The following is a 288,358-nucleotide window of genomic DNA, read 5'->3' as shown; positions in this document are numbered from 1 at the left end:
AAGTGCTGGGATCGCTCCACATGGCCCCAGCGCTTTGCAAGCGCTGGCTGCGGAGGGGGCAGCGTGCTTCCTACTTGCCTGTGTCCCTGCCTTCAGCTGTGATGTTTAAAGCAAGCGCTGGGATCGCTCCCTCCCCCCTCCGATCCCAGCGCTTGCTTTAAACATCACAGCTGAAGGCAGGAACACAGGCAAGTAGGAAGCACCCGCCCTCTCCGCAAACGCAGCGCTTTGCGAGCGCCGGCTGTGGCGAGGGCAGCATGCTTCCTACTTCCCTGTGTGCCTGCCTTCAGCTGTGATGTTTAAAGCAAGCGCTGGGATCGCTCCCTCCCCCCTCCGATCCCAGCGCTTGCTTTAAACATCACAGCTGAAGGCAGGCACACAGGGAAGTAGGAAGCACGCTGCCCCCTCCGCAACTGGCGCTTGCGAAGCGCTGGGGCCACGTGGAGCGATCCCAGTGCTTGCCTGAAGAAGATGGAGCCAGGCAAGCAGGCGCGGGGGAAGTGCCGGATCGGAGGAAGAGGCAGCGGATCGCCCCCCAGGAGGAAGGTGCGTCCTATCCTCCGGAGCGCCTTATGGTGCGAAAAATACGGTACTTTTCTCCCTTTCTCACAATACAAGAACTTGTGGGCATTCGATGAAATTGCTGAGCAGACAGGTTAAAACGGATAAAAGGAAGTACTTCTTCACCCAAAGGGTGATTAACATGTGGAATTCACTGCCACAGGAGGTGGCGGCGGCCACAAGCATGGCCACCTTCAAGAGGGGTTTAGATAAAAATATGGAGCACAGGTCCATCAGTGGCTATTAGCCATAGTCTGTGTGTATTTATATATATATATATATATATATATATATATATATATATATATATATATATATATATATATATATATATATATATATATATATATATATATAAATAAATAAATTTTTTTGCCACTGTGTGACACAGAGTGTTGGACTGGATGGGCCATTGGCCTGATCCAACATGGCTTCTCTTATGTTCTTAAATCAGGCAGTATCATAATGTCCCTGTATAAATAGATGGTGCGGTCTCATTTGGAATACTGTATACAATTCTGGTCACCACACCTCAAAAAGGATATTATAGCATTGGAAAAAGTGCAGAAAAGGGCAACTAGAATGATTAAAGGTTTGGAACACTTTCCCTACGAAGAAAGGATAAAACTCTTGGGGCTCTTTAGCTTGGAGAAACATTGACTACGGGGTGACATTATAGAGGTTTACAAGATTATGCATGGGATGGAGAAAGCAGAGAAAGTACTTTTCTCCCTTTCTCACAATACAAGAACTCGTGGGCATTCAATGAAATTTCTGAGCAGTTAGGTTAAAACGGATAAAAGGAAGTACTTTTTCACCCAAAGGGTGATTAACATGTGGAATTCACTACCACAGGAGGTGGTGGCAGCTACAAGCAAAGCCAGCTTTAAGAGGGGACTGGATAAAAATATGGAGCAGATGTGTATGAGTGGCTATTAGCCACAGTATATATATATATGTGTGTGTGTGTGTGTGTATGTGTGTCCTCAAGCGGGTGGAGGTTACCAGCATCGAGGCACTGCTGCTGAAGACGCAGCTGCTCTGGGCAGGGCATATTTCTAGGATGGAAAACCACCGCCTTCCCAAGATTGCCCTGTATGGCGAACTCTCCACCGGCCATCGAAATAGAGGGGCACCAAAGAAGAGGTACAAGGACTCCTTGAAGAAATCCCTTGGCACCTGTCGCATCAACCATCACCAGTGGTCTGACCTAGCCTCAGATTGCAAAGCATGGAGGCACACCATCCACCAGGCTGTCTCTTCCTTTGAGAACGCACGCATAGCTGGTCTTGAGGACAAAAGGAGATTGAGGAAGAATCGCACTGCTACAGCACCAACTCTAAATCAGACTTTTCCCTGCAGCCACTGTGGCCGGACCTGCCTGTCTTGCATTGGTCTTGTCAGCCACCAGCGAGCCTGCAACAGACGTGGACTATTGCACCCTTCTTAAATCTTCATTCGCGAAGCCAAGCCGAGAGGGAGTATGTGTGTATATACACACACACATATATTGGCCACTGTGTGACACAGTGTGTTGGACTGGATGGGCCATTGACCTGATCCAGCATGGCTTCTCTTATGTTCTTATAAGAATCTGTGGGCTTGATAAGTCTTCCTATCCTTTCTGTCACATCCTGGATGCATGCACCCAGTAGACAGCAGACCTCTCAGGATGATAAGTCCAGTCAGTACACTTTGGGCTCTACCCCTCTGAGCAAGGAGTCTCCAATTACCACCACCCTCCTCTTCCTATATTTGGGAGCAGAAGCTCCAATCTTCTTATCCACAGGATCCTGAGAAACTTTCTTCAAGCTTCGTGGAGGTTGAGGAAGTAGCCCTTGTTCCAATGGTTCAGAGTCAGTATCTGTGGGAAAATCCTGGAACTGATTGCTGAGCAGCAGAGGCTCAGAACATCTCCTGATTTTCCTGCTCCTCCAGGTTACATTTTTCCATGAACCCTCCTCCTGTGTTGGGTTCTCTTCCAATTGCTGAGATACCATTTCCTCTTCCTCCTGTTGTCCTTTTAAGAGTACTTCATGGGTTCTATCAAGAAAATCCTCACCTTCCATTATACACTGTTGTGTGGACAATCGTGCCTCCAGTCCCCGTATCTTCTCCTCAAGCAGGGCTACTAACATACACTTTCTGCAAGTGTAATTGCTGCTACTCTCAGGTAGAAATACAATCATTCCACAGACATTACATATCATTTCCTTGGCTCCCTCACAAGCCATGCTGCTGCAATCCATTTCAAAATTTTATCTCCTTATCTTGTAGAAAGGTAAAGGTAGTCCCCTGTGCAAGCACCAGTTGTTTCTGACTCTGGGGTGATGTTGCATCACGATGTTTTCACAGCAGACTTGTTATGAGGTGGTTTGCCATTGCCTTCCCCAGTCATCTACACTTTTCCCCCAGCAAGCTGGGTACTTTTACTGACCTCGGAAGGATGCTACCAACTGCCAGTTGAAATTATTTCTGAGGAACTACCTACCTTCCTACAGAACCCCCAGGTTAAGAGCCACAGGCCAAGATCCTCTCGGCTCTTGCCCTTCAGCTCATGCCAAAGGCTCCTCTGGCAAGTAGGAACCTTGGAATTTAAAGGCTCAAGCCCCCACTCACCTCTGACTCAACAGCCAGAGCAACAGTAGAGGGTGGGGCCAGCAATCAACCCCAGGCAAACAGGCCCTCCCCTCTCAACAACAACTGCACAAAAGACACGCAAAACAAGCAGGCGGGTTCTCACAGCATTCTTCAGACTAGGACAGACTTCTTGACTAGCCCCTAACTAAACCACCATGCAACAGGACTAAACTAGTTATTTAAATACCAGAGGAGGAATTGGACTGTTCCACTGCAGGCCACCCAATTACACACATATAAACACACATATATAGCTCACAATAACCCACTCCCCACATAACTGATCATTATTGTTCAGGATTGCAGCTTTTGTCTAGAAGCTGTTGAGCCCCCATAATAAAGAGATTCTGCTTGTCTTTTATCAAAATTACTGAGGGTTCTTTTCCACCTTTAGCACATTCAATTAGTTTGGACACAAGTGCTGTGAAAGTAAATACTGTTGTTCAGCAGCCTAGGAAGATTAACAACAAGCCTGGAGAGTGGAAGTATAACAGCATCTCTCTGGATAAGCTGATGTCTTGCACTTAAAAAAAAAGTGTCCATGGGCTGAGCTTTAAATTTAATGCAAGACTGAAACTGAAAGCTGGCTTCGGACTTTGTTTTCCCCTGTAAACACTCATGAATGCCCAGTAACACAATTCAAGAAGAGAGCGTGCATAATTAGCTATGTGTGTTTTTCCTCATGTGCATCCAGTATGGGTTGCAAGTAACTGAACTGGAGATGGAATTTAGCATAGGAACAAATAGGCTAGTGAGCATAGCCGTGTTTTTGTGCTGCTAAATGACTTGTTTATGTTATGTTATCAGGCTTGTTAGAAATTCTGGTTGACAAGTAGCTTGGGCAGTATTTTCTCATGGTCCAGATTCTAGAAATGTTATGCACCTTTCAGCAAATGTTTTAATTTGATCATGCATGTTTGGAAATTAATGTTAATCTTGATTGTATGCTAAAAATTGTATTACTAAAACTGTTACTTCTTTGGTTTTATAAATTAAGTTGATGAAGCCATGGTCATCATTTAAATCAACAAGAAGTGTTTAGCCAGCAGTATTTACTCAGTGGATAACGCTATGGACCTGACTGGTTTCCTGGTTCATATTCATCTTACCATCCACATCTAAATTGAGCAGCTGTTCACTGCTCACTGCTCTGTGAAACAGGACTAATCTGTCACAAGCTTGTTCTCACCAAGCAAATGCTTGCATCACATGACAGGAACTAATTTTAGTGTTAATTTGTTTCAACAAGGCCTATAGGTAAAGTGGAAGGGGCAATGGAACAAAGAAAAAAATATATCAATGTATATATTTTTATTTCAGTGCTGCTTATTAGATCAGGTGGTAATTTGAATAAACATTACATCCACAGTGGGATCTCTTGCCACGAGGAGAGGGTTTTCTGAAATACCCATGAGGTAAATGTTTTCAGAACCTTACCTTGAGGTAGTCTTATGATCTCTATACAATCAGTTATTGTGGACTTTGCTGGGGGACTATTTCAGAATGGGGAAAATGTGGTTGGTGCGTATTTTGACAGCATAGTAGAGAGCCATATATTCACATTCCATAGCAGTGATTTAAATTTTCATTATTTACTTCCTTTGACTTCTTTTACCTCAGTAGGCAGCCGTGTTGGACTGAAGCAATAGAACAAAGCAGTAGACAAGTGCACCTTTAAGACCAACTAAGTTTTATTCAGAATGTAAGCTTTCGTATTCTCTTAAGCAGACTTCATCAGACAAATGGGAATGGAAGCAGTAATCATTAATATAAGTGGGCAATGTAGAATTATGGGAATGTTTTTAGCAGATTAAAAGAATCACAAATAGCATTCCTGAGCATTCAATGGGTGACCTCAAAGTACGTAGCTGTTTTATTGCAAAGGAACTTCAAGAACAGAATAGAGAGAGAAATTGTTGAATTACAAATTATCATGAAACTTGGAACAAACACCTCCCCAGGACTGAACAGGGATATTGGTGGTTTATCTCATTACATATGCTAAACCAACTCTTACTGAGTATAGCTGTGCATCCACAGTGTTCCAATGTATTTCTCTTTTAGAACAGTGTATCAGAATAATGTTTTTTTCTGTGTTGACATGCTCAAATGAGGGATGTGGGCTGTTTGTCTCATTACATATACTAACCCACCTTCCACTATACTTTAATGCACCATGTTTTTCTAATGGCTAACATATATTATTTCTCTTTTAGAACAGTGTATCAGAATATTTGTGTTTTTTGTTTTTGTTTTTCGTTTTTTTGTATTGACACTCAAATAGGGGATATTGGCTGTTTGTCTTATTGCTTATAACAACCCATCCTCCACTATATTTTAATGTCTTCCTTTTTTTCTAGTGCCAAACTATAATGGATGTTATAATCTCTTGAGAAACCATGCCCTCTATTTAAACTAACAAAGCCAGATTTATGGCACTTCGCATCTACAACAGCAGTCTGCTTTTTATCACCCTCCAGTGTTTTTTCAGCCCTGTTTTGTCTTAACACTAACAAACACAGTTCCCTATTTGTGATTCTTTTAATCTGCTGAAAACATTCCCATGATTCTACGCTGCCCACTTATATTATATATTCCCATTTATTTATTTATTTATTACTTTACATTTCTATCCTGCCCTCTCCGCAAGTGGATTCAGGGCGGCTGACAACATTCATATTCTCAAGTTAAAACCAATAAAACATAATTACAATTTAAACTTTTAAAAACCATTTCATGGTGCTGTGTCGCTACAATATAAGAACATAAGAGAAGCCATGTTGGATCAGGCCAACGGCCCATCCAGTCCAACACAGTGGCAAAATTTTTTATATATACACACACACTGTGGCTAATAGCTACTAAGTGAGTTTTTATTTTTTAACAGCATTTGTCTGATGAAGTCTGCTTAAGAGCATACGAATGCTCACATTCTGAATAAAACTTAGTTGGTCTTAAAGGTGCACTTGTCTACTGCTTTGTTCTTTTACCTCACTAAAACATGAGCTAGTTTTTGCAAATGTTTTAAGCCCTTCTGTTCTTCTGAAAAGCAGACTATAGCTTTTTCAAAGTTATATATTCTGTTGTAGTGATTTTCTTTGCAGTTGTTTCCTATATGGTGTCATGTAAGCCAATTTTCCTGTCTGTAAAAGTCACTTTGATGGATTCTTCACTTGTAAAAATTAATATGAATTAGAATTGCTTTTACTAAAGCAGTATCTTTTGATTTTCATGCAGAGCTTTTTTTGGAACTAATGGCTCCCCTTGTCTTCTTAATAAAACTGTCTTTTAGAGTTTTAAGCTTAATTAAGCTTCTTTCTCTTTTGGAGCAATTTATTCACTTTTCTGGAATGGTCATACATAAGCAAGGCAGAATGTGGTGATCCTTATGGTAACAAAGGAGTACTTACTTTAGGTGATGCACTAGGTAAGGAGCAAATTGAAGCCAAATTAGATAGTGTTACAATAAATAATAAACAGGAAGCAAATAATTCTCAAAAGCAAAGTCCATTTGAAGATACTATTCCTTCAGCTGGAGAATCCCTTTCTTTGATGACTACATAGGAAAGAAAAGGAGCACCAGTCGTTTCCGATTCTGGGGTGACGTTGCTTACGTTTTCACAGCAGACTTTTTTTTTTTTACGAGGTGGTTTGCCATTGCCTTCTGGGGTGACGTTGCTTACGTTTTCACAGCAGACTTTTTTTTTTTTTACGAGGTGGTTTGCCATTGCCTTCCCCAGGCATCTACACTTTTCCCCAAGCAAGCTGGGTACTCATTTTACCGACCTCAGAAGGATGAAAGGCTGAGTCAACCTTGAGCCGGCTATCTGAAAACCCAGTTTCCACCGGGGATCGAACTCAGGTCCTGAGCAGAGCTTAGGACTGCAGTACTGCAGCTTTAACACAAAACAAAAAGACAAAAAGGAATTTGTAAAAACTTGCTTCTGGGGTAGTTGAAACCCCCGACTTTCCATTCCTACTACTTCTTTCCTTCCTGCTCTGCCTAATTATTTGATTCTCCCCTTATTTTTCACCCTTTTCCAGCCTGATTAATAATTTGTTTTCCTTTGAACATGCCCAGTTGCCCATTTCCCTTTCACTTCCTCTATCTGTCCAGTTGGTCAGTTCCCCTCTCTCTGTGGCTGATGGCTACCTTTTTGCAGTTTTACAGCTTTTTTAAAAAATGTACTATTTGCATATGTACACACATTCAAGTTACTTTATGGGCGTTTTCGCACTGACCTTAATCAGCAGCGACGTCCCTCTTCACCGCGCAGGATCTGCGCGGATTTCGCACCAATTGCTGCGGAGCACCCGGAAGAGCCGCAAAGTCCCGCGGCTTTTGTGGCGCAAATGGAAACTGGTTTTTGGCGCGGTGAAGAGGGACGTCGCTGCTGATTAAGGTCAGTGTGAAAACGCCCTATATTTTATTTTTTAACTCTCCTTTTTTATAACTTTTAATATTTTTCTCTGAATCTGGGGTTACTCCACATTTGCAAAAACATAGCCTAGTCCAGGCGTGTTGCTCATTTGTTATGAGGGCCGGATCTCACATATATGAGACCTTGTTGGGCCAGGCCATGTATGTCATAAAATATGCCAGGTAGTGGAGACATAAACTTTATAAATCATAGAATCATAGTGTTGTAAGGGACCTCCAGGGTAATCTAGTCCAATCCTCTGCACAATGCAGGAAACTCACAAATACCTCCCCCTAAATTCACAGGATCACAAACACACACAAAAAACACAGACCGACACAAAGTTTTTTTTTTTTTAAAGCCCTTTAAATAAAACACTCTTAAAAGATTAGCACTCTTGGAATATTTTATTTAACAGTTTCTGATAACTGAAGGAAGCAAGAGAGAGGGAGAAAGGAGCAGATATGCTCGTGGGCCTGATAGGAGCACTCTGGGGGTCTGATTGGCTCCTCGGCTTTATGTTTGACACCTCTAGTCCTTGGTGCTTTCCCTCTTTGGTCTGATTGATCTGTACTTTTATATATCTGATCATAGGAAGGTGTGTTGGTCTGTAGAAAAATTTCACAAATAACGTTTTTATAGTATTTTTGAATTAAGACCAATCAAAATGTCACCAAATGATAATAGACAACTGTTGTTTCACTTTCCAAAGTGACATTAATCTTTTAAGCTAATTAACTGAAAAGGATTTAGGTGTGCGGCTGTGTTCGTCTGAAGCAGTAGAACAAAGTTGGAATCCAGTGGCATTTTTAAGACCAACAAAGGTTTAATCAAGATATGAGCTTTCGTGCATACTCACACTTCCTCAGATACATTTCCATTTCAGTGCATCTGAGGAAGTTTGTGTGTACGCAAAAGCTCATACCTTGAATAAAACACTGTTGGTCTTAAAAGTGCCTTTAACTGAAAAGGTGCAAAACAACTGTAATCATGTAGCAGACAGACTGAATGAAAACATACTTTCCATTTTAAACCTGGAATAACAGCTAAACAAAAAAGCCATTATATATGGCTGACTGGAGTTGCAGCCTGCTCAAATTTATATTCAGTTAAAATCACAAAATAACCACCATGCATAGACTGCAATATATATATATTAAAGTGATAGCACAACTATGAAGTCTCTTAAAGTAGTATTACATCAGTAATCAGAACATGCAGCACAAAAAAAGATTCTCACATACTAGCTTAAATAAGCTTAACGTTATACAAATCATCTAATGCTTGCATGTGATTGTAACTGTTTTACCCTGTGTACCTTTACTATATCAAACCTATATTCAAGAATGTGCATACTATTGCATGTTCTCCATTTCAGAGCAGTGAAAAGTTCCATGCTTTCTGTTACTGGAAGCAGTGGGGAAGACAGGGACCTCAGTGGGTACTGAGGACTCAAGTGAGAACTGAATTGGGTGATCCCGCATTGCTCATTGGAGCCAGACAACCAGAGCTTGGGGACTTGGGAACAATAGGCAGCAGAATCCAAATCCCTGCTGCCCTGATCCAATCACGAGCCCCCTGCTGGTTTGAATGGACCAATAGAATGCTAGCGTGGGAACCCTGACATGTATATAAGGTTGGCCCGTTGGCCCTTTTTCCCAGTCTTAGACTTAGGCCTTACTATGCTGAAATCAATAAAGAGCTTATGATTCACAACCGCCTTGCCTCTTTCATGTATGGAACCCACTATATTATAGGTACTATGTCATAGAATCTCTCCTCCAGAGAATCCATTTTCTTTAGGGTAACTGATCTCTGTAGAATTAATTGTAATTCCAGGGATCCCGAAGAGATTAAGAGGTACACACCCACCGTCTTCATCCAGAATAAACAATGAATCCATTTCTAAACCATTTGAGAGCCCACAGACTTCTGAACCAAATGTAAAACAAAAGCAAAGACTCCGTTCTCTCAGAGAGAGATGTGAAAAGTAAAATAAAAATGGAAAGTTGGGGGGGAGCCTTGGCAGTAAATCAGGGGACTGGCCCCAGGAGACCCCACTGTAGCTATGGGCCTGCTTGGAAGATCTAGTCATCAACCTCCCTGGGTATTGTTTGGTTAGGTTCTAACCCTGCAGGTCAAATGTCTATTCAGGCACTATCCATAGTTTTTCACACATATGAACATTCTTTTTTTCAAGTCCCACATACACAGTAATGAATCTATCCAAACTTACAGCAATATTATGGGATCAGTCACAGATAGAAACCAAACAAAACTGTTCAATAAAATGTGCAGATCATGTATTGTATAGGCTGATAGAAGTGAACTAGTGCTAGACTTTGACCTTTTCTTCACAGTGGTGTTTAGGGTTGCCAAGTCCAACTCAAGAAATATCTGAGAACTTTGGGGGTGGAGCCAGGAGGCTTTGGAGGTGAAGCTGGGAGCCAGGGTGTGACAAACACAATTGAACTCTGAAGGAATCACATTTAAAGGGACCACACTCCTCTTAAATGCCTTCTCTCCATTTGGAATAATGAAGAATAGGGGCATGATCTTTTGGGGCTCATAGAATTGGACCCCCTGTTCCAATCTTTTTGAAATCTGGAGGGTTTTTTGGGGAGGAGCATTGAATGTTATGCTGAAAATTTGGTGCCTCTACCTCAAAAACAGCCCCCCCCCGAGCCCCAGATACCCACAGATCAATTCCTCATTATACTCTATGGGGATTGGTTTCCATAGAGTATAATGGAGTGCCCAGCAGGCATTTCCCTCCCCCTCCACTTTCTGATGACCCTGAAGTAGGGGGAGAGCCTCCAAGCCAGGGGATCCCCCACCCCCAACTGGGGATTGGCAACCCTAGTAGCTTTGTGGAAACCCCAGTGTTATTGCAGCTAATGTTATAGTGCAGTGGCAACAGGGCTTCCACATGGTGGGCTTCCCTGCATTTTTTTCTCTTCTACACCACTGGAGGGCTTTTGTGAGGGAGTATATACTATTAGTGTATCACTGTGTCACCTATTCTTTTATAAAAATCCTCAAAAGGGTTCCCTAGTGGTGCACATGGGGAATGGCCTCCATGGGGACTGGGGGAAGAAAAATGGAGCCTGTGTGGGTTAGATCAGGAAAATCCAGACTTTCCTGCCCAGGCAGTAGTCATCTTGGCTTTCCCAGAACATCACAGCACAGCAGGTTTGGGAAAGATCACATAAAAGAGGAGGAAAACTGAAGTGGTTAACAGAAACAATATGGTGCTTTGTGGAGGCAAAACCAAAACAGTCGATCATTCACCAGTGCATTGAATGATGTCTCTGTGCCAAAGCAAAGCCTGAAGCCAGGGTGAACAGGGTCAAGGACAGATGTGTTATTCAGAAATATCTGGGCCTATTCCACCATCATATGTTGATTGCCTTACCAATCGATGCAAAATTTGAATTTGACTTATCATAGCTTCTCTGTTTCTTCTACAGAAGGTCTAATAAAGCCACTTGTAGAAGCTTTTGTTCCCATCGCAAAAGCTCCCACTTAACATGCTCTGAAAGCGCATAAGATGAGACCAATGGTAATTTCTGAGCCGAGGATGCTGGATTTCCACCCCTACTCACCTATCAGTGCATGGTGAATTTGTGTCTCAGGAGGCGGTGTACTTGTAAAAGTTGTGAAATGAGACATGTTAGCCCTGCAGCATGGACTTTGCTCTCTGTCTTGGGTGTTTAGTGCTAAGATCTCTCTCAGTGGTGCTAAGTGCCCTCTCTGTACTTGAACTGCAATGCTTTGTGCTCTAATTGTGCACTTCAGAAGACAAGGTGATTACATTGGGAAGGCAGCAGTAGTCTTGCTTAGGAATGCTTGCATGATCTTAGTGAACTTTGAGTTTAGGCATAGCAAAACATATCTTAATATGCATTACCCAAAAATGATACTACTCAAAGAAGTGTATGAAGCAGGGAAAGGGAAGAGAAAGCAATTTTTGCAACAGGTAATCATAATTATTTTAACTTTTTTATTTATTTAGTTAATTGCTTATCTCTTTTTGCTTTGTTTAATACATTCTCATACTTTCACAAAATTTAATATAACAACTTGTTTAATGTTTCTGTAAGGTTTTAATGTTGTAAGCCGCTCAGAGCCCACTTACAGGATAGGGCAGGGGTATGAATTGAAAAATTAAATTAAGTTAAATTAAATTAAATGTCAGCATAAATTTACCCCGAAAAATCTTAGTTTCTTTTCACTCTTTTGACTCTATTGCAGTTCATTTTAGATCAATAGAAAAAGGAAATATTTCAAGATGCCGTTTTCTTTTTTATTTCATAGCTCTTATTAAGGACAGAATTTTCACTGGTTCTTATTAGTATAACAGTAATTACTCCTTGCATATGACATTAGTAATCTATCAAGACAATCAAGGGTAAAATTGTATCCTTAGTTGAGGCGCAATTGTTTGCTTATGGCAGTGGTTATTTATTGAGGATGATAGAGTCATTGGATAGTTTATTCAGGTCAATAAACATATAGATCACTCTTCTGGAACTGAACCCAAGCACAGAAGCTTTTTGGGTGGGTAGAGGAATACCTTGCATCACTCTTCAGAAGCACATTGTGCTTTCTGATGTGTGAATCAGAAAATACTATTTGACTGTTATTCAGAAGTGTAGCAGTTTGTCGTCATCATCATCATCTACTATTACATTAAATTATTATTTATTACTAAATTATTTATCATTAAAGTTATCATTAATAATTATTTATTATCATAGTTATTGTCTCCTCAGAATTAAAGGAGATTGTTACTGATACTGGACAATCATATTTACTAGAGAAATAATCACAATAAAAATGATTCCTGCAAACATGCACATGGATTTCTGATTTTCTTTTCAGTGGTTAAGAAACAAGTCCAGGAGACAGTTGACACATTACTGAGCTTGGCCCAGAAACAGAGCCTGTCTAGGCTATCAGCATCAGACATTCTTTCCATTGACTAGCTGAAACTTCCTAGGAAAAGTGATCACTGTGACAACACAGCTGAATGGGTTAGGGGAATAAAGGCTTCACAAGTGTAGGGCTGAGCTAGACAGCCTGTTTCTATTCTCTGAGAGGCTACTTTGAAGAGAAGGAGCTTTATTTAACCATTTAGAAAAATTTTTGTTTTCAAGCCATGCCAGCCTTGGTGGGAAAAGAAGGTTAAAAGCTTTGCATGCTATTGGAGAAGTACTTTGTAAATGATGCCTGGGAGCATTTCATGAACTGTCATTATTGAATATTCTTAGGCCATATAGCTTCATTAATTACTGTAAAATATTTTAGTTATCCATACAGCTTTCTGTCTAGAAGCTACCTTCATTAAAGTAGACATTATTAATATATTTTTAAAATCATAATATAAAATTTTATATTAAAAGTATTTCATATATTTAAGGTGGAATGGAAAAGCTGAGCAAATATATTTACAAAGTACGCAAGATGGTTATTTTCTTGTTTCAGTAATTCTCCATTTCTGCAAACCACCATTAAAGTATTTGTAATTTCTCAGATTTCATTTCCCTCCCTCATGCTGGACAAGGTCATCCAGGGATTTGGAATACAATTGATGACACATAACATTTGAAACTAGGGAGGCAGTGGGTGTGCACTAAGATTATAACTGAAATTAGCTTTTTTGCGTCCACTCAAGGACATCTGAAATGTAAAAACAATCCTGAAATTTTAGGAGTAATAAAAATCTATCTCCTGGAATTTCAGGAGTATTTCAGAGTTATTCAGGAGTAGGGAGGGAAACAGGAAACTGCCCCAGTGAATAGCTTATCTCATTACATATGCTAAATTAATTCAGTCCTTACATATGCATTCCCATCAAAAAGGGCTTTACATCTTCTGTATTTTAGTGTATTTCTTTTTTTGGAATAGTGATTGGAATGCAATGCAATCTATTGGAATGTGTTCCTTGGCCCCAAAGAAAAGGATGCTGTTCCAGCAGGAACTCATATGCATATCAGGCCACACCCCCTGACATCACCAGAAGTGACATCACCATTCAGTAGGTTACTTTCCGCATATTGACAAAGAACAGTACAATGCCATCAGCTGCATTTCATGGATATGTGTTCTCACACAGCCCCAGCATTCCTTTTTTGAGAAGGAATGCATAGGAACGCAGTTCCAGCTGGTTTGGTGTCAGGGGGTGTGACCTAATATACAAATAAGTTCCTGCTGTCCTTTTTCTACAAAAAGCCCTGTGCAAAACAATGGTGACATCAGGCGGTGTGACCTAAAATGCAAATGAGTTCTGCACAGCCCAATGAGATACCTTGTTTCAGCCCCACCCAACATGGCCACAGAAAGAGAGCCATGTGTGGCAGTGGACAGTGGCAGGCCCAGCTTTTCCCAGGAGGGGGTGCTCGTGGGTGGCTCCATGTTTCTTTCTCTCTTTGCAAGTCTGTTGGAGGCTGGAGGCAGCAGAGAGGATTAAGCACGCAGTCTGGAAGCACGTGGCTGCCTAGTGCCTTCCCTCTGCCAAAGACTTTTCTTTTTAGTTGGAGCCCTGACCAAGCCAGCTGGAACTGCATTCCTGTGTGTTCCTGCTCAAAAAAAGCCCTGATGCTGTTAATTGACTCCATGCTTGAGAGGAAACAAATGGAGCATAACAACTAAAAAGAACATTTTAACACATCCGTCTCTTATTTATATTTATTGCTTCGCTGTCCCACTCCCCCCCCCATCCAAACAAATGGTTACCCTATTAACTTAGTTTGTTATTGCTGTTTGGCTGTTAGAGCATCAGTTTCTTCCCTTCCTACAGAAGGCTTTTTATTTTTCTTGAATAGTATATACCAGGGGTGGCCAACGGTAGCTCTCCAGATGTTTTTTGCCTACAACTCCCATCAGCCCCAGCCAATGGCCATGCTGGCTGGGGCTGATGGGAGTTGTAGGCAAAAAACATCTGAAGAGCTACCGTTGGCCACCCCTGGTATATATAGGGCCAGTCCTAGACTGTCTGGTACCCTAGGCAAGGCAAACTTCTGGCACCCCCTCCTGGCACTGATAACGTCACCAAGTCGGTAACCCAGTTCAGTGCCCCCAGAAGGCCAGTGCCCTGGGCAACCTCCTAGTTTGCTTAGTGGCAGGGCCAGCCCTGAGTATATATTGATATAACAGTTTGGCATCATGTGTACCAGGTTTTCTGAATTCCCATTTTTTAAATAATCCATCTCTAGCTTCCTCCTTTGTGGAGATTTGCCTTTTCCTTTGTATCGCCACAATAATAGAGGATAGAGACTTACATTTTTTTTAAAAGTGTGCATATGCTTGCAGGCATATTTTAGTCTGGATTCTGCAATGAAAGGGCAGGCATAAGACCATTATGACCAGAGGGTAGACAGCGCCCTATCATTTTATGGCTATGCAGGGAGGAGCTTCTAGTGGGGACGATGCTAGCATGGTAAGTCTGGATTGGCTTCCTTCCTTTCACTCCCTCCCTGTTTCTGCTGTTTTGTGTATGGGAGTGATGGTACAAAAATAATGATCCTGAATTTTGAGACCTGAAAATAATACCTGAAGGCTGATAACAGACGACCAGTTCGGGGCGGCTTGCAACTGCCCTGAAGAAAGCCAGCCAAAACAAGAGCACCCTGGAGCTTCCGGAAGGGGCGGGCCTTGGGCAGCCGGGGAGCATGTGGAAAGCACCTGCGTCCTGCTCCCAGCTCCCTGGGTGCTTGTAAGGCACTCTCTGGGCTTCCGGACGGCCGGGCGCCGCCTCAGAGCCGCCCCAGAGAAAAGGGACCATTTTCCGAGTGGTCCCTTTTTGAGCCGGGTGGATTGTCCTTCAGAAAGGGTTAAGTGTGGGACAGGGGCGGGTGGCAGATTTTGCCATCTGGCCAGTTTATTTGAGTCAACCCAAAGTGCCAGTCTGTAATCAGGCGAAGAGTAGGTTTATAGCTTGTTCTCCAGTGGTCCCAGGAGTGGGCCAGTCCTCATTCGTGGGATCTCAGCTCTTCCTCTTCAATTGCAGGGCTTAACAAACTTGACCCGAAGGGGAGGTGCTGGATCCTCAGCAGTCAGTTTTGTTAGCCCTACAATCCAAGCAGGACGTGCTTTAGAGCCCCCTTGAGGCTCTTTGACCCGAGACAATAAAAGAAAAGAAAAGAAAAGAAAAGAAAGAAAGAAAGAAAGAAAGAAAGAAAGAAAGAAAGAAAGAAAGAAAGAAAGAAAGAAAGAAAGAAAGAAAGAAAGAAAAAGAAGAATACCTGGAGTCAGTGGCAGAAATCACCCAGCAGGGAGATTAGGACGAGCCGCTGTTTTTTCTCCTCAGGGAAAGCGGGGAGGGAAAAATCCCTCCCACGCTTGAACGACGCACCGCAGTAGCCTCTCTGTCGAGGCAGGCGTTCGCGCCTAATTGCTCTTCCCGGCCTCTTCCCAGCCCGACGGACGCACGGGGCTGTGGATAGGTCTCTCCCAGCCGCTCCCAGCAAAGGCACACCGGCAACCCCGGGGGCCTGCAGGGCAGCAAGTCGAAGGGAAGACCAGCTGAGGCCAGGGAAAAAGGGAGAGGACTCGTGTGCTTCACGTTGCCCTCCCGAAGCGCCGTGGACAGTGCGACGGCGCGGTGGTTCCCAGAAGCAGCGGTAAGCTCTATGGGAAGGGGGGGAACCCTTAGGGGATTTCCAGGGGGAGAGGAGATCTGTAGACTCCCAGAGCCTGTCTTGTCGGTGCTGGCAGCTTAAGCCCACTGGGCTGTAAAGGAAGCTGGGATCAGACGTCACTATTCAGCGCTCCCCCCCCCATCCCCTCCTTTCATTCCCTTCTTCCCTCCGGCTTCCCTGTTTGCCCCTGCATCCAGGAGGGGTGACCTCGGCTGGAAGGGGTCCCTGAAAAGGGAAAGGGAGTTTTAAAAAACCAGTCAGGAGCTGGTGGGGGGGGGGAGGTTTTTGGCAGGAATGGAAGCCATTTTACTTATACTACTTGTGTCTTATAGGGCCATTCACTCTAAGATGGCCGCCCCCACTAGATTTCCTATGGGAGCAATGCTGGAGGAGGGCACATGCGAGTTGGAGCTGGCTGATTCACCAGCACAGGAAGAGGGGACAGAAGTGCATCAGGCTGATCTTTCAGCAGATGAAGCTAAGTCTAATCTTCTTTCTTGGATCCAAGAGCTGGTCAAAAAAGAGGTTCAAGCTGCCTCTGTGGCCACCCCAACCCCGTCACTTAAGAGGGCAGCCAAACAGAAACACAGAGAGGTAGATAAGGAAAAGGAAGGGGTTTCCTCCAGGCCTCCCAAGCGCAGTAGGTTAGAATTGCATTCAGCTCCCTCTGATCAAGAAGAAGAGGATTCTGACTTATCTGAGGGTTCTTCGTCACCTGACTCAGGAGAACTCTCTGAGGAAGAGGAGGGGCCGGCCTCTACTCATTCCAAACTGTTTCCAGCAGACGTGTATCCACGCCTACTGCCAAAAGTTATTAGGACATTGCAGATACAGTATACTCCAAAATCCAAGGATGAGGAGGATGCTGAGTTTCCTGTTGCAATGGAGGATATTATACCCAAGTCAGGTTCAAAACCACTACAGGTCCCGTTGCCCTCTGGGTTTTTCTCAATAATTAGATCTGAGTGGGAACATCCAGCCAAGCCTAAGACGGTGTCGTCAAACTTCTCTAGGTTTTTCTCCTTCATCCCAGAGGCGACCAAGAGGCTTAAGTTGCCAGTAGTTGATGACCCGGTCAACAGCTTGGCTTCTAATTCCATTCTACCGATGGATGCAGATGGGATGCCAAGGGATCCAACGGACAAGCGCATAGAGCAGGCCTTACGTCGCGATTTTGAAGCCTCCGCCAGTGCTCTAAAAGTGTCAGCTACCACGTCTCTCTTCTGTAGGGCTTCGTACATGTGGCTTTCCGACCTAGCTAAGAGAGAGGATCTGCCTAGGGATGTTAAGGACTCACTTAAGAAAATTACGCTAGCCACTGCCTTTGCATCAGATTCGACCCTCGAAGCAGTTCAACTCTCTGCTAGGGCTATGGCCTCTAGCGTTACAGCTAGGCGGAATACCTGGCTCTGTAATTGGGATGCTGATCCCTCAGCCAGAGCAAAAGTGGCTGCAGTTCCCTTTAAAGGGGCCTCGCTCTTCGGGGAAGGTCTAGACAGATATCTCATAGAGGACAGAAATAAGAAAAAAGTCCTGCCCTCCAAGAGACGTGAGAACAGGACGAGGCAGAGGCCCCAGTCCTTTCGTGGAAATAGGAGAGACTCAAGACAAACCTCCTTCAAACAATACAGGGCAAAGTGGCAACCAAAGGCCAGAGACGGCAGACCTTCCTTTGGAGGAAAACAAAGTCAACCAATTAAGGGACAGAAGAAGTCCACCTCAGCATGACTGGGCGGTCCCAATGGACCACGATCGGATAGGGGGACGGCTTCAAAGATTCTCCCACGTGTGGCATCAAACAGTTTCGGACAGATGGGTTTTGGACACAGTTACCAACGGTTACTCCCTAGAATTTTCTTCTCCTCCACGTCATCGGTTCCTGGAGGTACAGAGAGCTCAATCTCTCGAGAAACATCGTACACTACTAAGGGCCATCTATCATCTAGTTCAGATAGGAGCCATCGAATCGGTACCGGTACTGGAGAAGTTTCAAGGTGTTTATTCCGTCTTCTTTGTAGTGCCCAAAAAGAACGGAGATGTTCGGGCGATTCTGGACCTGAAGTGGGTAAACAAGTCGGTCGTTACAAAGAAGTTTCGAATGGAGACTCTGAGATCCATACTGCTAGCTGTTCAAAAGGGAGACTTCATGGCCTCCATAGATCTGTCGGAGGCCTATCTTCATATTCCTATAGCCAAGGGGCACCGCAGGTTTCTTCGCTTCTCCTACGATGGGCGTCATTACCAGTACAGAGCTCTGCCTTTTGGCTTAAAGTCCTCGCCCAGAGTGTTCACAAAAGTATTAGTCACCCTCGTGGCGGTCCTCCGGCTACAGGGGGTTTCCCTGTTTCCGTATCTGGACGACATTCTGGTCAAGGCCCCGTCAGAGGAGCAGACGAAACTGGACCTAGAGTTGACCATAAGGACCCTCAGATTGCACGGATTCGTAATAAACGTTCAGAAGAGCTGGCTTCAGCCGTCCCAGTCTCTGACACACTTGGGGGTTCAGATCAACTCCAGTCTGGACAGGGTTTTTCTGACACCAGAAAGACAGTCAAAGATCTCGCAGCTGATTTTGGAAGTCCAGCAACGGAAGCGGGTCAAGCTGATGTTACTGGCAAGGTTGTTGGGGATGTTGGTGTCGTGTCAGGACATATTTCAGTGGGCACGGTTCCACACGAGGCCACTCCAGAAATTCCTGTTGCCCTTCCAGAAGCAAATAGGTTCCAAAAGTCCGATTTCACTGACATTACCACCTGGCCTGTTGAAGGATCTCGGATGGTGGCAGGCGCCCGACCGCTTTTCCTGGGGTCAGGAATTGCGGGAACCCAAGAGGGTGGTGTTGACCACAGATGCCAGCCTTTTTGGCTGGGGAGCGCACACGACTGGAGCGGTGACACAGGGTCAGTGGACCGTCCAAGAGGCCAAGGAAAGCATAAATCTTCTGGAGTTGAGAGCCGTACGTCTAGCCTTGCTTCAGTGGAGACAAAAGTTAACAGGAGCTCATGTCCTGGTCCAAACAGACAATATGACGGCAAAGGCCTATGTGAATCGTCAGGGAGGCACCAGATACCGGAAACTTCAGGACGAAGCTCAGGTCCTGTTCAGATGGGCGGAAGCCCATCTTCGATCCATCAGAGCCATCCATGTGGCAGGAAGGGACAATGTAGTAGCAGACTGGCTGAGTCGGCAATCCTTGGACCAGTCGGAATGGGCTCTTCATCGCGAGTCGTTTCAAGAGATCTGCCAAAGATTCGGGACCCCGGAAGTGGATCTCTTCGCCTCGGACGACAATCACCAGGTGCCGCAGTATTTTTCAAGAACAAGAAGCAGAGGGGCGACGCTCTGAACTCAGACTGGCCGAGAAAGCTGTTATATGCCTTTCCCCTGTTCCAGATCATCCAGAGATTTCTGCAGAGGGTTCGGGAGCAGAAAGCGGAGGTGATTGCAGTGGCCCCCTTTTGGCCCAGGAGAGCCTGGTTCCAGGACCTTCAAAGTCTGTCAGTACTGGAGCCGTGGCGAATTCCGTTGAGAGGGAATCTTCTAGTTCAAGGCAAACTGCATCATCCACGACCGGAAATGCTGCAGCTCACTGCCTGGAGATTGAGCGGCAACAGTTGATTAGTCTGGGTTATTCAGATAAGGTGGTAGACACCATGTTGTCCTCAAGGAAGAGCTCCACTAACAGGAGCTATAATGTTACCTGGCAGGTTTTTCGTATCTGGTGTGCGAATAAGGGGGAGGACCCATTGCATGCCTCAGTTTCCGTTGTACTATCCTTTCTGCAGGAGGGCCTAGAAAAAGGCCTTAGCACTAGTACACTGCGGAGGCAAGTGGCCGCCATAGCAGCGGTCAGAGGGTCTAGGAAGGGCAGGTCTATCTCCACACACCCGCATATCAGGAGGTTTCTGAAGGGGGTGTCCTTGGTTAATCCACCGCAGGTGCATAGGTTTCCTTCATGGAATCTGAACACGGTACTAAAAGCGCTTTGCGGCAAGCCTTTTGAACCCATGGCATCGTGTAGTCTCAAGTTGCTGACCTTTAAGGTGGCATTCTTAGTGGGCATCACCTCGGCACGCAGAGTGTCGGAGCTTCAGGCTCTCTCGATTCATAAGGATGTCTGTGTTTTCCATCAGGACAAAGTTGTGCTTCGCACTGACCCTGCATTCATCCCGAAGGTGAACTCACGCTTTCATAGGGCGGAGGACATCATGCTGCCTTCCTTTTGCCCCAATCCAGTCCATGAGACAGAGAAGCTGTGGCATTGTCTAGATGTCCGTAGAGCCCTTAGTTTCTATCTGGACAGGACCAAGGGGTTTCGTCAGTCCGACTCTTTGTTTGTTTCCTTTAGGGTTTCAAACAATGGTCGCAAGGTGTCAGCCTCCACCATTAGTAGGTGGATTAGGGGGTGCATCTGTGAGGCTTACAAGGCAAGAGGTTTGGAGCCCCCGACAGGGGTGACAGCTCATTCCCTCAGAGGAACAGCCACGTCAGCAGCCTATAGGGCTTTTCCTTCTTTGGGGGTAGTGTGTAAGGCAGCGACCTGGAAGTCAGTTCACTCCTTTACTAAGCACTATAGGATCGATAAGGCGGCCTCGGCCGAGGCTGCGTTCGGTAGGAAGGTGCTCTAACACGTGGTCTCAGGACAAAGCTGAGGTGCCCGCCCAGGGACTCGGCTTTTTTATGTCCCACGAATGAGGACTGGCCCACTCCTGGGACCACTGGAGAACGGAAGATTCTATTCACTTACCGTGAAGTCTTCCTTCTCTGTGGTCCCGGAGTGGTCCAGTCCTACCCACCCAGTTGTGTGAGGGGGTATAGGCTTTGTCCGGAGACTTCGGAGTTGGAGGTGGACACTGTGTTGGTTACTGGGTCCCTCGCTAGAGCCCCTTGTGGAAGGGTTCAGGATAAGCTCTGGAGGGAGGGGACGGTTTTGTTTCCCCAGAGATGTTCTCTCCTATTGGTTCTTGGAGTTGTTATTAGGGAGGTAGGATAGCTGGCAGAAGAACTGACTGCTGAGGATCCAGCACCTCCCCTTCGGGTCAAGTTTGTTAAGCCCTGCAATGGAAGAGGAGGAGCTGAGATCCCACGAATGAGGACTGGACCACTCCGGGACCACAGAGAAGGAAGACTTCACGGTAAGTGAATAGAATCTTCCGTTCTGAGCATAGTAGCTCTGTCCAAGGGCAAACCGATTCATAGCTTGGATTCTGCATTGCTGCTGAGAGAATAATAGTAGAGGTAGCTACGACTGCCTTTTTCTAGCTTAGGTTGGTTTACCAGCTGCAGATTTCCCGGAAATGGTAGGCCTCATTTGAGTGTACCTTGAGGAGTGGGAGCTGGTTACACAAGGCTTACACTTAGTGGACCAGAGCTCAACTTAAGAAGGGTGGGAGGTACTTAGTACTTGGGCCCAGCTGTACTGCCTGAATGTGTTGGAGTTCCTGAGGCCACTCCTTGCTCATGCCAGGATCCTGAAAGGAAGTACTACACTTGGAACACTGCTCTAGTTCTCTGGTGGTGTTCCATGCAGCTAGTTTGACACTTCGCACCCTTTGCACTACCTCAGTCTGGGACTTCTGCTGTTCCTGTTCCTGCGGACTTGGTTTGCATTCTGCCTGGTGGCTCTTTCAGAGTTTGATGTCCCTTTGCAGGCTTGGGCAGGGTGGCCTCTGGCACTGCTAGCACATTGTCAGCTGGCATCTCTGCAGTGCTGGACCCTCCCTTGTCCCTCTGGTCCTTCTTGGCCATTTGCCTTGGCTCCTTTGGATCTTTCCCTGAGGACTTCAAGTCTGAGTCAGTGGGCTATTCAGAGGGGGTCATTACACCATCCTAAGGTGACTGAGAGGGATTGTCCAGATAGATGATCTATCTGGAGCCACTCCACAGTTTCCCCTTTACTTCAGGTAAAATGAGGTTCATTTTTTCACCAAAGTAAAAAAGGGTAAGATGGAGCCAATGAGTTGTGTGCCCTCTTTACTGTGAAAGCTTCCCCATACAGGAAAAAAAATAATGTGGAAGAAGCTTCTGTTAGAGAACATCAGCAGTGACGAACGTTGCTAATTCCACCATTCTCTTATCACAAATGAATGTTTTCCAACAATGCACAGGATTGGTTTTGAATGTTTTTAATGGTGCTTAAAAGGGAACCTTTTTGCTGTTCCCTATGTGTGTTAAGATAAAGAAACACTTCTGAAGCGTGTATCAGATGGCAGAATTTACCAGTATCAAGGGAGTTCTGTGCATAAATGCACTGTTTAGCCTACTTTTATAACAGAACTTTATTGCTAGTTTAGTCCCTACCACATGCAGATGACCTGAGCAAACCCTACAGGAAGACAGAAGCCTTGTTATATACATGTGGAACAGTTGCTCAGAATCTGATGCACCAGCTGTGGCCTGGCTAGTTTGGAAGTAAAGGGAAACTTGATCTTTTAATCTTTCGTTCTCCAGACAGATATTGTAAATAACAACTGCTTCCAAAGAATACCTGTCAGTTAGAATAAAATATAAAGTGTGAATAGGGGGTTTAAAATTATTATCTATACATATCTTTAAAATTATTATCTATACATAAGTTAAAAATAAGTATGGAAAAGACTTAAGAAACAGTTTTTCTTCTTTTAGTGTTTTTTTTGTTTGGGTTTTGTTGTATCTTGTGAATGTGTACATTATTATGGTGTAATCCAGAAAACTAAGAATGTGTGCCCCAATTGAAATATTGCTGTTTTATTACATCCTGAAACTCCACTGATTTCTTTAGTTTCCATCCTGTACATTTTAATACTCATAAACTTTGTTGTAACAAGAAACAGTGATGGCACTTGAAAGCAGTATATTAGGGACTGTTTTTTGTTTTGTTTTTTTTTTTAACAAAAAGCTTCCAGCAATATGTGCATGTGATTCTTTTGCCACAGAATCCATGTAGACAAACTCTTCAACTTTAAATGACTAGCAGTAGGTTTTTGGAAGGAAAACCATTAATACTTGTTGTGATTGAAGTCTGTCTATGTAGTTTCTCTTTTTTTGGCATGAGCTTTGACATACACTCCAGTCAATCATTGTAAAGTGCTTCATAATACATATTGCAATTAAGCTGGGAAAGCTCATCTCCTTTTCTGTCTTAATTTTTACTATGGAGAATACATTTTACAAAGCACTTTATTAAATTCACAGAGGTTTGAAAAAATGTTAAGGGCATTCAGATATCTGTAAAACTTGTGTTCCTGAATGCAGTATGTTACTCTAGCTACTTTCATCCATCAATGCTGCAGATGACAATCATTTTTGTAATGATAGATAAGTACCATTGGCGCTGGGTGCCCATTATCAATATCGTCAAGTTTCAAAAGGGGATGCAGTCAGATTTAAAGAATGAAATAACTATTTACAAGGAACATAGTATGAGGATTAAAAATCCTTTTTCCTTGTGTTCATGTGATGCACTCTTCATTCATTTGGTTTCAAATTATTGCTTCCAGAAAGGAAATAGCTTGTAAACCCACTTTCATAAGGTTTCAGATAACTTGAAACTAGACCCAATTAACATATTTTAATAGCAGAAATTATCTTGGAAAGATTAATTACAAGAAAAGGAGGCTTTGATTGTTAGAGTTTCCAAAGCATTGCCTTTGCTAGGTCCCTTTATTGATGAAACACTCTCTCTATCTTAGAGAAGATTCTGCTCCACATTAAAAGATATGAATTTAAAAACTTAATGACAAAGGGCATCCTTTTTTAAGAGATAGTAAAAAATGCAGTAATATGAATAACAATTGGCAACTTTGATATTAAATCATTATTAATTACCAAAGTCATTTTAAGCGTAATGTATGTTTATCACTAGTATACTAGTACATATAGCATCGATATATTTAATTTTTGTGGCCAAATCTTTAAATACTTAAACAGGAGCGATTGGAGACCGGAGTAACTAGAATAATGAACACCGATGAACAAGACATATCTTCCTCCAAACGAGAAAAATGCCCCATACTTGCAAGTCGGAAGACTCTGAAATCACACGCACATACACACATATGTTATTAATTAGATAGCTTGATAGCTAGACAGACAAACAGATAGATGATAGACAGGCAGACAGACAGACAGATAGATAGAGGTGTTAACACTGCACAATAATAGAAGCAGCATCTGTAGCTTTAAGAAATGCTTTCAGTGTCCATTGCATGGCAATCAAAACAGTATAGCCAGCCTTCAAGCTTTGGTTTTTGACAGTAAAAAGCAGGAGAAAGGGCAGGGCACTTTCCTGGTCTGTTTTAGCTTTGAGGAATTGGGTGCCTGCCCTGGAAGGAGCCACAAGTCAATTTGCTACCCTGCAACTTACATGATTCACACAGGGATGGCTGTTTGCTGTTCAACATCAGCCACCCCACAAAAGCCAGACTGTGGTGAGTACTTGGCAACCCTCTGTGCCATGGAAACTCACTGGGTGACCCTGGGTCTTTTATACAGTCTCAGCAGAATCTATCTCACAGGGTTGTGATGATAAATTGGAAAAGAGGAGAATGATAAAAGCAGCTTTGTTTGGGGAGAAAGATTGGGTATTAATTAAGTAAATAAATAATAAATGTAACTGAAGACGGGGGAACAAAAAAGGTAGGTTGGTTGATGGGTGAGAGGAATGTATCAAGAAGAGGGAAAGAGGAAATACTGAGGGGTGGAGGGCACAGGAAAAAGTGAGGTGTGCCCCACAAGTCCTCATGGGTGCAACACAGTGCAACTGAGCCATAGTCTTCTCAGGCAGAGGCTGCCAGGGGAGGGAAGGAGGGAGTGCTGAAGATGGAGGCAGATAAAGGTGGGTTGGCTGGTGGATGGGTAGGAGTAAAGAAAGCAGGCGAAGGGGAGAGAAAGCTATGGGTGCTTTCAGGAAATGGAAAGAGAATTGAGGAGGAGGAGGAAATAAAATGTCTTTGCAGATCCCTGCTGAGTCTTTACTACTTATAATGCCTTGTACTGATCATAGTACTTTTTTCATAATTTAATTCATTTCTTGGTTCCTCTCTGTGCCCCAGAAACAGGTCAGAACTGTCAGGTTTCTATTTTGTTTTTTAAGCATGCAGCCACTGCACAAAGGACAAGTTGCTTGCTAACATACATTTCCTGCAAATGATAAGGCCTCCCTTAAGTAACAAAACTGGAAACTGGTCCAAATGTATTGTTTAGTGATACTTGGCCATATTCTTCTACACAAGACAATGTAGATAGATTAATAATGGACTCAAATTGTGGAACAAATGCCTTGTTTTTAATAGTTCAGAGTGCTGGGGTACAATAGCTCATACTGGGTTGTGATGTTCCATAAGAATTAGAGCCTGGGTCACATGTCCAGAATCCTTGTGATCCTTGTTATTTCATGTTACAGGGAGGAGGACAAACCATAGCAATGGTAGAATGCAAGAATGCAGAATAACAGAGCAAGGTACTGGAGTAGAGAACAGCATATGGCAGCAGTAGAAAAAAGAGGCTAGTCAAGTAATAATTTGTCCTGTGAATATTTACTTGCAGGTAAGAATTACTATATCAAATGGAGTACAATTCTACATAGACATGCATAGGATTGTACTGCACATAAGATTGCACTTTCCCCCTTCATATGAAATAGTAACTGCAGATAGGATCATGATCTCTCCTTATGTGTGAATAGCTCACAAAAACTGTGACAATTGAAAAGAGCTTATGCAAGCAAACAAAGCAAATTATGTCTGGAAACACACGTACAGTAACCATGGAGAGGGAAACATTTGGAATTGGAATGCTGGGTTAAATGTATCTTAAGGCCAAACTAGACATTGCATTTTTAATTCTTCAGAGCACTAAAGTTTGAAAGTACCACAGGGCTCTGATTCAGATCTGGACCATGGCACAGAGGAAGCCTTATTTACCCAATTGGACATATGTAATATAGACTCACCTTTAAGCTGTTCTTGTTTGCTCATAAGTAAGTGCCTGTAAGCTCATGTACACAGGCAGCAGACGTCTGAACACCAGTGTCAGGAGGCAGCATCTGGGCAAAGTCTTGGCTTCTATGGCATGTTTGTTGGCCCTCCAAGGCAACTAGTAGGCCACAGTGCGGATCCGGATTTATCCTTATTTACTTACACAGTTTGGGGCAAGGATCCCCAGATTTTTTCAGCCTGCTGGCACCTTTACAATTCTGACACAGAGTACTGGGTAAAGTGAGAGGTAGGACCAATCACAAAATGGCAGAGAGTGAAGTTATAAATAATGTGGATAGTTGGTCTTCAGCATTTCAGGCAGAAGCTCTTTTAATGGGATGCCCTTTACAAGAAACATATTTTAAAATTTTGAGGGAGGAACACAAAATAAATATAAGAAGCCTACATCTGGCAATATCTGTCTTTATTTTGCAGGCATCTAACATATTCATGCAAAAGGAAAAGACAACAATGCAGCTTCTCCTGGCAGCCTTTTATATGAGCCATTTTTCATCAGCCCAGCCATTTTTAACCTACTTGTAACAGCGACAGTGCTGAAGGGCTGTGGAGAGCTCCTTGCACATGTGTATAGTGAAGCAGAGAGTGAGTATAAATGGGCAGTCTTCACAGTGGAGGACGGTAAACAGTGGGGCGCCGCAGGGCTCGGTACTGGGTCCCATGCTCTTTAACTTGTTCATAAATGATTTAGAGTAGGGAGTGAGCAGTGAAGTGGCCAAGTTTGCGGATGACACTAAATTGTTCAGGGTGGTGAGAACCAGAGAGGATTGTGAGGAACTCCAAAGGGATCTGTTGAGGCTGGGTGAGTGGGCGTCAACGTGGCAGATGCAGTTCAATGTGGCCAAGTGCAAAGTAATGCACATTGGGGCCAAGAATCCCAGCTACAAATACAAGTTGATGGGGTGTGAACTGGCAGAGACCCACCAAGAGAGAGATCTTGGGGTCGTGGTAGATAACTCACTGAAAATGTCAAGACAGTGTGCGTTTGCAATAAAAAAGGCCAACGCCATGCTGGGAATTATTAGGAAGGGAATTGAAAACAAATCAGCCAGTATCATAATGCCCCTGTATAAATCGATGGTGCGGTCTCATTTGGAGTACTGTGTGCAGTTCTGGTCGCCGCACCACAAAAAGGATATAATAGCATTGGAGAAAGTCCAGAGAAGGGCAACTAGAATGATTAAAGGGCTGGAGCACTTTCCCTATGAAGAAAGGTTGAAACGCTTGGGACTCTTTAGCTTGGAGAAACGTCGACTGCGGGGTGACATGATAGAGGTTTACAAGATAATGCATGGTATGGAGAAAGTAGAGAAAGAAGTACTTTTCTCCCTTTCTCACAATACAAGAACTCGTGGGCATTCGATGAAATTGCTGAGCAGACAGGTTAAAACAGATAAAAGGAAGTACTTCTTCACCCAAAGGGTGATTAACATGTGGAATTCACTGCCACAGGTTGTGGCGGACACAAGCATAGCCACCTCCAAGAGGGGTTTAGATAAAAATATGGAACACAGGTCCATCAGTGGCTATTAGCCGCAGTGTGTCTGTATATATAAATTTTTTTGCCACTGTGTGACACAGAGTGTTGGACTGGATGGGCCATTGGCCTGATCCAACATGGCTTCTCATATGTTCTTATGTTCTTATAGTTGGAAATAGATTTTGGCCAGATTTAGATAGGAACATAAATCACTTTTGAAAAGTGAACAGAGTTTGATGTAAAGATATGATGATCAATGATTAAAATACATTAAAACTGGAAAGATCTGATGACATAAATAGTTCTAGTTAGGTGCATTAAGCATTTTAGCTATGCATTCCAGTCTTATTTAGTCAAAATCAAGCTCCTGCATGTTTTTAGAATATCACTTTTTACATAATGCCACTGTTTGCATTATATCAGAAACTTTAACAACTCAAAATATCCCGCTTGGTGTCAGTCACAGTTTCTAAAAACTCTTGACAGGCTGGATCACATGTTACCTCAGCCATGAAATCACTAAGTGGCCTCAAGCAAGCCACTGTCTCAGACCTATTTGGGGACAGGTATTATAGCGATAATTGAGATCATGTAAGTGAATAGGCAGTAGTTACCAAAGTTGCCAGTTACCTTTGGGAAATAGTCAAGGAACTACCCAGCAAAACCTATAAGAACATGGACGTTTTTATATTATGTCCAGATAAGTTGTTGGGATATATGTATCCTTTTGATGAGGTATCAACATATATTTAAGATAATAAGGAAGCATAGTACTATATAAAACTAAAAAGTGTCATGTTACAGAATATTGAGTGTACTAGGCTACCTCTTTCGTGTTTTAAACAATTTATTGGTAGCATATGGTTACAAAGCTTATCTATTTCTTAATTTTTTCTTTTTTTTCACATTAACCCATATGACATTTCCAACCCCCCTCCCTCCAATGTTGACTTCCCCGAGGTTATAAGTTCAAATCCATACTAAAGGCACTTCTGATTGCTCAAAGTTCCGTATATATATTCTTACAACTAAAAAAATGTCCAATATTTCTTTACTTTCCAAGTTTTCTCCATATATCCTTTAAATTTTCTCCACTCCCTTTTGAATATCTCTAAATCATAGTCTCTTAGTGTTCTGGCTACCTCTTTCTTTAAGCTTCTGTATTGCATCATGGGGTCAAAAAGTAGCTGGATGTTCCCTTAAACCAGTGATGGGTTTCCTGGTGCCCACTTCCTTTCCCAAAACAACCCTTTCCCAAAGCAAATAGCTATTCTCAGCTTTCCTCCTCCTAGTATGAGGTAATTCAGAGGAATCTGGGAGACATCACCTTTATGTCTACAGGGAGCATCTGGGCAGCCATTTTGTGATGACACATTGTTTTCCAAATTCCAAAAGTATCCACTGGCGTACCATAAAGATTACATCGAACATGGCTTGAAAAGTTTATATCCAGCAGCAGATAAGCTATCTCTACTGCAAATATGGTTGCCAACCTCCATGTGGAGCTTGGAGATCTTCAGCATTACAACTGATCTTCAGACTGTAGAGGTTAGTTCCTCTGGAGAATATGACTACTCTGGAGAGTAAACTTCAGAAATATCTTAGCACAGAGATGACTAACTGAAAAAAATAGCAGTTTGTGAAATCCCCTAAGTAAATTTGCTAACTCAATTTTAATTATAAACTGGTTCAGAGCACGATTTAACTGGAATAAAACTTTGATAATTTTATTTGCACAAGGACCAAATCATGCTATACATCTTCAGTTTCTCATTCATAAATTATTTAAGTCGTCTTTAATATTTTGTGTATTTTGAATCCCCCAATATTTCTATATATGAAATATTTAAATACTATTCTCCTAAATAACAGTTCAGTCTGACCTTGATTGTGGCAGGAGCATAGCTCTACATCAAATAAATTGTTACATTTTACATTTGTCTGCACATAAGATTACATAAACTGAGTGATAATGCATGAAAATATATTAATAATCATTTTCTAAGCAAGAAGTTGTAAGAGAATGTATACAAATGTTTTCCTAATCTACTTTAAAAACAATTGTATTTCATACTCTTTAACACTGCATCACACTCAATATAAGTAATCAAGTTGATTCCTAGCCACAGGTTAACAAGAGACTAATCATTAGTGACAAGATTGGGTCAGATTCAAGATTTTTTAATAAAGTCAGCATAGGTGGGTTTTGCGGCAGACCAGTCCTGCGTCTGCTAGCTGGCCCTACCCCCGCCCAGCCCTTCCCGGTATACTGACCTGAAAGGGCCGTTCCACTTCGCTGCCTCAGGGTATTTACTGCCACCACTGTCCCTGTCCCACTGTCCCTGTCTGGCCTCTGGTTAGGAGGGACAGCCTAACCTCCCTCTGGACTCACTAGGAACCCTGCTTAGGGCTTCCCATGGATCTTTGGGGCTCCCCTGGAGAGTTGGCAACCAACTGCTGTGCTACCTCTCCACCCTAGGGGCTCCCCAACCCACTCCTAGGATGCCAAGCGGTTGAGGGAACTAGGCGGTACAGAGGGACTCCACTTTAAACAAACAACATTCATTTAAATTTTACAACTATTTACAGGCATTTTTAAAATAGTGAACAGAAGAAACAAATCATAGTATGAAAAAAACCGCTCCTTCTCTCCCTATTATAATACTTGCCCTAACTAGACGACATGCAGGGCAGGCACCTTACTTGGACTGCTGCAAGCCTGACCATACCTTCCTGAGTCTGTCTAAACTCCAAGACTGGACTCAGCTGACTGACTGTCAACTTTAACTGTCCTCCAAGACTGAACTACCAATTTCCCCCGACAACTTTAACTGACTATTTTTCCTGCCCAAAATCTCCAATATAAAAATCCAGTTCCTGCCCAGGAACTGGTCTACCATCTTGCAGCCTTCTGGGAGACCAGCTTGAAAGACTTCCTGTCTCTCTAGGAGACCTCCTCAGAATTGCTGCTTCCAGACAAGAGGGGAAGGGGGAGGAGGAAGAGACTAGGCCCCAAAGCCTGCCTCCAGTTAAATACAAGCCTAAAATGGCATTTCTCCACAGTTTTAATTAACATTTTTCTCTGTCCTTATAAAAAAAACCAGAGCATTGTTTTTGATCTTATATCCAAGCCCCACCTGATGCTATCTGATGTTTTTCACTTTCTGACTGATGAGTGGATGACATTAGGGTTGCCAAGTCCAATTCAAGAAATATCTGGGGACTTTGGGGGTGGAGCCAGGAGACATTGGGGGCGGGGCCAGGAGCAAGGGTGTGATAAGCAGAATTGAACTCCAAGGGAGTTCTGGCCATCACATTTAAAGGGACAGCTAGGGTTGCCACGTCCAATTCAAGAAATAGCTGGGGATTTTGGGGGTGGAGCCAGGAGACTTTGGGGGGCGGAACCAGGAGAAAGGTTGCGACAAGCAGAATTGAACTCCAAAGAGCGTTCTGGCCATCACACTAAAAGGGACCGCGCACCTTTTAAATGCCTTCAATCCATTGGAAATAACGAAGGATAGGAGCATTGCATTTTGGGGCTCACGGAAATGGACCCCTCGGTCCAACCTTTCTGAAACTCGGCGGGTCTTTTGCGAAGAGGCATCGGATGCCATGTTGAAGATTTGGTGCCTCTACCTCAAAAAAACAGGCCTCCCCCCCAAGAGCCCCAGATAACCACAGATCAATTCTCCATTAAATTCTGTGGGAATCGGCCTCCATAGGGAATAAGGGAGTGCAAGGCAGCCGTCTCCCTTCCCCACACCTCTTTCTGATGCCCCAAGCGCAGGGATCCCGTCCCCACCTGGGGATTGGCAACCCTAGGCCAGCACCGGCCGACCTCGCAGGGCTGTGGAGAGGATGTGAAAACGCTGCACATCCCTTTGCCTTGCGTGAGGCTGCGAAAGACAGGGTCGGCTTCCCCCCGCCACCACCACGAGAAAGGGGGCTCCCCTCACCCTCGCCGCTCCCGCCGGCCGTCCAGCTTCGTTGCCGCGGGGAGACGGAGGCGAAAGAACCTCGCGCGCCCCTTTACCGGCTTCCTGCTGGCCGCAAAAGTTCGAAGGGAGAAGAGCCTCGCGGCGGCGGTGGTACAGAGAGCAAACAATCCGCATCTCCTTGGCAACGGAATGCTCTCCTCTCTCTCCCCCCCCTTCCCTTCCTCGCGCTCCAGTCTCTGAGAAGAGGCAGCGCCGGCGGAGGGAGGCGGAAAAGAGAGCGGCGATTTAGTAGGCGGTGCCAGGGAGCGCCTCGCACTGCAGAGGCGAGGCTTGGTGAGGAGAGCGCCTTTTCCCATGCGGTTTCTCCCCGCCCCCCTTTTGCCATACCGCCATCCAATCAGGGACGGGCTGCTGCTGCCCCTGTAATGGTCAACGGCCTTCCCCTCGCCAAGTTTGAACTGTCCCTGTGAAGTCTTAGGAGAGGGGAAAGGGGGCAGGGGGAAGAGGGTGGAAATCCTGGGGTCCCCCGCCAGGGCGGGAGGGTTGGGAAGCCTAGATGACAGAGCCAGAAATATAACAAAACTGCAAATAATCATACATCTTTATAACAAGCATTATCCCTACCAAAATCGTAGGGATATAGATCAAACAATCAAGCAACCTTAACTTGTTTCGCTTAACCCAGTCTTATTTAATTTAATGACTTCAGTGTGAATAGAATAATAGAATTCTAAGTCCATGAAAACTTTAAACTTGCAACTCTTGCAGCTGTCATATGATGTGCAGCTGTTCAGATGACAGTTCAACTCATACAAACACACACCCATTATAGTCTTTTAGTATGCAATTAGGAATTCAGCCTGTTGCAAAACCATAGCTCAAATGGATTTCTCACTTCTAAACAGAACAAAATGAATGAAAGAAGAAAATTGCTGAGCAGTCGGGTTAGAACGGATAAAAGGAGGTACTTCTTCACCCAAAGGGTGATTAACATGTGGAATTCACTGCCACAGGAGGTGGTGGCAGCTACAAGCATAGCCAGCTTCAAGAGGGGGTTAGATAAAAATATGGAGCAGAGGTCCATCAGTGGCTATTAGCCACAGTGTGTATATATATGTGTGTATATATGTGTGTGTATATATATATATATATATACATACACACACACACACACACACACATATATATATATATATACACACACACACACACACACATATATATATTTTTGGCCACTGTGTGATACAGAGTGTTGGACTGGATGGGCCATTGGCCTGATCCAACATGGCTTCTCTTAGGTTCTTATGCATATATGTCTAAAACAGTGGTGACTGTTGATTACCAAAAAGGTAGAAATGTATGAATGCAAGTAAACTTAAATTGTTAATTATTTTTTAAAACAAGTCTTTTGCATTAAATTTTTACAAGAGGCAAAACCAATCCTTGTTTATCTGAAAGAGTTCTGTATTTGTTAGCGCAATGTAGGCTGCTTACACATGAGGGCAGAAAAATCCACCCCCACTGTGGAAGCAGAAGTGAGCAGAATGGAGGCATGCTGGGGCTGGGGCACTTGTTGCTATTCCTGAGCCCAGCCAACCACTACTCCTCTGTTGCACTGGTGCAGAATACCAGCAGCCAACAATCACACCATACTCTGTGATCTGGCAACCCACCTGCCTGGTTCACTGGGGAAAGAACTATGCTTAAGAAATGGGGGAATGTGGAGTTTATATCCATTGTCTTCCTCAGTCAGCTGTATATGGAGTGTCCATGTGCTTCATTCACAGCTATGCCAGAGCAAAGCAGTTTTGAGGGGGGTTTGCCCAGTTCAAAGAGGAAAAGTTTAGGAGCTATGCACTGTGCCATTTAGCATGATGTCATGTGTAAGGGCACCCAGAAAATAGAAGTATCTAGCTGGCTAGACTGGTCAAAATAATTTCATTTCCAATGAAAATATATGGTTTAGTTCTTTGCTGTTTGTTTTATTCCCACAGTAATTAAAGATATAAACCAGCTGTTTTTTTGCTCTCGGGCCATTTTTTCCACATTAGCCACAGATCAGCTATAAAGTCTGCAGCATTTACATTGCAATCCTAAGCAGAATTGTCTCTGTGTTAATTGATGTCAAGCTGCTTGTGAATTATGGTGACCCTACAAATTAATAACCTCCAAAATGTCCTCTCGTAAACAGTGTTGTTCAGGTCTTGCAAACGGAGGGCTTCCTTTACTGAATAAAGCTGTCCTTTGCTGGGTCTTCCCCTGCCTTCAGCTTTCCCTGTGGTCTTTTCCATTGAGTCTTGCCTTCTTATAATGTGATCAAAATATGATAGCCTCATTTTAGTCATTTTAGGAGAACCCAGGCTTGACTTTATCTAGAACTTTGCATTTTAAGCTGCGCCTTGCCAAAGGTTGAGCACATCTCACAGAGGTCTGAGAGGAGCAGAGCAGCTCTGATAGCTGAGACAGCTGGAGAAATTGCTGAGAATTTCTGAGTTTTGAAGGACTTCATTCTAAGGTTTGTGGGGCTGCCTAAAATTCTAAGGTGTGATAGCTGGGGAATTGCTCTTTGTTTGGTTGACTGGCCTAAGGGTGAAAGAGATTGAGAGTGATTGCTGCTGATTGCTGAGGAGTGCCTCTGCTCCACCTCTTTGCATTTTAAGCTGCGCCTTGCCAAAGGCGCGAGAGCTAAAGGGCTCTTGGCCTGTGGCTCTTTGGCTAGGGGCTCTCTAAGGACCAGGAACCCAGATCCCTGATTTCCTTGTTCTCCAAATAAGGTAAGTTCCCAATAAGGTAAGTTGAGGTAAGGTAAGTTGACCCTCCAGAAGGGGAGCCACTTAAACAAACAGCATTTAAAGAGGACTGTATATTTTAATATATATATATATATCATGAAGATAGAATGCCAGCAGGGGGTTGGGGGCTCGGATGCATGGGATGGAGAAAGTAGAGAAAGAAGTACTTTTCTCCCTTTCTCACAATACAAGAACTCGTGGGCATTCGATGAAATTGCTGAGCAGACAGGTTAAAACGGATAAAAGGAAGTACTTCTTCACCCAAAGGGTGATTAACATGTGGAATTCACTGCCACAGGAGGTGGTGGCGGCCACAAGTATAGCCACCTTCAAGAAGGGTTTAGATAAAAATATGGAGCACAGGTCCATCAGTGGCTATTAGCCACAGTGTATGTGTGTATATAAAATTTTTTGCCACTGTGTGACACAGAGTGTTGGACTTGATGGGCCGTTGGCCTGATCCAACATGGCTTCTCTTATGTTCTTATGTTCTTAACCCACTTATTTGTTATTTTGGCAGTTTTACTCTGCTTGTAAGGCTCTCAAAATTCCTCAAAACCACCAGGGATCCAATATAATACATTAGTTTTTGAGGACAAATCATCCTAGCAGGTTCAGCAGGGCCTTTATAGGGACAGGACAGCAAGTTCACCATAACTTTAGAAGATAGTGATACTACAACAAGGGCTCAATCCCTAGCCCCCCCAATTAGATCACCAGCAGAATACTAGGTACAGAAAAGAAGCGCCAGTTTATGCCTTTTAAATCTGTTGGGCCTATTACAATCTGATACAGCCCATATTTGTCTTGATGACCCCAAAGTCTTAAACTTGACATGACGAAGTAGCCTCCCCATATATATTGAAACTCCCAAGGACAATCAGCCCTGAGATCCGCAACACTTTCTCCAAAATCACCTTCATCATCTCTTCCAGAGAGCCCACTGCCAAACTAGATGGACTCTCAGGATCCCTAACTTGTTCCTGATACTCAACAGTAGGTACTAACCTGTCTACATATATTGAAGTGATGTTAGGATTGCCCTGATGGTCACAGCTACAGATGATAGATAGATAGATAGATAGATAGATAGATAGATAGATAGATAGATAGATAGATAGATAGATAGATAGATAGATAGATAGATAGATAGATATTTTAAGTTATTTCAACTTTTTCCTTTAAAAGCCCTGTGCAAAACAATGGTGACATCAGGGGTGTGGCCTAATATGCAAATGTGTTCCTGCTGGGCCTTTTCTACCAAAAAAGCCCTGATGGAAACCATGAGGTATAAATAAGCAGTGGGAGATCTGTATAAAAATACATTAATATGTGTAGCAGTTCTCGGAAATCGGGATGCGCATTCATATAGTTCTGGTCTGAATATATATATATTTAAAAACCCTTATTAATATTTTAAGGATATAGTAGTGTGTCCTAATGGTATTTGAAATGTTTTAGGGAAGCTACACTTCCGATATTAGGGAAATGGCGAGCTGACCTATCTCTTTAACGGGGACAGACTGAAGCCTCTGTTCGGGGAAGGAAAAGGCTCTTTCTGGCCTTCTACCTACATCTCTCAGCTAGAGATTTGTCCAAGATACGCACAAGAACTCAGAGGAGGTTTACCTTGGCTGATAGAGAGCTTCGTTGGGCGCTCTTTTGAGGCTTTGAGGGGCCCCTGGAGAAGAGTGGCGATTTCATCATCTACAGAGACTTTCAGAGCCATTCAATTGGCATAAGCTTGGCAGGATCCTAATCTTCTTTGGGACTGGTGAACATCTGATAGTTGGAAAGATCAATGTTAAGCTGGATATTAGCGGAGAGGTACCGATTACAATCTTTTGCTCCAGAACTTTTTTAAAGCAAACAAAATAATTTTGGAAGATGGGAAGGAGTGATTTAGAGAGAGGGGAAGAAGAAGAAAAGAAAGATTGAATTTTGGACTTTGTTAAAAGAAGGATATTGCTAAAAACTGGGAAAGAAGTTATTGTTGGATTACTTGTGGTCACTGAAGAATGTATCATCGTCACAGCTTTGCATTTCCTACAAGCAAAACAGGAAGTACGTCAAAGATCGTGAGATTTGGATATAATTGAGAACGGGACTTTGTGCCTAGCAAAGTAGGAAGTAATAAGGGAAGAGAGACTAACAAAGATCGCGAGATTTGGATACCATTGAAAACGTGATTTTGTTCCTAGCAAAGAAGGAAGTAATAAGAGAATAGAGACAAACCAGAAGAAGGCCTACACTAGGATTTTTTACTGTGGAGAAATTGCGTTCACCATTTTGAAAAAAACTTTTAAAATTAATATTTGAGCCTAGGAAGATCAAGGAACAGCGAAATTAGGCTCATTTAAAAGGGCAAGTATTAAGCTATTGAATCTGATATTTGGATTTGGATTTTAAGATGCGTAAATTTTCGTGGGTTATTTTAATGTCAGAATCAAAAGCAACATGTGCAACAGCTCTTTCCTTGGAAAAAATGTAAGACCAACTAGAAGCAATGGAAGTTAGGATAATGAAAGGAGTTGAGAAGATGTTAACGGCTTGTAAAAAAGAACTTAAAAAAAAGACATTAGACCTTAAAAAGGAAATGGAAGTCTTTAAAAATGAGGTGGTGGTGGTTAAGAAAAAAGTCCAGGATGTAGAGGAGAAAGTTAAAGTGCATGCTTCTACCTTGTTAAAGCTTCAAGAGAAGGTCACAATCCATGACTGCAGACTGATGGAAACCCAAATTCGTCTGAGAGGAGTATTTGAGGAGGAAGAAACTGACTTAAAGGGTTATATTGTGAAAATAATTGCTGACTTCTTGGATGAAGATCCTGAAGGGACTAGAAATATGTATGACTTTATGTATAGAGTCAACTCATCATATGCCAAGAACAAAAAACTGCCAAGAGATGTAGTCATAAGATTTATGACAAAAGAAATGGTGGGAAAAATCTTGAACCAAAGTTTTCAAAAGATTCTGACAGTAGGAGAGAGTAGAGTTAGAATAATGAAAGAGTTGCCAAGACAAGTGATAAATGACAGGAAATCTTACAAGAAACTGACAGAGAAACTGCATGTTAATGGAATAAGATACAGATGGATAATACCTGAAGGTTTGAGTTTTGAGCTACATGGAAGAAGGATTACAATTACGAATGCACAGGAGCTGTGTAGTTTCTATGAACAGAATAAAGACTTTGCACCATAATGGATTACAAATTATTATCTTGGAATGTAAATGGACTAAATTCACCGCAAAAAAGGAAAGCAACATTTCATTGGATTAAAAAGCAAAATTGTAATATAATTTGTTTACAAGAAATCCATATACAACAAAAGGATTACAAAGATTTATGGAATAAACAATTAGGATTGGAATTTTTTTCATTGGCGGAACAAAAGAAAAGGGGCGTGATTTTTTATATTAATCAACAATTAGAGCCAAAATTGATGTTTAAAGACAAGTATGGAAGATTTGTGGTGGTAGAGATAATGATAAATGCAAAGAAAACATTGTTATTAGGACTGTATGCACCAAATGGCACAAAAGATGCTTTTTTCAAAGACATTACCCGACAGCTTGATGAAGTGACATGACCAGATATTGATGATGGGAGATGTTAACGGAACAATACAGAACAAAATGGATAGGTCTGGACAAAAAAGTAACAACAAGGAAGGAAAACTGCCAAAATCTTTTTTTGAATTGGTTAAAAAAGAAAATTTGGAAGATATCTGGAGAAAATTCAACCCGGAAGTAAGAGACTATACTTTTTTTTCAGCGAGACATAACACTTATTCCAGAATTGACATGTTATGGGGTACTAAAGATTTGGGCCTCATAACTAAAAAAGTAAAGATTTTACCAAAGATAAGTGCTGATCATAACCCAATATTATGGATTGCAAAATTGCAAAAAAATCAAGAAGATGGAGATTAAATGAAGATTTACTACAGAATAAAGAAATAGTGACATCTCTAGAAAACGAAACTAAAGCTTTCTTCCAAATAAATGATAAAGAAGATATAGAATTTCAGGACGGTATGGGATGCTTATAAAGCAGTAATGAGAGGAATATTGATTACTTTGAATAATAAAGATAAGAGGGCAAAAGAAAAACAGATGCTGGACATTCAAAATGAAATAAAGAAAAAAGAAGAGGAACTGAGAAAAAGGCCAGGGAAAAAGTAAATTATAAGCGAGATTACTATATTACAAACTCAAATGAGACATTTGCTGAACAAAGAAATTGAATGGAATTTGAAAAAAATTGCAACAGAAATCTTTTGAAGGTGCAAATAAGCCTGAAAAGTATTTAGCTTGGCAACTGAAGAAAAAGAGAGAAAGTAAAACTATTAGTAAAATTGTGACTGGTGGAAGAGAGATAGTAGATCAAGAAGGAATAAAAAGAGAATTTTTTAAGTATTATGCCAACTTATTTAAGGGTGTGAAAATAAAAAAAGAAAAATTGAAGAGTACTTGCAAAATGTTAAAATAGCACCCTTAACGGAAAATATGAAGAAAATTTTGAATGATCCAATTTAAAAAAATTGAAATTAAAGCAGCAATTAATGCAATGAAAATTGGTAAGGCGCCTGGGCCAGATGGATATACGGCTAAATTTTTAAATTTTTTTAAAGAAGTAGTACCAAAATTACAAAAATTGATGAATATAAGAATAAAAGGGAAAATACCAAATACCTGGAAAGAAGCTGTGATTTCGTTGATACCTTAAGAAGATAGAGATGTCACGAATGTACAGAACTATAGACCAATTTCATTATTGAATATTGATTATAAGATATACACAAGAATCCTAGCAGAACGACTTAAACAATATTTGATGAACTTTATAAAGGAAGATCAAGCAGGATTTCTCCCTAAAAGACAAATAAGAGATAATATAAGAACAGTTGTTAACATTGTAGAATATTATGAAAAAATCCAGAAAAGGAAGTTGCATTATTCTTTGCGGATGCAGAGAAAGCTTTTGATGATTTGAACTGGGACTTTATATTTGCAGTTATGGAAAAGATAGAACTTGGAGAGCACTTTATAAGAATGATAAAAGCAATATATACAGAACAGGGGGCAAAGTTGTGTATAAATGCAGACCTTACAGATAATATGATGATTAGTAAAGGTACAAGACAAGGTTGCCTGCTTTTACCACTGTTGTTTATTATGACTCTTGAAATTTTACTGATACAAGTATAAGATGATAAAGAAATAGAAGGGCTAAAAATCAGGGGATCTGTTTACAAATATAGAGCATTTGCTGATGACATAACTAATCCTGTACAAGTAACACCTTTGTTGTTAACTAAGATATAAGAATATGGTGAATTGGCGAGATTTTATGTTAATACAGAAAAGTCAAAACTGTTATGTAAAAATATACAAGCAAACAGACAAAAGGAATTGCAGAGATTGACAGAATGTGAAGTTGCTTCCAAAGTAAAATATTTGGGCTTGCAGATAACAATGAAGAATATTAATTTGTTTAAAAATAACTATGAAAAGCTATGGCATAAGATGGATGAAGACTTGATGAAATGGAATTAATTTGACATTGCTGGGTTGAATAGCTGCAATTAAGATGAACATTTTGCCGAGAATAATGTATTTGTTTCAAACTATTCCAATTGTGAAAGATAGTAAACAATTCAATAAATGGCAAAGGAAAATTTCAGAATTTGTCTGGGCTGGGAAGAAACCAAGGATTAAAATGAAAATTTTAACAGTTGCTAAAGAGAGGAGGATTCCAGCTACCAGACTTAAGAATATATCATGATGCAGTTTGCTTAGTATGGATAAAAGATTGGATGACGCTGTCAAATAAAAAACTTTTAATGTTGGAAGGTCATGGAAATAAATTCCTCTGGCACACTTACATGTACTATGGGAAGAAAAAAATGGATGTTTTTTTCTTTCACCATTATATAAGAAATAATCTGTTAAATACATGGATGAAGTATAAGAAGTATGGTGATGAGAGAAAGCCATTATGGATAGTGCCAGAAGAAGTGATAAAAATAACAGCTAAGACCGATGAAGAAAGTGGGTTGTCATGCAATCAACTATTAAAAATACAAAGTGGTAAAATAGAATTGAAATCCGCGGAGGAGTTGAATAACAAATATGATTAGTTTCAAATGCAACAAATAAAGAGCCTGGTGGAAAATGATATTAAAGCTGAAGGAATAAGACGAGAGCAAACAGAAATGGAGAAAGTTCTGTTTGGAGATAATGAAAAATTAATTTCAAAAATATATAAGTTACTCTTTAAATGGTCTACGGAAGATGAAGTAGTAAAATCTCAAATGATTAAATGGGCAATCAATGTAAATAAAGAAATACAGATGGATACATGGGAATATCTTTGGAAGAACTCTATGAAACTTTCAACATGTCAGAGTATTAAAGAGAACTGTTTTAAAATGATGTACAGATGGTATATGACCCCTAAAAAGTTGGCAAAGATGAACAATAAGATGCCAGATAGATGTTGGAAATATAAAAAAACATGGTTCTTTCTACCATATGTGGTGGACTTGTGAAAGAGCAAAAAAGTATTGGCAGATGATTCAACAAGAAATTTCTAAGATCTTGGGATATGAATTTAAGAAAGTAGAAAAAACATTTCTGTTGGGATTACAAATGGAGAAATTTCCAAAAGAAGATAGAACTTTGATTTGGTACTTGCTTTTAGCGGCTAGGACATTGTATGCGCAGTTACGGAAGCAAGAAAAAATACCAGAAAAATGGGATTGGATTACAAAAGTAATAACATGGAGTGAGATGGATAAACTAACAAGAATCTTAAGAGACTATGATTTGGAAGTTTATAGAAAGGAGTGGAAAAAGTTTAGAGGTTATGTAGAAAAACAATGGAAAATAAAAGGACATTGGACAATTTTTTAATGATTAAGTATTAGAAAAAAAAGAACATGAATCTAGGCTTATATGGTTCATATGGTTTAAGGGTACCTTTAAGTGTTAACATTTTAAGTTTATAACATCGGTGGGAGTCAAGTAACGGGGGGAGGAAGATTTACAAAATAGCATATGGGGAGGATTAAAAAAAAGTTATTAATGGATAATGTTACCATATGTTATTAATAAAATTCTTTAAACTGAAATGTTTTGGGGAAACTGATAAATAGGTCCTGAAAAATTATGGCAATAGTCAGAAATATATGGAAATATTTGAGGACAGCATTTTAAGGCTCTCAAGAACCGTTTTTCTTCAACTTTACAGTGTGTTTGTGCCAGTTTCTTCTTGCCAAGTCTTGGTATTGGCCTGCCAGGTTTGTTTGGCTTGGATTTTCTGGTTTGAAATAGGTTCTGTTCTTGCTACAGTGTTCCTTGTTGAAGTTTGTTTACCTTGGATTCTCTGGGGTGACATTGGTTGTGTTGGTTTTGTTGCACAGGTCCATGGTTCTTCTGGGACTCTCTGGTTCAATATTGGTTCTTTCAGGCTTGCAGCAGTGTCTTTTGCTTTGTTGGTTTGATTTAGATTCTGTGGCGCGATATTGTCTGTGTTGGGTTTGCCACACTGGACCTTGTTCTGCTGGGATTCTTTAGTTTGCATTGAGAATTTATAATTCTCCCTTGCCACAACACATTCTCATCCAGCCTGTTAACTTTCCACCAATGAATGCCCTAATTAATCCACCAATATATTTCATTACAGCCTAATAAATGTTAGCATTATTGGTTGCACTGGAATGTGGTTGATAGTTATGTCTATCCATGAGAAATTGTGTGTATTTTAATGGCCACATGGACTCCATTGTGGTTACTAAGTTTATTTAATTTTTTAAATTTACAGTTCTCTGTAGAAATATAAATGTTGAGATAAGAAATTTAGATTTGTTTTCTTGTGTATTATCAGTTGTGTATAGGAGATTGTAAACCACTCTGAGACTCTGATTCAGAGAGAAGGGTGGGGTATAAATCTGTGGTCTTCTTCTTCTTCGTCTTCTTCTATGATATAAAATGTATTTCTGCCTGATATAGATAGTAAGAGTTAAATAAACCTCCTGCATTTTTATAGCTAATATAAACAATTTAGCAATGCTAATCAGTTGTACTGATTTTCCGTTTTGATTTTTCATAATAATTAAGCAAAAGCTCTAGGATGCAATCAAGTTGTACACTAGGGGGTTCATGCAAATCATTGAGGTTTTTTTACCGTCAGTTCTCTTATTAAACACATTCAGAAAGAAATCTATTGACATTTTAAAAAAGGAAACAATTTATTTTCTTAATCTCTTATAATAAGGGAACCAACACTATGCTTGAAATCAGATTGCAAATATACTTTTATTCCAGTTTAACATAATTCATTGACTATTATATGTTATTTGTATGTAAGTTGATAGTGGTTTGAGAATTAAGGGGAAAAATATAAATGTACTTAGGATTACTGCTTCTTACATTTCCCACGACAACCTTTTTATCTTTATAGAACATTTTTCTCACACTAGTAGCTACTTCTATCTTATTTTTTCCAATACTCAATTTTGGTGGAGCAGTCAATTTTAAGAAAAAACTCAATTATTTTGTTGCACTTTTTTGTATTGCTTTGCAATAAAGTTCTCGGAGGCATTTTTTATGGATGCAGAATTCTATTTAATTTAAATTATTTTGTTTTTCAAATAAACAAGAAAAGTCATATTGTAATGTACTGAGTGACGAGACGTGTTGAAGGCAACATACTTTATTGGCGAGTACATCACAAGAGAGAGACGCGCCGGCCGGGTCTCGATTATATACATTCCCCGGAACAACCCTCCGTCCTGCCAGGTCCAATCCTGGCCAGTTAAACTTCCCGCCACAGATCTTGATTGGCGGAGAGTATTAGCGAGCTACATCCGGGGACCCGTGGGCTTTCCGGGTCGCCTCTGTAGCGTTCACTGTGTTGTAACATTAAGACTGAATTGCAAGATGTAACACTCCTCCCCCCCTAGTTCAGGACACAAAGTCTTTCAAGTAGGCTGGTGCTCTGCGCTCCCTGGTCGACCTCCTCGGGGTTATTTGGGGAGTTGGAGCGGCCGCCGTGGCAAGCATGGCGGCTGGTTCCTCGAGTTGGGGTGACGCCAGAAGAGGACTGTCCGCCTTTTGTTGCCCTTCTGGAATCCCCCCTCTGGGGGGATCGCCCCCACCGCTGGGGTGCTCTTCCGCTCGTATAGTCGGTGTGGCCGGCATGGGCTGGGTAGCTTCTGGGGGTGTTGCTGTCAGTTCTCCCCCCTCCCCCGATTCCTGTCGGTTCCTCCGGCAAAGTGCGGCGGCGCAGCTGGTCGATATGCCTCCTTAGGATCTGCCTCCCCTTCGACGAGACCTCATAGGAGCGGGACCCGGTCACCCGCAGCACCCGGGCGGCTAGCCACTCTGGGTCGCTTGCAAAGTTCTTAGCGTACACCGGATTCCCCGGAAAGAACCCTCTAGCGGCTTCCCTGGTTTCGGAGGAACTGCGGAGGTCCATGGCCCGGTCAGGATGCAAGCTGTCTAGCCTCGTGATCAACTTCCTCCCCATTAGTAACTCGACAGGGCTTAACCTGGTGATGGGGTTGGGGGTGATTCTTTTATTGAATAGGAAGGCTTCCAGGCGGTGGTCCCAATCCCCCTGTACAATGCGCCCAGGGCCTCTTTCGTGGTGTGCACCATGCGCTCTGCTTGACCATTGGTGGCCGGATGGAAGGGGGCGGACCGAATGTGCTATATGAGGTATCTATTCAAGAACTCCCGGAATTCCCGGGAGGTGAAAGCGGTCCCATTGTCCGTGACGAGGGTATCGGGAATCCCATGTGTACAAAAGACCCTACGCAAGGCTCTGACCGTTGCCGCCATGGAGGTTGAAGCTACGGGAATAGCGTCCAACCACTTGGTGTATGCATCTACAAGAATAAAGAATATTTGGCTCTGGTATGGCCCCACAAAGTCTAGGTGTAACCGGGACCATGGCCTCCTATTGGACTCCCAGCGGTGGACAGGGGCACTGGGCGGATCAGGCTGGGACTCTTGGCAGGGTCGGCACCTTCAGACCCACCCTTCAATCTCTTCATTCCTGGCCACCATACATAGCTGCGTGCCAGGGCCTTCATCCGCACTATTCCCGGATGTGTTTTGTGTAGGGCTTCCAGTACTTGTTTCCGCAATGGGGGAGGGAACCACCACCCTGCTTCCCCAGAGAAGGCACCCCTTGTGCATGGACAGTTCTTCTCTGTGTGATGCGAATGCCCTGAATTCTGTGTCTTGTTTGCCCGCGGGCCATCCCCTTCCCACCCAGTCTAAAACACGGGCGAGGATGCGGTCTCTCCCTGTGGCCTTAGCTACCTTGGCGGTGTGGAGGGGCCTCTCCGGTAGAGTCTCTATAAGCATCACATGGTGGGCCGGGTCTATCGAGGGCAGCGGCAGGTGGCTGAGGGCGTCTGCGTGTCCCATAGCTTTGCCCGGACGGTGGACCAGGGCATATGTGTATGAACGAGGAACTGATTCCACCGCAGGATGCGCTGTGACAGAATTTGCGGCGTCTGGCGGTCTGGGGCGAGGAGGCCCAGTAGCGGCTTATGGTCCGTGGTAATCGTGAAATGCTTACCGTACAGGTAGTTGTTGAATTTATGCACACCCGCCGCTATTGCCAAGGCCTCCTTGTCTATCTGGGCGTAATTGCGCTCGGCGAGGGTCAGGGTTCTCGAATAATGGGCCATGGGAACCTCCCTCCCGTCCGGGAGTTGGTGCCCTAGGACGGTGCCCACCCCGTACGGGGAAGCATCGCAAGCCAGTATCACTGTTAAGGATTCGTCAAAATGGTGGAGCACCTTGTTGGAAACTAGTAGGTCCCTGACTGCCTGAAAAGCGGCGGCCTGCTTCTTTCCCCAGACCCATGGGACGTTTTTGTCTAGGAGCCTATGAAGGGGTTCTGCGATGGCCGCTTTGTGGGGCGAAAATGAATGATAGAAATTTAATAATCCCACGAAACTTTGTAACTCCGTCTTGCACGTGGGGGCTGGTGCGTGGACAATAGCCCTGGTCTTGTCGGCCGTCGGGTGGATGCCCACGGCGTCTACTGCAAACCCCAAGAACTCTACCCTCGACACCCCAAGAGAACACTTCTCCTGTTTTACTTTAAGTCCTGCTGCCTGGAAACGGTGGAGTACCTCACGCATACGGCTGCTGAACTCAGCGTCCGGGGCAGCGATCAAAACGTTGTCGAAAAACGGCTGCACCCTGGGAATCCCTTTGAGAAGAGAATCCATTATGCTCTGAAAAATCCCCAGAGCCATACTAACCCCAAATTGCAACCACCGCACCCAAAAAGCTCCCCTGTGGGTCACAATGGTCTGGGCTTCTGCTGTCTCAGCGTCCACCGGGAGTTGCTGGTACACCTGGGCCAAATCCAGTTTCTCAAAAACCTAAGAGCCTGCTAGTGCTGCCAGCACGTGGCTGACCACTGGAATGGGGTATGGATTGTCCTGAAGTGTCTTATTTATTGTGCACTAATAGTCAGCGCAGATGCGCACATCCCCATTAGGCTTCACTGGAGTGACTATGGATATTTCCCAGGCAGCGTAGGAAACCGGTTCTAGGACTCCCTGGGCCGTGAGGTGGTCTAGCTCCACTTCTATTTTTGGCTTAAGAGCGAACGGAACTCGCCTGGCCTTCAGCCTTATCGGTCTCACGTGGGGATCGAGGGGTAAGGTGAGGTGTAGGATCCTAGGGACGCATCACTTCCGGAAATTCCCAGCACTCGTGCTCGAAATCTTGTGTTCGCAGCTGCTGCACCCTCATAAGAACATAAGAGAAGCCATGTTGGATCAGGCCAACAGCCCATCCAGTCCAGCACTCTGTGCCACACAGTGGCAAAAATTTTTATATATACACACACATTGTGGCTAATAGCCACTGATGGACCTCTGCTCCATATTTTTATCTAAACCTCTCTTGAAGGTGGCTATACTTGTGGCCGCCACCACCTCCTGTGGCAGTGAATTCCACATGTTAATCACCCTTTGGGTGAAGAAGTACTTCCTTTTATCCGTTTTAGCCTGTCTGCTCAGCAATTTCATCGAAAGCCCACGAGTTCTTGTATTGTGAGAAAGGGAGAAAAGTACTTCTTTCTCTACTTTCTCCATACCATGCATTATCTTGTAAACCTCTATCATGTCACCCCGCAGTCGACGTTTCTCCAAGCTAAAGAGTCCCAAGCGTTTCAACCTTTCTTCATAGGGAAAGTGCTCCAGCCCTTTAATCATTCTAGTTGCCCCACTATCTGAATACTCAGCGGTCAGAACCAGGCTAGCCCCAGTAATGTGGTGAGCTGGCGTTTGACCACGAGTATGTCCAGTTTGCCCCTAAAGTTCTTAAACTCTACCCTAACAGTGGCCCAACCCAAAATCTGTATGGGTTTTTTTTGGAAGTTCCGCAATATGAAATCAGCCGGTCGCAGCCTGGGCTTCCCACGGGGGCAAAGTTTTCTTAGGGACTCCTCTGAAATTATGGAGATGGAGGAGCTCGAGTCCAGCTCCATTAGGCATGGAGTGCACTCGATTCGGACCGACACCCTGACCTTATCGGGGGTCTTGAGGGGCAAGTTCATTACCTGCAGGCTAGTTGATGCGGTCGAGTAGTCATCGGATGAGTCGTGGTGGGTGGGCTGGTGTCTGCAGATGGCCTTGGCCTGGCAAGCCCACGCTATGTGGCCCACTCTCCCACAATTCCTGCAGTCTCCGTTGCAATAGGGGCAGTCCCTTTGTTCGTGTGAATCCCCACAGCTGGCACATTTGGTGTTGGCTGGTCTCTGGGTCGCTCGTGGCCGAGTGGTTGCTCTCGGCCCCATTCTTGGTTGGCGATGAAGCTGGTGTGCCTCCTTCTCCTCCCCTGGGTTGCCTGGTGCCATCTGCTCTTGGTGGATGGCTTCTGCTCGCAGGTTGTGGAAAGCTTTTGTGGCTCTCTCAAACACAGTGGCTTCGTTGAAGGCAAGTTGCAGGGTGAGCTCCTCCTTTGCGAAGAGCTTTTGCTGCAGTCTTTCATCTTGGAGGCCCCAGACGAATCGATCCCCCAGGGCTTCATCCAGCTTGTCGAAGCTGCAGTTCCCCGCAAGTTGGCAGAGGGCGGCCAAGTAGACTGTGGCTGTCTCTCCCGCCCCTTGATCCCTCTTGTGGAAGAGAAATCGGCAGGCGTTGATGGATGGCTGGGGCAAGAAGTGCCTGGTCAGGAGTCTATCTCCTCGCACGTTTTCTCCGTGATCTTCGCGGGGGCCGAAAGACCCTCTGCGATCTTGAATGTGGCCTCCCCGCCAACACTCAGGAGCACATCTCTCTTACGGCTGTCGTCCATGATCATGTTCTCTCGTTGGTAGCAGAAGACTTACTCCGTGTAGGTCTCCCACCTATCGAGGTTGGCAGGGTCGAACTCTGTAAGGTGGCCCATCTTCACACTCAGGTTAGCCATGGTGGTGGTGGCGGCGGGCGCTTCAGTCTCCCTAGACTGCGTGCCTTCCTCGTCTCCAGCCAGGTCTGCGAAGTCCCGCTTGGGGAGTTACCTGGCTAGGATCCCACCTTCGTTGCCACTGTAATGTACTGAGTGACGAGATGTGTTGAAGGTGATATACTTTATTGGCGAGTACATTACAAGAGAGAGACACGCGGGCTGGGTCCCGATTTATACATTCCTCAGAACAACCCCTCCGTCAGGCTAGGTCCAATCCTGGCCAGTTAAACTTCCCGCCACAGATCTTGATTGGCAGAGCATGTTAGCGAGCTACATCCAGGGACCCGTGGGCTTCCTGGGTTGCCTCTGTAGCATTCACTGTGTTGTAACATTAAGACTGAATTGCAAGACATAACACATATATATTAGCCTAAGACCAGGGAGATAGGTGTTTAATTTGTTGTGCAGTTCCATCTTTATTATAGGAAATCTACAATATCCAGTTTTGTAGTATGGAAGCATCATACATTATTGTGAGACATTAAATAATAAAGTTAGTGATTCTACAGCACTGGACAGAGATAAACAACTACCAGAAGAATTTGCTGAATTTCCCCTTGTATCCACTTTAGGGCTGCCAATGGGAATCCGCATCCCCAGTTGGTGTTTCTTTCTGCTGCATAGCGTGCTGGTTGGAGAAAAATAAACTGAAAATTAAAAAATCTGGTCTTTCCGCCCTGACTTGGATAGCCTTGGCAAGCCCAGTCTCATCAAATTTTGGAAGCTAAGCAGGGTTGACTCTGGAAAATACTTGGATGGGACATCTCCTTGGAATACCAGTGGTCGGGAGGTAGGGGCAGGCTTTATTCAGCCAGCTACTTGAATATTCTCCAGGCTCCCGGTAGGGGTCAGTCACTAGAGAGTGCCATGACTTCCAGGCGCATACACACACACACATATTAAAAATATGCACACACACATATTAAAAATACAAAAAAAATTTCCGGCCTTTCGTATAAGTGACATCAGTCCTATGTATGGTGGCCAGGGATGGATGAAGAGATAGAGTGGTGGGTTAGAAGGTGCTAGCCTTGCCAAGAATCCCAGCCAGATCCACACAGCACCAACATCAGTCTTGTCTCGGAATTGCCAAAAACATTATGGTTTTACCTTTGGCCACTCGCTGTGACCTTTCCCCTTGGTCTCTCACTTGTTTCTTCACGTCTCTCACAACTTCCTCTTTCCTTTCCCTGGCAACCTTTGTAGCATTTTGCCTCTTCCTGCTTCCTTTTTGCGTTCCCACCCAGCAGCCAACCTATAGTCCTATAACCAGCACCCCCATCCACCGCTGGGAGTCCAATCGCGTGCCTTGGTCCCGGCTACACCTAGACTTCGCAGGGCCATACCAGGGTCAAATATTCTTCATCCTGGTGGACACTTACATGAAGTGGCTGAAGGTGATTCTCGTAGTTTCAACCTCCACCGCGGCCGCAGTCAGAGCCCTGCAGAGAGTCTTTTGCAATCACAGGATCCCAGAGACCGTAGTGATGGACAGCGGTATCGCTTTTACCTCCCGGGACTTCCAGGAGTTTCTGAATAGGTACCTCATCCAACACATACGGTCTGCTCCCTTTCATCCAGCCATTAACGGCCAAGCGGAGCACATGGTTTGCACCACCAAGAAGGCCCTGGGGCGCATAGTTCAGGGGGATTGGGATCAACGCCTGGCATCCTTCCTTTTTGGGAACCGGGTCACCCCTAACCCAGTCATCAGCCTAAGCCCTGCAGAGCAACTCATGGGCCGGAGGTTAACCACTAAGCTAGATAGATTGCATCCTGACCGGGCCCCAGACCTCTGCGGCTTCCCCGAGACCTGGGAGGCCACTAGGGAGTTCTTCCCAGGGGATCTGTTCTACGCAAAGAACTTTGCGAGTGGGCCGGAGTGGATACCAGCCCGAGTGCTGCGGGTCACCGGGTCCCGCTCATACAAGGTCTCATCAGAGGGGGGTCAGCTCCTCCGCAGACACATAGACGAGTTGCACCGTTGCATCCTGCCAGAAGTACTGGCAGGGCCTGGGGGAGCAGGGAGATCGCTGAACCACCACCGGCAGTAACCCTGCCTTGCCAGCCTCGCCAGCGGAGGAGCCTCACAGAGGCTGGAGCGACCCCTCTACAGCGGAGGTGCAGGGTGAGTCTCCAGTGTGGCCACAGGCACTGGATAGCGCTCTTTCAGCCTCGCCCCACCTCGAGGAACCAGCAGCCCCTGATGCAACGGCCGCAGCTCCAGTTCCCCAGATCGAACCTCGGTCGCAAAGGTAGCGGCAGCCACCCGCTTATTTAAAAAACTATATATCTTGAACTAGGGGGGGAGGAATGTTGTGTCTTACATTTCGGTCCCTAAATTTACTGCACAGCACAACTGCGCACGTGCTGAGGTAACCAGCGGGAAACCGCAGGTCGCCAGATGTAAGGACCAAACGCAATCCACCTATGAAGATCTGTAGCAGGAAGTTTAACTGGCCAGGATTGGACCTGGCCAGGAAAAAGGTTGTTCTGGGAAATGTATATAATCGGGGACCCAGCCCCGCCATGTTGTCTTTGTGATGTACACACCAATAAAGCATGTTGCGTTATAAACATCTCAGAACTCAGTACATTACAGGACTTTTTCACACAACCACTTTAGAGTTTTGGGAATGGCTTTTGAAATATATTGGTCATTGTCTGAATAGGACTCCCTGACATATTTAGGGAAAATCTCTGTTTATTGCACAGGATACTACTAAAACGATGATGTAGCCACAAATTCTAGAGATGTAAAATGTCTGGAATTTTTGAAGGCATGGGAGAGAAAGGCTTTGGGGTTTGTTTGTTTGTTTAGAAATCTTTTCCCCAGTGGTGGGGAGAGATGAGAAGGGGGTGGAATGAAATATATGACATACTTTATTTCAAAAGTAAACTTCAGAACTAAACTTATTTTATTACTTAAGCAACATAAAATGCATCATTTACAACTTAGTATATAAAATCATACTACATGGCATGTTTATGGAATTTAAAATTTTTCTACATTTCTACAACCAAGTTGTAGAAATTTCCTACAACCTTCATTTTCTACAGCCAAGTTGTAAGCCAAGTTGGGCGCCACATACCCACCCTCGTCACCAGTGTAATGTACTGAGTTCTGAGACGTTTATAAGGCAATATGCTTTATTGGTGAGTACATCACAAAGACAACATGGCGGGGCTGGGTGCCCGATTATATATATTTCCCGGAACAACCCTTTTCCTGGCCAGGTCCAATCCTGGCCAATTAAACTTCCTGCCACAGATCTTCATAGGCGGATTGCGTTTGGTCCTTACATCCGGCAACCCATGGTTTCCCGGAAAGATGAGTATATTTGATTTAAGTGTTTAATACAAATACTGCTAATCATACAGCTATAAAGCCCACTTCAATGTGTTATAGTCAAACATTTATAACAGGGGATTCTGAGGTGTTTTCTGTCAATGCCTGCATTCTGCTAAAAGTTGTCCCACAACTAAGAAGGCAGGCCATTTTTTTCTTGTTTGTATGAGTATTGGTTTTATATTCTTGATTTTTGTTCCTTATCATTTTGCAGCGAGCACAGTGTTGTAGAAAAAAATTCTTTTTAAAAATTAAAGGAATTAAAGGAATTTTAAAATTCCTTTATTGCTTGAATAATATAGCAATACTATAGCAAATGTTTCTCTCTTTTTACAGGACTGCCTATTGAGAAGATGGTTCTTTATTTGGACTGGTTTGTTTATTTCCCACTTATATTTTTATGCCATTGGATAGATATAACTTTATCCCTTAACCTTGAGGATCCCAACGTGTGTAGCCACTGGGAGAGGTAACATTTTTGTTAATTAAATTCTCATGATATTTTGCTAGTAGTTTATGCTTATTTTAATTCATTATATTTAAGGTGTGTATTGCATGTGTAGAAAAAAAGTTATGAATTGAATATTACCTTTGCCATTGGCAATGGCGCAGTCATGGTCTTCTGGCACAGAGCTTTCTGTTGACATACAAGATATTATTATTTTTCCAGGGAAGAGGCATAGGAGGAAAATGTTAGACGCAACAGAGCAGACATCTAGAATCCAACCCCATGGACCATATTCTGATGTTACTGTATAGAAAAAAATTACAAAACTCAAGGAAATATGCATACTTAATTTTACATTAAAATGTATCCATGTCTGGATTAGGGAACATAACTCATTATAAGTAACAGTCACACTAGAAATGAATGATACATTTAATCCAATTAACTCAGTGGGGAAATCTGCATGTTCAGACTATAATTAGCCTATTGGAAGCTATCCAGGTATAATTATGAATCTTTTTTTACATTAAAACTTGTTGGCTTAATTACTTTCTTATTTTGAAGAGGAGACAGGAAATTCAGAAATACATAACTTCAGAACAGTGTATTATTTACTTCAGTACAGGGGGCAGATCTGTGCATTGGTCATGTATATGAAGCTATGCACTACCCTAAAGTTAAAGGAGAAATAACATACACAGGAACATTGTATGTCCATTGGAATTCTTAAGGGCTGGGGCGATTATTCTGTGCCATACCAAATTTTCAAATAATTATTGCTACTATTTCATCTTTATTCCTATACGTTGTTATATCTTTAGCTTTCCAAGGTCACACATTAGAAAAGTCACTAAATTAATCTCTAGTATATTTCACAGCAAATTCGTAACAAACAGTTGCTGGTGAAAACAGACAATCAAGAGTCCCCCATCTGTCCAGTGGTTATTTCAAAATATAGTAATTTTTCAGCTGTCTTCCTGCATGGGGAATGGCAGGAGCAAAGAACATTAAAAACCACAATCTGGAAAACTATAATAGAACTTTAGTTGTACTGGAATAGATGATAGAATATACAAGTAAATTAGCTTTCTTCAACTTGTTATGTTTGTATCTTTGGCAATTCTAAATGTGTGCCCACCTAATAATTATTTATTATGTATTAAATTGAAGTGTAATGACAATTCAGTTGAGATTTTACAAGAAATTTAGAATACTGCCTCTGAATAAGGAATGAGCAGAATGCCAGTCTAGTTTGATTAATTCTCACAGTATTTTCTTAGGCAGTGATAAATAACTCTAGTGTGGTTATGCAATATGTCATGTATTTTACAGGCAACCTACAAAGCAATATTGTTCATATTCTCATAAGTTCGTACTTATTAGACTTAGGAAAATTCCAGTTTTTACTTTCCTAAAAAAGAAGTTTTCAAGGATCTCAAGGATCTCCAGAGAAGCTTACAAATGTACAAAATGCTAGAAACCTGTGAACAGGAAAGCAAGATTTAAATTCTTGTTTTACATCCAATTACCAAGATTATTCTTCAAGGTAAAATCAGGTTTTTCACATTTGTGCTGTATTTGTCATAATTATTTCTAGAGTAGGATCATCCAGCTCCAGTTTCCTGGCTAATAAAAATGTGTGCAGATAATACAAATAAATTTTTATGAGAAATGTGCACATGTGCACATGCTAATAATTAGGGATGGGCACAAACCAGTTCAGACTCAGAAGTCCAGGCCAAACGTAGCCCAGGTGGAGATTCATGAGCCATGAATTGGGAATCACATGCTTGGTGTGGACCTATCCTAGCTTTTTAGTGAGGCTGGGTTTCTGTGCTGCAATTTCTCCTCCCTGGTTCATTTCTCTGCTGCAAATGGTGTGATTGCTTTTCATCTCTCTCCCCCCCACCCCACTTTTCCTTGAATTGTCCATGCCTGGATTGCTTCAGAGTGACCGCTTTGGGTTTCATCACTGTTCTCCATCTCAACCTCTCCCCCTTTCCTGGGTTTTCTGCCAAAATTGTTGCATAGTCATTGCCTTGGCTTGGCTTCCTTCTGCATCTCTAACACCCATCCCACCACTTTTTGAGGTCCTGCTGTTTGCACTGTTTCAGAGTTTCAGAGTCACTGTCTGGGGCTTCCTTGCTGTTCTCCTCCAATACACCCCTTTTTCTCCTGGAGTTGCTGCCCAAGTTGTTCCACAGTCATTCCCTCCTTCATGTGAATCTCTGACACCCACCCTACCACTTTTTGGGATCCCACTGCCTGATGCTTCCTTGCTGCTCTCCTGCAGTACACCTCTCTTTCTCTTGGGGTTGCTGCCTGAGTTGTTCCACAGGTATTGGCTTTGGGGCCAGCCCTGCCCAGTTACATTTCCATCTGGAAGTGGGTGGGTTGGCCTGGGAGACACAGCCACCCACAACTGTGTGGGTGGCTCCTGGGATCCAGACTGGGCAGAAGGGTCAGCTCTGCCTAGAAATCACATTTCCATCTGGATGTAGGTGGGTTGGCTTGGGGCGACATGACCACCCACAATTGTGTGGGTGGCTCCCAGGCAGGGCAAGAGGGTTGGCCCTGCCCAGCAATCACATTAGCTGGTGGTGGGAGCTGGGCCAGAGCGACACAACTATCTGCAACTGTGTGGGTGACTCCTGGGCCCCAGGCAGAGCCAGAGTGTTAGCCATGCCCACCAATCACACTGGCTGGATGTGGATGATGGTCCTGGGGAGGCACAATTGCAAGTGGCTTCCAGACAATGGGCAGGACGGGGGGGGGCAGCCCTGCCCAGTAATCACATTTCCATCTGTGGAGAGTTGGTCTGGGGAACAGGGCCGGCTTGTCCACTAGGCAAACTAGGCAGTTGCCTAGGGTGCTGGGATGGAGGGTGCACTGAATTGGGCTCCCCCCCGGTGCCCAAGGCAACCACCTAAATTTGCCTCCCTCCCCCCTGCCACCACCACTACTGCCAGCCCCCTCCCTTCTGCCATGCTCCTGCTGCCCCTCCACTGCGCTCCCGCTGCCCTCTCCTCCCTGAAGCTCACCACAACACTAAGCCCTACTACTGGCTTCCCGCAGCCGTGTTTGCGTGTTTTGTGAAGAGACGGATGGAGGAGACTTCACTCTCCCCCTCACTTCCAGTTCTGGAAAGGAGGGTGGAGAAGTCTCCTCCACCTGTCTCTTCACAAAACATGCAGATGCAGCTGCAAAAAGCTGGTAGTAGCACTCAGCTTTGCCGCAGTGAGCTGGGGGGGCAAGCACAGCACGGCGGGGGTGAGTGGAGTGCAGCAGGGGGGGGGCTGCCTTGGGCGCCATGTGCTGTAGAGCCAGCGCTGCTGAGGAGGCACAGCTACTCACAGCTTTGGGTGGCTTCTGATCTCCAGGCAGGGTGGGAAGTGGGCCTTGTCTGGTTATCACATTGCCTGGAGCTGGAGGGTGGGCCCAAGGAGACACTGCTACTCAGAACAATGAGGGTGGCTCCTGGACCCCAGTCCCTGTAATCTCATTTTTGTTTTGGAGTGAGTGGTTGGCCTGGAGAGACCCAGCCACCCACAGCTGTGTGGGTGGCTCCTTGGCAAGGCAGGAGGGTGAGGCCTGCCCAGCAATCATGTTGGCCGAAAGTGGAGGGTAGGCCTGGGGAAACACAGCCACCCACAGCTGTGCAGGTGGCTCCTGGGCCCCAGGAAGGATGGGAGGGTCAGCCCTGCCCAGTTGTTACTGAGACAGCCTGCAAAGGGAGGGAGGGTGGGGCCAGCTGGCAGCAGGCACCCACAGCTTAAGGGTGGCTCCTGAGCCTGGGTGGGGTGGGTGGCTGGTATAGTCCTGACCAGTGAATACATTTTCTGTCAGATGGACAGTGGGCTGGTGTATGCACTCATGAACCCACACCAAACATCTCTCTAAAAAGCACTTTCCTGGGATCTCCTTGCTTGGGGTTCCATGACTCAGACCCCACAAATCCAACTTGCATGTAAGTTGTTGGGCATATGAAGGGACACCCCCAGGAGGTAGGGTTGCCAAGTCCAATTCAAGAAATATCTTGGGACTTTGGGGGTGGAGCCAAGAGACTTTGGGGTGGAGCCAGGAGACATTAGGGGTGGAGCCAGGATAAAGGCTGTGACAAGCATAATTGAACTCCAAAGGGAGTTCTGGCCATCACATTTAAAGGGATGGCACACCTTTTCAATTCCTTCCTTCCATAGGAAATAATGGATAGGGGCACCTTCTTTTGGGGCTCATAGAATTGGACCCCCTGGTCCAATCTTTTTGAAACTTGGGGGTATTTTGAGGAGAGGCATTAGATGCTATACTGAAAATTTGGTGCATCTACCCCCAAAAAACAGCCCCCCCAGAACCCCAGATACCCGTGGATCAATTCTCCATGATTTTCTATTGGAATAAATCTCTATAGGGAATAATAGAGTTCCTAGCAGACATTTCCCTCCCCTCCCCACACTTTCTGATGACCCTGAAGTGGGGGGAGGGCCCCCAAATCGGGGGATCCCCTGCCCCCACCTGGGGATTGGCAACCCTACCAGGAGGCTCTCTGCAAGGCGAATGCTTCTACCAAGCTCTGTTTAGTACACTCCTGAACCGGCTCATGACCTCCTATTGAAAAGCAGTGTCCATAGGCACCTTGTTTGGGGGTCTAAGACCAATCTTTACCAAATTTGGTGGGCACTTAGAGGAGAATAAGTTGGAGATTTCCTGCAATTTTGGAGCCTCTAGGCCCCAGGGAGGCATTTTTTATTTGAAGCAGTTCGCAAACTGGTTCAATTTGTGGACCAGTTTGGGAATCTAGCTGGTTCAGTTCACAAACCGAACTGAAATTTCTCAATCTGTGCCCATTCTGGGCCCATCCATCATAATGCATCATAGCAGACTTCTGGTTTATGCTGAACTTCTCCATTCCTGTGTGTGAACTGGTGGGAGACTGTTTCTTACAAACTGGGAAGAAAACATTATAACTGAGAAAGTTGATGTGTCTTTATTAGATGTTGAGATACCAAGCTTGGTCTGTGATTTGATGTAGATATAAACCCAGATCTTCACCAGAAAAAAAGTGTGCCATTTATTTTCATAATTTACAGCACTATTATAATAAAAGAGTTTTACCTACTAAGAAACACACAATGGCCGTTTTCCCACTGACCTTACTCCGGAGCGACGTCCCTCTTCACCGCGCAGCGTCTGCGTGGATTTCCCACCAACTGCTGCGCACAACCAGGAAGAGCTGCGGCTTTTGCGTCACAGATGTAAACTGTTTTTTAGCGGTTTACATCTGCGACGCAAAAGCCGCAGCACTTCCTGGTTGTGCGCAGCAGTTGGTGGGAAATCCGCGCAGCTGCTGCGCGGTGAAGAGGGACGTCGCTCTGGAGTAAGGTCAGTGGGAAAATGGTCAATGTTTGATTTAAAATATTCTTAGACTAATTTGTTTTGAGCTGGAGTTAAATTCAAAGTTTTCTGAATGCAAAAGTCTTAAATTATTCACATTGCTTAAATTAAATTCACATTGCTCTGCATGTGAAGGGGGGAAGGAGAGCAATGAGGCTTGGCAACAAATTATGTTTGTGCTCATCATGGACAAACCTCTGTTTGTTATGGTGTCTGAATGCCATCATTGTCTGCAGCTTTTGGAAGCCTAAATTGGCAGCTGTTTCTGCTTCAGATCAGCAGAGGTTGTACTAGTGGACATGTCTAGTAACTTCTTTTTGTTTCTGCCCAGTTATTCTGTTACAGTGCAAGAATCTTATCCACATCCTTTTGATCAAATTTACTACACCAGCTGTACTGATATACTGAACTGGTTTAAATGCACGCGACACAGGTAATCCCCCCCCCCCCAATAAACTAACTGCTTTCAGTTTGCTTTGTTAGACTAACCCCTTATAGGAGATAACTGGCTGCATTTTCATGTTAAAAAGAGAGTATACTAAGCTATTCATCAACCATTTGTAATGAACCTGACTTTTACAGGTTAAAAAGGTAAAGGTAGTCCCCTGTGCAAGCACTAGTTGTTTCCGACTCTGGGGTGACATCGCATCATGACGTTTTCATGGCAGAATTTTTTACAGAGTGGTTTGCCGTTGCCTTCCCCAGTCATCTTCACTTTCCCCCTAGCAAGCTGGGTACTCATTTTACCTACCTTGGAAGGATGGAAGGCTGAGTCAACCTTGAGCCGGCTACCTGAACCCAGCTTCCACCAGATCAAACTCAGAGCTTAGTACTGCAGTACTGCAGCTTTACCACTCTGTGCCACAGGGCTGTATCTACAGGTTATGTAGGTGCAAATCAGAAGAGGTTTTGACTAAACATTAGGAAGAACTTCCTGATGGTTAACGCTGTTCCTCAGTGAAACAGGCTTCATCGGGAGTTTGTAGGCTCTCCTTTCTTGGAGGTTTTTAAACAGAGGCTCTGTGGTCATCTGACAGTAGTGCTGATTCTATGAATTGAGGCAGATCATGAGAAGGAGGGCAGGATGGGTTGCATCAGTGCTAGCCTTAACATTGACTAGGGATCATGCTGTTTGGTAAAGGATTGCTGCTCTTGAATCTTACTTCGTATGCTTTATGTTCATTAGTATAAAAAGAAGCCAATTCAATATTTTAAGTTTCTTTACTCCTGATTTGCTTTGTTATGATTGTCCTGTTATTGCTTTCAGATTATACTGTATATGTTTTGAATTTATGCCAAAACATTGGACCAGAAAAAGACGTAGGTCACAGTACTGAGATCTCAGTGTCTCATATTTAGAAATTGTATTCTTAAAGTTATTTTTTTTTCTTTACCTGTCAAATTATAAGCTAGTTTAGAAAATACTTGAAGTAGTGGTTTCTTGAGGAAAGCAATAATATGCAGGGAGGTTTTTTGTAGCAGGAACTCCTTTGCATATTAGGCGACACACCCCTGATGTAGCCAGTCCTCTAGAGCTTATAGTAGGCCCTGTACTAAGAGCCCTGTAAGCTCTTGGAGGATTGGCTGCATCAGGGGTGTGTGGCCTAATATGCAAAGAAGTTTCTACTACAAAAAAACTCTGGTAATATGGATACTCTAATCAGTTTTGTTTGTGGATTTTGACATATAGGTCAGTCCACAAAATCCCTAAATATCTTTGGTTGGATGTTTTAAAATACACTGTTAACAAATTTTTAATGTATATGTTTGATAGAATCAGTTACCGTACTGCCTACAGACATGGAGAAAAAACTATGTACCGACGGAAATCTCAGTGTTGCCCTGGATTTTATGAAAGCAGGGAAATGTGCATCCGTAAGTGTAATTATCTTTATGTGATCTGAATTCTCTTTACGAATTACTAAGTTATCAGAAGATTTGGTACCTCAAAAATAGATCCTAAAGCAGCAACAACTCTTAGTTAATATTTTCAGACATGACGTTTGTTGCATGGTAGATCTCTCTGCCCTGTTTGCCTGAAAAAGATTGCTATTCAGAACATCCTCCTGAATTCCTCTTCATTGGAGGTGCCAGTGCTGATGGATGCATAGCTTTATTGAGTGACAGTTCCAGTTGGCAGTTTTACGTTTCTGTCTAACATCTCTGGTGCCAGGATTAGAAGAGCCACTGTTTATTCCTTCAGCTGTCAGTCAGCCAGAAAGATTCTAGTGTGCAAGATTAAAAGTAGACAGTAACTGTCATAGGAAATGGAGAACAAAACTGGTTTCTTCCTGCAGAGGAAGAGATAGAACGGGGGTGGGCCAACGGTAACTCTCCAGATGTTTTTACCTACAACTCCCATCAGCCCCAGCCAGCATGGCCAATGGAGGGACATGACAAAAAGGATTATTCTGAAGGTCCAGCCTTAAAAAATGTCAGTTTGAGAGAGAGCCAGGGAGCAGATGATAACTTTGTTGTTGGCTTCTGATTTACTTGCAGTTCCAAATTCTAGGTGGACTGAGATGACTCCATGGATTGTTAGGCTGCACATATTTGGCAGAGCATTAGGATTTAGTGAACAGCTAGTTTCCCTATGAATTTTGATTTTTAATAGGGAATAAAATTCCTGTTGCTACTCCACTTATATATCAATAGTAGTAATGGAATCTCAATGAAGTAGTGGGATCTTAATAAGAACATAAGAGAAGCCATGTTAGATCAGGCCAATGGCCCATCCAGTCCAACATTCTGTGTCACACAGTGGCCAAATATATATATACACACACACACACACACACACTGTGGCTAATAGCCACTGATGGACCTCTGCTCCATATTTTTATCTAACCCCCTCTTGAAGGTGGCCATGCTTGTGGCCGCCACCACCTCCTGTGGCAGTGAATTCCACATGTTAATCACCCTTTGGGTGAAGAAGTACTTCCTTTTATCCGTTTTAACCTGTCTGCTCAGCAATTTCATCGAATGCCCACGAGTTCTTGTGAGAAAGGGAGAAAAGTCCTTCTTTCTCTACTTTCTCCATCCCATGCATTATCTTGTAAACCTCTATCATGTCACCCCTCAGTCGACGTTTCTCCAAGCTAAAGAGCCCTAAGCGTTTCAACCTTTCTTCATAGGGAAGGTGTTCTAGCCCTTTAATCATTCTAGTTGCCCTTTTCTGAACTTTCTCCAATGCTATAATATCCTTTCTGAGGTGCGACGACCAGAACTGCACACAGTACTCCAAATGAGACCGCACCATCGATTTATAGAGGGGCATTATGATACTGGCTGATTTGTTTTCAATTCCCTTCCTAATAATTCCCAGCATGGCGTTGGCCTTTTTTATTGCAAACGCACACTGTCCTGACATTTTCAGTGAATTATCTACCACGACCCCAAGATCTCTCTCATGGTCAGTCTCTGCCAGTTCACATGAAGGTACCAAAGAAACTGAAAATAGCTACTCTCTGTTAGAAAAATGAAACAATATTAATAAATTGTTTGATAGAATTCTGTATGTTTCTCAAATGTCAGCATCTTACTTGTCTTGTTGATTGTGTAAATATTAGTAAAGTATTTGTTTTTGGTATCCAGTTACGATAGCTGACATTGATGCCTAGCATAAAATTTGGTCCGGAAAATACTCAGTAGGCAGGTATCCACTGCCCTATTATTATTTCCATTTATTCTACTTACCATTCATTTAGAGTTGTATGAGAGATACCAGTGAAGATGCATATCACCTTTTATGTAAATATTCATCCTCTAGTCTACAGTGTGACATAAAGAAAAATAATACTATACAGTAGTGGGTTTTTTGGTTAATTTATATGTTGCTACTTTTTGGTTTATTGTTATTTTAATGTTATGTTTTAAGTTGTATTTTAGTTTCTATAAAGTTTGCCAGCTGTTTTGAAGATTTAAAAAAAACAAAGCAAGCTATAAATATTTTAGTAGACAAGAATAAATACATTATTCCACTGGTGACAGCAATATAGCAAGATGGATCTCTGCACCAGTGGCACATCTAAAGGGCACAAAGTACTCACAAATGGCAATATGGTTTGCAAATAAAGTTACCCACACCTTAAGCATATGTGATTTAATCCTTCCCTTGTGCTTTCCTTATAGCAGAATATGTCTGATGTGTTTAAGGTGTTTATCAGTCAGTAGTTGAAGTGATAGTTTATGTAGGACTATTTCTTGCCCAGCTCTAAGGACCTTTGTAGAAATCAATTCCATTTTATTGTGATGGTGATAATTAGGTGATACTGAATGGGCTAACTGCCTGATGCTGTTCTTCCTTACATTCCCTTTTGCCAGTGGGACTTGGAAATTGCATTAGGCTTTGTATTTTAACATTTTCATCTTCTGGCAGATCATGACACAAAACCTCCCCCTTTTTAACCTTCCTAAGAGTCTTCAAGTCTTTGAACCTAGTCCAAATGTAAATATCCATACAGCTGCTTCTAGTGTGCTATATATCTCCCTAACAGCTGTGCTGTTTGTTGTGCTTCTTAGAACATGTACAGATGATGTTTCCTAGTGTGTTGCCAGCATTAAAATCAACATAGAAACTTGTAAAAACTTGATCATACAGCTCTTGCTTAATAAACCATATTCAGGAAGATGTGCCTCAAAAAGTATTCAGTTGCATATTTGCATAATTTCACTAAAACGAGCAATGATGGTGTAGTAGAGAGAAAGATGAAAGGGGGATAGGAAACTCTGAAAGAAAAGGGGATCAAAGTTCTTTTTGGATTCTAAATGAATATTTTCAAGTTTGCTTAATAAATAATTGCCATTTCCCAGCCATGTACATTTAACATGTGTTTAGTTAGGTTGTAAACCATCATAAAGTATAGTGGTGGGAATAGACAAAAATTGAAGGGAAGGAGACTGAGATATGGAAATGCTCACTCTCCTTCCAGCCTATGTCCCATCCCGATGGTAGCAGGTAATGGGGCCAAGAGAAATTACTCGCCTTTGTCCCTGGTGTTGTGCAATGCCAGGTCCATTAATAATAAGACTGCAGTCCTAGGAGACTTCCTGCAGGAGCAGGCAACGGACCTGGCCTGCATGACCGAGACCTGGGTGCGAGATGAAGACTGTAGCTCTCTCTCAAATGGCTCCACCTGGGTACTCAGTCCTTCACCAGTCACGGACTAGAGGGGGAGGGGTGGCAGTTATTATACGGGAGGCTTACTCCTTCCAGGCACTCCAGTCTCCAATGATTACCAGCATAGAGTGTGCCAGCCTTGTTTGGGATGTTGGGGAGAGGCTGGCTATCTGGCTAGTGTACCATCCGCCTACTACACTAGCCAGTGCCTTACTGTCCTTGATGGAAGCCATAGCAGGCTGGGCGTTGGAGTACCCACGACTTTTAGTCCTGGGTGACTTCAATGTCCATGCCAATGACACATACTCCTTACAGGCAACTGACCTGGTGTCATCCATGGCGACACTGGGACTCTCCCAATATGTTACAACTACCACCCATCAGGCCAGGTACATGCTGGATTTGATCTTTGTGGTGGGAGTTACGGTGGACCGGATTACTGCTGAGGCAGTGCCATGGTCAGACCACTACACCCTGAATGCCCGTATGGTTGTGCCACCACAACCCTGTTTAGGCGGTGAGCATATTTTGGCTCACTCGCGAAGCCAGATGGACCCTGTGCGGCTTCAAATGGCTCTGCGGGATCCTTGGCCCCTTGGCGACTCACTGGATGAACTAGCGGAGACGTGGCATCAACAACTCTCTGCAGCCATTGACGAGATTGCTCCCCAGCGCCCTCTTCATTGCCGTTCACAGCTTGCACCGTGGTATATCCTGGAATTGCGGCTGATGAAATGACAACTAAGACAGCTAGAGAGGCGATGGCGGCACACCCATGGCAAAGCAACAAGAACATCTTATAGGCTGTTTACGAAGTCCTATGAGATGGCAGTTAAGGCTGCAAAGAAAGCTTACTTTGCAACCCAGATTGCGTCTGCAAATTCTCGCCTGGCCCAATTATTTATCGGATGCTTACAAACTTGCCACAAAGCAGACCAAATGATAAGGAATTGGAAACTGGCTGTGAGGCTTTTGCAGATTTTTTCGCAAATAAGGTACTGCTGCTCCACCGTGATCTCTCTGCCAACCTTGACACAGTGAGTGAACTCGAGGCCCTGAGTGTGTCTTCTGGTTTGATCCTGGATTTCACTCCACTCAGCTTGGAGGAAGTCGACAAGGTCTTTTGTACTGTACGTCCCACTACCTACAATCTGGACCCGTGTCCGTCCTGGTTAATATGTGCTTGCCAGATGGAATTGCAAGCCCCGTTGCAGGTGATTATCAACAGGTCCCTTATTGAAGGAACCTTTCCCACGCCTCTCTCCTCAAAAAACCATCTTTGGACCTGGCCATATTTGCAAACTACCAGTCAGTGTTGAACATGCCCTTTCTGGATAAAGTTATTGAGAGGGCAGTGGCAGTACAGTTACAGGGATTCTTGGATGACGCTTCCGTCTTAGACTCATTTCAGTCCAGCTTCCAGCCAGGCCATGGGATGGAGACAGTACTGGTCACCCTCATGGATGATTGCTTGAGACATCTGGATCGGGGTGGCTCGGCAGTGCTGTTGTTGTTAGATCTGTCAGCTGCGTTTGACACAGTCAACCACCAGCTTCTGTCCCGCCACCTTGCCGACGTGGGGATTCAGGGGTCTGCCCTTCAATGGCTTACCTCTTTTCTCCAAGGCTGGGGACAAAGGGTGGCTATAGGGGAGCAGTCATCCGAGAGGCATCCTCTTGTATGTTGGGTCCCTCAAGGGGCGATCATCTCCCTGGTGTTGTTTAACATCTACATGTGCCCCCTTGCCCAGATTGTCCAGAGATACGGGCTGGGTTGTCACCCATATGCAGATGACACCCAGCTCTATCTATTGTTGGGAGGCCAGTCCAGCTGTGCCCTGGAAGATCTGGACCTGGCATTGCAAGCTGAAGTGAAATGGCTCAGGCAGAGTCGATTGAGATTGAATCCAGCGAAGACAGAGGTCCTGTGCCTGAGTCGAAGCAGCCTAGGTAGGGAAATTCCCTTGCCGGCCTTTGATGGGACACTGTTAGTGCCAGCGTCGAGGGTCAAGAGCTTGGGGGTGCTCCTGGATCCTTTGCTGACAATGGAGGCCCAGATAGCAGCCACTGCCAAATCTGCATTCTACCATCTTAGGCGGATAAAGCAGTTGGTTCCATACCTGGAGTGCAATGACTTGGCAACAGTGATCCATGCAACGGTCACCTCAAGAATAGACTACTGTAATGCCCTCTACGTGGGGCTACCCTTGACTCAACTTCAGAGGCTGCAACTGGTGCAAAATGCAGCAACCAGGTTGTTAATGGAGCTACCTTTATGGGAGCACATTCAACCTGTGCTGAAAGCATTACACTGGTTCCCTGTGGCGTTCCAGATTTGCTTCAAGGTGTTGGTTATAACCTTTAAAGCCCTATATGGCCTGGGACCTGTCTACCTTCTGGACCGCCTTTCCCCCTACATACCCCAGAGAACACTACGTTCAGGGTCTCAAAATCTCCTTAAGATCCCTGGACCGAAAGAAGCTCGATTAACTAGCACTAGAGCCAGAGTGTTCTTGGTAATAGCCCCCACTTTGTTGAATGTCCTCCCCAAAAACATCAGGGCCTTGCGGGACCTGCCACAGTTCCACAGGGCATGTAAGACTGAATTATTCAAACTCACCTTCAGTGGTTAGGGGGAGGTGGCTATTACCTTACAGCACTGACAATCTCACTGAACTAATATAATGGAAATTAGAAGCTTGCCATCTTGGATTTTCAATATGTATATAAATGTTTTTTATATATTTAATTTTTAATATGATGTTTGTAAATTGCTAATGTTTTTAAACTGTTGTTTGTCACCCTGAGCCTGTTGGGGGAGGGCGGAATATAAATCTGATAGATAAATAAATAAATAAGGTGTGGAGAGTAAGGCTCCTCCATGAATGTATTTGACATGATGCTTACTTGCATTAGTGATCATGAGTACTGAACCAGGGAGTAATTGCAGACAACGGGCGTTTTCGCACTTACCTTAAGCCGGAGCGACGTCCCTCTTCACCGTGCAGCGTCTGCATGGTTTTTTCGCACTAATTGCTGCGGAGCACCTGGAAGAGCCGCAAACCGGTTTATATTTGCGCCGCAAAAGCTGCGGGACTTTGCGGTTCTTCCAGGTGCTCCGCAGCAATTAGTGCGAAAACCGTGCAGACGCTGTGCAGTGAAGAGGGACGTCGCTCCGGCTTAAGGTAAGTGCGAAAACTCCCAACAACAATAATAATAACAACAGCAAAATGTGTGTTAGGAAAAATGAATAATAGAAGATATGAATAATTACTCTGCTTATAGATGAATAATTACTATGCTCATAGAAGGTGTGAATAACATATTAATAAACCACTGTTTCATGGTTTACATTGATTTTATTGAAAGTTTTTATTTATTTGTGTGTTTGTTTATTATAGTCCGTTTATAGCCCACCCTCCCCGGCACAGCAGGGCTCAGGGCAGGTAACAACAAATACCAACAACAACATTAAAACAATAAATAGATGTTATCATTACACAGTCAATCAGATGGTAGTCAGTAATTTAACACAATTTAGTGAATCTTTTCTCAGAAGAGATTATGCTTCATGTTTGTCCATGGAAGTTAGAATGATAATATAACAAGTGGTCAATGGAAGAACAAAGCAAGGGTAGGCCAATGCAGATGAAATTACCACTTCCTCAACCAAACATCTGGCAGAACATCTCAGTTTTGCAGGCCCTGCGGAACTGTACTGGGTCCCACTGGGCCTGGATCTCACTGGGAGAGCGTTTCACCAGGCTGATGCCAGAGCCAAGAAGACTGTGACTCTGGTTGAAGTTAAGTGTATATCTTTGGGGCCAGGGATCATGAGAAAATTTTGATCCATTGAGTGTAAATTTCTTTGGGGGACATACAGTTCCATAGATATGTTGGTCCCAGAATGCAGAGGACTTTAAAGGTTAAAACCAGAACCTTGAACTTGAACTTAGATGTGTACACTCAAAGGTGTTCCAGTAAGAACATGCACTGCTGCATTCTGGACCATCTGGTCAGCCTCAAGCATAGCCCTGCAGAGCAAATTACAGCATTCCAACCTGCAGGTGACTTGTCGGGGGACAGAGGAGGGGAACCAGTTTCTTGACCTGGCATAGTTGGAAAAAAGCCAGTCTAGCAACATTTGTGTTCTGGGCCTTCATTGAAAGAGTGGTATCCAGAATCACACCCAGACTCTTGACCATTGGCATTGCAGTCAGTGACATATTATCAAGAGCCAGGAGTTGGATCCCTGACCCAACATCCCCCTGGCCCAGATGCAGGATCTCCATCTTTGAAGGAGTTAGTTTAATCTAGTTCTGCTTCAACCAGCCAGTCAGAGTCTCCAATCCCTGGGCTAGAATATCTGGGGTGACAGTTGGCTGAGTGTCCCCAGCATATTGATGGCAGCCAGCTTGAAGCTCTGGACCAACTGGCTGAGGGAGCACATATAGTTGCTAAATAGCATTGGGGAGAGGATCCCTCTTGAGAGACACCACATACCAAAGGGTATCTCCCCTAGTGCCACCCTTTGTCCCTGACTGTGGAGAAATGAGACAAATCTCTCCAAGGCTATCCCACATATCTTTACATCAGCAAGGTGGTGAGTCATCAGATCATAGTCGACTGTGTCAGACAGTACTGTCAAATCCAATAATAACAGAAGTGCTGACCTACCTTAATCCGTGAGGGTGACCAAAGCCATCTCTTTCCCATAACCAGGGTGGAAGTTGGACTGGAATGGATCCAGGACAAAAGCATTGTCCAGGAAAGCTTTGAGCTGTTCCACTGCCACTCTCTCAACTAGCTTACCCAGGAATGGAAGATTCAAAACTAGGTGGTACTTGGTTGGATCATTAGGATCCAAAGATGTTTTTTTAATAGCAGCTTCACCACTGCTTCCTTTAAAGTTCCCTGGAAGCTCTCCAAACTCAGAGACAAGATTATAATATTCATTGTGGGATATGTATTCTATCACCTCTGGCTTTCACTAACCATGATGGACATTGGTCCAAGAGGCAAGTGATGGGCTTCATAGCACTGAGGATCCTGTCAACCTCATTCTGGGAAAGTCGACTGAATTGGTTCATTACTGGGCCTGAAAGACAGCCAAGGGGCCTCCAGTTTATATACTGTATCCATATTGGCAGACAAGTCCTGACAAAACAACAAGATTTTATCCACAAAATAGCTCACAAAAGCTTCACAGCTTATTGCCAAACTTCTAACCTTTTGAGTTCCTCAGAAAGGAAAGATAATGACCTAACTACTTCAAATAATTGGGCTGAACAAGAGTGGATGCAATGGAAGCCGCATAGGACTCTTTTTTTGCAACCTTCTCTGTTATCATTACACAGTCAATCAGATGATAGTCAGTAATTTAACACAATTTAGTGCATCTTTTCTCAGAAGAGATTATGTTTCATGTTCGCCCATGGAAGTTAGAATGGTAATATAACAGGTGTACAATGGAAGAACAAAGCAGGGGGAGGCCATAGGATTCCATAAATGTGCTATCAGATGTTCTTGTAGCCTTGTCATGATTCTGCTGTGTCATTCACTCTAGCCTTCTCGTCGCCTATTTCATCCACTGTAACTCCATGATATACCAAGGATTTAGAACAGAGGCAGAGAGGATGTTGGGGGCAGTGTTCCCTTTAAGCTGTTAGTGTGAGCTAGCTCACAGCTTTTTAGCCTCCAGCTCACACATTTTTGTCTTAGCTCAGGAAAAATGGCTCCAGAGCAAACTAATTTATGCTGTAGCTCAAACTTTAATGCCAGTAGCTCATGAAGTACAATTTTTGCTCACAAGACTCTACAGCTTAGAGGGAGAATTGGTTGGGGGGGCAATTTATCTGATAGCTTCAGAGAGATGGCTATGCCAGTCCTCTATCAGCACATCCAAGGAGTCACCATGGGGTATTGGATTCCACAAAGCATTCTGAAAACCAAGTGGATGCATGAGTCTCCACAAGCAAGCATAAATCAGCTCACTACTTAAGCAGGGAGGCGCTGAAATGCTTAGACAGGCCTTCAGGACAAAGTGGACTGACCATGACACTGTATCAATGGTATCTAGATTGATATCTATCTCCATCACAAAGATCAAGTCCAGCACGAGGCTAGGTTGGTGTTTGGGGTCTGATACAATCTGAGAGTCCTAGTGCTGCCATGGAAGACAGTCCGTCCATAGTTATGTTAAAATAGCATCCCTTCCTTTGTATTTTGCTTTTGTTGCACTTCTGACTTTGAATATGCTGAATCATAGGTTGTTCTCACTACTTTCTTTTTTATCATTATTGATATTTTTATGTTTCCCCCATTTAATGTAACGTGCATAACAACAACAATAATAAATAAAGGGCCTAATTATGATGGGGAAAAATGTAATGAAGGGCAGGGTAGGAGACAGTTAATGGGTAGAAATTGTAGGAGAAGTAGAGGAGGTACATAGGGTAAATATAGAAGTAGTTGTATAAATACACAAGTGGTGTAGAGGAGGAAGACAAAGTATGCTGAGATGAGTGGAAAGTCAATCATTCTCTTAATAATGAAACATTAGCAGTTACTAGTATATAAAAGGTTAAATAACATGCTAAACTAAAGAATAGGTTCAGATGGGAAGCAAAAGAACAACGTTTGAGTCCAATGGCACTTTTAAGACCAACAAAGTTTAATTCTGGGTATAAGCTTTTGTGTGTTTGCTTACTTCTTCAGATACATTGAAACAAATTTTCTCAATAGATACCTATAGATAGAGAGAGGGTGAGGGGTTAAATATGAAAGATTTGAATATGAAAGGATTAAACTTTGTTCATATTAAAGGAGTCACTGGACTCAAACTTTGTCCTATGATAAAGAATAGACAAATAGGTAAATAAATGGTCTATGTTAGTTGAGAATTTTAAATGAGAATGTGGAGAAGCAAAACCAGAATATACTCCCTGCCTCCAAATAGTAGGTGATATACATTCTCTGAAAGACATAAAGTCCTTTTTCCTTACTGAATATATGAAACTGTAATAGCCATTGTGGATATCTTGCGGAAATTTTGAGACTGGAGAAGACATTAAATACCTAGAAATTGTGAGGAAGTTATAAAAAGTTTAACTCTGCTAAGATTTCCCTTGTTTTAAAGAGAAACTGGAGACATTAGAAAACAGCTGAAAGCTAGGTTTTTATCCCCTGCTTTTTCTAATTTTATTCTTCCTGATTTCTGTCTTGTCTTCTGACAGCTCATTGTGCTGAAAAATGTGTCCATGGCCGTTGTATTGCTCCAAACACCTGTCAGTGTGAGCCTGGCTGGGGTGGACCCAACTGTTCCAGTGGTAAGTCAACATCTGTTGCTGTCTGTCTTATGCTCTGTCTATTCTGTTGCCCTTATTTGTGGGAAGGATTCAAAAAAATTATGCCAGGCTTCTCTATTTCCTGCCTAAAGAGTTAGCTCTGATTTACATAAATTTTCTTTTTTAAATCCCTGAAGTGCCAAGTGTCATCAGCTAAAAACCCACATTCGTTCACTGCTTCACTCATAGGGTACAATTGTTAACAGACTGCATATAAACAGATATGTAAAACTGTAATCACAACAAAAATGTTTGGAACAGAGAGAATGGCAAGACGTTTTGATTTATATAACTGCAGTCTTGCCGACTTGGAAACAATTCCACAAAAAAGCTGTCCAATCCTGGAATGCTAAAAGCAAGAGGTATACAGACTGAATTTACAGGTGACCCTGTAGCCTTCATTTTGAGGAGAAAGTCTCTCTTGCACTTAAACAGCAGATGTCATCTTCTCCCCAGCATTAATATTTTTAGGACTTCCTGAGTTCCTAGTGTGAAATCTGGCTGATTTAATAGTAACAAAATTAAAACTAATTTCATGCCTATCTCTGTTTTGTCAGTCACACACGTGTGTGCCTGCATATGCATGTGTGTGTGCATGCCCATCATTTTGTCCATCCTGACTGATTAAATCTGACTGATTAAGTGTGGCAGAGAGGTACTGTCACCTAGCCCCTGGCCCTGTTTTGGGTAACAGTATTAGCCCAAGGGCTGAAGCTGTCATCAATAAGAGAGGGATGACATGTCTGTGGCCTCAAAGTAAGCTATGGCAAGGTGATTAAAAATATGTTGTCTTTGTGGACTTAAACAACTATTGGCCAATTTTAAATGCCCCTCCCCTTTTTAAAAACAAGATATTTGTGAGAATGGTGACAGTTCAATCACAGGTATTTCTGGTTTATATATGTTAACTGGGTCTTAATCTGGTTTCCAACATAGGTATGAGTTATAAATTTTCATTGTCACCCAGTGAATCAACTATACTGGACAAGTAGCATGGAAGTCATCTCTGCTGGTTCAGCTTGATCCTCTTAGCAGTATTGTGGACCATGGTGTACTTCTGCATTGCCTAACTGGAATGGATTGTGGTGGAAATATTTGCAGTGTCTCTGTATTTTCTGGTAATGAGCTTTCAGAAGGTAGTGCTGCATTGCCGTTGCTTGGTAGTAGGCTTATAGCAGGGGTGGGGAACGTTTCTTCTGCCAAGGGCCATTTAGATATTTATAACGTCATTCATGGGCCATACAAAATTGTCAACTTAAAAATCAGTGCTCTGCCAAGGGAGAATGATTCAGGCTGGCTAAATTAATGCAAATAATTGTTTTTCTATTTGAAGTCATGCGGGGAAAGCCTAATTTGGCACACACACACACACAGCTGACCCGCCGCCCTAGGCAAATGCCTAGGTACAGGGCTTTTTTGGTAGAAAAAGCCCAGCAGGAACTCATTAGCATATTAGGCCACATCCTGGCCTAATGTTAGCATATTAGGTCACACAGTCATTAGCATTTTAGGCCACACCATCTGGGATAATGAAGTGCAAATTGAACTGGTGGTAGCTGGCTCCCACTCCCTACCCCTGCCACCCCTCCCTCCCACCCTTCATACGGAAACTGCAGCTGCTCCCAGCAGATCTTTAAAGGCACCCACATACCCCAGCAGCAGCCCTTCACAATGCCCACCACTCAGGCTCAGAGAGAGAGAGAGTGAGATGGGGGGAAGAAAGGGGAATAAAGCAAAGTGAAATGAGAGGAAGAAAGGGGAAGAAAGGAAAATAAAGAAATGGGGGAAGAAAGGGAAATAAAGGGGAGAAGAAAGGGAAAGAAAGGGAAATAAGGAAATGGGGGAAGAAACGGAAGAAGAGGAATTGCAGATTTATACCCCGCTCTTCTCCCTGAATCAGAGACTCAGGGCGGCTTACAATCTCCTATGTCTTCTCCCCTCACAACAGACACCCTGTGAGGTGAGTGGGGCTGAGAGGGCTCTCCCAGCAGCTGTCCTTTCAAGGACAAGTCCTGTGATAGCTATGGCTAACCCGAGGCCATTCCAGCAGGTGCAAATGGAGGAGTGGGAATCAACCCGGGTTCTCCCAGATAAGAGTCCGCGCACTGAACTACTACACCAAACTGGAAAGAAAGGAAATAAAGAAAAGGGGGAAGAAATAGGAAAAAAAGGAAATGAAGGAGTGAGGGGAAAACTTACCTGAACTGTGCAAGTGCCTTTTCCAGGCCCCGCAGCAATCCTGGCTGGCCAGCCATGCCCCAGGGAGGCAGCTGTGCAGCACGACTGGGCCCCACGATCCCTGCTGGCCCAGTCGTGCTGCTGGACTCCACGATCCTGGCCCTGGAGATGCCACTGCACAGTGCTGCTGGACTCCACGATCCTCACTGGCCAGCCAGGCCCCAAGGAGGCCGCCACGTGGCTTGGCTCAGCCCAGCAATCCCCGAGGGCTGGACCAAGTGATCTCGAGGGCCGTAAATGGCCCTTGGGATGGACGTTCCCCACCCCTGGCTTATAGAATAACACATGATTTCATTTGGTGTCCCAGGCTGATTAACATCTGTATGAAATTTCTGGGACAGATCATTTGAAGTACAGTGTCATCAGTATGCTACTGTCATCTACATGCCTCTTTTCTATTTAATTCCATCTATGTGGTAGAAATCCTAAACTGTAGTCTTGAGTCAGTAAAGAGCTGGAGATGTGCAAGTGACTGAAAATGAATTCAAACAAGTCAGAAGCACTGTAGGTTAAAGGTAGAGCTAGGATACAACCTCCAATGGCTAGGGCTGCAGTTTCCTGAAGGATCCCGTTCCAAGCTTCAGAGTTTTCCTGAAGCCATGACTGGATGACTACTGCTGCTAGAGAAGCAGATGGCAGAAGTAGCCAAGAGTGCTTTTTACTGGTTTAGGTTGGTTCTTCAGCTGAAGCTGTTTCTAGAGACGGAGACAGTGCTAGTCGCCTTGGCAGATGACCTCCAATGGCAGCTGGATCGAGGCGGCATGGCGGTGCTGATGTTGTTAGACCTGTCGGCTGCGTTTGACACGGTCGACCATCAGCTACTGACCCGCCGACTCGCCGACATAGGGGTTAGGGGGCTGGCCTTACAATGGCTTTCCTCCTTCCTCAAAGGACGGGGACAAAGGGTGGCAATCGGGGTGAGCTCTCCCGGAGGTGCACGCTTGATTGTGGGGTGCCTCAGGAAGCGGTTCTCTCTCCGATGCTATTTAACGTCTATATGCGCCCCCTTGCCCAGATTGTCCGGAGGTTTGGGCTGGGCTGTCATCAATATGCAGATGACACCCAGCTCTATCTGCTAATGGATGGCCAGCCTGACTGCGTCCCAGGGAATTTGGACCAGGCATTGCAGGCTGTGGCAACCTGGCTTAGGCTGAGTGGGCTGAAGCTGAATCCGACGAAGACAGAGGTCCTTTGATTGGGCCGCGGTGCTCTGGGAAGGGAAATACCTCTCCTGGTTTTTGATGGTGCGCCGCTGAAAGCGGCGCGCCAGGTCAAGAGCCTGGGAGTCCTACTGGAGCCTTCACTATCGATGGAGGCCCAGGTAGCTGCCACTGCCAAGTCGGCATTTTTTCATCTGAAGCGCGCAAGGCAGTTGGCCCCTTTCCTGGAGCGCCGGGACCTAGCAACAGTGATCCACGTGACGGTCACCTCAAGGTTGGATTACTGTAATGCCCTCTACTTGGGGCTGCCTTTGTGTCGAATCCGGAAGCTGCAGCTAGTGCAGAACGCAGCGGCCAGGCTGTTATTAGGACTCCCGAAATGGGAGCATATACAGCCAAGGCTGCACAAACTGCACTGGCTGCCAGTTATATACCGGATTCACTACAAAGTGCTGGTTATTACCTTTAAAGCCCTATATGGCCGAGGACCTGCCTACCTGAAGGACCGTCTCTCCCCATACGAGCCCCAAAGAGCACTGAGGTCAGCAGGGAAGAACAAGCTGACTGTCCCAGGGCCAAGGGAGGCAAAATTACAGAGCACGCGAGCGCACGGGCCTTTTCCGTGGCAGCCCCGTGCCTGTGGAATCAACTCCCAGAGGAGGTGCGAGCCCTGCGGAGCTTAGACCAATTCCGCAGGGCCTGCAAGACCATCCTCTTTAGGCAGGCCTTTCCAGACTGCTGACAGAGGATGGCCGAATGGAGGATCCAACAAAGTGACTCTTTAATGATTCTTGCCATCATTTAAATAGGTAAATGGATAAATAGCGCCCGGAACATCTCTGCTGCTGTTAAGCTATAGATTATATATGCTGGATTAGTTTAAGATATGTATTAACTATGTATAATTTTAATGTTGTTTTATAATTTTAATGTTGTTTTAATCATTGTATTTTGTATAATGTTTTATTGAATGCTGTTAGCCGCCCTGAGCCTGCCTAGGCGGGGAGGGTGGGATACAAATAAAATTTAATAATAATAATAATAGAGAGGGCAGACCTTGATACAGTCATACATAACCTTAGTAGTACCTAGATGAGGATATTGTAATATGCTATTCATGGGCTTTGAAAGAATGTCCAGAGACTTCAGTTGCTTCAAAACCTAGTATCCAGGGTCTTAACAGGTATTTGCTGTGATGAGCATATAAGACCAATGTTGTATCAGCTACATGAGTTTCCATTGTTTCTGGGCCCAAATCTGAGTGCTGGCTTTGACCTTTAAAGCTGTAAACAACTTCAACCCAGGTGTCTGAAGAATGCCTATACACCCCTGTCTGGGACCAAAGATCAACTGGTAGTCCCCTATTTTGTGAGTTGCTTTGGCAAAGATAAACTTGGTGGGCATAAGGAGAAGAGCTTGCTTGGTGATTATCCTAGGCTATGAAATTATTTGCTCTCTAAGATTCATTTGGTTCTCTTACTCTTGGGCTTCTGATGCTCTGTTCTTAGGGCATTTGGAATTGTCTGAATTTTTGTGGGCTCGTTGGTGGAGTGTTTTTTATTGTTGATGACTTCTTTATTTATTCTGCTGTTTATTTGTCTCTTCATGTTACATTTCAGTTTTATTTTCTGTGTACAGTATTGCTGCTTTTGTAAGCTACTTTGAGTACTAAATACAATAGGCAGGCAGCTGGTTTATAAATATTCTAAAGAAATAAATTAACAAGCTGAGCTGGTATTAAAATACTTAGAATGGGACACAAAGAGCAGTATGCTAACAATGCACAAACACTGCAGTAGTTTAGCATTTGTGTAGAACAGAATTTTTTGCCTAGAACAAAAAATAAAAATAGGTTTTCTTCCATTCTCCCTTTCCTTTGTGGTAGTCTTATCTTGAGACATTTGCGGTATTCATTTAGATCTTTATATTTATAAAGTCACAGCTGTGCTAAGTTGCATATAGTGAAGGATCAATGGGTTATTAATTTGTAGACCAATAAAATAATGTTTCCTTTCTTTTTGCTACTTTAAAAATAAAGTTAACTGAAATCAGAAATTCACCAGTTGTGTTTGAGAGACTGAAGTTCTGTTTTTCTCCATAATCATTTTCTCTTTCCTTTATTTGTGCTATTGCCAAAGCTCTTTCTGCTACTGTCTCTGTTCACTCACTGCTTGCTACTAGTGAAACCAGGTTCAACAGTGGCAACACTATGCTCTTGTTATGCATAATAGAAGTCATGTGAAAGAGCTCTTGTTGCTGTACCTTGAATTGAGTGGTCCCCTGGGAAGTTTGTGATCTCCTGTAAAAGTTTTTGCATACTAATCACAGCTAATTTGAAGTTCTAAAAATTGTTTCAGATTGTTGTTATATTTCAGCAGTGGATTAGAAAGGAAAAGGCCATGTTCACATGCTGTTGAGGCAGGGTTTGGGGAAACAAGTCTAGTCTGGGCTGTCTGGCATGCATCCATGTTTCCCTATCAGACAAAGGAGAAATGAGATGATGCTTTTATTGGATTGTCCTGCTGCAAATTGAATTATCTCCAGGCATTGCAAAATGGGTAACACTTTCAGGCTGCGTAATTTCAGCAATGCTGTTTGTTATTGTTTGAGCCATAAGATATGTGTGAGTTCCTCATCTCTGTTGACAAACAGAGCTCTCCTTTGCAGACTGGTAGTAAAATTCTCATATCATACTACATATCTTTCTATTAAAACTTTATTTTTTTAAAGAAAAAGGTTCAGGCACAGCATCATTGTTATAGATACCTTAAAATAGTAGCTGGGGAACAGAAGACTCTGGGTAGGAAAATGCTATAGAGGGAGGATTAACTACCCCTCTTCCTACTGCTGCCTGAAAAAATTTAGAGCCCCCTGCCATATATTTTTCACTATTAAAAATCAACGGTCTAGTTATTTCTATTCATCATTACATGCATAGAGTTGGAAGGGACCTCCAGGGTCATCTAAGTCCAACCAGGAACTTCATAATTACCTCCCCCCACACACATCCAGATCGGATGCAGTTTGACCCATTGTCACTACTTCACTCATAAGGAGGGTTTTGTAGATTCACATTTATATAAAATAAAAAAGGAAGAGAGGAAAACATTGCACTGATCTATTTTGGGGTTCTTTAACTTGCAGCTGAATTTTTCAACATTATTGGCATCATGGGGCTATAGTTAAAATACATGCAGCCTCTGCTAAAGAGTGGCAAATGCAGTTTCTTGCACTGGCCACCCCAAAGTGTGCTGCATCACTGTCTTTAATACCTGCCCCAGCATTTGACCCTGTCCCCCAGGCCTTGCTCTCAACCTCACTTGGGACTACCTGGATCCTTACATCTCCAGAGACACACCCTTGCCTCCTAGGGCAGCTAAGTTTGGTGTAGTGATTAAGTGCACGGACTCTTATCTGGGAGAACCGGGTTTGATTCCCCACTCCTCCATTTGCAGTGGCTGGAATGGCCTTGGGTTAGCCATAGCTCTCACAGAGCTGTCCTTGAAAGGGCAGCTTCTGTGAGAGCTCTCTCAGCCCCACCTACCTCACAAGTTGTCTGGTGTGGGAGTGAAAGGTAAAGGAGATTGTACGCCACTCTGATTTGGAGTGGAGGCCAGTAACTCTCTCCTCCTGCTGCTCCTGTTCCTGCTCCTGCTGCTGCTGCTCCTCTTCTTCTTCATCCCTGCCTCACCAAGTGCATGTTGGGTCAGATGTGCCTAGGGTGGCCATAATGTCTGAAGGCCAGCCAGGGACACCTTGGGGGGGGGAAGGCAGGAGTGCGCGCGCGCGAAGCGCGTGTGCCGCCGGAAACAGGAAGTGACGTCACTTCCGGCGACGTCACTTCCGGCGACGTCATACCACCGCCGGAAACAGGAAGTGACATCACTTCCTGTGACATCATTTCCCCCGCGCCACCTGCCGGAAACGGGAAGTGACATCACTTCCTGTGACATCATTTCCCCCGCGCCACCTGCCGGAAGCAGGAAGTGACATCACTTCCTGTGACATCATTTCCCCCAAATGGCATCATTTCCCCCAAATGCCACTGCCGGAAACAGGAAGTGACTTCACAGCACTTCCTGTGACGTCCCCAAAAATCCCCCAAATATCACCGCCGGAAACAATTTTGTTCTCAAATCCTGTATATACTTCATCAGTATATGGGATAAGGCACTTTCTCAACTGTGCTGCATAATGCAGCCTATTTATTTTGTCCTGTTGGCTCTGTTGGCTCTATCTGCGCCACCTTCATCACTTTCGGGGTGTGGATCCCCCAGTGGGGTGGGCTCCCGACTCCCTCCGCCGGCTGTTTCTGATAGCCCTGCGCCCCCTCTTTCATTTGATATGTGTCCCGTGCGGGTGCCACCCTCCTGCCGGGAGATGCCGCAAAATGAGCCCCCTTGAGGCTTATGGCGGCAGGGCTCGGGGGAAGCAAGCTAGACTGCTGTTCTTTTGAGGGGTTATAGAGTGTTTCGAGCCCCTCCCTGTGGCATTGGTCCCATCGTCGTGGGACCCAGGGGGCCGGCGCAGCAGCCTGCCGAAGCAGCCTGTCACTAATAACACAGGTCGAGATGCGGAAGTGACTGACAGGCTGCTTCAGCGGGCCGCTGCGCCGGCCCCCTGGGTCCCACAACGATGGGACCGATGCCACAGGGAGGGGCTCGAAACACTCTATAACCCCTCAAAAGAACAGCAGTCTAGCTTGCTTCCCCCGAGCCCTGCCGCCATAAGCCTCAAGGGGGCTCATTTTGCGGCATCTCCCGGCAGGAGGGTGGCACCCGCACGGGACACATATCAAATGAAAGAGGGGGCGCAGGGCTATCAGAAACAGCCGGCAGAGGGAGTCGGGAGCCCACCCCACTGGGGGATCCACACCCCGAAAGTGATGAAGGTGGCGCAGATAGAGCCAACAGAGCCAACAGGACAAAATAAATAGGCTGCATTATGCAGCACAGTTGAGAAAGTGCCTTATCCCATATACTGATGAAGTAAATACAGGATCTGAGAACAAAATTGCACCAGAAGACACAAACACAAAGCTCCCTTACACTGAATCAGTGCTTGGGTCCACCAAAGTCAGTATTGTCCACTCCAGTCACAAACACAAAGCTCCCTTACACTGAATCAGTGCTTGGGTCCACCAAAGTCAGTATTGTCACATAAGAACATAAGAGAAGCCCTGTTGGATCAGGCCAGTGGCCCATCCAGTCCAACACTCTGCGTCACATAAGAACATAACAGAAGCCCTGTTGGATCAGGCCAGTGGCCCATCCAGTCCAACACTCTGCGTCACATAAGAACATAACAGAAGCCCTGTTGGATCAGGCCAGTGGCCCATCCAGTCCAACACTCTGCGTCACATAAGAACATAACAGAAGCCCTGTTGGATCAGGCCAGTGGCCCATCCAGTCCAACACTCTGTGTCACATAAGAGAAGCCCTGTTACATCAGGCCAGTGGCCCCTCCAGTCCAACACTCTGCGCCACATGAGAACATAAGGAGGGAAGGAAGGGAGGAGGGAAGGGAGGAGGGAATGGAATGGAAGGGAAGGGAAGGGAGGAAGGAAGGGAGGAAGGAAGGGAGGAAGGAAGGAAGGAAGGAAGGAAGGAAGGAAGGAAGGAAGGAAGGGAAGGGAGGGAAGGAAGAAAGAAAGGAAGGGAGGGAGGAGGGAGGGGAGGAGGGAGGGAAGGAAGGGAGGAGGGAAGGGAGGAGGGAAGGGAAGGGAGGAGGGAAGGGAGGAGGGAAGGGAAGGGAGGAAGGAAGGAAGGAAGGAAGGGAGGGAGGGAAGGAAGAAAGAAAGGAAGGAAGGGAGGAGGGAGGGAGGGAAGGAAGGAAGGGAAGGGAGGGAGGGAAGGAAGGGAGGGAAGGAAGGGAGGAAGAAAGGAAAGAAGGGAAGAGGGAGGGAAGAAAGGAAGGCCGCCCCCCCCCCCCGCTTTCGGCCCCCTTACCTGCGGTGGCGGTCGGCGGCGAGTCGGGCGGCGGCGGCGGGTCGGTCGGCGGCGGCGAGTCCAGCGGCGGTGGCGAGTCCAGCGGCGGGGGCGGCGGCGAGGCCAGGGAGGCGTCGGAGAGGCCTTCCTTGGCCGGCGCTGGCCCGGGAAGGCCTTCCAGAGGCTCTGGAAGGCCTTCCCGGACCAGCGCCGGGTGCTCCGCGGCCTCCCCGCGGCCTCCGCTGGTCGCTGGGGGCCTTCCAGACACTCTGGAAGGCCCCCAGCGACCAGCGGAGGCCGCGGGGAGGCCTTCGCTGGCCGGCGCTGGTCCGGGAAGGCCTTCCAGAGGCTCTGGAAGGCCTTCCCGGACCAGCGCCGGGTGCTCCGCGGCCTCCCCGCGGCCTCCGCTGGTCGCTGGGGGCCTTCCAGACACTCTGGAAGGCCCCCAGCGACCAGCGGAGGCCGCGGGGAGGCCTTCGCTGGCCGGCGCTGGCCCGGGAAGGCCTTCCAGAGGCTCTGGAAGGCCTTCCCGGACCAGCGCCGGGTGCTCCGCGGCCTCCCCGCGGCCTCCGCTGGTCGCTGGGGGCCTTCCAGACACTCTGGAAGGCCCCCAGCGACCAGCGGAGGCCGCGGGGAGGCCTTCGCTGGCCGGCGCTGGCCCGGGAAGGCCTTCCAGAGGCTCTGGAAGGCCTTCCCGGACCAGCGCCGGGTGCTCCGCGGCCTCCCCGCGGCCTCCGCTGGTCGCTGGGGGCCTTCCAGACACTCTGGAAGGCCCCCAGCGACCAGCGGAGGCCGCGGGGAGGCCTTCGCTGGCCGGCGCTGGTCCGGGAAGGCCTTCCAGAGGCTCTGGAAGGCCTTCCCGGACCAGCGCCGGGTGCTCCGCGGCCTCCCCGCGGCCTCCGCTGGTCGCTGGGGGCCTTCCAGACACTCTGGAAGGCCCCCAGCGACCAGCGGAGGCCGCGGGGAGGCCTTCGCTGGCCGGCGCTGGCCCGGGAAGGCCTTCCAGAGGCTCTGGAAGGCCTTCCCGGACCAGCGCCGGGTGCTCCGCGGCCTCCCCGCGGCCTCCGCTGGTCGCTGGGGGCCTTCCAGACACTCTGGAAGCCCCCCAGCGACCAGCGGAGGCCGCGGGGAGGCCTTCGCTGGCCGGCGCTGGCCCGGGAAGGCCTTCCAGAGGCTCTGGAAGGCCTTCCCGGACCAGCGCCGGGTGCTCCGCGGCCTCCCCGCGGCCTCCGCTGGTCGCTGGGGGCCTTCCAGACACTCTGGAAGGCCCCCAGCGACCAGCGGAGGCCGCGGGGAGGCCTTCGCTGGCCGGCGCTGGTCCGGGAAGGCCTTCCAGAGGCTCTGGAAGGCCTTCCCGGACCAGCGCCGGGTGCTCCGCGGCCTCCCCGCGGCCTCCGCTGGTCGCTGGGGGCCTTCCAGACACTCTGGAAGGCCCCCAGCGACCAGCGGAGGCCGCGGGGAGGCCTTCGCTGGCCGGCGCTGGCCCGGGAAGGCCTTCCAGAGGCTCTGGAAGGCCTTCCCGGACCAGCGCCGGGTGCTCCGCGGCCTCCCCGCGGCCTCCGCTGGTCGCTGGGGGCCTTCCAGACACTCTGGAAGGCCCCCAGCGACCAGCGGAGGCCGCGGAGAGGCCTCCCCCACCGCTGCCGGCCCCGCGCGCGGGCGGGGAAGGCGGGGAGTGAGGGAGGGAACGTCCCTGCGCGTGCGCAGGGGCCCTGCGCAGGCGCAGGGACGCTCCCTCCCTCACTCCCCGCCTTCCCCGCCCGCGCCCGCGGCCCACCGGCTCCTGGGCTGCCTAAACCGGGACCTTTAATGGTCCCGGTATAGGGAGCCCGGGATCCGGGATTGGGTGGCCAGATCCGGGAATGTCCCGGGAGACCGGGACGGTCTGGCCACCCTAGATGTGCCCCAACAGGACATTTCACCCCACTAATCTCAGACTAGGATGGTCATACCAGCACCCTTGGGGCACCTGACCTTCCTGGGCCTGTTCAGACCCACTAATAGTATTAATGCAACTTCCTTTTGTTTGCAACCATGCAGAGCAGTGTTATTCATAGAGAAAAAAATGAAAAAAAAAAATTGGAGGCCGGGGGGGGGGGGGGGGGAAGCCTGGCACCAGCCCTGCCTTCAGTGCCATTTGGGGTTGGAAAAATACCACGGGGGAGACAAGAACCCCTGTCCTGACTAGAGTTATGACCCTGCAGTACTTTTAAAGGGAATTCTCCATGGGGAATGTCTTCCAGTCCATAGAGAACACATGACAAATGTCATATCTATTTAGGCCCATAGTATGGCAAGCAGGGTTGCTAGGTTTGTGTTGGAAAATACCTAGAGACTTTGGGGGTGGATCTGGGAGAGGACAGGGTTTGAGGAGGGGAGGGGCCTCACTCAGGATGGTACAATGCCATACAGCTCACCGTTCAAAGCAGCCATTTTCTCCAGGAGAACTGACCTCTGCCAGCTAGAGATCAGTTGTAAAAGTGGGAGATTTCTAGGCCCCACCTGGAGGTTGACAACTCTAATGGCAAGTTGGGGGGCTCAATAAAATATAAATCTCTCATTTGTTTTGCCTTTCCCCCTGCTATGTACACAGTATACTCTTAATTATTTCAGCAGTACCTTGCCTTTGTATGGATCCTCATATTCTTTTCATGATTTTAATGAAATCCTTGGGGGCGGGGAGAAGCCTGCTATATCAACAAATCCAGGTATCCAGTCTGTTTGAAAGTGGCTTAAATCACATTTCTTTGTTTTGTCACAGAGCTTTTATGACTTGAGCAGCTTATAGTGGCATAGCCAAAATGAGAGCCTCCTTTTAAGTACAAAATTTAGTGAAGGCATCAAAATTTGACAGGTTGTCTTATCTTACTCCAAAAATAGGTGAAAATCTTACTTTGAGCCTTTTTATTTTTATCTGACTCGTTTTGGGCAAATATTGTTGTGATATATTGGATATTTTGTGTTGACTGAAATATGTCTTAACAGAAAGAGATGGAGGATGATAGTATGCAAGAAAAATTGTAATATGAAAAGATATACATGTATAGAATATTATCTTTTTAGCAAAAGAAGTGACATTAATGTGAACTATATTATGTTATTAAAGGTTTATTGAGTGGACATCATAGACAGATCAATATCATTTGAGCAGAGAGAGGACACAAGTTGAAACAATCCCTTGCAGCAAGGGTATCAGCACAGTACATTGTCAGGATCAAGTTGAAAAAAAGTGTTTACAAACTGTAAGGATATTGATTGATGTGTTTGTTTCAGAATTTGTTAAACCCAGGGATAGTCATTGTAATGAAAGACTCTGGCTCTCAAACTTCATAAGGCATTTGCATTTCAAAGCATTTTGTTACATATGTTTTACTTTTTAATTAAAATATATCCCATTTTTCCTTGTGACTCAAGTTACTCCTGCAGCTCTTTTTTTTTTTAAAGCAGGGACCTGTGAGAAAATTTATGAGGGAGAAATCATATCTTCACCTCTGTAGTTCTGTTTATTTTATTTTATTTATTTTAGTAAATTTATATTCTGCCCTACCTCACGAATGGGCTCAGGGCGGATTACAACATACAATATTACAACACTAAAGACATTAAAATAAATAAAAACAATATATTAAAACAAGTAGAAACCTTCCGGTTCAGAGCAGGAGATAAAAGAGTATAAGGTTAGAACAATTTTCAGCTGACCACTAATTAATGATGTCATATTTCAAGTGGGCCTTTTCAAGGAGGGCCAATTTAGTTTAGTTTAATGTGGATGCCTGCTGCCCCACCCAAAGGCCTGGCAGAACAGCTCTGTCTTGCCCTGTGAAAAGGTAGCAGATCTGTCAGGGTCCTAATCTCTAAGGGGAGCATGTTCCACCAGGCTGGGGCCAGGGCAGAAAAATCTCTGGCCCTGGTTGAGGCCAGACAAACATTGTTAGGGCTGGAGACAACCAGGAGATATTGTTTTTTCTGAGCATAAAGCCTATTGGGGCACATACAGGGAGAGGTGTAGGGTTGCCAAGTCCAATTCAAAAAATATCTGGGGACTTTGGGGGTGGAGCCAGGAGACTTTGGGGGTGGAGCCAGGAGACATTAGGGATGGAGCCAAGATCAAGGCTGTGACAAGCATCGTTGAACTCCAAAGGGAATTCTGGCCATCACATTTAAAGGGACGGCACACCTTTTCAATTCCTTCCTTCCATAGGAAATAATGAAGGATAGGGGCAACTTCTTTTGGGGCTCATAGAATTGGACCCCTTGGTCCAATTGTTTTGAAACTTGGGGGATATTTTGGGGAGAGGCACTAGATGCTGTACGGAAAATTTGGTGCTTCTACCTCAAAAAACAGCCCTTCCAGAGCCCCAGATACCCGCGGATGATTCTCCATTATTTTCTATAGGAATAAATCTCCATAGGGATAACAGAGTTCCCAGCAGACATTTCCCTCCTCTCCCCCCACTTTCTGATGACCCGAAGTGGGGGGAGGGCCTCCAAACCAGGGGATCCCCTGCCCCCACCTGGGGATTGGCAACCCTATAGAGGTGGTCCTTCAAATATGTTGGTCTCAGGCCACGCAGGGCTTTGAAGGTCAATACCAGACCCTTGAAATGAATCTGGTACTCAAAAGTAGTCAATGCAAATGGTGTATCGCCAGCTGAATACCCACCTGTACAGACAGTGCCATCAGCAGGCATGCCGCTGCATTTTGCACCAGCTGGAGTTTTCAGATTAACCCCAAAACAAGCCTGCATAGAGTGAGTTACAGTAATCCAGTCTGGAAGTTACCATTGCATGGGTCACTGTAGCTAAGGCCTGAAGGGAGAAGTAGGGTGCCAGCTGCCTGATCTGCTAAAGATGGTAAAAGGCCAACCTGGCAATCTGGTAGTGACCTGGGCCTCCATAAAGAGTGAGGCATCCAGGATCACTCCCAGGCTATTCACCTTCTGAGCTGGCACAAGTGGTGTGCTGTCCAGGGCTAGATGCCTGATACCTATGCTATCCGTACTTTTCCCTTCCCCATAGCCACTGCAGCTTCTCCTCATTCCCTGCTTCCTTCATGTCTTTCCTCCTGACAGACCCCATCTCCCTCTCTTTCAAAAGGAAATGCTTCAACCATTTAATTTACTTAAGTAATGTTGTCTGTGTCTGCCTAGGCGATACAGAATGGCTGCCAATATCTTGTAAGGTAATCGTATTGGGATCTTGGCATTTAAGACCTTTTAATTTTTAATTTTATCCTCTCCTTTTTTAAAAGTAAGATTTTTCTGTAAACTTGGGTATTCTCCCAAATTTGTCAAAATACCACCTCTTTCTGTACCTGGTTCTGCTGAGTGGATTTTTTTTTATCTGCACTTTGTGCATACATGTTAGAAATTATAACTTCAGCCACATATCAAGATCAGCATATATACATTCATTGATTCCAATCTGTCCAGCAGAGAGAGAGGAACTATTGCACTAAAACTCATAATCTGGAAATACCCTGTGAAAATGTTGTACCTATGACCAAGAAATAGAGGATCCATATAAGGGTAATCCGGCCCATAATAGAAACTATCCCTCTCAGGAGGAAGACCATAGTATTGTCAATAGAAAAATGGGTAAGGAGGTGAGGTGCAAAGTCCTAACAGACCAATTATTAAAAATTACGAAACCTTCCAGAAACGGAAGGAAGGAAGGAAGGAAGGAAGGAAGGAAGGAAGGAAGGAAGGAAGGAAGGAAGGAAGGAAGGAAGGAAGGCAGGCGAGGGAAAGGGCGAGAAAGAAGATGAAGGGTTTTGTTTTTCTACTTCCTTTTGCCAAACATTTTGTGAACAGAACAGAATGAATGTAAATTATGGGATATGCAAATATAAATAATAGTATGTGGATCTACTTATTATTTATTTAGTGAATGAAGCTGGTTAAAAGGTTAGTAAGCTAATAGGTTGAGAGAAATGGGGTCAAAAATAATTGTGAAAAAGATATAGAGTTGTGTATTATTGAATGTATGGAAGCAGCATTCTCCATCCTAATTTATGTTTTGTTGTTGTGGTTGTGGTTGCTGGCTTTGTTTGTATTTCATTTGTGTTCTTGGGTTTTGTAGAAAAAAATAAAAAGATTTGTATTCACACAAAAAAAGAAAGATCTTTAAATCAGGGGACTATCATTATCTACTATCTAAGACCATGGCAGCCTTAGAACTACAGGAGAGTTCCTCTGCAAAGGAGCCAGATTCTTCTAGAACAGAACCTAGGGGCATACCTAAAGGGAACAAAGAATTCTTCTCTAGGTCTAGTGTAACAGAGAAGGTATTCCCTTCCTAGGACTCTTTGAGAAACAGTTAATGGCAGAATGGACAAAACTATCACCAACAGGCAATTTCCAAGCATTAAGAAATTATTTGCTTTACCATCTTTCATAAATCAGTTTTTTGCAGATCCCATTCATTGGTGCTCCTGTAGCAAAACTACAGTCATTTGGGCTTTTGTCAGAAGATGTTGAAGGCACATGGGGAAAAGGACGGATTTTGCCAGTAAAACCATTACAATGGCCATTGAGGCTTCTGCAGTAATCTCAAGAATTTCAAGAGTGTCATTATATGTTCTAGAAAACTTTTTCAACTTATCCCAACCTGCAACTGTAGCATGGTCGAAGGAGTCAACAGAGTATTCAAAGCCATCTCATTCACAGCAGGCAAAATAAATTTTCCATCCATTAAGATACCTTAAATTTTTCATCCATCATAGCATTTGCAGCAGCTGCCAGGAGAACCTTCTGGCTCTGAGCCTGGCAAACTAACATTCATGCCAAATCTATAGTTATGGCTTACCCGCTTCTAGGAGACAAACTATTTGGGAATGCCTTCAACAAAGTGTAATGAAAAGAGACCTTTTGGGAATAACTCCCTTTGTTCCCAATGCATACTACCGAGATTCAACAACAACAACCTTTATTGGCATAACAGCACAATCAGCAAGGGAGAAAACATATTATCCCAACATTTGAAACTATCGGGATTCAACAAGGACAACAAATTAGAGATCCTCTAGACCAGGGGTGTCAAACATGCAGCCCAGGGTCCAAATCAGGCCCCCGGAGGGCTCCTACCAGGCTCCCGAACAACAGACTGTCATCTGCTTCCTTCTCTCTCTCACTCTTGCTTCCTTCTGCATCACAGCTTGCTTTGCCAGGCTTGCTCAATCACACAGGAGCTACAGAGCAAAGCTCCTCCCTTGGGGAGAAAGTGGGGAGGGAGAGCTAGCTTTGCCACATGGTATTGGTGATGTACCACACATAACTGGAAAAGGCTTACCCCTTCCATTTTATTTAACCATGTTTCAGTAATGGAAGTCAGGTCACTGCTTTCACCCAAGACTAACTTTTTATAAGATTTATTTTAATGTGAACCAACCTGACATTAATGAAGAGGGCTTCAAGGCTTTATGACAAATTAAAATGGTAGCTAACATCTTCTAGTCTTAAAGAGAGAAAATGCAGTGTGTCCTGAAATGTATAACCATTTCCATCTTTCTTACCCACTACAACTTTCACATTATTTATTGTTTATTTAAAACATATATATCCCACCTTTCTGCTAAATTAGGGTCCTTAAAGTTGTGATCGATTAAATCACATCACTAGTTGTACAGTGGTGCTTAATGATTTTGCCTATGTTGAAATAAAATTATTGCCATATTTGGTTCTGGTACAATTAACACATTTTTTTCCTTTTAAATAGAAATACTAGTTTAAATTGGAATAGTCTCCAGTAATTCAAGCCATATTCATATTAAAGGCAATACTTTTAAAAACTCTATTAGATAGCAAATGGAAATCAGTTTAATCAGTTTTGTGTTCTTTGTTTATAATACATTCTTAAGGATGTAGACCAGTGGATTGTCAGTGCCACCAAGTGACTTCTAAACTAGCCACTTTTAAATTATACTAAAAAGAATAAAGAAACCAGAAAGTAGCTTTTTCATCATGTTGTTTGAGTGTGTTCAGGTTATAACACAGATCTCCAGATGCCATTAAAATAAGATATTATGCTGACATTGGAATCCCATACATGAAAACTGCATCAAATGACTCTAAAGCAACTATGAGAATAACCACAAACTTATGTAGGGAGAAAGCCTACCACAAATTGCACTGTGATGATAAACCACACATAGTTGTGTTTTTAAGGTTTCCTGTAATTACAATTCTTCCTGTTTTTCAGAGCCATCTGTTCTCTTTCTAAACAATTTTCAGTGTTGTCTGCTGAGTTACTAAATATGTCAAAAGGTTTTGTGAAATGTATTATATGAAAGGCGTACAATTCTTGCCCTTTTATATCTCTGAGCATCACATTTTCCCTTTTCTTCCATTTCATGGATCAAAAAGCTTTTGCAAAAAAGAAAAAATTAAACAGATTTTTGAATGGAAACTCTTTCTTTACACACAACAAGAACGAAGAATGCCAGTTATGCCATAGGGCAGAAAGCCTTCAATGCAACAAATGAAATGGGATAATCATAGAAACAAAAGATTCTAGAGAAAACCCAGATGTATAGGAAGTGCACTGTACAAAAAAGTGTTATGTATTTCTAGAACACATAGAAATTTTTTTCAATGAAAATGATTCATTATTACTTTCAAAAGATTTTATCATGTACATCTTTTGGTTTATGCATGCATTTTGCCATACAAAATTATTCTTGTTGAAACCTACAGAATTGAATTACAAAATCTTGCATGGGGTGCTCATGGGGACTTCTGTGGAAAACAACACCAAGGATACTAATATAATAAAAATATTTAAATAAGAAAATTTGAGTCCAGTGTCAGCTTTAACCAATAAAGTTTTATTCAAGGTATAAGCTTTTGTGGGCACACACATGTCTTCAGGTACATTGAAATGGAAATTATCAGCCTATACATATAGGAAGAGGGTGAGCACCAAATTAGCATACAATATAATGAAGATGTTTAATAGATGCAAGGACTAAACAGGAATCACAACCTTAGTTTATATGGCCACCATTTATTTGGATTTAATTCCTTGGGAAACAGTGAATCAAATAAATATATCAAAATTTGAGATTGATGTATAAATGCACCCTTTTTAATTGTGGGATGCTGAGAGTAATTAACTGAGACCCTCTTGTTACACTCAATCTGTCTCCTCTCAAGCATGGAGGTAGCTAACAGCATCCTTTTCTTTAAGGTGGGGTGATTGGTTGTGTAGTGTCTTAAAGGTGCCACTGGACTCAAATTTTGTTTCTGCCTACTTGAGCCTGTTTGAATAAGGCTTCAGGTCCAGTTTTGGCTCTAACGTCACTTTTTTAAGAAGAAGAAGATATTGGATTTATATCCCGCCCTCCACTCCGAATCTCAGAGTCTCAGCGGCTCACAAACTCCTTCACCTTCCTCCCCCACAACAGACACAGGTGGGGCTGAGAGGGCTCTCACAGCAGCTGCCCTTTCAAGGACAACCTCTGCCAGAGCTATGGCTGACCCAAGACCATTCCAGCGGGTGCAAGTGGAGGAGTGAGGAATCAAACCCGGTTCTCCCAGATAAGAGTCCGCACACTTAACCACTACACCAAACTGGCACCAAACAAATCCCTTAGACAAGTGACTTGTACCTGGAGAGATGTGGAGTGGTAGTGATGGTTGTACTCTTATTTCTCCTGAATATCAGTTGCTTACAGCACCATCGACCATAGTATCTTTGGGGAACTGAGGGGACAGCATGCATCAGCAGTTCTTGTGAGCAGGTTCAGAAATATGGTGCTGGGAAACTAATTATAAACCATGGCAACTGTGTTGTGGTGTTTCACAGGGTTATGTTTTGTCCCTCATCATGGCAACTGCTGACAGTGAGAATTGAGAACCTCTTTCCAGTTCCTTTTCATCTTTTTTTTTTTTTTTTGCATTTTCTTTCTTTATTAAAGGAAGAATTTAAAAATTAACAACTCCAACAAAATCTTTTACACTGTACAAATTTAATATCACTTAAACATTGAATCTTCATGTTTTCTTCATCTTCATTCTTCTCTCAAAGATTAAATAATAAAATTTATAAAATTCACAAATTAATCTTAGCTCATTAGCATAACATTATATATTTCAAATCAAACTAGAGCTAAGTTATGCTACGAACGATATAATATATAGCCCAGCCCTTGGAGACTTTAAAATTTAAGGACTGGAGGAGAATAAGACTCTACCTTCCATGGGCTGATTATACCTTGGGGAAATAATAATAATAAACTTTTATTTATATCCCTCCCTCCTCGCCAAGGCAGGCTCAGGGCGGCTCACAAGACATGGTGTGTACCATGATTACAATAAATACAATTAATACAATAAAATACAGTTAAAACACAGATAAATAAATTAAAACCACTATAAATTGAAGGTGCTACAGTACAATACATATATATCAAGATGGCTAGATGTCACTTTCAGGATTCCACCTTATAAGCCAGTTGAAAGAGGACAGTTTTACAAACCCTGCGGAACTGATTGAAGTCCCGCAGGGCTCGCACCTCCTCTGCCCAGACACTTACAACAGTCCCACCACTCTCTAGTATCAGAGAGTTATGCTTCCATTATAAATTGTACCCAAAACCTCATTTTTAAAAAGGAGTCAACACTCTCCTCAAAATGTCCATGATCTTCAGAAGTGCATACACGACTTGCTTTAACTGGAGTAGGGGGAGAGCGCTCCTTCTTCTTGTTTACTCTCGATGCAGGGGGGGAGGAATTTAAAGCAGTCAGCAGTAATTCACCAGAGGCAGAGTCGTGAGCAGTATGATAAGTTGAACCTTGTTGCACACAAAGTTTGCCCGTTTGGAGCCAACGATATCTTATTCCTAAGTCTTGCAGTTTAGCTGTTGTGCCTTTAAGATATCTTCTGATCTTTAAGAACTCAGGAGGGAGATGAGGATACACCTGGATCTTTAACCACCCATCTCCCTGGCCTCTGCAAGAATCTTGTGTCATGTTTGAAGATCCTTGAATTCTACCAGTATATCTCTGGTATATGATGAAGTGGATTCTTCACATACCTTGCCAGTGCGATAAGCTCGCTGCAGGAGAAGAAGCCATGTTTGATCAAGCCAGTGGTCCATCCAGTGGAACACTGTTTCACAAATCGGCCAAAACTCAGGTGCTATCAGGAGGTCCACCAGTGGAGCAAGAACTCCAGGTACCCTCCCACTTTTGGCTCCCAAGTACCAAGAATATAGAGCATCACTGCCCTCGACATAGGGTACCATCTATATATTGCGGCTAATAAACATTTAAGCACCTCTGCCCCATATGTTTATCCATATTGTTGTTGTTGTAACTCTATGCTTGTAGCTGCCAGCACTTCCTGCAGCAGTAAATTCCATATAATTACTCTTGGGTGAAGAGTTCTTGTATTTCGAGAAAGGGGAGAAAGTACTTCTTTATCTACCTTCTCTATCCCATGCATATTTTTAAAGCTTCTGTGATATCACCTCTCAACTGATGTTTCTTCAAGCTAAAGAGCCCTAACTTTTTTAACCTCTCTTCATAGGGAAGGTGTTCCATCCCCTTAATCATCCTAGTTGCCCCTTTCTGCACTTTTTCCAGTGCTATAAAATCTTTTTTGAAGTGCTATGATCAGAACTGTACACAGTATTCCAAATGAGGCCACATCATAAATTTATTCAGGGGCATTATGATACTGGCTGATTTGTTTTCAGTCCCCTTCCTAATAATCCCCAGCATAGCATTTGCCTTTTCTATTGCAGTCGCACACTCAGTCAACATCTTCATTGAGTTGTCTAAGATATGTTGTCCAAGATATCTCTCCTGGTCAATTACCACCAGTTCAGACCTCATCATAATACATTTATAGTTAGGATTTTTGTCTCTAATGCTCATTACTTTATGCTTGCCCATGTTGAACCTCAATTGCCATGATGATGTCCGCTTGCTCAGCCTCCACAGATCCCTCTGGAGTACCTCACAGTCCACCCTGGTTCTCACCACCCTGAACAATTTAATGTCATCCACAAACTTAGCCACTCTGAACTCCAAATCATTAATGAACAAGTTAAAAAGCACTAGAACTAGTACTGAGCCCTGTGGTACTCTATTGCTTACCACCTTCCATTGTGAAATCTGCCCATTTATATTTTCTCTGTTTCCATTGTGAAATCTGCCCATTTATATTTTCTCTGTTTCCATTGTGAAATCTGCCCATTTATATTTTCTCTGTTTCCTATTAACTAGTTTTTAATCCGCAAGAGGACTTGTCCTCTTATCTCATGACTGCTGAGTTTACTTGGGAGTCTTTGATGAGGAACTTTATCACAAACTTTCTGGAAGTGTAGGTAAACAACATCTACTGGGTTACCCTTTGTACACCCCCTCAAAGAACTCTAAAAGGCTAGTGACACAAGATCTTCCTTCACAGAATCCATGCTGATTCTTCCTCAATAGCTTTTGTTTGTCAATGTGTCTACTAATCCTATCTTTAATAACAGATTCCACCAATTTACCTGGTATCAATGTCAGACTGACTGGCTTGTATTTCCTGGATTTCTTCTAGAATCTTCTGAAGGGAGTTTCAAAAAGTGATAGAGTATGGGCTTCTACCCTTGAAAAAAAAAATTAAAACCCAAAAGGGATTAACAATGGAAATGTCTGTGAACTGGGTACTGTTAAGACAATGGTTGTCAAATCTTTTGAACTTACTGTATCTTCCTGAAACCAGTTTTGAAGCAGCACTGTTACTTTTCTCCATCCCAACATCAAATACCAGAAACCCCACATCTATCAATACTGACAACTTTTCATTGTCATTTTAGTTCATAAATATATAGATGTGCATCTATATATTTGTATAAGTGCTTATATAATGAGGCGTAGCAGCTATAAATAAAAAAACCTACCAAAGGTTAGAGTCCAAACATTGCAATTAATGCACTTTAACATCTCTCTCTCTCTGGATCACACACACACATGCACAGTTCATTTATACTCTGCCTTTCTCTCCAATGGGAAATCAGAGTGGCTTTCATTGTTCTCTCCTCTATTTTATCCTCACAACAAGCCTATGACAGAGACTGAGAGAGTGTCATTAGTTCAACATCTTACAGTGAGCTTCCATGGCAGAGTGGGAATTGAACATGGGGTCTCCCAGATCCTACTCTGACATTCTGACCACTATACTATACTGGCTTTCTCCTGATATAATTAAAAATTCAAGAAAAGGCATCAATTACATATCTGAAATATCATATACAAATATTGGCATCTGGTATCCATAACCTTCCTCCTTCAATACAAAACTAGCATCAATTTTGAAGGCACTACATTGGAAAGCCACAGTTTCTGCTATATAAAATCATCAGTAAATCTTAATCAAAGAAACGGACTTAATCATAAAATTTGGTGTGAATCCTAAAGCATTGCCCTAATGATGACCTCTTCCATGGGATACTGTCAAACTTGTCTCTATTCCCCCCTGCAAAAAAAAAAAACAACAAGCACCTTCTGCCAACATGCCAGCAAAATACAAATAATACAACAATACAAAATAAAAAAATACCAAACAATAAACTATAAAAGATACACAAACAATAAAAAATACAACAAAATACAAAATACACTATACGTTCTAAATAAAACTTGGTTGGTCTTCTGTCAAACCAATTTTATTATTGCAATGTATTGTAACAATATTTATAGAGAAAGCACTAAAAAAAGCACTGAAGCAAAAATAATACCAATACATCACTTTTCACCCCTTCCATCCCCCTTATTTTGACCCCCGCCAGTGTTTACTTAAATTGCTAAAAATACAAGGTAATATCTCTTAAAAAAACAACCCTTATACTCTATCCTCTTTACCTTATCAAAAAAGATACTAATAGTCCAATAAAAACAAAAAACAAAAAGAAAAGAAAAGAAAAATCCATTTCTTTATGGTTATTACTATAGTCCACCATTCCACAAACTTCAGTTATTTTCAAACATCACTAAATGTCCCTTTACTTTTTAATGTTTTTCAATGTATATTTGAAATTTCTCCCACTCCATTTTAAACTTCTCCAAACCATAGTCTTTTAAGATTCTTGTAAGTTTGTCCATTTTACTCCAAAACATAACTTTTAAAATCCAGTCCCATTTTTCTGGTGTTTTATCTTGCTTCCATAGCTGCGCATACAATATCCTTGCAGCTGAAAGTAGATACCACACAAAAGTTCTGTCTAATTTCAGAAAACTTTCCATTTGTAATCCCAAACAAAAACACGTCTGGAGATCTCTTAATGTCGTAACCTAAAATTTTTGACATTTCTTTCTGAATCATTTACCAATATTGTCTTGCCTTTTCACATGTCCACCACATGTGGTAAAAAGAACCTTCATGCTTTTTACACTTCCAACATCTGTCTGACATCTGGTTACTCATTTTTGTTAATTTCTTAGGTGTTATATACCATCTATATAACATTTTAAAACAGTTCTCTTTAATATTGTAACATGTAGATATCTTCATAGAGTTCTTCCAAAAGTGTTCCCATGACTCCATTTGTATTTCTTTATAATAATTGCCCATTTTATCATTTGAGATTTAACTACTTCATCTTCTGTAGACCATTTCAATAACAGTTTATAAATTCTTGATATCAGTTGTACGCATGCGCTGAAGAAAGCCGACAGCTGGCCCGTTCTCTCCTCAGCGTAATCTGCTAAAAGCTCAAATAATTTGAGATAAGTCCGTCCTCAAGGCTAATAGTAAGAGGAAATTGCTGTAGGAGTTTTTGGTGACTGAAAGAAGTCTTATCTGAGCATTCCAAGGGTAAGAAAACAACTATTTTTTACACTACTAAGGAGGCAATGCCCTGAGCGAATACAAGCGCTCATTAGGCCTAGTAAAGTGTGAGGAATGGCGAAGACAATTAGGGAGTTATCTGAGCAACTGTCTGCTTTTCAAAATATAGTAACAGCCTCACTGGGGCAGCTATCGGAAGAAATCAAAACAGTAAACAAAGCTGTTTTGAGTACTGCTGAAGAACTCAGAGTTACAACTCAGACGGCCATTTTAGCCAAGGAACTTGCAAGTAAAAATAAACAAAAAATAGATCAGTTATCTAGCCAGCTGGCAATGATTTCAGACAGGAACAGGCAAGGCAACCTCATATTTTCAGGAATTACTGAAGAGATAAATAATACGCTTCTAGAGGGAACGCTGAGAGAATGGATTGAAGAAAAGGTTCAGCCTCAAGAAATAAAAAGAGCCCATAGACTACAGAGGAGAAGAGAGGGAGGGGCTCCAAGGGCTGTAAGAGAGAGGTTACAGCAAGAAGTTTATAAAACTTTGAAAAAGAAGAAGGATTTGTCCTTCAGAGGCAATAAGGTCTGGGTAAGAGAAGACTTCTGCCAAGAGACTATTAAGCAGAAAAACCTAATGAGACCTTATGGGAAAAAGCTATATGACAACAAAGTAAAATTTTCATGGGGGTACCCATCTACAATAATAATATTTAAAGATGGGAAGAGGATGATAGCTAGAAACCCCAAGGAGGCAGAAGAACTTTTGAGAAGATTGGGACTTGCCACAGACGACTTGAATGTACACAGAGAAGAGGAAACCATGGAGACACCTGACAATCCAGGAGAAGAAGCATCAAGCAGGCTTGATAAAAGGCGAAGGACGGCTTCTCTTGAGGATATCTCATAAAGGGAAGTATACAAGAGTTTAATGAGCTAACTATCTGGAAGGATATGTAGGGGGAGAATTAGGGATGCATACAATCTGGAAGGTGGGAGATGGGATGATGTTTTCGTCCACATTTCTGTCTCAACCACAGGGTAGGGGGGAGGAAGGGAAGGTATTTCCTAATATATATAAATAAACACCCAAAGCCAGGGAGGCCAATGAGTAAAAAAAATAAAGAAAATGAATAGGTCATTAAGAATACTTTCACTGAATGTTAACATCAAATCTTAAGAGATATAGGTTAACTAAATCAGCTAGAGAACAAAAGATAGATTTGATGTGTCTACAAGAGACACATAAAAAAAATAGAACACCGTTAATAAAAGATCCGTATTGGCAGGTCTTAGCAGAAGCTAGAGGGACTTCCAAGGCCAGGGGGGTGGCAACCTTGATCCATAAGAACTTAACAGTAGAGGATACTGAAACATTAACGGATAAGGAAGGTAGATACCTATTAGTCAAGTTTAAAATGGAAGATAAATGGGTTACCCTAGTGAATATGCACCAAACAAAAAACAAAAGAATTTTCTAATTAAGGTCTTCAAGAAGATTCAACAGTTCTCAGAGGGTGAATTAATAGTTGCAGGGGACTTTAACATGGACATAACAAAGAATAAAAATATTAAGTTGGGAGAATGGGGATTGAAAGAAGCACATGCGTTTACAAGTTCTAGACCTAGACCCACGCACATATCTAGTAGGCATAAAATGGTGTCATGCATGGATTATATAATCCTGGAAAAGAATAATAATATGTCTATAAAAGAAATTTTAACCTTCCCAATCTGGATATCTGACCATGCTCCTTTAAGTATTGAGTTGGAGTTAAATTTACCAATAACGAATAGACCCTAAAGATGTAATAATTTAATAATGGCAAAAGAAGAGGATAGAAACTTTATGAAAACACAGATAAATCTATATTTTAAGGAAAATAGAGGAATGGTTCCCACTAATATATTATGGGATGCTGCCAAAGCAGTAATAAGGGGGCATTGTATAATGAGCGAAAAGAGGATGAAAAGAGAATGGTACAAAAAAAGACAATTTCAGGAACTGGAGAAGTTACAAAAGGAACAAGCGATAAAATATCGCCCCGCAAAACAGAACAAAGTAAAAGAGATCCAAAAACAGCTGGAGGCACTAGACATAGCTACAATATGGGAAAAGGAAACTATGGTAAGGAATGATTTTCAGAGGAATAGTATTAATACGGCGAAAAGATTGGCGAATTATTTGAAGATTAAAAAAGCAAAACAGAAGGTTAGAAGTATAAAAATTAACAAAAACTCAACACAAAGCCCTAAGAAAATTATTAAGGCCTTTGAGAATTTTTATAAAAATTGGTATAAGGAAAAGCCCATAAAGGAGTTCCAGGAGTCAATTAGTCTTTCTTTGGAGAAAGAGAGGATCGAAGCCTTAGAAGGCGATATTTCAGTCCAGGAAATGTAATAAAAGGATGTAATAAAAGGTTTTAAAAAAGGCAAATCACCAGGGCTAGATGGCTTTACAGGTGAATTCTATAAAGAAATGATTGAAATTATTGCACCTGAAATGCAAGCAGTTTTCAATGAAGTGTTGGGAGGAAAGAATGCCCCAGATACGTGGAGGGAATCAGAAATAATATTAATTCTAAAACCTCAAAAGGACCCGGAATAGGTAGGTTCATATAGACCAATAAGCCTATTAAAGCAAGACTATAAGATTTTTGCAAAAATATTGGCTAATAGACTTCAGAAGATCATTTCGACAATCATTAAAGGGGACCAATATGGGTTTATTAAGGGTAGAAACATCACACACCCCATTAGAAATATATTCAATGTCATATATCATGGTCAGAAGGGAAAAATAGGGTTACTAAAACTGGACATTTATAAAACTTTCGATACATTATCTCAGGATTTTTTATGGCAAATATTGAGGAAAATTGGGATAGGGAAAAGTTTCTTACAGGCCCTTCAGGAGTTCTATAAAGGAGGAAATGCGAAAGAGTAAATAATAACCATACACAAGCATTTCCTATACAAGGAGGAGTAAGACAAGGTTGTCCTCTGTCTCCTCTCTTATTTATAATAGTAATGGAACAACTAGCGGAACGGATTAAAAATTCGGGTAGAATTGAGGGCTATAAGATAGGTAATGAAGAGATGAAGCTTAACCTTTTTGCAGATGATATTATTGTAATTGTGACTAACCCTAAAGAGGGTGTTAAAGAGATTAAGATTATCCTAGAAGACTTTGAAAAGTGTTCAGGGCTAGTGGTCAATTTGGCAAAATCAGAAATTATTTATTTTAATATTAACAGAAAAGAAAGGTATGAGATAAATAGGTCTACGAAAATAGGATTGGGGGTTAAGAAATTTAAATATTTAGGTATAGTTCTGCATAAAAATATTGATAAAATGATAAAGGAAAACTATGATAAAATATGGAAAAAAATTGAGAGAGACATGAAAAGATGGAAAATAAAACGTTAGGGTTATCTTCTAGAATAAGAAGCACTAAAACGTTTTGGATACCAAAGGTTACCAAACGTTTTGGATACCAAAACCAAACGTTTTGGATAACATACCTATTTCAAACGTTGCCACTGGGAACAAGGAAAAATAAAATTGAGCTATGGAATAAAGCATTAAGAGAATAGATATTCAACAGTAAAAATTGCAGATTCCATAAGTGAATAATATAGAATCATAAATCAGAATTTGAATGGGGAATTCCAGACCTAAATATTTATTACGAAGCCTTCCAACTAAAACCATTATTAGAAATAGGTGAGGAAAAGTCTCAGAAGTGGGTCATCTTTGAGAATGAAATAAATAATAATATAGGTAGAGCAGGCATTTTTTCTAAAGCTACGAGTAAAGACTTACAATTAACAATAGGCCCTAGAAGAGCTTCATTAGAGGTTTGGAAGAAATGGCAGCCACATTGGTTAGGAAGAGTTTCTAGATGGGCACCCCTGGAAACTGTCAATGAGGAAGTGCAAGAAACTAATTTATGGGAAAGGTTAAATCTCAAAGGTTATTGCAGAGTGGAAGACATGTTTCGAAGTGGAAATCTTAAACCCTTACAGGAAATAACAGAAGAAATAGGAAAACAATATTGGTTAAAAGTAGCTGGGCTATATAAGACAGTAAAAAATATTAGCGAAAATGAAGATTTTTGGATAGACACGCCAATGGAAGTACTATACAAAGAAATGGCAAAGCAGAAAAAGGGTTTGGTAGGGAAGATATATAGAAGGATGATAGAAAACAAGGAAAAAATAGTAGAGTATTTACAGAGGAGATGGAGCCAGGAGGGTTGGATATCAGAGAGGACGGTGGAAAAAATTAAGAAAGGAATAGAAGAAATCAAAGTAACTAAATTTAAAGAACTTGAATATAAATTTCTTACAAAATGGTATAAGACCCCAGCACAATTAGCTAATATGATTCCAGGATTGAGTCCGCTATGCTGGCATTGTAAACTTTCTAAAGGTTGGTATGCTCATATGTGGTGGGAATGCCCAGTAGTAAAGACCTTTTGGAACAAAATTATCGAAATAATCAGAAAAGTATGCAATATAACATTAACCATAGAGTTTAATCTTATGTTGGTAAGCGCAATAGGTGGCCCAATAATAGGAGTATGCAAAATTTAGTCAAGGCTATGGTATTGGCGGGTAAGGTGGTCATCTCTTTGGGTTGGAAGGACAAAAGTAAATGGACAGTAGAAATCTGGCACAATTATTTGTTTGAATTTATACAGTCAGACATCGTGGCAGTTCTTAACAAGGAGACAACATGGGATATGAAAACCAAGGAAATTACAACCAGATGGAAGACCTACCTAGAATGGACAGCGATAGAAAGAAGGACGGACATTCAGTGGAAGACTAAGACTTTGTGCCCATGGCTGGGGGGAAGAGACTAGGAGTAAAGGGTGGGTGGGGGAAGGAAGGGCGTGCTGGAAATATAAATATTTGTTGGAATGGACTAAATAGAATAACAAATAAAGACTATTTATAAAAAAAATTATTGATATCAATTTATCATTGTTACCGAACAGCATTCTTTCCAATTCTGTTTGTTGTTGTCTTATACCTTCATTTTATTATCCTGTTCCACCAAGCTATTAATTTGTTGCATTTGAAACCAATCATATTGGTATTCCAATTCTTCTACTGACTTTAATGTTACTTTCCTACCATGTATCTTTAGCAATTGTTTATATGTCAACCACATCGGAGGTATCTGAATATAGCTTTATTACTTCCGTTGGCGCAATCCAAAGCAGTTTTCTTTCATCCCCATATCTTTTGTATTTTAACCATGTATTCAACGTTTCTTCTTATATAGTGATGTGAAAAAAACCCGTCTATCTTATTTTTCCCATAATACATATAAGCGTGCCAACCAAAAATATTTCCATGACCTTCTAGTGTCAGTAGTTTTCTATTTAATAACGTCATCCATTCTTTAATCCAAACTAAACACACTGCTCTCACACTTTCCCTCCCTTCCCAGGGGATGAGGAGAGGGAGGAGCCAATGGAGGGCAGAGAGGCTTGGCTCAGTAATCCTGCTGTGCAACTGAGAGAGCCTTGAAAAGCAAGCTGTCTTGCTCTGTAGCTCTTGTGTGATTGAGAGACCCTGGGAAACCAAGCTTTCTGGCTCTTTAGTTCCTGTGTGATTGAGAGAGCCTGGCAAAGCAAGCTGCAATGCAGTAAAAAGCAAAAGAGAGGGAAAAGGAAACAGACAACAGGCAGTTGTTTGCGGGCCACATACAATCCCTGTGGGGCCTGATATGTCCTGCAGGCTGCACATTTAAAACCCCTGCTCTAAATTACTCTCCCTCCTCATATCTGACCTTGGAATAGACATGGCAACTTTATGGTGTATATTCCAATTAAGCCCCACTGATAGTTTGTAACCTGAAGATAGTCATTAACTCAAAAACTGCATGTTTTCAGCAGATTAACAACTGTATAACTTTCATGTGTTTTCTGGATAGCTAAACAGAAGCAATGAGATGAATTAATGTTTTGTCCACATCATCTATAAACATACGTTTGCAGAGCTTTTAAAACATATTTCAGTGCAATATCACTCATACACTATGCACTAACTATTCGTGACAGATCTTTTCAGTTTCCTGAGGCCTTTCAAATAGGGTTGCCAAGTCCAATTAAAAAAATATCTGGGAACTTTGGGGGTGGAGCCAGGAGACATTGGGGCGGAGCCAGGAACAAGAGTGAGACAAGCATAACTGAACTCCAAGGGAGTTTTGGCCATCACTTTTAAAGGGACAGCACACCTTTTTAAATGTCTTCCTTCCATAGGATATAATGAAAGATAGGGGCACCTTCTTTTGGGGCTCATAGAATTGGACCTCCTGGTCCAGTCATTTTGAAACTTGGGGAGTACTTTGGGGAGAGGCACTAGATACTATTCTGAAAATTTTGGTGCCTCTACCTCAAAAAACAGCTCCCTCAGAGCCCCTGAAACCTCCAGATCAATTCCCCATTATACCCTATGAGAATCAATCTCCACATAAGGAATAATGAAGTGTTCAGCAGACATTTCCCTCCCTCCCTCCCCCCCCCCCCCCCCTGTTTCTGGCGACTCTGAAGCGAGGGATTGGCCTCTCTACTCACGAGTTGCTGCCAACTTCTTCCAAGTAACACAGACACACCATCCCAAGAGGAAGCCTTTCAATCAGAGACTGAAGCCTCCGGAGGTAGAAAAGCACATGGTCCTCTGGGGGCGGGGCTTCCCCCCACCAGCTAGCTGACTGGGGATGGGAAGGAGCCTGGGAAAGTGGAAGAACCCCCGCTGGGACCTGGGGATTGGCAAGCCTACTTTCAAATTAGAGGTTAGTCAACATTTGACAGGCAACTATGTGATTAATTAGACTTGAAGAAGAATTTTATTTGTTCCCATTAATCATGTAGGCATTTTACAGCAATAACCATAAGTCATGATTAGGCAGAATATTCTGACAGACTTCTAGTGTATTTGACTGAAGTGACATCTCTTGAACCTTAATAAGTATTCAAGGTAGAAATACTCTGGAAGTACTAAATGCCTGATCATTTCAATTAGATTGTTGCTCTATTAAATTTTGGTTGTACTAAGCAATATAAATTTGTTTATTTAGTTTGATTTAAAGACAGCTCACATAACCAGAGTTAAAAACATAAGAAAAATATACAACAATAAAAGATTAGAAATTATACATTTTCCTACCTGCAAATTCCTACCATTTCCTCTATCTACCATTAAAAAGCAAGTACAGTAATCTACAAATGTGTTCCAAACAAAAAGAAAAGCTAGGCAAAAAAGATTAGAAGTCTGCCCATAATGTACTCTCTGTAGTTTTTTTCTGATATCTCATAAATCTGATGCAATTAAGGAAACCACATTGAAGAAATCACTTGGCAAATGGAAGGTTTTTCTAAATGGAAGTGCTGTGAACAAATTAAGAGAAAGTTCTGCATCTTATGTTTCAAATAGATGTGACAAATATCACAAATCTCTGTCAGTCTGTAAAAAACATAATTTTGTATATACACAGCTGTCGTTGGATCAGGGTCTTGTGGGAAGAGGACAGAAGGTTTAACTGTTCAAGCCCCCACTTGATTTTGCTAATTGAAGCTGGGCTTCTTGAGCTTTTAATTGGGAATAATGTAAACTTTGTTTCAATTATCAACACTAAGCAGTGGCTGGAAGAGTTAAATGTCTTCCCTTCCTGTATAACCACAATCTTGATAGAAATTACCTCAATAGTCATTTTATCATTTACAATCTGATGGAGATTCATTATCTTCATGACTCAGATTCACTGGGAGCTCACATGAGCGCAGCTCCTGAATTTTTCTGAGAGTTCCACCTCCTCCTGAGAGTTCCACTTCCTTGTGCATTGAATAGTATGTGCAGCTGCATAACAATCTCTGGATGAGCTCCACCACCTATTTTTCTACAAAACAACCCCTGATCATCTTTATCATTTGTGTTGTGGCCTGTATACGATTTGAGACCAGGACTAGAATAAGTTGGATATGTTTCATAAGTAATAATTTCCATTAAGGTGAGGAACTATTATATGGACAAAAATGAGTATGTTCCTGTCCATCCTGGACAACTGTCTCTTGTTTATGACATCTGAATACATCCTCTCTCTGTGCTAGTGAAACTTGTATGTGAAGTGGCCTTGATTCATTGTTGATTCATTGCCAAAGTGACTGTAAAGCTGGAAATTTTGTCAGTGAGCATCTGCTTTATAATTTAGAGGAATTTCCACCAAACAGAATTCTGATAAGCACATCAGGGAAGTAATAAATTATCTTTGTTTCTTCAGAATGCACCTCTTGCAACTGAAGGTAATGTAAGCTCTCACACACGAAGATAGACCTATCATATAATATACCTCAACAGTAAGAAAGTATCATATCAGGAGTATCTGACCTTTGAAAATGTGTTGGATTCAAGTATTATAAAGCTTCATAGGCAAAGTGGAGAGAATTTGTATAAGCCAGTCTGTGTACTGTCTGGTCTGCATTAATACCATGGCAAGAATGCAGTAACAGAATGTTTTGCGGTGACTTTGAGAATGATTAAGCTGTCTCTTCAAACATCTGCATGACCATTGGTGGGTTACATTTAATATCTTGGTTCTAGCCATTGGAAAAACAATGAGATCTCAAAACTCTGAGCCAAGACAGTGTTTTTTCTGATACTGCAGTTCACTATAGCTGGAAGTATTGGCAGAAATCTGTCAGTAGTGCAAATCCATGCCTGAAATTAATATGGTCCATTTTATTTCATAGAAATATCTGATGGTCATTTTTTTTAGATTTTTCAATTCTCCATGGTGGTTTCTCCAGACATTCCAAGACATTCATGTTCATTTTAATTTGCCCTTGGGGATGGGCTGACACAGCCATGTTCCAATTTGAAGGGAGATTGCAATCTGAATATTCTACGAGGTGTTAAGCAAAATTAATCTGATGGTGTTTTCTTCAGTCTTAAGGGAAGGTGGGTCTGTATGACAAATGTATCTAACAGATAGTGTTCTAAAAAGATAGTAAACACTGATTCAACATAAAAATAAGATTTCTTTTTCTACCCTGATGCATTAAAAGTTCTTTGATGCAACAGCTTCTGAGAGTAACATGATTGATAATGGTTGTGTAGCCAAACTAGAAACAAAACGGCTTGCATAAACTTGTCATGTGCAGTTATCCTTTCTAATATAAGTAAATTTTGCCATTTATAAAGACAATAATATTTGTATGTACATTGCATATTACACTGCCATTAGAGAAGAATTCTGCTTAATAAGGAACTGCCACATCAAAGTAATCTATAATCTTCTGAAACATCTAGGTTACCAATCATATAAACAGGAAATTATCCTTAAATAGTCTAATCCTTTTTTTTTATTTCCGTAGTATGAATGATCTAGTTTTCAAGTAGAGTAATTTTTACCCTGAGGAAGTGTCTTGTGTTCCTTTTGTCTCTTCTAAGAAAGTGGGTCTGTTCTCTGCCTGACTGCTCTGTCTCTGGAGAAGGTTATGAGAACAATAGTTGTCAATCACAAAGGAGTTGAGTGTATATGATCAGCAAGTAGCTACTCTGGAATTTTGCCAGGACACTATTGTTATCAGTAAATCATAAAAATAAAAAGCAGATGCTCTGAGCACATGTTTAGCAAAGTCCTGGTGAACCCCATATGACCTTTTTGTAGGTTACTTATAGTTCTTCTGTTGAAAATCTCTGCTTAATATTTTCTCCTGGAAAAACGCACAAGAGATTTTGGAAATTTATCCGTTAGTCTTTCTTTGATACTTCGTAAAATCACACACTTCACTCTCTATCTATCTATCTATCTATCTATCTATCTATCTATCTATCTATCTATCTATCTATCTATCTATATCTATCTATCTATCTATCTATCTATCTATCTATCTATCTATCTATCTATCTATCTATCTATCTATCTAGTCTGTCTACACTGCATGAAGCATGTGCACTTCCAGTAGTCCTCCTATAAATCCTTTCTGCTTTGTCTGGAAATGCAATCACAGACTTCTATCCCACCTAATAGCCTGGTATGGTAGGTGTGTGTTTAAGACAAAGGAGCAAGGAAAGGAAATGACTCATATATCTAGAGGTCATCCTTACATGCATGGGTACTGTGGACTATGCCAACAAAAGGACAGATTGAACCCCTATATGTGTAGCTAATAATATGAAACTTTGAACCCTAGTATTACTGTAGATTGTACAGTATAACATAATGTTTCAGTTAAATTACTGTTTCAGCTAAATTGGAAAAAACATCATTTTGACCAGGGGTTTGGACTAGGTATGACCCCCTTCCAACTCTGTGATTCTATAATTATGTAATTTACAAATTATGTAAATTTGGAATGTTAATTTTTATGCATAATTTTATATTTTATGTTAGTTTTTATATGTTGTAAGCCGCCCTGAGCCACCTGGTGGGAAGGGCGGGATATAAATCTCAAATAAATAAATAAATAAATAAATAAGTCTGTGTCCCCAAATGGAAACATAATGATGTCCACTGTTTGAAATGATTGCTGTTTTATTCAGTGCATTCATTCTTATATAACTTTGGGCGTTTTCGCACTGACCTTAATTGGCAGCGACGTCCCTCTTCACCGCGCAGGATCTGCGCGGATTTTGCACCAATTGCTGCGGAGCACCCGGAAGAGCCGCAAAGTTTTGCGGCTTTTGCAGCACAAATGGAAACTGGTTTTTGGCAGTTTCCATTTGCGCCGCAAAAGCCGCGGGACTTTGCAGCTCTTCCGGGTGCTCCGCAGCAATTGGTGCAAAATCCGCGCAGATCCTGCGCGGTGAAGAGGGACGTCGCTGCCGATTAAGGTCAGTGCGAAACACCCTTTAAGTTGTTAATGTAGCTATCTCTGTTTGAAGAATCAGTAAATTAATTATAATCCAATCCCACCTTGCTCTCTTTAGTTCCATTTAACTTAATGACCATTTTGTCTTAGGAATTAAAAACTGAGTAATTTCACTCCAAGATACCATATAAATTGGGATGTTTTGTTCTGTAGATCAGGGGTGTCAAACATGCAGTCTGGGGGCTGAATCAGGCCCTCAGAGGGCTCCTATCAGGCCCCTGAGCAACTTGCTGTCATCTGCTTCCTTCTCCCTGTATCTTGCTTCCTTCAGCATAACAGCTTGCTTTGCAAAGCTTGCTCAATTGCAGAGGAACTACAGAGCAAAATCTCTATTTTCTCCATTGGATGAGGCTCCTCCCGTGGGGAGGAAGAGGGGTGGCAGAGCTTGCTTTGCCAGGCTCTCTCAATCACACAGCAGAGTTACTGAGTCAAGCCTCTTTTCTTTCTATTGGCTGAGGCTCCTCCCCCTCCTCATCCCCTGGAGAAGGAAGGAAAGAGCCAGAACTTCCTTTGCCCAGCTCCCTGGATACTATGGGAGAGATACAAAGCAAGTACCTTTAAGATCAATGAGTGCTAATATTTTAATCATGTTTTAAGATTTTAAAAAAAATTGTGTTTGTCTGCATCCTTTATAATATTTATATTTCTGCTACCTAATCTTAAAAAGGTACACACATGGCCTGATTTGACATAGCCCAGCTCAGCCCAACAAGGTCTCATTTGGCCCTCATAACAAATGAGTTTGACGCCGCTGCTGTAGATGATGTTTTTGTGTTCCTAATAAAGGGCGTAATCAGACAAGCAGTTTGGCTCACCATAGCCACCCTGCCCCTCTGGATTAAATGGGCATGATCACATGCCCACATCTGGCTTTCATGCTCCACTCACCCATACCTCACACTAAAATGACTCCCAATCAGATTAAATAGCCACCAACAAATTCAGGTGGCTTTCCTGGCAAAGCATTTCCATGGTGGGTTTCCAGCCATCTAATCACTCCGGTGCACCATGGAAATGTATGAATGGTGTGATGGTTCCACTCTGGTTCTGACACATCCTTTTCCCCTCAACCCAACTTTGACGTGTACTTCAGTGTCCCCAGAGAACCAGCCAAGAGTGTGTGTGTGTGCTTGTCTGCTTCTGCGCATTGGACAGCGAGACTTAGAGAAAAAACATCCAACCCAGCTTCAAGTCTGTGGTTGCAGTGCATTAACAATGTGGACAACCAACCACAGGTCTGCTGCGCTATGATGCTGGTTTAGGGGGTACTGTTTGATCAACATAAACCACCCCAAACTCACACGTCTTATTTAAAGTCAAGATACCACCGCAACAACCTGCCCATCTGATTGCATCCATAGTGCTGCACTTTTATGCTTTGTTTGTTTCATTAAACATAAGAACATAAGAGAAGCCATGTTGGATCAGGCCAACAGCCCATCAAGTCCAACACTCTGTGTCACACAGTGGCAAAAAATTTTTTATACACACATACACTGTGGCTAATAGCCACTGATGGACCTGTGCTCCGTATATTTATCTAAACCCTTCTTGAAGGTGGCTATACTTGTGGCCGCCACCACCTCCCGTGGCAGTGAATTCCACATGTTAATCACCCTTTGGGTGAAGAAGTACTTCCTTTTATCCGTTTTAAACAGTTTGGCATCATTTAAAAGAAACATCAAATTTATGAAAGTTGATGTAATTATATTGATAGATCAGAGGCTGATGCAGTGCAGGACAGATTCATGGGTGTTCAGTGGTGCTCAGAGGAGTTTCTGGGTAATTAACAATTCAATCCCAAACAGAGTCCAATGGATTTAGAAAGGCACAAATCTGTTTAGCATTGCACTGTAAATTTATCAGATAGCAAACCACAATACACACAATATGGTGAAAACTGAGGATTAGATACCGTCAGAGATCCATGCACACAAAGAGAAGCAAGGACATACAAAGAAACTTAATTTCAGCTTGAATCCAGTTTTTTGGTACTCCTAGCTGGAATTTCTCCCTACATTCATTGGTACATATTGTCTGTTATACAGCATTTGTTATATACACACATACCTCTTTAAGAATTTGCCTGAAGAAATTCTCCTTTCCAATAGTTTAGTCCCAACTTAATCCAGTAAGTGATATTTCTGTTCCAGTTTTTAAAAAAATTACTCTTAAAAAACAACTGTTTATGATTTTCTGCTGCCTTACTCACATCACTGAATATCAGCACTCAGAGAATATTTAGCTATGGAAGCCCTTGTAACACTTGATTTCTGTTTTTGTTCAGCTTGTGATAGTTTTCACTGGGGACCCCACTGCAGTAGTCGCTGCCAGTGCAAGAATGGAGCTTTGTGCAACCCCATCACTGGAGCCTGCCACTGTGCTGCTGGATTCAAGGGATGGCGCTGTGAAGAACACTGTGACCAAGGGACATATGGAAATGACTGCCAACAAAAGTGCCAGTGCCAGAATGGAGCCACCTGTGATCATGTGACTGGAGAATGCAGATGCCCTCCTGGATACACTGGAGCTTTGTATGCAACAGTTGTTTTGGGGATGTATAGAACAGCAGTATAGTTCCAAAACCATGTATATTGTTCTTTTAACGGTAGCTTAGTGTGGGTAACAAGACTTCCTCCAGGTCCTTGACCCTTACAGTAATGATACTAGTTAACCAATGAATTTAATGCATCATGTTACTCCACAGTGTGGTGTAGTAGATGGGATACCAGGAACAATGGAATTCCATTCAAATTCCTTGTGAACATTGAACTCATTGGATGGTTTTGGACCAATCAGTATCTGTTATGGGGTTTATGTAAAGGTTGTTGATTATATGTATGCTCTGAGCTCCATGGAGGAAAGAACAGATAAATTATTCTTTATGCTAATACTTCTTGGTTCATTGCTTATACTTATGCTTACAACTGCAAATATACAAAACAGATAAAATGATAATTTTTATTCAAACCACTTTTATTGATGTAGGGGAAAAGTAGACTTTTCAGTCGTTAAAACTCATTTTTCTCCTAATATTTAGTACCAAGTCCAATGGATTTAGAAAGGCAATGTTTAGTACAAGAAACAGTATTATTAATGTACATAAGAAGAATAAGTACCGTAGTAGATATGACTGTTATAAGGTTCAGAGTTAACACAGTGTGTGTGTGTTAAATGCTGTCAACTTATGGTGACCCTATGAATTAAGGACCTCCAAAATGTCCTACTGTTAACAGCCTTGCAAACTGAAGGCCGTTGTTTCCTTTATTTGAGTGAATCCATCTCATGTTGGGTCTTTCTCTTTTTCTTCTGCCTTCAACTTTTCCTAGCAATATTGTTTTTTCCAGTGACTCTTGTCTTCTTGCAATGTGACCAAAGTACAATAGCCTCAGTTTAGTAACTTTAGCTTCTAGGGAGATTTCAGGTTTGATTTGATCTAGAACCCACTTACTTGTTTTTTTGGCAGTCCATGCTATTCATAAAACTCTCTTCCAACACCACTGTTCAAATGAATCAACTTTCTGACAGGAGCTTGCATACCTGTACATAGTAATGGGGAATATTATGGTATGAATTATCTTGATCTTGGTTTCCATTGTCACATCTTTACACAAGGATCTTTACTAGTTCCTGAACAATTTCCATTTCTTCATAATCGACCTTAGAGTTGTATAATTCGATAGCTGTCGTTATTTTGTCTTGTTGATGTTCAGCTGTAATCCTCCTTTGATACTTTCCATTTGAATCTTCATTAGTAGTTGTTTCAGGTCTTCACTATGTTCTGCCATTAATGTGGTGTCATCTGCATATCGTGGATTGTTAATGTTCCTTCATGGATTGTTAATGTTCCGCTTTCATCTAAATCTAGTCCAGCTTTCCTTATGATATGTTGTGCATATGGGGAGATAAAATACATCCTTGTCTGATGCCTTTGCCAGTTAGAAACCATCTCCATATTCTGTCCTAACAGTAGCTTCTTGTCCAGAGTACAGGTTGTGTATCAAAACAATCAGATGTTTTAGCACATCCATTTTTTTAAAAAGATAGCTTTTCACAAAAAAAAAGTAGGTGTCAAGAGTGTGGTCAGTAAGCATGCTGGAAAGGACTTCATTTGTTCGAAATTTAGATGAGTATCAGTGGTCTCAATTTTATTATGTATTGACTACTAAATTATATTTTTCTGTTAGTTGAGACTAATAGCGATATCACAGAAACATGAAAGCATGGCTGGACCAGGTGAAGCTTAACAGAAAGGTTTTTTTCCCCAAAAAAACAATGTTGCCTAGTAAACATGCTTTGCAATGAACAAGTGGTGAAGACTTCAGAAAGCCAAGCTTTTACTTTGGAAAATATCTGCAATAAAAGTTAGATCTATCCCAGGAGTGGGAAAGTTGCTCTAGTGTATACCTTGGTTGGGGGGTGGGCAAGCTCAGCCAAACTACAAAAAATAAGATTGTCCTAGGAGTAAATTCTTAATTGGCTTTACATGAACTGAAAGATAAAAAGCAAAGTGCTGGGAAGCTAGGCATTCCTGGGGCACAAATAGAAACAGCATATAAAGTCTACCGCAACAGTCTTAATTTTTCCCTTAAAGCAGGGTGCAATTTCTACAAAATATCTGCAAATAAAGAATTGGGAATTAAAGGTCTTGTTAATCAGTAAATACTTATTACATTTTGAACTTTTTTCTTTTAACCAGAAACTCAGGTATAAATTAGATTAGGCCAGAAACATCTGTTTTGTAGTAATTCAGTTGCTAACATGGGTCTGACTTCCCAGGAACTTTGTAAATGTATTTTCCATTGTAAAATACATTTACAAGAGCTCACAGTATAAGTAAATTGTCATGATGCTAGCTTTGACTGGCTTTGTTTTTACAGATTAGTGTTTTTGATAAACATTTGTATTTGTATAATTTTAGATAGACTACAGTTTTGCATGCTTAGCTTGAAAAAATATATGGCATATTCAAAGCAAAGGAGAGCTTTTCATAATTAAACACCATATTTAACACTTGTTTTTAAAGCTGTGAGGATCTTTGCCCTCCTGATAAGCATGGACCACAGTGTGAAGAAAGATGTCCATGCCAGAATGGAGGAGTATGTCACCATGTAACTGGGGAATGTGCCTGTCCTCCTGGATGGATGGTAAATGTACTTTCTAAAGTACTATAAATTTCATTGTGGACCTCTTGGGAAAATATAATTGGAATAACAGCCAGCCATTGAGTAAAATAAGACTGACATGTATATTAGTATGCTATATCATCACAAGGGATTTTCAAAACCAAATGATTACAAAAACATATTATTCAACAATCTCTAATTCCAAGGTGCCTAGAGAGCCTTATAGTGAACTTTTTTGGGGGGGGGGGGGGTGTACTTCCTATCCTACGCAGATGCACCACAAGTCTCACAGATCTGTAATTTGGCATTTATTTCTTTAAATATCTATTATGCTTTTTCCAGCCATATACATATTGATCAGATCCATATTGTGCTCTGATCCTATGGCTCTGGGATAGTTACAAAAATACAGCTTTACATTTTTAAACAGAAAAAACATTCCACAAACTCTTTCCCAGTAGCCAGTGCTCTGTCACACTCACAGAGAACAGCTGATAATTGTTGATTGAGTTCCACAAGGTGAGAGTTGTTCTAAAATTAGAACACATCAACCAAAATATATTTCTTTTTAACTTCCATTTCATATTTGATATATGAAGGGAATTATTAAGATATATCTTGGGGTGTGTACAAGAATTTAGGATAGAAGGGGTTTAGGATGAAGAATTTCTAAATCTCCTTTGTAGCTGATGACTTGCTGTCTTCATCTTCCTGTCCCTAGCTGGGCTGTAATCTATGGCAATAACTATACAATGTGCCCAATGTGTGTGGGGTCACTGGTATGCAACTGGACTATCAGTCAGATGTGCATCAGGAAAACTCACTTAAAAAGTACTCAGTGCTGTGAAGGAAAAAGGAGGTTCTAGTTTTTCTCCCATTGCATCTTCACCTACAGGAAAAAATTCCTGGCATTTTAAAGATGCTGCTTACTATAAGAACCTGCTAATCTCTTCACTTCCGCTTCACCCCCCCCCCCACCGCTGTATTCCCATCCATGTGTGATAATATTGAAGTTCTGTTTCCAAACAGGGCACCGTCTGTGGTCAGCCATGTCCAGAAGGTCGTTATGGAAGAAACTGCTCCCAAGAATGCCAGTGTCACAATGGAGGGACATGTGACTCAGCAACAGGCCAATGTCACTGTAGTCCAGGTTACACAGGGGAACGGTAAGAAGATGTAACTTCTTGTAAATTGAACAACTGAGCAAAAGGGAGAGTGAAAAAAGAAACAATAATTTTTAAAAATCCAGTAAATATATTCAGACAGTTATGCAAATCAATTTCTAATTCCAAACTGTAAAAACCCAAACAAAACATCAGAAGGGACAACATAATTTGGAAGTAGCAGTTTTTGTAACAAGTGATTCAACTACATGTTTCTCCTACTGTTGTCCATAGTTACTCAACAGGGTTGCCAATCCCCAGTTGGGTGCCAGGGATCCCCTGGTTTGGAGACCCTCCCTCCACTTCAAGATTATCAGAAACTGAGGGCGGGGGGAGAAGTAATGTCTGCTCAGCACTCCATTGTAACCATGGAGACCAGTCTCCATAGGAGAATTGATCCATGAGTATCTGGGTCTCTAGGGGGCTGTTTTTTGAGGTAGAGGCACCAAATTTTCAGCATAGCAACTGGTGCCTCTCTGCAAAACTCCTTCCAAGTTTCTAAAAGATTGGACTGGGGGTCTAATTCTGTTAGTCCCAAATGAAGGTGCCCCATCCCCCAGTATTTCCAATTGAGGAAAGGCATTTAAAAGGAACGTCATTCCTTTAAATGTGATGGCCAGAACCACCTTAAGAGTTCAATTGTGTTTGTCACAACCTTGCTCCTGGTTGCACCCCCGAAGTCCCCAGATATTTCGTGGTTCAGACCTGGCAAACTTAATATCCAATAATCTGGAAGAATATTCTTGGTATGCTTAAGAAAATGATGCCTTTGGTAACCATAAACTGGGGTGAATTGTATGTACAAAAATATCCTGCTCTTGATTTATTTGAAAAAGTCAACAAGAGAAGGCAAATTTTAAAACATAGCGCATTTATGGCACCAATCATAATATTTTCATTTTTGTACTTTGAATGAAATGGTATTTGTATTTTTCCCCTTACAATGAACAAGAAAAAGGTATAATAATGAAATGAAAAGATGGTTAAACAGTACAAAGCAGCTCTGCCAGTGTCAGCAGTAATTTAAGATTGCTTCATATGCATTTCTGGTTTTGTTTCTTCCCAAGTCACCACCTACGGTACATATATTTTGAAGAGGAAAGCCATGATGTATACACATGGGCACTTTCCGTAACAGATGCTATTGGACATTTTTGTAATATCTCACATGAAATTTTCCTCCATTATGGAATCAGGGAATTTTTTCCACTGCTATCCAGTACCTTTGCTACTAGAAATTTCCATGCAGTATGTAAGGATAACCATACAATAACACACAAAAAACCATAGGAAGAAGTGCACTATAATTTCATCAACTAATATTGTTGCCAGAACAATAGTCTTTTCTTCTGTAATGAAACAGAGGACCTTGTTGTACATCCAAAGATAAGGATGCACAAAGGGGCGATGGTTTCAGGATGATATTATTGTGCACTTTATTTCTATTAGTGTGGTGTGGTGATTAAGTGTGCAAATTCTTATCTGGGAGAACCGTGTTTGATTCCCCACTCCTCCACTTGCAGCTTTTGGAGTGGCCTTGGGTCAGCCATAGCTTTCACAGAGCTATCCTTGAAGGGGCAGCTTCTGTGAGAGCTCTCTCAGCCCCACTCACCTCACAAGGTGTACGTCGTGGGGGAGGAAGGTTAAGGAGATTGTAAGCCACTCTGAGACTTCGAGATTCGAAGTGGAGGGCAGGATATAAATGCAATGTCTTTTATTATTATTACTATTACATTGTAATATATTATGAAATAATTATACAACTCATGGCCCTGTTGCTAACAGACCACAGACCGATACTGGTCCACAGACTGGGGCTCCTGGACTAGACTTTTGCTTTATGTGTTTCACAGCCCTCTAAAAGCTGCAGCATGTCACAGAGATGTCCAGGGGTTTGTTCCTTCCCTGCCAAAAGGAAAGAGGTGGCACAGGGTGTGTGTGGAGATTAAAGTATTCTGTGTCATGGATTTCGGAGAGGAATACTTTTTTTAAAACTAGATGCTGTATTTTTGTGCTTCTGAAAGGTCCTGCTTGCCTACAGGGATTCTTCTTTTCAGTTACTGTGTCAACCTTCTACCTTACTCTCTGCTCTTATGGGTAGAGATTTTGATTTATGACCTGGCTCTGGCATGAAATTTTATAGTAATGTTGGGGTGACCCCATCTAAAAATCATGAAGATCTCTTTAAAACCATTTAGCATCTTGAATAAAATCCAGCATTTTTGATCATATAGAACAGGGCTTTTCTTTTCTTTCCAACTTACCACTAAACTTCCAATGGCCCATCCAAGGAAGAAAGAACAGATTAACAACATTTGCATATGCTTCAGTTAACTGTTGCTAAATTTAAGGTAAGAGTTTCATGTAATGTGGATTTAGAAGGCTGTCATGCTAAAATGGAGCCTGAAAATGGGAATAAATCACTTGTGGGTGAAATGACGTCTCAACTGCTGAAATGAACCCACCCCCCACCGCTCCCAAGCAAAGTCATTTGTACTGTTAAAGTGCTGCTCAGTGGTCTGTGTATGTGGGATGTCATAAGCTGAGCAGAGCTTCCAAATGGAAAGAAAATTCTCTGTGTTTAAGCAGCCATGGGGAAAATAGAATTCCCATTCTCCTTTGCTCTCAGTCATACATGCACGTGGATGCAGCTGTGCTAGACATAGACATGCCCAGGAAGCTCTGAGAAAAGGTGCAGTATTCACAATCAATCTATGGTTCATTTTCAGCTACCGATTATGATATGACCCTAACTTCATTTTTAGGAAAAAGAAGGACAGATCATATATCAAATTCTAAACTTGATACTTGGGTTCTAATTTTAAAAGTCTGAACAATATGACCAAATATGGACAGCAGAGATATTTTTGCAAATCTGGAGAACCCAGGAGCCAGCTTCATTAGAACTCTTTTTCTTCATCAGAAATAGGGATCCAAGCCTCCAGGAGGGGCCAGAATTACAGCTCCTTTCCGGACTATGGAGATCTGCTCCCCTGGAGAAAATGGAAGCTTTGGAGGGTGGATTCTATAGCATTCTACCATACTGTCCCTGTATTCCCCAGGCTCCAGAGGTTTTTTTTTGTAGCAGGAACTCCTTTGCATATTAGACTATACCCTCCTGATGTAACCAATCCTCCAAGAGCTTACAGGGCTGTTCTTACAGGGCCTACTGTAAGCTCTTGGAAGATTGGCTACATCAGAGGGGCGTAGCCTAATATGCAAAGCTACAAAAACCCCCCTACCAGGCTCCATCCCCCAAACCTCCAGGACTTGGCAATCCTATGCTTGCTGTACCTTGCTGGTAGCCATGAGGACCTGGCAACCCTAATCGGAAACAAAATTCATGTACTTTGTGTTCTTCATTTTATCAGTCTTGCATACCGCTTGTATTGTTAAAAAAAAAATTATGTAGCAGTTGGACTTAATCCTGGCCTCTTTTCCAAACTCAAGTATCTTCTTCTGTTACCAAGAGTGAAAAAATGGCACACAATTTATTCTTGTTTCAAACGTCAGGAGAAATGTCATATTATGCAAGTTTATTCTACTTAGAATTGATCCCGAAGTGAAGACAGACACTTCGTAAAATCTTAAATGGTACCCCACATGAGGGATCCGATTGGATTCTGCTACAAAAGCATTTAGCTAAGAGTCATGTTGAAATGACATCATCCCACCTCCCCTTCCTTTCATTAAAAAGATTTATTGAATAGGTTCTGCTAAGAAAGCCAATTTGGTGTAAGAGAGCCAGTTTGGTGTAGTGGTTAAGTGTGTGGGCTCTTATCTGGGAGAACCAGGTTTGATTCCCCACTCCTCCACTTACACCTGCTGACATGGCCTTGGGTCAGCCATAGCTCTGGCAGAGGTTGTCCTTGAAAGGGCAGCTGCTGTGAGAATCCGCTCAGCCCCACCCACCTCACAGGGTTTCTGCTGTGGGGGAGGAAGATAAAGGAGATTGTGATCCGCTCTGAGATTCTGAGTGGAGGGCGGGATATAAATCCAATATCTTATTACTATTATTATTATTTGTTTTCCCAATCTGTCCAATTCCACATTTGTAGTTAGAACATAGGTTTATTACTTCACCTGAAGCCTCTCCTAGGTTTATTTCCTTCACCTGAAGCCTCTCCTAGGCTCTTATCAGTGCAGTCCTAAAGGGAGGGATGCTTAGGGAGCCAACTGAGAAATGTTTCAAAATGACTGCAAGCCATGCTATTGTAAGACTCTTCTTTTGATTGTCAACTGTTTTGATACTTGAAGGATGGGGCCATTTTTAGTCTTCAGATCATTTGCACTTGAACAGAGAATATTGGAGGACATGAAACGTAACAATTTATTTAGCACCACCATTGTGACAGGCCATCTGTAGAACATAAATACAATAGTGTTCCAAGTGCACGGCTCATCAATCAATGGGCAAGAATTTGGGCAGGTCAGAGAATAGCAGTGAATATTATGATGAAGAGACCATTAGAAACTGATGGAAGTGTACGTAAGCAGCAAAATTTTAAAAACAAGTATTCAAAATGGAATTTCCAGTTGAAATGTTTTAATAAAAACAAAGTAAATGTAATTATTTTTGATTTATTCACAGCTGCCAAGATGAATGTCCGGTTGGAACTTTTGGAATACAGTGTGCAGAGATGTGTCAATGCATAAATGGTGGAAAGTGCTATCACATTAGTGGTGCATGTCTCTGTGATCCAGGATACACAGGGGAACACTGTGAAACAAGGCTATGCACTGAAGGTGTTTATGGTATCAAATGTGATAGAAACTGTCCCTGTCACTTACCAAATACTCTCAGGTAAAGTTCTAGAACTTTTGACAGGCATTCTTACTATGAATTCATTCACAAGCAAAGCAATAGTTAAGTAAAAAGAAGAGTGAAAAGGTTGATAAGAATTTTGAAGAAACTAAAATTAAGTCTATTACTTCGTGTCCTGAGAAACAATCATAGTAGCTGTTGCCTGCGGTTAAAAGGACCCTGGATTGTTCATCTGTAAGAAATGGTAACTGAGACACTTAGCTGCTGCCAACATTCAGTTCCCTTCAGAGCAGACTGGATTTGGAACTTTCTCCCTCCACTCCCCCTTTGGTAAATTTGCATATTTTTCAATATACTTGGGAACAGCCTCCAGGGCCAAATTAACAATTAGGCCAAGTAGGCACTGGCCAATGGGTCCCCATATCTTTAGAGGCCCCAGGCCGGCTTCTCCCCCCCTGCCCCCAGTTTTCCCCTTGCTTTCAGCCCTTCCAGCCTTCACATGCAGCCAGCAACTGAGCTGCTCTTTGCCCAACTTGCCTGGTGTGGCTGATGCTGGTGTCATCACCAAGTTTGCCTCTCTCTGCCTCTCCCCTGCAGCTTTGTCAAAGGGGTTTTTGAGAAGGTGCCTGCAGGCTGCAGCAGGGGCCACAGGCAGTGGGGCGGCCACTCCAACTCTGAGACAATTTGTGAAGGGGCCCCTGAGATTTTGACTGCTTAGGGGACTCCACAGGGTGTAATCTGGCCTTGACAATGATATTTTCATGGTTTTTGATAGGGCAGAAGACAAAGTCTGGTGTTCCAAAGAAAAAGCAAAAACCACTGTGTGTGCATGCAACAGGGCTTGCTGGTATGGTACTAACATGTTGTACAGATATCCTTGGCAAAGATGCATTCGCAGATGCTTACTTGGAATAACGTACTACTTTTTAACACAGTGTATTTTTCTACTTAATTAACATATTTGTTTTAAAATTCTAAAATAACACCAAATGACAGAGAAACATCTTCACTTTGTGCAGCATAGGGTTGCCAAGTCCTCTTTGTCCCAGAGTGGGGGACTTTCACACACAATTTGTACCATAGAGTTTTTCCTCTCAAATGGCTAGAGCATCTGGGAAAACAAGAGTTTTCCTGGAAACGTGCTGGCAACATAGGGCCGGCAGGTTAGGAACCAGGTTAGGGCCAGTGGGTTAGGAACCAGCAGGTTAGAAACCTCCCGGGTGGCGGAACCCCTGCCTGGACCTGGGGCTTGGCAATCCTAGTGCAGCATCATTTTGAGAAAGATGTAAGTAGGGAAATGATGTTCTTCATTATTTTGCTTCAAATGATTCAAGGTTGAAGAGGGCCTTAATGTTTCCCTCCAACACAGTTTTTGTCAGTATAAATAGCCACATGGGAACCTGTTTACCCCTTTGTCTGGCTCCATATGTCCTGGGAATGGACACATGGAACCAGGAGAAGGGGCAAACAGTCAGTGAAATAAAGCAGGAGTCAAGTGCACCTTTATGACCAACCAAGTTTTATTCAGAACATAAGCTTTCATGTGCTCTCTAAGCACACTTTATCAGGAGAGGGGATCAGGTATTGTGGACTGAAATACGTGCAGTTTGTTGATTAAGAGGGCAAACTGGCTGTGATCACATGGTGAAACAGTGTGGGTTGGCCATTTGGTCTGGATAGCCATAAAAGATAATAAAGTTTCCTGCCAGTTGGTGTTTCTGCAAATCTAGGTAAATCACAAAAGGACATGTATTTCCTAGTTGTAGTCCACCTAATTTACTTATCAATCTATACATTATAAACATCATTCTAGTCTGCCATTAGAAAATAAGAATACATAAAATGAAAATGGGTTAAGTATATGTAATGAGATAAATAGCCAATATCCCTTCTTTGAGTATGTCAATATAAAACATTATTCTGATACACTATTATAAAAGAGAAATACATTGGAATACTGTGGATGTATAGCTATACTCGCTGAGAGTGGGTTTAGCATATGTAATGAGATAAACACCCAATATCCCTGTTCAGTCCTGGGGAGGTGTTTGTTCCAAGTTTCATAATAATTTGTAATTCAGCAATTTCTCTCTTCATTCTGTTCTTGAAGTTCCTTTGCAGTAAAACAGCTACCGTCACCCATTGAATGCTTTGGAAGGTTAAAGTGTTCTCCCACAGATTTCTCAGTTCTGTAATTCCTAATGTCAAATTTGTGTCCATTTGGCATAGGGTTTGTCCTGTTCGCCTTTTATAGAGAACTGAAGGGCATTGTTGTCATTAAATGTCATATATAATGTTGGAGGATGAACAAGTGAATGAGCCTGAGATGGTGTTGTTAATGCTGTCAGGCCCAGTGACTGTGTTGTCTGGGTGTATGTGGCAGTAAAGTTGGCACTTGGGTTTATTGGAAGCTCTGGTACTGGTGTCCATGCTCAGATGTGATGCTGTATTGTTGTGGGTGAGGAGTTGTTTGAGATTGGGGGCCTGTCTGTGTTCAAGAAAAGGTTAAACCCCCCCAGTACTTTTGAAAAAGAGCTGTCACTGTCCAATAGAGGTTGTAAGTTGTTGATGATACATTTTAAGTTGAGAGTTGTGTGTGACCACTAGTGGTGTTCTGTTATCATCTCTTTTGAGTCTGTCTTGTAACAGGTTTTCTCTGGGTATCATTCTGGCTTTGTTAATCTGTGTCCTGGCTTCATCAGGTGGGTACTTTAGTTCCAAAAAGGTTTTTCGTAGATCCCTCAGCAGGATTGATCCTGTCAGCAGGATTGGAGCAAATGCGGCTGTAGTGTAGAACCTGGCTGTATACAATGGATTGTTTGGGATGGTAGCTAGAGGCATGCAGGTATGTTTGTCGGTCAGTAGGTTTCTGGTATAAGGTGGTGTCAATGCGTTCATTGTTTATTTTTACAGTGGTGTCCAGAAAATGTATTTCTTGCATAGACTGGTTCATTGTCAGGTTGATGGTAAGGTGAAAGTCATTGAAAGCCTGGTGGAATGCGTCCAGGGCTCCTTTACTATGTGTCCAGACCATAAAGATGTCATCAATGTAACGCAGGTATAAAGTAGGTATGAGTGGGTGGGAGCCTAGGAAACGCTGCTCCAAGTCAGCCATAAAGATGTTAGCATATTGTGGGGCTATGAGGGTGCCCATGGCTGTACCATTGATCTGTAGGAAAAGTTCATTGCCAAATCTGAAGTAGTTATGAGTGAGAACAAAATGGCACAGTTTGATGGCAAAGTCAGCTATGTTTTTATCAGAGATTATATTACTTACAGTTTGTAATCCATCTCGGTGTGGGATGTTGGTATACAAAGATTCCACATCCATGGTGGCTAAGATAGTATTCTCTGGAAGGTTGTTCAAAGATTATATTTTCCTCAGAAAATCTGTAGTGTCATGAACATAACTGGGGGCACTGGTGGCATAGGGTCTTAGAATAGAGTCCATATATCCTGATACCCCCTCAATGATAGCGCCTATCCCCGATGCAATGGGACGTCCTGGGTTGCCTTGTTTGTGTATTTTGGGTAGAAGATAAAAAGTACCTGGTCAAGGTTCCTGTGATGTGTCTGACAGGATCTGTTCCTGAATGCTCAGTGGTAATCTTGTTCAATTCTTTTTTATATTCCTGTGTGGGGTCTGAGTCCAGTGGTATGTAAAATGAAGTATTTGAGAGTTGTCTTTGATGTAGTCTGATGTGTTCATGATGACAACAGCTCCTCCTTTGTCTGCCTCTTTAATTGTAATATCCATATTGTTTCTGAGACTGACTATGGCCTTCCTTTCAGCGTGGTTGAGATTTTGCTGTGCGCGGTGTTGTTTGTTGATCACATCAGTCAGTGAAATAGTACAAGAGGCAAGCATGAAGCCTCTCCTTCCTCCTCACAGCATTTGGAGCTGTGCAGGGTAACAAAGGCTTTTTAAAATAGATCAAAGGGGAAAGCCATGTTGGTTTGAAGCAGTAGAACAAAGTAGGAGTCAAGTGAACCTTTAAGACCAACAAAGTTTTATTCAGAATGTAAGCTTTCATGTGCTCCAAGCACACTTCATCAGACGAGGAATCAGGTACAAAGAGCAGAGGTACATATAGCTGGTAGGCAGTGGTTTAGAATGCAAAATGGTACAAATTTAAAATCCAGTGGCAGAATAGTAAAATTAACAAATTCAGCAAACCTTTGATCTGGATAGCATGAGTATGAGAAAGCAATAAAACAGTAATATGTCAAAATGTGAAAATGTTTGTTAATCAATCTATTGTATAAGTCTGAACCAAAGTTTTCCCCATCCAACTAATTTACCTTTTAACATGTAACATACATATAGTTTGCCATTAGAAGAAAAATACATTAAAATATAGTGGAAGATGGGTTTAGTATATGTAATGAGATACACAGCCAATATCCCTATTTTGAGTATGTCAATACAGCTAGAAGAGAAATACATTGGATAGTGATGTTCTTGACCAACTAATTTACTATTTAACATGTAAACATCATTCTCGTTTGCCATTAGAAAAAAGAATACAATAAAATATAGAGAAAATGGGTTAATCAGCAGGGTGTCTGGTTTTTACCTACACTGCCCCCTCAGCAAAATAATTACACAGTGATGTTGCAAAAAAGATTGATGTTGCACTTTTCTTTTGTCCAATCTGGGCAATGATTGTAGTCTCAAGAGCTCATTTCCCCCCCCCCCCCCCCCGCCTCGCCCTCCAAGTTTGGCACATCTATGCATTGCAAAAGGGAGAGGGGAAAAGAACTGTATCTCTCTTTTTCTTTGCAGCCTACGATGACAACTTGGGGTAGGAAGAACGGACGTGAAATAAGCTGGGCTTTTGGTCACCCCTCTCCCCAAATATGTTGCATCTCAGAAAGTCACAGCAGGATAGGGAATCAGAAGAATCTGATTTCTAGCCCATCAGCTGGAGTTGGCTCTGGATTCCCTCTTAAAAAAACTTTTTTTGATACAAAGCAAAATTTCCTGAACAGAGAATCAGATGCTGACCCCCAACTGATTCCTTATCAGCTGGGAGTTGACTTCTGATGGATGCAAGTAGCATGTCCTGTGAATGCACACAAACAGTTGCAAACAGCATATCAATTAATTGGCAAATTGGAAGTGATTCAAAGTGGCAGGTGTTTGAGCATCTTTAGATAGAGCTGAGTTCCATTTTACTTTTCATAAAAATGGTTGCTCACTAATGTGGTTACTGCATTTCCTTATGGTGTAGTGGAAATATACTGGGTTGGATCCCATGACACCATTCTACTGAAAGAGGTGCATTGCTCCAGCAGCGAAAGAGTCTTTCAAGTGGAGCAAGGAGAGAGTCATAGGACCCATTCCATTGTGGGCTTAAGATGTATTTACTAAGTGGTGGATTTGGGCTAGGATTATGGATAGATGGTTGGGAGATCCAGTTGTCTGCCATCCTTCCACCTCCCTGACTTGCTGGTGTGGCTGTGGTTCCCACTCACCTGTCTGCCTACCAGCTGCACCATCAGCTGGCTGGCTGGTTCACACAATGAGAGCTTCTGTCTCTCCTTGCTCAACTGCCTGTACATCAGTAGTGGGGGAAGGAGTGGTGGCTCCCACTTCTCCCCCACCCCTACCTTGCCTCTGGCTGGCTGGCTAATGCAGCAGGGGAGCAGTGTGTCAGACGTGTAACTTACTTATATTGAATTGTAGCTTAGAAGTACTTGACATGATTAACGCCATGATGTATTCTACTGTGACCCCTGCTTTACTAACCGTGAAAAATGTAGCAAGCACCTTTCCTCAAAGCAATCTGTAACCACAAGAAGAAGAATCTCACACTCGGCCGAGAAACCATCTGTGGTCTTTGAAGTTAACATATCCAAGGTTCCTTTCCCCTGGGAAGGAGATAAGGCTATGGGAAGCACCGACTGTCTCTGGGGGTGTGAAAAGGCCATATTGTTTCCTGCTTTGAAATGTAGAAAAGGCTGGTTTCAGCCTTGAAGGGTATCAAACTCAATCTGCCTCTCTGCTAGAATGTTTGTTCTCAAATAAATGGATTAATTTTGCAACATAATGATCCGTCCCTGTTTGAAGTTCCACGTCTTGACATTTTGAGTTTGATCCCTTTGGAGCTTATCCGAACTGGAAACTTCGGCTGGATGGCCAACAAGACGCCAGATAACGGAGAGCCCACCAAACCGATTGAAGAGCCGACAATCCCAATGGGAGTGACGGTAGTCAGAAGGAAAGTTAAGTCGCCAGCTCACTTCTCGACCCTACTCTACACCCCGAAGCAGTGGAAGCCGCGAACCTCCACAGCGTTAATGGACGAGGCCGCGGGGCACTACACCGCGCTGCTGACCGGGGCCGAAGGAGGGGATACCGGCGCGGGGAGAAGTTTGGAGGAGGAAGAAGGGGAGAGACTGCGACGGGGCGAGGACGCGTGGCTGTTGCGAGACGAGATGCTCATCTGGGCCAGAGAAATCTATAACAAGGTCCAGGCCAGCCACCTCCAGATCACCCGAGAGATCCAGGAGCAACTGGACATGATCCGAAGACAGATCGGGGCCCTGCGGCGGGACGAACCCAGGGACCCGCCCGGCGGCGGGCCGGGCGATGGGCCCCAAGATGAGCCGGAGAACTCACCGGGGGGGGGGAACCGGAGGAGCTGCTGGAGGGGCCGCGGGACACGCCTGTGCAACCAGTACGGCCGATACCCGCCCCGGCACCTGGGTTGGTGCTGCCGCCCGGCCGACCAGCAGGACCTGCGCCACTGCCTGCGCCAGCTCCGTGGGACGGCGCAAGGGGAAGGGAGCTGCAGATCACCTTCGACGGGGACCCGGAGGAGGTGGAATACTTCATGATCCAGTACAACAGTTTCATGACCCACTGGGGGGTGACCTTCCCCACCGAGGCCAGCAGAGTGGACTACCTGGCCTCCAAACTGAAGGGAGCTGCTCGAAAGTGGTTCATCAGCCTTTACGCTGCGCGGGGCCCTGCGCTGGCATCGGTGTACGACTTTTTACAAGCCATGCTGCGCCAGTTTGGGGACCCGCTGCAGGAGACAAAGGCGCTGGCCCAGTTGCGCAAGATCGAGCAGGGACCGAGAACGATCCGGGAGTATGCGGCGGAGTTCCAATCCCTCTGCTCTAAGGTGAGGGGCTGGAGCGAGCGCATGAAATACGAGGCATTCCAGAATGGCCTCAACGCGAGCATCCTTGACCGCTGCTACACCCAGGGCCGGCCAGAAACCCTGGTGGGGTGGATCCAGCTGGCGGGTGAGGTCGAGACGAACCTACAGCACGTAATACTCCGTCGCCAGCAACAAACGGCCGGGAAGGGGACCCGGGTCTCCAAGACCCCCACCAAGCCAGAGGTAGAGAAGGCCCCCATCCCCGTTGCTAGCTCAACCCCGGGCGCGGGGAGGAGATGCTTCAGATGCGGGGAACCGGGGCACCTGGCCGTGAACTGCCCGGAGAAGCTGCACACCCCGCCACCAGCCGTGAAGGCGCCTGCGAGCGCCCCGAAAAAGTGTGGAGGGAGACCCAAAGAGCCCAGTCGGGGCAACGCAGCCACGTCGGTGGTGATTGACGAGGATATTATGACCATTGAAGACTCCAGCGAAGAATCGTGGGATCCCGAGCCGGCGGGAAATGACAGCGACCTGCACTAATGGGTGCCAAGATGCAGGTCGTGAAACCGCCGGCACCAATCACAGTGAGAATAACGGGGGAGCTGATGTTTATACCAGTGACTTTGCTGAACCCTAACCTGAAAAGATTCATGCACATGCGGGCGTTGATAGACTCGGGGTGCACCAGGGAAATAATTACCCCTCGCCTGGTGGAGGCCCTCTGACTAGCCAGGACCCCCCCTCCCCCAACCCATCCAATTGGAACAAATGGATGGGACGACCATGAAGGGTGAGCCATGCACAGAGGAGACCCAAGCAGTGCCCGTGGGGACGCAAGAGCACTGGGGGATTGAAATTTTTGTAATAGCCCCTTCCTCTTCCTTCGATGTGGTGGTGGGGGTGGGTTGGTTAGCAAGGCACCAGCCCGACATCCAGTGGGGAGCCCACACCATAGACTTCACTGACTGGCAGTGCATCCACCACCACTGGAGGGAGGAATGGGGCCAAAACCCGCCACCGCGGAACGAAAAGATCTGCGTGACGGTGGAGGAAGTGAAGTCAATCCCCAGGGAGTACCGGGACCTGAAACAGGCGTTCAGCGAGGAGGAAGCCAATGAATTACCACCCCATAGAGCCACTGGCTGTGCCATCGAGCTGATCCCGGGGCAGGAGCTTCCCCGGGCTAAACTTCGCTTTGGCCTGTTCAATGGGGTGGGCAGAAAAGGAAGAGCTTAAGAAATTCATCGATAAAAACCTAAAACGGGGGTTCATCAGGCCGGCCGTGGCACCGCACACCGCCCCGGTCCTATTTCGGAAGAAGAAGTACAGGAGCCTAAGACTTTGCACAGATTTTAGGGGGATCAACGGGATCTCCATTTCCAATGCCTACCCCATCCCCCTGATAAAAAGACCTTCTGAGCATGATATCAGAGGGGAAAATTTTCACCAAACTCGACCTCCGGGACGCTTACTTCCGAGTTAGGATCAAGGAGGGGGATGAGTGGAAGACGGCTTTCAACACGCCGATAGGACAGTTTGAGTATCTAGTAATGCCGTTCGGACTGCAGGGGGCACCGGGGGTGTTCATGAACTTTATAAATGAAGTGTTACGAGAATTTCTGTACAAGGGGGTGGTGGTATACTTGGATGACATCATTATTTACTCAAAAGACTTGAAATCTCATGTGCCCCTATTTCGGAAAGTTCTAACCATGCTGTATCAACATAAGTTGTATGCTAAACTGTCGAAATGTGAGTTCCACCAAACGGAACTAGATTACCTGGGGTTCAGAGTGTCGGGGGAGGGTTTAGCAATGGACCCCGCCAAGATTCAGGCGGTGCTCGACTGGGAGGCACCTTGAATCCGACGGCAGTTACAATCTTTCCTCGGGTTCGCAAATTTCTACAGGGGGTTCATAAAGGGGTTCGCCCAAGTGATGCTGCCCCTAACCAAGCTACTAAAGACTAAGGGGAAAGGGGCCGAGGTGAAGTGGCCTGGGGCGAACTTACACTGGACACCGGAATGCCAGGCGGCCGAGAAGCTGAAGAGGCTTTTCTCCAGTGAACCAGTGTTAGCTCACCCCGACGAACTAAAGCCCTTCGTGGTGCAATGCGACGCTTCCAACGTCGCCGTGGGGGCAATATTAATGCAGAAGGATGGGGAGGGGAGACTCAAGCCATGCGCCTATGTGTCCAAAAAATTCTCAAACGAACAGAGGAATTGGTCAGTGTGGGACAAGGAAGCGTTTGCAGTGACGTACACCCTAAAGACGTGGCGGTCTTGGCTAGAGGGGGCTAGAGTGCCATTTGAAATTTGGACTGACCACAAAAATCTAGAGGCACTAACGGGAAGGAGAAAACTGACCGCCAAGCAAATCAGGTGGGCGGGGTTTTTCGCCAAATTCGATTTCGTACTAAAACACATCCCGGGGTCGAAGAATTTCTTGGCCGATGCACTCTCACGGCTACCGCAGCACGAGAGCCAGAGGGAAGAAGTAGTGGACTCCCTCATCCCCCCGTCGGCGGTGGCAGGGGGAGTGACAACAAGATCGGGGAAGAAAACTGACCCAGAGGGATCTTGGGGAGGAGAGAAACTGAAAGAAGAAGTAGAGAAAGAAGGAGGCGAACTGCCCAATGGAGTAGAAAAGGGGGAGGGAGGCTACTGGTACTACCAAGGTAAAATCTATGTGCCCCAGAGCCTCCGGCCCGAAATATTGCAGCATTGCCATTGCAGTAAACTAGCGGGGCACTTTGGCTACGTGAAGACACTGCACTTAGTGAGTAGGCAGTTTTGGTGGCCCCAAATGAAAAAAGATATCTCAGATTACGTGAGCTCATGCCCCGTCTGTATCATGGCCAAGAAAAGGGCGGGAAAGATCCCGGGGCTTCTCCAACCTATCCCCACAGCCTCCCGACCTTGGGCGGTGGTCTCATTAGACTTCATAGTGGAACTCTCGCCATCCCAAGGAAAGACTGTAATATTGGTGGTGGTGGACACATTTTCTAAGCAAGCACACTTCATTCCATGCAAACAGCTTTCCACCGCCAAGAAACTGGCCCCTCTTATTCTTCCATCACGTGGTCGGGCTTCACTCATTTCCGGAAAAGGTCATTAGTGACCGCGGGCCACAGTTCATTGCCAACTTCTGGCGGGAGTTTTGCAAATTAGCAGGGATAGAACAAGGGCTAAGTTCCGCCTATCACCCCCAAACCGACGGGTAGACGGAGAGGGTGAACGGGCTTCTGGAGCAATATCTGAGGTGCTACATCAATTACCAGCAAACTAACTGGGTGGAGCTCCTGCCCTTCGCTGAGTATGGGTAGAATAACAGCATCCACAGTTCCACCAAAGCCTCCCCGTTTCAAATCGTCAACGGGTATGAAGGGAGGCCCTTCCCCTCGTTACCAGTCCCTAGTACCCCAACCGCCCCCAGTTCGTGTCAGCAATGGTGGGAAGGAATTAGGAAAGGATGGGGGGTGATTCAGGAGAATCTAGAGGCTGCAAAAAAGACCTACAAGGATTACTTTGATAAAAAGCACTCCCCACAATGGGAGTTCAAGGTGGGTGAAATGGTGTTCCTGTCCACCAAGAATCTTCCTTTACCGCAGACGTGCAGGAAATTAGCCTATAAATTTCTGGGGCCATTCAAAATAAAACGAGTTATTAACCAGGTCACCGTGGAACTAGAGCTTCCTAAGATGTTTAGTAAGATCCACCCTGTTTTTCATTGCAGTCTTCTTCGGAAGGACCCTGGAGCCACATCCTGGCACCCCCGCCCTCCAGAGCCACCTCCTATCAAAGTGAAGGGCCAGAGCCACCATGAGGTGCAGGAAATTCTGGACTCCAGGGTCCAGAGGGGGATTCTGTACTACCTAGTCCGATGGAAACACTTTCTCCCAAGCTGTGATGAGTGGGTAAAATCAGGAGACCTACGAGCCCCACAACTGTTAAAGAGGTTTTACCTACTGCACCCAGACAAACCCTGGGCAAGAGTTTAGGGGGGGAGGGCAGTATGTCAGACGTGTAACTTACTTATATTGAATTGTAGCTTAGAAGTACTTGACATGACTAACGCCATGATGTATTCTACTGTGACCCCTGCTTTACTAACCGTAAGAAATGTAGCAAGTACCTTTCCTCAAAACAATCTGTAACTGCAAGAAGAAGAATCTCACACTCGGCCGATTAACCATCTGTGGTCTTTGAAGTTAACATATCCAAGGTTCCTTTCCCCTGGGAAGGAGATAAGGCTATGGGAAGCACCGACTGTCTCTGGGGGTGTGAAAAGGCCGTATTGTTTCCTGCTTTGAAATGTAGAAAAGGCTGGTTTCAGCCTTGAAGGGTATCAAACTCAATCTGCCTCTCTGCTAGAATGTTTGTTCTCAAATAAATGAATTAATTTTGCAACATTATGATCCGTCCCTGTTTGAAGTTCCACATCTTGACACAGTGGTGGCTCCCACTCCCTTGTGGCTGCTCCTCTGTAAGATCTCAGTCATATAACAAAATGTTTAGTTATTTTAGTTTACTTGTTTTCCAGATTTTTCTGTAAGCCTGGGGATTCTCCCAGTTCAGTAGAAAAAAAATCTAATGAGTGTACCTGGCACCATTCTCTGCATTTTTCTGTCCATAAGGAGCTGGGTTCTCAATTAGATATATGATGAAGCCACAGTTTACCAACCCCGTGTAATTTCTTTCTATTAAAAGGAGCTGAGATTTTTATTATCTTTCAGAAAGTCATCTAACATCTGTTGTAAACAATCTGTATGGACAAGAATGTATTGGACTACACTATATAGCATTTCTGATATTTCAAGGATTATGCCTGATTCATGCTGTGTCTTCATTTTTACCATTGGAAGATAGCTTGTGGTCAAGTCGAATTGCAAATGTTCAGATGTAAATAGAAGCGTATGTCTATTTTTGAATATGTTTTCAACATTTCCCCTCTCTAACAAATTGAATGGGTTTAGCCAGGCCCGTAACTATGAGGGGGCCTGTGGGGGCACAGTCCCCCGACTTCTGGACGAGGCCCCCTAACTGGAGGCCCCAAGCAGCCCCCAGGGCCTCTGCCATGGTACTGGGGGCTGCCGCTGGCCATGTGAGCATTTGGCAGGCGAGGGCAGAAGCAGTTCCAGCCTCCCGCTGGAGTTAAAGTGCCCCTGATCAGCTGTTTTGCGGGCCCTTTAACTAGCACAGGGGCTGGGGCTGCTTCTGCCTCCAACCCTGCACACTCTTTTAATGGTGGAGAAGGAAAGGAGGGTGGTGGTGGGGAAAGCAGCAGGGAGAGGAGAGGAGGGAAGGGAAGCTCTTCTTTGCCTGCCCCTCACCACCACCCTCCCTTCCCCGCCATTAAAATAGCACTGAGGGGCTGGAGACAGAAGCAGCCCCAACCCCCATGCTAGTTAAACGGCCTGCAAAACAGCTGATCATCGGGCCCTTTAACTGGGGGGGGGAGGTGGGGGGCTGCTTCTGCCCAGATTGCTGGCTTCTCCTGGCCTCTTTCCCAGTTTCCCTCCCTCCCTTCCAAGCCCTGATCGCTGCCTTCTCCCCGCCTCCTTCCCCTTCCTCCCAGTCCCAGCCCCGATCTCCCTTCCAAGCCCCAATTGCCGCCTTCTCCCCGCCTCCTTCCCCTCCCTCCCAGTCCCAGCCCCGATCTCCCTTCCAAGCCCCGATCGCCGCCTTCTCCCTGCCTCCTTCCCCTCCCTCTCAGTCCCAGCCCCGATCCGGCTTCTCCTGGCCTCTTCCCCTCCCTCCCAGCCCTGATCCCCACCTTCTCGCCTCCTTCCCCTCTCTCCCAGTCCCGATCGTTGCCCATTCTCCTGCCTGTCACTCTCATCACCACCCTCCCTTCCTTGGGGGGGGTAGGGGGGTGTCAGAGAGGGAGAATAACTAGAGGGAAGGTTGTGTGGGGCACTGGGGGACATCAGTGCCCCCTGAAAAATGTAAATTTCTCCCGATCTTCCAAATCCTGGCTACAGCCCTGGGTTTAGCATCTCTATTTTTACTTCATAGGTTAGTAAACAGTTTAGAGCAAAGGGAAATCAAAATGAAAACAATATATTTTAGACATGCCTGGACATATCTAAATTGCATTTTGGCTTTTTTAAAAACTATTAACATCTTTTTAATGGGAAACTTTTTTGTTGATTCAATATTCCTCTCTTTTTCTCTTTTCTTGCAATGATTCACTAATCCTTTGTACCCAAAAATGTCAGACAGCCATATGATCAGCTGTCACTGGAGTTATTGTGTGGGAGTCACTATTCTAAACCATGGTTTTGTTATCAGTGAACTTTTTTTCACTACACCCTCAAAAGCCAATAGACCTGGTGAAGGATGAATGTCTCTCTTTCAGCATTTCCCCAGTTATACACAATGTGTCAAGTCTGCTGTAATGTCTGAGTAGTTTAGGCCCAAACATTGGTTCAGGAAAGGGCTCCTGGGTAAAAACCATACTGTATTCATATGCTGCTAGCTCAACCTCTCCTTCCCCCCTCCTTTCCTTTGTTATGTAGCACAGCTTGGTAACGAGAACATGGGAATAAGATTGTGAAGCCTTCTCAGAGATAACGAGCGCTAAGGAAGCGCCCAAGGCCAACCAAGGCCTGAGAACGATAAAAGTAACAACGATGTGTGAATGTACCTTGCATAGTGTGCCCCCCCCTCAGGAATGCTTTTGATTTGTACCTTAAAAGTTTGCCCTTTGTGTATGCTCACCAGTCTTGCAATCTTTCGTCTATAGCTCTGCAACATGTTACAATAAACTAGAAACTTCTTATCAAGAGAGTCTCGTTATTGAAACATCAGACTTGACATTTTGCAAGACTCCCTTTTTGGGACCTAACCGCTCCGGCAACTTGAAAGGCCCAATGGCCGACCAGATTCCGGATGACGGAGAACTCCCACTCGAACCGGGACCCGAGGGGCCAGCCCCGTGGCATGTCTTAGACCCTAGAAGAGCCGCGGAGTCCCCCCCGGAGTTCCAGCTGGTGCTATCGCCCTGGCAGTACCAGCAGCGGACCTCGACCACCATCATGGACCAGGCCCCGCTGCGCCGAGAGGCCATCCTGAACCGCCACATCAGGACAATTCAGGTGGCCGGATCTGAAGCCGCAAGCCCGAGCTCGGGGGAGACGGGAGAAGCGGACAGCATCATCGTCGTCCAGGTCGGAGACGATGGGGACGATAAGGCGGGAAGCCGAAAGGCCGACTGCGGGGAGCGGAGGCTCTGGGACCAGGACGAGGAGGATTACCAGATGTTCTGGTCGATGGTCCGCAGGGAAGTGGATGGGGCCATAGGAGGGCTGAGAGATGAGGTGCGCGACCTGACCATCCAACTCGGTAGGGCGCTGGGGATACCTACCTCCCGGAGACCGGCTGCAGCCCTGGTGGGACCCCGGGGCCGCCCGAGCCAGCCCGCCACCCCGGCGCGTGCGGGGGCCCCCCTGGCTCCTACCCCGCCGCCGCCAGCGCCTCCGGCGGGGCCGAGAAGTGTGAGCCGTGAGCTGGATGCCACCTTCGACGGAGACCCGGAGGAGGTGAACTACTTCGGGATCCAGGCAAACAGCTTCATGCACTACTGGGGGAGCTCCTTCCCGGACGAATTCAGTCGGGTCGACTACCTGGAGTCGAAGCTGAGAGGGGCCGCAAAAAGATGGTACGTGAGCCTGTGCGAGGCCAGGAGCCCGATCCTGGACGACGTGCACACCTTCCTGCAAGCCTTGCTGACCCAATTTGAAGACCCGCTGCAAGAATCCCGAGCCTTGGCGGCCCTGAGGGACATGCAACAAGGGGCCCGATCCATCCGGGAGTACGCGGCCGAGTTTCAAGCCAACGTTGGCCGTGTGCGGGGATGGAACGAAGTGATGAAAATCGAGCAGTTCACCAGTGGGCTGAACGCCAGCATCCTGGATCGAGCCCTCACCCAGGCCCGCTCAACCACCCTGGTGGGGTGGATTCAACTAGCCGGTGAGGTAGAAAACCTCAAACGGGTGGCTATGCTACGGCAGCACCAGTCGGGGAAAGCCCACCCGAAGGGGGCCCCGGTGAAGAGTGAACAGGCCAAAGCGAAGAAAACCCCGGCTGCCCCGCCAGCGGGACCCCGCAGGTGCTACCGATGTGGAGACCCGAACCACCTGGCATCCGCCTGTCCTCAGCCCCCGCCGGCCCGACCATCCTCGGCCCCGCCAAAACCACCCACCCCAGCTCCGAAGAAGACTCCCGGCCGCCCTAAGGATGCGGCGAAAACCAGCGTGCTGGTGCAGGAGGAACTGCAGGAGGAAGAGGTGCTCCTCTTCCTCAGCTGTTGTTAGCCGCCCTGAGCCTGCTTGGCGGGGGAGGGCGGGATATAAATAAAATTTTACTTACTTACTTACTCTCCGCGGAGCTGGCCGACCTCGCCTGGGTGGAAGAACCGGCGGGAAACGAGCCCGACCTGCTGCTCTGAAGGGCGCCCAACGGCAGGTCGACCGCGACGAGGCGCCGCTGACGGTGAGAGTAAAGGGGAGACTGTACTTTGTGACGGTTAAATTACTGAACCCCAAATTGCGGAGGTTCATGCAGATCCGAGCCCTAATAGACTCTGGGTGCAACAGGGAACTGATTTCTCCCAAAGTGGTGGAGGCATTGGGACTAGAAAGCTCGCAGCTGCCCCACCCCATGCTGTTTGAGCAAATGGACGGGTCCGTGATGTGCGGAGAGCCGTGCACCCGTGAGACGCTGCCCTGCCCCATGGGGATAGAGGAACATTGGGACCAAGAGTTTTTTGTAATTGCCCCCTCCTGCTCCTACCCGATCATGCTGGGGGTGGGGTGGCTGGAAAAGCATGAGCCACTAATCCGTTGGAGGGCGCAGACCATCCGGTTTCTAGATCCAGGGTGCAAACGACACTTCTGGGATCCTACCTGGGGCGCCAAAGCCCCGGTGGCGCACGAGAGGGCGTGTGTGTCAGTAGAGGAAGTGCACCCTGTCCCCGCGGCCTACCGGGACCTAATGCGGGTATTTAGTGAGGAGGAGGCCAACCAACTACCCCCCCACCGAAGCACTGACTGCGCCATAGAGCTGATCTCGGGGGAAGCCCTGCCCAAAGCCAAGCTGTATCAGATGGGGTGGGCTGAGAAGAAGGAGCTTCGCAAGTTCCTAGACTTAAACTTAGCGCGGGGGTTTATCCGGCCAGCCACGGCCCCCCAAGCCGCCCCAGTGCTATTTCGGAAGAAAAAGGACGGATCGCTTAGACTTTGCACAGATTTTCGCGGGATTAACGCGGTGTCCATGTCCAACGCCTACCCCATCCCCCTCATCCGGGACTTGTTGAGCACGGTAGCGGGGGGGAAAGATTTTCACCAAACTGGACTTGCGCGATGCCTACTTCCGCGTGCGCATCAAGGAGGGGGATGAGTGGAAAATGGCTTTCAACACCCCGTTGGGACAATTTGAGTATCTGGTGATGCTGTTTGGACTGCAGGGGGCCCCGGGAGTGTTTATGAACTTCATCAATGATGTGTTGAGAAAGTATTTGTTTAAGGGGGTGGTGGTCTACCTGGATGACATCATTATTTATTCGCAAGATTTGAAATCGCATGTGAAGCTAGTGAGGGAGGTGCTCAGCACGTTGCTGGAGCATCAGTTGTATGCAAAACTGTCTAAATGTGAATTCCACAAAACGGAACTAGACTACTTGGGGTTTCGGGTGTCCGAAGGGCCTGGCAATGGATCCAGCCAAGGTCCAGGCAGTATTGGAGTGGGCTCCCCCGAGGACACGTAGACAGCTCCAATCGTTCCTCGGGTTCACAAATTTCTATAGACAATTCATAGAGGGGTTCGCTCGCATCGCCCTGCCCTTGACTGATCTCCTAAAGACCAAAGGCAAGGGCCCGGAGGCGAAACGGCCCGGGGCGAGGCTAACATGGACGGCCGAGTGCCAGAGAGCATTCGATCACCTAAAACAGCTGTTCACCAGCGAGCCGGTCCTGAGCCACCCGGACGAGCAAAGGGCCTTCGTGGTCCAGTGCGACGCCTCCGACGTGGCTGTAGGAGCCATTCTCATGCAAAGGGACGGGGAGGGAAAACTACGACCCTGTGCCTATATTTCCCGAAAGTTCTCGGACGAGCAGCGCAACTGGTCGGTGTGGGACAAAGAGGCGTTTGCGGTCGTGTTCGCACTAAAAACTTGGAGGTCTTGGCTCGAGGGGGCAAAGATCCCGTTCGAAGTGTGGACCGACCACAAAAACCTCGAAGCTTTAACGGGGAAACGCAAAATGAGTGAAAAGCAGATCAGGTGGGCGGGCTTCTTCTCCAAGTTTGATTTCACGCTGAAACACATCCCGGGGACGAGGAACTTCCTAGCGGACGCTCTGTCAAGACTCCCGCAGCACGAGAGTCAGAGAGAGAAGGTGGTGGACTCCCTAATTCAGCCGTCACAGGTGGCGGCCATGGTCACCACTCGCTCCCAGAAGAGAAAAGAGTTAGAGGGGGTGAATCGCGAACGCATAGAACTGGAAACCAGAAGGGAGGGGGAAGAGCGCCCCGTGGGAGTACAGAAAGGGGGAGATGGGCTGTGGTACAAAGGAAGCAAGCTGTACGTGCCCAAGTGCCTGCGCAGGGAGATTCTCCAGCTGTGCCACTCATCCAAGCTAGCGGGGCACTTTGGCTATGTAAAAACGCTACATTTGGTCAACCGGCAATTCTGGTGGCCCACCCTTCGAAAAGATGTGTCCGAATTTGTCACAAGCTGCCCGATGTGCGTGATGGCCAAAAGGAGGGGGGGAAACCGCCAGGGCTCTTGCAGCCGTTAGAGACAGCCAAGCGCCCCTGGGCCATAGTGTCCATGGACTTCATTGTAGAACTCCCTCCCTCCCGGGGGAAAACCATCATCCTGGTGGTGGTGGATACTTTCTCCAAACAGGCCCATTTCATCCCCTGCACCCAACTACCCACAGCAAAGAAACTGGCAGCGCTATTCTTTGATCACGTCATAAAACTACACTCATTCCCAGAGAAGGTCATTAGCGACCGCGGGCCTCAGTTCGTTGCCACCTTCTGGCGGGAGTTCTGTAAATTAGTGGGAATGGAGCAGGGATTGAGCTCCGCCTACCACCCCCAGACGGACGGACAGACGGAGAGGGTTAACGGGGTGCTAGAGCAATACTTGAGGTGTTTTGTGAACCAACGACAGTCCGATTGGGTCGACCTGCTCCCCTTTGCAGAATATTGCTACAACAACAGCCTGCAGAGCTCCACCAAAGCCTCCCCCTTTTCCACAGCGTTTGGCTACGAAGGGAAACCCCTCCCTCTCCTCCCGGGAGGGGTTAGTCGAGACGCTCCCACTACATTCGAGCAATGGTGGGAGGGGCCGAGCAAATGTTGGCCAATCATAAGGGAAAACTTGGAAGCGGCTAAGGAGGCTTACAAGAAGCAATATGACAAATCCCATATCCCGGCGGGAGAATTCAAGATAGGGGATTCTGTGTACCTTTCAACCAAGAACCTACCTCTAACCCAACCTTCCCGCAAACTAGCGGTCAAGTTTCTGGGGCCATTCAGGGTGAAAAGGGTGATCAATCCAGTAACTGTGGAATTGGACCTGCCCCCCGTCTTAGGTAAAATCCACCCTGTCTTTCATTGCAGCTTGATCCGCCAGGACCCCGGGCCGTCCAGCTGGCATCCTCCACCCCGCGGGGGCCACCACCGCCCCAATCGACCGCTGTGCCTTCAACCAAGAAGCCCCGGAGCATGATGCAACCAACCGCCCTCCCCGCGCGGTGGAGGGGGCTTGGGGGGGGGCAGTATGTCAAATCTGCTGTAATGTCTGAGTAGTTTAGGCCCAAACATTGGTTCAGGAAAGGGCTCCTGGGTAAAAACCATACTGTATTCATATGCTGCTAGCTCAACCTCTCCTTCCCCCCTCCTTTCCTTTGTTATGTAGCACAGCTTGGTAACGAGAACATGGGAATAAGATTGTGAAGCCTTCTCAGAGATAACGAGCGCTAAGGAAGCGCCCAAGGCCAACCAAGGCCTGAGAACGATAAAAGTAACAACGATGTGTGAATGTACCTTGCATAGTGTGCCCCCCCCCTCAGGAATGCTTTTGATTTGTACCTTAAAAGTTTGCCCTTTGTGTATGCTCGCCAGTCTCACAGTCTTTCTTCTATAGCTCTGCAACATGTTACAATAAACTAGAAACTTCTTATCAAGAGAGTCTCGTTATTGAAACATCAGACTTGACACAATGTATAGTTCTGCATTGTTTCATTGAATGCCTGGTTATTTCTGGATCCAGTTCAGAGTTCCCATCCTGGCCTTTAAAGCTGTAAATGGCCTGGGACCAAGATACTTTAAGGATTATCTCTTCCAGTATGAACCTGCATGAATATTCAAATCAATATTGTGTCTAAGCCTTGCCAGAAATGACATTGTTGGCAGCTAGCAAACAGACCTAGACATTCTCCAATAAGAAATTGTGCCATTGGTTGTTTTTCTTATCTACATCCAAGAAAAATTCTAAATACCAGTACTGAGATAGCATCAGGGGAACCTTCAGTAGTTTCCTGGACAATGTGAGACTGCATAGTTCATAGGATAAGTGGTTTGTAGAGGATTCTTAATTCTCAGTCCCTTAGGTAAAATGTCCAAGTGTTTGCATTTTGCAAGAAAGAAAATATCAGTCTGTACCTGTGCGAGCTTCTTTGTAAGGTTGATGGAGTTCCATTCCATGTGGCAATGTGGTGCATTCCATGTAGATAGATCCAGGTAAGCAGCCGTGTTGGTCTGAAGCAGTAGAACAAAGTTGGAGTCAAGTAGCACCTTTAAGACCAGCAAAGTTTTATTCAGAATGTAAGCTTTCATGTGCATACACATTTCTTCAGACGAGGAATCAGGTACAGTGAGCAGAGCTACAAAGAGCTGTTAGGTAGTGGTTTAGAATGCAAACCTTTGATCTTGAGCATAAGTGTGAGAAATCAATAAAAGCAGTAACGTAAAAATGTGAGAATGTCTGCTAATCATTCTATTGTTTATAAGCTTGGGCCAAAATGAGGGCATTTCTTTCTCAGAAGTTTTTCCCATCTAACTAATTTACCTTTTAACATGTAGTTAACAGATAGTTTGCCATTAGAAGAAAAATACATTAAAATATAGTGGAAGATGGGTTTTTCTGTTGTTGGTCCTCTGGGACAAGTTAGCCACTGTGAAACAACACTGGACTAGATGGATGATGCAACAAACTCTTAGATTTAGAAATTATTATTCTACTCTCAGCTATAATTTCAACTGGTTTGTTTAGCATTCTAGGTTATAAGGCCTATAGTTCCATTTGTTTGCATCTGAGGCCCACTGGATGGGATAGGAAAAGACACTTTGAGATACCAGCCAAGTTGTGAGAATTCTGACTGATAAGTATAAACCAGAACCAGAGAATTCCCTGTGATAGTTGAGGTAGGGGGAATACATCAACCAAAGGAATTGCTGGTGGCTGAACAGCAACATAACTGGGAAGCAATGCACCTTCACTGGGCATCTGACCTGGGGCTTGCTTCAAAAAGTTGGGGTGGGGAGGCAGAAAAAGGAAGGGAAACTGCTCTTCATCTGTTATCTGAAGGAAGTGAGGAAGTGTGCACCTGTTAAACTTTTCCTTTCCTGGTCTAAGGAGATGGTATACTTTAAGGGCCATGGTGAAGTGAGGAGGATAGGTATGTGAACTCCCATTCTCTTTGTCTTACACATTGACACTATCCAGCATATTGGCAGGCTTGCATTTTTGTTTCTGGATGTCTGACTTAATACTTAATGCCACTGAAGTTTTGCCATTTTCTGGGATATATTGATTATCTTAAATATCTTTTTAGCTACTGGAACTTGACTGCTATACCATTCAACTACATAAATTATTCAGTCTTATTTAGATAATTCTCAGTAGCTGTTTTATTGCAAAAGAATTTCAGAAGCAGACTAGAATGGGGGATTGCAGAATTACATGTTATTACAACACTCAGGAGAATGAAACCCCCAGGTCTTAACAGAGATATTGGGCTCTTTTCTTACTACACATGCTACATCACTCAGTTCTCACATCTATTTATTATTATCTGTATGCTAATTTGGTGCTATTCACAGGTTTTACCAACTGCTTTGGTAACAGTATCTAAATTTGCAAATAATCTAATTTTAGCTGTACTTATCACTCGGTTATTTATGCATCTTGACTCCAATTAGCCCTTCCTGGAAACTAGCTCCCCTCCCTCTCTACCTATATATAATGGTTGGTGAAGTCTGTTTCAATGTATCTGAAACATTGTTTATGCTCACAAAAGCTTGTACCCAGAATTAAACGTTGTTGGTCTTAAAGGTGCCACTGGACTCAAACTTTGTTCCTCTTTGAACTGTTCCCATTGAGGAAATTCTAGTTAGCTAAAAAATGCAAGAATAATCATAGTGAAAAAAGAATTACAGTTAGATATAAAAAGTAAAAGATTGAGGTTTGAGTATTTGAGAGCAGTCTTAGTTTAGTATGAGTTTAATTCTTTTGAATTGCACTAGGGCTGTTCCAAGAATACATCTCTATCTTTCATTCTCTGTTTTCCCAGATGTTTCAGAAGTATGAATCAAGGACCCAACAGCTAGAGAAAGTTCCTGCTGTTACTGCTTCCCATATATATATATATATATATATATATATATATATATGAACACACCACTATGTGTATTGTTAAATTTTGTCAATATTGTAAATATGCATGTGACTGCAATTTAATAGTAGCAGACTTTGAGGAAGTCAAAGAGACGTAAATAAGAAAGGAGTCTCACAGAGAGATATTTTTTTTAAAAGAAAAAAGAATAACGGAAGGAATGCAGCCTTCTGCCATAGTTCATTTAATGTGTCTGGACTTGGATTCACTTTTTCTAGAATGCCGTAGGGAGTATGACTTCAATCAGCAATCAGAGTCCATCTTAAAACAGGCTGCCTATTGTAAACATAATTGATCTGGATATTAAGGCTTCCCTTTGGTGAGAGTTAAGCTAAGTGCTTTGTCTGTCAGAGCACCACAGAGCACCCTATTGTGTCAATTTTCTGTGGCAATATATCTTAGCACAGCTGATGATGTCCATTTGTTACAAGACAACAGCTGTACGGCTGGCCATTGAATGGAGCTGCTGTTTTCAGGTAGAAACAGCTGGTCTGTCACCAGGTATGAAATCCTACATTCACAAAGGTGGCAAGTGCCCCGGCGTCTTTTCCTGTTAAAGTAATTTGCCATCACTTCTAGGAAAGAAATCAGCTTCAGTCTTAAACAATTTTAAGTAGAGAGCATTTAGTTTTGAAAGTGCTATATCAATTAGCAAAGAAATTAAACTTTCAAGAAGGAAGATATATTTCACAATACATTATGAAATCAAGGTTCCCCAATATGATTATAACCATATTATTTTAAATTCCTGTGTGATCTCTAAGTTTCCATAATACAGAAAGAAGAAACATTATTTAAGGAATGGAATTCAAATTTCTGAATTACGTTACTAAACAGTCGTGGAAAAATACAGCATGTGTTCCTATGTTCCCTCACCCCCAAATATGGATTATTATTTTTTTTTTAAAGGCTTCTATGCAAAATCCTTTTATGCATGTTTATAATACTATTTTTCTGCACTGGCCTCTTGGTATCATGTTTAGCTCCAAATGTTTTATTCCTTTCATTCCTTTGTGGCAGCTGTCACCCTATGTCTGGAGAATGCTCCTGCAAACCGGGCTGGTCTGGACTGGACTGTAATGAGACATGTTCCCCAGGATTCTATGGTGAATCTTGTCAACAAATCTGCAGTTGCCAAAATGGTGCTGACTGTGATAGTGTGACTGGAAAATGTATATGTGCTCCAGGTTTTAAGGTAAATAATTCTGATCCTTATTAACTCTTTCAGCATTGCTATCAGCCCATTAGACTCAGAGTAGCCTTCTTTTATTAATACTAATAAAGATGTAATCAGATAAATTAAGTAAGAAAACAGTTTTAAAATTATATCTAGAGGTTAAATGGATCTGCTAGAATCACATACCCAGCAGAAGAGAATAGAAAACTTCCAATGAGGTATAAATACTGACTATGCTGGAAGAAAAATATGAAGAACAGCAGATGCAGTACTGATCTAGGGATTAAAGTAATAGTGTTGAGTCATACTATTAATAAATAGCCCCCCCCCCAGATAATGCTATTTGTTGTTTAAAAGATCTGCTGAATTATACTCTTTTGTAATTGTTCTTGGTCAATTGTTTCTATTTACGTAGATTAAAATTATATGATCCAAATTGCTTCTGCTTAGGGTAGAAGCAAATGAATAAAATGTATTCAAAGGTATGTGATCCCTCATAGCAACTGATATAAAATAAATGATAACATGGCAGATATGATGCATATATTGACTTTATCCAACTTTTTTGTGTCAGGAGAAAATATTAGCAACACTTGTAATTATCAAATGGCCTAGATAACTCCTAAGGGAAAATCTGCCCTGACCTGAATAGATTGGGCTAACCCAATTGAATCAGATCTTAGAAGCTTATCAGGGTTGGCCCTGGTCAGTATTTGGATGGGAGCAGGGCTTTTTTTGTAGAAAAAGCCCAGCAGGAACTCATTTGCATATTAGGCTACACCACTGACACCAAGCCAGCTGGAACTGCATTCCTATGTGTTCCTGTTTTTAAAAAAAGCCCTGGATGGGAGACTACCAAGGGGTACCAAGGTTGCGACACAGAGGCAGGTAATGGCAAACTACCTCTGAATGTCTCTTGCCCTAAGTGAGTTGCGACTTAATCACAAAAGACAGAAATCTAAAAAGACTGGGAATTTCATACAGAACCTTTTTCCAACAAGAAGATAATATCTTTTTCCACAGTGAGTTCATCGTGTATGGAAATCATCTCAACATAGGAAAAAGTGTAACATACAATGGAACAATTGTAGCACAATCCTATGCATGACCTATAATAATCACTGGGGTTGGCTTCCAGATGAGTTTGCATATGACTGCACCATTAGATATCTGTTCATTTTAATAACTATATGATTCATTTAGACATTTCCTAGAAATCAAGAGATAAACAAGAAGTCCAAACAAAATAATTCTTCTTCTCTAAATTCTTTACTTTTTATTCCTCCCCCCCCCCCCCCAAATAAATGTTTAGGGCCCTGATTGTTCTGTCCCGTGCCCTCTTGGAACATATGGAGTGAAATGTTCTTCTACATGCAGCTGCAAAAACAAGGCCATCTGCTCCCCTGTGGATGGTTCTTGTACCTGCAAAGCAGGTAAGGTAAATAATTTATGTCTTATAGGGCTCATATGAACTTTAAAAATTCAGAATCAAGGGTTTTTTTAAGAGAAGAAGGATAGTCATAGGCTAATAATTTGACAGACATTAGTTTGGCAGTCCTATTGGCTGTTTCTATTTTTAAAATCAGACAAAACTTCTTACTTTTCATGTATGTCATCTCAGTTTTTTTTTTAACTGACTGCTTCTTAAAAACCCAGAAACTTGATCTAATTATACTACTGGCCAGATGCATGAGACTGCATAAAGGAAGCAGGAATAAAATTCAGCTTCTATTGTGCCACCCTGAGCAGTCCATTTACTTTCTTGGATTTAGGAGGGTCCATAACCCTGTATACAGTTGTGCTGCTAATCATATGTTGCTAGAGAAATTGAATCCTTATTTTTAGTTCATAAAATTTCTAAACTTCTAGCCTAGCATATAAGTACATGGGAATGTTATATAAAATTGCAGTAACTTTAATTATCACTATATCTGGTTCTTTTAAAATTTTGTTGTGAAAGTACATGATGGCATGCTTCAACCACGCACTCTTTGTATCTGTAGCATCTCATTTGTAGCTGGAAACTCAGAACAGACTCATGAGGCAGCTTCATCACAACATGTGTGTTTTGAATGACTTATGGATTAGACTGAGCACTGTTATTTTCTCCTAGCTGTAAACAAAGCATATAATTAGAAACCCATTTTGTGTTGGTGTTGATGATCACAGGTGACTGCAGCTCACATTATATAAACTTATATACAAAGTGTCTTCTATAATATGAACTGGATCCAGCCAGCTTTTCTGCTGGTGAAAAAGGAAACAGGGGTCCCCTTTAAATACCCTCCCTCTGAAGAAAGGGCTATGCTAGGAATTATGAGTTGTGCATGGACAAAAGCCATGTGGGATGGTTGCTGTTAAAAGTGGACCTCCCTGTCAAACCCCATAGGGTTCTATGTGGTTGCACAGACCCATGGTTAAACAGGTCTGTCCCTATTGTGTTTGATTTCATTCTAAAATTCTACTCCTCATTCATGACTGAGTGTCAACATAAGAGACAACACTGGCTAATCGTATTAATCATATTAATCAATTTTCTATGGACACTCCTCTAAAAATTGTGTATATAAATTGTTAATTGGGTATATAAGACTTTCAAATAATCCAGAAGTAATGTCTTATCTTAGAATAGTAATTCTGGTAGATGTGTTGTTGCCTGATTTCTTTTTTAAAAAATTATTGAAAATCTCATATATAACAATTAAAACTAAGATGGATGATACAGGAAAAAATGCAAAAAAGAAAAATGGGGGGGGGGGAATCAAAGAAACATATCATTAAAGATTTTACAGAATTTTCTCCATGACAATGCCAAATGCAATCACATTGCTAAATCTAAAATTTACACATACTCTAATATCATGACCAATCATATATTGTTTTCTGTTATTTAAACTTCTTATTCTTCAGATCCACAAATCATCAGATCATTTTTTTTCTTTTACATGCAGAAAGTCAATAAGGAGCTTCCAACTAAGGTCGTTTTCGCACTCACCTCCAGCCGGCGCGACCCCCCTCTTCACCGCGCAGGATCTGCGCGGATTTCGCACTAAATGCCGCGGAGCAGCCTTTTGCGCCGGAAACTCCCGGCGCAAAAGCCGCGCAAACGCCAAACTGCTTTTTGGCGATTTACGTTTGAGCGGCTTTTGCGCCGGGAGTTTCCGGCGCAAAAGGCTGCTCCGCAGCATTTAGTGCGAAATCCGCGCAGATCCTGCGCGGTGAAGAGGGGGGTCGCGCCGGCTAGAGGTGAGTGCGAAAACGACCTAATAGTTTAATAATGTAAATAAATCTCCAAGGTGTTTGGGGCACTTAGAATTTTCATTGGCTCATTGCCTACTTATGATGATATATCCAAAGCCTGGTTAAATGCTCAATCCATTCTAAGGTTAATCTAGTGCAAAGGTGGGATAGATAGTAAGCTGCTTTACCCTAATTAAATAAAAATAGATCTGCATCAGCTGAACATGTGACTGTTTGAAGATAGATCCTCTTAAACCTTTGTCTACCTGGGTGTAAAGAAAGGGCTAGTAGTATGACAGTTACTGTTTATATTTAATTCGATTTATACCCCGCCCTCCCTGCCAAGGCGGGTTCAGGGCAGCTTACATCAAATCATAGTAAACTATGATTGTACTGTAAATTATGATTGTACTTGTACTGTTTAATGGTTTTATTGATTTTATGACTGCAAATCATAGTAAACTATGATTGCAGTCATAAAATCAATAAAACCATTAAACAGTACAAGTTAATCCACAGTTGGTGCTAACAAATCAGATGTTACTCATATTCTTTGTCTTCGTCGGGTTCAGTTTCAATTGGCTCAGCTTAAGTCAACCAGCCATGGTTTACAGCGCCTGATCCAGGCTTTCTGGGTCAGGTCGGCTCTCCATAAGTAGATAGAGCGGGGTGTCATCAGCATACTGATGGCAACCCAGCCCATACCTCCGGACAATCTGGGCAAGGGGTTGCATGTAGATGTTAAACAACATTGGGGATAGAACCGCCCCCTGAGGCAAACCACAGTTAAGAGGGTGTCTCCGGGATGACTCTCCCCCAATTGACACCCTTTGTCCCCGACCACATAGGAAAGAAGAAAGCCACTGTAAGGCTAGCCCCTGAATCCCTGCAACAGTGAGGCAGTGGGCTAGCAGCTGATGGTCGACTGTATCGAACGCAGCTGATAGGTCTAACAGCATCAGTACTGCTGAGCCATCTCAATCCAGATGTCACTGGAGGTCATCCACTAGGGCAACCAGAACTGTCTCCGTCCCATGGCCTGGGCAGAAGCCAGACTGGTGGGAGTCTAGGATGGAAGCATCCTCCAGAAACTGTAGCACTACTGCACTCTCAATAATTTTCCCCAAAAAAGGTAAATTTGAGACGGTCGATAGTGTGCCAATTCGGCCGGGTCTAGGGTGGACTTTTTAAAGAGAGGGCAGACCACTGTCTCTTAAAGAGACATTGGAAAAAGCACTTCTGAGAGAGATCTATTTACGATATCCTGTATAGGATATCAGCGCTCTTCCTGACACGGGTCCAGATCACATGTTGTTGGGCATACAGCGGAGAGTATTCTGTCAACTTCCTCCAAACTGAGCATTTTAAAATGATCCAAAGCTGGTCCAGAAGACAGGTATGGAGCCTCGAGTTCCCATACTGTTTCAACTGTAGCAAGAAGATCGTGACGGAGCAACAAGATCTTGTCTGTGAAAAAATTCGCAGAAGCCTCACAGTCAATATCCAATTCCCTGCAATTTGGGCTGCCTTGCGGCAGTACTTTAAGCGATCGAATTACTCTAAATAATTGTGCCAGGCGCGATGTTGCAGACGCAATCTTGGCCGCAAAGAAAGCTTTCTTTGTGGCTTTGACTGCCATCTCATAGGACCTCATAAACTCTCTCTAAGATGTTCTGGTTGCTTTGTCTCGAGTCCGCTGCCACTGCCTCTCTAGCCGTCTGAGCCCTTGTTTCATCAGCTGTAGCTCCAGGGTATACCACGGTGCGAGCTTAGAAGGGGGTGCAGAGGGTGCCATGGTGTGTTCTCATCAATGGTCCTGGAGAGTCGATAATGCCACGACTCTACCAGGTCATCTACAGAATCACCAGGGGGCCAGGGACCATTCCAGGTCCATCAGACTCTGCGGGCGAGCTAAAATACACTCGCTGCCTAAACAGGCTTGAGCCTGGACATCCACACAGGCCTTTAGGGCATAGTGGTCCAACCATGGCACCACTTCCACAGCAACCTGGTCCACTACAACCCCCGTCATAAAGATCAGATCCAGCATGTGCCCCGCCTGTTGAGTGGGTGTTGTAACAACTTGGGAGAGTCTCAGTGTCGTCATGGATGACACTAGGTCTGTCACTTGAATGGAGGCCGGGTCATCGGCATGGACATTGAAATCACCCAGGATCAAAAGCCTTGGGTGTTCCAAAGCCCAGCCTGTCACGACCTCCATCAGGAACAGTAAGGCGCTGGCCGGTGTGTTAGGGGGACGGTACACCAGCCAAACCGCCAATCCCTCCCCAACATCCCACACCAGGCTGACACATTCAATGATGGCAATCTTTGGTAACGGGAATGCCCGAAAGGAGTAAGCCTCCCGTATTAATAGAGCCACCCCTCCCCACCGTCCGCTAGTCTGTGATTGGTGAAAGACTGAGTATCCTGAGGGAGGGGTGACCTGGGAGAGAGTCACTGTCTCCCTGTCGCACACCCAGGTCTCAGTCACACAAGCCAGGAAGTCATGAAGGACTGAGGTTTTATTATTTATAGGCCTGGCATTAAATAATACCAATGACGGAGGCGAGTAATTCGACCTGGCCCCACTACCTGCTACCATTGGGATGGGACACAGAGCAGAAGGAGGGCGAGCTTCCCCATATCTCCGCCCCCTTCTTTTATTACCATATCTGTTCCCACTGTTTGGAATCCAGGATGAAATATGGATGGCAACTTGTTGGATAATTTAAACCTTCTGACCCAGAGCTGAACTGAGAATATATAAGACTGATGTGGTGATGCCGCCAACAGGCTCTTATTCTTAATTAAGCATTGTCCCTGCTGCTTTTTATCCAAAAGAGATTTCAGATTTGTTTCTCTTTATTGAAAGCAGATTTTTTTTTAAATTGTGACAGGTTGGCATGGAGTGGATTGCTCTATAAACTGCCCTAGTGGAACATGGGGTCTTGGTTGTAATTTAACTTGCCAGTGCCTTAATGGGGGAGCTTGCAACACTCTGGATGGAACTTGTACCTGTGCTCCAGGATGGAGAGGAGAAAAATGTGAACACCATTGTCAGGTAACTAAACAATCCACTAAATGATGGAGTGTAAGGCCATGATGTTGTTTCAGAAAATGTTTGTATTGCCCTGCTGAGTTTAGGATGATGCATTGTTTGAATGATGCTTCAGACATATTTATACCAACAGTATCACAGTGTGTGGAGTCACATGTGTTTGATAATCACTAATTATTTTTCCCCAGAATATAGTTGAGGGACTTTCTTCTCAAATCTGATTATATTCTTGGAAAATGCTTCTTTTAATCTTTCTTCTTAATTTTAAAATGTATTACAGAGAAGCTGAATAGATCCAGGTGGGCAGCCATGTTGGTCTGAAGCAGTAGAGCAAAGTAAGAGTCCAGTATACCAACAAAGTTTTATTCAGAAAAGCTTTTATATGCATACATACTTCATTAGACAATGGAATGGAAAGCAGAGCTGCTTATAGCTGGTAGGCTGTGGTTTAGAATGCAAAGTGGTATAAAGTTAGAATCCAATGGCAAAATTAACAGATTGAAAGAACATTTGGTCTGGATAGCATTTGTGTGGGAAACCAATAAAACAGTAAAGCTGAATAACATTATTCTTTAGTCACATACTGTGGTGGTGTGTTATATGACTGAAGGAAGGAACTGGGTAGTTAATCCTTGAGCTGTGCTGTAAAAATATAGGTGTGAATGTTAAGCAGCGGTCAGTATATCTTATTTGGTCAGCAAGTTATACTGTTACAATGTTGTGATCATTTTTGGCTTTGGAGTTTTAATTTTGATCTTTTCCCTTCATCATTGAGCTGGAAGCTGTAAATGTGCCTAACATATATTTATATGGTTACCAAGTCATAGAATCACATACAGGCCATCTAGTCGAATCTCCTGCTCAATGCAGTATCAGTCTAGAGCAGTGGTCCCCAACCTTTTTAGCATTAGGGACCGGTTTCGTAGAAGACAACTTTTCTATGGACCCGGGGGGGGGGGGGTGGTTTTGGAATGATATAGTTATGCATTTTATTTCTATTATTACATTGTAATATATAATGAAATAATACAACTCATGGCCCAGTACCGGTCCATGGCCTGGGGGTTGAGGACCCCTGGTCTAGAACATCCCTGCCAAGTGTTTGTCCAGCCATTGTTTAATGACTGCCAATTTATAGACAATTGCTTAACATTCACATCTAAATTTTATACCCCACCCTTCTCTACCCAAAGGAGTTTTGGAGCACCTTACAATCCCCACAACAGACACCCTGTGAGATAGGTGGGGCTGAGACAGTTCTGTGACTGACCCAAGGTAACCCAGCTGGCTTTGTGTGGAGGAGTAGAGAATCAAACCCAATCCTCTGAATTACAGTCTACCACTCTTAACCACTACTACAGTAAACTACACCAAAAGAGAAAGATAGGGTATGTGTGGAAACAGTCCTCTGTTGTGTAATGCTTTCCTCTGCTGCTGGGTGCTTTTATGCTCATTGAAAGACATTGGTTCTGTGAACAAAACCTCTTAGCTGTGCAGGAATGCATTCTGTGCTGAAGGACTGCAGTATAGGCAGAAGCAAAGCTTAGGGCCTAAGCCATCATTAGTGACTGCTCCAAAAAAAGTTTTAATTCAGTGGCACCTTTAAAGACCAACAAAGTTTTATTCAAGGTATAAGCTTTTGTTTGCAACATGGCTGACCACCTGGATCTCTGTTCCAGAAAAGAAACTTATTTTGCATACACAAACGTTAGTTTGAGTGACAGTTACTAGTTCCATTTAACTAAATCTCAGTACTTGAAATTGGTCTGATCTCTGATTGTTTTATACTGTGAAGAAGTTCCAGAATAATATGAAGCTTTAAGGCTGAAGTCCTAAGAAGATTTTCCTGGGAGTAAGCTCCATTGAATAACATGAGACTTAGGTTTGAGTAGACCTGCTTCAGATTTCTCACTGTCTCTTGCACATTAGCTGTATCACTATAACATTTATAATTATTTCATCTTTTGTTCTCTGGTAGGATGGTACTTATGGGTTGGACTGTGCTGAGCGGTGTGACTGCAGCCATGCAGATGGCTGTCACCCAACTACTGGCTACTGTCGCTGTCTCCCTGGATGGTCAGGTAAATTAGAAATCAGTAAAAATAATATGAAGGTAGTTCCCAAATGATTCATTTATTATATTTATTTATATGTTTGTCTCACTTTCTGTTCAAAATGAATACTCAAGACAGCTAACAAAAATAAAACATCCTAATAAAATATCAATATTAAATTTCAATCAGAATTAATAAAAAGGGAGCTTGTTGCAGCTCCTTTTGAGAGCCTGAAGGAAGAAGATGCCAAATGGCCACCACTATTCCAAAGCTATATCATCTAAATGTGTCACAGGCAGTGAGTTTGAAACACAAAAAGAGGGAAACATGTCAGTGAAGTCTAGACATACCAAATGGCTTGAACAAGATAGTATGCTGGTGCTGAGTGTCTGAAAAAATCCCCACCCACATAAAAATGTTGGTATTGTCAGCAATGATATCCTCTGTTATTTGTGAATGTGAAAAATGAAGCAGGGTGGGCTCTATAATATAGCACAAGATTTGCCACTTTGGTAATTTTATTCATAGTACAGAACTAGTGGGCTGATTGAGGTAAACATGTCTGATGCTGGAACTGAATTAGGAAAGCAGAAAGAAATGTAGATGAATAAATAGAATGTGGTATTTGAAGTAATTAAGATGACCACAAAATGAAGAGCATGTTTTCAAAAAAGGATGTCTAAATGTATCTGTAAATCAAAGAATGATTATTGAAATTAATTTTGCAATTGCAAAAATTATGCTTCTTTCTGCTGCCACAAGTCAGTGAAACATTTACCATTGGTTTCTTATGCCCATTTTTGTGCTCTTAGTATGCTTGAGAAGCAAAATATGTAAAAAGCTAGGAAAATACTATATTTAAGATATATTTATATTTATCATATTTATATTCATCATTCATTATCTTAAAACCAGTTGTACTCAAAGAATTATGGGAAAGGGCAGACTATACAAATAAATAAATAAAAAAATAAATTTCAAACTGTTGTCCTGTCTCAGTTGAAAACTGAAGGCAATATAAAATAAGAGTTGAACATGGTCATACCTTGGTATTTCTGGTATTCTTCTTTTCACATGTATGAAAAGACTAGAATTAGGAAATGCTGAATAAACAGGCAAAACTTCTGGAAATAACACTGTGCCAGTCATTGCTGTTCACTTAATGAAGAAATCATTATGAGAAATCTAACAGAATCAGACACTCAGGCAGGCAGGGCTTTTTTTCTGAAAAAAAAAAAAAGGTGCTGGACTCTCAATAGGGAAATGAAGAAGAAACACATGAGTACCCCTCAAGAATTTTTGTTTCCACAAAGAGGTTCCAGAATTCCATTCCACCATGTTCCCCCAGGAAAAAAGCCCTCCATTCAGGGAAGAATTTGGAATGCTCTTTCTTGCTGCTTCCAATATTTGCTCTCTGTTTTTTTTCTTGCTACTAGGCATGTTTTAATATGTAAATTCTGTCAGATTTAGAAAACCATAATGTCACAAAAATTTACTTCTGAACAAAAGACCTCAAAAATGCTGTCTTCAGAGATAGCATCATAATAAAAATACTGTGATAATTTTATTCAATATGTGCAGACTTTTACTTGAATTATTACTGCCAGTGTTACTCTTCCTCCTGGTCTTTTTGGCAGCATTTCTACATCCTCTTTATTTATTTTTATCATTTATACTTATCCCATCTGCTGGAACACTCTAGGCAGCACTTTTGGCAGCAACCACCAGTTATATGACAGCAGCCACCAGTTAACCAGAGTGTAATTTTGTCAGGCAGTTGCCACCAGACTTAGCTTTCCAATGAATGCATCTGTATGATGATGCCCAGAAACACTTGTGTTTCTAAACACTTATTGGTTCATTCACACTTTACATTTTAGATATTTATTTTAAAAATTTTTAGATAATATACTTATTATTACACATCATAAATGAGAAAGATCTATGATAGCAAGAAGATGCAGAGGTTCCACTAAACACTTGCATGAAACTGCTCTAGTCTGTCTTCTCTTTCAAGCAAGGAACTGGTAATGTTGTTCTTGGAGCATCTAGGTGCTTCTCCAGAAACCATAGTTTGGTTATTGTAGCATTTATGTCCCGAGTACACACAGCTTCACCACTTCTCAAAGCAGCCATATTTTTGTGTGCTTAGACATTCAGCAGACCTGAGCTCTGACTGACAAGGATTTTCCATTAAACAGTACAAGTTTTTAAGGAATGGTTTGAGGTATGTTACAGGTCATAGCACATTATTTTTTCACTGTGCTGTGATATTTCATGGAAAATGCCATGGGTTATTGATAACTTCAGTGTCATTGTAAAAGCACTTGAAACTTGTGTTAGGTCTCAAGTTATGAAATGGCCATTTCAGTACCCCCTTCCTTTACAAAGGTGTGGGGGGAAGGGTCAAGGTTTGCCAAAGCCTGCAGAAGGGTAGTGTGCCAGCCAGCCTAGTGTGTCATGTCTTGGCACACGAGGTGGGGGAGGAAGCCGATTTAAGTTGCTGGCATCTGCCTCCACTCCCTCTTTGTTCAGCAGAGTGTTCTTATCTCACACCTGCCTGCAAACTACTGTTGTACTATAGAAGTAGGTTGTAATACTGGCTTGTGGATTGTCTCTTGAAAGCTAGTTGGGATTTTGTTAGCTTTGAATTGTCCATGACACTGAGTCATAACTGTCTATGGTGAGATGGTTTGTTCAATTGGAGAAGTAATGAAGCACAGTTATGCACCTCTGACTGAGACATTGGCTGTGCAATCCTGTGCACAATGCCCATTGATTTCAATAGGCTTAGAATGGAGTAACTCTGCATAACACTGTATTGTCAGTAAGAGGCATCTTTTCTAGGTACTGGCTCTAAGTAGAGTCTGAGCAGCAAAGCAAATAAGACTTGTTTGGGGGAAAGCCAACAGGAGATGAAATGTCTCTGGTTCGGGAGGACTCATCTCAAAAAGATGAAGGGTTAGCTGTTACTTTTCTACCGGGTAATGGATCAGAGTTGTCCGCTAAGATGGTGACAAACAGTATGGAGTGTCTGCCAAAGTCTCGAGGAAGCAGGAGGAAGGTTGCGGGCCTAACTTGCCTGGGAAATTATAGATGTTCATATACAAATGCTAGAAGTGTTCGAAGTAAAATTGGTGAGTTGGAATGTTCATTGTTGGGGGAAAACATAGACATTGTGGGAATTTCAGAAACTTGGTGGAATGAGGAGAATCAGTGGGACATGGTGATTCCTGAATGTTATATCGGAAGGATAGGGAGGGAAGGGTTGGAGGTGGGGTGGCTCTGTATGTCAGAGAGGGTATACAGACCAATAAGACCGAGGTCAAAGAATTAGATTCTCTTCTAGAAATGTTTTGGGTCGAAATAGAGGGCCCAAAAGAAAATTTAACTATGGGAGTTTGTTATCGCCCACCAAATCAAAAGATAGAGGATGATTATAATATGATGAAAGGATTAAAGATAGCAGCAAAATGTAAAAACTGTGTTGTAATAGGTGATTTTAACTACCCGCATATTGATTGGGTCAATATGCGTTCAGGTCGAGAGAAAGAGATTGAGTTTCTAGATGCTCTCAATGACTTTGTTATGGAGCAGATGGTAACAGAACCTACCAGGGGTGGGGCGATCCTGGATTTGGTCCTAAGTAATGCCCAAGACTTGGTGAGAGATGTAAAAGTGATCACACCGCTTGAGAGCAGTGACCATAACGTTATTGATTTCACCATTTGTATAAATAGAGAGTGCCCCAAAAGACCAGCACAACCACGTTTAACTTTAAAAGGGGTAAATTCTCTGAGTTGAGGAGGCATGTGAAGAGGAAACTGAAAGGAAAGGTAAATACAGTCAAAACCCTTTGGGAAGTTTGGAAGCTATTTAAAATTACAGTCCTAGAAGCTCAGATAAAATATATACCATAAGTTAGGAAAGGCACAAACAGGTATAAGAAAAGGTCTGCATGGTTAACAAACAAAGTAATGGAAGCTGTAAAAGGTAAGAAGGACTCCTTTAAGCAGTGGAAAGCTAGTCCAAGTGAGATTATTAAAAGGGAACAGAGGCTGTGGCAAATCAAATGCAAGACTGTGATCAGGCAGGCAAAAAGGAACTATGAGGAGCATATTGCAAAAAACATAAAAGCAAATTCTGATTAATACACCTTGACAAACACACAAAACAATTCTTAAATCTATTTATAATAAGCATGCAATAAATATATAAACTTAGGAGAAAAACTAGTAAGGAGATGTGTGGTGCAGTGCAAAGATATAATTCAAAACTGATGCATAAAGCAGAGTGCTAAAACATGCACCTTGATGAAGAAGGTTGAAATAATAGAGACGCTGAAACTTCATAAAATAAAATAGATAAGCATGGAGATGCCTCTTTTCATAGGTAAAAGGTTCACCAAATAGCTAAACAGGAAGATTGATATGTACAGTTCATAGATGGAACATAAGTATAAATGACATTAAGAGAGCAAATGAAGATATACATTTGAGGAATGCAGAACATTATTAAAGTCCAGATTTCTAATGAAGACTAAGAGTTTTCAGGAATTCTGCCTAGTGAATTACCAACAAATCTAGAAAAGGTATTTCTATGAGAAACACAACACTGAGAATAATTGGGTCACTAGTAAAACAAAGTATTAGTTTTTCAAGACTTAAGAGAAGATGCACAGTGAGAGGTAGTTTAATCCAAGGAAGGGTACAGATGTTCTTCTATAACACATGCTGTAACTTCAAATAAAAAAAGGTCTTGTAGGAACCAAAATTTGTGAGGTAGAATTTTAAAACACTGTTCTTTTCAGATTTAAATGAATGAAAAATTGGAAAAGTTCAAAGTAAGATAGAAAATTGTGTTAAATGTAACACTAATAGCCTTGACAGGAGACAGGAGACAGGAGACAAAATACATAAATACAAACAACCAAAAAATCATTGTGAGCAGCAAAAACAGCAGCCACCAAATGATCTGGAGATGGCTCTTGTCCAGCCTCTTCCAGCGTTTGTTGAGCTGGATTAGTTAGACGCTTCACATCTCCCCATGTGATATCACGAACTGTCTGGTTGTGTGGGCGTCGCACAATCTCTCGTTTGAGGCTGAAATTGAAATTGGGAATCAGATTTGGGAGACCCTGATGCCATGCCATCTTTAGCCGGGCGATCACAACATGCCAGAACCCACAAAAGACCTTCAAGAGAAAACACAGCAGCATGCCTGCGCCCCCAAGTAAGGGGAGCTGGACCATGCCAAGTTAATAAGCCCAAATTCAGTTGTTCCTAAACCTGCATTTGGGTAGGAACCTTCATTTTCACTCCTTTGAATTGATTTTGAAGAGTGGCTTTCAATGTCTGATTAGCATATTCCACAATAACTTAACCTGTGGAATTATATGGAATACCAGGACTCAGACTGATGTCTCTTGGAAAACAGCAGAATAGTATGCAGGGCCATTGTCTGTCCTGAGTTTTTGAGGTTTGCCCAGGACAGTGGTGGCAGCCATTAAGTGAGCAATGACATGAGTAGCAGACTCCCCTGTTTGAGGAGTAGCCCACTACCACAAAGGCAGAAATAAGGTGAGCCATGACATGTTTTGTGGCTTCACCACAATGAACAGTAGCTTAAAGATATTTAGAGTACATGTCTATGCAAATATGGACACAGTATCAGGGTTTCAGGGAACCTATATGGTTAACATCCATTTGTCAAAGTTTGTTAGGGAGTACTTTCCTTATGAGGAAAGGTTAAAACACTTGAGGCTCTTTGACTTGGAGAAACATTGACTGCAGGGTGGCATGATAAAGGTTTTCAAAATTATGCATGGGATGGAGAAAGCAGAGAAATAAATACTTTTCTCCCTTTCTCACAATACAAAAACTTGTGAGCATTCAATGAAATTGCTAAGCAGTCAGGTTAAAACACATAAAAGGAAGTACTTCTTCACCCAAAGGGTTATTAACATGTGGAATTCACTGCTATAGGAGGTGGTGGCAGTGACAAGCATAGCCAGTCCCAAGAGGGGACTAGACAAAAATATAGAGCAGAGGTCCATTAGTTGCTATTAGCCACAGTATATATACACATATATATGTACATAGAAGACATTGGATCTGTATTCTGCCCTCCCTCACAACAGACACCCTGTGAGATGGGTGGGGCCGAGAGAACACTGACAGAAACTGCCCTTAACCAGATCAACCTCTGAGAGGGCTATGACCGCCCAAGGTCACTCCAGCAGTTGTAAGTGGAGGAGTGGGGAATCAAACCTGGCTCTCCCAGATAAGAGTCCACACACTTAATCACTACACCAAATTGACACATATATTGGTCACTGTATGACAAAGAGTGCTGGACTGAATGGGTTGTTGGCCTGATCCAACACAGCTTCTCTTCTGTTCTTATGTTAGTTTGCAAACTACACAGGTTAATAGTATAAACAGAAAAATAACATCTTTCAAAATCTTATCAGCATATGCATTGCCCTGAGCAATCACACCAGGAAAATTAAAATAGCTTTCACTATGAGTAACAGAAAAGAGGTAACTCACAACAAAAAATTAAAAACGGCAAGATTAAAAATATAGTCAATCAAATTAAGGTCAATTTGGAGAGATACATACACCAGGAAGTTGATGAATCAAATTAAGTGCATATAAGGTGTCTTATTAAGTTGAAAGCCTGTGCGAATAGTAACAATTTCAGCCTGCTGCACTGAACACTGCTGCAAAGTAAAGTGTGTCTTTTACACTTTCCCCCCAGCAAATTGAGTATTCATTTGACCAACCTCAGAAAAATAGAAGGCTGAGTAACCCTGAGGCAGCTACCTGAATCCATCTTCCACCAGGATCAAATTCAGGCCGTAAGCAGAGCTCAAGACTGCAATATTGCAGCTTTAACACTCTGCACCATGGGCTCTTTTTGAATCCAAATTAGCATTTTCCTTGGCCAATTTTATCATCAGTTCTCCTGCTGCATCACGTTTATCAATCTGTCTTCTGATTGCTGCCTGAAGACAATTGATAAGGTCTAAATAGGGCTCTTGTGGCTTTTGACAGACAAAACTATGGGCTGGTTTCCTTTCTGTAGGTACCTTGACAAAGGCCTATAAAGCACATTTCACAGTGTATCCATTAGAGAGTCCTTCTAAAAGACTTTGCACATTGGTTCCTGCTATACTCATATATCTCTGATAGTATTTTGAGTTTCACTCAAGTCAGAATGGGGCAACACAGTATAGTTAACAACCTGCTGCCTACTCTCATTCTGTGCATATGTTACTGGGCATACCGATAAAAGGTCAGGCAACTTTTCCCCTGTCAAATGTACAGGGCAAATAGACAACATTTCTGCCAATTCTGGGACATCTTCCAGTTTAGCCTGATCAAGTTCATTCTCCAAAACTTCACAGACCATGCATCCCAGGGCGTTAGATGGTGGGCCTACTGGTGGATCCTTTGGTGGAGGAGGGGGAGAAGGAGGAGGAAGGAGAGGAGGGGCAGGGGGCACTAGTTGGACACCAGTGCCTTTTAGGGGACAATCTTTGGAGAGCTGGCTTCGGTTAGAAACAGGCATAAATTTCTCTACCGCATACCTGCATTTATGCCAGACTTCTTGTAGCAGTTTAATAGAAGCTCGGGGCTCTATGTGAAAGGTCTTCCCTATCTTCTCCCAGTCCCGAAGTTTAAGAGAACCTCCCTCCGGGCATCAGGGGCATTGCTTACTGATCTCTTGTAACAGAGTCTTAAGTTGGCCAGAAGTCATGGACCTGCTGGACTTTGTTCTGCTCAGCCTGAGAGAACCGTCCACCCATACTTACCAAATGAAAGGGGTCATTTGAGAACGACGGAGTGCGCACTTTGGGGCCTGTGCCAGGCGTTTGATAAGTAGGAGCTGAGCTGCTGGGCTGTGCCAGGCGATACCTGAAAGCAGGAGCTGTCCCTGCTTCTGTGAGCTGTCCCTGCTTCAGGAGCTGAATGGTCCCTGCTTCGGGGCGCCACTAGAAGCAATGATCAGTCAACACATGTATCTTGAGGAAACAGAGCGGTCTGCCTTTTTCAGCCAACCCTCATTTTATTTTATACATCCTGTCTTGAAGCTACATTTTTCCTTAGTACATAGCGCTTAAACAAATAACAGGAAACATCTGTTTAATGGAAGCAGACCACTGTTTCCAGGATTCAATACAGTCATCAATTTGTCAATATTGCATGTGTAAGTATAAGGAAGTGAGAATGTGGGTGAACACGGATGTGAGATGCCTGCGCCCTTTTGGCTCTTCAGACACAATCGGGAACATAGGGCTCCAGGCTGGTGTGCCAGACACATGGTCTCACCCACGTCCCTGTCTGCGGCCTTTGTGGGATCTGGGAACCAAGCAGCCTTTCAGGCGCATGATTCCCACAGCAGAGTAATTAACATAGCCATTGTGCACAACCCTGATTAAAGTGAAAATAAAGGTTTATTATGTTAGCTCCTAACTGTGATAGAAAAGAAGAGAAACAGAGGTAGTTTCTTAACTACATCTCTAGATAAGAGAGAGAGGAGACTGAATGAAGAACTTTTGAGAAGAAGAAAGAAGTTGTCCTAATAACAGCAATGTGGAGACAGACAAGGAATGACACTTAGCAGAAGAGAGAAGGCGCTGTCCTAACTATCCTAATTATCTTCTTGCTGCCCACTTCAGGATTTTCTTCTCTTCTTTGTATTCAAGACATTGCCTTTTCCAACATAGCCAAATGCATAAGAGCAACTACTGGCAAAAAGCCTCCAAATGTAAAGAGAAGCAACATCAAACGGGGGGTTTGTACGCATGCGTTAACCAAGCCGGCTGTGTGCTCGTCCTCCCCTTCGAACTGGAATTTTAAATAGCTCAAAAGAATGTAAATAGCTCTTTGGCAAGTCTATTTGAAGAACGAGCTTACTTACGAAGGTCTGAAGATCATAAGAATTCCTTTCTGGGGTCCCAGAGGGTAAGACAACAACTTTTACTATCAAATTAACGAGGCAACGCCCAGGTTAATTACTCAGCGGTCGCGTGTAACTCCGGAAAAATAATCATCATGGCTAAGACAATTAAAGAATTATCTGAGCAGATAACAGCTTTCCAGGCTTTAATAATGTCGTCCCAGGACCAGATAAGATCTGAAATTAAATCAGTCAGGGATGCTGTTACAGAGTTGACTGCAGAGCTCAAGGACACACGGAACATTGCAATTTCTGCTAATGAGCTTGCCTTATCTAACAAACAAAAAATACTCCAGCTGAATTCGCAACTTACAGAGCTCTCTGATCGTAACAGAAGAGCGAATCTGATCCTGGGTGGAATTTCAGAGGAAATAAATAATAAACTCCTGGAAGAAACCCTTATAGACTGGATGGGTGAGCAAGGAGTCACTCTGCAATCTCAGGATATTGAGAGAGCTCATAGACTGCAAAGGAGACAAGATGGGGGTGCCCCAAGGGAAGTCATAATTAAATTTTCAAGGGAAAAGACTCAGCAGATAGTTTTCAAGACTTTGAAAAAAAGGAAAGACCTTTCTTTTAGGGGAAGGAAAGTTTGGGTGAGAGAAGACTTCTGCCAGGAAACCATCAGAAAGAGAAGGCTAATGAGACCCTTTGGGCAAAAATTATATGACAATAAGATTAAATTCTCTTGGGGGTACCCCTCCTCAATAATTATTTTTAAAGATGAAAAAAGGCTGGTGGCCCGCAACCCTAAGGAAGCAAGAGATCTCCTCACTCGCCTGGGCATCGCCACAGACGACCTGAGAGACCCGAGAGAGGAAGAAGAAGAAGAAGTAGAAACAGTGGAGCTCGGTGTGGACCCGGGAGAAGGAAGCTCAAGTAGACAAGAGAAAAGGCCAAGAACGGACTACTAAAGGGAAGTATAAAATATTTTGAGCTAAATTTAGCTATAAGCTAGAAGGGGAGGGAGGGATGCGTGCCCCCTGGAAGGTGGAAGACAGGATGATGGTCTCATCCAGGAAGTTGTCTGTGCCACAGGGGAAGGGAATGGGGGGGGGGGTTCAGTAAGAAGTATAGAAAAATACCCTCAGCCATTAGGGCCCAAGTCTGTTACATATAAAGAGAATGGATAGATCTTTAAGAGTCCTTTCACTGAATGTGAATGGTCTAACATCAAATCTTAAGAGATTCAGAGTAATTAAAATGGCTAAAGAACAAAGAATAGATCTGTTGTGCCTACAGGAAACTCACAAAAAAATAAATGATAGAAAACCATTGATAAAAGATCTGAGTTGGCAGGTTTTAGCAGAAGCAAGAGGGTTTTCCAAAGCTAGAGGCGTGGCTACATTGATTCGTAAGGATATTAAGGTGGAGAACATGGAAAAATTAGTAGATAAGGAAGGTAGATACCTCTTAGTTAAGTTTAAGCTGGAAGCCATAAAAATCACTATAGTAAATGTTTATGCACCAAATAAAAGACAAAGGAAATTCTTAAACTTGGTTTTTAAGAAGATACAACAGTTTTCAGAGGGCGAACTAATTGTAGTGGGCGATTTAAATACGGACATAACCAAGAACAATAGTATTAAGCTAAGAGATTGGGGCTTGAAGGACGCTCATGAGTTCATCAATACGAGACCCAGCCCGACACATATTTCTTGTAGACATAAAACAGCATCCCGCTTAGATTATATAATTTTGGAAAAAAATAATAATATGGTGGTTAAAGAGATCAAGACCCATCCAATTTTGATTTCTGACCATGCCCCTCTAAGTATTGAATTAGAATTAAATCTTCCCTCGAAAAATAGACCTTGGAGGTATAACAACCTGGTAATGGCAAAAGAAGAGGATAGGGAATACTTAATGACACAGTTAAAATTATATTTTAAGGAAAATAGAGGAACTGTGTCAACTAATATATTATGGGACGCTGCTAAAGCGGTAATAAGGGGCCATTTGGTTAGGAAGGAAAAAGACATAAAAAGTGAATGGTATAAAAAAAGGCAAACAAAACTTAATGAATTGGAGGAGTTACAAAAAGAAATAATGGGAAAGTGTAATCCTAGTTTACAGATTAGAATTAAAGAGATTCAAAAACAGTTGGAGGCCCTAGATATGGCAACAATGTGGGAAAAGGAAATAATGGTTAGGAACGACTTCCAGAGGAATAGCATTAATACAGCAAAAAGATTAGCTAATTATTTGAAAGTTAAAAAGGCAAAACAATCAATTAGAACTATTAAAATTAATAATAGTACAACTCAAAACTCTAAGGAAATCACTAAGGCATTTGAAGACTTCTATAAAAATTATATATGAAAAAGAATATAACGGAGGTGTGGGACGCACCTAAGCTAATCATAGAGGAGGAAGCAAAAGCCTCACTGGGTGCTGAGATTACACTCCAAGAGATAAAGGAAGTAATAAAAGCGCTCAAAAAGGGTAAATCACCAGGGCTGGATGGCTTTACTTCTGACTTTTATAAAGAAATGGTAGAAATTATAGCACCTGAATTGCAGGTAGTTTTTAACGAAGTCTTGGAAGGAAAGAAAGCCCCGGACTCATGGAAGGAAACAGAAATAATTTTGATATTAAAGCCCCAGAAAGATCCGGAAGAAGTAGGTTCGTATAGGCCCATTAGTTTACTAAATCAAGATTATAAGATTTTTGCTAAGGTTTTAGCAAATAGACTTAAGAGAGTTATCCCGTCAATCATAAAAGGGGACCAATACGGTTTTATTGAGGGTAGATCTATTGCCCATCCTATTAGAAATATCTTAAATGTATTGCACCATGGCCAAAAGAAAAAAATAGCTCTGTTAAAGTTGGATGTTTATAAAGCCTTTGATACTCTCTCACATGAATTCTTGTGGCAAATATTAAAGAAGATAGGTTTAGAGGAACGGTTCTTACACGCTATACAGGAAATATACAACGGGGGTAAGGCCAAAGTTAGAGTCAACACTGACCACTCACAAGCGTTCCCAATTCAAGGGGGGGTAAGACAAGGCTGTCCACTATCCCCGCTTATATTTATAATAGCTATAGAGCAACTAGCAGAGCGAATTAGGAATGCCGGGAGAATAGAGGGGTATAAGTTAGGTAATGAAGAAATGAAAATTAATTTATTTGCGGATGATATCATAGTAATTATGTCTAACCCAAAAGACGGAGTTAAAGAGATTAAGATAATTTTAGATGATTTTGAAAAGTGTTCAGGGCTCGGAGTGAATATGGCAAAATCAGAAATTCTATACCTTAATGTTAATAGAGAGGAAAAACAGGAAATAAATAGGATTACGAATATAGGAATGGGAGCCAAGAGATTTAAATATTTAGGGATAGTCCTGCAAAAAAATATGGACAAAATGATAAAGGAGAACTATGGTAAAATATGGAAGAAAATAGAGAGATATATGAATAATGGAATCATAAAATACTAGGGATATCATCTAGAATAAGATCTCTTAAAATGTTCATGATACCAAAGTTAATGTATTTATTCCAAACGTTGCCCTTAGGTTTGAGGAAAAATCAAATTGAACAATGGAATAAAGCAATCAAAGTGTGGATTTTTAATAATAAAAACTGTAGGTTTCATAAGAGAATTCTATACAACCTTAAATCAGAATTAGGTTGGGGAATCCCAGATTTAAGTAAATATTATGAGGCCTTCCAACTAAGAGCATTACTAGATTTGAGTGAGGATAAGGTACAGAAGTGGATTAATTTCGAGAATGCAGTCAACAGTGGTATTGGAAGATTTGGAATTTTTTCCACAGTGTCGACAAAAGATCTAAAATTAGCTATAGGGCCCAGAAGAGCAGCATTAGAAACCTGGATGAAATGGTACCCACAGTGGCTAGGGAAGGTTTCAAGGTGGAGCCCCCTAGAAGCTATTGTTAAGGAGGTGCATGCTATAAAATGGTGGGAAAGGCTTAAAAACAAAGGCTATTTTAGAGTGGACGATATGTTTAGGGGTGGTAAACTAAAACCCTTACAGGAAATTATAGAAGATTTAGGTAATCAATACTGGTTAAACATAGCAGGCTTGCATAAGAGAGTTAAGAAGATCAGTGAAAAGGGAGAGCTTTGGTTAGACACTCCAATGGAAGAGATATATAAAGTAATGGCCAAACATAGGAAGGGTCTAGTGGGGTTACTATACAGGAAAATGATTTCAAATAAAGATAAAATAATAGTACATTTACAAAAGATTTGGAGTCATGAAGGTCAGTTAACAGAGGGGTTGGCTGGGAAAATCTTGGAAGGTCTAGAAAGGATTAAAGTAATCAAATTTAAAGAACTGGAATATAAATTTTTCACAAAATGGTACAAAACTCCCGCACAAATAGCCAATATATTCCCAGGAATGAGCTCCAAGTGCTGGCATTGCAAACAATTTAAGGGTTGGTTTGCACATATGTGGTGGGAGTGTGAAGAGGTTATACCCTTTTGGGGGGAAATTATTCAATTTATTAGAAAAGTCTGCAATGTACCATTAACCATTGGCTTTAATATGATGTTGTTAAGCACAATAGGAAGTCCGGCACTAAGTAGACCCACTCAAAACCTTGTCAAGGCAATGATACTAGCGGGGAAGGCGGTCATCGCTTTGGGGTGGAAAGATAAAAGTAAATGGTCAATAGAAATCTGGCACAGCTATTTGTTTGATTACATACAGTCTGACATCGTGGCAACAATCAACAAGGATTCCACGTGGGAAGATAAAGTCAAGGAAATCGAGACCAGATGGAACCCTTATTTAGAGTGGATCTCAGGAGAAACAAGGAAGGACATTCAGTGGAAGATAAGGACTTTGTGCCCTTGGCTGAGGGGAAAAGACTAAGAGAAGATGGGGAGGGTTGGGGGGGGGGAGGGTTATTTGTAATTCCAACATTCATATGCTGTAATGGCCAATTGTACAAAAGTCAATAAAACATAAAAATATTTATTTTTTTTAAAAAAAAGAGAAGCAACATCAAACCAGAGAATCCCAGCAAAACCATGGGTAAATGCAAGCCCAACTAAACTTATGTCAAACCAGAGAATTCATGCCAAACCAATCTAGGAAGCCAGCTCCAAAGGATCCAGCCAGACCCAGCAAGACACAGACACACCCACCCACTAACATCATTCTAAAAAAAACACAACACAGACACACAAACAAGTATAGAAGAACAACTGTAAACCAGAAAAACAGAAAAAATGCAACAAAATAAAACATTTCATAAGAGTAACAACTTGGAAAATACAAACCTCCCCCTCCCCAAAAAAGCATTAAAAGGTTTTTTAAAATGATTTAAAAAGAGAAAATAGCAAAGCAATTAAAAATTATAAAACTAAGGGATGAGAACCCATCCTTTTTAACAACACAAAATAAAAACAAGGAAATTATTTTTAAAAAAATCAGAAAGGAAAAAAATACTCCTTTCTCTCCCTTCCCACTACAGCCCCTTAGGCAAAAACAAAAACACCAAAAAAATTCAAATAATACTTTAAAATCAAGTCAGAAATGAGAAAACCCATCTTGAAGATGTCTGGCAGGCAGGCACAGAACAGTAAGGTCTTCCCAGGCAGGCATCACTCCAAGACAGACGCCATAGAAGCAGCAAAAGTAGCAGCTGCTGGCATCTAGCCATGAAGTGGCAGGCCGCTTATCCTCTTCAGAGGATTTTCAGAGAGCCATGGAGAGATGAGAGAATCTTCATAATTGGGCAGATAGTTCAAGTGGTCCCCTAAAAGCCTTTGATTGTGTGGATCACATCAAACTGTGGCAATTCCTTAAAGAGATGGAAGTACCAGACCACCTCATATGTCTCCTGAGAAACCTGTAGAAGGGTCAAGAAGCAACTGTCAGAACAGGATATGGAACAACTGATTGGTTTAGAATAGGAAAAGGAGTTCGACAAGGAAGTATATTGTCACCCTGCTTATTTAATTTATATGCAGAGTACATCATGTGGAATGCTGGCCTGGATGAAGCACAAGCCGGAATTAAGATTGCCGGGAAAAACATCAACAACCTCAGATATGCAGATGACACCACTCTAATGGCAGAAAGTGAGGAGGACCTAAAGAACCTATTGTTGAGCACAAAAGTCGGCCTGAAACTCAACATCAAAAAAAAAAAAAACTAAGATCATGGCATTCAGCCCCATCACACCTTGGCAAAGAGAAGGGGAAGACATTGAAGTAGTGACAGATTTCACATTTCTGGGATCCAAGATAACTGCAGATGGTGGCTGTAGCCATGCAATTAAAAGACATTTGCTCCTTGGGAGGATAGCTATGGTGAACCTGGGTAGTATAATAAAAAGCAGAGACGTCACCCTGCCAACAAAAGTCGATATAGTCAAAGTGATGGTATTCCCAGTAGTAATGTATGGCTGTGAGAACTGGACCATAAGGAAGGCCGAGCGCAGAAGAACAGATGCTTTTGAGCTGTGGTGCTGGAGAAGAATCTTGAGAGTCCCTTGGACTGCAAGAAGATCAAATCAGTCAGCCCTAAGGGAAATCAACCCAGACTGTTTCCTGGCAGGTCAGATGCTGAAGCTGAAGCTCCAATACTTTGGCCACCCAATGAGAAGGGAGCACTCACTGGAGAAGACCCTGATGCTGGGAAAGATAGAAGGCAAAAGAAGAAGGGAAACGGCAAAAAATTAGATGGCTGGAACAGTGGCGTAGGGAGGGGGGCGGGTCGCCCCAAGTCTGGGGGGTCTGGGGGGCCCCTTGGCAATGCCAAGGGGCCCCTCAGAAGCCGGCTGCCTGGCGTCCCCAGGTCCCACACACAGGGCTTCGGAGCCTGTCTGGCGACGCCGCTAAGCGGCTGTCACAACGTTTTCACGGCAGACTGGGGAGAGCGATGAATTCTTGATACTGAATCAGCATCAGAAATAAATCCTTTCATATTTAAACACTTGACTATAGATTAATAATCATGTGAACCCGAGCAGCACAAGGCGTGGCTGGCGGCAGCAAGACACGATTCTGCTTCCTCTGCAGCACGGAAAGGGTTAAAACCACGGAGCTGCTTGCTAGAGAGGCCGAGCAAGGAGGTGGGGGCAGGAGAGGAAAAAGGCTTTTCCTGGGGAGGGGTTTGCTTTTGCAGAACTCAGGAGAACTTGGGTGGGGCTTGCAGAGAAGCTGCAGCAGGAGGGAAAAGGCCTGCAGCAGCCGGATCCCGGGAAAGTTTACTTGCAAGTAAGTCTTGGAGGAGGAGAAGGGGGGGAGAATAAACTTTTAGGTTCTGGAGGGGAGGGCGGCGGGGATCCTGGCAATCCGTGGCTGTCCTTGGTCAGCCAGCTCACTCCCGTGCAACCATTGTCTCCCCCGGAACTCATCTCTGCCTGCTGGACGTGGGTTCTAATTCTGGGAGAACTTCAGGCCCCACCAGGAGGTTACACACGGAAACAGCTAAAGCCACCGCAATCGACTTCCGTGAATTCATCACTAACACATTTTGCTACAGTTCCAAATATTATTTCTTATGTTCAGTGATTAATAAAACGGTTCCGATCTCTTTCTTGCATATAGCCGTTGCACAGTTCCCAATATAATATACAGCGCCCGAAATGTCTCTTAAATTACAAGCGTCTTCTCAACTTCTCCCAAGAGCAGGGGAAAAATGCTTGGGCTGATCCTGTATTTCTTGAATAAAGGGCTTGCAAAGTGGGAGCCTTCTGAGGATGGCCTGGATCAATCTCTCAGGGATTTCTTTGGTACTGTAGTAAACTTTCTTCCTTATCTATTCAAAGTAGTTGATTGATTATTTTGGCTTCAGCCCCTTAGAGGTTGGTTATTCTGTCAGGCACCAATTTTGTTCAGCTTTGTAAGCAGAGTTTGTCGGGGATAACCGATAATCAGTGGAAGAAAAGTTAACTGTATGAAACTGATATGAAAACGAAGCTGGTCATTTTCATTCTGCAAACCAACAACCCAAGCTGGCCTTTTGGGGAATGGGATGAGTTAAGAAAGGGGTGGGGGCTGGGGGAAGGGAAGTCCGCCCATCCAGTCCAGCATGCTGCTTCTTCCAGAGTCCAGCCATTTGCTCTAGAGCAGGGGTGCCCAAACTTGTTTAATACAAGAGCCTCATTGAAAACATGTCAGATGTTTGAGAGCCGCAAGACATAAACATCACGTTTGAGAGCCACAAGAAGGAAGGAAGGCAAGAAGGCAAATGGGGGGGACTGATGAGAGGTGGAAAGAAAGCAACTTTAACTGTATTTTCCAAGCTGCTGGCTGGCTTGGTTTAAACACAAAATGCCTTTTCCAAGCCAGCTGACAGGGCAGCAGGGGGTTTGAGAGCCACACAATATGTGTGAGCGAGCCACACGTGGCTCCCAAGCCACAGTTTGCCCACTCCTGCTCTAGAGGGTTGACAGAAAGGGCATAGAGGCATAGAGATGCTGCCTCCTAGCCATGGTATTCAGAGGTATACTCTCTGTGTATTTGGAGGCTGTCTTCAGACACCTTTCCTAGTAGCCACTGTGGTGGACTTCTCCTCTATCAGTCTGTCTGATCTACTTTTAAAGCATACTGTGTATGGTTGTGGCCATTGCTATGTTCTCTGCCAGTGACTTGTATAATGTTATTACTCATTGACTTTTGTCCTGAATCTACAGTCCATCAATTTCATTGGGTGCCCCCTGAGTCCTAGTAATATGGGAGAAAGACTCGAAATTGGTTCTGTTGCTTCAGACCAACATGGCTACTCACCTGGATTTATATTTATGGGAGAAAGAGAAAAACTTTTCCCTGCCTGTTCCCCCCCCCCCCCATTCCCCTGCTTAACTGTATAAACCTCTATCATGCTGAAAAGGCTCAGACTCCTCATCCTTTTCTCATTAAAAAGGTGTTTTCCTCCTCAGTGTCCTCTCAGTGACCTTGTGTGACTGGGGACCTCCTTATAGCTTTGCTTGTTGAAAACCACATCAGCATGCCTGTTTTTGTTTTCCTTGTTTTTCTTGTAAGCTTGCTTAATATAGAAGTCCCACAAGTTCAGGGCACAAGGAGAACAGCTGGGTCAGCAGGCTGCTTGTGGCATTTTTCCCTGTCACATGGTGTGGTGGGGTAATCAGGTTATCAATCACATGACCTAGATCGCACCAGCAGTGCCATCTTGGGGGGGGGGCTGCCGCCCCCAAAGTGACACCACTTCCTGTTTCCCCCCCACACAAGTGGTGGCCATTTTGGGGAAGTTACATCACTTCCTGTTTCCAGCAGGGCTCCCTCGCAAGTGGTGGCCATCTTGCGGAAGTGACATCACCGGAAGTGACATCATATCCTGTTTCTGGAGGCGTGTACACACATAGGGGGGCCCACATAAATCTTGGGCCCCGGGCCCCCAAAGCCCTAGCTACGCCCCTGGGCTGGAAAGCATTACTGATGTAATGCGAATTTGAGCAGACTTCGGAGGATGATGGAAGACAGGAGGGCCTGGCGTGACTTTGTCCATGGGGGTTGCAAAGAGTCGGACTCGACTGTGCAACTGAACAACAACAAAAACATCTGATCCCATTGCCTGAGAGAGCTGCTTGCCTTCCTATTCTCTCTTGTTGTCCTGTAACATTGAAGAAAAACTTGGGAAAACAGGCCCAGAAGTCTTAAAGCAGTGTCCCAGATATTTCCAGATATTCCTGAATATTTCTGCAATTTGGGACATCTATTTATCAGTATAATGAAAAATCCTGAATATCATCCATTTACCGAAGTATACCTGAAAAATACGAATATATATTTGGACTGAAAATATTTGAGTAAATATCCCTATTTTCTGTAAGGGAAATTCTTCATCATCTGATCATAGTTACTGTATAGTGTATCTTTGTCCAGGTTTTACTCTTATCTGGGAGAACTGGGTTTGATTCCCCACTCCTTCACATGCAGCTGCTGGTGTGATTTTGGGTCAGCAGCAGTTCTTGGAGAGCTGTTCTCTCAAGAGTAGTTCTGGGAGACCTCTCTCAGCTCCCATCTGCCTCACAGGGTGTCTACTGTGGGGAGGGGAAGACATTGTAAGCTGCTCTGAGACTCTGGATGAAGGGCAGGATATAAATCCAGCTCTTCTTCTTAGTTGTAGGAGTGTTCTTTATTGTTGTTGTTCCTATATTTTTTTTCTAATGGGCACCATCTTCCCACTTTCACTATTTTTAGGCCTCATCTTCACACCCAACCCTCTGCCTTTGGTATTCTATTGAGTTTCTCTTAATGTTATCCTTCCTGCTTTCTCAGTCCTCATTATATAAGTCAGGTGGGAGTATTATGACCTGACTTGCAGTCACACTGTGGAGTTCAGTTTGGCTCCAGAGCATGGCACATTTTTATGAACATGATCAGGCAGGCAGGGGGAGGAGGAGCAGCCATGTTCTCCCCCTCCAGCTGGCAGTGCCCTCCATCTGTTGTCATTGGCTAGCTAGTAGCTTGTTCACTTGGAACAGGGGGAGAGAATGTCAGTTAGTGGGCAAGAACAATGCTTAAAGGGCTGACAACTGCTTGTCTTGCTGTGGGTGGTGACAATAGCTGTACAATAGTGGAAGGTCTCATTAACTGGGCAGTGAAGAGGATCTGGAAGCCCAATGAAAAGTATTTTGCCAAAGGCCTTCCAGCACTGAGAAATGGCCCAGGCTTTGGGCTGGAAATACTGATGGCTAGCGTGCCATGATGAGTCTTAGAATGCATATTTTTGTCATAACAGCTGTAGTAGTTGGTTGTTTACTTATCTTAAATCTTCCACTATTCAAGTTGACATATATACATTTTCTGAGAGATCTTCCAGGCACTGATAGGTCCCAAGCCTGCTTAGCTTGAACAAGTTTGCTCCATTGCATATGATCCAATACAGAATAAGAGTTCCAATTCTGTAATGAAGCCTTCCCTTGTGATATTTCTGAGACTGTTAAAGCACCACTGTTATACTGTAACTTTGCATACTGTCAGACTGTTAAAATACTAAAATACTAAAAGTATTTAACACATATAACATTGTAACTGCAGAAATGAAAACAATACTGATATCCTCAAATATTTACTTGATTCAAACAATTATAGATGCTGCAGGAATGCTGATTTAGATGCGAGGCCTTTGGCATAGTGCTTGAAGCATTAAATGCATGAGGATTCAGCTGCTTAGCTAAAGTTTATCATGACCATTTAGCCATTGCCTAGCAACTTGTGAAGGCCATAAAAGACTTCTTTGTCCATTCTCCTGGCAAAAACATTTCCTTCCAATTTGCTTATCAAGAATGAAATTAACATGCACACTTATTAATAGTTCCCTTGGTTCACAAGACACACTTCAAATGTTCAAAGTTTACATGTAATTATTCATACTGATTTAGCTGAAAGTCTTGCATGCAAATTACCAGCACAGTATTGTTGTCCTTAGGCTTAAAACATTCACCAAAAAACTCAGAGAGAGCTCTTTGCTGACATTTGGTATTAAAAATCTGGGTATGCTCAAATCTATTCTTATTACAAATTCTTTTTGAAATTTTCCTTCCTTTGAGTCACATGTAAGTTTGTTTACTGTGTATCTCTAAGCATGTATACTCAGAAGTCAGTCCCATTGAGTTAAGTTGGGCTTACTTTCTACTAACTGCATTTGGAATTGCAGCTTTTACATACAGAGGAGATTAATATAATTAGTTACTTTTTTTAGTATGAAAGAAGATGAACTCACTGGGAAAAGGTTTTGCTGTACACATGCACGCAAACATATTATTTCTTTGTTGCATACAATCATAGAATACAACCAGTTATGTACTGTAAGCATGTACAAAATGAAATTGTATTAACATACAACAATACACATCCATTAAATATATACCTTTAAACTATATCATATTGGGATTTTAACCTAATAAATTTGATTTTAAAAAGTATGCCTTCAGACACATGTCCATAGGAGAAATAAACTGAATAAATAAATAAAAATCTCATTACCTTCACTTTGTGTTTTTTTGTAGATCCTAATGCAACCAGATGTGCTGGCTAATCACCAGCATGATCTCAAAAAACCCTTTGCCTTCACAATGTACATTTGGCTTTCTACCAAGAAATTTGCATTTCTAGAGCAGCCTGGCTACATTTTAAAGGTGTGATCTTCACACGGGTTTCAACATCTTATAAGAGTTAGATTCAAATCCAGTAGGACCTTAGAGACCAAAAATAGTTTTTGAGTGCCAAACGTCCCTTCATCAGGCATGAGTAGAAATGGGAGTATCCAGGTCCTTTTATATATGCATTGTACCTTTGCATCTTTTACAACACCCCTCCTACTTTCTGCCTAGGATTAAAGGACTTGGAGATCTCCATTTCTACTCATGTCTGATGAAGGGAGTTTTGACTATCAAAAGTTTATACCCTGAAACTGTAGTTGGTCTCTAAGGTCCCAACATACTGGAATCTAACTGTTCAACTGCAGACCAACTGTCTAATAAGAGAGCTCAGTGTCTCTCACTCCAGGAGCCTTATTCAGATGCAAATTTAGGTCCCTTGGTTTAGATTTCAAGTTGAAAAATATTGTTCCAGCCTGTTGAGAAATAAGTTACTTTGTGTCTTGATTCAGAAAACTCAGTTAGCTAGGCGGACAAAAATCAGCTGGGAACAGCATGATGGTATAAGGAGTCTTTTGTGTCTTGGCATTCAAATTCCATTCCAATTTGCATTCACCAAGGAAAGTAGTCCTTTTTATGTTTGTTCAGTATCCTGTGCAAAATTAGTTGTTGTGTTACATTTCTGTGTATTTTCTATTAGAGGGCTCTATCTGGTCCTTTGTCTGACAGCAATAAATTGATATTTTAAAAGCCATAAGAGTTAAAGGTTTTGATGGTCAGGTTGCATTTAGATGGAAGTAACTGTCACTGAACTCAAAAGAACTAACTTGAAAGTAAACAAGGATAGGATTGCACTTGTTGATGTGTCTTCCAGTCAGGAGAAGACCTTTCCCAAATAGGGTATTTTGCACTAATCAAGAAGGGGTGGGTAGGTCTGCTTTTTGGAACTATATAAAGAAGAATTAATGGTCAGTATGGACAGTCTCTCTTAATTCTTCCACATACTGTAGGAAATATTCACAATGGAATTTTTAAAGAAAGCTTTTCTAGCAAAAAACACTCCCCCCCCCCCAATCTTTTTTGCTCATTTTAAATAGTCCAATATAAATGGATCTGAAGCATATTTCACAAAATACTTACAAAGCCAGTCATTCTTCTTCTGAATTTAGTCCCCTTTTTCTTTGGCCAAATGCTTCATTCAGTAGCTGCACTCCAATAATAGCCAATTGATAAAAGAAAGCACTGTAGACACAATGAGGTCTGAGAGCTACACTGGAGTTCTGCTGGCATTTGACATGAAGGGAGACTTTTTAGAAGTGCAAAAAACTCTGGAAAAGATACCAAGAATGTTAGTTTTAATGCCTCTGGTTGTACTGACAGTTGCCATTTTTGTGTGTGCTTATATACTGAAGTTTTGCCCACAATATACATTATTTGACAATGACCATTGAATGCTTTATGTATTTCACACAGCTAAACATTTTGGAGAACTCTCCTGGTTGATTTCTTGTGTTTTGCTTCCCCCCTCTCCCGCATAAGCATAAACTACACGGGGGCTCCAGGGCTTGAGCCCTCCCAGATTTTCCTGGCGGGGGCTAAGCCCCCTCCGGGAAACCAACACAGGACTTGGGAGCTTCCCATTTAAATTTTCAAGGAGGAGAGATCATTATCTTCAAAGGCATGAATGGGGTGGTAGAGTCCATGTGTGATTTTCCCTCCAGGCTGCAAAAGAGTTAATGACTTTACAACCTTAGCTTCTTAGAAATGCTAATTGAGCTAAAACAGAATAAAACTTTGTTTTAAAGGTGTTACTGGACTCAAACATTGTTCAACTAGTTAATGATTGGGGGGAGGAATAACACTGTATTGCTATGTTGCATACATATTGCTATAGTATTTGGGGGTTCTTTTGGCAAATAGATATTTTGTGTCTTCTTCAAGCCTGTGATTGTTTACATTCATTTAAGTGGGTGCTGAACCAGATCCTTTTCATAATTAATGGCCCCAGCAAGCCTTTTTTTTTTGTCCAAAATGACTGCACTCTAAAAGACATGGTCAAGTAGGTGTGTATTGACAATTGTTCACCACCTAGGCATAGGGTTGCCAATCCCCAGTTGGGGGCAGAGGATCCCTCAGTTTGGAGGCCCTCCCCCTGCTTCAGGGTCATCAGAAAACATCAGGGGGAAGGGAAATGCTGGATACTCCATTATTCCCTATGGAGATCGATTCCCATAGGGTATAATGGTGAATTGATCTGTGGGTATCTGGAGCTCTGGAGGGGCTGGTTTTTGAGGTAGAGGCACCAAATTTTATTGTGGATGTTTAATGATGTTGTTAACCGCCCTGAGCCTGCTTCGGCGGGGAGAGCGGGATATAAATGCGGGAAATAAATAATAAATTTTCAGCATAGCATCTGGTGCCTCTCTTCAAAACACCATCCAAGTTTCAAAAACATTGGACCAGGGGATCCAATTCTGTGAGCACATGATATGTATATTTGCAGATATTAAAGTGACTATTCTAAAAGTGAATTTCAAAAACAACACAGCAAGAGACCTTTGTAGGGTTGCCAAGTCCAATTCAAGAAATATCTGGGGACTTTGGGGGTGGAGCCAGGAGACTTTGAGGGTGGAGCCAGGAGACTTTGGGGGTGGAGCCAGGAGACATTAGGGGTGGAGCCAAGATCAAGGCTGTGACAAGCATAATTGAACTCCAAAGGGAGTTCTGGCCATCACATTTAAAGGGACGGCACACCTTTTCAATTCCTTCCTTCCATAGGAAATAATGAAGGACAGGGGCACCTTCTTTTGGGGCTCATAGAATTGGACCCCCAGTCCAATCTTTTTGAAATTTGGGGGATATTTTGGGGAGAGGCACTAGATGCTATACTGAAAATTTGGTGTCTCTACCCCAAAAAATAGCGCCCCCAGAGCCTCAGATACCCGCAGATCAATTCTCCATGATTTTCTATGGGAATAAATCTCCATAGGGAATAATAGAGTTCCCAGCAGACATTTCCCTCCCCCCCCCCGCTTTCTGACAACCCTGAAGCGGAGGGAGGGTCTCCAAACCGGGGGATCCCCTGCCCCCACCTGGGGATTGGCAATCCTAGACCTCTGAGATACCACTATAACCACTGGCCAACTCCTACCTTTTCCTGGGTTTGGCCCGGTCCATGGGCATTGTTGGGGGGGGTGCCCCCTAAATTTATGGGGAGGGAGCTTCTCCATAAATTCATAGATAGTGATAATGGAGGACCCTCCCTGTGATGTCACTGGCTTCTCCCTATGATGTCACTGGATCAAATGCCTCTGGCTGGGCCCCAGCCTCCCCCCCCCCGGAAATTGAAAAGTCTACGCCCCTGCTCTCCCATAGTATGAAATTTAACAGTAATCAGCCTATTAGTAATTATAAAAGAATTCAGGTTCCTTCACTACTTGTTGCCTTGCAAACATTCCCTCTTCAAATGAAGAAGTAAACCCAAACTGAAGTTGTTTTCCTGCAATTATTAGAACAGAGAAACTGAAGTACAAGAACATAGAAACTGTCTTGCTGGATCAAGAACAGAGGGCCATCTAGTCTGACATTCTGTTCCCTGCTGCAGCAGCCAACCACATCCCTCTGGGAGCTCATTAGCAGGACATGGAGGTGAAAGTTTGTTGTTTGTCCTCTGCCTCTTATATGCAGAGATACACTGCCTCTAAACATAGAGGTTCCATAGCTAGTGGAAGAAGTTATGGTCTGTCCCTTTCAACTAAGCTATGAGCCCGAAAGGGATTTGGCTTGAAGGAAAGTACATTGTGGAAGAAACTACTGAGAGGTAAATGGTGGCTATGTAAGGTTATCAAACTCCAGGTTGTAGATGGAGATCTCCTGTTATTATAACTTATCTCCAGGTGACAGAGATCACATCACCTGAGAAAAATAGCTGCTTTAGAAGGTGGAATCTGTGGCATTATGCCTCCTTAGAGTCCCTTGCCATCCCAAACCTTGCCCTCCCTTGGCTCCACCCCTAAAATCTCCAGGTATTTTTCAGCTTGGACCTGGTGCCCCTATGTGTACAGGAATCATCTTGCTTTTTTTGAGCAGGAAAACACAGGAACGCAGTTCCAGCTAACATGGTGTCAGGGATGTGGCCTAATATGCAAATGATTGCTGCTTGACTTTTTCTACAAAAAAAGTGCTGAGAGAAATGATGATGATGTCAGGGAGTGTGGTCTAATATGCAAATGAGTTTCTGCTGGGCTTTTTCTATTTCAAAAGCCCTGTCTACATCCCTGTGCATACTACAGACAAACATATAAGAATTAAACCGTTTCACCCATATACTCTCCGAAGAGCCTCATGCTCTGCTGATCAATATCTACTGGTTATTCCAAGCCCAAAAGACATCCACTTAGCCTCAGCCAAGGCCAGGGCCTTTTCTCTTCTGGTCTCCACCTGGTGGAACATGCTCCTACCTGAGATCAGGATCTTGTGGAACTTATTGCCATTCCTCAGAGCCTGTAAAATGGAGCTGTTCTGACAGCCTTATCTAGCCTCCCTGCATAGAAGCTGCCCTGACAGCCTGCCCTATTATGAGTCCTAACTCTTAACGTGACATGAGTTGGTTTGACTTCCATTACCATTACCATCTGCCCAGCATATTTTTTTTAAATTGTTACTTCTGTCTCACCATCTTTTAATTGTCTAAGCCCTATACAGATGCACAGTATAATCAGATGTCACTGCTGTTTCCTTCCGGATTTAAAGTGGCTGATCAGACAGCAACATCTGCCTCCCAGTATTAACTCATGGTAGCCACCCCCCCCCCCCCAAAAAAAAAAATCCTTCTCAAAACTGGATTATTTTGTTACCTGCTCCTTTGTGGTGTTTTTTGAGTTCTCTAGTTTCACCTTGTAGTTTTCTCCATCTGAATAGTTCTGCTGCGATATTAACCAACTTCTGGATGTCTAAAGGCTGTCCCAGAGCAAAAGGAGCCTCAGACATCTGGTTTACGGTCACCATTTTTTTTACTACTTAGCGATATGTGCATAACCACATGTTTTAACGTATGTGCATGCGCATGTATGCATATGCACATAATGTGCGTGTGTGCATAATGCATGCATGAGCATAATGTGCGCATGCACATAATAGTGGAGGGAAAAAAGAACATAGTGCCATCGTGTGGACGGCAGAAGACGGTTTCACCATGGAGTGATTTGAATTGCAGTATGGCAGTCTGATTGATAATATCTGGAACAAAGATATTTGGAACAGAACCGGGTCAGTTTAACACGGACTCAACACACTGTGTGAACAGAGCCTAATTGTCTTATTTATTGTAATGATTATGTACTGACTGGTTTTTAATGTTTATGTAATTTGATGTTACCCACCCTGAGCCTGCTTTGGGAAGGGTGAGATATAAATATAATCAAACAAATAAATGGATGTGCATTAGCTGAACTGCTAACTGTGGGTAAAGATTGTGAGTGAGCTCTGGCACCCCTTTTACTCTAAACGTCGTTTCTTGGCCCCATCCCTAGCTATTACAATGGGTCTTCAGCTATCGACTCTACTATGACCCTTAATCATTCTGGCCAAAACACTTTGGGAATGTGTGAAGTTTGTAATATTATTTAAGTGTAATAAATGATGCTGTTACATTGTGCCTCCCTCCTTCATATTGTAGTGGCAGTATTAAATTTGTCTGTTAATGTTATTTGTGATTAGTGTACATCCTCTGTGGTTATAATGACAATTCTATGTTAATTGCTTGCAGGTATGCATTGTGACAGTGTATGTACTGAGGGACGTTGGGGTCCAAACTGTTCATTGTCCTGTTTCTGTAAAAATGGTGCATCATGCTCTCCAGATGAAGGGATCTGTGAATGTGCACCTGGCTACAGAGGCACTACTTGTCAAAGAAGTAAGTTTTAAAAATCCTTGCTCCTTTATTTCTTGGATATAGCATAGTCGCTAAGAGACTGGACTGTGATGTTGGGAGGTAATGATAACCTCATCTCAGCCACAGACTCACTCTCTTAGCCCTCATACTAGCCTATCTTACAGGGTTGTTGTCGGGATTACTGGGGTAACAGGCGTGAAGCTCATTGAACAATGCAAGCATTATACACATGCATAAGTATTTTTTAATGCGGCTATTCTGTAATGCCAAATTTGAGTAAAGTAAACTCAAGTAGTGCTTTTACATATATTTAATAGATTCAGGTGGGTAGCCATGTTGATCTGAAGAAGTAAAACAAATTTTAAATCCAGTGTCACCTTTAAGACCAACAAAATTTAATTCTGGGTATAAGTTTTCATGTGCATGCACACTTCATCAGATTTTGTCATTAGTTCAGTATGTGCTTAGCCTGCCACTTATTGGCAGTCACTCTACTTTTTTTTACTATCTTTAACTATCTTTAACTTGTAAACTGGATATATATCTTGTATTTATCAAACTTTAATTTGTACCTCAGTCATCAAGACTCATTGTGTTGGAAAATGTATAATCTTGTTGACACCGTCATCTCCTGCTTCAGCTAAATTGGCCACTGGGATTAAATCAAACTTTAGAGCCACTGCATGGGGACTAAAGATAAAAATGCTTCTGGGGATATAGCACTCCTAAATACTTCATAGAATCATAGAGTTGGAAGGGACCTCTAGGGTCATCTAGTCCAACCCCCTGCACAATGCAGGAAACTCACAAACACCTCCCCCTAAATTCACAGGATCTTCATTGCTGTCAGATGGCCATTTAGCCTCTGTTTAAAAACCTCCAAGGAAGGAGAGCCCACCACCTCCTGAGGAAGCCTGTTCCACTGAGGAATCACTCTAACGGTCAGGAAGTTCTTCCTAATGTTGAGCAGGAAACTCTTTTGATTTAATTTCAATCCATTGGTTCTGGTCCTACCTTACAGGGCCACAGAAAACAATTCCACATCATTCTCTATATGACAGCCCTTCAAGTACTTGAAGATGGTGATCATATCACCTCTCAGCCGCCTCCTCTCCAGGCTAAACATCTCCAGCTCCTTTAACCTTTCCTCATAGGACTTGGTCTCCAGACCCCTCACCATCTTCATTGCCCTCATCTGGACCCGTTCCAGCTTGTCTATATCCTTCTTAAAATGTGGTGCCCAAAACTGAGCACAATACTCCAGATGAGGTCTTACCAGAGCAGAGTAAAGCGATACAATCACATCACGTAATCTGGACACTATACTTCTGTTAATACAGCCCAAAATTGCATTTGCCTTTTTAGCCACCGCATCACACTGTTGACTCATGTTGACTTACCACATCAATTAGCCAAACTGTACCTAGAACTATATATTCCTGGTGGCTGTTTGAACTGGCATAGAAGTTAAACCCATAACAGTTAAAGCCATAATTTTTGAATTGGCCTTTAGTTGAAAGATGAACGATCTGAGAACAGATTCATTGCCATTCATGAATAGTAATATCGAATTATGATTTCTCTAGATAGTCCGCCCATGGGTATGTAGAATAAGGTGAAGGAATTCTGAGATTACTGGATGATCTGTACCACTTCAGAGTGTAGCTGAGGAGAGCCACATTTCCAGTGCTCATTCATGTACAAACTTCCTGAAAATTAAAAATTAGCTCATTAGAGAGAAAGAATCTCAGTCCTTCATATGCTGAGCAAATTTCAATTTACAGGATATTGTAATGTAGGGGCATGTAATGTAAACATGCTGCCCTCACCCTGTAGTTCTACCACCTCAGCATTCCAACACTACTCATAACCACTTAATTTACCTGCATTTCTAGACGTGTCTTTTCCCATTGCAGACTTCATTAATTTATGTGGATATTAAAACTGACAATACCCCCAGAAAGCATTTTTCAGAAAAGTTAAAGGAAAACTGTGGAAACAAAATGGGGGAAATTATCTGTACGGGAAAACTGTGAATAAAGTGACAAGAGATAAGAAAGAACAAAACAACGACCAAAAAATTACCTCGCCAAGAATGGTGGGGTTAGGATTAGTGTTAGACCCAGACCATATTCAAGCCAGGATCTGCTGGACCTTTGCCCAGTGATGGGAACTTCATTCCAATTTTTTAAAATTTCTTTTACATCCTACCCAGTAAGTTCACTAGCAAAAAGAGCCATGCCATTGTTCATTCTCAAAATAAATATGGCTGATCCAGAAAGGTGATATGTATTTATAGTTAGGATTTTTGGGTCCAATATGCATTACTTTGCACTTGCCCACACTGAACCTCATTTACCACATTGATGCCCACTTGCCCAGCCCCGACAGATCTCTCTGGAGTGCCTCACAATTCACCCTGGTTCTCACACCACCCTAAACAACTTCGTGTCATCTCCAAACGTAGCCACTTCACAGCTTACTTCTAACTTCAAATCGTTAATGAAAGAAGAAAATCTGAAGAAGCTGGATTTAGTCTGGAGAAGTGGTAAGCTGCAGAACTGCAGTCCTAAACTCTGCTCACGACCTGAGTTTGATCCCCGCAGAAGCTGGGTTCAGGTAGCCGGCTTGAGGTTGACTCAGCCTTCTATCCTTCCAAGTTTAGTAAAATGAGTACCCAGCTTGCTGGGGAAAAGTGTAGATGACTGAGGAAGGCAATGGCAAACCACCCCATAAAAAGTCTGCCATGAAAATGTCATGATGCGATGTCACCCCAGAGTAAAAAATGACTGGTGCTTGCACAGGAAGCTACCTTTACCTTTTTAACCTGAGTAAACTTTTAGGCTTATAATGCTGCTTTCTGTCTGTTGTATCTCTTCTCTTTGGAATTATCATGCTGTTTGTTGCTTCCATTTTCAGTTCCTGATCCTATGGATTGTATTTCTAAATATTAATAATTGCATAGGCTTCTCATTGACATATAATAAACCCTGGTTCTGCCAAAACCTAATGATGGGAAAGTCATAAATGTTCTGTATTATCATTTTAATTTGTATAAGTATTCATTGTAAATTGGAGCCTGAACCATAGGGTGGAAATTGATGGAAGTGGTTAAATGTGAAGCTAGTCATATAACCTCTTTTCATGTTACAAAACTGTTGCGTTTTAATTAACACTCACTGAACCATCTGGGTGGTTGGAGAAAATTCTGAACTTGTGTGTGGTCTAGCAAGCATTGTTCCCACGCAAGTCCTATTGAAACAAAACTGCCCAGTAGCAGTCCTTGATGGATATTCCCAAAGTCTGCTTTATAATGGCTTTATTCACTCAATGTTCAGTTAATCCAGACACACTGTAAATAAAGTGATATAATGTAGTATGTAAATCTTTTACTGACCTTGCATCATAAGCACAATTTAGGACAGTGACTCTATTACTATGTGAAGATGTTATAATGAAAGAACCAAGTTTAACAGCTGTATTTCAGTAAGAAACCAAGAGGCAATAATGATTTATCCAAAGAGAAAATAATGACTTATCCAAAGCTTTACTGAAAAACTACAAGGTTTTTTTTTTTTTAACCAGACAACCTATTTCAAGCATGCAGTTACTCTGGCTACCATCTAAACGACTTCAGATAACTTAATGGTGAAAAGTTAGCTTTGTAAATGTTAATGGACACGTAACAACAGGAACTTAGCTTCAAACCTTGCTTAATATACTAAATGGTCATGAAAGAAAAGACAGGTTCGAGATGTAAAGAAAGAAATTCTACTTACCAGCCCTTTTCTTTTTCTGCCAGTGCAAATGGTTATGTATCTATGAGGAAGAGGGAATTAGTATACTTGGCATAAAAATGAATTGGAATGCTTTTGTTTTTTAAGTCATCAGTTGAACAGAAGCAGGCAGTAGCATATTCTGCACTGTCTGCACTTTGAGTAGAAAAGAGTAAGAGTTCAGTAGTACATTAAAGACTAACAAGATTTGTGGTAGGGTATGAACTTTCATGAGTCACTGCTCACTTCTTCATATAACAGATATCTGAAGACGTAGGCTGTGACTCATGAAAGCTCATATCCTACCACAGATTTTGTTAGTCTTTAAGGCGCTACTGAACTCTTGCTTTTTTCTACTGTTACAGACAGATGGCTATCCATCTTGCACTTCAAGTGTCCTCAGATTGGGAAAAGGATATTATGCTGGTATTCTGTTGGAAGCTGACAGGCTGTAATGATTCGGAGCAGTTCAGCTATAAAGGAGAAATTTACATTGCTTTGCAAATATCACAACAATGGTGATGGTATAATGATGGGGAGGATAAAATTGTAACAAGACAATTTTAGATAAACTTCTTTAGATAATACTTCCATATCTCACTAGGGTTTGTTTTGGTTTTTAAATTATATCCCATACATATCAAGCTGCTTATATTCCATACATATCAAGCTTTCAAAATTAATCTATTTATTTCAGTGCTATGTACTGTGTATAAATAAATCTGCTTATTTAAGTACTATGTTTGCATAATTTAAGTATTCTCAGATGTTCTGTGAGAAGTCTCCCTGACTCATAAAAACAGATAAGTGAATCCAAAGCAACTGTACTAGGTTTGTCTTGGCTGGGTATGAATGAAAGAAAAAAACAATAACATCTTTCTGTTTTCAGTTTGCTCCCCTGGATTTTATGGCCATCGCTGTAGCCAGGCATGCCCCCAGTGTGTGCACAGCAGTGGTCCGTGCCACCACGTGACTGGACTTTGTGACTGCTTACCTGGTTTCACAGGAGCCCTTTGCAATGAAGGTACAGATCATATTGCAGTCTTATTAATAGTTGTAGTATCATCATTATCATTACCTCTTTTATAAATCACACTGTCAGATGGAAAGTGAAGAGAGCCACTTTCTTTTCAGTTTCTGCTTAAACACTCAAGCATAAGTTTCTGAGTTTCACAGACAGCAAGTTTAGAAGGCAAGAACAAACAACCAAGTTCCCCAAATCCTTTTTTATATCCAGACCAGGGATTACTCCTCTTTTCTAGAAGCTATTTTCCTTCTTGACTGGGCAGTGATCACTTCTCTTTACTAGAAGCTATTTCTCTTTTTTGGCATGAATGAGGATCCCCCTTGATCCATTTACTCTCTTAGCTTCCTTCCCAGTCCACAGTTAGTGCTTAACTGTCTCTCCTTCAGCTGTCACTCAGAGGTTCTCAGACTCTATAAGGCATTAACCTTTGACAGTCTATCACAGTCACGTTTAAGCTTCACAAGGAAAGAGAAGGGAGAATTCTTGTTGAGCAGTATGCATATTTGTTATAAATCTTCCATAATTGTACAAGTGCCAGAGCACTAAATAATAATCTATAACAGTATTTTGTCTGAATATGGATTTAAAAATAAGAGCATACTTTTAAAAGTTTAATACTTATATTTGGGCATTGTACTCTATCAGCTAGCAAGACAATGTTCCACTGGTCTGTGAATGTGATCATTTGGCCACCCTCTGAGTCATTTTGCAGATTTGGGTAGGTGTGGAAAAATAATGGAAGCTGATATCACTTCAGAGAAATTATCCCTTAAAATCCGTGGCCTTTAAGACTCACAGAAGACAAAACCACAAGAGTACCATCCAGAGGTAACTCCAAACATGTCACTGTTCTTTCAGCTACATAAATTATTAGGACCTCCAGATACATAAGCAGGTGGAAGTGGTGTCCAGGAGTTTCTTCTACCAGTTTTAGCTGGTGATCTATCTGTGGCTTTCCTGGGTAAAAAAGATCTTGCACTCTGGTGCATGCCTTGGTTACTTCTAGGTTAGATTACTGCAGTGTATTCTGTGTGTGGCTGCCCTTGAAGAATGGCTGGAAGAGTAGAGAAGGCTAAACAGAGTGGGTCACAGGGACCATATCACTCCAGTCTTGTTCCATTTACACCGACTCCAGTTTTTTTTCCAGGGTCAATTCATGATGCTGCTGTTGACCTTTAAAACTCTACATGGCAGGGAACAGTATATGTTAAGGACCGTGTGTTACCATATGAACCTGCCAGAGAGCCAGTTTGGTGTAGTGGTTAAGTGCGCGGACTCTTATCTGGGAGAACTGGGTTTGATTCCCCACTCCTCCACTTGCACCTGCTGAGATGGCCTTGAGTCAGCCATAGCTTTCATAGAAGCTGTCCTTGAAAGGGCAGCTGCTGTAAAAGCACTCTCAGCCCCACCTACCGCACAGGGTGTTTGTTGGAGGGGGGTGGAAGGTAGAAGAGATTGTGACCGCTCTGAGATTTAGAGTATAGGGCGGGATATAAATCCAAAATCATCATCATCATCATCATCATCATCATCATCATCATCATCATCATCATCATCATCATCATCATCTTCTTCTTCTTCTTCTTCTTCTTCTTCTTCTTCTTCTTCTTCTTCTTCTTCTTCTTCTTCTTCTTCTTCTTCTTCTTCTTCTTCTTCTTCTTCTTCTTCTTCTTCTTCTTCTTCTTCTTCTTCTTCTTCTTCTTCTTCTTCTTCTTCTTCTTCTTCTTCTTCTTCTTCTTCTTCTTCTTCTTCTTCTTCTTCTTCTTCTTCTTCTTCTTCTTCTTCCCCCCATTATAGTAATCTTTGGGAGCCCTACTTCAGGTGCTCCCAAGCTAGATAGGTGGCACCCTGAGAAAGAGCCTTCTCAGCCAAGGCACCAAAACTGTGCCTCTTCAGGGAGTTCCATCTCCAGGGAATCTTATTGTATTCTGCCCATTGGTGAAGACATTTTTGTTTCATTTGGTGTTCCCTTACTGATCTTCCTTCCTATTTTTGTTTTAACTTCTACTGTAGATTACTGCTATAGATTACCTGTGTGTGTGTATGGTTTTAAAACTGATTTTAATGTCATTTTAGCTATTTGTATAAAAGGTCCTAAGTGGGATAAAAATGTTTTTAATTAACTAACTAATGAAACATTCCATCACAATCTGCAACAAACCTGTGGATCAAAGGATAAATTAAAAATTGCTCAGTATCCAAGACAGCCTACTAGCAACTGCTGAGTGATATCCAGTATAAAAGCCAGACATGGTGGACATAGGTTACATTACAATAAAACAATATACAAAATCTGTTCATTTATGCAATGATGTGCCTGCCCATAAGTCAGTTGTATGATCACAGGGACATAACCATAAGAACATGATATAGCTGAGAAGGGTTAAAGGGGAAGGGAAGGATGCAAGGCTGGAGGCAAAAGCTTGATAAGGGGCAAAGTAGATAGACATCCAAAGAAAAGCATGTTGATGGAAGCAGATTACCTAGGGAAGGAAATGAGGAAGAAGCATCGGGAGAGGAAGTGAAGGTGTGGCATGGTCAGTAGAGGAGTTTAATAAAGGTGGAAGAAAAAATAGTGGAGTCTGAAAAAACTGGAAAGGACTATTTGAAATGGTACAAGCAAGGTCTAGAGCTGGGGTGGCCAGACTGCAGCTTGGGACCCACATGTGGCTCTTTCACATAAATTGTGCAGCTCCCAAAGGTCCAGGAGGAACTTAATGTAGGCTTACTCTCAAGTAAGCATGCTAAGCATCAGGACCTCAGTCAGCCTCTGAGCACTGACCTATAGGTAGGTGACTATTTCTGTTGTGTGTAAAGCAGGGAAGGAGGGGGAAGAAATAGGCAGACTTGCAAGCTCTTCACCACCACCACAGAGGTTGCTCAGAGACCTAGAGGAGGGAAAGAGAATGCAAGAGCCACTGGAGCCACTGGAAGGAAGGACAGAATTAGAGGATGACCCAGGGTTCCCCCTTAGTTTCATAGCTCTTATAGGATGTATTTACTAATGTTCATGTCAAGGCAAAGAAACATGCATAATGATGCAAACAGTGGTCTGTGATTTATGTGCTTTTCCTTCTACCACTGGTGCCAAAAATAATTCCCTAACCTTTCCCTGTGCTGGTTTTATGGGTCCTGTTATTCCCAGCTTTTTTTTAGAAGTCTCCTTCTAGCATGGTCATGTTATAAAGTTCATACATATGTATTTTATCTTTCTGTACAAAGAAATTATCAAGAGTTTTAATAAAGACATGTATAATATTGTACATGTCTTGTGGCTCTCAAACATCTCATATTTATTCTATGTGGCTCTTACATTAAGCAAGTTTGGTCACCACTGGTCTTGAGGAAAGGAAGTTAGAATAAAGGCAACTGGGAAGAAGGAAGGAAAGCTACCCTTCTGCCTGTCACCTGTAATCATGACCAATCCTCCATCATTGAGTGGGTATTTCCCAAATATACCAATATTTTAAGTAAAACAAAAAAACCTTTTTAAGAATGCAAAACTGATGAATTCAAACATTTGATTTTTGCAGTCTGTCCCAGTGGCAGATTTGGGAAGAACTGTGCAGGAATTTGCACATGCACCAACAATGGGACTTGTAATCCAATTGACCGGTCTTGTCAATGTTACCCTGGCTGGATTGGTAGTGACTGTTCTCAGCGTAAGTACCTGTGTTTTCTTGGATCAAATTTCTTGATAATAATGGTTTAGTTTCCTTTATTTTTTGTCTTAGTCAGTGAAGACATATCTTATAACTAAGTGAAAAACTGTAATGGATACTTGGTACCATTTCAGACATATTGAGAAATATTTGCCATACAGTTTTTGGATAACAAACTTACTCTTGGAAACTTCAAACGTTGTAATGCACTTCATAATGCAGCTGCTCGTCTATCTTCCAGAATAGTGCATTAAATTGGCTTTTAATAATTAATGTTTCTTTGTTGCATGTTAAGAACAAATGCCTTCCTATGTTCTTTGTATAGATGTGGCATGCCATCCTTTAATCAAGAAATTAGCAGTAGTTGTAACACAGTGCATTCTAAAAATTTAAGTCAGAACATCAAAGTAATTCTTTCAGGTTTTCACATAGACTTCTATATTTCCTTAGAATGCTCTGTGAAGGTACCCTAAATGAATCCAGGCATGCCTAACCAAAGACATTGGCTTAAATGGTAGAGTGGCTGAGTGCTGTTCATGTGCTTTGGACAATGAACATGGATTTCCTACTGTGCTATAAGGCTGCTTGAATCCGTTGCCAATGGAATTAAATAGATATGTGATTAGGTGGCAGCTGCAAGCTTTCGAGAGTACAGCTTTAATGACTATTTAGACGCATAGCTTCAGCAGAGTTTGCATGAGTTTTAGCTAGGACTCAGGGTGAATAAAACCTGTTGCTATGGAACTCCTTGTAATGTGGTTCATTGGTTACATAAGTTGTGGATTGACTAGCACAGGTTAACTGGCTGAATTCTAGTTCTGGGCAACATCTGCATTATTCAGAAACCTTTAAACCTTCCTATAGCTAGTTTTGTTCACTATTAAAATTATAGATGCTTATGTATGACTCCAATGGTGCTGGATTTTCATGCTGTATATTAGGATTGTGTTTTAAAAGATCTCTGATGGCCCACATATATTTAAAAATACGAATTGATTGGTTAAAATGGCTTTTACAGATTATTTAATATTAACTTTTATAAATTAACATTTGGTTTTTCTCCTTAAGGATTTTTAATTGCAATGTTTTAGGATTTTTTAAAATTTGAATTCCAGGGTTAGCATGAAGCTCTTCTGTCTTGCTTTTGCTTCTGAGACTTCATTTATTCCTTATTGGATAATGATACTTCTTTTGTTGCTTATGGACAACTTGATATGGGGCAATAAGAAAAAAGGGACAGTAGAATGAAGAGATCTATTAAGGCTGACCTTTAGACCAGGAAAAGGAATTTTGTGAAGCTTATGTAAAGGCTTTTAGTTCTTGTAAGAAAAAAAAGTGATCCTGTTACTTAATTTTATTTCAATGTGACTTTCATGAAGCCTCTTAAAGATTTTTGTATACATGAATGGACAGCCCCTTTTTTGTATAAATCACCAGCCTTTCCCCACATTTTGTGTGAAATAAATATGTAATTTAAAATTTTAAAATGTGGGGGGAAAGAATCAGATCCAAATTATCATTTTACATGCATTTCTTCAAGATGTATTTTAAGTTGTTTTAAAAATTGGCCGATAAAACTTTAACTGCTTCAGTTGCTGAGATAACACATGCAACCTACATTTTCTTTAATACCCCCATTTTGCAGTAGCCCTCAGCTCTGAACCAGTCAACACAGCAATGCTTTGTTGCTCTATAAATAATGAATTATTACATGGAAAGTGTTATTGATCATATATTGATGAAAACAAAGACAAGTCCTTAGGCTACATCTGTGTTCCTAACCTCATAATTAAGTTCTATTGAAGGCCTTTTGCACACTAAAATGAGCCACTGTGTAATAGACTCTGTGATTTCCATGGTAGGAGATGGTTCCAATAGACCACATGAACTAATATAGATACTGACTTCAGTCCATGTTCTGTGAGAAAAAAGGGGGAGTTTCGATGTCTTTTCACTGTACATTAGGGAAAGTGGATCTCCAAGTTGCCCATTAAGGACCATCTTTGGACAGCTTTTCAAGAACCAGCTGTTAATCATGTTGTAGAACCTGCAGTCTATATTGTCCCCATGTTCACTATGCACTAGTCCATCAGCAGCTGTCACATGGCTGCATGATAGCCTTTGTTTGTGATTGCATGGTGTGCATATGACTAATTAGAGGAGCAATATAATTGAAGTTCTGCATATTCACAAACTTCCTGTGTGTGCTGTTGTTGCTTTTACTCTTACGCCAGTAGCAAAGTAACATTAATAGAATGTTGGAATCCACCATTCTGACTCATGTGTTCATGGTACATTAACAAATTTAAAGTCTTGGTTCTCAGTATTCCATGTGAAATATATTCTTTCACTGGAACTAGTAACACACAGGGACAGTATGGGTAGTTGTTAGAGTGCCTGACTAGGCTCTGGGAGATCTGGGGTGGTTTCACACAGGATGTCACGGCTGGGGCCGGGTCAGGCAAAGCCCAGGGGCAGTCTGAGGTCTGTAGCCAGTAAGCAGGAGGGTCCGAGGCGCCAAATCCGAATCACTATACAAGTATCGCAGGTCCGAGGTCCAGAAGCTGAGGTCAGGGAGTCCAGAAGTCACAAGCCAAAGTCAGGGAGTCCAGAAACCAAAGTCAAGCCGGAGTGGATGCTAGAACATCAGAGAGATGACTAGTTGCTTCCACAAAGCCTCCTCCCAGAGCCTACAGCTATATAGCCCTCTGCTGGCTGTTGCCCATTTGGGCTAATTGCTGGCTCAGAGAGGCAGCCAGGATCCTGTTACAACTCAAGCATCCTTGCTCTTAGAAGGGCCAGAATCCTCTCAAAACTCAGGGCTCAGGGAGCGTCTTGCTTGTGAGCGTGCCGCCCTCCTCCGATCCCTGAGGTCCTGACAGAGGCGGTCACGCACACGCACCACCCGAGAGGGCGAGGCAGGGGGGCTGGGATCTTCTCCAGCAGGAGGCAGGGGCACTGGTGCAGGTGGCAGGGGCACAGTTTCTTCTGCAGGCTCACCTTCCTCTGCAGGGTCCCCGGCACCCATGACACTATCCCCTCCCCCAGGGCCCCCCTCCGTCAAGGGGCCTGGGAGGTCGGGGTGGTCGTTGTGGAACCGTTGCACCAAGTCCGGGGCATGAAGATTGTCCACGGGCTCCCAAGACTGGTCTTCTGGGCCGTATCCCTCCCAGTCCACAAGGTACTGGAGGCCTCCACGATGGTACCGGGAGTCCAGGATCTGGCGCACCTCGTATTCCTCTTCATCATCCACCAACACTGATGGTGGCGGCGGTGGGCAAGGAGGACGAGCTGGGTCAGGGGGTGCAGCTGGAACAAGGAGGGAGCGATGGAACACGGGGTGAATGCGGAGGTGGGGTGGCAACTGGAGCCTGAAGGCAACGGGGTTTATTCTATGACGGGGTAGGGTCCAATGAACCGCGCATCCAGCTTGTGAGACCGACCAGGCCGGCGCAGGTAGCGAGTTGAGAGCCACACCTGATCCCCCGGCTGGATTGGGGGGCCTTCCTGCCTCTTCCGGTCCGCAGCCAGTTTATAGGCTTCCTTGGCCCGCTGTAGCTGCTCTCAGAGCAAGTCTTGGCTGGCGCGGAGTTCTTGCAGGTAGGCTTCGACAGCGGGGACATTCGTGGGTGGCAGGATTGCCGGGAAGAACCGAGGGTGATACCCGTAGGTTGCAGCAAACGGGGTCATTTGGGTCGAGGAATGGACCGCGTTGTTGTATGCAAACTCCGCTAGAGGCAACAGAGTGGTCCAGTCGTCCTGCTGGTAGCAGGTGTAACAGCGGAGATATTGCTCTAGCGTGGCATTGGTGCGCTCTGACCATCTGTCTGTGGGTGGTAGGCTGAGGACAGGTGCACTCGAGTCCCTAGGCTGAAATGGAGGGCTTGCCAGAACCGAGAGGAGAACTGGGGGCCCTGGTCTGAGATCAGGTGGGCTGGGAGTCCGTGCAGACGAAAGATGTGTTGCAGGTAGAGCTGGGCTGTCTCCTGAGTTGTGGGAAGTTTCGGGCATGGAATGAAGTGGGCCATCTTGGTAAATAGGTCGACGACCACCAAGATGCAAGTCTGACACTTGGATCGTGGAAGTTCCGTGATGAAATCCATCGAGATGGTATCCCAGGGTCCTGAGGGTGTGGACAAGGGCTGTAACAACCCCGAGGGTTTGGCCGGGACGTCTTTGGCCTGTCGGCAGATGTCACAGGAGCTGACATAACGGTCAACATCGGAGCGAACTTGTGGCCACCAGAATTCTCGCGTCAGCAAGTGGGTGGTCTTATGCTGTCCAAAGTGCCCAGCGGGTAATGAGTCGTGGGTCAGGCGTAGCACTTCTGCCCGCAAGGGCCCGGGCGGCACATAGAGGCTTTCGCGGTGTAGCAAGAGGCCGCCTCGAGTCGTGAACTCGCCTGCCGAGTCATCTTGGTGTGCCTGGAGGTGTTGCTGGACCCAGGGATCGTTGGCCTGGCTAGCACGAATGTCCTCCACGAGTGTGGGTGAAGTGGAAGTGGCTGCAAACACTGAGGGTGGCAGGATGGGAGCAGCGGGCGCGGTCTCAGTTGAAGCAGGGGCGTATTCCGATTTCCGGGAGAGCGCGTCTGCTTTCCGGTTCTGGGTATAGGGGATGTAGGAGATCCGGAAGTCAAAGCGGGAGAAGAAGAGGGACCATCGGATCTGGCGCTGGTTGAGACGGCGGGTGGTCTGGAGGTGCTCTAAGTTCCGGTGATCAGTGAGCACTTGAACAGGGTGGCGAGCCCCTTCGAGGTAATGCCTCCAAACCTCAAAAGCCGCCTTGATCGTGAGCAACTCCCTCTCCCAGATGGTATAGTTCCTCTCCGCAGCAGTAAGCTGGCGTGAGTAATAGGCGCAGGGCTGGAGTGGCTGAGACGGCTCCTCGCGCTGGGACAGCACTCCTCCCAGGGCCACGTTGGAGGCATCAGCTTCCACTGTAAAGGGAAGCTGGGGGTCATGGTATCTCAGGAGTGGCCCGGTGGCAAAGCGGGTCTTCAGGGTGGAGAAGGCGTTATCGGCCTCTGGGGACCAGCGGAAGGGTTCTTTGGGGTGGAGTAGTTGTGTCAGGGGTGTTGTCAGGGATGCATAGGCCGGGATGAATTGCCTATAGTAGTTGGCAAAACCAAGGAATCGCTGCAGGTCTTTGCGATTCTGAGGAGCCTGCCAGGTCAGGACCGCTTCCACTTTTTTTGGGTCCATGAGGATCCCCTGCGGTGACACAATGTGACCGAGGAACTCGACAGAGCGCAGGTCGAAGTCGCACTTCTCCAGCTTGGCGTAGAGGCCATGGGTCCGTAGGCGCTGCAGGACCTGGCGGACGTGCTCGGCGTGCTGGGCAGGATCACGGGAGTAAATTAGGGTGTCATCTAGGTATATGATTGCGAAGCGGTCGAGCAGGTCCCGGAAGATGTCATTCATGAACCTCTGGAAGACAGAGAGGGCGTTGGTCAATCCGAAGGGCATCACCAGGTGCTCGTACTGCCCGTATCGGGTCCCAAACGCGGTCTTCCACTCGTCTCCGGGCCGTATGCGCACCAAATTGTACGCTCCACGGAGATCCGGCTTGGTGTAGATTTGGGCCCCCTTTAAGCAATCCAAGAGTTCAGGGATCAGTGGTAGAGGGTACCGGTCGCGGATGGTGATCTTGTTCAGGGCCCGGTAATCATTGCACAACCGGAGCTCCCCACTTTTCTTCTTCACGAAGAGGACTGGAGCAGACAGGGGAGAGGTCGAGGGTCGGATGAATCCGCGTTTCAGGTTCTTGTCCAGGAAGTCTCGCAGAGCTGCCAACTCAGGCTCCGACATAGGGTACAGATGCCCCACCGGGAGTGGTGCCCCAGGTACCAAGTCAATGGCACAGTCATAGGGCCAGTGAGGGGGAAGCTGATCCGCTCCTGTCTCTTCGAAGACATCGGCGAAATCCGCATACTTCTGAGGGAGCGGAGGACCACCACTCGGGATGCCGGCTGCTAGAGTGGTGGGAGGAGTCAGATGAGGACATGGGTCTCGGAAACATAGTTCCTGCTGGGCCCAGTCCACGATGGGGTTGTGCAGCTGCAGCCAGGAAAGGCCCAGAATCAGCGGGAAGCGAGGCATGCGGGCGACATTAAACTGCAGCTGTTCTTGGTGCTGCTGGACGTGGAAGGTGATGGGACAGGTCTCCTGGGTGACGGGCCCAGAACGGAGGAGGCACCCGTCAATGGCCTCCACCAGCGTCGGAATCTCTTTTGTCTGCACCGGGATCTGGTGCTGCTTTACGAAGGTGTCATCTATGAAACAGTGGGCCGCTCCCGAGTCCAGCATGGCATACACGAACAGCCAGCGTTCGTCAGGCAGACGGAGTTTGACTGGTAGCAGGAACGGCCCCGGGGTATCAGCCCGCTGTTCAGAGGACCCAGCTAGTCGCCCCAGGCTGTGGGGTCCACTTACGCCTGGGGCTGCCCTTTTGGCAGCGGTGGCAGCGGAGGTCCGGGTATCCAATGCTTACCAGGGCAGCCAGAGGCATAGTGGCCTGCCGTGCCGCAGTAGAGGCACAGATTCTGTGTGCGGCGTCTGGTCTTTTCCTCTGGGGTCAGGCGGGGTCGAGCAGCTCCAAGCCACATAGGCTCATCCTCGGTGCTGGTACTAGCTGGGGATGGGCGAGGAGCCAAGTGGCACGGCGCAGGCAGCTGGCGCCCTCTGGTCCTGGCTTGGCGGCGACTTTCCAGGCGGCCATCGATGCGGAGGCAGAGGGTGATAAGTTGTTGGAGCGTGGGTGGTTGCTGTACCCTGGCCAGTTCATCCAGGACTTCCTCTGCCAACCCCTCGGTAAACTGGTCCATCTGGGTAGCCTCATTCCATGCCAAGTCTTGGGCCAGGAGCTTGAATTCGGTGGCATATTGAGCCACCGAGGAGTTGCCTTGTTTCAGCGCCCTGATCTTCCGGTTGGCTGTGGCTGCTTGGACTGGGTTTGAGAAGGCAGCAGACAGGTGGGCCTCAAACCCCTGGTAATTAATCAGTAGGGGAGAGGATGCAACCAGCAAGGTTGTGGCCCATTTGGCCGCCTGTCCCTTTAACAGACTGATGATGAAACACACCTTCGTTTTGTCATCGAGGAAGTCCCGTGCTCTCAGTTCGAAGTACAGCCGACACTGTGCTAGGAAAGCAGGAAATTCTTCCACGGCACCCCCAAATCTGTCAGGTGGGGGAACTGGGCACTTGGCTGGAGCACTGGCCGCAGGTTGTTGCTGCAAGTGCACCACTGCCTGTGTTAGCTGCTGTACCTGGGCTTGGAGTGCAGCCAGTAGTCCTGTGGTTTCACTTGCTTCAGCATCCATCCTGTGGAGTCGGTGTTTGTCGGGTGGAAGCAATCTGTCACGGCTGGGGCCTGGTCAGGCAAAGTCCAGGGGCAGTCCGAGGTCTGTAGCCAGTAAGCAGGAGGGTCCGAGGCGCCAAATCCGAATCACTGTACAAGTATCACAGGTCCGAGGTCCAGAAGCCGAGGTCAGGGAGTCCAGAAGTCACAAGCCAAAGTCAGGGAGTCCAGAAACCAAAGTCAATCCGGAGTGGATGCTAGAACGTCAGGGAGATGACTAGTTGCTTCCACAAAGCCTCCTCCCAGAGCCTACGGCTATATAGCCCTCTGCTGGCTGTTGCCCATTTGGGCTAATTGCTGGCTCAGAGAGGCAGCCAGGATCCTGTTACAACTCAAGCATCCTTGCTCTTAGAAGGACCAGAATCCTCTCAAAACTCAGGGCTCAGGGAGCGTCTTGCTTGTGAGCGTGCCACCCTCCTCCGATCCCTGAGGTCCTGACGGAGGCGGTCACACACATGCACCACCCGAGAGGGCGAGGCAGGGGGGCTGGGATCTTCTCCAGCAGGAGGCAGGGGCACTGGTGCAGGTGGCAGGGGCACAGTTTCTTCTGCAGACTCACCTTCCTCTGCAGGGTCCCCGGCACCCATGACACTGGAGATTTGCCCCACCTCTCATTCAGATTAAAAGTGCATGATCACACAAGCACATCTGGCCTCTGAGCCGCACCCATACTCACCGCATCTCCAGACGCCTCCTTTCCAAATCAAAAAGCTATCTGGATTTTCCCAGTAGCATCCCCCTGAATTGGATGTCAGTTGCATAATCGGCTGCTGTCTGATGCCCCGGGGTGTCTCATAAACAGAAAAGCTATGTGATTGTGCAAGGTCGGGGGGGGGTGTTTCCCCCTAACTCCTCTCCGAGGAGCACTTGTGTACTTCTTCAATTAACAGGCACACACAGGGGCCTTTTAAAAAAAGACAACCCTTTCCACAGCGGGTCCGTGGTTGAGCTGGGCTAGCAGTGTGAATGGGCAACCACTGGCCACTGCCAGGATCCTGCTGCTTCAGCAGCAGCTGTTTAATAGCCCGGAAACGGTTGAGACTGAAGCGGATTATTTCACAACAGGATATAGGTGTTTGATCCACCCTGAGCCCGTCTGGGAAAGGGCGGAATATAAGTGAACCAAAATAAATAAATAAATAATATCATGTCAATTTCGCAGATCAATTTTAAATGTTAAATCTTAGATATATTCCTGTTATATTTAGATCAATTTTATTCTTAAATGTTTTATTGAATAGTTTTTGCTTTTGATTTGTACTGAACATCGGCAGAATAAATTGACAATCAAATCAAATCAGTGTGAAACCAGTCCTGGTCTCAAATCCCCACAATTCTTTGAAGCTTACTGGATGACCTTGAACCAGTCACTCTCCTCCAGAAGAATCTGCATACCTAATAGGGTTGTTGTGAGGACAAAATGGGGAAGGGAGAACCATACACAGGACCTGAGCTCCTTAAATTAAGAGTAAGATCAAAATACACCAAGGGGATATTTTGAAAGGATGTGCTGTGTTCGTTCTCTGTGTCTGTAAATTAAATGCAAAACTTTCAACAGCTATCAGGAATAAAAATTTCAAAGACATTCTTTCAAAATCATGTGTAGATTCTCAAAGGTTCATGCTGAGCCAGGCACAATGCTTTACATAAGAACATAAGAGAACCCATGTTGGATCAGGCCAATGGCCCATCCAGTCCAACACCCTGTGTCACACACACACACACACACACACACATATATATACACACTGTGGCTAATAGCCACTGATGGACCTCTGCTTCATATTTTTATCTAACCCCTTCTTGAAGCTATCTATGCTTGTAGCCGCCACCACCTCCTGTGGCAGTGAATTCCACATGTTAATCACCCTTTGGATGAAGAAGTACTTCCTTTTATCTGTTTTAACCTGACTGCTCAGCAATTTCATCAAATGCCCACGAGTTCTTGTATTGTGAGAAAGGGAGAAAAGTACTTCTTTCTCTACTTTCTCCATCCCGTGCATTATCTTGTAAACCTCTATCATGTCACCCTACAATCGATGCTTATCCAAGCTAAAGAGCCCCAAGCATTTTAACTTTTCTTCATAGGGAAAGTGTTCCAATCCTTTAATCATTCTAGTTGCCCTTTTCTGGACTTCTTCCAATGGTATAATATTCTTTTTGAGGTGCGGTGACCAGAATTGCACACAGTATTCCAAATGAGACCGCACCATCGATTTATACAGGAGCATTATAATACTGGCTGATTTGTTTTCAGTTCCCTTCCTAATAATTCCCAGCATGGCGTTGGCCTTTTTTATTGCAATCGCACACTGTTGACATTTTCAGTGAGTTATCTACCACGACCCCAAGATCTCTCTCTTGGTCAGTCTCTGCCAGTTCACACCCCATCAACTTGTATTTGTAGCTGGGATTCTTCCCTATGTGCATTACTTTGCACTTGGCCACACTGAACTGCATCTGCCACATTGACGCCCACTCACCCAGCCTCAACAGGTTCCTTTGGAGTTCCTCACAATCCTCTCTGGTTTTCACCCCCCTGAACAATTTAGTGTCATCCGCAAACTTGGCCACTTCACTGCTCACTCCCAACTCTAAATCATTTATGAACAAGTTAAAGAGCATGGAACCCAGTACCGAGCCCTGCGGCACCCCACTGCTTACCGTCCTCCATTGTGAAGACTGCCCATTTATACTCACTCTCTGCTTCCTATTACTCAGCCAGTTTTTGATCCACAAGAGGACCTGTCCTTTTACTCCATGACTCTCAAGCTTTCTAAGGAGCCTTTGATGAGGAACTTTATCAAAAGCTTTCTGGAAGTCAAGGTAAACAACATCTATCGGGTCTCCTTTGTCCACATGTTTGTTCACCCCCTCAAAGAAATGTAACAGGTTAGTGAGGCAAGATCTTCCCTTACAGAACCCATGCTGAGTCTTCCTCAATAACCCGTGTTCATCAATGTGCCTACTCATTCTGTCCTTGATAATGGTTTCTACCGACTTTCCCGGTATTGAAGTCAGACTGACTGGCCTGTAATTTCCCGGATCTCCTCTGGAACCCTTTTTAAAGATGGGGGTGACATTTGCTACCTTCCAGTCCTCAGGAACGGAGGCAGATTTCAATGAAAGATTACAGATTTTTGTCAAAAGATCCACAAGTTCAACTTTGAGTTCTTTCAGAACTCTTGGATGTATGCCATCCGGACCCGGTGACTTATTAGTTTTTAATTTGTCTATCAGTTGTAGGACCTCCTCTTTTGTCACCTCAATCTGACTCAGGTCTTTCAACACCCCTTCCAAAATTAGTGGTTCTGGGGTGGGCAAAAAGTTGTGAAGACGGAGGCAAAAAATGCATTCAGCTTCTCAGCCATTTCCCTATCCTCCTTCAGTAATCCTTTTACCCCATGGTCATCCAAGGGCCCCACTGCCTCCCTGGCTGGTTTCCTACTTCTAATATATTTGAAGAAATTTTTATTGTTGGTCCTTATGGTTTTTGCAATATGCTCCTCATAGTCCCTTTTTGCCTGCCTGATCACAGTCTTGCATTTGATTTGCCACAGCCTGTGTTCCCTTTTACTAATCTCACTTGGACTGGTTTTCCACCGCTTATAGGAGTTCTTCTTACCTTTTACAGCTTCCATTACTTTGTTTGTTAACCATGCAGGCCTTTTCTTATGCCTGTTTGTGCCTTTCCTAGATATATCCTTTCCTAGATATATCCTTTCGATATAACTTATATCCAGGAATCACCATGTCCCACTGATTCTCCTCATTCCAAGTTTCTGAAATTCCCACAATGTCTATGTTTTCTCCCAACACTAAACATTCCAACTCACCAATTCTACTTTGAACACTTCTTGCATTTGCATAAAAACATCTATAATTTCCCAGGCAAGCTAGGCCCGCAACCTTCCTTCTGCCATCTCGAGACTTTGGCAGACAGTCCATACCGTTTGTCACCATCTCAGTGGACAACTCTGATCCATTACCTGGTAGAAAAGTAACAGCTAACCCTTCATCTCTTTGAGATGAGTCCTCCCGAACCAGAGACATTTCATCTCCTGTCGGCTTTCCCCCAAGATATAGTTTAAAAACTGCTCTGTCACCTTTTTGATTTTAAGCGCCAGCAGCCTGGTTCCATCTGGGGACAAGTGGAGACCGGTTTTTTTTTTTACAGCTCCCGCTTGTTCCAGAAAGCATCCCAGTGCCTAACAAACTTAAACCCTTCTTCCTTACACCATTGTCTCATCCACACATTGAGACTTCTAATTTGTGCCTGTCTCTCCAGCCCTGCACGTGGAACAGGTAACACTTCTGAGAAGGCTCCCTTGGAGGTCCTGGCCTTAAGTCTCCCGCCTAGCAGCCTAAATTTTTCCTCCAGGACCTCACGACTGCATTTCCCCACATCTTTGGTGCCAACACACACCACGACCACTGGCTCCTCCCCAACACTATCAGCCTATCTACTACACGCATAATGTCCGCTACCTTCGCACCAGGCAGGCAAGTCACCATACGGTCAGTACGCAGTTTTGCCACCCAGCTGTCTACTTGCCTAAGGATCGAATCACCAACTACCAAGACCCCTCCTCTTTCCCCGCCTAGGGATGGTTCCTTGGCACGAAAGGATTCCTGCTCACCAACTGAAGAAGAGGTCCCTTCTGAGGGCGCATTCCCCTTATCTGCAGCATGGTGCCCTGTTTCCTCCCTGGCAGCAACGGGACTGCCACGTTCAGAGCAGGGCTCATCTAGTATGCCCCCAAGAGTCTTCCCTGAGTGCCTCTGCTTCGTCAGGTCACTCACCTCGGCCTCAAGGGTACGAACTCGTTCTCTGAGGACCAGAAGCTCCTTGCATCGAGCACACACCCAAGACTTCTGTCCTGTGGGCAGATAGTCATACATGTGGCACTCAGTGCAAAACACTGGAAAGCCCCCACCCCCCTGTTGGCATTCTACCTTCATGATAGCTTTTTTCAAAAATATACAGTCCCCTTTAAATCCTGTTTGTTTATGTGGCTCCCCTTCTGGAGGGTCAACTTACCTTATTGGGAGCACAAGTAAATTAGGGTTCTGGGTTCTTGGTCCTTACAGAGCCCCCAGGCTAAGAGCTACAGGCCAAGAGCCCTTTAGCTCTCTTTCAGGTGATAAACACGCACACACACCCTCAAACTTTTCAGTATTTTACTTGCACAGAGCTGTTTTTCAAAATTTGTACATGTAGGCTGCAATCCTACAAGCATTTTCCTGGGAGTAAACCCAATTGACTAAAATGAAAACTTCAAGTAGACCTGCATAGAATTGATGACATAATTTCATATCTTAATAAGTAAATCATGGCTTGAATACAGTTTGCATGCATGAAAAATCAAGACATATTAAACACTGAAGAAATTTACAGCAGCATAGACAAAGGTGAATATAATGGTGAAATATTGACCGATTTTGCAATATGCTTGTTCCAGGGTGGAGAGCCCTTTTGCTGCTGCAGCTTCTCTTCGTTTTCACACAAGTTGCTTTGGAGCTGCGATTTGGTGCGCTGCTATTCCAACGTATCCCGCTTGCTGCAGAATAGCAGTGCACCAACTCACAGCTCCAGGGCAATTTGTGCGAAAATGGAGAGAAGCCCCGGTAGCAAAAGGGCTCTCCACCCCAGAACAAGCATAGTGCGAAATCGGTCATTATGTTTACATTTTCTTGCTGTTAGCAGTAAAATCTACAATGGCAGTTGTTGAGAGAATTTGTAAGCTGCCTCTCTAGAACCAGTTTCAGACTACTTATAGCTGAAACAATCAAATATCAACATGCAAATAAAAACCAAACCATAAAACAGGTCAATAAAAACATGCCAGGGCATAAAAGAAGCACAAAACAAATAGAGCAGTTTAAAAATATACCGATAAAAAAGTCCATAGGTTTTGAACAGATCACAAAACAGCTTTAAAAAGATAAAATCTCTTAATTATATACCTGAATAAAGAGAAATGCTTTGTCTTGGTACCTGAAGGAATGTAAAGTAGTGCCAGGCAAACCTCAAGGGTGAAGTGCCACAGCCAAAAAAAAACCCCTCAAAAACCAATCCTGTCTCTGGTTGCCACAGAGAATAGGGCTCAAGAAGACTCTGGTGGGCTAGTTTTAATGTTTTAAAAATGTAATGATTGAACTTTAAAATAATCAGTGAATATTATTAACATGTCGCATATATATTTGAGTTTGACTTGTAGAGTTCTACAAAGCTGTATTAAATATAACTATCTCTTTTGTTTCGGATTGTTTCAGCTTGCCCTCCTTCCCATTGGGGCCCCAATTGTATCCATACCTGCAATTGCCACAATGGAGCTCGGTGTAGTGCCTATGATGGGGAATGCAAATGTACACCAGGGTGGACTGGCCTCTACTGTACCCAGAGTGAGTTCTCCCTAATTATTTACCTGTACAGCTGTGCGTTGGAAATGTTTGCTAGAATAAAAGTCGTAATTGTGGAACTGCTGCTGATAGTCACAGGACAAAGGTATATTTATTTTCACCACTGGGTAACAGAACCAGGATAGGAGATCCTCTCTCTCTGTCCCAAGATCTCCATCCTGAGTGTGGGTGTGAAGACTTCACGGTTCTTGTGAAGACAACAAAAAAGAGAGGAAGGTTCCAGATCAGTCATCACGTTCAATCCAATGCCCAGCCCCGGTGCGCGGGGTTCTGGAGCCTGAGGCAGAAACCCAACATGGCCCCCCCCGGAGAAAAGTTTTTGTGCGTGTGCAGGGCATGATGACGTCACTCAGAGGTGACATTGTCACACCGAGCACTTGGCACTTCCCTTCCCCAGCGTCCTCAGAGGATGCTGAGGAAGGAAAGCGCTGCTCTTTCTTGGCTCTGAGGGATCGGGGGAGCTCCTCTGATCCCTAAGAGCCAAGAAAAAATGAGCTGGAGACTCAGGGATGGCACAAGTGGGGAGGGGGTGCCTGGCCTCCACCACTGCTGGGAGCTGGTGCCCTAGGCAATTGCCTAGTTCACCGATTCCCACATGCCAGCCCTGCTGATGCCAAACTCCTAGAAAAGCTTTCAGATACCAGTGGCTCTCTGCAATAACTACGTTAGTGTCAGAACTTAAGAACTCCAGGCAGATCCCATACTTAGTTTCCAAGCTAGGATTTTATTAGAGAGAACTAAGAACTGTTAGATACAAGGTACAAGATAACAGTGATGGCGAGAGCCAGCACTGGCCCAGTTTTATATAGTAAAACAAACAACCCACAAAGCTTTAATTCACACCGTTACAGGCACATCTGTCTTCCCACCAGTGCTATCAGCAAAGACGTTGCCTCCTTACTCTGAAGGCCACACGATTCGGCTTCAAAGGGTGTCAGTGTGAGAAAGTACAGAGATACAACATTATTCAGTCTACAGCCCCCAAATACTTTGGATACCATCGGGGCAGGGTTAACTACTACTCAGGCACTTCAGGTTAAGAAAGGTTACAATATGGGGTCGGTCTGGTTCAACGCTCAGGTCCACTCTATGCATACTTGCCAACCATCAATTATACTGGTTCTACATTAAGCTAGCAATAATAAAGTTACAAGTTCTGACATACTGCCCCCCCTAAGTGCCCTCCCCCGGGGGGTGGCGGCTTGGGCTTGTGCGGGTACAGCAGGTGAAACTTTTTTAACAATTGCGGCGCAGCTACGTTCTGAGATTCGACCCATTCATCACAGCTCGGGGGGAAGTGCTTCCACCTGATTAAGTAATACAGTTTCCCCCGTTTGACTTTGGAGTCCAGGATTTCGTGGACTTCATGGTGACTCTGACCCCTCACTGTCGTCGGAGGGGGCGGCGGAGCCCTGGGATGGAAGGACGTGGCACCAGGGTCTTTCCGGAGTAAGCTGCAATGAAAAACAGGATGGATTTTGCTTAGAGACTTGGGCAGCTCGAGTTCTGCAGTCACCTTATTGATTACTCGTTTGATCCTAAAAGGCCCAAGAAACTTCAACGCAAGTTTGCAGCAGGGCTGAGGAAGGGGGAGGTTTTTTGTGGACAAAAAGACAGTGTCTCCCACTCTCAATTCCCATTCAGGAGAGTGTTTTTTATCAAACTGTTTTTTGTAAGCCTTTTTCGCTTCCTCCAGGTTCTCCTGAATTCCCTTCCAGCTCTCCCGAAGGCCTTCCCACCATTGTTGGCACGATGTGGGTTCTGAGGGGGTGGCAGGGAGGGGAAGCGTTGGGAAAGGCTTGCCCTCATAGCCATTTATGATTTGGAAAGGAGAGGTTTTAGTAGAGCTGTGAAGGCTGTTGTTGTAGCCGTATTCAGCGAATGGGAGTAGGTCCACCCAGTTGGACTGTTGGAAGTTAATGAAACAGCGGAGGTACTGTTCTAGAAGGCTATTAACCCTCTCCGTCTGTCCGTCCGACTGGGGGTGGTAGGCTGAGCTGAGGCCCTGCTCAATACCCGCAAGTTTGCAAAACTCCCGCCAGAAGTTGGCAACGAACTGCGTCCCGCGGTCGCTAATGACCTTGTCTGGGAACGAGTGTAGGCGTACAATGTGTGTAAAGAAAAGTTGGGCAAGTTTTTTAGCCGTGGGGAGCTGCTTGCAGGGGATGAAGTGGGCTTGTTTGGAGAATGTATCGACCACTACCAAAACAACAGTTTTGCCCTGCGACGGCGGGAGCTCCACAATGAAATCCATAGACACTACCGACCAAGGCCGGGTGGCTGTTGGGAGGGGCACTAGGTGGCCGGGAGGTTTACCCCCTCTTCGTTTAGCCATCAGACAGGTGGGACATGAGAGGACGAATTCGGAGACGTCTCTTTTGAGCCTAGGCCACCAAAACTGTCGGGTAAGGAGGTTGAGGGTTTTGACATAGCCGAAATGGCCCGCCAGGCGGCTGGAATGACAATGCTCTAAAATCTGCTTGCGGAGGGAGGAGGGCACATAGATCTTTTCGTTGTGCAACAGGAGGCCGTCCTCGCTTTTACGGAGGTTCGGTGGTTGGTCTGCTTCCCGAGCGGTCTCCGCAACTAACTGAGACAAGAGGTCTGGCTCCGGGGGGCCGATCCTCTTCCCGGAGCGGGTGGTGACCCCCCCCGCGATGGCCGAAGGGGGGATAAGGGAGTCCACCACCTCCTCGCGGAGGCTCTCGTGCTGTGGCAGGCGGGAGAGGGCGTCCGCCAAGAAATTCTTGGTACCTGGGATGTGTTTCAGTACAAAGTCGAATTTGGCGAAAAACCCAGCCCACCGGATTTGTTTTGCAGTCATTTTGCGGCGCCCGGTCAATGCCTCGAGATTTTTGTGGTCAGTCCAGATTTCAAATGGGACTCTGGCCCCTTCAAGCCAGGAGCGCCAGGTTTTCAAGGCAAACATGACTGCAAAAGCCTCCTTGTCCCACACTGACCAATTTTTCTGCTCGTTCGAGAACTTTCGTGAAATGTAGGCGCAGGGGCGCAGAACCCCGTTGTCCCCCCTTTGCATTAATATGGCTCCGACGGCGGCGTCGGAAGCATCACATTGAACCACGAAAGGTTTTAACTCGTCAGGGTGGGCCAACACGGGCTCCGAGGTGAAGAGGCGTTTCAATTCTGTAAAGGCTTTTTGACACTCGGGCGTCCACGTTAGGCGCGCGCCCGGCTTTTTTGCCTCTGCCCCCTTCCCCTTTGTTTTAAGGAGCTCCGTAAGGGGTAACATGATGGTGGCGAACCCCTTTATGAAGTCGCGGTAAAAATTTGCGAACCCGAGAAAACTTTGGAGCTGTTTGCGGGTTCGTGGGGGCTCCCAGTCTAGCACCGCTTGAACCTTTGCTGGGTCCATTGACAACCCTTCCCCCGATACTCGGAAGCCTAGATAGTCTAGTTCAGTCTTGTGAAATTCACATTTTGATAGTTTGGCATACAACTTGTGCTTGCACAGGGTGCTCAACACTTTTCTGACTAATGGTACATGTGACTTGAGATCTGGCGAATAGATAATGATGTCATCAAGGTACACCACCACCCCCTTAAACAGGAACTCTCGCAGAACCTCGTTGATAAAGTTCATGAATACCCCAGGGGCCCCCTGTAGCCCGAAAGGCATAACCAAGTACTCAAATTGTCCTAGCGGGGTATTGAACGCGGTCTTCCACTCGTCCCCCTCCCTGATGCGGACTCGGAAGTACGCGTCTCGGAGGTCGAGTTTTGTGAATATTTTCCCTGTGGCCACAGTATTCAATAGGTCCTTAATCAATGGGATCGGGTAGGCATTAGACATCGAAATCCCGTTTATCGAGCGAAAATCTGTGCAAAGTCTAAGCGACCCATCCTTTTTCTTTCTGAAGAGGACGGGGGCGGCATGGGGGGCTGTTGCCGGTCGTATGAACCCCCGCTTCAGGTTTTTGTCCAAAAATTTGCGGAGTTCCGCTTTCTCCGCCCAACCCATGGAGTACAGTTTCGCTTTTGGCAGTTGCTGCCCCGGGATCAGTTCGATTGCACAGTCCGTGGGGCGGTGAGGTGGTAACTCATCCGCCTCCTTCTCACTAAAGGCCAGTTTTAAGTCCCGGTATTCTTTGGGGATCGAGGCGACCTCCTCGAGGGTGAGGCAGGCTCGCTCATTCCGGGGAGGCGGATGCGGCCCCCATTCGGGGCGCCAATGGTGGTGTTCGCACCTCCAGTCCGGGAATCGGACGATCTGCTCCTCCCACCTTATGTCTGGCTGGTGGCGGGCGAGCCAACCCGAGCCCATCACCACATCAAACGAGCAAGAGGGGGCAATTACAAAAGTTTCGATCCCCCAATGCTCTTCGGTCCCAACGGGGACCGCCTGCGTTTCTAGCTTACATGGCTCTCCCCTCATGGGCCCCCCGTCCATCTGCTGGAAAAGCATGGGTAGCGGGAGGGGGGACGTGGCTAATCCTAGCGCCTCTACTAGGCGGGGGGTGATTAAGTCCCGGTTGCACCCCGAGTCGATTAGTGCTCGGGCATGCATGAACCGTTTTAGGTTCGGGTTGAGAAGGGTTACGGCCATAAACAATAAACCCCCAGTGGCTCTCACCGTGAGGAGTGCCGGCTGTTGCTGGACCTGCTTCGCGGCACCCATTAAAGCAGGTCGTTGTCGTTTCCCGCCGACTCGGTGTCGTCCGACTCCCCGGTCGATTCTTCCACGGTTTCTGGTTCGGCGGTAAAATCCTCGTCAGTCGCCAAGGTGGTGGCGACGGAGCCCCGTCCGGGCTCTTTCGGCCGATTACTCTTTTTCTTCTTGGGCCCCGATGCGGTTGGCCTGGCTGTCGGCGGGGTGGACCCCGCTTTGGCTGGGCAGTTGGAGGCGAGGTGGTCCGGGTCGCCGCACCGGTAACACTTTCGGGCAGTGGTGGGGGTCGAGGTTGTCGGGGCCCGTCGCCCCTCCGCCTTGGTGGGTGTGGATTTCAACCCCTTCTTCGCCAGTTGCTGTCGGCGAAGCCCCACGTGCTGGATGTTGGTCTCGACCTCTCCGGCTAGCTGGATCCACCCGACCAAGGTGTCGGGTCGCCCGTGGCTGTAGCAGCGGTCGAGGACGTTCGGGTTCAGCCCGTTACAAAAAGCAGTATATTTCATAATCTCGTTCCACCCTCTCACTGCCGCGCAGTAGCCCAGGAACTCCGTGGCATACTCGCGAATGGATCGGTTGCCTTGTTCGATGCGCTGGAGGGCTGCGATGGCTTTCTCCTCGCGGAGCGGGTCGCCGTACTGGCGGAGCATGGCGTGCAGGAACCCCGCTACGGTTGCTAGCTCGGGCTTCCTCGCGGTGAACAGCCCGACGTACCATTTGCGGGCTGGACCTCTCAGTCGGGACGCAATGTGGTACACTCGGCTGGCTTCGGTCGGGTAGTCCGCACCCCAGTGGGTAAAGAACGTGTCGCACTGTATGGTGAAGTACTCCACGTCCTCTGGGCTCCCGTCGAATGTAATTTTCAGCTCTCTCCCCCCCCCTGCGACCGGGGGTGCCGCGGGTTGGGGCACCGGGGCCGGCAGGGCCGGTAGGGCTGGTGCAGCTGGGGCCGGCGGCGCTGGCGGTGCGGGCACGGGGACCGCCGGGGGCGCCGGAACTGGCGGCGCCGGAGGCGCTGGGACCGGCGGCGCGGGGGCCCCCGGGGCCGGAGGCGCCACTGGTTGTGGGGCCGGTGGGGCTGGAGCGGGCACCACCGGCGGCGCGGGAGCCAGCGGGGCCGGTGGAGCCACGGGCGGTTGCCCCAGCGGCAGCCCTCCCACGGGGATCCCCAGGACCGCCGTCTGCAAGGTGCGGAGCTGGTCGTAGATCGCGCCTAGGTTCTGTTGCATCTCCTCGGCCATCATAACTCGGGAGGCGTGTACGTCGTTGTGAATTTCCCGTACATAGTCGAACAGGTCGTTGCGGAGGCTCCGGACCGGGTCGTCCCCGCCTCGCGGTTCTGGACCTTCGCCCTGGTCGTCGTCTCCGTCTCCGCTTGCCCCGTCGCCCAGCATACTTCTGTACCGCTGCTCCGCCGCGTCGATCGCCGCCGTGGACTTCCGCGGGCTCCAGGATCGGGGTGCGGCGAACGCGTCCACCGAGAAAGGTGCGGGCACCTTAATCTTGCGCCTCACCCCCGTCACCTTCGGGTCGAGCGGCGGGTCCTCCGTTGGAGTGGTGGGCTCTCCGTTGTCTGGAACCTTTGCAGCCATCGGGCCGGGTTTCCAGTTCAGATAAGCTCCGAAACAATGGGATCACTGTTATAATGTCAGAACTTAAGAACTCCAGGCAGATCCCATACTTAGTTTCCAAGCTAGGATTTTATTAGAGAGAACTAAGAACTGTTAGATACAAGGTACAAGATAACAGTGATGGCGAGAGCCAGCACTGGCCCAGTTTTATATAGTAAAACAAACAACCCACAAAGCTTTAATTCACACCGTTACAGGCACATCTGTCTTCCCACCAGTGCTATCAGCAAAGACGTTGCCTCCTTACTCTGAAGGCCACACGATTCGGCTTCAAAGGGTGTCAGTGTGAGAAAGTACAGAGATACAACATTATTCAGTCTACAGCCCCCAAATACTTTGGATACCATCGGGGCAGGGTTAACTACTACTCAGGCACTTCAGGTTAAGAAAGGTTACAATATGGGGTCGGTCTGGTTCAACGCTCAGGTCCACTCTATGCATACTTGCCAACCATCAATTATACTGGTTCTACATTAAGCTAGCAATAATAAAGTTACAAGTTCTGACAGCTGCTCACATGGATTGTTCCACTGATATAAAAAGTTTCTTACCATTGTTAGTAGGAATGAGTAGTGCTGGCATGTAACTCAAAACAGATATATACTATACACAGTGAGCAACATTAGGGTGCATTTGAAGCTCTGGATCTAATGGAGTTGTATCTGTCTGTTTCTGAAAAACAGCAGCCTTTTAAAAATATCAAACTGTGCTGCAGATTTTAACTCTTTATGCACTGTGCAAATGTTCTTCAATTATAACAGTTAAATAACTACTTAAAATCCCATTTTTTAATCTTAAATGTTTTCAATGATAAAAGACTTAAGAAAATAACTAAAGCATTGAAGGCTGTAATGGACTAATAAACACTGGCAACCTCATTCTGTGGATAAATGTCACATTGATTGATGTGTTCTTTATCAAACCCACTGAGTTAATTAATTAACTGATCATTATATATACTTGACTGGCAACTTCCTTGTAGTCAGCTCTGTAGCTTAGCCATTTTGACTCCAGAAACAGTACCAGTACAATTTTTGCATAAGAATGCTATGGGCAGCCTAAAAACAAAAACCAAGCCGTTCTCTTTTCTGACTACTGATGTCAGGAAGTAGGACATCTCTTAGAGGGCTGTTCTGTCTTACTCAACCATCAGCTCTCAAGGTTCTTTTCTTTCCTGATTCTTAATAATGATCTTTCTATATATAAAATAGTCTTTTTTTTCAGACTGCAATAGGAACTTTGTGTGTGGCTAGGTCACAATGTGTTGTTCTACTGTTTTATGTTTCAGATCTCCTACAGAGAATATGCATCCAAAGATCCATTCATTATTAATAAGCCTCTCCTGTCTTCAGAAGAGAGTACTCCAATTCTTCCTGCTTGAAAAATTTCTTAAAATTTCACTACTTGCATTACTTACAACCTGCCTTCCATTAATATGATTGATTTCCCACATCCCCATATAATCTCCTTCAAATGTTATCAGATTTCATATCAAGTTGAATCTCTAAATAATTTAATTCTAATGTTGGTGATATGGCTTTGATCACTACATTTTAAAAAATAATGAGAGCCAGTTTAGTGTAGTGGTTAAGAGTGGCAGGATTCTAATCCAGAGAACTGGGTTTGATCCCTCATTCCTCCACAGGAATCCACCTTGGATCAGTCACAGCAATCAGAGCACTCTCAGCCCACTAAGAAGTCTAGCTCACCCCTTCATGATGCATAACCCTAAAGAATTAGAACTTCAGCTACCAGACGGTCCTCAGACCTCCTGGCTATACAACACACACTGCCATACACCAACAACAGCAATTTTTTGAAATAGATTGGTTTATCTTTTTATTCTTTCTACTGCAGGATGTCCTTTGGGGTTTTATGGAAGGGACTGTGCATTAACCTGCCAGTGCCAAAATGGAGCTGACTGTGATCACATCTCAGGGCAGTGTACATGTCGCACAGGATTCATGGGAAAACACTGTGAACAAAGTAAGCTGAAAGGTTGTTGCACACACTGAAGAAATGTACAACTGAATTGGATCTTTTTAGCCTGGGACAGTTGCAGAATATACATTCACTCATGACTGACCCACTGAAAGCAGTGGAATTAAAAAGCATAGTTAATTCCTAATTTTCAATGGAATTAACAGAGCAAGCCTAAACATCCTTCTAAGTCTTTTGACTTAATTGGACTTAGAAGGGTGCAACTCTGCTTTGGTTGTGCTCATGATTTTAAAACTTAAAATGATTTTAAAATGAGGAGAATACCATCAAAGCTTAAGATCAATATAATTTTTAATTTTGTATTTTTATTTATTTGCTGTTCTAAATTCTTTGATATGCTGTGAAGTAACAGAAGGCAATACCTTTAAAATGCATTTAGACATCACAAAATTGATAAAGTTGCTAGGCAAAGGGATGAACTTCAATCTGAATATAATATATATGCCTAAAAGTGTAATTTTATAAAATGTGTGAGGGAAACTGGAAAAATATTTTTTTCTCTATAAGTTTCTCATGATATCTACATATAATTTTTTCGCCAACTTACAGAATGGGTTTCAGCAGAACTTTGTAAGAACAGGGATGCCACTCTGCCTGGCAGTGGATCAACTTTACTGTTTGCAAGCATATACTCTGCTTGACCTGTGTTTATGAAAATATTATAAACACCCATTTGGGGCTAATGGTGTATGGGCTTGGCACAATGAAATATTGCCACCTGCTGGTGAAAAATAGAATCTGCAGGATTTCAGGTTATGGTGTATATCAAAAGATCTGACAGTGATGAACCTTAAGGGCGTTTTCGCACTCACCTTAATCAGCAGCGACGCCCCTCTTCACCGCGCAGGATCTGCACAGATTTCGCAGTAATTGCCGCGGAGCACCCGGAAGAGCCGGAAAGTCTCGGCGCTTTTGTGGCGCAAACGGAAACTGGTTTTTTGCGGTTTCCGTTTGCGCTGCAAAAGCGCCGGGACTTTCCGGCTCTTCCGGGTGCTCCACGGCAATTAGTGCGAAATCCGCGCAGATCCTGCGCGGTGAAGAGGGGATCGCTGCTGATTAAGGTGAGTGCGAAAACGCCCTAAGAGATTTCAGTTCTCTACATGGGTCAGGATTTCGAAGAGCTATATGCCAGATATATATATATATATATATATATATATATATATATATATATATATATATATATATATATATATATATATATAAAGGCCATTTTTATATATGTATGTATGTATGTATGTATGTATATATATATAAAGGCCATTTAAGGCATATATTTATTTTATTTCAATACAGGAATGTGTTAAAATGGTTTCTATAGGCCTGGATCTGGGAAACCACAGAGTATTTAGGGTTTCCATTGTTAAGTGCAGAATTTCAAATTTCTCTGTGAATACTGGAGTGTTTTCTGACAATTTTATAGTTCCAGTTCCTCACAGAGTTCTGTTTTATTAGATTGTGGTCACTGTCTGTTATACTGAGAATTTTCAGTTTAACAAGTATAGAGTGGAATGGTCTGAAAGGCAAAATAGACATTTGTTGCATGTTATTTTGCACAGAGTGCCCTTCAGGGACATATGGCTATGGCTGCCGACAAATATGTGACTGTCTGAACAACTCAACTTGTGACTACATCACAGGGACCTGTTACTGCAGTCCTGGATGGAAAGGAGCAAGATGTGACCAAGGTAGTATTTTCTGAACACAGAAAACTAAAAATGAACTTTGAATTGTTGATATGTAGCTAGGTATGCAGCAAGCATTTCAGAGAAGAGGGAACTAAAAACAATGCCCACTTTTAGCTAAGAGAAAAAAAATACTTTCAGGATGCCACTTCATTGTGTTTCTGCACCATACTAGCAGCATCATTACAGTTCAATTCTGAGAACAGCTGGTGGTGGTTAAAAGTGTCACCAAGGCACAACCAGTAGAGTTTTCAAGGCAAGAGACAAAAAGAGGTAGTTTGCTCTTGCCTGCATCTGCAACCCTAGCTTCCTTGACATTGTCCCAGCCAAGTGCTAACCAGGGCTGATGCTGCTTAGTTTCCAAGACCTGATGAAATCGGGATAGCTTGGGCCATCCACCCTTCTAAACCAGTTGAAATCCATGGACATAGGGAGGTTTAACTCTTGTTAGAGCTGCACTGCTAATCTCCTTCATGACATGTATGAGAAAATATTCAGGGATCCTCTGATGTCTTCCTGGTAACAGTGTGAGAAATAATTCTCTCTGGAGTCCAATTTTATACATTTCTCCAACATTTCATATACCTTGTGGTGCTTCATTTCACTATCTTTTGCACTGTGGAATTTGTATTTCATTAAGTTATATTAAAATTTATATTGATTGTATTTTGTACCTTTATCTACAGGATAAAATCATCTCTTTAATTACATAAACTGTACTAAATGTTTAAAAGACAGCATTTAGATGAACAGAAATATTTTTATTTTATTTATTTTAGCAAATTTCTATTCCACCCATTCCCTGTAGGGCTCAGGGCAGAGTACAACATATAATAAAACAATAAAATAAAATAAAATAAAAACATTTTATAAACAGATAACTCAACAGCACTCAAATTACCATGACATCACATATAGCCCAGCCTAGCCATCTCACATCATGATATCTCATAGGGATGGCAGTTTTTATTCCCATTCCTAGCACAGTGCTAGCTGGGGAGGCCAACCAGATCAAGAATAGATGCCACAGCCTCAGCTAAAAGCCTGGCAGAACAGCTTCGTTTTACAGGACCTACGGAAGGCTAATAAGCCAGGCAGGGCCCGGATCTCAATAGGGAGCTGATTCCATCAGGTTGGTGCCAGGACTGAAAAAGTGGGCGTCTTTTGGGCCAGGGACGGCCAACAGATGTTGGGAGGCCGAACAGAACGACCTCCTGGGCATATATGGAAAGAGACGGTCTTGCGGGTATGTTGGTCCCAGACCGTGTAAAGCTTTTAAATGTTAGCACTAGAACCTTTAATTGGATCCGGTACTCAATGGGTAGCCAGTGCAGACTGTGGAGCGCCAGCCGAATGCCCACCTGTAAAGGTGGTGCAATCAGCAGGCAAGCTGCTGCATTCTGCACCTGCTGCAGTTTCCGGATCAGTCTCAAGGGTAAGCCAGTGTAGAGTGAGTTACAGTAGTCTAGTCTGGAAGTGACCATTGCATGGATCACTGTAGCCAGGTCCTGGGGGGGGGGATAGATATGGTGCTAGCTGCCTGATCTGCCAAAGAAAACAAAAGGCAGACCTGGCAACCATGGAAAGGGAGGCATCCAAGGTCACTCCCAAGCTCCTCATCTGTTGGGCTGGCACCAAAGCTGGGAGCTCGATGCCCATACCCACCTCATCCCAACTCAGGTACAGGACCTCCATCTTAGCTGGATTCAGCTTCAGCCGGCTCTGTTGTAACTCCCAATGCCTTGGACAACTGGTCAGGGGTGGTGACTGGCTGGCCACTCATCAACTGATAGAGCTGGGTATCATCAGCGTACTGGTGGCAACCCAGCCCATAACTTCAGGCAATCTGGGCAAGGGGGCGCATATAGATGTTAAATAATATTGGTGAGAGAATGGCTCCCTGCGGCACTCCACATATAAGAGAATGCCGCAAGGAAGTCTGTTCGCCAAGCACCACCCTTTGTCCCCGTCCCCAGAGAAAGGAGGAAAAACATTGTAAGGCCACCCCTGAACTCCGGCGAGGCAGTGGGTCATAAGGTCGTAATCGACCGTGTCAAATGCTGCTGACAGATCAAGAAGTATCAAGTACTATACCTACAGGATTCTGAAAACTGTATGAATAAGGTGGCTTTTTTCTGGAAAAAGAGATGCCAAAACTTTCCAGAGGGAAGCAAAGGAAAAACACATTGGGGCCACTCATGAACTTTTAAACATTTTTTTTTGAGAATTTTGTTTCCACAAAGAATTTCTGGAATTCCATTCCACTGTGTTCCCCCAGAAAAAAAGCCCTGGGAATAATGTATATAACATCCTGAGTTATCTAGATGATTGATTAGAATAATTAAATCCTCACCTTTAGGTTTGTTAAAAAGGAGGCTTCTAGTTTGCACAGCTACAAAGAAAAATATGAAAATATTTTAGCATTTTAATACAAAAATGATGTCCCAATCCATATTTTCTGGTCATTTAAAAAAACCCCCATAACATTTCAAGTTTTTGCACAGATTGTATGTCTAAAAATAGCAACAAGAACAAGACATGCATATTTGCTATATAGCAAAACATAGCACTTCAAACAAATGTATGTATTTAATGAGTTTCAGGGAGTATTCTTAAAGTATATCCTAAGTACACTGCTTGTGTTTCAGGGATGAAAATTGATGTAAATGTAAAACATAGTAATCTATCTTGATTGGTTTTTAAAGCATAGCAGTTCAGAGCTCCATAGCATCAGTCATCTGACATGTCTTCAAAAGCATTTTGACCATGCTTAAATCTATAGCTAAATTTTACACATCAAAAACTGTGTTTTTCATTTCTATTCTTTTCTTTCTGGTCTCTTATGGTATATATTTCATCTTTTCTTGTTTTTCAGCTGGAGTAATCATAGTAGGAAATTTGAACAGTTTAAGTCGCACTAGTGCTGCCATTTCTGCAGATTCTTACCAGATTGGAGCTATTGCTGGTATCATTATTCTTGTCTTGGTTGTCCTCTTCCTGCTAGCACTATTCATTATTTATAGACAAAAGCAGAAGGGAAAAGAAACAAATATGCCTGCAGTTTCTTATACACCTGCCATGAGGGTCATCAATACAGACTACACCATTTCAGGTAGGAACTTGGTGTCCCTACTAAGCACAAACATTAGAAAAGAACAAGTTTTGTTTCCTCTGATTTTTGCAAATATTTGTCTTCTCTCATCTTTGTCAGGTACAAATTTTATGCATTTTCATGCTATTATAGCATTCTCTGCATTAGCAAAGACCATGATAACAAATAACTTTTGCTGCCAGGATGCATGAAAATCTAATTTAAGTCTCCTTCCACATGCTTCATTTCAATCAATATTACTCTATTAGATCACCAAGTTTTTCCCTACTAATTATCAGCATTAATAGGTATCAAGCAACACTTCCCATCAGGGCAACTCACAGAAAGTCACCTCAACCATTACATCAGATCATGGTTTTAAGGGAAACCCCAATTCACCCTTAAACATGGTTAACATTTATGCTAATAAACTAAATGGTGGATGAAGGGGCAGGGACACCACTGGAAAAGTGGACGTATTCCTGAACCTGGTTTGCTAAACATTAACAGCAGGAAGCTAGCATACAATCCACAAAGATAAAGTTAATGTAATTATAACTTCATTTATACTCCACCTTTCGTCCCAGTGGGGACTCAAAGTAGCTTACACTGTTCTCCTCTCATCCATTTTATCCTCAGTAGCACCACTTCATCTGTGGAATGCCCTTGAGGCTTGCCAGATGCCTACATTACCTTCTTTCAGGTGCCATGCCAAAACTTTTTTATCCAGGCTTTTAATAAAGGGGGGTGATTTAAAAAAAATCCTTTTATAGTGTATTGTTAACCTGAAAACTTACATTCATTTGAAGCTAATAAATTGTTTGTTATTCTCAGGCTAGGGGTTTTCTTTAATGCTGGGTTTTAATATGTAACTTTTAATGTTTTGTTCTGCTATGTTGTTCTGTAAGCTACTTTGGGGAGGTTCCTCAGGAGTGGTGGCACAAAAACTTGCTAAATTAATAAACAATCTAATGAAGTATGTTAGGCTGAGACTGTATGACAGGCTCAAGGTCACCCAGCAAGTTTTCATGTCAAAGTGGAAACTCAAACCTGTCTGAAAGATCATCTTTAATACAAAGAAATGATGGGAAAATGGAAACAGCTAAACATTTCAAGACTGAAGACTGAAAGGATTTCTTCATCTAAAAAGCTTGCTTCCATCATTTCAAGGAACTGGCCAGATCAGACCAGAAAGATACATTTTGAGATCACAAAAATGTGGAATTTGTTTATAATCCTCCAAGTAAGCTATGTTTCATTCTGGAGGAGCTCTTGTCCAATTCTTGAGATCAGTGGCAAGGATAGGTATGCCAGACAGGTTAGGTTCTGCTTCAAAGGGTGGAGTTAGGCTTGCCAAGCCCCCACTCGAGGCAGGGGAACATCCGCTTTGGGGGCCCTCTCCCCTTCATGGATCTACTGGCTGGTGGAGAATTTACTGTAAGCAAAAGGACACCTAGGCCTGCATCGCCTGCAATGTGGTGACATTGCTTCTGGCACACACCAAAAGTTGCATTATCTCATCACTGACAACATGGAAATGCTCTGATATTTGTGCAAAAACTCTATGGTTAAAACAACTTCTATCATAGAGTTTTCGTCCAGTTACCAGAGTGCCAGCAATACCAGCCTAGGCCTCTCTTTGCTTCTAGTAAGTTTTCCTCTGCGGGTTGCTAGGGGAGTACCTGGCAGCCCTACTGAGAGTGACCAATGGGAGCTGATAGAAGGTTGGTAAGAGGCTGACAGTTGAATAGCTGTTTGTTCAATTAGAGTCAGAACTGGCTGAGGTTAGGAGCAGTAAGCTTGAGCCAGCATTTAGCAGGACAGCAGCTTGCTAATGCCTGGGTGAAAATTCAACGTAATGAAGAATCCCTAATGCCTGAACAGACCTATGGTTCAGAAGTTTAAGTGTGGACAACCTGTGCAATTATCTACCTGATTCACTCCACTGTTGATAGATAGATAGATAGATAGATAGATAGATAGATAGATAGATAGATAGATAGATAGATAGATAGATAGATAGATAGATAGATAGATAGATAGATAGATAGATAGATAGATAGATACTATCTTGTTTAGTGGTGTTTCGTGAGTTAGAGGGAGGATCTGTTGTGTGAAAGGATCAGGGCTGTCCAGGGCTTTCTTTGTAGAAAAAGCCCAGCAGGAACTCATTTGCATATTAGGCTACAAACCCCTGACATCACCATTGTTTCACATAGGGCTTTTTGTAGAAAAAGCTCAGCAGGGCCTCATTTGCATATTAGGCCACACACCCCAGTACCAAGCCAGTCGGAACTGCGTTCCTGCTCAAAAAAAGCCCTGGGGCTGTCTATATATTTTAAAAGCAGCAAAAAGGTAAACTGGTGAACCGTGACAGTCTGTCCTACCTATAAACCCTGACCCTGGAGGACAGAAGTTGTGCAGGGAGATAGGGTCAATAATGGAATAAAATGAGTGACAATGAGCAATAATGACATTGTTTTTACAGATGTCACTTGTAATTGTTTTTCAGAAACCATTCCTCACAATAATGGTGGAAATGCTAATAGCCACTACTTTTCTAACCCAAGCTATCACACTCTAACACAGTGCTCAACAAATGCCAACAACATAGACAGGATGACCTTGTCAAAGGTGAGAAGTGAGAGACTGCATACCTTTGTTGCTGTTTTTAAATTAGTACACTTAGCATCTTCAAATATGACTGACTACTTACTTGCTTCACTGTATGTCAACTTTATTTTGAACAGCCAACCAACAACCAGCTGTTCTTGAATCTTAAGAACGTGGATCAAAGGAAAAGAGGGCCTCTCATGGACTACACAGGAACACTGCCTGCTGACTGGAAACATGGAGGCTACCTCAATGAGCTTGGTATAGAAATAAAATAACCAGTTCTCTGTAAGAAGAATATTAATGCCCTTAATGTTGTTTTGCTCTACTGGGAACAAGTTCTTAATACAATCAGTTAACAGTTCCTTGGAGATTTTTGAACAGAGGCTAGATAGCCATCTGACAGCAATGAAGATCCTGTGAATTTAGGGGGAGGTATTTGTGAGTTTCTTGCATTGTGCAGAGGGTTGGACTAGATGACCCTGGAGGTCTCTTCCAACTCTATGATTCGATGATTCTAGTACATATTATTATGAAACAAGATGACAGTGTACTAAATCTTAGTAGCCAGCCAACATGCCAAATTGTTAAAATTGCTCTTCCAATAACTTAATGATTTTTCCTCCTGTGTTTTTGAACAGGGGCATTTGGAATTGATAGAACAATAGGAAAATCTCTGAAAGGTAGGCTTGTATTTTCCCATAGATGTAAATGCTGGGTATTTTCCCATAGATGTAAATGCTGGGTCTCAATCCTTCTGATGTTGAAACATCATGAAAGCCAAGTGGGTGGGGATTTGCACAGTCCCCTGCAGGGGAGGCCAGTAGGAGCCCTGCTGAAGAGTTATCTATAAGCAGGGCTTTTTTGTAGCAGGAACTTGTTTGCATATTAGGCCACACACCCCTGATGTAGCCAATCTTCCAAGAGCTTCCAGGGCTCTTAGTACAGGGCCTACTGTAAGCTCCAGGAGGATTGGCTACATCACGGAGGTGTGGCCTAATATGCAAAGGTGTTCCTGCTACAAAAAAGACCTGTCTATAAGCATAATAAATAAGAACTTCAAAAACAAATACATTAATTTAATTCACACCCATTAAATAATTTCAAGTTTTTCTCTTAAGAATTTTTTGGTTTTGTTGCATTATCCTGAATTTTTTACTGGATAGAAAACAAAGTCAAAATGGTAACACTCCATCCCCCCTTGCCATTTTCTGTAATCAGCCATCCTAAGGGTACCATCCTAAATTCTGCCTCGGAGTGGCTTAGTATGGCAACTAAATCCCTCTCCGGCATAACTTGAAAAAATAGCAGTGCCAGATTGCATTGTGGATTCTGGTACACTTGCTGTGCTCTCTGCACCTTGACATGCAGTCTTTTGTTTACTTTCATTTCCTCTGCTGAATCAACATCCTTACTCATAAGAACATCTAATTTAGTACCTCTACTTGCTGTCAAAAAGATTCTGTAGGGATAGAATGATAGTTTCACTTTTATAAAAATTATTCAGTGTATAGGACTATTTCATCATAAACATTTGTGTGTCTTTTCAGATCTGGTGAAGAATTCTGAATATAACTTAAGTAACTGCTCCTTAAGCAGCTCTGAAAATCCATATGCCACTATTAAAGATCCCCCAGCACTTACTCCAAAAAATTCAGAATGTGGATATGTTGAAATGAAATCACCAGCACGCAGGGACTCTGCCTATGCAGAAATTAGTAACTCTGCTTCAGCCAACAAGAATGTCTATGAAATTGGTAAGCCTGAATGGTGCATTTTACTGTGGGAGAGAAACCTTGGCCCCAGTTGCTAAGACTGGACCTAGAGATTTTACTTTGCAGTCATTTCAGCAGTTCATATACCTCCTTCACAACATGACTAGACACATCCTGGATAAACTACGCAATCTTTTTGCAGAGGATTGGTGATGTGAAAACAAAACAAAAACTTAGGTTGTATCAGGTTAGTTAAAATAGACAAATCAGTGTGGTAGTCAACACTGTCAGATTAATTGTACCTTTGCATCTTTTGAGATACCCTCATTTCACTTGTTCCTCTGAAGAGCCCTGTTCCAATCTGCAGTTGCCCCTCTGTGTTTTTTTCTCCTTAAAGCAAGGAAAGGATTTAAGGAAAGAGTCCCATTTTAAGAATTACTGTTACCTTATTCTGTTCCTTAAATGGAAGTGAAGAAATCAATTAATAAGGATCTAGTATGGGAACACAACATAATCTACAAAATATAGATGAAATTTGTGATCAATGTCACCATTCCCCATATAATATAGGGGGTTCAATGCATGGAAGAGGCAAGGTGGTAGTGATAATCAACTCTTTATTAGATACAGCATAGTATAAGGCTGCACTATAAGACTGGAGAACTGGGCCCACAGGGCCCCTTATATACATTTCAAGGTCCCCGCGCTAGCATGCCATTGGATCTTTCAAACCTGCCAGAGGCTCATGATTGGAGCAGAGCAACAGGTATTTGGATCCTGTTTCCCATTGTTCCTGAGTCCCTAAGTTCAGTCCTTATGACTCCAATGAGCCAGGCAGAAACACACACAAATAGTCTTCACTTTGGTCTGCATATACAACACCCTATCAACAAGTACTTCATTTCATTGTAGTAAAAACAGGTCCTGCATCTTTGCTTGTTTGTGTGTGTGTGTGTGTGTGTGTGGGTCAGTGTGCATATCTAGTAAGTTTAAGTGTTGCAGCAGTTTATTTAATACCATAGTAAGAACTATTGGGGAGGGATGAAATACTTTTTCTTTTTGCTTCAAAGCACAGAAAACCATATCAATACTAGACTGTTGATCATTACTAAATGTTGTGATTGTTCCCCATTTATCAATATCAGAGCATTAATATGTATGTTTTTTTCCCACTGTAGAACCTACAGTTAGTATTGTCCAAGGAACGTTTAATAACAACGGACCTTTCAGCCAAGATCTTTATGATCTACCAAAAAACAGCCACATTCCCTCCCATTATGATCTGTTGCCTGTTCGGGATAGTCTTGTATCTTCGGAGAAAGATGACGGCAGTGAATGACAGTGAGGATTTTAGAGCACAATGGAACTTTTACAGAGAACGGGGACCTAGTTATACTCCTTCCTATCTTTTGCCATCTGCATTCAGTAGACGTTTTACTGTATATTAACCAGGAGTGTCAATCTATGGCTTGCATATATACACATGGCAAATGGAAAGATGGCAAGCTAGGAAGACCTTATCAGATGTTCCATTGCAATTACTTTTTTAAAGAGAGAAACAAATGCCAAACATGGACATTGCAACGTACTGGTTCAAAAGTATGAGCTTGCAGAACAGTTGTAGTGCCTGCACTGCTGTGCCTCACAGAGGATGCCTGGTTCTTTCAGTAGCTTGACTTGCATAGTTGACTTGCAGCCAAGACTATACAGTCTACCAAATACTCATCTGATTTACTAGGTACTTCAGAAAAAAGAAAGAAAGAAACTAATTTGTTACCACTTTTTCCTCATGTTATTATATATTCCCAGTGGATTAATGTTGTCCATGGACAAGACATTTAAGGATATTCAGCATGTTAGAAGATAACTGACTGCAGTACAGGTGAAAACTGTTAAAGCCAAGACAAGAGATTTACCTCACTTCTGGTAATGGAGTTGTATTGTTGACATTGTTTATAATGCCAGGGAAGCCTTGGATGAATATACCTAAAGAGCTGTGGTGTAGTGGGCTTTGGCATCAATTCTTGCCAGATTATTGGCACTTCTGAGACTCAACAGTTCTGAGTACCATTTCTGCTATTTACAAGTAATGATTCATAACATATCAGTAATTGCTTCAGAAATGTCAGTATAATGGGGTTTTTTGGTCAAAATGGACTGAATAAGGATGTTAAAAAAGTACAAAATGTAGCATATGCTGTACATTTTAAGTGTAAGGAATGGATTTATAAACAAGTAGCACTATTATTGTAATATGGTATGCGAGTAGTACAATGTTTAATTATTTGCCTGGAATCAACTGAGCAGTCTCAGTGCATTAATTGCTACAAAGGCACCTTTTCTTTTTATAATTGATTTAGAGAAAATATGCTTAAGCTGGTCTTTCGCATTGCTAATAACCTGGCACATTTACTTTACGTTTCATTAACTTGTATCTGTTTTTAAATGATGTAGCTATGTTTTCTAGTGTTTCAGAATAACAGTGCCAAAACATTATATTTTATTCCCCATGTATTTTTGTGAACTCTCTTCCCAATATTTTACCTAGTTAAATAGCACTGCTTTTTATAAAGTAAGATATATTTAGGTAATGTCAGTTGCCAAACCTGAGATAGGTTAGAAAGGTCGTATTAAATCAATGGCTAAACTATTGGATTTAGCAAAAGAAAAAAAAGATTTTTAATGTGAGGATAATATTTATAGGAAAAAAGACAAATAGAAATCTCATTATTGCCCATTTTGAGTTTCACCAGTTTCTCTGGCTGTAGAATTGTCATCTGTCCATTCCAAAGGCATTTACTATCTGTTCTAAAAGGACAATTTATAGTTAAATTATCAAAATAAAGTAAATTGTCATAGAAGTCATGTCTTAATGTAGAATTGTTTTGCAGAATTGGACTTCCCATTTCTCGTTTATTCCTAGCTCTGACAGAGAATTCCTCAAAGTATGAATTGAGTGTAAGAGTTAATGTTCAGTTTAGTTTACAACTTTCCATTTCATCTCCATCTGATAAGTTATCTGATAAGTCAGGATGGTTAAGGTGATTACTGTTGAGCATGTGAGCAAAATGTTCCATTAATGCTCATCCTGTGTACATATATAGTCTTCTACTTTTAGTATCACAGATCTCATTTGAAAGCCAGTGTGCACAGTTTCCAGTAAAGCTTTTAAATTCAAAGAAATATTGTGGCTGCAGTCCAACAAAAATGGACTTGTAAACAGCTGCTGTTGGTAGTTGAAAGACATGCTTTTTGGATACTCAAAGTAGACAGAATTATAAATAAGATTTATGTTAGCTTACTCTGTGTCACTGAAAGCATTTCCCATCAAAAGTGATTGCCATAGCTTGACTTAGCCTTCGGCAATCTTTACCTACCAAAACATGTGCTTGGAACGCATCCAAGATATTGAGTTTAAGAAGTTAAGCAGCACAGATGCCCTACTTTAGGATGGATATGGTATGGTGTTTAGAAATTTAGTTTGATACTGTTTTGTACTGTGTTATACAAACTCACAAATAAAAGCCTATCTTTTTTGAAATTGTGATTATAATTGTAATTTCCAGGATTTCTAAGACACAAACTCTTGAAGAGTCTCAAATCTCCAAATACAGTTCACTCCAGGTTTTAGAAATGGCCAAGGGACAATTGACCATTGCCATAGTCTTTAACAGATGGCCCATTCAGCTATGAAAGGAACTCCTAAAGCCCTATATATGGTGTTTGTGGATTTGGCCACATTTCGACTCAATTGATAGGAATCAACTCTGGGACATACTGATGAAAACAAACATTGATAACAGATTGTTGTTCCTTATCTTTGAGTTACATTCAGGCACATTTGCAAAAATTGGAGTGGACACCTCAGGCTCAATGACTAACAAAATACCAACACATAAGGAAGTTAAACGGGACTGTGTGCTGGTTTTTTAACTTATAAATACATGATATTGTTTTAAGACTAACCAGCTCTGCATTTGTCCCACCTACAATAGGCCAACCAAAAAATATCAATCCGATTGTACGCAGATGATATGGTCCTAGTTTCTTTCACCAGAATTGGACTAAAGAGGCTTTTGGATTATTTGGAGGACTACTGTACAGAAGAAAAGCTTACCATCAACTACTCCAGTTTGGTGCCAGTTTGGTGTAGTGGTTAAGTGGGTGGACTCTTATCTGAGAGAACTGGGTTTGATTCCCCACTCCTCCACTTGCACCTGCTGGAATGGCCTTGGGTTAGCCATTAGCTCTGGCAGAGGCTGTCCTTGAAAGGGCAGCTCCTGTGAGAGTCCTCTCAGCCCCACCCACCTCACAGGGTGTCTGTTGTGGGGGGAGAAGATATAGGAGATTGTAAGCCGCTTTGAGTCTCTGATTCAGGGAGAAGGGCGGGGTATAAATCTGCAGTTCTTCTACGCAAAAACCAAAGTAGTGGTCTTAAGAAAAAAGCCTAAACAGTATTCCTGGAGTATACAAGGTATTCCAATAGAACAGAGTAAAATGTATAAATACCTGGGTCTAATATTCAGTGAAACCTTGAGTTGGAATGCCCACATAGCTTCTTTAAAATCTTCAGCAACTAAGATAATTGGAATGGTATTAAGATTCTATTACAAGAAGGAAGGCTTCTTTATAGATCCAGCCCTCAAACTTTTTGTCAGCAAAGTAATCTCAAATATACTTTATGATAGTGAACTTTGGGGGTGGAAAGAACAAATGCTAACTTGGAAATGATCCAAAACCTTTTCCTTACACATATCTTGGCACTTCTAAAAGAAACACCAGTAACTCTAATAAGGGACATATGCATGATAGAGGTTTACAAGGTTATGCATGGGATATAGAAGGCAGAGAAAGAAGTACTTTTCTCTCTTTCTCACAATAGGAAAACTCATGGGCACTCAATGAAATTGCTGAGCAGTCAGGTTAGAACTGATAAAAAGAAGTACTTCTTCACCCAAAGAGTGATTAACACATGGAATTCTTTTCTTTTTTTATTGATATAGCCAATCCTTCAAAAGCTTATAGGGCTCTTCAGACAGGACCTACTGTAACCTCCAGGAGGATTGCCTACATGACAGACATAACCTTTATTGGCATAAAAGAAAACAAAAAAAAGATCCAAAGGAACTTCAAAATGGGACATACAAACCACAGTCATTTGCAAGCCCAGCCAGCATAGGAATACAAAGTTACATGCAAAACTTAACTAAGAAAAGTGGAGCAAGGCATTCCCCTACCTGACTCCATTTTTAATTTCTTTCTCATTCACTGCTAGGGTCAGAAATTCTGCAACCTACTCAGTAATTGAGGGACATTTGGTAGCCAACAAAAACTCTATCCTTTTGCTTGTCACCAAGTTGGGGGTTAAGAGGAGAGGTCTGATCAGGCTTCGTTGGTGCTGGGAAAGTAATGGGCAGTGTAATAGAATGTGCCGTATAGAGTCAGGTTCTCTATCACATTTGCACCATATCTGTTCATAAGGGACACCCTTATATCTACCAGAGACCACGGACAATGGAAATATGTTGAGTCTGGCCAACATAAAACCTTGGCATTGATGTGGGCTTATTAAATTTGAGAAGTACTGAGCCATGCAAATTTGGGAAGGGGGAAGGTCCAAGAAACAGGGTGAGCATGTACCCCTTGCTTCAGCAATTATTAATTAGGAGTCAATATCCAATGTTCTCCTGTGGATCAAGTGAAATATGTAAGATTCACTGCAGTTTGTCAATGAATCTAAATCGATACCAATTGATTTAATTTTCCCGAGTACTGAACAGAACCGTTTAGGGGTAAAAGGGTCTGCAAGTAAAAGAGAAATCAGACTGTTAGGAAAGGAGTGAAAATGAAGGTGCAGCCAGTATTTGATTGTGGCAATCCAGATTCTAGACTCTACTGTGTGGAGACCCAATTTGGCACATAGGGTGAAATAACGCACTGAGTTGGGAATACCCAGGATGCGGCGTAAAAAAGAAGCTGTGGGTTTTTTTGGTGGTTTTGCTGAAACATTGGAACCACACAGGGATCCCATAAAGTAGCTGAGGGGGTAGTGTGGCGCAAAAGATTCACAAAGCAGCTGAGACAAATTGATTGCCTTTTTGATAATGGAAACAAGTTAATGCCAATAGCTTGATCTTCTTCATGGTCTCTGTGCTTCACACTCATGGGATATAGCGCCTGCACCGATCCCCCAAATCGGTACCTAAAAAGCCCGAGATTTTTCGCACTTGGCACCAGTGGGCATGCGCAGGCATCCCAGTACGCATGCTCACCAGAGCCAGCACGAGGATCCCGCCAGTTCCTTTTTGACCAACACATTGATAGGATCTCCTTTCGATTGCTTCGGTCGGTACTGGTAATCCTTTGGATTTTTTCACTGTTATATAGCCCATTTGTTGTTTTCCTCCAATCTCCACAACACATAGTAATCTTTACACACAGTGTTTTAAATAAGTCTTTAGTTTTAGGCAAGTTTCAAAAAGTTTACTTTCTATCTCGAGGTCTTTTCCGCTCCAATACTCCTCTGCACTAACAGGATTGTCACTTTCCGCCTCCTCTCTTTTCCACGCCCTTCGGCTAGAGATACAGTGTTTTAAATCATATTTCAATGTTCTTTAACAAGAAAAAAGTAGAATACTTCAGAAAGAAAGAAAAATACCAGTTATGGTGTTTGTTGGCCATGAAGAGGAGGTGAGACAGGGAAATAAAAATCAGTTTGTTCCTTCAGTGCCAAATCCGCTACTGCTGCCACCGCCCACCGCCCACCTCCTTACCTCCGTCCTCCAACTTTGTTCCTCTGCTCCTCTTGCCAGCCACAAAGTACCGTATTTTTCGCACCATAAGACGCACTTCCCCCCCCCCAAAAAAAAGTGGGGTAAAAAGTGTGTGCGTCTTAGGGAGCGAAGGTACCGTACGTACCTTCCTCCGGGGGGGGGGGTGATCCGCTTCCCCGTGCCTGCCTGGCTCCAGCTCTGACGCTTACAGCAAGCGCCAGGATCACTCCCTCCTTACCTCCTTCCTCCAACTTTGTTCCTCTGCTCCTCTTGCCAGCCACAAAGTACCGTATTTTTCGCACCATAAGATGCACTCCCCCCCCCCAAAAAAAAGTGGGGTAAAAAGTGTGTGCGTCTTAGGGAGCGAAGGTACCGTACGTACCTTCCTCCGGGGGGGGGGGGGTGATCCGCTTCCCCGCGCCTGCCTGGCTCCAGCTCTGACGCTTACAGCAAGCGCCAGGATCACTCCCTCCGCCCTCCGATCCCAGCGTTTGCTTTAAGCATCAGCGCTGAAGCCATGCAAACAGGCAGGGAGAAAGCATGCCGCCCCCTCCACAGCCGGCGCTCGCGAAGCGCTGGGTTTGCGGAGGGGGCGGGTGCTTCCTCTGCCTGGCTTCAGCTGCTGCTTTCAGCAAGCACTGGGATCGGAGGGTGGAGGGAGCGATCCTGGCGCTTGCTGTAAGCATCCGCTGAAGCCAGGCAGGCAGGCAGGGTGAAAGCACGCCGCCCCCACCACAGCCCAGCGCTTTGCGAAGCGCTGGGTTTGCGGAGGGGGCGGGTGCTTCCTCTGTGCCTGCGTGCCTGGCTGGGAGACAAGCGGCGAGATCGCTCCCTCCGCCTCCATCGCAATCCCAGCACTTCGCAGGGAGCGATCTCGCCACTTGTCTCCCAGCCAGGCACGCAAGCGCGGGGGAAGCATGCCGGCGCCTGCGTGCCTGGCTGGGAGACAAGCGGCAAAATCGCTCCCTGCAAAGTGCTGGGTTTGCGGTGGGGGTGGAGGGAGCGATCTCGCCGCTTGTCTCCCAGCCAGGCGCCTGTGTCTAATGATCCGGAGCGTCCAATGGACCGAAAAATACGGTAGTTGGATTTTAAAAGTTATGTCTTGGAGTGAAATGAACAAACTTACAAGAATCTTAAAAGACTATGACTTGGAGAAGTTTAGAAAGGAATGGGAGAAATTTCAAAAATATGTTGAAAAACGTTGGAAGATAAAGAAACGTTTAGTGATTTTTGACAATAGCTGAAGCTTTGTGGAATAATGGACTAAAACTTACAAAGAAATAATTTCTTTTTGTTTTTTTTATTTCCTTATTGTGGTATTGGGTTTTTTTTTCTTTTTGAAAAAGGTATAAGGATGAAGATGGATATATAGAGCTTGTCTTTTCTTATACTCATTCTTTTTTTTCTTTTTTATTGTTATAAGGTTTCAATATGGAGATTCTTGGTTTGATAAAATTATCTTGTATTTTTAACAATTTAAGTAAACACTGGTGGGGGTCATAAAAAGGGGGAGAGGAGGAGGGGGAAAGTATAATGTATTGTTATTAAATTTGTATTGATTCTTTTATTTCTTTAAGAATATTATAACGATATATTGCAAATTAATAAAATTGTTTTATACAAGCATCTACAACCACCAGCAAATCTAAGGGTATCCGCCCACAGAAACAGGGCCTTTGACTTTTCTGTAGCACGCATTGTCGCCCCTCCTCTGTCACATATCTGCCTCTGTCAGTATCTTCTGGCTTGGGGTCCATCTCCACAGACAGGTGGGTTCTTTCCATCATAGCAGGAGGATACAAGATAGACTTTGTTCAGGTTCCGACTCAGTCAGTGATTTCCCAACACCCCCTTCCCCACCTCTGCTGGCGGAGGTGAGCAACCTCTTGCAGAAACAAGTCATAGAACCGGTCCCCGTAGAGGCCAGAACGGGGGGGTTCTATTCTCGTTATTTCCTGGTTCCCAAGTGAGATGGGGGATTGAGACCAATTATGGACCTTCGAAATCTGAACAAGTTTATCGTGTACCAGAAATTCAGAATGTCGACCCTGCAAACAATCCTTCCTCTCATCCACCAAGCGGACTGGATGGCAACGTTGGATCTCAAGGATGCCTACTTCCATGTCAGCATCCATCCTTCATACAGGCATTTCCTTCGTTTTGCAGTAGGTTCCAACCATTTTCAGTTCAAAGCCCTTCCATTTGGCCTGTGCACTGCACCACAGGTGTTTACCAAGATGATGAGTGTTGTAGCCACACATCTTTGGCTTCAAGGCATAGTCATTTTTCCGTATATTGATGACTGGCTCCTCGTGGCAGAGTCGGAAGAACGTCTTTCCGGCCATATTGCAACTACTCTTCATCTTCTTCACACCTTAGGTCTGCAGGTCAGCATGACAAAGTCTCATCTTACACCATCGAGGACAGTTCAATTTATAGGGGCTTTGCTGGACACAAACCTTCACCACGCTTTTCTGCCTCAGCAGAGAGCGATGGACATTATCAATCTCATCCATCTTTTCCAAAGTCGAAAATGGGGCACAGTACAGCAACTGCAGCGGATTCTGGGGCTGATGGTGGCAACTACAAGCGTGCTGCTATTTGCAAAACTGAGAATGAGAGGACTTCAACTGTGGTTTCTCAGACAGTTTCGGCCTTTACAGGACTCATCTCGGAAGAGGTTTACAATTCCACCCTTGATCCTCCAGACCCTACAATGGTGGAAATCCAGAGACAACATCTGTCAGGGAGCTCCCTTCCATCTACCTGTAATGATAGTTACGATCACCACAGATGCATCTTTTTGGGGCTGGGGTGCTCACATGGATTCTCTGTGTGTGGGGGGCCCTTGACCTCCACAGCTGACTCGTTGCCACATAAACTATCTGGAACTGTTGGCAATTCATTCTGCCCTTCGGTCTTTCCATCCTATGGTGGCGAGGAAGGCGGTGGCCCTGTTGACGGACAATACTGCAGCCCTTTGTTATGTCAACAGGCAGGGTGGGACAGTCTCTCAACGGCTCTGTGCACTAGCAATAGAACTGTGGATGGAATGCCTGGAGCATGGCATCTACGTAAAGGCTGCACATCTTCCAGGGGTGCTCAATCTGCAGGCGGATTCGTTGAGCAGAGGAGCAGCATCTCCACATGAGTGGGAAATGCATTGGTGCTTCCTTCAACCCGTGTTTCAGCTCTGGGGGTATCCTCAGGTGGATGTGTTTGCCACAGCCAGGAATAGGAAGTTTCCTCTGTTCTGTTCCGGGGGTGGGGGGGCACGGATCCAGAGTCATTGGGAGACGGCCTGATGTTCCCATGGAACGATTGGTTCCTATATCTGTTTCCGCATCTGCCGTTGCTGACAAGGGTTATCAACAAAATTGCGAGAGAGAGACCGTGGTGCATTCTAGTGACACCGTGGTGGCCTTGGCAGAATTGGTCAGGCAGCAGCAACTGGGAACTAATTTTCCTAACACCACAGGGACCTGATTCGGATCAGGACCAGGGTGCAGGGTGGGAAAGGGCTTCTACCTTCCCTGCACACTATTTTTCCACACCAAAATGATCCCAAAGAGCATTATTTGTACTGTAGTGGAAACTCACATATACTGAGGAAAGCTTTATCTGCCTTGCTCATCTCTTTTTCTCAAACAGAATAAAAACTAAGGGAAATCTACTATACCCTGGAGTCACTAGAACTAAAAATGACCCCACAGTCTAATGTCATCAGAAATAAAATAGACAGTCCACTAGGTGAGCTTACCTATCCCCAGAGCTTTATGGAATATTAAACTTATTTCACAGAGTCTGAATCTTTTATTTGAGGGTTGCAAACACTGGAACAATGCTCTAGAAAAATAAGAGGTTATCCATCAGGGAGAATAATAAAAACAGAAAAGACTGACATGCATAACAATAGATAAAAAATCCCACTCAGTGTAAGAACTTCAAATATACCAAAATACAACATTTAGCAGTGATACAAGTGCCCAAAATTGCAAGAAGGAGGGTATGAGTTAATTTTTTTCTTCAGAGTGCCAGGAACTGCATTGGCACTCTATTGTCTTGCATCATTTTCACAGAAGATGCAAGGCGTGCATCTCCTATACATGTGTAGAAAGTGCATGTATCTTGTGGCTTCTCTGCTCTGCACCTCTGTCTTTGCTCCTATCCTACTGTTGTTTTTCCTTCCATTTCTTATGTCTTCTAATTTTTATACACACTGTTTAAAAAGCACTACAAACAGAATGCATATAGACTTAGGGTAACTTCCCCATGCTTTCGAATTGTGGTGCTGGAGAAGACTCTTGAGAGTCCTTTGGATTGCAAGAAGATCAAATCAGTCAGTCCTAAGGGAAATCAACCCTGACTGTTCCCTGGAAGGTCAGATGCTGAGACTGAAGCTCAAATACTTTGGCCACCAAATGAGAAGAGAACACTCACTGGAGAAGATCACCAGTGCTTGTAGAGAAAAACTTAGGAAAGCTAAAGCTCAGTATGAGCTTAGGCTGGCCAAAGATGCTGAAAACAACAAAAAAGGGTTCTTTTCTTATGTTCAGAGTAAGAAAAAGAGCAAAGACATGGTAGGCCCATTGTGAGGGCAAGAAAGTGAAATTGCAACAGGTAATGAAGAGAGAGCAGAACTGCTCAATTCCTACTTTTCCACAGTCTTTTCTTCTGAGGGAAACTGTGCTCAACATGGCAAAAACAGAACATATAAGGAGGGGATGAAGTTCTAACCTAGGATCAGCATTGGAGTAGTACATAAACACCTAGTTTCTTTAAATGAAACTAAGTCCTTAGGGCCAGATGAAATGCATCCAAGGGTTCTAAAAGAGCTTGTGGATGTAATTTCTGAGCCTCTGGCTATTATTTTTGAGAATTCTTGGAGAACAGGAGAGGTGCCAGAAGATTGGAGGCGGGCGAATGTAGTCCCCATCTTCAAGAAGGGGAAAAAAAGAGGATCCGGATAATTACCAACCCATTACTGTTAGGTGGATCTGTAACTGGTTGACAGATCGCCCCCAAAGAGTGCTTGTGAATGGTTCCTCAACCTCTTGGAGAGGAGTGACAAGTGGAGTGCTCAAGGATCTGTCCTGGGACCTGTTTGGTTCAACATCTTTATAAACAATTTGGATGAAGAAATAGAGGGAATGCTTATTAAATTTGCCGATGATACTAAATTAGGAGAAGTTGCAAATACAGTAGAAGACAGAAATAGGATACAGGATGACCTTGATAGGCTGGAAAACTGGGCTAAAATCAATAAAATGAATTTTAACAGGGATAAACGTAAAGTTCTGCATTTAGGTAGGAAAAATCCCGTGCATAGTTATAGCACGGGGGAGACTTGTCTTAGCAGTAGTATGTGCGAAAAGGATCTAAGGGTCTTAGTGGATCATACGCTGAACATAAGTCAACAGTGTGATGCAGTGGCTAAAAAGGCAAATGCAATTTTGGGCTGTATCAACAGAAGTATAGTGTCCAGATCACGTGATGTGATGATATTGCTTTACTCTGCTCTGGTAAGACCTCATCTGGAGTATTGTGCTCAGTTTTGGGCACCACATTTTAAAAAGGATATAGACAAGCTGGAACGGGTCCAGAGGAGAGTGATGAAGATGGTGAGGGGTCTGGAGACCAAGTCCTATGAGGAAAGGTTGAAGGAGCTGGGGATGCTTAGCCTGGAAAGGAGGTGGCTGAGAGGTGATATGATCACCATTTTCAAGTACTTGAAGGGCTGTCATTATAGAGGATGGTGTGGAATTGTTTTCTGTGGCCCCAGAAGGTAGGACCAGAACCAGTGGGTTGAAATTAAATCAAAAGAGTTCCCGGCTCAACATTAGGAAGAACTTCCTGACCATTAGAGCGATTCCTCAGTAGAACAGGCTTCCTCGGAAGGTGGTGGGCTCTCCTTCCTTGGAGGTTTTTAAACAGAGGCTAGATGGCCATTTGACAGCAATGAAGATCCTGTGAATTTAGGGGGAGGTGTTTGTGAGTTTCCTGCATTGTGCAGGGGCTTGGACTAGATGACCCTAGAGGTCCCTTCCAGCTCTATGATTCTATGACGCTGGGTAAGTCAGAAGGCAAAAGGAAAAAAAAGGTAAAGGTAGTGCCCTGTGCAAGCACCAGTTGTTTTCACGGCAGAGTTTTTACGGGGTGGTTTGCCATTGCCTTCCCCTGTCATCTACACTTCCCCCCCAGCAAGCTGGGTACTCATTTTACTGACCTCGGAAGGATGGAAGGCTGAGTCAACCTGGAGCCAGCTACCTGAACCAGCTTTCGCTGGGATCAAACTCAGGTCGTGAGCAGAGGGCTCCGACTGCAGTACTGTAGCTTTACCACTCTGCAAAAGATTAGATGGCTGGGCAGCATTACTGATATAGCTAACATGAATTTGAGCAGACTTAGGAGGATGGTGGATGACAGGAAAGTACTTTGGGTCGCAAAGAGTCAGACTCAACTGTGCAACTGAACAACTACTTCCCCATTGCTGCTGTAGCTGCTGATAAAATGCACAGCAATGAGGATCCTACGTGACAGGCTTCCCAGCAGTTTCCCAGCAGCAGCCACTGTGCCTTTCTGACTGCTTTTAATATCAGAACTAGAATATATCCATATAACTTTATAACAATACGTATAACAGGTTCTCTTAATTCCCAGCTTTTGTTTTTTTTTTTAATATTATTTTCTATTCCCTTTCCTTGTGGAGATATACTTTGATACGTCCCCAAGAAAAGGGGCTAGCAACTTTTTAAAAAATGAAAACCAGGAATTGAGAACCCATTACATATATTGTTATAAAATTATAGTGATAAAATATTCTAGTGATTTTTTGAAAATAAAAGCAACTTGGTGGCAGGAGGGAAGAAAAATTTCCACTAGGACAGTATAAGGGAAAATGGGGGGGGGGGGGGGATTTTTTTTTTCTCTATGCAATCTTGCAGCCATCCAGGCTTTCCATCAACTGTGGACTGGCAACCCTTTTTCCAACACCATTGAACCTAGAGCTGATACTCCTGTGTGGAAACAGCCTAGATCAGCGTTTCTCAATATGTGGGTCCTGTCTCAAAGCCTGTGAAAGTTGGTCCCAGGTGCTTGCAGTTTTATTGATTTGTGCATTTACTGTTGTTGTTTTTAAATGGGTCACCATACCAAGCAAATTTGCACTTGTGGGTCACTATACCAAAAAGGTTGGGAACCATGGCCTAGATCAGCATTCTTTAACCAGCACCAAAGAATACACTCCCGCTGCACCACCGGCTAAAAAAGTGACAGCATTCAGGAGTTTACTGTGCATACCTTGTCAGTGGTCAAATATACATCATGTTTTTAATATACAATAAGATGCTTTCTAAATGTTGACAAAATATACCTTCAGCTGCTGATGCTTTTTATTGCAGCAAGTGAAATTAGGTCTGAAATCTGTTTACTAAAAAGGCTAAAATATCAATTCCTTCTACAAAGCAGAAATGTGTGTTAATACAGTGCTGAGAAAGTAATATTATCTTGGAGCTTACAATGCGCCTTGGCTTACAAATATTCTTCTGAAAGAGTTTAGCCAGAGTGAAATGTCTTTTGGATTTGTAATAAAGCTTTCATTTAAACTGTGTCTGGTCAATGCTTAGATTAGAAAATACACTGGAACACATGCAAGGCACCTACATTTCCTGAGGCAGTGTTGCTTTGGGCAGATTATCCTTTGTATAGCCAGCCCTTCCTGTTGCTACTCCACTGGGCAGCAAAAGAAAAATGAGAGCAATCACCAGCAGCCTGCCATGATAACATCACTTCTGGTGTGACTGGAAGGGCCAGCATTGCTTCATAGGCAACACTTTCATTCAAAACTCTATGGTTAAACAGAGTTTTGGCTGAAAGCTTGTGTTGCTGGCAGTACAATGAAGTAACTTCTGGATGCACTGGCAGTGACAGCATTGTGTTGCCAATAAGTCCACCCCCACCCCCCCCCCCCAAAAAGAACAGGTCAGTCTCCTGCCCTGTCCTGCAGGACAGTGGAATATAAATGTAATGAAGAGTGCCAAATATTTCAGCCATAAAGCTACTAAATTTTGTGGCTTCCTGGTGTGAAGTGCAAACAGGAACCCAAAGTAGGGGCCTGGATTTTCCCTGTGGCAGCATGATGCCGCCAGTGACAAAGAGCATGATCATGCTAACCCAAGTGTAATGTAGTTTGCAAGAAGAAGCACGTGTACCAGGTCTACAGTCTACTGAAAAAGACCCAATGCAGCCTAGAAAGAGGAGCACAGGCGCAAAAGAGCCCAATTCCACCTTGTGCCATCCCAGGCCCCGTCCAGCCTGCAAGAAAGAGCACAGTGGTGCTTCCTCTTCAGCAGCCTGTTTGCTTTCCTTCAGTTAGGGAATGTGGGGGAAATGTGGTTAGGGAATGTAGAATGTGGTTCTACAGCTGTTTGGGCAACCCATTCCATCATAGAAACATTACCTATACTGGTTAAATCAACAACGTGAGTTCCTTAAGAACCACAGGCTGTATGCCATCTGAACTTGGAATCTTATTCTTTTTAATTTGACTGGAAGTCCTTGAACTTAATCTCTCATCACCTCAATTTCTACATTCAGACATCCGTCTTCAAAACAGCCACTCCAGTGCAGATGCTCTACCTACACTTTCCTCCAGAGTGCAAAGAATACATTTATTGAAAGAATTCCCTGTCAGGTACAATCCTGTTTTCCTTTTAATTGCTTAACCTTTCCTGGTAGGTGGGGCATGGAGAGCATTTAAAACTTTGGTGCCTTCAGAAAATGTGAAGCAACTACAGAGAAAGGTTTGAGGAAACACCAAAGTCGTAGACAGGGCTGCCAACTCCAGGTTCAGAAATGCCTGGAGATTTGAGGATGGAGCCTGAGAGAAGGGTTTACAGAGGGGAGGGACCTTGGTAAGGTATAATATCATGCAGTCCACCTTCCAAAGCCATTTTCTTCAGAACTGAATAAAGGTTTTAAATAAATATAAAATAATCCATTTAACATAGTCCGAAGAATGAATCAATTAGACTTTAATCCAGTAAATCCAGATCTCCAGCCCCGACTGGAGGTTGGCAACACCGATCACAGGGCAGGTTCACCATCCAAGCACCCCAAAAGGCAGATGAGACTGCTTAACCGATTCAGCAGTCGAAACATGGGAGCAGCAGTTGCTGCTGCTAAATATTACCGTCGCCAGCAGCTCACGGCTAGCAGGCTGCGACTCGAGCAGCACGAGAAGAGAGCGCTTTGCCTGCGTGGCCGCCAGCGCTCCCCGCTCTATCGCGGGAGGCGGAGAAACTAGGAGCTCAGCACCCTTTCTGACCAACAACTCCTCCCCGTTGACTGCAGCGAACGTGGCAGCCTGAAGAGGCTGGAGCAAAAGCGCTTCCCGAGCTTGTCCCTCCCCGGCCATTTTAGATTCTGGAGCCGGCAAGGATCGGGGCGTGGAGGGCTCAGCACCGAGAAGTGTCGTCAGCTCCTGGCGAAGGAACGCCGCCGCTGCGAGGCCAGAGCGGCCGCCACCCTCCCTCTCCTTCACGGCCGCTGCAGTTTCATTAAGGTGAGGAGGAAAGGCTGGCAGGAAGAGGAGAGGATGGGACCTAGCCGGAGGTCCTTTGCTACCCGAGGCCGTGTCAAAGTTGTTCATTGAGGACTTGAGTTTGGGTGGGGGTTAAAGTTGGGGCATAGACGTGGCATAGAGATTTACGCATGCGTAGCAGAATCCGCGTTGCTTCATGGGAAATGTAGTCCCTGTCTCCCAAAATAGTGAATGGTGTAAGAGGCCCTACGGCCTGCTCGGGCGGTTCTACAAAAGAAAACTCGGATAGCCCCATCGAGGGTGCGTGCCATGGCACCTGGTAACTGTGGCATGCCCGATTAATTTCTAAGCAGAATTAGTGCCTTCCGTATTGACTGAAAGTTCCTCTCGAAGATGGGGGCGGGGGTGGAGTTTAGACCAACAGCGTTGGCTGGGATAGTACTATGTCCGGTAGCCGGCTCGAGGTTGACTCAGCCTTCCATCCTTCCGAGGTCGTTCCAATGAGTACCCAGCTTGGCATCTGCTCTGTAACCCACAGTCCACCAGTAACACAGAAGTTGCGGCTGGCAGAGTTAGTAAGAATGACAATCAATGGCACAGGAGGTGGCGGAAGGGACACCTCCATCAGGCCTAGACATTAAGTGTTTAGAGTGTGGCCTCCCATGCATAGTTTTCCATGATTACATTCAGTAGCTCCATATTATTAAATTCAGCAATAATGCTCTTATTGACTTTATGGGGGAAAGGATGAGGAACTATAGTCCCAAAACCTTTTTATAGGAGGACCATACCTGTGGACATCATGTGTAGTTTGTGGCTTTGCAGAGACCTCATTTAGAGATTCAGATTTCCCACTCTTTTTGTGTGGCTGCTGTGACAAATGACACCTGGTGTAGTGAAACACACTTGTTAAGGAACAAACAAATCAAAGGTTTCCAAGTGGACTCCAGCACAGATCTTAAGAACAGTTCCTACAGTCAAACTGTCAACTTCCACAGAACTGGAGCAATAAAAGAAGCACCCCAAACATTCAGATTTGCAACTGGTGTGGATGGTTATATATAGAATAATAGAATCACAAAGTTGGAAGGGACCATAAAGGCTATCTAGTCCAACCTCTTCAATGCCAGATCAGTCTAGAGCAGTGGTCCCCAACCTTTTTGACCCTGAGAACCAGTCCCAGGGCTGGCCCGCCAACCGCGGCCCCAGGGCCAGCAGAGTAGGGGGCACCCAATTCGGCTTCCCCTGCCCCCAATGTGGCGTCTTCCCCTCCTCCCCTCGTTTTCCTCCCCCACTTTCTTCCTCCCTCCTTCACAACCCCCTGCACAGCCTCCTCCCTCCTTTGCTGCCACCTGTGCAGCCTCACCACCCCCCAGTTTTCCTCCTCCCTCCTTCGCAACCCCCCACGCAGTCTCCTCTTCCCTGTTTTCCTTCCCCATTTCCTCCTCCCTCCTTCACCCCCCCCCCCCCCGCACAGCCTCGCCGCCTCCCCCTCCCTCTGTTTTCACCATTTTAAGGCCGAGGAAGGGGCTGTGAAGTGCCTCTCAGGCTGCCCCCCCCACAAGCTGATTGGTGGAAAAACTGCCGCAACAGCACAAGCGATGCTGCCCTTGCCTCCTTCCCTTCCCCAGCCTTAAAATGGTGAAACTGGTGGGAGGAGGAGGTGCAACGGGAGGGGGGGGGGGAGCAAGACTGCATGGCCTGTTGCAAACAGGCCATGGCCCGGTACTGGTCCCCGGCCCGGGGGTTGGGTACCCCTGGTCTAGAGCATCCCTGCCAAGTGTTTGTCCAGCCATTGCTTAAAGACTGCAAGTGAGGAGGGAGCTTCCCAGGTAGCTGATTCCACCATTGAACAACTTTTGCTGTAAAATAGTTTTTCCTAATATCCAGTTGGTATCTTACCTGCCTTAATTGAAACCCATTATTGTGAGTCCTGTTCTTTGCTGCCAACAGTAACAGCTCCATGCCCTCCTCTGAGTGACAGCCCTTCAGATACTTAAAGAAAGCAATCATGTCCCACCTCAACCTCCCTCTTCTCCAGACTGACCATTACATATAACCAGGGCTTTTTTTGTAGCAGGAACTCCTTTACATGGTAGGCCACACACCCCTGATGTAGCCAATCCTCCAAGAGCTTACAGGGCTCTTAGTACAGGGTGTCATGTTCTCAGGCGCAGGCAGGAGGGAGTCTAAAGCCAGTCCGAAGTCAAAGTTCAGGAAGTCAAGCAGGAGCCGAGTCACCACAGCAAAATCGCAAACCAGAAGCAGAAGTCAGTGTCCAAAGCCAAAGGGGTCAGGATGCCAAGGAATTCAAACCAGTCAGGAACTGGAATCAGGAAGGAGCATGGATGCAAGCCAGGGAATCAACTTGTTGCTTCCACAAGGTTGCCAAGTCCCGGGCATCAGTTATATGGGAGCCTCAATCAGCCTGCTCCCTGGGTGGCCATAATTCTCCTAGTACTCAGGGCTAAGAGATCAGAAGCATTGGCGTGCTGCATGCCTGCATTCTGCCAGTGTTTTCTGAAGACGGCTGCGCATTCTTGAGATGGGAGGGGGAGAGCTTAGAGGAGACAGATTGTCAACAGTCGGCGCAGGTGCCTGGAATGTGGGGAGAGTGATTGATGGGCCAGCTGTTGGTTTTTCCTGGTCTGTAAACCCTTCCAGCTCCCCCTCCTCATGGCTCATGACACAGGGCCTACTGTAAGCTCCAGGAGGATTGGCCACATCAAGGGTGTGTGGCCTAATATGTAAAGGAATTCCTGCTACAATAAAAGCCCTGCATATAACTATTATAGTGGCATAGTGGTTAAAAGAATAAGCTGTGTACATGAGTCTCTTGTTCAAATGTCCTTCCAGTGGTAACTTACAACCACTGTGTAACTGAATTATCAGCTTTATACCATTGCAAATATTCTATCCAGCACCTTTCCAAAAGGCTGTACTGACCAGAATAAATTCTATGGATTTCACCCATTTAAGTGCAGAAAAGGAAGCTTGGAGTTCTCCTGCTTGAGTTCTTGATTTCTCTCATTTTGTCTTGGGCTTTTATAATAATTAGCAGTATTATCAAGTTCTGACCTACCATCTGTTGCTGCCTAGGCTGTCTCTTAGTTGACAGTTTATAACATGAGTGCTAGGTGGGCACTCCTTAACTACAAGTTAGACATTTGTAAGCATCTGTACCGGGGATGTCAAATGTGTGGTACGTGGGACAGATCAGGTGCTCAAAGGGTTCCTATCAGTCCCCCAAGCAAAGAGCTATACAACAAAGCCTGTATTTTCTCCATTGGCTGAGGAAGGGGGGGGGGGGGGGGAGGGAAAGCTTGTTTCGATACTGACCACAGTATTGCAAGAGTGCTGATACTTTAAGCATGTTTTATTTTAGGGTTTTTTTTTAAAAAAATAATTGTGTTTGTGTCCTTTATAAAGTTTATATCTCCGCTACCTGGCATTACATTTTATGACACATGTCCTGGCTCAACAAGGTCTCATTTATGTCAGGCCCTCATAGCAAATGAATTCGACACCCCTGATCTATACAATATAATCAGTAACTTGAAACTCACATTTTTTATATTTGTTCTTCAGTTGCACATTCAAGTCTGACTCTTTGCAACCCCATGGACCAAGTCATGCCAGGTCCCCCTGTCTTCCACCATCCTCTGAAATCCACTCTAATTCATGTTAGTTACATCAGTAACGCTGTCCAGCCATCTCATCTTTTGCCGTTCCCTTCTTATGCCTTCTGTCTTTTCCAGCATCAGGGGCTTCTCCAGTGAGTGCTCCCTTCTCATTTGGTGGCCAAAGTATTTGAGCTTCAGCTTCCAGGGAACAGTCAGGATTGACTTCCCTTAGGAATGACTGATTTATCTTCTTGCAGTCCAAGGGACTCACAAGAGTTCTCCAGCAGCACAACTCAAAAAATACCACAACTTTATATAGCAGTTCTTAAAAGAGGAAACTCTAATGTACTACTTTTGCTTGCTTGGGGTCCCCCACATACCTACAAAGAAGTTAGCAACTATCCCAAGTTAGGCTTCAGGCCTTCTTTCTCCTGTTGCTGGCGAATCTAACTGAGGTATGTGCCTTTACAGTTTATAATACCAAGGATGACCTATATACCACTCATAGTCCATGACCATGACCATTTGTTGTCAGTAGTTGTTTAAAAGTTACAGTGAGCACATATACAATCTGTATACAATGAATGCTTGATTTTTCTTTATATGTGCAGTGAATAATTCTCATGTTATATTGAATGCATGTACAGCGGACTTTGTAATTGAAACAATGCATGTATCTAGGTACTGGTCCCAGTTTTCATTTGTAATGTAAATGTATATTGTCTCTTTATTACAAACAGATATACACACATACACACAGGATGTTTGTGTGTTTACTGTAACATATAGGGTTACCAGGCCCCTGCCAATGACAGAGAATCCCCTGCTCTGGGGCCTCTCCTCCTGATACTTAACAGCTGGCCATCAGGGGACTTACAGGTGGGAAAACTAGGCCTAACCCTGTGTTCCTGGCATTGTGATGATGTCTCATCCAGCATGCACTTTGGGAAGGGGTTGTGGCACAATGGTTTAGCATCTGCTTTGCATGGAGAAGGTCCCATGTTCAATCCCTGGCATCTCCAGTTGGAAGGACCAGGTAGTAGGTGATGTACAAGATCTCAACCTGAGACCTTAGAGACCCCTGCCAGTCTGAATAGACAATACTGACCTTGATGGACCAATAGTCAGTGTAAAGGCAGCATCATGTGCTCATGGTAAAAATGACTTCTACTCTAGAGTTGTTGCCCAAATACTATAGTATCCCTATGTTGCTGGCAGTGTATGAAATCACTTCCAGTAGGCACTGAAAGTGATGTCACCATCTCACCAGCGGCACAGGCCTTGACCTAGTTTTCCTGCTGGAACCCCTCCCCCCTCCCACCAGTTAGCAGTTAGTATGTGGCAACCCTGGTAACATTTAAGAACATAAGAGAAGCCATGTTAGATCAGGCCAATGGCCCATCCAGTCCAACATTCTGTGTCACACAGCGGCCAAATATATATATATATATATATATATATATATATATATATATATATACACACTTCCTTTTATCCGTTTTAACCTTTCTGCTCAGCAATTTCATGGAATGCCCACGAGTTCTTGTATTGTGGGAAAGGGAGAAAAGTATTTCTTTCTTTCTTTGAACACAGCTTGTATGTGCTCACTGATTTAAGCTGTTTCATCAAACTTCACCCATTTCCTCTTTTTTAAAAAAGAAAGAAATATCTTTAAGGGACAGTGCCATGAGTTACATTTATTTTATTTGCAACATTTGTATGCTACCTCTTTGCCCATTGAGGACCACCATAGAGTGCTTGGTTTGAGGCAGATGTAGTGAGTGAAGTGCTTTGGGTACAGAGCTTACCTTACTGCTGAACACTTGGAAGAAATGGTGCTTTAAATGTTTCAGACCTAGATCCATCAAATGCTATAACGGTTTTATTTTGTTTTTGGAAAAGAAGTTAGAGTCCCCCCCCCCACCCCTCACCACAGCAACTTTTCTTTCTGTCTTTCAGCTGTGTCACTGAAGAAAAATGATGGAGGAAAGTGGTATAGAGACAACTCCACCAGGAACCCCTCCTCCAAGCACAGCAGGGGTTACTGCTGTTGCCACCCCAGCCCCCATCTCATTAGGTACAAGAACTTCTTAAATGACTGGTTTTATTTGTTTGTGTATCATGAATCTTAGCTGTTTGTTCATAACAATAACATTATATGTCACAATCAATATAATTATAATAAATCTGTCAAAGTAATAGGTGGTTTCTTTCTATTCCATAAAAATGTGCTTTATATATACAATGGCATTTGAGAATGTGCTGAGAATGCATAACACTTATTTTGTATTAAATTATGCTAAAGTAGCTGAAAGTGAAGAATACTCAGAACAACAGTATGACATAACATAGAGGAACTCTGTAGCTTGTTTATATTGACATCAGTCCTTGCATATTTCCTGTTGCATTTTTCAGGATCCAGGTGGCATTGCTGTTAGGACCTCTGCTTCACGGCATAGCTACTCAAAGTCTCTTTTTCCTAAATTTTGTGCTTTGATAGGGAAATGTTTTCCCTAGATTCAGCTGGCAAAATGTTATTTGATGAGCTCTCATCTCACAGTTCTTTTAATTCAGATTTAGAGTAAAGTTGATAAAAGACTAAAACATTTTTTTAAAACAAAGTTTGAGCTCAGTGGTCATACCTCGAATAAAATTTTATTGGTCTTAAAGGTGCCACTGGACTCAAACTTTGTTCCACTGCTTCAGACCAATATGGCTACCCATCTGAATTTTTTTAAAAGTTCTACATAGGTAATATGGAATGATGGAATAGCCACAACACTGTCATTGACAATAAAATATGACTGTCTGGACTGAAAAGGCTTTATTGTTTTTCTAAAAACCACCATTGAAAGGCTTCTTTTTCCAAAGAGTTCCATAGAATATGCTCCACCATTGGCATAGCCTTGTTCCTTTTATATCAGTTTGCTTCTAGAGCATGGATATTCAGGTCTAGGGCTTTCAACAGACCTGAAGAAGAATGTCCTGTCCCTCACAAAAAGATTTTTAATGCATCAGAATGGGCAGTTGAAGTTTTTCTGTGAAATGGAGAAAAATATAATTGCTTAGTAAATAACATCCCATGAAGTCTCTGTTAAAGGGACACAAAGTTGTTCTCAAGGCTTGCTAGCATAAGAACATAAGGAGAGACCTGCTGGATCAGACCAGTGGTCCATCTAGTCCACCATCCTGTCTCACAGAGTGGCCAGCCACTTCTTCTGGAGGACCAATAAATGGGCAATCTACTCAAGGTCAGGCTTCATGTAAGGAGTTCCATAAAACTTCCAGATTCTAGAGCTAGACAATTTAGGGTGTTTTTTTTTTTTAGGGAGAGGGGATCAAAGCCAACATTTTGAACAAGGCCAAAAAAAAAAAAGCAACCGGAAACCAGTGGGATGCTTTCATCAACAGTGTAATGTACCAGCCTCGCAGACTGCTAATTAATAATACGATTACCATATTCTGGACCGCCTGAAGTTTCCACGCCCTTCTTCAAAGACAGCTCATGTAGAATACTTTACTGAGGTCCAATAAAAAAGGTAGCAAAGCATGCAAATAAGCCACTGCAGTATAGAGATTTTCTAAATAAATTACAGTGGCCAAGTCCTTAACCCTAGAGAGAGAGCACAACTGGCAGATTTGCCAAAGCTTAGGGGGGAAAGCAATCTAGGAAATAGATGCTGCCTGATTGTCTGGGACCAAACCTGAGAGCAAGAGTATTGCTAGAATGTGTACTAATCCTGAGTGCATAGGATGACTGGCAGGCCCTGGGTCATATGTCGCCACCTGTGGAAAGTAGCCTGTAGTTGCCAATACAGAGGTGGAAAAGGGAGGTATACTGAATGACATCTTTGGCAGGGGGACTTTGGAGTGGAAGTGAGTACTATGGTCCACCACCAAGCACTTCTCCAAAGGTGCAATACATAGTAGAGCTACAGTATGTCACAGAAGTGACTACACCCCCTAACATTTTGTAAATATTTAAGTATATCTTTTCATGTGACAACACTGAAGAAATGTCACTTGGCTACAATGTAAAGTAGTGAGTCTACAGCTTGTATAACAGCGTAAATGTGCTGTCCCCTCAAAATTACGGAACACACAGTCATTAATGTCTAAACTGCTGGCAACAAAAGTGAGTACACCTCTAAGTGATAATGTCCAAATGGGCCCAAGTAGCCATTTTCCCTCCCTGGTTTCATGTGACTCGTTAGTGGTATAAGGTATCAGGTGTGAAGGGGCAGCAGGTTATCGCTCTCACTCCCTCATACTGGTCACTGGAAGTTCCACATGGCACCTCATGGCAATGAACTCTCTGAGGATCTGAAAAAACAAATTGTTGCTCTACTTAAAGATGGCCTAGGCTATAAGAAGATTGCCAAGACCCTGAAACTGAGCTGCAGCACAGTGGCCAAGACCATACAGTGGTTTAACAGGACAGGTTCCACTCAGAACAGGCTTCGCCATGGTCAACCAAAGAAGTTGAGTGCCCGTGCTCAGCGTCATATCCAGAGGTTGGCTTTGGGAAAAAGACATATGAGTTCTGTCAGCATTGCTACAGAGGTTGAAGGGGTGGGGGGGCCAGCCTGTCAGTGCTCAGATGATACACTGCACGCTGCATCAAATTGGCCTGCAGGACTGTCTTCCCAGAAGGAAGCCTCTTCTAAAGATGATGCACAAGAAAGCCCACAAGCGGTTTGCTGCAGACAAGCAGACGGATTTCTGGGACCATGTCCTGTGGTCCAGTGAGACCAAGATAAACTTATTTGGTTCAGATGGTGTCAAGTGTGTGTGGTGGTAACCAGGTGAGGAGTACAAAGACAAGTGTGTCTTGCCTACAGTCAAGCATGGTGGTGGGAATGTCATGGTCTGGGGCTGCATGAGTCTGCCGGCACTGGGGAGCTACAGTTCATTGAGGGAACCATGAATGCCAACATGTACTGTGACATACTGAAGCAGAGCATGATCCCCTCCCTTCGGAAACTGGGCCAGAGAGCAGTATTCCAACACGATGACCCCAAACACACCTCCAAAACGACCACTGCCTTGCTAAAGAAGCTGAGGGTAAAGGTGATAGACTGGCCAAGCATGTCTCCAGACCTGAACCCTATTGAGCATCTGTGGGGCATCCTGAAACGGAAGGTGGAGGTGCACAAGGTCTCTAACATCTACCAGCTATGTGATGTCATCATGGAGGAGTGGAAGAGGACTCCAGCGGCAACCTGTGAAGCTCTGGTGAACTCTATGCTCAAGAGGGTTAAGGTAGTGCTGGAAAATAATGGTGGCCACACAAAATATTGACACTTTGGGCCCCATTTGGACACTATCACTTAGGGGTGTACTCACTTTTGTTGCCAGCAGTTTAGACATTAATGGCTGTGTCTTGCGTAATTTTGAGGGGACAGCACATTTACACTGTTATAAAAGCTGTAGACTCACTACATTGAAGCCAAGTGTCATTTCTTCAGTGTTGTCACATGAAAAGATATACTTAAAATATTTGCAAAATGTGAGGGGGTGTACTCACTTCTGTGGCATACTGTACACCTTTCTAAGGCCATTGACTTCAAATTTAGAGGGTGTAACTCTGTAGTACAAATGACCCTTTGGCAAAACTTTTTGCTGAGGTGAACTGTGTCTCCTTTCACAACAGGCAATGTACTTCTAGATCTACTTGCGTTCCTTTCACTAATATCTGGATTTTTTTAAATAAAATGTGAGATCAGTTTGTCTAAAATCAGTTAAAAATTCCTACCCTGTGTGCACTTATGCATCATTAGTTCACCCATATAGTGTTTAAAAGTTGTCCAAGGGTAAATTGTTTGTCCAAATGATCCCCTGAGTTATTAGGGTAAATGTTTACATGCTGCAGCAGGCTCATTGATAAACATTTAATTGTAAGAAAATTTATTTTGCAGAGTTACTGTTGAATTGACTGCTGAACCAGAGAAGGTTGTTAACTGCTGAATTTTCAGCACTGTATCGTTAATGTGATCATTAGAAGGAATCCTTCATCATTAGCTGCAGATTTCATATTCTCTTTTCAGATACTTGAATGATTCATAAAATTTAATAGAACTCTAATGAAAATGTGCCTTCTCTCTGTCTTTCCTCACCCTCAGCTGCTCCACTTCCTCCTCCAAACCTGTCTTCTTCCTCATCTTTTCTTCCCCAAACATTCTCCCCTCCTTTACCACCCACAGTGTCTTCACCTCCTTCTTTGCTATCTCCAGCTCCTTTGCCTTTTGTACCTTCTGCATCAATTTCAACTGGTGCCCCCCTTGCTGTTCATAATCCACCTCCAATCACATCAGCTTTCAGTAGTTCCACTCCCTACCTCACATCACCTCCTCCACTAACTTCCACTCCTGGCCCTGTGCTTTCTGCACCCCCGACTGGTCCTCCCATTTCAGGTTTTTCTGTTACTTCTACCTATGATATTACCAAAGGTCATGCTGGGCGAGCACCGCAGACACCACTGATGCCATCTTTTTCTGCACCTCCAGTCACAGGTAAGATTGTGTTCTAATTTGTGGCAAGGTACGAGTTTTCGTGAGTCACTGCTCACTACTGCTACTGGACTCTTGCTCTTTTCTACTGCTATAGATAGACTAACATGGCTTCCCATCTTGAACTATTGGTATATAAGAACATAAGAGAAGCCATGTTGGATCAGGCCAATGGCTCATCCAGTCCAACACTCTGTGTCACACAGTGGCCAAAACCCCCAGGTGCCATCAGGAGGTCCATCAGTGGGACCAGGACACACGACGTCCTCACACTGTTGCTCCTCCGAAGCACCAAGAATACAGAGCATCACTAGCCCCAGACAGAGAGTTCCAATAATACGCTACGGCTAATAGCCACTGATGGACCTCTGCTCCATTTGTTAATCCAATCCCCTTTTGAAGCTGGCTATGCTTGTAGCTGCCGCCACCTTTTGTGGCAGTGAATCACCCTTTGGGTGAAGAAGTACTTCCTTTTATCCATTCTAACCCAACTGCTCAGCAATTTATTGAGTGTCCACAAGGTCTTGTAGTGTGAGAAAGGGAGAAAAGTACCGTATTTTTTGCACCATAAGACTCACTTTCCCCCCCCAAAAAAGTGGAGGGAAAAGTGTGTGCGTCTTAAGGAGCGAATACTGCAAAAAATTCACACAAATGCCTCTAAATTCACACAAACAGCTCTAAAAACTAGGTGCGTCTTATGCTCAGGTGCGTCTTATGGAGCGAAAAATACGTACTTCTTTGTCTACCTTCTCTATCCCGTGCATAATCTTGTAAACCTCTATCATGTCATTTCCTTAATGAAATTACTGTTAAATCTCTTTCCAGAAATGCTGGCTAATTCTTAACTAGCCATTTTGTCAAATATAATTCATTTCTAGAATCTTATGTCCCCAGCATAAAGCTCTTACTATGATAGAGCAGGGGTGGCCAACAGTAGCTCTCCAGAGGTTTTTGCCTACAACTCCTGATGGGAGTTGTAGACAGAAAACATCTGGAGAGCTACCGTTGGGCCCCCCTGTGATAAAGAGTGATCATTGTCTTGTGCACTCTCTATGACCTCACTTGTGTAAACCAGGATCTACATACATAAATACATAGGCTTTGATCACACAGTTTATTTTCTCCTTTGTTGCAGCTGAATGACTGAGATCTCAAGGCATGTAGATACATAAAGGAGCTTGTAAAATCCATGGCAGTTTGTGAGTTTGACCTAATTGTGAAGGTGATTGATTGTTTAGCAGATAAGACACACATTTTATATGGCTTGATAAAACAGTTCTGTACCAAGAAAAGCTGGATTCTATGGTGTGTTGTTTTGCCATTGCTAGTCATAGGTACAGCAAGTGAGAGAATCACAGAAATAAAGATCCAGCTCTAAAATAATACGATGAACAAATTACTACAAAAATCGTTGCAACTATATTACCAAAGCAATTCATTGTAACATATCTTCATATATTTTACAGAATAGTATTACATAAACATTCTTAGATTACTATACCATAAATTTTAATCTGGTCCCCAAAATTCAAATTGCATAATGCATGTTATAGCAATAAATACAAATTCCAATAGAGATCAAAGTGCTTCACATCATTGGTATACTTATCCTTGTCATACATATGCTTCAAAAGAGAGTTTTTACATCCACTGAGATGTAACCATACAAGTCCAGTTATTTCTTTATAAAGTGGACAGTAAGATACAAGAACATTGCAACTCCATCTGATGGAGTTTGCCAGCCTGTGATTCCATTTCCTTACTGGCTTTATCAAAGGAGGAACAGAATGTTGTCCTACATGTCCATTCTCTACACATCTCACTGTAACAAAATATAACACATGAAAACTATCACATAATAATTAATTCATGAATGCTGTGTAAAATCATGATAACGTAATCCACTTGCCAAACATCCATTCATGAATTCTTACAATCACAAAGGTCAATTCATCATGTTTCCTAAAGTTATACAGGGTACCACACCATTAATAAATACGCTCTAATTAATACATCTAATGCACAACATCTGATTAAAAATTATAAATTAATTTTTAAATTAATTTGTTGGTTTTAAATTTGAGGGTTTTAATTAGATGGTTTTAATGTAACAGTATATTTAATTGAGTAATATATAATTGCTATGTAATTAGTGTATTTTTATTATTGTATTGTTGTAATGTCTGCATTTTATGCCATGTAAGCCGCCCTGAGCCTACTTCGGTGGGGAGGACGGGATATAAATTAAAAATTATTATTATTATTACTATTAAAGGGGCATACTTAAAATAAAGATATCATTCGTTCATTCATTCAGACCTTTATTGGCATAAAAGCAATAATGATTCACAATCAAAAGTAGATATATAGGCCTGAAGTATAGTAAGAACAATACATAAAACAAATAGCAGCCAAATATACAAATCAAGAGTAAACACCCAACAATTAAAATACAGTAGTATGCCTAGATTTAATTTTATAGGCTTCTACTAAAAAATTTGCAACACATGTAGTAATGTGGGGATTAACATCTTCTAAAAAGTAGATTAGAGTTTTTCTTTTAGTAAATATATTGTGTTGGAGGTATTCAGCTAAGAATTGTCTACGTTGTAAGGGCAGGAAAGGACATTCTAAAATAATATGGGATATAGAATCAAGGACTCCTAATTCACATGGACATAATCAATTTTGGAGAGGTATCTGTCTAAACCTACCAAAGAGAACTGTTGATGGGAAGCCATTTAAAGTAAAAAAATAATGGGGTATCTTCCCATGTATTTGGAGTATACCTAGATTGGCTGCAGAGCAAACGGGGGGATGTGAGGGGAACCCTTTTTGGTATTCGTGATCCATAAGCCTTAGTTGAATTGTTCTTAAAATATATAATTCGTCACATAAGAAAAGAGTGTCCACCTCAATACCAAGTTTTTGTAGTTTGTGGCTAAATGTAGAAAGCCAAGTGGTGCTCAGCAGGAACTCATTTCATATTAGGCCATACCTCCTGATGCCAAGCCAGCTGGAAATGTACTCCGGTGTGTTCCTGCTCAAAAAAAACCCTTGAAGATATCAGACAGAACATACCCATTGATTCATCTAGAGAATGATTGACCAATTCTTTTATAAAAATACTGCATTGTGCAGGGGGTTGGACTAGATGACTCTGGAGGTCCTTTCCAACTCTATGATTCTATAAAAAGCATGACTAGAGGGGGATAAGGTGTTTAATTTGAAAATCCAAAAGGTTTCCTCCTTGAGGAGCATCTTCTGAACATCATTAATGACATTTGGGTAGAAGAAGAAGAAGAAGATATTGGATTGATATTCCGCCCTCCACTTATAGTCTCAGAGCGGCTCACGATCTCCTTTATCTTCCTCCCCCACAACAGACACCCTGTGAGGTGGGTGGGGCTAAGAGGGCTCTCACAGCAGCTGCCCTTTAAAGGACAACCTCTGCCAGAGCTATGGCTGACCCAGGGCCATTCCAGCAGGTGCAAGTGGAGGAGTGGGGAATCAAGCCCGATTCTCTCTGATAACAGTCCGCACACTTAACCACTACACCAAACTGGCTCTGGATATCCTTGGTCTTTGTAAATAATACAGAACCTTAGATCACCTATACCAGGAGTTCCCAACACCCAGTCCATGGACTGATACCGGTCTGTGTCCTGTTAGCAACCAGGCTGCAGAGTGAGGCAGAGACCTTTGCCTACTCCTCATTTAAAGACCCTCAATGGGCAGGGATGGGGGCAGCCTGGAGCAGCAAAAACCCCAGTACCCCCACCAGTCCATGGAAAAATTGTCTCCCACAAAACCGGTCCCTGGCACCAAAAACGTTGGGGGTCACCTATATTATGGCTAAACAACAAAATGTGAAACGAGGAGAGCCTTCATGGTTCTATTTTTAATCCACGAACAGTGTTCCAAAATGCAAATCTTCACAGGGTGAGTGCTACTGCCTATGTACACCTTGTTGATAGGAACATAAGAACATAAGATAAGCCATGTTGGATCAGGCCAATGGCCCATCCAGTCCAACACTCTGTGTCACACAGTGGCCAATATATGTGTGTGTGTATATACAAACACACACACATACACACATATACATACATACATATACACACACACACATATATATACTGTGGCTAATAGCCACTGATGGACCTCTGCTCCATATTTTTATCCAATCCCCTCTTAAAGCTGGCTATGCTTGTAGCCTCCACCACCTCCTGTGGCAGTGAATTCCACATGTTAATCACCCTTTGGGTGAAGAAGGACTTCCTTTTATCCGTTTTAATCCAGCTGCTCTTTGTCTATCAGTTGTAGGACCTCCTCTCGTCGCCTCAATTTGACTCAGGTCTTTCAACACCCTTCCAAAATTAGTGGTTCAGGAGCAGGCAAACACTTCTCATCTACCACAGTGAAAACTGAGGCAAAAAATGCATTCAGCTTAGCCATTTCCCTATCGTCCTTCAGTAATCCTTTTACCCCTTGGTCATCCAAGGGCCACACTGCCTCCCCGGCTGGTTTCCTTCCTCTAATATATTTGAAGAAATTTTTATTGTTTATGTTTTTTGCAATATGCTCTTCATAGTCCCTTTTTGCCTGCCTGATCACAATCTTGCATTTGATTTGCCACAGCCTGTGTTTCCTTTTATTAATCTCACTTGGACTAGCTTTCCACCGCTTAAAGGAGTCTTTCTTACCTTTTACAGCTTCCATTACTTCGTTTGTTAACCATGCAGGCCTTTTCTGTTTGTGCCTTTCCTAACTTGTGGTATATATTTTATCTGAGCTTCTAGGACTATAGTTTTAAATAGCCTCCAAGCTTCCTCAAGGGTTTTGACCATATTTACCTTTCCTTTCAGTTTCCTCTTCACATGCCTCCTCATTACAGAGAATTTACCCCTTTTAAAGTTAAACGTGGTTGTGCTGATCTTTTGGGGCAACTCTCTATTTATACAAACGGTGAAACCAATAACATTATGGTCACTGCTCCCAAGCGGTGCGATCACTTTTACATCTCTCACCAAGTCTTGGGCATTACTTAGGACCAAATCCAGGATCGCCCCACCCCTGGTAGGTTCTGTGACCATCTACTCCATAGCACAGTCATTGAGAGCATCTAGAAACTCAATCTATTTCTCTCAACCTGAACACATATTGACCCAATCAATCTGCGGGTAGTTAAAATCACCTATTACGACACAGTTTTTACGTTTAGCTGCTATCTTTAATCCTTCAATCATATTATAATCATCCTCTATCTTTTGATTTGGTGGGCGATAACAAACTCCCATAGTTAAATTTCCTTTTGGGCTCTCTATTTTGACCCAAAGCATTTCTAGAAGGGAATCTAATTCTTTGACCTCAGTCTTACTGGTCTGTATACCCTCTCTGACATACAGAGTTACCCCACCTCCAACCGTTCCCTCCCTATCTTTCCGATGTAAGTTATATCCGGGAATCACCATGTCCCACTGATTCTCCTCTTTCCACCAGGTTTCTGAAATTCCCACAATGTCTTTTGTTTTTCCCCAACACTAAACGTTCCAACTCACCAATTTTACTTCGAACACTTCTAGCATTTGTATACAAACATCTATAATTTCTCAAGCAAGTTAGGCTCGCAACCTTCCTCCTGCTGCCATCTCGAGACTTTGGCAGACACTTCATACTATTTGTCACCATCTCAATGGACAACTCTGATCCATTACCCGGTAGAAAAGTAACAGCTAACCCTTCATCTCTTTGAGATGAGTCCTCCCGAACCAGAGACATTTCATCTCCTGTCAGCTTTCCCCCAAGATTTAGTTTAAAAACTGCTCTGCCACCTTTTTGATTTTAAGCGCCAGCAGCTTGGTTCCATCTGGGGACAAGTGGAGATCGTCTCTTTTGTACAGCTCCTGCTTGTTCCAGAAAGCATCCCAGTGCCTAACAAACTTAAACCCTTCCTTCCTACACCATCGTCTCATCCACACATTGAGACTTCTAATTTGTGCCTGTCTCTCCTGCCCTGCACGTGGAACAGGTAGCTACCTTGGAGGTCCTGGCCTTAAGCCTCCCACCTAGCAGCCTTCCCACCTAACCTCCAGGACCTCACGACTGCATCTCCCCGCATCGTTGGTGCCAACATGCACCACAACCACTGGCTCCTCCCCAGCACTGTCTATCAGCCTATCTACAACACGTGTAATATCCGCTACCTTTGCACCAGGCAGGCAAGTCACCATACGGTCAGTACGCAGTTTTGCCCCCCAGCTGTCTACTTGCCTAAGGATCGAATCACCAACTACTGACCCCCCCCCCCCTTCCCCTGCACAGGAATGGTTTCTTGGCGCAAAAGGATACCCGCTCACCAACTGAAGAAGAGGACTCTTCTGAGGGCGCATTCCCCTTATCCTCAGCACGGTGCCCTGTTCTCTCTCGACCCTCATGCTCCCTGGCAGCAACGGGGCTGCCACGTTCAGAGTGGGACTCATCTAATACATCCCTGAGAGTCTTCTCTGAGTGCCTAGCTGACTGTTTCTGCTTCTCCAGGTCAGTCACCTCGGCCTCAAGGGTACGAACTCGTTCCCTGAGGACCAGGAGCTCCTTGGATCGAGCACACACCCATGACTTCTGTCCCGTGGGCAGATAGTGATACATGTGACACTCAGTGCAAAACACTGGAAAGCCACCACCCCCCTGCTGGCATTCTACCTTCATGAAACCTTTTTTAAAATATACAGTCCCCTTTTAAATCCTGTTTGTTCATGCGGCTCTCCTTCTTACCTTACTGGGAACACAAGGAAAATAGGGATCCGGGTTCCTGGTCCTTGCACAGCCCCCAGGCTAAGAGCCACAGGCCAAGAGCCCTTTAGCTCTCGCCCTTCGACTCGCACCAAAGGCTCGCGCCTCTGGCAAGGAGCAGCTTAATAATGCAAAGAGGGTGTGGCCTCAGTCTGCCCCAGGAACACAGCCATTCCTAATCAATCAGCAACAATCACCTTCATCCCACTGAAACCAAACAAATAGCAGTTCCCCAGCAACCACAAACTCAGAATTTTTAGCAATCACACAGTCACACAAACTCAGAAATTCTCAGCAACTCTCCCAGCTGTTTAGAAAGCCAAACCTCACTCTTATAGCACTTCTTATCTGCTCTCTCTCAGAGCTCTCTGAAATGTGCTCGGCCTCTGGCAAGGCGCAGCTTAAACAGATTATGATATATGCTACATTCCATGAATTACAATTGGACAAGAATTTTAAAGGAACAGAAATGTCAGTATTTGGCAAGGTGAAATCTTTTAACTCCTGTGTTAGAGGTCAGATTAAACAAGCACCACATCTATAGTGCCATATTGTTTTCACTAGTTTCTCCCAGTTATATCCCATACCAGAATGTACCATCAAATCTTTCTTAGTATACCTAAATATTCTTAGTACACCTAAATCAGTTTCCAAACTTGCTGGCACCCCCCCCCTTTATTCTCCAAACTTATTTGTTCCTCTCCCCCCCCCCCCACCTGCAAGAAGGTTAGCAGTCGGGAATGAGAAATAATTATAAACTTGCCATCTGACTTTTTAAATTTAAGTATAAGTTGTACTATTTATATATTTTGTTTTTATGACTTGAAGTTTTTATTATATGTTGCATATTTCCCAGAGCCCTGTGGTAGCAGGGATTGGGTGATTCATAAATTTAATAAATAGTAATAATACTATATAAGACAAATAATTATATCCAGGGACATTGCTTAATAGGTGCCAATGTAGAATTTGAAAAAGGAGTAAAATGCAAGACACATGTCACCCTATTGTGTCTAACCTTGTCATGATCTGTGAACAGACTAGCCCTCTCAACTGCATTGGCATGATTCTTAGCATGCTGTATGACCAGCTGAAGATAGCCCCTAGCTCTAAGTTCACTCTCCATCTTCTTGCAATCGTGTATATAATCAATAAGTTGCATAGCATTTCTATTAACCCCAAAAAATTGACCATACAGAAGTTTCCTTCTTAATTGAGTTGGGAGAAATGACTAATAATGGAGTAGAACAAAGCAGGAGTCAAGTTGCACCTTTAAAGACCAACAAACTTTTATTCAGAATGTAAGCTTTGTGTCCATGCACACTTTTTCAGACGAGTTCCTATCCGTCTCCTTCCTAAAAACCCGGATTGCCAGTCTGTTGTTGTCTGTTCTATACACTGTTCTATACACTGACATATCCAAGAAAACCACAACAAAGATAAAACTCTCCATGTTAAAACACAATTCTGACTATGTAATGATTATGTAGTATCAAAATACAAAAAGAGTATCATCAATACAAAACATATCAGTCATGCAGAAAGTTAAAACCTCATTAGTTCCACAATGCTACTATTGTCCTTATATAGTAGTATATATAGTAGTATATATAGTAGAGTATTAAACTGAGTGAGTGGGTGAGAGGAGCAGAATACGTGACTGCGTGATCTGAGATTGGTGACCTGAGACTCTGTATAGATCTTTGGTAAATGATGTCGAGTCAAGGGATTCCAGTGTTCCTGGGGAGGAGAAAGTATAGCGGTGGGAGCAGGCAAAATTGGAACGGAAGGAGATTGAGACACAAGAGGGCTCGTTCCTCTTCCAGCCTGTGCCCATTCCAAAGATAGCAGGTAGAAGGGCCAAGTGGAAACACTCGCCTCCATCCCTGATATTGCGCAATGCCAGGTCCATAAGTAATAAAACCTCAGCCCTGCAGGATTTTTTTTATCAGATAGGACATGGACCTGGTTTGTGTGATGGAGACCTGGGTGCGGGATGGGGAGACAGTGGCTCTCTCCCAAGCAGCCCCTCCTGGGTTCTCCGTTCTTCATTAGGTTCGGACTAGCAGGTGAGGGGAAGGGGTGGCTATTTTCATACGGGAGGATTGCTCCTTCAGGGTAAAGATCGTAGGGATAGAATGTGCTGGCCTGGTGTGGGATGTAGGGGAGAGTTTAGCAATCTGGCTGGTGTATCGTCCGCCTAGTGCACCAGCCGGTACCCTACCGTCCCTGATGTAGGCTGTAGCAGGCTGGGCATTGGAGCACCCTCGGCTTATAGTCTTGGGTGACTTCAATGTCCATGCTGAGGACGCAGCTTCCACTCGGGCAATGTACATAGTGCTTTCCATGGCACCACTGGGACTCTCCCAATATGTAACAGCGCCCACGCACCAGGCTGGGCATACATTAGACCTGATCTTTGTGGCAGGAGTTGGAGTGGATCAGATTTCTGCTGAGGCGGTGCCATGGTCTGACCACTATGCCCTGAGGGCTCATGTGAATACACCGCCTCTACCCTGTCTAGGTGGTGAGCAAGTTTTAGCTCGCCCACGTAGCCAGATGGACCCTTTGTGACTTCAAACGGCTATGCGGGATCCCTGGCCCTCTGGCGACACGTTGGATGAACTGGTGGAGAACTGGAATAGCCAGCTCTCCATGGCCATCGACGAGATCGCTCCCTGACATACTCTTCATCCTCGTTCACGATCCGCTCCATGGTATACCCTTGAGCTGTGATCAATGAAACGGCGATTAAGACGACTAGAGAGACAATGGCAACATACTCGTGATGAAGCTACGAGAACATCCTATAGGTCATTTATGCGGACCTATGAGATGGCAGTTGAGGCCACAAAGAAGAATTACTTTGCGTCCCGGATTACATCTGCGACCTCGCGCCCAGCACAATTGCTTAGTATAATTCGGTCACTAACAATTTTACAGCATGGTAAACAAAATATTAGAGAATTGGAAATTAGCTGTGAGGCTTTTGCGAGCTTTTTCGCAGATAAAGTCTCGTCGCTCCGACATGACCTTCCCACCATACTTGATACAGTGAAAGAACTTGGGGCACTGAGCACGTCTTCTGGTCCAGTTCCTGATTCCTTCAGTCCACTCAGCCTGGAGGAAGTCAACAGGATCCTTTTAGCTTTACGCCCTATGACTTGTAGGTTGGATCCGTGCCCATCCTGGCTTATAAAAGCTAGCCAGGCGATGCTACGTGAACCACTGCAAGTATCATCAATAGATCCCTGATAGAAGGGATCTTTCCCATGCCCTTAAAGAGGCTGTGGTCCGTCCCTTCTTGAAAAAACCATCTGCAGATCTGGCCGTATTGGCGAACTATTGGCCGGTATCAAACCTTCCCTTTTTGGGTAAGGTTATAGAGCGGGCGGTGGCAATTCAGCTACAGGGATTCCCGAAAGACACTTCCGCACTGGATCCATTCTAGTCCAGCTTTTGACCAGGTCACGGGATGGAGACAGTTCTGGTCGCTCTCATGGATGACCTCCTGCGACATCTGGATCGGGGTGGCTCAGCAGTGCTGCTATTATTGGACCTGTCAGCCGCTTTTGATACGGTTGATCATCAGCTACTGACTGGCCGCCTTGCCGACGTGGGGATTCAGGGGTCCGTCTTACAGTGGTTGACCTCCTTTCTCCAAGATCGGGGACAAAGGGTGGTGATAGGGGAGGAGTAATCCCAGAGGCACTCACTCACATGTGGTGTGCCTTAGGGTGCGGTTCTGTCCCCGATGTTATTTAACATCTATATGCGCCCCCTTGCCCAGATTGTCAGGAAGTATAAACTGGGTTGTCAGTAATACATAGACGACACCCAGCTCTATCTATTGATGGGTGGCCAGTCCGACTGTACCCCGGAAAATCTGGACCTGGCTCTTCAAGCTGTAGCATCCTGGCTCAGGCTGAGTTGGCTGAAATTGAATCTGACGAAGACGGAGGTTCTCTACCTGAGCCGGGGTGGTCCAAGGGGAGGGGTCCAGCTGCCGGCTCTAGACGGGGTGCCATTGATACCGGCCCCTAAGGTCAAGAGCTTGGGCGTGCTCCTTGAGTCCTCCCTTCCAATGGAGGCCCAGGTAGCAGCCACTATTAGATCCGCCTTTTTTCATCTTTGACGGGTGTGGCAGCTGGCTTCTTTTCTGGAGCACAATGACTTAGCAATGGTGATCCATGCGACGGTCACCACAAGAATAGATCACTGTAATGCTCTCTACATGGGGCTATCCTTGACGCTGACTCGGAAACTACAGTTAGTGCAGAGCACTGCGGCACGGCTATTAATGAGGCCCCTTCGATGGGAGCACATTCAGCCGGTGCTGAAAGAGCTGCACTGGCTACCTATTGTGTTCCGAATCCGTTTCAAGGTGTTGGTATTGACCTTTAAAGCCCTTTATGGTCAGGGACCTGTTTATCTGTGGGACCGCCTTTCCCCATATATTCCCCAGAGAGCACTGTGCTCAGGGACAAAAAAAATCTGCTGTCCACCCCTGGACCAAAGGAGGCCAGGTTGCGTTTGACACGAGCCAGGGCCTTCTTGGTTGCAGCACCAGAGTTATGGAATGCTCTCCCGGAGGCCATAAGGGCCCTGCGGGACCTTCCTACATTCCGCAGGGCCTGTAAGACCAGCTTTCGATGCTTAAACTGAGAGAGAGCTGCCACCTGACATCAGCTAGAGTTCCTGGTGACCAACCGTCTGAAAAGCAGAACCGCCAACATAGTAATGGTACAGCACCGTGGAATAGTTTTTAAATTTTAATTGTATTAATGTTTTATAGATTTTATTGACTTATTGTATTAAATCGTGTAAACGACTGTTGTAAGCTGCCCTGAGTCCGCTTGCGGAGAGGGAGGGATTTATTTTATTTTATTTTATTTAGAATTTATATCATGCCCTTCCCACGAGTGGCTCAGGGCGGCTTCCAATAATAGATCCGACATAAAAATTAAACAATATTTAAACATGTAAAGGATTAAACATTTAAAACAGATAAAACAGATAAAACCTTAAAGATTAATAAATATTCCAAATATATATAAAAGAGATCTGGCAAGTGCATTAAATTCTCAAGCTAGGTATAGGCTAGCCGGAAGAGGATCGTGTTACAGGCCCTGCGGAACTGGACAAGGTCCCGCAGGGCCCTCACCTCTTCCGGCAGCTGATTCCACCATGTAGGGGCCATAACAGAGAAAGCCCTTTCTCTGGTGGATTTCAAGCGGACTTCTTTCGGCCCAGGGACAGTAAGGAGATTTTGTGTTCCCGACCTCAGTACTCTCTGGGGAACATGAGGGGAAAGACGGTCATTCGAGTAGACAGGTCCCAAGCCATATAGGGCTTTAAAGGTGATAACCAGCACCTTGTACCGGACTCGGTACATCACTGGAAGCCAGTGCAGGGTCCGAAGGCCCGGCTGAATGTGTCCCCACTTTGGGAGATCCAGTAACAGCCGGGCCGCGGATAAAAGTCTAAGGTAAATAAATAAATAAATATATGGCACAAAGCCACTATATTATATTCCAGTGCTATATTTGAGAAAAGGAAAAATATTCTATGTGGAATATAATATAGTGGCTTTGTGCCATATGAGGACAGTAGTAGCATTGTGGAACTAATGAGGTTTTAACTTTCTGCATGACTGATATGATAATACTCTTTTTGTATTTTGATATCATCATTACACAGTCAGAATTGTGTTTTAACATGGAGAGTTTTATCTTTGTTGTGGTTTAGCAGCTTTTCTGTGGTCCCGGCAATACTGTGACGATATTCAAGAAAGCAACAGAACTCCCATCCACCTTCCCTGAAAATTTAATGTTAGTGTGAATCCCATTCATCAAAAAATTGTTCCTGTGTTCACTATCTCTTAAAATCAAGAAAAAAGCCATCTTTATATCTCTTATATACAATAATCTTGTCATGAAATGGACTACAGTCTTTGTGACAAATAGTTTGACTCTCAAGCTCAGCCATAATAAGTTAGCCACACTCAGTGAAAAGCTACTTCTCATTGCAAGCTCTCTGATCTGTAGATAAAAGCCATCTTCAAATTTGAATTTTTTCCCAAAAATTATATCAGTTAATTCAAATAGAAAATAAGTAGAGGGATCTAGATTAGTGCAGTTATCCAAAATTTGATGTGCCTCCTCTAACAGAATGCCTGTATACAATGAGGCTGCATCTAGAGTAACCAGTACAATCTCTGTTGGAATCTGCTTACTCTCTAACTTGGGTATTAAAAAATAAAAATATAGAATCTTTGCTGATAAGTAACAGTCATAATAATGAACTGCAACATAAATAGATTGCTGTGTCCCATGACTCACAATAGCCATAGAACTTAACTTTTTACCACAGAATTTTGATTTTTTTTTTTAAACACATATATTTAAACCACCACTGGTTGCAGACCTAAATGGTCTCTATGTTTTTAGTGAATCAGAAGCTAATATTCTAAGTAATTTTTCCTGAGTTAATGATTCCAGAGAAAGAGAGAGAAACCTTTGGGAACCTTTCAAAAAGAAAACAATCCTTATTTTCAAGTAATATCCTACAAATAGCAGTCACTAAACACGGTTATTATTCTGTAAATTTCTACCTCAATTTATTTTAATCCTCCTAAATCTGTCTTTACATAGTCTTTTCTAATGATCCTTTCAATCTAGTGTGGTTGTTGTTTCTGTGTTTCATTTATAACATTTTTCCTCTCTTCTCCCATACCAAACTAAAGAACATATTTTCACTGAGAAAAAAGTTTAATTGAAATATGTTCTGTAAATAGCTTTAATATTCTGTCTATGCATATGTCTGTTCTCCATGAAAATGACTCTCCAAAACCTTTGCTCCTAAATAATTCATTAATCTTCTGAGTAGTATTGGTTTAGTAGGAATAGGTTTTATTTTTAAACTAGTATATGCCATCAAACCCATACTGTTTTCTGAATGGAAGAATTAATTTGTACAGTAAGGAATCCCAGGTTTCAACAGAATGAACTGTGATGTATTTATTTGTACTGTTGTTTCTCAGGTGTCCTGACAACTGCTGTAACACAGCAGACTTCTATACCATCATCATTAGCACCTGGTACTGGAAGTGGCTCCACAATTACTTTCCCAGAGGAGCGTGAAGACCCCAGGGTAGTTGGCATACCAATGGAATCATCTGCTGGAGGACTGTGGGGCTTTATAAAGGTAATTGTCACTTTATGTTTACAATCCTGATAGAAATATTTCTTAAAAACACTTTGAAGTGAAAGCAAATGAATTGAAATATTTGCAGTTAGCAATTAGAACAGGCCTGTATAACATAGTTCTCATGGGATGTGACACCTATCTTGACTAATGTTAGTCTCTAGGGCAGGGGTCCAAATCCCTTTCCTAGCTCCCACCAAGTGTTTTTTAGAAAGTGATTGTAGCTAGGTGAGATTCTTGCCCAGTGCGGTATCTGATTGGCCATTGGAGATCTGATTGGCTGTGCAGATTAAAATCACATTCTTTTAGGGTTGCAGCCCCCAGGTCCAGGCAGGGGATCCCCCACTTTTGGAGGCTTCTCCCTGTTGCTGGCCAGCTGGCTAGTGAGGGAACCCCCACCCCCAAACAGCGATGTCACAATGACATCATGCAAAAGGGATGTCATCATGCTGGGGATGTTGCACTGGGATGCTCTGATTTGGGGGCAAAACTCTATGGTTTGAGGGCAGTTTTACCATAGTGTTTTGCCCTCAAACCAGAGCATCCCCACATGATATTCCTGACGTGATAATGTCACTTTCATTGTCAAAATGTCTGGCACAGGTTACTTTCAGTCACACAATGAAGATACTTATGTTGTGGTGGCAGTTACTGCCAAAGCAGTGGGTTTTTAAAAAAAAAATCTGTACAGCCAATCTCCGAAGGTTATTCAGAAGCCTTGCTGGGCTAAAGCCCCACCTGGTCCTGCCTATTTCCTAAAAATACTTTATTCCAGAAGAGACACCACATCAATAACTTCTGTTCTATTCTGTCCACTCTAGGAAATGGAACCGCTTGCAAGGGTGGAATGATAAACAACATGGGCAGGATACTATTACAGCTCTGGGAGTAGCTTTTTCTACCCCAGCAGTGCTGGATTTTCTTATCCCTGCTAGATGAAGCAGGGAAGAGCCTGTATCCAAAGAGGCAGGCCAGGATCTTTAGCAATTTGGTACTGGGAACAAGATCAAGAAATATGGTTTTCTAAAAGCCATAGTAAAAATACCAGTGCGTGCGAGAAAGAAGGATAATATCCAATGACGTTTGCAGCATGTAATAATGAATCCTTTAATTGATGATATTTGTAACCTGCTTTCTCCCCAAGGAGCTCTTGGCATTGAACATGTGATCTTATTTTCCTTGCAATGTTGTGAAGTACTTTAGGTTACCAGATCACAAGTAGTCAAAAGTCATCCATTAATTTTATTGCTGATTAGCAATGTAGTCATATATTAGCTCTGTCTATAGCTCTGTCCCTTTAAATGCTTCCTTCCTTCATTGGAAACAGTAGAGGATGAGGCAGCTCCATTGGGTGGTCCAGTTTAAACCGGGCTGCCCCGCAAAATCCCAGCAGAGCCTGCAGGGAGAACTTTCCCTGCAGGATTAGCTTCTTGGAGGACTCTTTTGGGCAGTCCAGTCTATGTCGAGTTGCCCAGCAGAGCCTGCGCAGAGAACCTTCATCTGGGGCTGGCTCCTCTTTGCAACTGGGGCTGGCTCCTCTTTGCAACCTGTTTTCAGCCAAGCTGCAAAGAAGAGCAAGCCCAGGATTGGAGGGGGTGGCAGGAGTTGATAGCTGCACACCACCTTGGCTGGGGCTGGCTTCTCTTTGGAGCTCAATTTAAACTAAGCTGTAAAGAGGGGCCAGGCCAGGATCAGCCAAGGCAGCAAGGAGCTCCCACCACCCCAGCTGTTCCTCTTGTCTTTTTCTTCTCAGGCTCATTGGACCCAGAAAAATTCAGGAATCCCAAATATTTACTGAATCCGAATACCATTCCAGTATTGGGATTTAAGAATACTGGGAAATATCAATATTTTTCAGGTTCCATATACCCAAAAGTGAAAAATACTGGCTTTTTTACACATCCCTAGGGCTAACTATGGAGTAGCAATCCGGCAATACACTGCTTCCTGAGACATTGTTAACTAAGCATTGTTTGCATTTAACTATCCTTGGAGGACTTGTTAGATCTTCTTCGTGGTCTCTGTGCAGTCCCACACATGGGTCTTGCCGCAGGCAATGGATCCATTCCTCGGAGTTCCAATAGCTCGCCTATAGCGCTTTTGGCGCGCTCCCCTCCCGCTCTGGGGAGCAGGCAGCGACCGCGCATGCCTGGAGCGGGGGGGGAGCGCCCATTCCACTCAGTTTCTTCCTTTCCGCCGCCCGGACAACACCTTCCTCGCTGCGCTCTTCCTTAGCTCGTCTTCTCCTTGGCCTTCGCTCTCTACTTCGACTGGTATCGCTTTTTCTTCCCCCTTTCTTCGTCCTAAAAAAAAAAAAAAAAAAAAATTACTTATAAAACAACCGCTTCTGCGCTTTTTTCTTCCTTTTCCAACCCTTCTCCCCTCCCTCCCCCCCCCCCCCTACCGTCCGGGGCGTATGGAAGGGAAGGTTACTTTCAAAAAGTGTAGGCACTGTGGAGCTAAAATCCCCACCACAGACGGCCACAGTCACTGCCTGTTCTGCCTCGGGGAAGGCCATCGGGTCGACGCTTGCCCGCATTGTGCTAACTTCGGCAAGCAGGCACGCAAAAACCGCGCTGCACGACTACAGGCCTTCCTCTTAGAACGGTCCTTGCGGGCTATGCCTACTTCCGACCCGCCGCCTCCCCCACTTCGAGCGGGAGACTCGGCTTCCCCGGCCGCGCCTCAGTCTCAAAAGACGCACAAGTCCGGGAAACGACCTCCGAAGCACGCCGAATCCGGCCATAAGTCTTCGAAAAAACTGCGTCATTCCGAATCGGAGTCGGCGCCTAAGAAACCTCGACATTCGGATTCGGCGCCTAAGAAACCTCACCATTCCGAATCGGCTCGCCATTCCGAATCGGCGGACTCGGCGCCCATAAAGCCCCGTGACACTACGGCCTCGACCTCCATGGCTTCGACTGCTCAATCGAGTTCAGCTCAACCACTCCTGCCGCCCGAGTTGTCGACCCCTGTAGATGTCATCACCGACATGCCTCGGCTTACACCTCACACCTCCACGGCCGTGGAGGTGATTCCAATTCGGTCTCGGTCGCCCTCCGTCCACAGCGTGGTACCTTCAGAGATCCTTGAACCCGACCGTACCACCGACCCGACACAGACCTATCTACGCTCATCTCTACGACCGGAATCTTTCCAAGATGTTGCGCTTTCTCCGTTGTACCGTGAATCGGCAACTCAAGTATCCTCCCACCGGATTAGAATCCGATCACGCTCTCCGCGTAGCCGGCACGACTCCGGTTCCTCCGTTTATTTTGAGCAACAAGATTACTATTCCAGACGGCGATATGAATACTCTCCTCTCTCCAGATCACCTTCACCGAGACAAGGCCGATCTCGTCACCAATCCGCTTCTTACACCAATTGGGACGTCCATCATAGATACCAGGAGCCAGACCCTTACTTCCATCGTGATACCGCTACTCCACGGATCCGTTATGGAGGGTCGCCTCGGCCTCGCTACACGCGCCCAACTCGACGCGAAGATTCACCTCAACTCCATTTTGACCGCCCTTCTCGACTTCGTGACCCTCAAAGTCACTTCGAGTACTCGCCCAGACTCCTTAACCGCCTCCTATCATCGGAACAAGAGGCTGGCCCCTCGCATCAACGCCGGGAGCACCCTCGGTACCGAGACGTGGCGAAATCTCGTACTGCTTCTGCCACCGTATCCGTGGCCCCGGACTCTCGACTTCGGTCTCCTTCCAAGACCTCGGAGCCTACAGCTCCCATCTCGGAACCGGCCATTCCTCCACCCTCTCCCTCCACGGCAGCTTCCTCCTCGGACAGAGAGTCCCCAGCCTCTTCGGATTCGGAAGACCACTCTCCATCTCTTCCTTCCGATCCTGCACAACAGCTCCGGCTCTCTCCTTCGGATGCATCCAAGGCGTACCTCAACCTAATTACTTCGATGGCTGAGGCACTGAAAATACCCCTCCAGGCGGACTCCCCCAAGGTGTCGGACATGGTACATGACTTGGTGCAGTCCGACTTTCCGCCCGGGTCCTTCCTTCCTATGCTACCGGTGCACTTGGAGGGTCTTCAGGAGGCCTGGGACAAACCTGCCTCAGTACCCCCCACTTCAAAGAGGCTGGACTCCCTCTATCGAGTCCATGCCCCCGATGCTAAGTTTCTAGCCTCACATCCGGCTCCGAACTCTATTATTGTTCATTCGGCCATGAAGACCAAACCCTCCAGACATCCCACGCCTCCGGACCGTGAGGGAAGAAAATTAGACACTTTGGCAAGAAAGATCTTTACTCTAGCCTCCACCAACTCGAAGCTTAACAACTACCTAGCATACTTCGCGGCTTATACCTTCAATCTGGCGAACCAATTCACACCACTCATACCCTCGCTTCCTGACTCCTCTCAGAGAACAGCCTCAACCCTGGTTTCTGAACTCTCCAGGGTCTCCAAACAACAAATTAATTCAATTCGCCATGCGGTCTCCTGTTCCTCCCGCGTCTTCGCCTCCTCAGTTGCCTTGCGTCGTCACGCTTGGCTTAGATCCACTAATCTGCAACCTGACATCAAGCAGAAGATAGAGGATCTCCCCTTCGACGGCCTGGGCCTCTTTCATGCCTCTACTGATGAGGTCTTGTCTTCCGTTGACGACGGTCGCAAAAGGGCCAAGCGCCTAGGAGTATCCCAACCAGCTTCACAACCGTTCATTCGCAAACAACCTTGGAAACCATCTTTCCAAAGACGCCAACGTTCCCCTAAGCAGACTGAATACTGGAAAAGAAGACCTACACAACAAAAGCCTTCTTTCCAACAAAGGCAGCGCTCTCAGCAGACCAAAAAATCATCCCTCCCTGCCAAGCAGTCTCTTTGACTTCCCCATACAGTCGCCCTACCCCACGCGTCTCTCCCCATTCTACAGGACTTGGAGCTCTATTACCACCGACTCCTGGGTACTCACCATCGTACGCCTGGGGTACGCAATCGAGTTCGCTTCACTACCTCGCCACCACTACTTTGTCACTACCCCCCCATCCCATCACCTCCATCAGGAGATTCTGGACTTGCTCCAGAAAAAGGCCATAGAACCTGTTCCCCCCCAACATCGGGGAACGGGGTTCTACTCAAGGTACTTCCTGGTCCCCAAGAGGGATGGAGGCAAGCGTCCTATTCTAGATCTTCGGAAGCTAAACAAATTCATCGAGTACAGGAAATTCAGAATGATCTCGCTGCAGTCCATCTTGCCCTTGATTCCAAAAAATTCCTGGATGGCTTCCCTAGATCTTCAGGATGCTTACTTCCATGTGACAATCCGACCTCAACATCGAAGATATCTCCGGTTCGCGATGGGCCAACATCACTACCAGTATGTTTCCCTACCATTCGGCCTCTCCACTGCACCCAGGGTTTTCACCAAGTGCATGGCGGTGGTGGCAGCTGCTCTACGGATCCGAAATATCACAGTCTTCCCGTACATAGACGACTGGCTCCTCATTGCACCAACACCAAGTCAGCTCGAGTCCAATCTCCACGCAGCCCTTCTCCTCCTGTCTTCTCTAGGCCTGAGGGTGAATGTCACCAAATCGCACTTCACCCCCACTCAGCATCTCAACTTCATAGGGGCTCATCTCCGCACCTCTATACACCGCGCCTTCCTCCCCGAGGACCGCGCTCTGACGATCATCAGCCTTGCCAGGCTGGTCCAGCTACAACCTATCCAACCGGCCCTCACTATCCAACGCCTTCTAGGCCTGATGGCCACTACTACAGCAGTCCTCCTCTTCGCCAGGCTACGAATGAGACCACTTCAGCTCTGGTTTGTACGTGCCTACCGTCCTCATGTGCAACCTCAGAGCACCCTGCTCACCGTTCCCAGGAGAGTCCTTCCTTCTCTCACTTGGTGGACCGTCCTCGACAACCTCCTCGAGGGCATGCCGTTCCTACCAACTACTCCAACGGCTACCGTGACAACAGATGCCTCCATGTGGGGGTGGGGAGCCCACTTAGAAGGCAAGACTGTCAGAGGTCTCTGGACTCCTCAGGAGAGGACCTTGCACATAAACTGTTTAGAACTGATTGCTGTACACAGAGCTCTCCAATCGTTCCTTCCTCTCATCGGGGGTCAACACATCCAGATCTCCACAGACAATATGGCAACAGTCTTCTATGTAAACAAGCAGGGAGGCACCAGATCTCTTCGACTGTGCCGCATAGCCATACTGCTCTGGGAATGGTGTATCAAGCACAACATCCATATGACTGCAATCCACCTCCCAGGCGTGGACAATGTTCTGGCCGACTCACTAAGCAGGCTACGCATAGACGACCACGAATGGTCCATCAATCTGACCTACCTTCGTCGGATCTTCACGTGCTTCGGCACCCCCAGGGTGGACGTCTTTGCCTCCAGGGACAATGCCAAATGTCATCGCTTCTACTGCAGGAAGGGCAACGATGCCTTCCTACATCTTTGGAGAGGTCCCCTCCACTACATTTTTCCTCCAACCCCCCTAATGACACGGGTGTTGACAAAGGTCGCACGGGATGGCACGGACTGCATCCTTATCGCACCGTGGTGGCCACGGCAACCGTGGTTCACCAGACTTCTACAAATGTCACAACACACTTACCGCCGCCTTCCGACCGTGGGAGATCTCCTATCGCAGGCAAACGGCCAGGTACTTCATCACAACCCTCGGGTTCTGGCCCTCACTGCCTGGAGGATACACTCGCCTGCTTCTCCACCGAGGTAACCAATATCCTTCTCAACGCAAGAAAGCCTTCCACCAGACTTTCATACCAACGCAAATGGAAGCGCTTTTGCTCCTTCGTCACACCCTATCATCTAAGACCAGAGTCAACACCTCTAAACCTGATTCTAGATTATCTCTTATCCCTGCAAAAATCAGGCCTGTGCTACTCTTCACTTAAAGTACACCTCTCTGCCATCTCGGCATTCCATGACACCATTGATGGCAAGACGGTTTTCTCTCACCCCTTATCCAAATCCTTCCTCAAGGGAATGCTACACCTACATCCACCTGTTAAACCGTTCGTTCCAACGTGGAGTTTATCCCTTGTTCTTTCCTGTCTAATGAAGACACCCTTTGAACCCATGGCGACAATACCGCTCAACCTTCTTTCCTGGAAGACAGCACTACTAATAGCCCTTACCTCTGGTAAGCGGGCAAGTGACTTATGTGCCTTCCGACATGACCCTCCCTACACCATCTTCCATAGGGACAAGGTTGTCTTACGACCAGATCCTGCGTTCCTCCCTAAAGTTGTCTCCAAGTTTCATCTGTCTACTTCCACGTCGCTACCAACGTTTTTCCCTAACCCAACAGACCAAGGGCAGCGGTCACTACATTCTCTGGATGTCAGAAGGGCGTTAGCCTTCTATCTGAATCGTACACAACCTTTCTGTAAGGACCCTAACCTGTTTGTGGCCTATGGTAAACCTCGCAAAGGACACAAAATTTCTACCCAGAGACTATCTAAATGGGTAGTTAGTGCCATCAGGTTGTGTTACGATCTGGCTAAACAGCCTCCTCCCGAAGGCCTTAAGGCTCACTCTACTAGAGCGGTCTCGACGTCTTCGGCCTTTCTACAGGGCGTCTCTCTAGAGGACATCTGTGCGGCTGCATCGTGGTCCTCTCCTTCCACGTTCGTCTCCCATTATGCCTTGGACGTTCGTGCGAGACGAGACGCTTCCTTCGGCCAAGCAGTCCTCCGATCCATCTTCCACTGAAGTATAGTGAGTGCTTTTTGCTTCTGCCCCTAGGTCTTCGAGTATGATGTGGTATTTTTATGTGACTAACTATCTTCTTTTACCAGCACCCTCCTCCAGGTTACTCAGCTGGCTAGTCACCCATGTGTGGGACTGCACAGAGACCACGAAGAAGATAAACAGGTTGCTTACCTGTAACTGATGATCTTCGAGTGGTCATCTGTGCAGTCACACACGCCCACCCAGCCTTCCCCGCTGCTGGCCTCTTGTAATTGTTATCTAACTTTGTACAGTGTCTGTGTCAGCGGCGGCTGGAAGAAACTGAGTGGAATGGGCGCTCCCCCCCCGCTCCAGGCATGCGCGGTCGCTGCCTGCTCCCCAGAGCGGGAGGGGAGCGCGCCAAAAGCGCTATAGGCGAGCTATTGGAACTCCGAGGAATGGATCCATTGCCTGCGGCAAGACCCATGTGTGTGACTGCACAGATGACCACTCGAAGATCATCAGTTACAGGTAAGCAACCTGTTTATTTCGTTCTTTTTCCCAAAGGCAAATAGGTAAAAGAGGGATGCAGCAATTCCTAATTTAGTTACCCTGTTGCATAAAAGAAATCGCAAAAGGGATCAATGCAATTGTATGACAACAGAAATGGTGAATCTGAAGTTTTAAAGTTATATGCAAATATAGCCACAGTGTGAAAGAGAAGACCAAAGTGAATTTAATGACATGAATTTCTCCTGCAGGGTGTAGCTGGAAATCCTATGGTGAAATCAGTACTTGATAAAACCAAACATTCTGTAGAGACCATGATTACAACACTGGATCCTGGCATGGCTCCTTACATCAGTAAGTGAATGTTAATAGGAACTGTTGTGGTATTTGTAAATTCAGATTGAACAACAGGGATTATCTTGAAACCTCTTGTGGGGAAGGGTAGACATCCCAATAATGAAATATCTTTTGGTGAGATGTGTGTCTTTGATTTGAAGTGCTGGAAGCTAAGGTGTTACTGTTTGATGCTCTTTGGCATTGCTGACAAAGCCAAGAAAGGTAACAATGGTGCAAGTTTTCCACCTGCATTCTTAACATGAATAAAGTTTGCTATAATAAGTAAAGAACCTCAAAGATTTAGGGGATTAGCTCAGATAAGGAACTATCAGGGCAGTGTAATAAGTTTGCTGATAAAATCTCTGATCTCCTCCAATCTGGATATCCGTATTTTTAATAACAAGCCTGATTTGTGGTACCAACTTATCCATATTTGATGGATAGTTTCAGGTGAGCTTTTCTTCTGGAGTGGATGGAAGTGTGAAACCTACAACTTCTAAACTGGATCTGTGCCCTTCATGGCTAATTAAAACCTCCCCTGCATCAGTTGGTTTGACAGAATTGTTAACACCTCATTATTGGAGGAAATTTTCCTTTCAAAGTCAGAAGATGCTGCAATAAGACTACTATGGAAGAAACTGTCATTGCCTGTTGATGATGTTAACTGTTATTGTTTCCAACCTTCCATGCCTAGGCAAAGCAGTAGCAAAGCATCTCCAGGAATACTTGGAGGAGACATCAGCTCTTGACCAATTTTAATCTGTCTTCAGACATGTTTTTGGTAGTGAGGCAGTGCTTATTGCTGTGGTGGAGAGTTGCTGACTGTGAAATGCTGAGGGGAATTCCTCCTTGTTGATTTTATTGGACATAGCAGCTTTTAATACTGTCAATCATACCATTTTAATAGAGCATCTAGAAGGCATAAGAATAAAAGGTTTGGCATAAAATAGCTTTTCTCCTGTCTGGCTGACAGTAACCCAAGGGTGACTGTTGGTGATAGATTGTCATATGTGGAATGTGATCTGTGGTGTCGCTGAGAGATTAATCCTTTCACTGATGCTCCTTAACATCTATGTGCATTCTTTGGTGGAGGTTATCTGGAGGCTTGGAGATGCATGTACATGTAATGCACAACAATAAATTTATTTATCCAAGCCACTAGAAGCAGTAGTTTTGGTGCTAAATCAGTGCCAGGGAATGGTGGTCAAGTGGTTAAAAGAGAACAAGCTGAAACTGAATCCATGAACAACAAAGGTGATGCTGGGTAGAGGAGACCAGTTGTATACAGTCTAAGCTGATAGTGTAACAGCCTGCTTCTCTGACTTAGTGAAAAGCCTTGAAGTAATAATAGAGCCAATTCAAAAAAATTAACTTGGATTCTAAGACTTTGAATTATTGTATTATATGGACTTGGACTTTAAAACTGGATTGACTTTAAGATTTCAAACTTTAGAACTGGTACACTTTATATGAGTTTATAGTTCACAGAATCATAGAGTTGGGACTTCCAGGTTCATCTAGTTCAACCCCCTGCACAATGCAGGAAATCCACAAATACCTACCCCAAATTCATCGCTGTCAGATGGCCATCTAGCCTCTGTTTAAAAACCTCCAAGGAAGGAGAGCCCACCACCTTCCGAGGAAGCCTGTTTCACTGAGGAATCGCTCTAACGGTCAGGAAGTTCTTCCTAATGTTGAGCCGAAAACTCTTTTGATTTAATTTCAACCCATTGGTTCTGGTCCTACCTTCTGGGGCCACAGAAAACAATTCCACACCCTCCTCTATATGACAGCCCTTCAAGTACTTGAAAATGGTGATCATATCACCTCTCAGCCGCCTCCTTTCCAGGCTAAGCATCCCCAGCTCCTTCAACCTTTCCTCATAGGACTTGGTCTCCAGACCCCTCACCATCTTCGTCACTCTCCTCTGGACCCGTTCCAGCTTGTCTATATCCTTCTTAAAATGTGGTGCCCCAAACTGAGCACAATACTCCAGATGAGGTCTTACCAGAGCAGAGTAAAGCAATATCATCACATCACGTGATCTGGACACTATACTTCTGTTGATACAGCCCAAAATTGCATTTGCCTTTTTAGCCACCGCATCACACTGTTGACTTATGTTCAGCGTATGATCCACTAAGACCCTTAGATCCTTTTTGCACATACTACTGCTAAGACAAGTCTCCCCCGTGCTATAACTATGCACGGGATTTTTCCTACCTAAATGCAGAACTTTACGTTTATCCCTGTTAAAATTCATTTTATTGATTTTAGCCCAGTTTTCCAGCCTATCAAGGTCATCCTGTATCCTATTTCTGTCTTCTACTGTATTTGCAACTTCTCCCAATTTAGTATCATCGGCAAATTTAATAAGCATTCCCTCTATTTCTTCATCCAAATTGTTTATAAAGATGTTGAACCAAACAGGTCCCAGGACATATCCTTGAGCACTCCACTTGTCACTCCTCTCCAAGAGGTTGAGGAACCATTCACAAGCATTCTTTGGGTGCGATCTGTCAACCAGTTACAGATCCACCTAACGGTAACAGGATCCAAACCACATTTTACCAACTTGTCAACAAGGGTAGTATGTGGAACCTTATCAAAAGCCTTACTGAAATCAAGATAAACGACGTCTACAGCGTTCCCCTAATCCAGCAAGGTAGTCACTTTCTCAAAAAAAGAGATCAAGTTAGTCTGACATGACTTGTTCTTGAGAAACCCATTCTGGCTCTTAGTAATCACATCCATTCTTTCTAAACGTTCCAGGACTGACTGACTGACTGATTGGTTCTAAAATGTTTCCAAGTATAGATGTCAAGCTAATGGGTTGGTAATTACCCGGATCCTCTTTTTTCCCCTTCTTGAAGATGGGGACTACATTCGCCCGCCTCCAATCTTCTAGCTCCTCTCCTGTTCTCCAAGAATTCTCAAAAATAATAGCCAGAGGCTCAGACATTATATCTGCAAGCTCTTTTAGACTCAGAGATTATATCTGCAAGTTCCTCTTGCCCTGAGGACTTAGTTTCATTTAAAGAAACTAGGTGTTTATGTACTACCTCTATGCTGATCCTAGGTTGCAACTTCATCCCCCCCCTTATATGTTCTGTTTTTGCCATGTTGAGCACCGTTTCCCTCAGAAGAAAAGACTGAGGAAAAGTAGGAATTGAGCAGTTCCACCCTCTCTTCATTACCTCTTACAATTTCACTTTCCTGCCCTCGCAATGGGCCTACCGTGTCTTTGCTTTTTTTTCTTACTCTGAACATAAGAAAAGAACCCTTTTTTGTTGCTTTTAGCATCTTTAGTCAGCCTAAGCTCATACTGAGCTTTAGCTTTCCTAACCTTTTCTCTACAGCACTGGTGATTTGTTTCTATTCATCCTTGGTTATAAGGCCCTCCTTCCAATTCCTAAAGGAGTCTTTTTTATTTCTCAAGTCTTTAGAGAGCTGTTTATGGAGCCAACTCGGCTTCTTTAGGCTTTTTCCATTTTTTCTTCTCATAGGAATCGTCTGTTATTGTGCTTTCAGTATTTTGCTTTTAAGAAACTCCCACCCCTCCTGAACCCCCTTTTTCCTAAGTATTTCTGACCATGGGATTTTACCCAGCAACTTCTAAGTTTATCAAAGTTTGCCTTTCTGAAGTCCAACCTATAAGTTTGACTACATATAGCTTTTCCCTTCCCTAAGACTGTAAATTCCAAAATCACATGGTGACCACAGCCCAGGGTGCCCACTATTTCCACTTCTTCAATCAATTCTTCCTTGTTGGTGAGAATGAAATCCAAGATAGCAGATCCCCTTGTTTCCTTCCTCACTTTCTGGAAAAGGAAGCTGTCAGGAATCTATTTGACTTTTCATTTTTAGCAGAGTTGGACTTCCAACAGATGTCTGGGTAATTGAAATCTCCCATGATCACTGTATCCCTTCTCTTGGAGAACTTTGCAGTCTGTTGTAGGAGTATCTCATCCAAGTCCTCTGCCTGGCTTGGTGGTCTATAGCAGACCCCCACAATAATATCAGTGTTTTTTCTTAATCCTTTTATTTTTACCCAGAGACTCTCAACTGAGCTGCCATGTTCAGATTCACATATTTCCTCACAAGTATATACCTTCTTCACATATACTGCTATGCCTCCGCCCTTTCCCATTTGCCTGTCCCTTTTAAATAAGTTGTACCCCTGAATCCTAATATTCCAGTGGTGAGTGTCATCCCACCAAGTTTCAGTAAGACCTATTATGTCACAGTCTTCTTCCCGTATTAGGACTCCTGTTTGTTTCCTATACTCTGTGCATTAGTGTAGAGACAGTGGAATCCACGTTTTATGCATCCCTAGGGTTTAGTTTCCATACAAACCTGCAAGTTCAAATTACCTAGCGTATGTGCCACTCTCTGCAAATCTTTAATGTTCTTTTCCCCAGTTTCTGGCATCATACGAGGCTTTGAATTATTGTCTCATTCCCCCATACAGTTTAGTTTAAAGCCCTCCTTATTAGGTTAGCAAGGCTATTACCAAACACCCTTTTCTCTACCACTGTAAGGTGCAAACTATCTCCCGATAGATGACCACCATCTCGAAAGCATAAGCCATGGTCCAGAAATCCGAATCTTTCCTGATGACACCATTGACGTAGCCAGTCGTTTGTTTGAAGTATTCTTCTTTCTCATCCTAAGCCATGGCCTTCAACAGGAAGAACTGACGAGAACACAACCTGTGTACCCAGCTCCTTCACCTTCTGACCCAGAGCCACATAGTCTTTTCTAATACATTCGGGGCTATGACGGGCAGTATCATTCATTCCCACGTGGATCAGCAAGAAAGGATAGTAATCCATGGGCTTGATAAGTCTTCCAATCCTTTCTGTCACATGCTGGATGCGTGCACCTGGCAGACACCAGACCTCTTGGGATGACAAGTCCAGTCGGCACACTTTGGGCTCCACCCCTCTGAATAAGGAGTCTCCAATCACCACCACCTTCCTCTTCCTATATTAGGGAGTAGAAGCTCCAGGCTTCTTATCCACAAGATCCTGAGAAACTTTCTTCAAGCTTCATGGAGGCTGGAGAAGTAGCCCTTGTTCCAATGGTTCAGAATCAGTTACTGTGGGGAGATCCTGGAACCTATTGCTGAGCAGCAGAGGCTCAGAACATCTCCTGATTTTCTTTCTCCTTCGGGTTACATTTTTCCAGGAACCCTCCTCCTGTGTTGGGTTCTCTTCTAATTGCTGAGATCCCACTTCCTTTCCCTCCTCTTGTTCTCATGCATTCTGTCAAGAAAATCTTCACCTTCCTTTATACACTGCAGTGTGGACAATCGTGCCTCCATTCCCCTATCTTCTGCTCCAGCAGGGCCACTAACTTACACTTGCTGCAAGTGTAATTGCTGCTACTCTCAGATAGAAATACAAACATCCCACAGTCATTACAAGTCTCTACCTCTGCTCCCTCACCAGCCATGCTACTGCAATCCATTTCAAAATTTTCTGTATCTTGACTTCTCTTTAAATCCCACTACCAGCTGCCACTTGAAACTACTTGTGAGTAAGTACCCAACTTTCTACAGAACTCCCAGACTAAAAGCCACAGGCCAAGAGCCCTTTGGCTCACGCCTCTGGCAAGAGGAGCCTTGCAAATTAAAGGCTCAAGCCTCCACCCACCTCTGACTCAACAGCCAGAGCAACAGCAGAGGGCGGGGCCAGCAATTACCCCCAGGCAAACAAGTTCTCCTCACTCAGCAATAGCTACACAAAAGACACACAAAAGCAATCAGAAACCCCTCTCCAGCAGGCACCAAGCACTCACACAGTTCCCTCTCACAGCAACTGTAGGTAATGCTTCCCAGCAGCTTTAGAAAAGCAAATCACACTCACTCACCTTACCAGCAGCTCAGTTCTAGCTCTAGAAAGCACCTTCCTCTAATGCAGCTGAGCCACTTCTAGATTAGTTGCTAGATTACTGACTGGTTTCCACCAGTATGATCATTTTATAACAGCAGTCCTCAACCTTTTTAGCACCAGCGACCGGTCTTGTAGAAGACAGTTTTTCCATGGACTGGGGAGGAGGGGGGGGGGATGGTTTCAGGATGATACAATCGTGCACTTTATTTTTATTAGTTTGGTGTGGTGCTTAAGTGTGAGAACTCTTATCTGGGATAACTGGATTTGATTCCCCACTCCTCCACTTGCAGCTGCTGGAATGGCCTTGGGTCAGCCATAGCTCTCTCAAGAGTTGTCCTTGAAAAGCAGCTTCTGGGAGAGCTCTCTCAGCCTCCCCCCCCCCCCACCTTACAGGATTTCTGTTGTGGGGAAGGAAGGCAAAGGAGATAGTGAGTCACTCTGAGACTCTGAAATTTAGAGTGGAGGGCAGGATATAAATCCAATGCCGTTGTCTTATTATTACTACATTGTAATATATAATGAAATAATTATGCAACTCACGGCCCGGTTGCTAATAGGCCACGGACCAGTACCGGTCCATGGACCAGGGGTTGGGGACCCCTGTTTTACAACACCTGGGGCTTGCCAGCTTCAATGGTCACTCATTATTTACTTATTGGCCTTTTAAACTGCCCTCCCCCTGCAAACAGGGCTCAGGGTGGTATGCATGGTAAGAACATTAACCTCATATATTACACTTAAAATAACATTCCTTGTATAATAAACACAACACTAGTAAATCTGTGAGCACTATGAAAGACTGCCTAAAATATGTCACTGCCTCATGGGGGAGGGGAGGCTGAGGAAAAGAAAAAAAGGGGGGGGCAGGAGTGCCAGCCAGATGTAGCACCATTACTGTCTTCAACCAAACACCTGGCAGAACATCTTTCCCTTACATGCCCTGTGCGACTGCATTAAGTTGAACAGGGTATGGATGTTGCTTGGCAGAGAGTTCCACCAGGTTGGGGTCAGAGCCAAAAACACTCTGGCTCTGGTCAAGGACATCCAGACATCTCTCAGGCTGGAGACCACCAGAAGGTTCTTATCAACTGAGTGTAGCACTCTCTGAGGGGACAGAAACAACATCCAGGAACAATTCAAGATGTTGACTGTTATCTTCCTCGCCTGGGAACTGAATATCTAATGGGTCGCCCTTCCCCATATGATCCTGTTTGCCAGCTAAGTTTGTTAGATGCTACACTTAAATGGTCCCCTCTATTCAGGTGGCCCATTCAGCTACAGCCTGTATTCTCTTATTTTCACAGACTTTAAGGGGCTATTAAACAGGTAAAAATGCTTACCACTAATGCAAGAAGAAAAAATATTTGTTTTCCAACAATACTTTGACTCAGCTCTAGGTGTCTTTGCCTGTGTCAGATGGTTTTAATATGCTTATTCTTTTATAGAATCTGGGGGTGAGTTGGACATTGTTGTCACTTCTGTAAAAGAGGTCAAGGTTGCAGCCATAAGAGATGCTTTCCAAGAAGTTTTTGGAATGGCCACAGTTACAGGAGAAACTGGACAGTCAAACATTGCACCACAGCCTGTTGGCTATGCAGCTGGTTTGAAAGTGAGTAACCACCATTTGGAAAGCTGGACAGGAAAATGTCTCATAATATTATCAAAGATTTCAGGTTTTCACGGCTGGTAACATCATTAGGGTTTGTAGAATCTTTCGGGCTCAAGTGCCGTGTTCTACTGGAGAAAGTTTTCCTTCCAGACATTTTGTTCTCAGCTGCGGAGAACATCCTCAGTGGCGTTGCAGCCAGAGCAAGCGCTCTGACCTTCTTGGCTGCTGTGCATTGAGGGCTGGGCTGCTGGAGAGCTGCTATTTCTAGGCTGGAGGGGGTGTGGTGAAAGGGCAATTGGTTTGTGGATGTGCCCATTGTTTGGTGGGGCTTCCTGGAAGGGTAGTGATAAGGAAACTGGCTGTTGAATGTGACCATTGTTCTGTGTTAATTGCTGGGAGGATTGGAAGGGGTGTGAAGATAAGGAAGATGGTTGTTGACTGTGCTGATTGTTCTGTGGAATGTTCTGGTTGTTCTGTGACTTTCTGCAATTTATAGTCTGTAGGGTGTTTTGCAGAGCTGGGTACCAAGATTGGTGGATGAGAATGCCTTCTTCCTTTCTGTTAAAACACAATCAGCACAGTCAACAACCATCTTCTTTATCTTCACACCCCTTCCAACCCTCACAGCAATTAACACAGAACAATGGTCACATTCAACAGCCAGTTTCCTTATCACTACCCTTCCAGGAAGCTTCACCAAACAATGGGCACATCCACAAACCCATTGCCCTTTCACCACATCCCCTCCAGCCTAGAAATAGCAGCTCTCCAGCAGCCCTGGCCCCACTCAATGCACAGCAGCCAAGAAGGTCAGAGCACCTGCTCTGGCTGCAATGCCACTGAGGATGTTCTCCGCAGCTGAGAACAAAATGTCTGGAAGGAAAACTTTCTCCAGTAGAACACGGCACTTGAGCCCGAAAAATTCTACAAACCCTAATCTCATAATATTCTTAGAGAACTGTAATAAAAAGCATTTCTTGGGCCATAATCAGCTTCATAACTTCCAGATTTTTAAAGAAGATCTTTTATAGCATGATCAGATTTTAACATGCACCAGAATACAATAAAGCCTTATCAGGAGGAATTCATCCTCAGGTGCACAGAAGCAGAAGCTTCCTTCCTAATAAGCTGTTTAAATGCTGAAACTTCAGTAGCATCACATTTGCCTTATGCAAAGGATAATAGTTATAATATTATCATTTCTGCTTTTTGTGGTTGGATCCAGCAATCTGTCAGCAGAAGGTTTTGATAGTTATGCATCTTCTCTACTCCCTGTACCCACACCCCCAGCAGCCACTTCTGACCGTGGTGAAGACCTGTATAAACTTGTAGCTATGTAGGTTACGAGGCTGCAGTGGGACAGTGAAAGAGGTGAAATATCCTCCCTTGCTGCATCTGTCAATGGAGGTCTACTGGTAGTAGAGAAAGAAATCAGTGATTTTGCCCCCTTTCTCATCTTTGCTGGACTCCACTGATCTCTGTGGCTATTACTTCACACTCGGGGGAGGTGGGGAGGACAACCTGTAATCCTTGTGCTGGATGCAACCCACTGGTTTTCTTTCTGCTTCCTTTGGTGTGTTGCATTCTAGCTGTTCATTCTCTTAAGCAGCAAAAACAACTTTCGTTAATCATTTCAGTTCTATGTTAAATCATATTCTTACTGATGGCATTCATTTCATTTAGGGAGCACAAGAAAGAATTGACAGTTTGCGCAGGACAGGAGTGATACACGAGAAACAGCCTGCTGTGTCTGTTGAGAATTTTATTGCAGAACTGCTTCCTGACAAGTGAGATGCTTTAATGTGTTCATCAGAATAAAAGCACAGTCTGTATTGCATCTCTGGGCTCATAAAAAGTGACTACTGTTCAGTATTCTACAGTGGAGAGGAAAAAGAGTTGTTGTCTGCCTGTAGTTGATAGCTGGTAGTTTTTGCTTTGCTAACTTACACCACTGCCCTTAGCGCTTTAAATCTGACAAGAGTATAATCCATAATTAAACATTACAACATACAAACACATTGGTATTTACACATTTGCATCGGCTTATTCATAAAAATGTAAGTCATAATTTAAAGAATTGCTGAGCTCTAACATGTAATGAGCACCTAACTCTTGGACCTCCATCTGCTGTGCTTTTACTCTGAAACTCCTTGCTGGTACAAAATGGTATGTCTTCTCTGTTAATTAGTTAGGATATCAGCAGTGCAATCATAAGCATGTATTGCAGGCCCAAGGGCAAGGAAGGGGGTGAAGGTGAGGAAGGAAATACCATGGCACAAACCAGTTTTGGAAAATTCCAGCCACAGCTTTTGCTGAATACAACTGCAGGAGCACTGGCACAGCATGGAATGAATCCTGCATCAGGCAGCCTGCTTGCCACCTGATATTTCCACCCCCACCTCCAGTCTCCCTGCTGGGGGGAGGAACTGTGGAGTGGCAAGCCCCAGGATCATCTTCGTGGTCTCTGTGCATCACACTGATGGGATTAGGCGCCAGCGCCAATCTCGATCGGTAAACTTAAAAGCTACGGATTTCTGTGCCAACGTCCCAGTGCACATGCTCACTGAGACGGGAGCGGACATTCCGCCAGTTCTCTTCTGACCGCCGCGCTGATCAGTCGATCTTTTTTTGCTCTGGTCGGTGAACTTCTTTATTCCAAAAAATTATTATATAGGAGGAGAAGGAGGCTAAGAGATCGGATAAGCCGAAACACAGCAAATCAGTTTCTCCAGCTTCTCCGATATCACCATCAGACCCGACAGCACCAATCATTCCACCATTGAAGCTCTTCGCTTCACCGGGTCGTTGGCTAAGCCCTCCGATCCTCGCCTCGATATCACCTGAGCTAATCATATCTTCTGACTCTGATCACAAAATAGAACTGGCGCAACGTTCCGGCATCGAGAGGAGCCCACCTGATCAAACCTGAGCAATAGCAGAGACCCCTTGATCCCGAAGCCCGCTTCCTCGGGGTCGACTGCAAGAATCGTGGAGGGACCGTTCTTCGAGAAGCCACTCTCCTCGATACCAAGAGATCGATCGCTCTTCTCCCCACCGTCTGCCTTTACAGATCCCGTGGGATCAGCATCAGTGGCAATACTTATACGGGGCGTATCCCATGCAGCCTTCCTTTCTGTAGCTTCCTCCATGCCAGATGGACTGGGATCAGTTCTCTGAAGCTTCCTATTGATCCCGTACATCTTATAGACCTAGGCGAGCACCATCTGCGTCGGTATCGAAGCCGCCCGACATCGAGCCGATTCGACAGCATCGGGAACCCGCTTAACAGACTTCTTCAGAGAGAATGAAAGGTGTAACAATGGACACTGTTTCCTCCCCAACTCCACACTTGTCGGAACGGTCTGACTCTCCTGATGCATCACCCAGGTCCATCGAAAGGTCGACCCCGGAGGAACAAGAAACAACCTCATCACCTGGGGAACCCTCTCCACCGCAGAAGATAGCAGAGGAGCAACCCATTTCACCTTCGGAGGTCTTATGGTGACCTCATTAAGCGTATGGCTCAATCTTTGTCCCTTACTACTGTCCAACCTCAACCAGTGATTACTGACACTGTTTTTGACATTGTTCAAATGGACACTTCTACTGCAGTAGCTCTACCACTTACTACTGTCATGCTGCATACCGCAAAATCTTCCTGGGAGAAACCAGCTTCCATCCCATCTCATCGCGTTGGCTGGACCACATGTATTGCATTCAAGAGTCCAGTGCAAAATTCCTCTGCACCCACACTAACCCTAATTCTGTAGTAGTGTCCTCTTCTTCCAAGGCAAAGAAGACACACTCTGCCCCGCCAGACAAGGAAGGGAAGAAATTGGACAACCTAGGAAAGCGACTATATTCTGCTGGTTCCCTGGGTGTAAAGATTGCCAACTACACCGCTTGTATGGGTCATTATCAATACACCCTTTGGGAACATGTTTCCAAGATCTTGCCTACCCTGCCGGAACAGAGTAGGACTGCTCTCAAGAAGATTCAAAGGGAGGGCATGACCTTAGCCAAGCAACAACTTAACTCTGCTAAGCATTCGGGTGACACCTGTGCTAAGACCCTGACAATGGCGGGCTTCCGGTGTGAGAATCCAACAGAGCTGACGTCTCCTGAATAAGGGGAAAAATTAATTCTTTGTTCAGGGTAGTAAGAAGCCTTTATGGGCTTCCTGCCTGCATTCCTCAGACAGAGATTTGTCCAGGATAACAGACAGAGATTTGTCCAGAGATTTGTCCAGGATAAATACTTTGAGCCATGTGACCTCAGCTAATGATTGATCTCGGAGGGGGTCTTTCTGAAGCTTTCTGGCATCGTTCAGCATCTACAAAGGATTAAGAGCCATTTAATTGGCATACTCTCTTTTGGGACTGATAAACTTCTGAGAAGCGACAAGACCAAAGTTTAAGAGGCATAGCCATTAAGGTACTTTGATTACAATCTCTCGCTCCGTGACTTTTCTAAGCTAATCTAAATAACATTGGAAGGTGGGAAAATTTGAATAATAAAGAAAGAGAGGGGAGGAAAAGGAAACTTGAAACTTGGACTCTGTTAAATTAAAGACTTTGATAGAATCTGGGAATGAAAATAATTGTTTTGAATACCTGAGGTCACTGACATATGCTTCGGTGTTATGGCTCTGCACTTGCAATTAATATAACAAACATCTAAAGACCGTGATATTTGGAGAACGAGAACTGGGCTCAGTGAACCAGGAAGTAAAAGCTGAAGGTGCACTTGCAATCAATATAACAAGTATTCTAAAGACCGCGATATTTGGAGAAAGTGATCTGGGCTCAGTGAACCAGGAAGTAAAAGCTGAAGGTGAGAGGAGCAAGAAGAAGGTCATTGCTAGGGATTTTTAACCGTAGAGAAATTGCGATCGCCATTTTGAAGAAGGGAAAATTGCCAAAACCTGTTAAAAATCAATATCTCAGCCCAGGAAGGTAGGAGAAGGACGAAATTAGTCTTATTTTAAACAGCAAGTTCTAAGCTACTGGACTTGGTGCTGGATTTAGAATTGGAGTCTTTGGATTTTTTGAAGGGTTTTTTTATGTCAGAAGAAAGACTAACTCGTGCAAGAATTCTTTGGACAAAATGCAAAGTCAGTTTGATACCATGGAGGCCAGGATCATGAAGGGTGTGGAGAAGATGTTAACAGCTTGCAAAAAAGAGCTTAAGAAGGACATTGGAGACCTTAAAAAAGAAGTTGAAGATTTTAAAAATGAGCTGGGTATGGTTACAAACAGAGTTAAGGATGTTGAAGAGAAAGTTGATGTGCATGCTTCCACCTTATTAAAACTTCAAGAGAAGGTAACAGTTCATGACTGCAGATTTATGGAAACTCAAGTGCGTCTGAGAGGAATACCTGAAGGGGAGGGAACTGATTTAATGGATTATATGGTGAAAATAATTGCTGACTATTTAGAGGAAGATCCTGAAAAGTCCAGAAACATGTCGGACAGTATTTATAGAGTTAATTCATCATATGCAAAAGATAAAGGCTTACCAAGAGATATAGTTATGAAACTAAGAACAAAAGATATGGCAAGGAAAGTTCTAAATAAAAGTTTTCAAAAGGCTCTGATAGTGGAAGGGAGCAGAATCAAAATAATGAAAGAGCTGCCAAGACAAGTGATAAATGACAGGAAGAAATACAAGAGATTAACAGAGAAGCTACGTGCAGAGGGAACGAGATATAGATGGATAGTACCCGAAGGTTTGGGCTTTGAGCAACGTGGAAGAAGGATTACAATAATGAATGAGCAAGAGATGTGTAGTTTTTTTGAGAATAAGGGCTTTGCATCATAATGGATTACAAGTTATTATCTTGGAATATAAATGGACTAAATTCACCACAAAAACGAAAAGTAACATTTCATTGGATTAAAAAACAAAAATGTCATATGATTTGTTTACAGGAAGTTCATATACAACAAAAGGATTACAAATTTTTGTGGAACAAACAATTGGGGTTGGAATTTTTTTCATTGGCGGATCAAAAGAAAAGGGGTGTGGTCTTTTACATTAAAGAACAATTAGAACCAAAATTGATATTTAAAGATAAAGATGGAAGATATATAGCAGTGGAAGTGATGATGGATGCAAAGAAAACGTTGTTATTAGGACTATATGCACCTAATGGAGCAAAAGATGTTTTTTTAAAAAGATATTAATCGACAGTTGGATGAAGTGTCCTATGACCAGATCTTGATGATGGGTGATTTCAATGGAACAATACAAAACAATATAGATAGGTCTGGCCAAAAGAGCAATAATAAAGAAGGGAGACTGCCAAAATCATTTTTTGAGTTGGTTAAACAAGAAAGCTTGGAGGATATTTGGAGAAAATTTAACCCTGAAGTAAGAGACTATACTTTCTTTTCAGCAAGACATAATACTTTTTCCAGAATAGATATGCTATAGGGCTCTAAAAGTTTGGGCCTCATAACTAGAAAAGTGGAGATTCTACCAAAGGTATGTGCAGATCATAATCCAATATTTTGGGCTACAAAATTGCAAAAGAAAACAAGTAGATGGAGAATAAATGAGGATTTGCTACAAGATAAAGATATTGTGACTTTTCTAGAAAAAGAAACTATAGTGTTTTTCCAAATAAATGACACTGATGATATAGAATTCCAGACGGTTTGGGATACTTACAAAGCAGTAATGAGAGGACTATTGATTGCATTGAATAATAAAGATAAGAGGGCTAAAGAAAAGCAGATGTTGGACATACAAAATGAAATAAAGAAAAAAGAAGGGAAACTAAGAAAAAGACCAGGGAAAAAGAAATTAATAAGGGAAATCACTATATTACAAGCCCAAGTAAGACATTTGTTGAATAAAGAATTAGAATGGAATTTTAAAAGTTTGCAACAAAAATCGTTTGAAGGTGCGAATAAACCTGGGAAGTATTTAGCTTGGCAACTGAAGAAAAAGAACGAAAATAAAATTATTAATAAAATCGTTGCTAGTGGAAAACATAGTAGACCAAGAAGGAATTAAAAGAGAATTTTTTTAAATATTATGCAAATTTATTCAAAGGTATGAAAATTAAAAAAGAAAAATGGAAGAGTATTTATGAAATATTAAAATAGCACTCCTGACTGAGTATATGAAAAAGATTTTGAATGATCCAATAGAAAAAAATTGAAATTGAAGCAGCAATAAATGTAATGAAAGTAGGTAAGGCTCCCGGACTGGATGGATATACAACTAAATTTTATAAAACTCTCAAAGATGAGATAGTACCAAAATTGCAAAAATTGATGAATACGATAAGAATAAAAGGGGAAATTCCAAATACTTGGAAAGAAGCTGTAATCTTGTTGGTTCCCAAGGAAGATAGAGATGTCACAAATGTAAAGAACTATAGACCAATTTCATTATTAAACAATGACTATAAGATATATACAAGAATCTTGGCAGAACGACTTAAGCAATATTTAATCAATTTTATAAAGGAAGATCAAGTGGGATTTCTTCCTAAAAGGCAAATAAGAGACAATGTAAGAACTGTTGTAAATATTGTAGAATATTATGAGAAGCATCCAGAAAAGAGGCGGCGTTATTTTTTGTAGATGCAGAAAAAGCCTTTGATAATCTGAACTGGGACTTTATGTTTGCAGTAATGGAAAAAATAAATCTGGGAGAATATTTTATAAGAATGACAAAAGCAATATATATGAATCAACATGCAAAATTGTGTATAAATGCAGACCTTACAAATGAAATGAAGGTGAGCAAAGGTATAAGACAAGGATGTCCGCTTTCACTATTTGTAATGACTCTTGAAATTCTGCTAATGCAAATACAAGACGATAAAGAGATAGAAGGATTGAAAATTAGAGGATTTTCTTATAAATATAAAGCATTTGCAGACGATATTGTGTTTATAATTGAAAATCCGATACAAGTGGTACCTTTATTGCTAGCTAAGATAAAAGAATATGGAGAAATGGCAGGACTCTATATAAATAAAGAGAAGTCAAATTTTTTATGTAAAAATATGCAACTAAATAAACAGAAAGAATTGCAGAGTTTGACGGGATGTGAAGTCACTTCTAAAGTTAAATATTTAGGTCTAGAAATAACTATGAAGAATATTGATTTGTACAAAAACAACTATGAAAAGTTATGGCGTAAGATGGATGAAGATATGATGAAATGGAATAGACGTAATCTGTCCTTGTTGGGTAGGATTGCTGCAATTAAGATGAACATTTTGCCAAGAATAATGTATTTGTTCAAAACTATTCCGATTGTGAAAGATAGTAAACAATTTAATAAATGGCAAAGGAAGATCTCAGAATTTGTATGGGCTGGGAAAAAACCAAGGATTAAGATGAAAATTTTAATGGATGCTAAAGAAAGGGGAGGGTTTCAACTTCCAGATTTAAGATTGTATCATGATGCAGTTTGTTTGACATGGATAAAGGATTGGATGATGTTGTTAAATAAAAAGCTTTTATTGTTAGAAGCTCTTGGAAATAAATTCGGCTGACATGCTTATATGTACTATGGGAAAAAAAAGATGGATGGTCTTTTTTCTCACCATTACATTAGAAACAACTTACTAAATACATGGATAAAATATAAGAAATATGGTGATGAAAGAAAGCCGTTATGGATAGTGCCAGCAGAAGTAATAAAAATAACAGTTGAATCTGATGAAGAGAGAAGGGTGTCATATAATCAGCTGCTAAAGATTCAAGGTGATAAAGTTGAATTAAAATCTGCCGAAGAGCTAAATAACAAGTATGACTGGTTTCAAATGCAACAAATAAAAAGTTTGATGGAAAATGATATTAAATCTGTTGGAATTAGACGTGAGCAAACGGAATTGGAAAAGGTTCTGTTTGGAGATAATGAAAAATTAATATCGAAAATATATAAATTATTGTTGAAATGGTCTACAGAAGAAGTAGTAGTAAAATCTCAAATGATTAAATGGGCAATTAATGTAAATAAGGAAATACAGATGGATACATGGGAATATCTTTGGAAGAACTCAATGAGAATATCAACATGTCAGAGCATTAAAGAGAATTGTTTCAAGATGATGTATAGGTGGTATATGACTCCGAAAAAACTGGCAAAGATGAGTAAAAAGATGTCGGATAGATGTTGGAAATGTAAGAAACATGAAGGTTCTTTTTATCATATGTGGTGGACTTGTGGAAAAGCGAGAAAGTTTTGGCAGATGATACAACAAGAAATATCTAAAATTTTGGGATATGATTTTAAGAAAGTTGCAGAGACTTTTCTGTTGGGACTACAAATGGAAAAATTTCCAAAAGAAGATAGAATTCTAATCTGGTACTTGCTCTCAGCTGCTAGGACATTGTATGCGTCGTTATGGAAGCAAGAAAAAATACCAGAGAAATGGGACTGGATCATGAAAGTTTTATCGTGGAGTGAGATGGATAAACTAACATGAACTTTAAGAGACTATGATTTGGAAGTGTTTAAAAGGGAGTGGAAGAAATTTAGAGGATATATAGAAAAAGAGTGGAATCTAAAAGGACATTGGACAATTTTTAAATAATGAGTATGAGAAAAGGAAGAAACTGACCTTTGATTGGGTAAGGGTACCTTTATAAGTGAACTCAAGTATATAACTTCGGCGGGAGTCTAGTAACGGAGGGAGGGGGGATTAGAAAATATCATATGGGTTAGGGATAGTAATGATATAAACAGACATTGTTACCATATGTTATTAATAAATTGTTTAAAACCGAAGACCCTGACAATGGCTATCTCTCTGAGACGTCATTCCTGGTCATGCTCCATGGCCTTACAACCGGACACTCAAGCCTACATTGAGGACTTACCTTTTGATGGCAATGGCCTCTTCAGTTCAAATACTGATTCTGTATTACAGGAGATGGATAAGAGTATCCGAACCTACAGAAACCTGGGAGTCTCCACACCTCGTCTCCACACCTCGTACTCAAACTCAACGACCACGGCCAAAACCTTGGAATAAGAAACCTTATTCAAAATCTCCTTCAGAGCAATCGTGGCGTCTGAAATCTACATCGCCATTTTCTAAGCAGTCTTATATGGCTAAACCTAAGTACTGTCCTTCATCGTCTCAGTCCTCTCGCCAGAAGGGCCCTAAACAGCCCAAACAGGGACTTTGACTGCCTTTTGTTCTTCCTCCCCTCCCACCCATCTTCTTTGGGCCATACCTGCCTCTTCCCCTTCCTCCCAGCATGGTCCAAGATAACTTCAGACCAGTGGGTCCTATCCATAATCCGGCTGAGTTATGTGATCAAATTCCATCAGAATCCACCCATCCCGTCATTCATTTCCACCCGCCCTTCAATCACCTTAAGAGAGGAGGTTCAGTCACTTCTTCTCAAACAAGCCATCAAACAAGTTCCCTTAAATCAAAGGGGACTCGGTTTTTATTCACGCTACTTCACGGTCCCAAAACGAGACAGAGGTCTTCGGCCGATCATGGACCTTCAAGCCTTGAATCTGTACATCACCTACCACAAATTCAGAATGACCTCACTACCCAACATCCTCTCTCTTCTAAATCGGGGAGATTGGATGGCCACACTGGACTTACAGGACGCGTACTTCCACATTTCCATTCATCCCTCTCACAGGAAGTACCTAAGATTCACCATTGGAGCAGCCCATTTCCAATACCGGTCTTTACCCTTTGGCCTTTCTACAGCCCCCAGGGTTTTCACCAAGACTATGGTGGTTATCACAGCCCATCTGGGATTGCAGGGTATAACCCTGTTCCCGTACATACACGATTGGCTCCTTGTGGCAGAATCCAGGACCAGCCTTTTGCGGCACATTGCCATCACTCTCTCTCTTCTTCGGGAGCTAGGACTGCAGATTAACCAAAAGAAGTCGCACCTACAACCCTCTCAGAGGGTGCAGTTTATAGGAGCCATAACAGACACCCTTGCCTGCAAGGCCTTCTTGCCTCCAAATCGGGCAGATAATGTAATCAATCTTTTTCAGAGCTTTCGGCGCAGTCCCACTGTCACAGCCCGCCGAGTACAGCGTCTCTTTGGCCTCATGGCCGCCACCACTTCAGTTCTGGTCTTCGCCAGTCTTCACATGAGGATCCTGCAATTATGGTTCCTCAAACACTTCAAATGCAATCTTGACTCTCCATCTCGTCTGATGACCATCCCTCCAGAAGTTCTATCCTCTCTCACCTGGTGGCAACAGCTGCATCATCTGATGGAGGGGGCGCCCTTCCACACACCATCCCTGTCCGTCACAATAACATCGGATGCATCCCTGTGGGGTTGGGGAGCACATATGAACGGCCTTTGCGTGGGGGACAGGTGGCCCAGTCACCATGCACACCACCATATAAATTTCTTAGAACTGTTGGCGATTTTCCATGCCATCCAGTCTTTCCAGACGCTTTTCAATGGCAAAACATTAGCCATTATGACAGACAATACAACAGCCATGTCCTAATAAACAGACAGAAGGGTACGGTCTCCCACAGCTTCTATATGCTTGCTCTGAACATTTGGGAAATGTGCATATCAATGGGTGTGTCCTTGGTGGCGACACATCTTCCGGGGGACTTGAATATGTGTGCAGATTTCCTCAGTCAAGGGGGTGCCTCGCTCCATGAATGGGAGCTCAACTGGGAATTCCTTCGACCCCTCTTTCTAAATTGGGGAACTCCGGAGATAGATGTTTTTGCCACACGCAACAACAAGAAATGCAAGCTCTTCTGCTTCAGGGGGGGAGCAGATCCTCTGTCCTTGGGGGACGGCCTTCTCATTCTGTGGAATCAACTTCATGTGTACCTGTTTCCGCCCATTCCCCTGATCACCAAGGTAGTGCAGAAGATATTGAGGGAAAGGCCTGTGGGCATCCTCGTGACACCCTGGTGGCCCAGACAGCTCTGGTTCTCCCTGGTCCTTCATCTAGCCAATGGAACATTTCACCATTTTCCGCAGGCCTCAAACCTTCTTCTCACCCACCAGGGTCATGTGGTGCACCACGATGTGCCTCATCTGAAATTAACAGCTTGGCGTCTGCAGTGAATCAACTGTTGGACAGAGCTCATTTTGTCATATTGAACAGCAGGAAACCATCTACACAGAAATCCTTTTCCTATAAATGGTCGCGATTCGTTCAGTTTTCTTCTGATTTGTCCTTAGACCCGTCCACAGTGGGCTTACCTACAATTTTTGATTTTCTTCTTTCCCTTTTGGATAAGGGGTTAGCAGTCTCATCGTTACATGTTTACTTGGCTGCCATCTCTGCTAATCATTCTCAGATCGATGGACATTCTGTTTTCACGCATTCTGATACTAATAGGTTCCTCAAGGGTCTCTCTAGACTGTATTCTGCTGTGAGACAGCCTACTCCAACTTGGGACCTATCATTGGTTCTTCATGCGCTGTCAGAAAAACCCTTTGAGCCGATGGCCACTTGTTCTCTCCAATTACTGGCTTGGAAAACTTCCTTTTTGGTGGCAATTACTTTTGCAAGGAGAGAGGGCGAGCTAGCAGCGCTCAGATGCGAAGCCCCCTAGTTGTGTTTCACCAATGAAGGAGTAGTGCTTCGTCCAGATATCACCTTTCTTCCCAAGGTGATTTCTTCCTTTCACTTGAACACTGCAATCTACCTTCCAGTATATTTTCCCAATCCGGCTAATTACTCTGAATGGAGACTTCATGCCTTGGATGTGAAACGAGTGCTATCGTTTTATCTCCATTGTGTAAATCCCTCCCGGAGGGACTCCAGACTTTTTTTTTCTATGCCACTTCATCTTTAGGGCAGCAGATATCATCCCAAAGGCTTTCTAAATGGATAACTGAAACCATAAAACTCTGTTATCTATTGAGCAAGAAGCCCCTGCCACGGCCCATATGAGCCCATTCCACTCGAGGCATGGCGACTTCGGCGGCTTTCATGAAGGGTGTTCCGCTACGGGACATTTGTAAGGCTGCCACCTGGTCCTCCCCGCATACTTTTGTGAATCATTATGCATTGGACCTACGCCTTCGCCAGGATTCGTCGATGGGCCGTGCTGTTCTGCAGTCTTTTTCCTGCCGATGGACTGTTGCACCCTCCTCCAGGTATGATTTTGGCTTGCTAATCTCCCATCAGTGTGATGCACAGAGACTACGAAGAAGATGAACAGGTTGCTTACCTGTAACTGATGATCTTCGAGTGGTCATCTGTCACACTACCCACTCTCCTTCCCCTCTGCTGCCGGTCCATCTTTGGGATCATGCAGTGGTCAGAAGGAACTGGTGGGATGTCCACTCCCGTCTCAGTGAGCATGTGCAGTGGGGCTTCTGGGCATGCGCACTGGGATGTCGGCGTGGAAATCCGCAGCTTTTAAGTTTACCAATCGAGATTGGCGCTGGCGCCTAATCCCATCAGTGTGACTGCACAGATGACCACTCGAAGATCATCAGTTACAGGTAAGCAACCTGTTCAACCACATGGGCACCAGCCACTGCATGGTTTCCTTGCCACCTGGTGGTGAGAGCCAGCTGACAGCCCCCAAACTGGGCATGCCGCTCATTGGCTGCACCCCTAAGACCCCTTAAGGGAGTTCCCAAAATGAGGGAAGTGGGTGTGCAGAGACAAGCTCCCCCTCACCCCAAGGATCAAAACTGCCCAATCAAGCTTTGATGAAAAAAACTGTGATGAAGTACAAGGAACCAAATGTACTGAAATGCAGCTCATAACAGCCGAAAAGCAGGGAAGGTAGGGAAGCCAGAACCAGGTAAGGGTGAAATCTCCATGGCAGCCTTTCTAAATAGGGAAGGGGCAGACTGGAGTGAGAACTTCAAACTCCCAATTCTCCTGGAGTTCCGCCCCTCCCAGGCTGGCCCAGGGAGGATGCAACTGGCTGGCCTTGAGCTGCCATTGGGGCCAAGACCTCCCAGGATCATATAGCCAGCTTGGAACAGGTGAAAGGCATTTCTCTGCTCAGTCCTGGACTGCAAATGTGGCCTCTGGGTAAGTTTGTGCTACCACTTCTCAGGAAGCCACTGAATTCAGTCGGACATACTACCTACTGCATATATGTCAGATTGACAAAGCACAGTCTTAAGAATCAGAATCCTACTGAGAGCTATTTCTGTCAGGAAAGTGTTCTTATGATTTCAATGTACGTCTGGAATCCTAAGTATACTTCCTAGAACTAAGCCCAATTTAATAGCATGGGACTTTCTTCTGAGTATGCTTACTTAGAATTGCTCCCTAAAAATGGTTTCCAATAGAATAGTCTTAGTAAAGTGTAGTTGCCTTGCCTTTTGAAGCCACCAATCCATTTGTTCCATTTAGTTAATGCATATCATTAGACATCGGTAGGATTTCATATATTCTTTTCTGCTACAGGTGGTTTGACATTGGTTGCTTAATTGTAGAGGATCCAATCAATGGTATTCATCTTGAAACATTTACACAGGCAACACCAGTACCTCTGGAATATGTGCAACAGGTGAGTTTCACCCTCAAAGAGTGGAATCCTCCAGGGTCTGGGAACTGAAACTCAAGACCTTGGAGTTTGCTTCTGATATTTCTTGCCATTAAATTATCAGCTTCTTTTCCATTAAGTATGTAAACAAAATGTGGATTAGATTTTCATGCATACTGCTGACTACTTTTACATATTATTTGAAGGGGTGACATATAACAAAGAGAAATAATTAAAACTTTATTTGACTCTCTTTAAAATGTTCAGAAAACAAAAGTATACTAGCTTTGCAAACTGATAACTTGGTTTTTCTGAGCAGCTAATATCAATGTAATATCCGGAATATTTAAGAAGTCATAACTTCATAAGGTTACTTAGGATTCAGAACATAACAATTAACTTATTTATAGTGAAATCTAATGCAGGATATGAAATCAGCCACACCAACATTCTCCCAAATAATATTCCTCTAAATAAAGCTGAATGTGTGCTATTTCACAGTATTGGGTTGTTTTCTTCGGTTCTTACACTGTCCTTAATTTATTTCACAGGCTCAAAATCTGACTCCTCAGGATTATAACCTACGATGGTCAGGTTTGCTGGTGACAGTGGGTGAAGTGCTAGAAAAGAATTTACTTCATGTCAACAGAACAGACTGGCATGTTGCATTCACTGGCATGTCTCGTCAACAAATGATCTATAGTGCGGCTAAAGCTATAGCAGGAATGTACAAGCAATGTTTGCCATCGAGGACCATTTGAAAGGGGGAGGGGAAACCTCTGAACTTTGAAGAACATTCATTCCTCTGATGGGTTTTGGAAGAAATTGTTTTATCTCCAGCTATTTAGCAATCCTATACAAATGCACCTCAGCTGTACATTTTATGATTCTTTTTAAAAAGTGAAGGTATCCTTTGGAACACGTAAGTGAACACTTCTCAATAGTTTAATGTAATTAACAGTGCAATTCTAATCACAATTACATCTTTCTAACTACATTGGAGTCAATGGGCTTAGAAGGGTGCAGCTCTGTTTAGGATTGCACTAATAACTTTCCAAACATAGAGAATACCCAAAGGGGCATATTTTTAGCAAGGCCAAAGAACATTAAAATGAGAATACAACTGATGGGATGCATTTAGACACTAAATTTTAAACACAATTTTTTTTCACATTTTTAGATGTAGATCAATGTGTAATTGTTGCTATAGGAATGCCAATTCAGAATAAGCATGGAAAGCAAGGTCAAAATGAATAATCTCTCATTGTATGTTTGCAGGAGTATGATACTTATGTGCAGATGTCTACAGAAATTATTGGGCTTCCAGCATAAAATTTCTCTTTGCAGATTCCCATTTCAGCACCAGCATGTTAAGAATCATGCAAATATAATTTAAAATGATTGGATAAGTATCTGTTTCTCTGCCAAGGAACACATCCCAAACCAGTTAACTGAATCTCTGCAGTCAAATGGATTCTTCCTCCTACCCTTATAACCATAATTTATTTTGAGCTGGGACAGCATGAAAGATACACCTTAAAGATACTGGGCATTACTGGATTGCTGTTGAATAGGTTAAATGATAGGACTGAAGCACAGAATAAGAAAAGATGCTACCTTTTGTGTTTTTTATTTGTTCTTGAATACTTTTGTTGGCTTTAGTGACCTTTGAAACTGAAGGGAGAACAGTGAGACATAAATCTCTGTCATGATTGATAAATGAAAGTATCTCAGCAGTACTGTATAATTCACTGATGTTTGTCTAGTAACTCACTGATCTAGAACTGTCATTTATTTTTCTTGCTACAGGAGAATTGACATCAAATTAATAGAGTAAATTATATTTCCCTAAAGCAGAATAGACCCCTACTATATTATTAGTTTTGGTTATATACTGTTTAACACGGCCAGGATTTTGCCCACTGCATCTATGACCCCATATTCTATGGTCTGGCACAATTTCTGATCCAATTTGTAAAACTGCTTATGGAAGAGAGAATTTTGATATTCTTGTACTTTATACAAAACTCATTCCTTCTGCCTTAAATATAAGCTTCCTTATTGATACTAAGCTTTACATTTTATAGCAACTTTGAAAAGTAGTTTTATATTAAATATTCTGGTTAGGCAGTTTCTTATATTTCTAGCTGATATAATAAACATTTTTCCATTCTTTTCTAAAATTGTAAATCAAAATTATATAGATTTTGTTCCTATAGAATTGTAATTTCTTTTTGCTTTAAACTGTTAAGTATGATAGTAGTTCATTGTTGAGTATTTTAAGAGACTTCTTAAAACAACACAAATACAGCTATAGATCGATTCTAACAGCATCATTTTTCTGCAGAGTGGAATTCTTTTGGCAAAAAGGAGGGGAGAAAATCTTACATTATTTAGTTTGTAACTACACAAATGAAGTAGATGGCTAATGCTTACCTACTCTTATTTTTTCTCCTGCATAATTAATCAAAAATAATACTCTTTGTTGAGAATTTGTTGTCTTTTTGTTGGAAAAATATTTGAAAAGGAATTTCCAGAAGCCTATAATGGCTCACGTCTGAAGTATCAGCTAAATAAGATGTTCTTAAGACTATTGTGGGTGAAATAAAATGTCTTTCATTCAAAATTAGTGCTTCCATTACTCACATTGCAAGACGAAGAACCGTAATTATATATGTATGTCTATATGATTGAATGCTGTCCTGTATTTCTTTTGTTGAAGAAAAATAGTTTTGAACTTCAGTGCCTTCCTAATGAGTATCTAATATGAGAAGTCACTAAGAAAACCAAACAGTAATGGAGCGTCTTGAGAATGCTGATCCTCTGAGGGCATCTTTGTTCCCTCACCATTGGGCAAAACTAAAGGTGATGTTGAGGAGCTGTGATTGGATCTTCCCTGAGCTTTTGTTGTAGCAGGAACTCCTTTGCATATTAGGTGACACCCCCCCCCCCCCGATGTAGCCAATCTTTCAAGAGCTTGCAATAGGCCCTGTAAGAAAAGCCCTGTAAGCTCTTGGAGGATTGGCTGCATCAGGGGTGTGTGGCCTAATATGCAAAGGAGTTCCTGCTACCAAAACCCCCTTGGATCATTCAGCATGTAACTGAAGCTCAAAAGATATTGGAGGATGTGCATTTGGTTGAAATGGAGAAAAATGCAGGCACAATAGGGATGCCTGTCCTTTTTATCACACCAGATCCAGTGACTTGGGGGAGATGGTGATCTCTGTTGGGGAGACAGCATGAAAGAAAGGAGTTATTCCTGCTCCAGCATGGAAGTCCCAATCCAAAAACCACCCCGTCCCTGAATGTAGTGTTTTTTAACGTTTGAGTTATGCATCAGGAGTTCTGTGTCATACATAGTTAGAAAGCATGAAGACACTGTATGCAACACAAATACAGCTATAGATCGATTCTATAGGTTCTGTGTTAGGATATGGACTGGCATAAATTGGAAGGTGTCAGTGACGAATGGGCAAAAGTCCTGCCCTTTTCCATCAACTGTCAATCCCTTGTATGCCTGTTTGGTATACATGAAGAGCCAATGGCTTATCAGGGCCCATAGAATTTGGGAGGAGCCAGATGGGAGGGAGGAGCCAAGAGAGAATGTCAGTTTGAGCTGGGATTTGTGCCTCCAGAAGGTTAGGCTCGGGGAGTCCTTTCCCAGGAGGCAATATAAGTCTGTATTTTAGGGAATGCAGCTTAATTTTATTAATGTTTTAGGTTCTGGGGAAAATCTAGCTAAAGATCTGGAGTTTTAGGAGGAGCACACGCACTGGGATTCCTGAAGTTGTAGAACAGTCAAGTATTCACTTAAAGAGTTTTGAAAGTTTGACTGACAACTACTCTATGTGCCCCATAACTGTCAACTGAATGAGCCCAATGAACTCTGTATGTTACACTAAGAAACAGTTTGAAGCTACTTTTCTGAA

At 43.6% G+C, this 288,358-nt stretch overlaps 2 protein-coding genes across 2 annotated transcripts; both read left to right on the top strand.

Moving 5' to 3' along the window:
* The first annotated feature begins 51,627 nt into the window (after positions 1–51,627).
* On the top strand, positions 51,628–216,212 carry LOC132590490 (multiple epidermal growth factor-like domains protein 10). Its single transcript, XM_060263397.1, has 24 exons — positions 51,628–51,758; positions 57,460–57,561; positions 58,903–59,003; positions 69,482–69,574; positions 106,870–107,116; positions 109,609–109,729; positions 110,738–110,874; positions 115,463–115,675; positions 138,454–138,628; positions 139,923–140,043; positions 144,751–144,914; positions 146,890–146,992; positions 173,756–173,902; positions 178,547–178,681; positions 182,218–182,346; positions 195,982–196,110; positions 204,241–204,369; positions 205,944–206,072; positions 208,945–209,181; positions 211,673–211,794; positions 211,911–212,034; positions 212,415–212,456; positions 213,324–213,530; positions 214,667–216,212. Exons 1-24 carry the CDS (start codon positions 51,643–51,645, stop codon positions 214,825–214,827), a joined length of 3,384 nt encoding a protein of 1,127 aa, XP_060119380.1. The 5' UTR covers positions 51,628–51,642; the 3' UTR covers positions 214,828–216,212.
* A 13,390-nt stretch (positions 216,213–229,602) lies between these two features.
* Positions 229,603–287,055, top strand: LOC132590491 (protein PRRC1-like). Its single transcript, XM_060263398.1, has 9 exons — positions 229,603–229,823; positions 235,385–235,502; positions 239,548–239,937; positions 253,769–253,932; positions 262,387–262,489; positions 269,814–269,977; positions 271,661–271,764; positions 284,351–284,453; positions 284,981–287,055. The coding sequence occupies exons 2-9, from the start codon at positions 235,403–235,405 to the stop codon at positions 285,188–285,190; spliced, it is 1,338 nt and encodes a 445-aa protein (XP_060119381.1). The 5' UTR covers positions 229,603–229,823; positions 235,385–235,402; the 3' UTR covers positions 285,191–287,055.
* The last annotated feature ends 1,303 nt before the right edge of the window (positions 287,056–288,358 follow it).

This window comes from Heteronotia binoei, unplaced genomic scaffold (genome assembly GCF_032191835.1).
Source record: "Heteronotia binoei isolate CCM8104 ecotype False Entrance Well unplaced genomic scaffold, APGP_CSIRO_Hbin_v1 ptg000047l___fragment_1, whole genome shotgun sequence".
In the NCBI taxonomy this organism is placed as follows: Eukaryota; Metazoa; Chordata; class Lepidosauria; order Squamata; family Gekkonidae; genus Heteronotia; species Heteronotia binoei.
Note: the sequence above shows the minus strand (reverse complement) of the source record. Positions and strands in the feature narration are given on the sequence as shown.

Excerpts from the sequence above, each read along its gene's own strand:
- LOC132590491 (XM_060263398.1), top strand. The coding sequence starts at position 235,403 with ATGATGGAGGAAAGTGGTATAGAGACAACTCCACCAGGAACCCCTCCT. Across the intron at positions 239,938-253,768 it reads TTCTGCACCTCCAGTCACAG|GTGTCCTGACAACTGCTGTA; the intron begins GTAAGATTGTGT and ends GTTGTTTCTCAG. Across the intron at positions 253,933-262,386 it reads GACTGTGGGGCTTTATAAAG|GGTGTAGCTGGAAATCCTAT; the intron begins GTAATTGTCACT and ends TTTCTCCTGCAG.
- LOC132590490 (XM_060263397.1), top strand. The coding sequence starts at position 51,643 with ATGGTTCTTTATTTGGACTGGTTTGTTTATTTCCCACTTATATTTTTA. Across the intron at positions 204,370-205,943 it reads GGGAAAACACTGTGAACAAA|AGTGCCCTTCAGGGACATAT; the intron begins GTAAGCTGAAAG and ends TATTTTGCACAG. Across the intron at positions 213,531-214,666 it reads CAAGAATGTCTATGAAATTG|AACCTACAGTTAGTATTGTC; the intron begins GTAAGCCTGAAT and ends TTCCCACTGTAG.